Here is a 288358-nt window from a genome sequence, read left to right on the forward strand (position 1 = left end):
AGGACAGACATTCCCATTCCAAAGGGAAGAAATCAGAAAAAAGAAAGGAGTGATGGGTTCCAGGCAATTCCCAAACCTAGCAAGGCAGATTCCATTATATCTTAAGCCTTATATACTCTTTGGCTCAGTGTCCTGCCTTCCAGGCCCACTGTGGTGGAAGCATCACTCCACACAACTCTGCAGTGGCCCTGCCCTCTGAAGCCAGGAGGAAACCAACTTGACCCCTGGGCCTGTGGTTGGAATGGCAGCCCTGATGATCTCTGAATTGTCTTTGGGGTCATTCCTCCCTTTTCTGGAAGAGCAGTGCACATTTGCAACTGGATAGCTTTGTGGTCTCATCCTATAGGATCCAAGAAATTCAACAGCCTTCCTTCATTCTGTCTTGCTTTTTCTGTCCCCTTTAGTTCAAACCAATACTGTCTTTGTTGGAAAAACCCATCTCTATTCCTAGCCTCTGTTAAGATGGCTGATTAGGTCCATGAGTTACACTCCATGACCTCTTTATCAAATGGTTATTCAGCCATACCCTTAGTGTTCTCTTCAGAACAAGTTTTTTCACTTTCTGCAACATAGGTGGGCTGAGAATTTTCCTAGTCTTCAAGCTCTGGTTCCTTTGTGTTTAATGATTCTTCCTTTAATTCATCTCTCCTCTTGTATTTTACCATAAGCAGTAAGAAGGACCCTAGTTACACTTCCACTATTTTGCTTAGAAGTCTCCTCTGTTAAATATCTAATTTTATCACTTGTAAGTTCTATCTTCTACAAAACACTAGGACACCATTTAAGCGAGTTCTCTGCCACTTTATAATAAGGACTGCATTTCCTCTGGAGTCTGGGGCCTTTCCGCCAGCTGTGTGTGCTGCTTTACCACCCCGCTCTGTCTGGCTCTTCCCTCTGTGGCCGGGGTTATGGCTGCTGGTTTTCTCATTCTGATCAGTAATAACTGCACTGTAAGTACCTACACTTGGTATCCTATTTTGTCTGCACGATAATCCTGGGTGGTAGGAGACTTAGTTTTCTAGGGTTGCCATAACAACGTAGCATAGACTGGGTGGTTTGAACAACAGAAGTTTACCTGAGATCAGGAAATTAGGGTGTCAGCAGAGTTGGTTTTCCTCTCCTTGGCTGTTGGTGGTTGACTTCACATGGTCTTCCCTCTGTGCCAGTTGTGTCCACATTTCCTCTTATAAATATACCTGTCCTGTTGGATTAGGACCTATCCACATCACTGCATTTTTTAATCTTTTAATTATCTCATTAATTTATCTCAGTTATCTCTTTGAAGACCCCATCCCCAAATACAGTCACATTCTGAGGTTCTGGAGGTTAGGACTTCAACATAGCAATTGGCGACAGGGGGGGAGGTAGGAGTAGCACAGTTCAGCCCGTAGCAGAGGGCAAAGGCTTTTACCCTTACTTTACAGCTAGGAAGTGAGGCCCGGGGTCAGTTTTTCCTCAGTCCACACAGTCACTAGGACTGAGACTGGAGCCCCAGGCCCTCGACTCCCAGTTCATTTTCTTTTCACAGCAGGCCTCAGCCACAGGGTTTGCTGAACTGTTGCTTATTCGGAGAGGGCCATCTTCAGGAAACCTGACTTAGAATTTATCATTGGTCTTGCTTTGAAAGCACTGTCTTTCCCCTCTCTCTCTTGTCTTAAATTTGGTTTCCCTAAAAGTAGGCCATGATTTGTAGTTTATATGGGAGACAAACCCAGGAATTACCAATAGGGGACTGTGGAAGTAATATAGGGAAGAAAAGCCAGACTATGAAAGATGCATGATTGAGCAGGTTACTGCTGTGGGCCACCGGGACTCAGTCCTTCTGAGGCACTCTGGGAGACTATGCACAACATGCTTCAGAGGTGTCCTTCCAACACTTAGGAATGAGGGAGCTAGGTTGTTCATCAACTCCCGATGGTCATTCTTTGAGAGCTGATCCTTTGGGGTGTCAATCCCTCCAGCACCTCTGACATGCCCTGGGGAAGGCCACTGATAAGTATGCCTGGGCTTGGAGGGTGCTAAGGCACTGTATTATCTATTGCTGTGTAACAAATTACCACAAACATAGCAACTTAACACATTCATTATCTCACCGTTTCAGTGGATCAGGAGTCACACCTGGGCATGGCTTAGCTGGGTCCTCTGCTTTAAGCTCACTCTCAAGGCAGAAATCAAAGTGTTAGTCTGGGCTGGGGTCTCAGTTGAAGGCTTGCCTGGGGAAGGATCTGCTTCCAAGTTCATTTCCTCTAGAACTTTTGGACTGATGACCTCAGTTTCTAGCTGGATGTTGGCCAGGTGTCACCTTCAGTTCCTTGCTATGTAGATCTTCCTAGCGTTGCTACTTAATTAATCAAAGCATACAAACCAAGAAGGCAATCAAGAAAGTCAGCAAGATGGAGAATCTTATGTAAGGCAATCGTAGAAGTGACATCCCATCCTCTTTGCTGTATTCTTTTTTTTTTTTTTTTTAAGATTTTATTTATTTGACAGGAAACACAAGCAGGGGGAGTGGGAGAGGGAGAAGCAGGCTTCCTGTGGAGCAGGGAGCCCGATGCAGGGCTTGATGCGGGGCTCAATCCCAGGACTTGGGCTCAATCCCAGGACCCTGAGATCAAGACCTGAGCAGAAGGCAGATGCTTAACAATTGAGCCACTCAGGTGCCCCACCTCCCTTTGTTGTATTCTGTTGGTCAGGAGCAAGTCACAGGTCCTGCCACGCCTAAGGGGAGGGGATTACACAAGGACATGACTACCAGGAGGTGGACGCACTGCGGGTGTCTGTTACACTCCCATCTGCTCACTTCATAAGTTATTGCTGACCAGAAACATCTTTTATCAAGAGACATCGGGATCAGAAATAATTTTATTGCAGGGGCGCCTGGGTGGCTTAGTCGTTAAGCATCTGCCTTCGGCTCAGGTCATGATCCCAGGGTCCTGGGATTGAGCCCCACATCGGGCTCCCTGCTCAGCGGGGAGCATACTTCTCCCTCTCCCACTCCCCCTGTTTGTGTTCCCTCTCTCGCTGTGTCTTTCTCTGTCAAATAAATAAATAAAATCTTAAAGAAACAATTTTATTGCAAATCAGTCAGAAAATCTAATTTTAAACTACCTGGTCATTGGGGGCTAGTCAGATGTGATTTTCTGGGCCTGACATGGAGTCTTCTGTGTTTTCCTGTCCCTAGTTAAGGGCTAAGCATCTTGGGTTTTCAGTGATGGGGACTCTGAATTCTCGTGATCTTCCCAGGATAGCCTATGGAGCCAACTGCCGTTCTTGTTCCTTTTGTAGGATTTCAAAGTTAAATTTGGAATTGAGTGAGAACTTCAGGAACTTCAACTAAAATTCCATATAGGTTATTAATATGGAAATTTATATATTGAAATTTTGCTTCCTATCTGATATCCAAACAATTCCTAAAGCCATAGGATGGCACTAATCTTTCTAGCACTTGTCACATTCAGATGGCATGTAAGAGAAGCTGGAGGATTTTTTTTTTTTTTAAAGACTGTGATGACTAGAAGAGCAGAATCACTTTTTGGGGAAAAGAATATATCAGCCTTATCAACTTTATCAGTGTCTTATACTAGTTCTGCATTTTAAAGTTAATTTTTTTTTTGTCTCCTCCCAGAAGCCCTGTGCAGGGTAGTGGTTAGGGTTTATAAGCTCTGGGGCCATATTGTGTGAATTTGAATCCTTGCCCAGCCACCCACTAGCTGTATGACCTTGGGCAGGTTACCTAAACTCTCTGTGTGTCAGTCTCTTCAACTGTAAAATGGGGGTAATAATAGTACTGTCCTTATGGAGTTCTTGTGAGGATTAAATGAATAAAAATGCATGTAAAGCCCTCAGAACAGTGGCAGGAGCCAACAAGAGTTTGCAATTACTAGTTTGAGAAAGCTAAATAATACCTCAGGAAGAGAAATTTTTGAGTGATGAAGATGACTAAGGGGATTTATGAAGCCTGCTATTTCTGGACTAAACAAAAATTCTCTATTCCCTTTTTGGGTTCTATTTCAGAAAAGGGCCCACCATAACTATGATTTCAGGGCTGTGGAGAAGATGTTCCTGACTCCCTAGATATCATCACTCAGCACCAATAATGCATAGCCACCTGAAGTGACTCAATAAACACATGACTTCCTGGTTCTGGCCAGACAGACCTTGGGTCCTGGTGGCTCAGCTGCTTATAATTCTAGCAGGTTTTGACAGGAGAATGGGGAAAGGGCTTGTGGACTCAGCAATTCTGAAAGTGAAATGGGAATGAATGAGAAGCTCTGGGTAGGAAAGGAGGGGATAGAGACTGGGGGATGGAGAGGTTGGAAGAGCTAGAGCAGAAAGACACAACTTACTCTGGCATCTGAGATGGAATATTTGCCAGTTCTAGGGTGGTTGTGGTGGGCATTTTCTCTTTTTCCACATCAGTAGTAGTTCACATGGAGTGGCATTTCTTAAATGGCAGTGTGCAAAGGAATTACTAGGGATACATGTTAAAAAATAAACTTCCTAGGCCCACCTCCAGAGATTCTGATTCTGCAGCAGCACTGTAGTGGAGTCAGGTGATTTTTATGGGAGCGTCAAAGGTGATGATGGCCCCAGAATCTAGAAGGAGCAGAGGGGCCGTGATCTGGTTGGGGGAAGTGACCAGGGGCTTTTTTGGAAGCCATACTTGCCCTGTAATCGACATTTTAAAAAAGCTGGTAGAGTGGATGCTGATTTGGGGAAGCTGGTGGAGCTTATGGGGGTCTAAAGTCCAAGCTACCATATTCATACTCTGAGGGCATATTGAGAAACACTGTCAGAAAGTACAAGTGGAAGATGCTTTAAGTACATTGTCATTTTACAGACTAAGACAATAATGCCCAGAAAGCTTAAGTGACTGCATCAAAGTCACACAGCTAGTTAATGGCAGGTCTGAGACTGTAATCAAGGATTCTGGTTCTCCACCCAGTTCCCTTATTCACTAAACACCTGTTCCCTCTGGGATGAGGAGAGGGATGAGAGGAGGAAGTAATGAAAATTGGAGGGAGCTGGGCTTACAGTCCCAGACCATAGCACAACAACAAAAATTTTGCTCTAATTGAAGATGGAGTCAGAATTAGGATAATTTTGACTCAGAATTCAAGTGGCCAACAATTGCTATTAAAATCCCTAATAGTTAATTTTCTAAAGGCAGATGTCCTTCCCAGACAATAAATAATCCATCTGTAAGACTTTTTTTTTAATCCCAGGGAGGATATACCGTTTAAGGAAGCTCGCGTTTCAGGTTTTCTTCCTAGTAACAAAATCCTCATATTAGCTCTTGGCTCTTGTGGGCAGTTGGTAGTGCCGGAGTGGACGTGGGCAGAGGCCGGGCGGCGGGACTGCGGCAGCGCAGGCGGCGGGACTGCGGGTGGGGGGGCACTGCAGCACCACGGCCCTGGGGCAGCCGGGCAGCGGCCCGCTAGAGGGGGCGCTGTGGGCGCCGCCAAGCGTCCTTTTGTCAGCGCGCACCGCCAAGGGAGCTCTCATTTCCTCCCAGCCTCGTGCGGGAAATGGATTTAATTCTGACGGCAGGGCTGTAAGGGGCGAGCGGGAACGAAAGCCTTTTGTCAAGGAGTAGCAGCCTCTGTTGTCTGTAATTACCACTGACGCGGAGAAGCTGCATTGCTGGTGGAATTCCAGGCAGCTCTGACAAGTGTGGGGCTGCAGGATGGGAAGAAAACATTGCTCTGCAGATTAGCTGGGTGCATTTATTAAGCAGACACCCAAAGGAAAAGACAACAAAGCAAAACAACAGTGGAAGACCAGGGATGGATAAGATGCTGTGCCGGAGGTAAGCCCGTCTTGGGAATGGGCATCGTGGCTTGCCTTGGTTTTGTTTCTTTTAATGGAATTTGAGACCCCTACAGCATCCCTCCACTGTGCGCGAGCTGGTTGGTCCCGATTGGCGAGCGTCTGCTAGTGTGTGTGTCTGTGATGCAGCCCTTCCCCACGGCAGTGTGTTTTGTGCCTAAAGCTTTCTGTTGACGACGTAGCATTGGAGGTTCTTCGGAAAGCGGGGTTGAGTAGCCCTGGCCTCTGCGAGGGGATGGTCGGACGTACCTCGCTCTGAGTGCCACGCCTGACAGGTGGGGCTTTCTTCTCGGTCAGGGCTGGAGGGTGGCAAGCATCGCCTCACGGGGGCTGCCCCTCCCTTCCCTTCCGGCTCGGCCGCCGCCCTCCGGGGGAGGGAGGTGCGGGGTGCTAGGCGGGCTGGGCGCCTCCCCCGGGCGTCGTCAAGGCTCGAGGCGGGGCACTCTGCCGCAGCTGCGGGGCCGCAGGTGCGGCATCGGCAGCCGCCTGCGTTTGGAGCAGGGGAGCTGGCACGTGAGCGGGTCCCAGTGGATCTGGATTTTTATGCCACTCCACCACTTTGGAAGGAAAAAAGGCCACTGTCCCCAAGAGGTCTTGCCAGTGTGTTCTCTTAGCGTTCATCTCCCTTCCCCTCTCTTTTCCTGCCTCTTCTTCCCCCCTCCCCGCCTCCCCCCCCCCCCCCCCCGGTCCCCGGGTTGGAGGCCACCCTTGGCCCGGGAGGCTGGGTGGGGTGGGGGTGGGCCGCGTCTGCCAGTTTTGAAATCACGACCACTGAGCTACCAGGTGTTAGGTTAGGGGGAGTGGGGGCGGGGCAGACTGCTTTAGGATGCCGATCAGGCTCTCTGTCTAGCCTATTGTCTTGCTTTTTCTCCCCTTTCCTTTTCGTCTGTAATCTCCACCCCTTGCCAAAGAGAGGGAGAAAGAAAGACTGAAAGCCCCAGGAGAGAGAGAGCGAGAGAGCGAGCGAGAGAAAGAGAAGGAAAGGGGGGAAAAAACCCCAGCCCACACCCTATCAAATTCTTTTAAAAATTGTCATTTATCTGTGACACATGATTATTACCCATCTGTTTCTTTACACCCACTCTTCCCTCTTGCAGTTTGTTGTCTAAGGTTCAACTGGCTGAAATAAGCCTTATTAATAATAGAAATCAAATCTCAGTTTGCTAAATGGACATTTTGTTCTTTCTGACTAAGCCCAAAGGAGGGGTTGATATGACATCCTGGTGTGAGCAAGTGATTGGAGAGGGTATACCTACCTCCTTTCACATCTAGTGTGTGGGTCTAGTTAAGGTACATGAGATGCTTGTTTAACATGTACAGTAGGGGTGGCCTCTTTAAAGGGATTTAAACATTGGGTTTCATTTTAAGAGAGAATTGGCCAACATTTGAAGTGAAAGTGCTTTAAATGAATAAAAGCAGGTAACTGAAGTTTCAGACTTGCAAGTCACTCTGGCCACTAGCATATGAATAGTATATGTTAGGGATTTAACAGAGGAATTTAGAACATTTAATATTTTTGCTTTATAGTGTTCTACCTTCATTCTGTAAAGCGATCAGACTTTTGTCAATGTGTATGGACCAGGATTTTGCCCAGCCCTGCTTCCCCCACCCCCGTCCACTTTTCATCTCCCCACCCCCAATAGCAAACCTTTTATTATTGTAATTTCAGTATATTTTGAGGAACCATTAAAGATAAATCATTCTTTGATCCCAAATCCATACATTTTTGTGGGAAGCCGTATATTCTTTCTTGTCCGATTGCCTAGCCTTATTAGAAATCTGCTTGTTAGATACAAAATGTATAACACTGCCTGAAATGACGCACCTTATGGTGTGGTTTCTGGGTTTGCGTTGAATTGGCTTTAAGTGTTAGGATGGTGCTAGAATTAGCAAATCACAGCTATTCTTTAAGAGTTTACAGGTGATCAAATATGTTTGTTGGGACAGAGTTTAGTGTTAAGGTTTTAAATGTATGTTTAAAAGACTTTGATAAATATATTTATCACCTACCTTGTTCTACAAGGAATTTAAGACAGTTTATCGGGCTTCATAAAACATAGCAAGGGAGACTAACTTAGAAGTAAATGAGAAAGAAAAAAGACTAAGGGTAGAGATATAAAATGGTATTAAGCATGAAGCTAATACAAAAATACAAGCATAAGACCTTCTACACTTGGTATGAAGGTAAATCCAGCTCTAAACTTTCCAGCATCTCATGGAAAAAGGAGAACTGACCAACCCATGACTCATATGTTTTATTTATTCATTGACTCATTCACCCATTTGTTCATTTAACAAACACTCAGTGAGGACCTACTATGTGCCGGGTTCTGTGAAGGGTGCAGGGACAGACATGGTCTCTGTCCTGACAGCAATTACAGATGAATGCGAGGAACTGACATTCATCAAGGAAACCCTGTAAATGAATGTATAATTACAGATCGTGCTGAGAGCTGTGCAGAAAAAGTATGAAAACACAAAATGTCACATGTCCAGAACATAAAACAAAAAATAAAAACTTCTTAAGTGAAGCACAATTCTTGATTCTAAGAGCAGAAAGGAACTCTTCACAAATATGACAGTGTTTGGAATGATGTCTTCAATCATGTTCTTGTCAGACACAAGGAGGGTTTCATACTGCTGTTTTTAAAGTGTTCCTCAGTGTGAGCTCATATCACTCATGGGTCTCTCAGACCACTGGGGTTCTGGGAATATATACATTTTGAGGAATCTGTGTCTTCTCTGAAATTAGCAGTTTTACTTCAGTGATAATCTTAATTAATAATAAAAATGTGTTCTGGATTATCTTGATGGCAACTCCAAAGCCAATGATGGGGCCTGTATTTGCCTCTGTATCTTCCCATGTGAGCCAAAGGCAGGCCTAGTGGCTCAGGTTATGAGGCAGAGAGGAGTTTAATTAGAGGTACATGGAGAGAATGGTGAGTCCACACAGGGCACAGGCTCGTCAGACTCAAAAGAACAATTCCTGGGATCAGCACTATATTGGCAAGGAATGATGGTCTCATGCTAGTTGCACCTTCATATGCACGAGTTGCAGCAACTTACTTAGCAGCAGGTGATGTAGTGAAAACACAATGACAGAGTTGCTGTTGCTGGTTTCAGCAATAATTGAATTAGATCTACATTTAATGCAGATTTGGTAACCCCCGATAACTACCTTATGTCCAAAGCAATGAGACGAGTAATTTGGTGTAATGATTGAGTGGAGCCAGACTGTCTGACTTCAAATTCATTTTTTTACTTACTAGCTGTGAAACTTGGGCAAGTTACTCAACCTCTCTGATCCTCAGTTTCTTCTTTTGATAATATGGAGATAAATATGTGGTATTGATTTCATCATGATATTACAAGGATTAGAATTACATATGAAAGACTTGGAGCATATAGTAAAGTTCAATAGATGTTGGTCATTACTACGATTTTTATTATTATGAAATGGCACCCATTTATGCAGGCATCTCAGGATGGGTTTTAGTAGAATTTTAAATTATGGTACCTGATTTCTTCAAGGTAGCAAACACATTTTTGAGGTTATTAATATTGTTTTGCACACATGCTTTATAAGTTGTCTGCATTAGTATTGTTGAAGCCAAAAATCAGATAGTGATAACACGTAGCAACTAGACCTGAGACTATATCTTTCTGTTGTTAAACCCAAAATGGTGTTTTAATTCCAGCAAAACAATATTATCTGTTGCAGGAAGTTAATTTTATTAGTTTGGCGTTTTAAAGTTTTATAGTTACAGGGCTCTTGGGTGGCTCAGTTGGTTAAGTGACTGCCTTCAGCTCAGGTCATGATCCTGGAGTCCTGGGATCGAGTCCCACATCGGGTTCCCTGCTCAGCAGGGAGTCTGCTTCTCCCTCTGACCCTCCCTCCTCTCATGTGCGTGCTCTCTCTCTCTTTCTCTTTTTCAAATAAATAAATAAATCTTTAAAAAAATAAAGTTTTATAGTTACATTTATTTGTAAATTGATTTTGGCATTTTGGTTATATAAAAGCTATAATGCCTGGATGTTTATAACTGGTCTTTTTTTTTTTTTAAGATTTTATTTATTTATTTGACAGACAGATACATAGCAAGAGAGGGAGCACCAGTACGGGGAGTGGGAGAGGGAGAAGCAGGCTTCCCGCTGAGCAGGGAGCCCGATGCAGGGCTTGATCCCAGGACCCTGGGATCATGACCTGAGCTGAAGGCAGATGCTTAATGACTAAGCCACCCAAGCACCCCTATAACTGGTCTTTATGAGTGTACATATTTAAGTTACATTTTAATAAAAGCGACTTAGGTCAGCCTGGGTCCATGAGAAATTTTTTTCTTCAAAAGAGATTTTTGTATAGTTTAAGCATTTTGGACTGTGTACAAGGACATACCCAAGATGCTTGGAGTAGAATTTCGAATCTCTAGAAGAGAGATTGGAGTCCTAATATTTTACTCTATATAACTTGAGTACCATAGTTTTAGCTTGAAAGAATTTTAAGACAGTAATACCAAAACTGCCTCTGTTTACAACAACAACAAAGTCCCACCAGATTCAAATAGCACCTATGGAATGGCAAGCTTCCAGCAAAGATTCGTCCTGGCCTAACTTCCATGATAAACCACATATGAGAGGTTTGTCAATGTTATTGAATGAGGTGAAAAGAAAGTCTTTTCTCTGTGGACTACAATGTTCGACTGTATAGATTAAAACGAGTTTATTGATTATATTGTTCAAATCTGTTTTTAAGTTTCCTTTGTACTTAACTGAGCTGTCAAAGATTACAAGAAATATGCCAGTCTCCCATTATAATTTTTGATAGCTTTCCTTTTGATATATACATATCATAGACTTATGCATTTATATTACAGACAGGTTTTATTTGATGCTGTGTTACTTAGGGCCCTGGTTGCCAAGGACTGATGGCTTTTTTGGGATGGGGGACATATAGTGCTAAAACCAGGACATGCTAGGCAAAGGAAGACAGATCTATTTTAGTTGCAGAGAAGAGAGAGATAACAATGGGCCCAGATTCTTCAAGGTCTCTTTAGAAGATATGGTAGAGATGGTGCCAATCGACATCAACCAGCCCATGATTCAACAAGGGGCCCTCCCTAGAAGAGGCAGGGATATTCTTCCAGGTGAGTCCTAGAATAATTCTCAGGCTCAATGCACCAGGCTTGGATGGGCTATGGTGTGGTCAGGGGGAAGGTGAGGTATTAATCACAGGGCTCTAGGAAATTTATCAGCACCTTCCACCTTGAGTAACTGGACCCCAATCCTGATGTGTGCTGAGGGAGCCCCCAGTAACGTGGGGCTTTAACATAGCCAGCTTCAAACCAGGTCAGTTCTGATCACCCCCAACAGTTGTAGCTGAAAATAAAGATAAGTACATAAATGTCACTTGGTCCAGCCATAAATATCTCTAGTGTACTTGGTATGACATAGGACCTCACTCCACAAGCAACCTGGACAAGACCTGGAGGCTAGGGAATTTAGGATGTGGTTGCCAGAAAGCAAATACGGGAGCTCCATATGATATCTGGAATGGTCTTCCCTGGTCCCAGCCTTGAAGTGGCTGAAAAAAACTGAGGAAGCCAAGTAGCAAATTGACTTCTGTGAGTGGCAGCTTTAAGGACCATTGACACTCTTCACCCCATGCCCTCCCCCAACACAGACAGCTGATTGAACCAGGCACGGGCCTGTGAGGACTTGGATCTCAGGGCTGGTAGCCATGTTAGGCCAAACAGGGAAGGGAGTCAGGGTGAGGAGACAAAACAAACAAAAACAACCCCCCCGCAAAGAAAACCGCCCAAAACAAAACAAAAAACAAGACAAGAGGGTGATGATAGGTTGTCCCCCTACTCCCCTAGCCAATTTAAAGAAGAAGCCACTTGGTTTTCCTGAGGTGGCCAAGTGATTCTAGTTCTGGTAGCTTCCATGAGGCCCAGCTAGACCTTGGTCCCTGTGTTGATGAGCTTGCCTTCTATCCTGCCTGGGCTAGTTTGCTTGAGCTTGTGTTTTATCAGTCACACTGCTCCTGGCTAGAACCTTGGATTACTCCAGAGCCTCCCACTTCTCTTGCCTACATTGAACTCGAACTCCTTCCATCAATCCAGAGTGATCTTTCTGAAACAGAAATTGAATCTTGACATTCCTCTACTCTCAGGATAAAACCCAAACTCCTTACCTTGACATCTTCTTCCTTCACACTCCACCCCCTAGGTAGGCTGACCCACCATCTTCCTGGACATGCCCCCTCTACACACCTCCCCCACAGTTTCCACACCTTTCTCAGGCTCTTTCCTCCAAACTTACATACCCTCCCCCCACTTTTGTCTGGCAAGTTGCTTCTTTTAGAAAGCCAACTGAATAGACAAACTTCTAGCAAGCCTGATTAAGATAAAAACAATACAAGAAATGAAAGGTTGTATGCTAACATATGTGAAAATCTTGATGAAGTGGACATTTTCACAGAACATGTGAACTATGACTATTTCAAGAAATCGAATGTCCTGTTTCTGGATGGGAAGAGTAGTTGTTGCAAAGATGTCGATTCCTCACAGATTCTGCCACATAGATGGCAGCCTACCTGGTAACCAGAAGTGATGCAGATTTGTTCCTATTTTTCTCTTCCTTTGGTCATTTTCTGTGGAATTTTAAAAGGGGTACTTAACTGCATACACTCCGCTGCAAATCATTGTATTAAAGGGAAAGCCAATACATGTGCATTTGAATGTAATTTATAAATTGTTTTTCTTGAAGAGCAAATGAAGTTATTAAACTTTGAAATGCATGGAGACTTTATGAAGACAATTTCTTTTAACAGTCGACATGATTTTCAGCCCATATTATTTTATTGAGTATGAATTTTATTATATTTACTTTCTTTATTCAGCAAGGAGCCCATATAAGAATCTCTTGACTTTTGCTTTTATTTTTTTATTTTTTAAGATTTTATTTATTTGACAGAGAGACAGCACAAGTAGGCTGAGCAGCAGGCAGAGGGAGAGGGAGAAGCAGGCTTCTCTCAGGCTCCATGCTGAGCAGGGAGCCTGACACGGGGTTCGATCCCAGGACCCTGGGATCATGACCTGAGCGGAAGACAGCCACTTAACTGACTGAGCCACCCAGCCGCCCCTCTTGACTTTTGCTTTTAAAAAAATTGATGGCAAAAGGGCATCTGGGTGGCTCAATCAGTTGAGCATCCAATTCTTGATTTCAGCTCAAGTCATGATCTCGGGGGTGGTGAGTTTGGGCCCCGAGTTAGGGCTCCATGCTCAGCATGGAGTCTGCTTGAGATTCTCTCCCCCTCTCCATCTGCCCCTTTCCCAACTCACACTCTCACACACACACTCTCTAAAATAAATAAATAAAATCTTAAAAGAATTGATGGTGAAAAGATAGTCAAAAAGTGAGGGTGCATTCAATTCCTTCCTCCTTTACTGTGTCTGATGGCAGAGCATCCATACTGATTATCTCAACATTACTTTATTTAGAATTGATTCTTCTTCCCTCTTAGCACCACATTTCCCTTAGATCCTTCCAACACCCTCGTTTGTGTCCCAAATTAGCTACATCTGTTACCATAGTTATGCAGTATCCAGCTTAACCCATTCCATGCTTGTTCCTGCTGTACTGTGCATGAGACTTCCTTTCTTGCATTTCCAGAAGACCTATCATTATTTTTCTTTTTCTCCTGCCCCCCCCCGCCCCGTTTTTACTGTTTTTAAGGCAATGTGTGTGCATAGTTAATAAATCAAATAGGACTGAAGGGCTTATAACAGAAAGCAACAATCCCTGCCCCAGTCCAAATCCTTATCCACAGACAGGCAAACTGCTTTTAGCTGTTTCCCATTCTGTTGTAGTTACCTCTGTATCTCAAAATAATATGTATACATTGCTGCTTCTGAATTTAGCAACTTTGATCATCATCTAGTGACCTCATGCCATGACAGTCAAGGATGTAGTTTATATCATACATACATACATCTCCTCACTCTCTTTCTGAGGTCATCTCTGTGGCTCCAGACAATGCATTGATTAAAACCAGATTTCTCATTCCATGGACTGTTAATTGGGTCATTTGACTCTACTCTGTGTAAGGTAAGTCTACTACCACCACCTCTCTTTGCCCTGCTTCCTCTCTCCCCCTAGCTTCCCTTTACTTTTGCATTATCAAAGTTGATAAAATATTCATTCTGTTCCATGGCCATAGTTAGTTTCTATTATTTGTCTATAATTATGGTAATTCTAAAAGCTGAAGGTTTTCACATTGTTCATTATCTGGGTTGGTATTGTTCACAAGTAATAATCTAGGATTTCATATCCTCCTTAGGGACTCCCATATCTCAACCCTTGGGCCCCTAGATAGCAAATGCTCCCAGGATGACCCTGGGGACACCAGCACCACCACAGCTGTCCTCATTCATCCCCTGAAGGGTGTGCAGTTTCTCTAAGGAGACCCCTCCAGTGATCAAGTTGATGAACTGAGAAACAGCGGTGTCTGCATACTATTTTGAGATGCAGAGGTAACTACAGCTGAGTGCCTGGCTGTGGGGGTCACTGAATGCACGCAGGAGAAGAGGTGAGTGGGGTCTGCTGCTCCACAGAGACCTGCAATTTGTGCTCCAGTGTCCAGTCTCTTTTTTCTTCCTGCCCTGTATCTTGCCTGCCCTGTCAGAGTCTGGGACATCTTCAGGGCTCTGCCACAGATCATCTGCCTCCTTGGCTTCAGCATCTTCTGCCTAAAATTTGGGCTGAGGTTTCTTTTGCTTCAAACATTAGTTACCCGTGCCCCATCTGCTTTTTGTCCTACAGAAACTTGCTGAAATCTCTCCTCTGATAACAACCTGCTTTCACTTTGTTATGGGATTATGCATTTTTATTCCCTTATGGTCAATTTGATGGAGTCCAAGGAGAGAGAGAAAGGAACATAGGGATAGGAGAGATTAGGCCTGCCGTCTTGAATTAGAAGCCAAGGACATTAGTTTTGAATCAAGCCACGCATAATAGCAATAAAATAAGCTATTGGCATGCCCTGATTTAAATTTAAACCCTAGTGAAGTTTGTCCTTCTTTGTCATGAAAATACCTTCGAATATGTACGGAACCTCTCAACTCAATCCCAGCATCTTCTGCCATCTAGTATGGTGCAGAAACACTGAATCATTCTTCCATCCCACACTAAGATGAATGATTTTTAGATTACATACAATTCTAACAGGCTGAGTTGTTTCTCTTCAGAAAGGTGCAAGTGACAAATTAGAAGAGTTTGGCTAATAGTCTGAAAGAGCCCCGGATAAGAGGGTTAAGAGAAGACAGAAACTTCTCCGGGAAACCTGGGCTGCAGTTATTGGCCAGTTGCTATGGAAGGTCATTTGTCAGAGTTGCCGCTACTTGATTTGGATGCACAAAGTAAGGAACTAACCCTGTGTGTCCTCAGAGGGAGAGGGGCTGCTGGCTTTTTTTTTTTTTAACCTGGATAAAAAGGAGGGATTTGTGGGTGCCAAAGGCTTTGTTCAGAGAGTAAATCTGGAGTTATGTCGCATAAGAAATTTCAGTTCCCTCTATGTTTCCATCTAATTTGGAGAGAATTGCTTCATTCTTCAGCCGTAGCAATGATCACTGAGACAGAAGACAGTTTAGGGATGCTGCTTTATATATCTTAACTGTTAAAGTTACAGGCTGTAAAAACTCTTGCCAGCTTTGGAGCCTGTATTTGTTATACTTGGTTCTGAACTGAAGATGTGTCAGGTTTAAGGATGTCAAAGAATTAAAATCTGCTTTTCAAAATCTATTATATTTATGGATGAAATGATCAAGGTCTATAATTTGTCTCAAAATCTTTTTTTATTGGGGGATGAATGGGGTTGAGGTGAATGGAGATGGATTACAAGTTGATAATTGCTGAGATTGGGTATAATATCTAAACTAGCACTTTTTAGAGTGAAAGGAGGTGCTATTAGTAATTACATTGGAATAGGAGACATGACCCAGACCCTTTCAGGAAAATTGCAGTCTACTCTGAAGCTAGATGATGGGTACTTGGGGTTCATTATATATTATGCTCTAATTTTGCATATTTGCAAATTTTTCCATAATTAAATATGTCTACTGTTTTATCCTCTGCTGTTTTGTTAAAATTGGAAACTTTAATCTTAACCATGATGTTAAACATAAGTCAACTTTAAACATAATATGAAAATAGCTAGAGAATATTGTTAAAGTTAATTTACAATAATGGGACAAAAGTCCATAGATTCTGTAACTGGGACACCCAGGAAACAATAATTAAGTCGACAATGTTATAAAGCATATCTCTAGCTTTAGTTATGCAAAAGGGCCTTGTTTTTATTGCTGTGAATTGGGCTCATCAGGATTTTATGGATGGGTGGTTTCATCCTCAGAAAGGTCAAGTCTGCTGAGAAATGAGCAGAGCCAAGAAAGCGGGGCTTCGATTTGCAGAGCAAGTCCACATGCTGATCTGTAATTATTTTAATGTCTCTCCTATTTGAGGTTCTCCATTACCTTTTACCTGCTGAAATAGTCTTTCAAAGTTAGTCAGAATTTGAGAAAGAAGGTCTCCATTCTTGCTCTATAATTACCATGGTATGTCATCCCATGGTTTAGTGAAGTTTTTGCTTCTGCGCATGTGAGGTGGTATGGCTGACTTACGTGGATGAGGCAGCAAGGGTGGGCTCTGTCTTTCAGGATGTCAGTTATTTTGTTTCTGCCAATCAGAGGGCCCAAGTGGTTGTGGATTTGGAGTGAGGTTCTTAGTGCCCTATTCAGAGAGGGGTTGAGATGAATGCCCAGCTGCCAGATGGCACCTTGAAAGGAGTCTGGGAGTACCAGGCAAGGTACTATATCATATGTGGGCTCTTTCAAGGCTAGGATGCTGCTTCAATAGAATCAGGAATCAGTTCTTTAAAAATGATTTGTTCTTTTTTTCTTTTTATTAATATATAATGTATTATTTGTTTCAGGGGTACAGGTCTGTGATTCATCAGTCTTACACAATTCACAGTGTTCACCATAGCACATACCCTCCTCAATGTCCATCACCTAGCCACCCCATCCCTCCCACCCCCCTCCACTCCAGCAACCCTCAGTTTGTTTCCTGAGATTAAGAGTCTCTTATTTTTTGTCTCCCTCTCTGGTTTCATCTTGTTTCATTTTTCCCTCCCTTCCCCTATGATCCTCTGCCTTGTTTCTCAAATTCTATGTATCAGTGAGATCATATGATAATTGTCTTTCTCTGACTGACTTATTTCACTTAGCATAATACCCTCTAGTTCCATCCACGTTGTTGCAAATAGCAAGATTTCATTTTTGATGGCTGCATAATATTCCATTGTATATATATGTACATTGTGTATATATATATATTCCATTGTGTGTGTGTGTGTATATATATATATATACACACACACACACACACACATATACCACATATTCTTTATCCATTCATCTGTTAATGGACATCGAGGTTCTTTCCATAGTTTGGCTATTGTGGACATTGCTTCTATAAATAGTGCACGTGCCCCTTTGGATCACTACATTTGTATCTTGGGGTAAATACCCAGTAGTGCAATTGCTGGGTCATAGGGTAGATCTAAAAATGATTTGTTCTGATGCTATTGGTGTTACTGGTATAATTTACTATATTGTGTCCCCTGTATTATGCAAAAGAAGGTCACCTCTTAATTTATTTGCTTGTGCTTTTTAAAGTCAAGCTTATTGAGATATAATATACATAGAGTACAATTCATCTTTCTTAGGTCTATTGTTCTATGAATTTTGACAAATATATATATTCATGTAATCACCACCACAATCAAGATAGAACAAGGTTCCCTTGTGTCCCTTTGTAGTGAATCTCCCCCATCCACCCACAGCCCCTGACAACTACCCATCTGGTTGTGCCTTTTCCAGAATGTCCTATAAATGGGATCATACAGTGTAGTCTTTTTTCTCCAACTTCTTTCACTTTGTATAATGTTTTTGAGATTAATCCTCGTTGCTACAAATATCAGTAGTTCATTTCTTTTGATTGCTGAGTAATGTTTACTTGGATGGCTATAGTTTGTTTAGCTCTCCACCCATTAAAGGACATTCAGGTTGTTCCCAGTTTTTGATGATTATAAATAAAGCCACTGTACATATTGACATACAAATTTTTGTGTATTTTAGTTCTCTTGGATAAATAAATACCTAGGAGTGGGGTTGCATTGTGATGTTGTAAGTGTATTCTTAACTTTACAAGAAACTGCCAAACTGTTTCCAAAATGACCGTACCCCATTTTGCATCCCCACCAGCAATGTATTAGAGTTCTAGTTGCTCTAAACTAGGTATTGCTAGTTGTTTGTTTGTTTGTTTTAATTCTAGCCATTATGATAGATGTGGGGTAGTATCTCATTGTGGTTTTAATTTGCATTTCTTTAATGTCAATGACTCTGAGCGTCTTTTCATGAGCTTGAATGCCATAGTATCTCTTTTTTGGTTGTTTCTTTTAAATGTCTGCAAGTTTCTGCCATTCTGAGGCAAACAGGAGAAGGGGTATTTCCTCAGTTTCAAAGGGGGAGCAGAAGCATAATGGGGGAGCACTATAGGGGGATGTAGGGAGAGTTGCCTAAGAGGAAGGTAATATAGGAAGGGTGGAGGGGGTAAAGTCAGGAGCTGGGGTATCTCATCCTTCCCTCCTGCCCAGGCTGCTTCTGGAGCTCTTCTTTGGAGGATGTTGTGGTTTGTATTATGAGGAGCTACTCCCTTAGGAAGTAAGGGAGGGATGGAAGAAGACAGCTGTAATATTGATTCCATTTTTTTTAATGTGCTTACTCCAAGTTCTTGTCTTTATATCCTTAGTTCAGTAAATATCTCTTTAAAATAGATGTTTGGCCCAGATAATCCCTTCTGTTAATTTTGGGCAGAAGGGAAAGGAGAGTTATATAAAAAATATTCAAGAAAATGCATATTTAAATTTGATTGATGTAGGGACTCAAAGAGATATTTGAATACTCATGTTCATAGCAGCTTTATTCACAATAGCTAAAACATAGAAGCAACTCAGGTGTCCATTGATGGATGAAGGATAAGGAAAATGTGGTATATACAAACAGTGGAATAATATTCAGGCTTAACAAAGAAGAAAATTCCAGGGTGCTTAGGTGGTCCAGTCAGTTAAGCGTCTGCCTTCGGCTCAGGTCATCATCTCAGGGTCCTGGGATCAAGCCCCACATTGGGCTCCCTGCTCAGTGGAGAGTCTGCTTCTCCCTCTCCCTCTGGCCCTCCCTGCTGCTTGTGTTCTCTCTCAAATAAATGAATAAAATCTTTAAAAAAATAAGGAAGAAAATTCTGACATATAGTACAACATGGATGAAACTTGAGGACATACACTAAGTGAAGTAAGTCAGTCACAGAAAGACAAATACTGTATGATTTTATTTATACGAGGTGCTTAGAGTCATCAAAATCATAGCGACAGAAAGTAGCATGGTGGTGGCCAGGGTTTGGGGTGGGGAAAATTGTTTAATGGTTTAGTGTTTAATAGATATAGTGTCCCAATTTTACAAGATGTAAAGAGTTCTGGAGATGGATGCAAGTGATGGTTGCACAACATTGTGAATGGTACACTTAAAACTGGTTAAGATGAGACATTTTATGTTATGTGCATTTTACAGCAAATGAAGTTTAATGTGATTGAGGTATGCTAGCAACAATGAATTATCACAGTGGTAAGTAAGTTTGTTATGGTTTGACTTGAATATCAGCCGCTCAGTAAGTGTTTACTGAACACCCTCTATGTGTAGCTACTCTTCCAGGTGCTGAGCATGCCTTGGTGAACCAGGAGATCACACTCTAGTGAGGAAAAGAGGAGGATGTGGGGATTTGAGGAGAGAGTGAGAAGGTGGGAAATGATCCTCTTGAAGAGTCTACACCAAGGAAGGTTGTTTGGTATTGTTTAGAAATCATTTGAAAGGTATGAAGAGAATTTTGAAATAAGCCCAATTTGCACAGCTGTGTGCAAGGGTCAACTACTCAGATGTACACTGGGAGCAAGGTCTTGTAGTGTTTGACCAAAGGTGGGGCTCTTTGAGGTGAGAACAGTGAAGGAGAGAGGAACAGAGGAGTTAGAGGTACTTTGCAAGGAGATTACTACCCAGCTGGACTAGTTAATATAAGCTAGATAAGGAAGGATGTGAAGAGTGGACCTTGGGGGTAGGTAGTGAAAAAATAAGTAGAAGGTCTTGGAGACATTGGAGAATCAGAGTAGGTAGGCTGGAAGGGGATGGTTAAGGAGGAGGATGTGAAATCCAGATGTTGGAAGTGGTAATCTTATTGATGATGACGAGGTCTAGGGTATATGACTATGGGAGTTGGGTGGCTGAGGCTGGGGTGGAAAGAGAGATGATTGGCATGGGAGGCCAAGAAAATGTGAGGCTGGGTGTTGGTGGATCACCGCATGGGTGGGAATGTTGAAGTCATCAGGAATGAGAAAGGGGAAGATGGTAAAGTCATCAGTGAGTGAGGGGAATGACCAGGAGAGTGGTGGGGGATAGCCACAAGGGGGCTGATGGCAAGCCTGTCTAGTTGGGAGCTATGGACTCCCAGGGCAATGGGGTTTTTGAAGCAATGGAAGTTGGGCGCCTGGGTGGCTCAGTTGGTTAAGCGACTGCCTTCGGCTCAGGTCATGATCCTGGCGTCCTGGGATCGAGTCCTACATCGGGCTCCCTGCTCAGCAGGGAGTCTGCTTCTCCCTCTGACCCTCTTCCCTCTCATGCTCTCTCTCTCTCAAATAAATAAATAAAATCTTAAAAAAAAAAAGAAAAATGAAGCAATGGAAGTAGATGTAAGTGGCTGTAAGGCACACAGAAGCTATCTACATGGTACCAAGGCCCTGAATATATGGGATGTGTGCTGTGAGAGAACAGTGAGCTCAGGGGAGAGTGAGGCTTTAGATTGTTTATTTTTGGATCACAGAAATGGGCTTTATGTAGCAGATTTAGGGAATCCTGCAAAGAGTTATAGGATTGTTCATGAGAGTGGCTTCCAAGCAGAAAGGAGGGTAACCAAGGAGGCGTTATTGACTTTGGGCTGTTCAAAACTCAATTAAAGGCAATTAACAGTATCTGGTGTTGTTTATGAAAGTACTAGTCTCATGAGAGATCTCCTAGCAGTTCTTGTGCATTGTGAGAAGAGAAGGAAAACTTGCTCTCTTGAGGCATCTTGTATCTTCGTGTCATTAATTCATGCATTACCTCCAGCCATAAATCTCACAGAAAGGACAGAAGGTTTCTGTCCTTCCATATCACCATCTTGCTGTGGCTCTGAGATGACTCTTTTGTCTAGCCTTGCTCTGCTGATGGTGACCTTTAACAAAATAAACTGCAACAGGAAAAATAAGGATTGACGGAGAAGTTGCACTTCCTCAAAATTCATGCTCATGCATTAGAACAGGACATTTTTGGAGGAATGAAGCATGTTACAGGGAAGGGTGAGTTTTCTTAAATGCCTGGCCAAAAATCTCAGAAAAACACCCTGCACTATGTGGCAATCCTGAGGCATTTACTTTCCCACTCTCCAAAATAAGTATTTCACTCCTCTTTTTTTTTTTTTTTTAATTTCCTTTCCTTCCACTCCCACCCACCTTGCTGGGTGCCTCCAATTTCATTGAGAGAAGAAGCAATGAGCAGAGTGGCCCTTCTTTTATCAGGAGCCATCCTTTCTCTGGAATCTCTCACCTTCTCAAAACCACCACTCCAGCAATTGGTCATTCTCTTCTCTGCATCGTCGGCTTCTCTCTTTCTCTCTCCCTCTCTCTGTCTCTCTACTGCAACATTTCCATTGGCATTCAGGCATGCTCTAGTATCTCCTACCTAAGCATCTCAGCTACTACCCCATTTCTCTCTTTATGTTCTCAGCAAAACTCCTTGCAAGAATTGCCTTGCTCACTGTCTTACTTTCTCTTCCCCATTGTCTATATGTGGGCTTCTGTCCTCTCTATGCTACTGAGACTGTTCTTGTCAAGGTCATTAATGACCTTCTTGTTGCTAAATCTAATGGACTCTTGGGGCGCCTGGGTGGCTCCGTCGTTAAGCGTCTGCCTTTGGCTCAGGTCATGATCCCAGGGTCCTGGGATCGAGCCCCACGTTGGGCTCCCTCCTCCGCGGGAAGCCTGCTTCTCCCTCTCCCACTCCCCCTGCTTGTGTTCCCTCTCTTGCTGTGTCTCTCTCTGTCAAATAAATAAAATATTTTAAAATAATAAATCTAAGGGACTCTTCTCTGTTCTTATCCTACTGACCCATCAGCAGCTTTCAACACAGTGGACCTCTTCTTAAAACATTCTATTATCTGGCTTTCTGGGACCCTTCACTCTCCTGGTTTTCCCTTGCCTCACTGGCTGTTCCTCTTCTTCCTCTGTGAGATTCTATTCACCTCTACCAGACCTCTGAATGTGGGAGAGTCCCATAGCTCTACCCTGGGCCACTTAGTCTCCCTTATACACTGCCCCTAGGGGAGCTCATCCAGGCCTTCGCTTTAGACTCTGTTTGTATGTTGATGCGTCTAGTCTCTTTTTTCCCAGAACTCTAGATTAGTGCTACTCAAACTTTATTGTGCATATGGATCACCTGGGGATCTTGGTAAAATGCACATTCTGATTCCATTGCTCAGAGGTGGGGCCTAAGATTCTGCATTTCCAGCAAGCTCCTAGGTGATGCTGAGGCTACTAGTCTTGGGATCTTACTTTGAGTAGTGTTGAGCAGTGAGGCTGCAGACTTGTATTCCTAAGTGCCATTCCCAATGCCTCCATTGGGAATCCTCCTTGACATTTCTACATGGATGTCTTACAGATAACTCAGACCAAGCCTAACATGATCCTAGTAGAGTCCTGATTTCTTTCCTCAAACCCGCTTTTCTCTGTGTTACATCATCCTCCCAGTTGCTCGTACCAAAAAATCTTGGAATTGTCCTTGGTTTTCTCTCTTTTCTTCACTTTCCCATCCAATCTATCAGCCATTTCTATTGGCTTAATCCTCTAAAACATATCCCAAATATTTCACTTGGGTCAATCATAATAGTAGTAGCTGACTTTTACTGAGCACTTTCTACATATCAGGCTGTGTTAATGATTTGCTATAGACAGAATGTTTGTCTCTCCCCAGAATTCATATATTGAAACCTAATCCCTAATTCTATGGTATTTGGAGGTAGAGGACTTTGGAGATGATTAAGTCATGAGGGCTCTGCAATAATGAGATTAATGACCTTATAAAAGAGACCTCAGAGAGCTTGCTTGTCTCTTCTGCTATGTAAGGACAGTGAGAAAACAGCTATGAACTGGAAAGCACACCCTCACCAGACACCAAATCTACTGGTGCCATGATCATGGACTTCCCAGCCTCCAGAACTGAAATAAATAGATTTCTGTTGTTTATTAACTACCAGTCTATAATATTTTGTTATGACAGCTTGAACTAAGACAATACTGTACATTTGTATTTATATATATTAAAAAGCTAATGATCACAACAACACTATAAGGAAGATGGTATTATTCTCATTATTTAGATGAGGAAAACTTTTTTCTAGGTAATGCTGTATAAATGAACAGTTTATGACTTTAAAAACCCAATTCATTCCTTTGGTTTATTGTCTCTTTTGTGGTACATAGGGGTCAACAGGGCTACTGATATACTTAGAGAATTAGGGAGGCACAATCTTAAGTTTCTGTGTCCTTGCTAAGTACAAATTACACAGCAAATATCCATAGGCAAATGTCCAAAGGGTGTGCGTGTTACAGAATTTATAGTCTCTTTGGCTTTCTCAAATCATTTTTGGCAAGAGCTATATGCACTTAAAATGTTAAAAATATTTGTCTGATAATTATAATATTATGATGCAACCTTACAAAAACACTGTGCCTTGTAGTGTCCTTGTGCAAAGCAGGGATTCTTTTATTTTCACTCCTGCATTTCCTGTAACCTATGAGATACATTGAGAACACAACCTTCAAGCTCCAAGATGGATTCCTTTGCTAAGCTTCATTTGCGTTGATCGGTTTCAAGAGTATGGTGCTCTGTGTTGGTTATCACGCTTACAACCTATGATGGGAAGTGGCTGGGGTTCAGGAAAAAGCAACCTACATGATCTAGTAGGGAGAAAGTAGTTCATATGAAGAAAAATCTCAAGGATTTGGGGTTGTTTAGATTGGAGAACAGGTGGAGCGACTACTTTGTTATACTGTTCCTTTTAAAGGAAATATTTAGTAAACTTGGTAAAATAAAGACATAAAGATATATCTTTTTTAAAGATTTATTTATTTTATGTGGGGGAGAGGGAGTGGGGAGATGGGCAGAGGGACAGAATCTTCAAGTAGACTCCCTGCTGAGTATGGAGCCCGACACAGGGTTCTATCCCATCACCCTAAGATCATGACCTGAGTCAAAACCAAGAGTCAGATGCTTAACTGACTGAACCACCCAGGCGCCCCATAAAGACATCTTTTGTAATGTGAGTCATTTACCTGGCTTTATAAGTGTGAGTTTCTCTGAAGGGTGGGAGAGGGAGACACACATTCATCATTATCCTAGTGATTTCTATTATACCTTTCTCTAAAGAACCATTCCTCTCTTTTAGAACTTCCAGTATGCCAAGGCAGAGAGTACACCAAACATAACACTGTAGTCCTTTCTCTAGTTCAGTTCAAATATCCTTGGAAGTAAGATTCTTGCATATAAATGAAAGCTCAAAAGGAGCCCCCACCATTAGCAAGGGCCTGCCATTCTTTATGTTTCTGGGGAACATGTGTCAGATGTCCTATATATGAAATGCTCACTAGAATTCCAGCATGTCAAAGCAGAAGGGACCATGCTGACCTTCCAGTCCACCCCTGGAGTTATAGAGAGCAGACAGACGAAGCCAAGAGAAGACAAGACACTGATCCTTCAAGACGAGGCCATAATTACTGGCAAATCCAGGGTTCCTGAAAAGCTGTTCTTCAGGACATTTCTTTCTAAATGTCAATTTCTCCCTTTTTTAATGTCAGAGTTTTCAAGATGCTATTTGGTTTCAAGGAAAAGAGACAGGAGGAATATAAGTTCTTTGCAAGAATCTAAATATGGTAGAGGAGACAGGGCTGAGCCAGGCCTCCATCCATGATGATCCTTAATCCTTATCATGGACATGGAGAAAAATTTACTGTGATTTAAACTTTATTACAATGTCACAAAGTATATTAGTTTCCTAGGGCTGGCTTAACAAAATACTGTAAACTGGATGGCTCACACAGCAGATTTATATGTTCATAGTTCTGGAGGGTAGACTTCTGGAATCAAGGTATTGGCAGGGTCATGCTCCCTCTGGAAGCTGTAAGGGAAGAATCCTCCCTTGCCTGTTCCTGCCTTCTGGTGATTACCAGCAATCCTTCGGGTATCCTTGGCTTGCAGCCACATCACTCCAATCACTGCCTCCATCATCACATAGACTTCTCCTCTGTGCTTGTGTGTCCTTTGTGTCTCTTTATATCCAAATCACCCTCTCCTTATAAGGACCCCCATCAGTGGATTTAGGGCCCTTCCTAATCCACTATGACTTCTTAATTTTCTACAAACACCCTATTTCTAAATAAGGTCACATTCACAAGTTCCAGTTAGACATGAATTTTGGGGAGATACCATTCAATCCAGTATGCAAAGCTATAATGATTTTATATTTTAACTTTTACTAAGAATTTATATTTGTATGCTCTAGAAAGGCATGTTTTTTCTTAGTCCAGAGAGAGAATATGCACCTGAAGCATTGCTTTCCAAAGTGTATCTGTTAGAACACTATTCTCAAGAAATGTAACATGAAATAAAAGTTTCAATTGTCAAGAAACTTCGGGAGACACTGTATTCTGCCCTCCTCTTGAAGCATCATGAAGTATCTAGGATATAAAAGTTTGAGAAAGGTCCTGTAACAAGGACCTGCGTATACCTTACCAATTCCAAAGTTTATTGGACAGGGAGCACTTTTGTCTGTGTCTCTATTTTGGTTAAGGGTTGCCTCCACCTCATGAAAAACCCATCCACAGTAGCTTAGTCCAGTAGGGATTTATTACCCTCATCTAAAAAGTTCAGAGGTCAGAGTCTGGGATTGACACAGTGGCTCGTTATGGTACCAATATATCAGGTTCCTTCTATCTCTCTGCTGTGCCATGCTCAGCACGTGGTATTCTTTCTCTTGAAAGTTTTCAAACCAGGTACTCCATTTCTAATCTCCCAACTACCTTCTAGTCAGAGAGGAGGAGGAAGTGGTGAGGGAGAAGGGGGAGCATTTCTATCAAGAAATCCGACTTTCCCAGAAATTCCCAGCAGATTTTTGCTTGCACATTATTGACTAGGATTGTATTATATAGTTGTTTCCTGCTTCAGGGAAGGCTGAGAAGTGTAGGGCTTTTTGCTGGGTACATTGTACTTTGGACAAAATTGAAGTTCTGTTAGGAAGGAAGAAAGAGAGGTGATATTGCCTCAGCAGCTGTTTGTGACGGCCACATACATGATTTCCCATGACATTAGTGACCAAGAGATCACCCTTGTTAAAGATGTGTCCACATTGTCCTTCAGAAGACAGTGTTTCCTACAGAGTTCTAGGTGTTTCGCACCAGCCTTCAAGTTTAATCCTACCAAACATTTTAGCTCATTTCAACTCAGGAAGTTTGAAGTGCCCATACTTATATGTCTCCATGTTACCCTAAATGCCTTTTAAATTATTTAATGGCTTGATGTGTGCTTGCACTCCTAAGTGAATTTCATTTTCTTTAATGTGCTCTAATGGAATTTGGAGCTTCCCTCTCTATGACCCCAAATCCCTTAAATATATAGCTGCCATGTTTAAAGTAATACATTTGGAATGCATTGTAGAAGCATCACCATTTCTTCTGTCCAACATTTAAAGCAGTGAAAAGACAAACTTCCACTTTCTCAGAGACAATGGATGCTGCCTTGTGACTTAGGAGACTTTGTCAGTGCCAGGGTTCTCAATGATCACTGTTGTGGTCACTTATTCTAATCACCAGGGGCTCCAAAGCGCATGCCTCCATTCCCAGGTAGGACCTGCAATGTGAAGCCTATTGCAGGAGGAGCCAAAAGGGTCTCCTCTTTTTGGTTCTCCCCCTTTTACTTTGTATGGTCAGGGAGAGCACACAGGCCAGGAGAAAGAGGGCTAGTTAGTGCAGCATAGCATAGCTTAGCCTGAAGAATACAGCAGACCATAATGTCAAAGAGAAAGATACAGAGACATACAACAGATTCTAAAAAAGGTTTCCTTTTGATCTCTGTTTGAATATACGGTGTTTCTTTTTTTAATTTTTATTGTTATGTTAATCACCATACATTACATCATTAGTTTTGGATGTAGTGTTCCATGATTCACTGTTTGTGCATAACACCCAGTGCTCCATGCAGAACGTGCTCTCTTTAATACCCATCACCAGGCTAACCCATCCCCCCACCGCCCTCCCCTCTAGAACCCTCAGTTTGTTTCTCAGAGTCCATCATCTCTCATGGTTGGTCTCCCCCTCCGATTTCCCCCCCTTCTGAATATATGGTGTTTCTAATCTTACCTCTGGAGATAGGTGAGGAGGAGGAAAGGACCCACAGGGTAAGGCAATCAGGTCATCAAACCTGAGAACAGGAATATTCTTTGCAAGTGAGGGCCTAGTGGCTTGGGGAAAACAATCATGGAGATTGGGCCATTCTCCATTCTCTGCGACATATACAAGCTCTTTCCTTCATTCTGGGTGCAGGTAGCCAAACTGGGATATCAAAACACCTGTTTTTCCTTTCAACAAAAACACATCAAGATTTCTTAAAAACCATTAAAACTCTATGCCATTATACATTAAAATGTATATATACACATACACTAAAAAAAAAAAAAAAAAAACACACAGGTTATACTGGTCTCATATCCAAAGGCAGCAGCTAAAGGAACAAATGCCCTTCTACTATTTTGGTAGATGGCATACTATTCAGAAAAAAAAATTTCAATTTGTAATCCCCCTGAGTGCAAAGGAAATGATTTGTTTATCACAGAATAATGTCTCAGAAAGGTCACTCTGAAAATTGTAAGTGGTTCCCAAGCTACTGACCCATAGATACTGTCTCCAGAATATAAAATGTGTATAGAAAGTGTAAGGAGGAGAGTAATGTAGCAGAAACCAGGAGGAGTTTCTCTTGCCTGAGTGGCTGTGTTGGGGCAGAGTGGATGAGCACGTGCCGTGCGGCTCTGGATTGTATCTCAAGACTTGGCTTCCTTGTTTGAATCTATTGTTGGACTCTTAGTTCTGAAGCGCAGGAACCATTTGCTAAACCTTTTTTTTTTTGTAGTTTTCTGGTTTTATTAATATTAATACGATGTGCACATAGCTATCTATTCATTTTCTTCACTGTGCAGCCTGGCATTGGGATTGGCAACTCTGATGGCCAGCTGGGCTGCTCTTTCCACAGTAGCTTTGTGGTTCTTGGAGGAGACATTGTCAGCAATCTCTGCACGGTGAGATTTGTTGCACATTATCAGCACTTTAAGCTCCTTGAAATTGTGGGCTAGGAACTTCCAGAAGCCCCTGGGCAGCCTGTACTTTGTTTTCTTGTTGCTCCCATAACCGATGTTGGGCATCAAGATCTGGCTCTTGAATCTTCTGTACACCCTATTTTCATGCCTCTGGATTTCTGCCAGTTGAGCTTAATTTTGACATATTGGTCTGACTGGTGCCAGATGAACTTCTTGGTCCTCTTTTTAACAATCTTGGGCTCCAGCAGAGTCTGAGGGTGACTGTGATGCCGAGTAGGGGATGGCTGCCACTTCTGCAGGCAGAGCCTACTTGCTAAACATTTGCTGTCTCCCAGGACTTAGCCCAAAAACTGTGAGATGAGTAAGGACACAGGAAAGAAAGGATGCCCCAGTAAATCCATCCAAAAACATTTGTCTCAGCAAAAACTTTTGGCTCAGATGCTAATCCAGTAGCTACAGGCTGTACTTAGTAGTGGGAAGCCGAGCCCCTAAGGGGACAGTTGCTGTCTTAGAGATGAGTGTGGATGAGACCTGGAACTCTGGGCTTGCAGGGAAATCTCAAGGCCAGGGAGCTTGGTGAGTATCCTAGGATGACATAGCTAGTAAACTACCAAATAAAAGACCTTGACCCAAGTATTTGGACTCCAAGGTCAGTGATTTCCCACCTCACCCCAGGCTGCAGGGTGGAAGAGTTCGATTGCCTGAATTAGAAACCTGATTGTCTTCACTTACTAGGTGTGTGACTGAGGACACATCTTTTCACCTCTGTTGCTCAGTTTACTCATCTTGATGGGACCTACTTCATTAGGGTCATTGTGAGGATGAAAGGAATGATTGCATGGGGTTAGCGCCTGGCCCTGTGAACTCTTCCCTAGTGTTAGCATCTGCCAGCTCTACTATTATCAGTGCTTTTCATATTTGCATCTTCTTTAAGGCCCAGGAATAAGAAGAAAGCTGGGTTGTATGCTAGGCACTGAAATTGAAGAGAACCACCAGAGAGACTCACCGTGATAAATAATTCCACTACCCACTGACAAGTGCTGTAAGACCTCAGAGAGGCCGGTTAATTCTGCTCAAGAGATCAGAGAAAATGTCACAGAAGGGCTGACATTTGAGCTGGGCCTTACAAAGCAAGTTGGAATACTCCTGCTTGATTTGATTCCTTCTTGAAAGAATCCTTTTAAGCACAAAACCTCTATTTATTGGGTGCTATTTTATAAGTGATCATTGTAGTTGCAGGCTCCCTAGCTCATTATTATTTGAGTTCTGTCAAGGGGATATTTGTTACTTACAACTTTTCCCCACCATTTGCATAATATGTAGATTTAAAAAATAGATTTGCTTCACAACGAATTTAGATTAAACTAGTCCTTGTTTTGGCAATAATTGACATGGAGAGATATTTATGCAATATATACAGTTAATTTGTTTCTCTATTGGCTACAGATGCTGGACTCAATTTATCTCCTCTCTGCAGGGTCTTTTGTTGTCCTTGAATATCCATCTCACATATGTCCCTGAATGTGTGCAACTGATTAATCATAAAAATGATGACATTCCTTGGAGTAATTGGACATTATATAAAAAGCATCTGCTGTGCTTTCTCAAGAGAGAGGGGCAGGCAATCTCCCAGTAAGCAGAGACAGCTGCTCTTCCTGGGGGCGGGGGATGTGTTCTGAGGCCATAGTCTGGCAGTGGATGGGGACCTGGCCCTCAGCACATGGCATTTCCCTGCTTTGTGCTGGGGTGTTAGAAATGCTGTGCTGCCTTCAGGGCTGTGGCCTGTGCCTCAGGAGGAGACCAGCCCCCATTACATCTAAGCACCTCTTCCATATTCTGCAGACCTTCCCCCCACAGCATATATTTGCTCAGTCTCTGGTTCTATACTTTGTGGCACTGTCTGGAAAAGGGGTGTGGGAATAAGAAGCAAAACAAAGCAAAACAAAACCCAAAACTATAGCAAGGGGAGGGGAGGGTCACTTTAATAGTTCCCCTTGAAATCCTTAGGTTCAGTTCCATGAACTGATCCAAAACTTAAAAGAAAAAAAACCAGAGGGCACATCCAGGTTACCACCAAATCCTGTTTGATTTTTTTTTTTTTTTTGTCTCCTAAACATTCCCAAATCCATACACTTATCGCCATCTCCCCTTGGCCTGAGTCCAAGCCTCCTCATCCCCATCACCCCATCTGGACATCTGCAGTGACCTCTAACTGGTGTCCCCCTTCCCACTTGTGCCCCGCTCCTGGGCTCTGTTGTTCACACTGTTCTTCTTGCTTCATTGTTTATTCTTATTCTTCCTTATAGTATCAGCTCAAATGTCGTTTCCTCTGGCAAGTTGTCTCAAATCTGCTTTACTAGGTGGCTAAATCTCCAACTATAGGTATTCCTGTCATGGTTGTGTCTCTCCTAAAAAGAAGCACAGGTACACATACAATTGTTTCTGTGTTACTGGTCAATACCTCTTTTCTTGCAACAAACTGTAGTTTCCATATTTGCTAGGATATTGCCTGGTTTTGCTCACCAAACTATCTTCTGCATAGCATATGTTAAATGCTTTTTTCCTCAGTTGAATCACTGACAACATCTAACAACAGTGTTCATTTCTTTTCTCCAGGTGTTCAGTTTGGATGGAGTAGATTGAACAGGCCACTCAGCCAATTTAAATCTTTAGTGTTTGGTGGAGAATTCTTCTCAGTGTGGTTTTAATACTACAAAATGTCCAACAATGCTATTGAATTTTTCTTTAGCTATTCCATCAGATATTTACTCAGAGTTTTAAAATAGTCAAATACATGTTGTTTGGAATGTTAAGTCCAAAAGCTTTCATTTTTCAATGCTGAATGATGTGTAAGCAGATAATATTGTGACCCTAAATTGCCAAATTAAGTTCATTTCATTTATTAAAAATATCAACAAGATATGCAAGCTAGGGTATTCTTGTTATGTTTCAGAGGTATCCAGTAAGTTTCTTGTCAGAAAAATAAACTCAGAATAATTTCTTGCTTCATTTAAAATATTTATACCAGCACCTTGCCTTGGAACAGGCAATAAACTTTGTGATGAAAAGCTAATATTCTGGAATTCACTCTCCAAAATATTACAAGGAATTCTGAGATGAGAGTGTTTAAAGACAATGTCTTAATTTGCTTAGCACATTAAAACCTTGGTTTGAAAGGTAGTGCTTCCTTCTTAATAGCTTGTGCTATCTTTAATGGCTTTAAATAAGCTACAACCACACTTTTGGAAGGTCTCTACTTCTGGGTTTTTAAAACTAGGTTTATTTAAGGGGTGCCTGGGTAGTGCAGTCAGTTATGCGTCAGACTCTTGGTTTTGGCTCAGGTCGTGATCTCAGGGTGGAGAGATTGAACCCTGTGGGGGGCTCTGCGCTGAGCGCAGAGTCTGCTTGAGATTCTCTCTTCCTCTCCCTCTGCCCCTCCCACTCATTGTCTCTCTGGCGTTCTCTCTCTCAAATAATTAAATCTTAAAATAAAACCAGGTTTTATTTTTATCTTATTTTTTTAATTTAAATTCAATTAACATATAGTATATTATTAGTTTCAGAGGTAGAGTTCAGTGATTCATCAGTTATACATAACACCCAGTGCTCATTGTATCACATGTCCTTCTTAATGTCCATCACCCCATCCTCCACCCACCTCTCCTCCAGCAACCCTCAGTTTGTTTCCTATGGTTAAGAGTCTCTTATGGTTTGTCTCCCTCTCTGGTTTCATCTTGTTTTATTTTTCCCTCCCTTCCTCAATGCTCTTCTGTTTTGTTTCTTATATTCCACATATGAGTGAAATCATGTGATAGTTGTTTTTCTCCGACTGACTTATTTCGCTTAGCATAATACCCTCTAGTTCCATCCACGTTGCAAATGGCAAGATTTGAGACACCAGGTTTATTTAAAAATAAACCTGACAAGCCTTTCCAAATTTTACAAGTGTATTTGAGATTTTACAAAACATTTTCTTCTCTTCTTGTATTAATGTTAAGTGTGTCAAAGCATATATTCTCCTTTATAAATTACCTGAGCGATTGTAATGTCCAAGAAGCAGCATAAAGAGAACCACAAGTTCCCGCCTTTCTCTCAGTGAAACTGAACATTTCCTGTAGAGCAGAAGTTCCTTATGCTCACATGTATCTCAGTAATTTAACTCCCAGAGAAAAAGTAAAATATGTGACCAGATTTTATTTTGCATGTATTCTTTTGTGAGTCAGACGTTAAAATGAACATGTTATATGCACATTCCTGTGTGGGATGATACATAGAAAACCATGCTCTATTGCTCTGTTCTTCTGGCCATTGAGATGTACAAGGATGATTTTGACTTTAAGCAATTTTGGCCTAATTAATGGACTTTGGAAACTAATTCATAAGATGTGACTTTGTGGTGATAATTTTGACCTACTTAATGAAGTCATTAAATGCACAGTCTTAGATTCTTGGTGGGGACTGTGCTGACAGTACTATATTTTTGAAGTAGGCTTTTCACTTAACACATATGTAACAGGGTCCATAGCATAAGATTTAATAAGCTTTTACAAGAGAACATGTGTTTTTCCCTCATGGGCAATGTTAAACATGCACTGTCAAACTTAAATATTACATAACTTAAAAAAACACATTAGGATGTTTGTTTTATACTGAATGTAGCCAAGAGCCTCATTTTTAGGCTCACTAGATGCATGTTCTATGGCAGAGACCCTAAAGCTATTTTGTCAGAGTTTGCTACAAAGCACATCAAGAACTTGAATAGATCTTGTCCTGAAAGGTGAGCTCTGAAGACAGATAATAGCTACTGCATTTTCTTACCTTTGAGTTTTTGTGGTCTTCCTCCTATTTCATTCACTGTTGTTCTGTAGCCAAAAAGAGTTGAAGGTTCAGTAGGTACTAGTTGAGTCTGGCTTGATGTTTCACCTTGAACTTGATCACTTTTGGTCACAGTCATCATCATACTTTCTTTTAAAATTCTCTCTCTTAGGGCACCTGGATGGCTCAGTCAGTTAAGTATCTGCCTTTGTCTTGGGTCATGATCCCAGGGTCCTGGGATTGAGCCCCACATCAGGCTCCCTGCTCAGCAGGAAGCCTGCTTCTCCTTCTCCCACTCCCCCTGCTTGTGTTCCTGCTCTTGCTCTCTCTCTCTCTCTCTCTCTCTCTCTCTGTGTCAAATAAATAAATAAAATCTTAAAAAATAAATAAATAAAATTCTCTCTTCAACCAGCAGTCCATTTCTCTTTAATAGTTTAACTATTTCACTTCCCCTAAATGAAACAGTGTGTATAAATAAAGTTAGATAGGAACACCCAAAACTTAGTTTTGCCACATCAAGAGCTGGCTCCAAGCACAGGTGGAGCTGAGCTGCTCTTGGTGTCTTTTGGGCCCAGTGCACATATTCTTTGGTGATGTACTTGATGGTACATTTTCATATGAGCAGACATGAAAAGGCTTTACTCTCAAAAAAAAAAAAAAAAATTACCAGCTCAGAAATAGAACTTGCCTGTCCCATGATATGTTTTAGGCAGTTCTCCAATCTGCAGAAGGAAAAGAAGTTATGGAAAAGAAGAATTACCACAAGGTATCGGTAGTCTCAGACATATTTATATTAGGGATATTAAAGGCATGGCTTATTATAGTCCTTCAAATAGAACAGATGGAATCAAATGCTTATAGAATGCCTGATGCATTTCTTTAGAACCTTGAGCATTCTCAGGATAGTTTGAAAACTTATAATACAGACCAGCATCCTCATTTTATTGCTGACTCGAGAGATGTCAAAATTAGTGAATTGATTTGCCTGCAAGTCAACAGCTGGGTTTGCATGTGGTGGAGGGACTGGGATTATGATCCTGGCATCCTGACTCCAGGGTAGTCAGACTGGTCTGAAGTGAGAGAAGAAGGGGAAGAGAAAAAGAAAAGAGAGAGAGAAAGCCAGTAAATACCAAAGGAGGGCGATAAGGGGTGGTTGCCTAGTCAGAGCTGCAAATGATAGTTAGATTTTTGTAATAGAATTTTTTTAGACCATTTTTAGATTCACAGCAAAACTGAGCTGAAGGTACAGAGGTTTTCCATATACCCCCTGTCCGCCCACTTGCTTAGCCTCCCCCACTATCAGCATCCGCTACAAGAATGGTGCGGGTGTTATAACTGATGAACCGACACTGACACATTATCACCCAAAGTCCATAGTTTACATTAGGGCCCATCCTTACCAGTTAGATTTTAAGAAAGCACTCAAGCTGGAGGAGGGGCTTGACCTGGCCCTGAAAGGAGAGGGAAGGCCTTGAACATCACCACCTATAGAAGTTTAGCAGTACCTCTTGCACCATATCTTGGGTGCAGGTTGTTCCCCTGGTGGACTATGGCTCCCTCCCACCTCTCCAATAACTAGCGGTACTTTGTGAGCCAGTACTAGGGTGAGGCAACTGTCCAGGTCCGGGGTAGTATAATATGCAATGATGCACCATGAACCAGTCATGAAGATGTATCTGTTCCTTCCCTCCCAACAACTGCAAAGCAGAATTGGATTGTTCTCTATGTTGAGAATTGTGCTTTTTTTTTTTTTTTAAGATTTTATTTATTTATTTGACAGAGAGAGACACAGCGAGAGAGGGAACACAAGCAGGGGGAGTGGGAGAGGGAGAAGCAGGCTTCCCACTGAGCAGGGAGCCCGATGTGGGGCTCGATCTCAGGACCCTGGGACTATGACCTGAGCCGAAGGCAGATGTTTAATGACTGAGCCACCCAGGCGCCCTGAGAATTGTGCTGCTTATAGGCTCATTATGAATGGAGCTTGTTGAAAATATGACTCTCCCTGGAAGTTGCCAGATTAAATGTTAACACTGAACACAAACAGGCAGCCATTTTCCAAAACAAGGTCATTGCTGAGTAATATCACATATTCCTCCCTCTCCTCAGTACCTCCGCCCAGCCCCATCGGCTGGGCTGGCTTTGCTCCTGTCTCTAACTTTTAAAGTTGAATGCTTAGATATTTTATTCTCATTCTTGGCTAGAAGTTTGTTTCTAAATGTGGCTCTGGCTTCAGCCACTAATTGTTGACATATAGTGTTCTTTTTGTCATTTTCTAAATAATATGCAATTGCAGTTTAGATTTCCTTTGTGAACAAATATTATTTAGGGGAGAGTTTTAAGATTTCTAGGTGGTGGTCTTTTGTTGTTAAAAATGTATTACCGAGTTTTAATGTTTTGTGGTCAGAGAATATGTCTTTCTCAATTTTTAGGGTTTATTGGAGATTGCTTTGTGTCCTGATTTGTAATAAATTTTTATAAATATTCCATCAATGTGTAACCCAAATGTCTCTAAGACCTCCAGCCCATTTTTGATACGCAATTTACCTTTCTTTTAATATGTAATAAAAATGTCTCAAACCTCTATTCCACAAACTGGGGGAAGGTCCATGCCTTTCACAGCTTCCCCAAGACATTGTGGGTGGAGAAACGTGCATTTCTTGGTCCACCTCTTAGTCTATATTATTGGTGCTTCTGACCATGACCTTATTCAGACCATTTGTTTTGACAGACCTGTTACGCTGCAGTATCAAGCCCTTCCGTGACCTCAGTGGCTGGACACAACAGAGATTGATTTCTTGCTCCTGCTGCACATCTATGGAGTTGTTTTTTTGGGAGGGGGGCAGAACCTGTCCTAAGCCTTCCTTACTTAGAGACTTAAGCTGATGGAGTTGTCACCATCTGAAAATTGCTGGTGGCTCTAGCAGGAGGGTGGATTCCAAAATGCTTCTTCCCAGAGGAGCTTCTGTTCATATTGCATTGATCATAAGAAGACATAGGCAGTGCCAAGCTGGAAGTGGGTGGGAAATGATCATCTTCTTCTATCCCTGAAAGGAGAGAGGAAACAAATACTGGTGAACAGGATTGTCCGTCACACTTGACAGCTTGCCTCCCAGTGGAGCTGCCCTCTTTGTTAATACATTTGCCCTCACTAAACACTGTCCTTTCTCCTTTATTCTCCCAGAGCACCACTAATACAAGGCTCTTCTGCATGTCAGACTTCTAACCAAAGGATCAGGCACACAGAAGGTATTTATAGTATAGGGCTGGAAACAACTTTTAAATTCAATTCAGCATCAGTGATTTTTGAGATTTATTGGCCGTTCTCCATCACAGGGAATTTTTCATTGTCTGTTTCTTTCTGTAGGCCCCTGCTCTTTGCCATGTTCTTGTCCCAGTGCCCCTGCCTATTCTTCCATTTCCCATCTTTCCCCATTTGCTGTTCGTGCACCACTTCTGATTTTTTTTTTTTAAGATTTTATTTATTTATTAGCACGAGTGGGGGAGGAGGGGCAGAGGGAGAGCTGAGCAGGGAGCCCAACACAGGGCTCAATCCCAGGACTGTAGGATCATGACCTGAGCCTAAGGCAGACGTTTAACCCACTGAGCCACCCAGGAGCCCCCCACTTCTGATATTTTTGTTACTCTCTCTGCAAGGCAATTTATCCCTTTTTCTTTTTCCCCATCTTCTTCCACATTAAGGCTGTTAAGTAAAAGGAACGTTTCCTTTACCCACAAGGTTTCTGACATGAAATGTGTAGGTGTTTTTTTTATACTGACCAATTCTATAATACCAGAATAGTTCAATTCAATTCTGATACTACCTCCCTGGAGTTAGCATAAGATACAGTAGGTTAAGGGCTCAGTCCCACAAGACTACACCCACTTTAGATGCCAGTTGCAAGCCTAGGCCTCTGCATACTTCTGACTGATTGGCTATAAATCAGGAGTTCCCCACCCCTCTTTGGGCTTAATAATTTGCTAGAACAGCTCACAGAATTTAGGGAATTACTTATATCCACTGGTTTATTATATAATGAAAGAATACAGATGAACAGTCAGATGAAGAGGTACATAGAGTGAGGTCTGAAGGGTCTCAAGCACAGAAGCTTCTGTCCCTATGGAGTTGGGGTAGGCCACCCTCCTAGCATATGGATTCATTTACCAACCTGGAAACTCTCCAAATCCTGTATATTAGGGATTATTATGCAGCTTCATCACATAGACATGATCAATTATTAGCTCAATTTCCAGCTCCTCTCCCTGCACTGGAAGGTGGGAGATAGGACTGGAAGTTCTAGGCTTCTAATCATACCTTGGTCTTTCTGGTGACTAACCCCCATCTTGAAGCCCACCAAGAGTCACTTCATTAGAACAAAAGATGCTCCTATAATCCAGAATATTCCAAGGGATTTAAGAACTCTGTATAGATGTGCCTTTCATCCCTATCACTCAGAAAATTCCAAGGGTTTTAGGAGCTGTGTGTCAGGAACCTGGGTCAAAGACCAAATATTAGAACAAAAGATGCTCCTAGAGCCCCTAATTCTCAGGAGATTACAAGGGTTTTAAGAGCTCTGTGTCAGGAACTGGGGGCAGAGACTAGTATATATATTTCTTATTTCACATCAAGGGAGGCAGGAACTTTTCTTTTTTTTTAAAAGATTTTATTTATTTGAGAGAGAGAGAGGAGAGAGCACAAGCAGGGTAAGCTACAGAGGGAAAGGGAGAAGCAGGCTCCCTGCTCAGCAGGGAGCCAGATGTGGGGCTCCATTCCAGGACCCTGGGATCATTACCTGAGCTGAAGGCAGACACTTAACCAACTGAGCCATCCAGGCACCCCTCACTTTTCAGTTTTTTAAGAGACCCATCAAAAAAGTTCTGAGACACGGGGCGCCTGGGTGGCTCAGTCGTTAAGCGTCTGCCACCGGCTCAGGTCATGATCCCGGGGTCCTGGGATCGAGCCCCGCATCGGGCTCCCTGCTTGGTAGGAAGCCTGCTTCTCCCTCTCCCACTCCCCCTGCTCGTGTTCCCTCTCTTGCTGTGTCTCTCTCTGTCAAATAAATAAATAAAATCTTAAAAAAAAAAAAAGTTCTGAGACCCAAAACACATGCACAAAAAACAAAAGAAACTATAAAACCCCTACTATCTCACTCGGGATAATGATGCTTCTCCTAGAATGAAGAAATGTTTTGCTGGACTGTTTGCTTTAACAGGCATTTTGCCCTGCTCTTGATGTTTGCAGTGAAATTGCTTTCTATAATATTAATGTTCCATATACACCTTGTCACCCAAACCTATTGGTTCCTGAGTTTGTATTGTGAGAATGTGAGTATCGAGGGATACATTTAAGTCTAATCGTTCAACCTATTCAGGCTTTTGTACCCTCCCCCCAACTTTTTTAACCTCTTTAATTTGTTATGAACTGAGAAGTATATTAATGTCATCCATTATCATTTGGATCCTGTTATTTTCTCACCAATTCTCAACTGTTTTTTGATATATACCTGTATATGTATATATAACACACACATATATATAACAAATATATATGTATCTACATATATATCAAAATACATATATATAGTCCAATACTATGTTATTTAATGCATAACATCAGTCGTTCAATATGATATTTTCATTGTGGGAATTACTCTCTTCACATATAAAAATAATCTTTGCTTTATCTAGAGGTTTTTACCTTGGATTTTGTTGTCTTTGATATAAATATTGTAACCCATTGTTTGTTTACATTTATTTTTTTCCTGGATAGCTAATAATTTTTAATCATGTTGAATGAGATACATATATACTTTTATAAGTAGCCTAGAGGTGGATTTTGTCTGACTCCACACATATCCTCTTACAGTCACTTCTCATCTGTGCTGCAGAATAGTATTGGAATCCATGTGTGTCCCCGGCCATGTTGCCTGCCCAGCACTGCAGTCCTGGGACAGATGTAGCATGAGAGATGCTCACGGTGATATGTGTAAAATGGCTCTGGCCACCCAAGGAACAACTTCCATATCACAGTGGGAAGGTTGCTAAATTTTCTGGAGAGCAAAGAGCCAGGAAGCAGGAAGTGGGGGAGGAATAAGGTGTCACCTTCTATCTGATGAGCTTTTTCTTCTCCAAATGACAAAGACAAGTGCCTGTGTCAGTCACTATTTGTGCCTCTCCTTTCAATCTCATAGGTCTTGTGATGAGTAAACATTCATCTGTTGTTCTGGCTCTAGTCTAATTGTCAGTCTTTGTTTCTGGAGTCTTTATGAGTTATGATCTGATTTAGTGTGTGAGTCAACATGGAGTTTTAGTGAAAAGGTGGGGGAGAGTGAGTAATGGAGCACTATGTAGACACCAACCTCAATTGGAATTTCTTATAATGTTTGTGAACGTTTAAAGCATTTCTGTTCATCCATGACCAGGTTTTTGTTTTCATTTATAAATAAGTCAAGTAGTGTTTGATTTTCTTTTTAAATAAACAAGCTATAGAAACAATTGCATGCCTCTCGGTACACTGGACTTTGGAATCAGATGAACCCAGGGCTACTGTTCAGCTCAGCCACTTATTAGCTGTGTGTTTCTGAGAAATTTAAATGCTCTGGACCTCAGTTTCCTTTTCTGTAAAATGGGGATAATAATTTCCACTCTAAAGAGTGGTAGTGAAGATGGAAGGCAATCTATGGTATGTTTGCCAGAACTAGCTCTCTGTTGGCCTCGCATGGATGTGAGAAGCTGAATCACAAAAGAATTCTTAGGGAGATGGAATCAGAGCATAGGATGTGGGGCTCCATCCCAGGACCCTGGGATCATGGCCTGAGCCGAAGGCAGACATTTAAGGGACTGAGCCACCCAGGTGCCCCTGATATTATTTAAGTATTTCATTCAACTCCTTTTTTTAAAGCAAGAGTAGGGAGAAATAGATCTTTACATGTCTAAAGTAAAGAAAATCTTAATAAGATTTTCTGAATTAGGTAGCTTGAAAGGCATATGAAGAGTTCTAGACCTTATATAATAAGCTAAATAACTTATCTCAGTACATAGCACTCTATTTTATTTGTTTAGAAATTTCAGCTGAATGGGGTGACAGACCTCAGGGGACCGTTACGCTTATATCATGAAGCCTAGAGGGGCATTTTGCAAAAATACTTGAAAATTGTAGGTCAGCACAGTCAAGGAGCTGTCATAAGTTTTCTGTCTACTCAGTGGGAGCAGAACAAGTTTAAATTTCACCATAATGTGAGGAGTCTGGTATAGAAACCTCAGCTAGTGCGTGTTGTTTCCATGAAAAAGTAGTTAACCGACACTATATTTCTACATAAACTAGTGTTACCTTGTGCCAAGGATATTTTAGTGCCACTTGATGATTAGTGCTCCAGGCTCCTGCCCAGCCGGCCCACCCTTTAATCCAGCATTCAGCTGCTGCTCTGTGACCCTCAGTTATGCCTTCATGCCTGTCCGGTTCTCCCTTCTCTGGACACAGTCTTTCTTTAGGGGAGAAGTCATTACCATCTATCTGATTATTCTCAGCGTCTCTGCTCCCTTGACAGTTGAAAAAGACTCTGGTTTGTGTACACAGCTTCTTCCCTTGCCCTGTTGGACCCTTCTGAGGGGGAAAGGCATGACTGCCTAATTAAGCCTGTTCTCCTGGTTTCTGGAGTGGAAAGTGGGGGAAGAGAGACAGGGCTTGGAAGGAGAGGTGGGCAGCGTAGGAGAAAAGAAAGACAAACTGAATGAGGTTTAATTTGCATAATAAAGTTGAGGTTGTCAGGGAAAGAGTGAGGGGAAAGGAGGGGAGCCTGAAGTAGGGCTGAGTTGAGCTGGCTGGGGCAGAAGAGTAGTTTTGGGCAGTGGGGAGGTTGAAACTTGGGGGAAAAGGCCTGTGGTAGCTGTGTGTGTGAGTGTAGTGAATCAGAGAGGGAAAAGGAGATTTTTAAAAAGTTCTGCTGGAGATTCTCTATTCTTCCTGGTGCTTGAGAAATCCAAGCAAAGGATTAGAGATATATTAAAGTTTGTGTTGCATGAACCACGCCCCCAGGACCGTGCTATCCCTCCAGGACTGATGTGGGTATGCGATGGCACTGTCAGATTAAACTCCAGTCCTACTGGACAAGGACTTAGTTCCTCTTTCAGTTAATCATTATATCCATCTGCCCCCAGCACCATGAGCACTCTTAGGGTTTAATTCAGAGAGTGCACTTAATTCCCCATTTCTCTGTTCAGATGTCTTACTGTAGCTTCCCTGTGCTGACAAGGATCATCATCATCATCATCATCATCATTGGTGGTATTACTAATTATAATAAGACAGTCGCAGTAATTGGGAGAGTCAGATAAAGCACTGCAGGAAGTGAAAACCTAACTAAATTCTTTCTCATAATCACTTCAAAATTGTGAGCACTTTCTGTAGATGATTTCACAGTGTCTAGAATAAGAATTCATTCATTCATGAAAACTCAGCAGATGCACATTAGGCCTTGTATGTATAAGTGGTTCTTCCAGGACTGTGGAGGATGGAGAGATGGGTCAGAAATGGATCTGTAGGACCCTGAGTTTAAAAGGACAGATAAAGCACGTATCCAAATAGGCATAATGCAAGGTAAAGGATGCTCACTTCTGAAGTGGGTACTGACAATGTTGGCTCGGGGAGTTCAGAGGATCAAGCACATGGGTTGTTTTCCAGGCAAGACTGTCCTTAACATGCATCCCTTTAGGGCCCCTTTAATTTATTCCCCATGCTTGGTTTTCACAGAGCATATCCCTGAAGGGACCAGTCCTCATCTTCCCTCTCCTGCCAACAAGCAGTTCACTCTGTCTTTCCCTGTTTCTGTTCCATCTCAGACTCCCACTTCCCTGGTGGTAATAAGATTGGGCTTCCCCTCTCTCCTCCCCAGACCTCTGTGCCACCCCAACTCTCCAATGTCCCCTCCAAAAGAGGGGAACATTTACCCAGACCCTTCACCCCAAAAAGCTTCCCTGGGTCCTATTCCCTGCCTCAGGTAGAGCACCAGGTTTGAACCATTGGTGGATGCCAGTGGGCTGACTCTCCCGTTTGGAGAAATGTGGGGGTGGATGTTTTGGAGGGAAAAGTGCTGGATGGCATTGGATGGATGGTCAATCCTACTTTTCTAAGCCATTCCCAGTAACATGGGTCAATTGCTTGTCCCTTGTCAATTGTCCTCTCCCTTTCTGTGTGGATGAACTAATTTTCCCCCCATGGATTTGTTCATGTGGGCTGGGCACCCGTCTGCTGGGTTGGTTTGGGCTGTGGAAGGAGCCCCCACCCCACCCCGCAGGGCTAGTGATTTTGTGACATGGTCTTCAGTGTCCCCAGTGGGGAAGAGATGGCAGGCCCTGTCGAGAAGTGAGCAGAAGGCACTGCTGAGGCCAGGCCCAGGCTTTCTAATTCTAGAGCTAAGAACAGACTGGTTTCCTTGACAACAGAGATGAAGTCTGCTCATCTGCTCCTGGGGGTGGGCTTTGTGTGTCTGTGGAAAGCACTGGGACTTGGGGACAAGAAAGGAGATCCTTTCTTTATCAGTGCAGCAACCCATTTCTGAAAACTCACCAACTCTTACCGTATTTTAAAAATATTATAAACTTCCCAGGTGGCACAGTGACATCAGTTATGTAATCTACACATTGGCAATCCAAACATAGAATCTTCCCTTGCTTTCCACTGCATTGCTTCTGATTCTTGACATATTTTACCAGACCTGAAACACCTTTTTGATAACATGTTTTAAGATGTCAGTCAAATATGTATTTAGCCCTAGCACTCTTGACGGCTAAATGAAAAGCATTTTTTCCTTCTTTAGCTAGAAGTGATTTGTGTGGCCAGGCAGCTGGGAGGTAATGAAAATCAGCACTAGACAAGCTGATGTTGGCTCAACCTGCACTTGTCATATGGCATCCTCAGAAAAACTTTGGGATCCAAACCTTTTCCTGATGCAAACCAGAAGATTCAGGCTAAAAGCTGATCCATTTGAATATTTACCCAGCCATCAGCAAGGATGAAATCTTAGCATTTACATCAATGTGGATGAAACTGGAGGGTGTTATGCTGAGCGTAATAAGTCAATCAGAGAAAGATGATTATCATACGGTTTCACTCATATGTGGAATACAAGAAACAGGGAAGAGGCTCATAGGGGAAGGGAGGGAAAACAGAATGGAAAGAAATCGGAGAAGGAGACAAACCTCAAGAGACTCTGGGAAACAAACTGAGGGTTGCTGGAGGGGCGGTGGGTGGGAGGATGGGGTAACTGTGTGATGGGCCTTAAGGAGGGCACATGATATGATGAGCACTGGGTGTTATATGCAACTGATGAATTACTGAACGCTACATCTGAAACTAATGATGTACTATATGTTGGCTAATGAATTTAAATTAAAAGACAAAAGAGCTGATCCATTTGCTTTGCCCACCAGGCCTGATTTCGAGGCAGCATGTCTTGGTAGCAGTTTGGTGTTGAATTTGTGCACTACCCTTCCCTTCCTATGCATTATTAAAGACTCCTTAAAAAGCAGCCTACAGATCATAGGGGAGAAGACGTGCCAGCAGTGATTTCACGTCTCCTGCAAGAAGCAACATCTGCTGCCAGAAAACACAGGAAAAAGATCTGCAAAATTGTAGCCTGTGGTAGATTTGATAAAGATGGCCCTTGGACTCTGAGCTTATAAAAGCAGCTAATTTTTTCAAATCTGTCGTCTTACTTTTTGTGTGTCTGTGTCAGCGCACAACATTCTTGAATGCTAGGTAATTTAGGTGGGGAATTGTGAGCAGGACTTACGTGCCAACAGTGACTATTGAGATGGGGATTAATTAGCAGAGGAAGGCCAATTCTGACAGATGCATGAACAGACAGCTGGGGGCCAGAACCTCGTTCCTTTTCCATGAGATGTTTTGGTGACTCTTTCCTCTTGTGAAGTTCAAAGTGCTATGGCTCAAACTTAGCTCCTGCATGCCCCCCTCTCCCAGTAACCAAGGGATGAGCTGTGGCATTCGAAAGCCCTCTACAAGTTCCTTTGTTCCTTTCATCTCCCCCAGCAGAGACCCTGACTCCCCCAGGGCAAAGGCTCCCCTGACAGGAGAATTCCTAGGCTGAGTTCTTTGTTTAGAGGTGACCTCCCTGCCTCTGAGACCTTGCTACTCTGTGGATGCCAACAGATCCTCTTCTCCATCCCCACTTCTTACATCTCTGAGGGCCCACTGAGGATGACCAGGGAGAGGGAGAGCCCACCTCAACCCTTCCCCCACATGGACCAAGCAGAGACACCCCTGGAGCCAGTCAAATCACAGACTCTCAGTAAAAGAGCATCTCTGTATTGGAAGGAACTTCAGAGGCTGCCTTATCCCCCACTTTATTTTACAGATGCCCAGAAGTGCAGAGATGTTGAGGGGCTTACTTTGATCACAGCAAGTTAGAGATCCAGGACCAGACCTCTGGCTCTTGAGTCTGTCCAGGGCTCTTTCCCCACGACACAGCTCCTGGAGTGCCCACTTAGGGCTGTGGTTTCTCAGTATGGTGTATGGTTCAAGTGTCTATCCAGGGATCAGGAAAGCTTTGTTTTGTACACATATGACCTCAATTGGTCCCGACATACATTGCATTCAAATGTTTCTCAATCAGATAGAATTTGAAGACTTACTGTGAACCTAGAATTGTGCAAGGAGGGTCCGTGTGAAGCTGGATTTTTGTAGATGTGCTTTAGGTAGGAGTGCCACTGGCTAAACCCAGGGCTGTTTTTGGTTGGTTGACAAACGGTTTTGCAAATTATGAAGATCTGTAGGCCTCATACTATATATTTTTGTACCACTTCATGGTTTGGTTAGAAATTACTTACTTTGTTCTACCTTCCTACAGAATCATGGCTAGATTTTTATCTGCTACCTGTAATACTTAATCCTCTGAACCACATGGTGGGGAGGGGGAGGGGGAGGGAAGACTGAAAAGATGGCCATAAACATCAGCTTGGGCCATTGGGTCCAATAGAATATCAGCAGTTTCATTTTGCCTGTGGTGCCTCCAAAGTGAAGGGCAGAAAATACCCCAAAGGGTTTCTCTTAAGTCTTTCCGAGTGCAGAGCCTGCCGCCTGTTGAAAGGCAGAAAGGTTTGGTTGAGAGAAGTTTAAGGTTGATTGGTGCAGCATCTACCTCCTGTTGTGGGTATCAGAAGGGAAGATGCCCCTGTTGCTTGATGTGACATGTGGGCTGGCCATTCAGCAGATGCTGCCTAATGAAAGCAGTGACCCGGGGTAAGAGCAGAAAGCCTGTAGAGCTCAGCATACATAGCTATAGGGGACTGCAGAGGGATTTCCCTTTCCCTCAGAGGCCCATCCATAACTCCAGCAAGAGATTGTGCAGCCACAATGGTCAGTGGGCCATCAGAAATGCCACTGGAAGGGCCTGGAGGTGTCCTCATTGCATGTTGGCCTGTACCACCTCATTCATTCAGCCAGTTCCTATTGAGCTCCTCCTATCTTTCAGGCACTATTCTAGACACTGGGGATACAGCGATGAACAAAATCAGGTAAGGCCCTTCCCTCTTAGGACTTCCAGTTTAGTGATAAGTGAAAGCCTATTCTAGTTCTTTGTTATTTTTAGAATTTCCAGAAAATAAGTTCTACACAATGAGCTCTTCCCCAGTCATACTCAGTCTCTTCTGCCTCATTGTCAAACTTTTGTTCATGTCTCCTTCTTCCCCCAAAGAAGAAGCAATCCTGAGGTTGTAGTGGGTGTGGAGAGTGGGTGCAGATGCAGGTAGAGTCGTCCTAGGCAGAACCCTGGGTAAGTAGACATTCTCTCCTCCCTCCCCTGTTGGTGCCCCCACCTCTAAAAACACCTTTCCTTGAATCCTCAGGTGCCAGGGTCCCTGTTACAATAAAGTAAGGCAGTGCACCACCCTAAATGCTGCATGTTCCCTTTGGGTTCCCTGACCCATCAGCCCCTGATGTCTGCAAAGCTCCAGGAAGACAGCTGTCTCTTTAGGTCACACTGATGTAGGAAGGGATTAACAAATATTTGGTCAACTCTTCCAGGAGTGTTGGCCTTTAAAGGCAGGAGACATTAGTCTAATAAACCTCTAAAGGATTGAACTGAAGGCACAGAGGAGTGGGTAAGGATGTTTAGGCAGCCTGGTGAGATTTGGGGGCCGGGTACCACCAGCCCCCACTCTACACCTGTGGCTTCGTTTGCCTTGCCTGTCAGATTCATGCAGACTGGGGTCATCTTGCCCTACTGACTGGGTTTTCTTTACAGGTGCTACGTGTGTGTGTATATGTATGTGTGCATAGGTACATGTCTTCTTATTAGTCACTGTTTAGCTTATGTGTGTCTATGTAACCAACCTTGGCTATTGGCCCTTTTGAAGAACATCAGTGCTTGAAGCACCCAAGGTAGTGCTCTGCTCACACGTCCCCATCAACCAACCCCAGGGAAGTCACCCTCGTCTTCTCCTACCCACTTCATTTGCATGAGGTGGAAGAAACAAGATCCTTCACATACACTATCCCAGGGCTACAATTCAGGAAAGGAATAGGATTCATTTTCTGGACACAATCTTTCACCAGTTACAAATAGTAGCAATTGCCTATGGGACTCTTGAGAAATTATGAAGTGTTAATTAGCAGAAGCACTGTGTTTAAAATATGTGGCATATTTAAATAACTATTAAATTAAACCTACTTTGCAGAGTTGAGAATCCATCTGGTCCAAAATCTAAGGAGTTGAATTTTGCTGCAAATATTAAGAGAACTGTTTAAATGCTTCTGGAAAGGATAATTTTGTGTTACTTTTGTTTCCTTAGATGTAGAAACAGAGGCACGGAAGCCCATGGTGACTGGCTGTGGTTACAGCCTGGGCTACTCTAATTCATGTGCCTCCATCTCTCAGAGCAAAGATTTGAAATGCTCCTCATGTCCAGAGGACATGTGAAAAGACTGTGGTTATGCCTTAGAGGTCACGTATTACAAACTTGCTGATCTCAATGATTTGCAACTCTTTTAGCTTAAATGTGAAAATCAAGCATTCCGGGACATTTTCTGCAGAGATGAGGAGGGCAGAGCCAGGAAGCCCAGGCCAGGCATTGACCACAAAGTATCGCTGAGTCTTTCTTTGGACAAATCACACCCTCTTGGCCTCAGTTTTCTCACAGGTTTGAAGAAGGGAGGTGGGGAGTTGGGCTGTGTATCAGTCAGGCTCTAATAAGGAAAATAGAAACTTCTCTAAGTATCTCAGCAGAGGGCATTTAATGCAGGACATTTACACAGGTAATGGAGGAAGTGAAACAGATCCCGGGGAGGTAGCTCAGAGAGGAGCCCCAGCAGGAAGTCACTTCCGCCAGGAAGGAGGCTGGAAGGAAAATGTGAAGAGGTGGTGTTATCCCAGCCCTGGGGCCAGGGTCACTCACTTTGGAAGCTGGAACGTGGTGGACCTCTCAGGTGGGAACTGGGGCCATGGAGGAGATGCCACGTAAAGCAGAGAGGGAGGGAAGAAATGCCCTGGCATCTTCCCTCCATCTTGGGTCAGTGCCTCCTATTGCCCCCAGCCCAGCAGGAAGCCAGCTGACATGGAGCCTGCCATGGTCAGCAGGGAAGGCTGAGGAATTATTCACTGCAAGCAACCCAGGCCAGGTTGCTTTCAAAGTCCCCTGTAACTCTGACATTCAAAGAGAGCCAGATGTTAAATGTGTCCTTGAGGGTTTGTCAGTAGGCACATCAGGCCAATAAGGCCAGAGCAGTCTTTAATGAGATTCCCCTACTCCCACCATCAGAAACTAACATTCCCAAGGTGCACCCAGCATGTTCTGCACTGGACTTGCCTCTATGCAGGGACGATGAGGCAAGCCTTCAGGGATGGTGTTTGTGGAGGACGGGGCTGGGGGGGTGAGGGGAAGGTACAAGGGTAGGAGAGGATGAGAAAGAAGAGATAGGAGAGGGGTCATACCTGTGAGTGGAGAGCTGAGCCCAAAGGCAAAGAGGTCAGGGTCTCATCCATGATCAGGGATGATTACTGTCTGTGCAAAATGATGCTTCCCATCATAAAATAATTCACAACAGGTCAGTGTCCATAGCAGGCTTTTCTAGAATGGTTAATGTATTTTCCTACAAAGCACTTTTCCATGGCTTATCTTCAATCAATACCTGTCAAACTGGATTGGTTTGATAGCCCCTCACCTAAGGTACCTCCTCCTGAAGGAGGAAGGAAGGGAAGGGGTATTGGCAGTCACACTGTGCTGTCAGCTCAGGACATACCTCTCACACAGGCCTTTTAGCTGCAGTGGAATTTGAGGGGCTACAGACCCCCTTCCTTGGGCTTCAGGCTCTGTATCTGTGAAGTGAGGATGTTAGGTGAGCGTTCAGGGCCTGCCTGACTCTGCCACTCTGGGATCTGCCCCAGACGCCGGCAAGCAGGCGCAGGAATGGCCCCTTGAGCCATCCGGGAAAAGAGCACAGGGAAGCATAAACGGGATACTTACGCAGCCATGTCCCATGAGGTTCAGACTGAGTGCACCGCTGTGACCTCAAGGACAGATTTAAATAATCAGAAGCCCTTTGTGATAACTCATGGTTTTGCATTTCTTGACTGTGAAATGGGGAGTGTGTAGACCACAGCAACTCCTATAAGTCCACTTTTCTCTGCTGTCCGCTGCCCTCACACCTCATGTTGCTGCTCCTCTCTCAACACAAGACCTTAAAAACCCAGCTGGTTCCTTGAAGGTCCCTCCTTTTACTCTCTCCCGGCTCCCTTCCCTATTGATTCTACTTCATGAAGCCCCCCAAAATGAGGCAACATGAGCTCTTCTTGGAGTATAGGGAGGAGAGGCTGTGGGGAGGGGAGAAGCTGGGAACACTCGTGCATTAATCATTTTTGTCCTGACTCATATACAGGGATGAGTAATAGGAAAAGATGCCAGTTTTGTGGCAAATGAGAGGTGCCAGGGCTAAGAAGAGGGAGAGAATTAGGCGCTGGAGAATGGAAAGATCTTGACCAGGGGAAGAGGAGAGCTGGGGACTGATGTGGGATGGGCACACAGGGGTGTCCTGTCTGACTGGGGTGGGCATTTCATGAAGAGGAAGACTGGGGGAAGTGCTAGCTTGAGGAGCTTGGGAGCCAAGATTTTTTGGCTTTATCCTGTTGTTGGGGAAGAAATGGCATAGTGCCAGTCCCCATGCCCTGAGCCCATGGCTGACCCTGGAAATTGATCTCCTTCTTTCAGACTGAATGCAGAGGAGGACTCAAGCTCTCTTAAGTCAGTGCCACCGATCCATTGGAGTTAGTTCGTGATCTAAAGTCTCGTAGCTCTCTTGGCCCTAGACAATGGGGGGGTCTTGGATGGTTTTGTGAAGCATTTTTAGAGATAAAACTGTATATGGAGTTTGGATTGCAGGAAGGGCTCTGGAGAAAGAGAACAGTGGGAAATGAAAGTAGTGAGAATTCAGGCTGTTAAAAACAAAATTCATCTGAGTAAATTTAAAGATCAAATTGGCTTTATTCAGTGATTCATGAAATCAAGCGACATCCCATTTAGCAAATAGAAAGGAGTTTGGAGGAGCTGTACAAAATGGAAGGGTTTTATAGGCAGTGCAGGGGTGGGACAATTAGCAAAAGAATAGAAAGGATTGTTTCAGGCAAGGTCACATTCCCTTAGGGGACAGAGCAGGGGGGTCTTATTAGGTGGATGACCTCATCTTCCTTTGGGACTAGGAGAGGGTCCATGTGACAGATTACATCACTGGTGCTGACCAGAAAATTCCTGACTGGCCAGTTAAGATAACATTTCTGGGGGGAGGTTGAAACTGCAATTTGGTTAGGTAGTAAGCCCTGGTTTGGTGACTTGGCCTAGCATAAGTGAGTCCATTGGGCTTATGTTTTTCTTTTTGACAAGATTTCTTGCCTTGTTAAAAAGGAAAACACAAACCCAAGGGACATCTGTATCTTCTGCCATTCCTACATTGGACTTGGCGGACCAGCTTTTTTTTTTTTTTTTTAAACCCAGGCTGTTTGAGTGGATAAGCTACTCTACTCCCACCCTCATCCTGGGACATACCAGTGACCTCTCCTCTCTTGTTGACCAACCTGAGCATCTCAGTATCTACTCACACATGAGCCCAGGTTACATTAGAGGCAAGTTCTCATTCCCTTTTCAGACCAAGCATTTTTCACTGCATAAAAACATAGGGCAGGGGTGCCTGGTGGCTTAGTCATTTAAGCATCTGACTCTTGATTTCAGCTCAGATCAGGATCTCAGGGTCATGGATCGAGCCCCGTGTTTCGCTTCGTGCCCAGCACAGAGTCTGCTTGTCCCTCTCTCTCTGCTCCCTGCCACTCTCTCTCTCAAATAAACAAAATCTTATTAAAAAAAAAAAAAAAAACAGTAGGGCAAAAGTACTGATAAATAAGTCTCCATCAAGTTCACTGAAATTAGGAAACTGGGATTCTATCACCAAAGTTTCCACTCTTCTAGGAATTATTCTGGGCCCTCCGTAAGCCAGGGTTAAGGAAATCTTATTTTGTTTTCATTTTTTTTTTTTTCCATCCAAAAGGATGAGACCACTTCTTGGTTGACCCTGTTAGAGAGTGATGAACAGGAGCCGTCAGAACCCATTAGTACTGCCCCAGTGAGCTGCTCTTCAATTCAGAAGCATCGACCGAGCCTAGGGAGACGTGCCACCAGAGCTCAGTGACTTGCTTCTGCTCTTTATCCTCCAGCTGAAAGGGGGGCTCCTCTACTGTCACAGTGGCCAAGTGTGGTGGCTGATTGGATCTACAACTTCCGTCCCTTTGTTTCAGGCATCCCCTTCGTCATGGTGCTGCTCATGACAATATGCTCTTAAACCCTCGCTACTCAAAGCCTGGTCTGTGGACCATCATCAGCAATGGAATCACTTAGGAACTTTTGAGAAATGCAGAATCTCAGGCCTCATCCCACACCTGCTGAATCAGAACCTGTAAATTAGCAAGATCCTCAGGCAATTAGTATGTGTATTAAGGTTGGAGTAGCCCTAAGACAGTTCTGGAGGCCAGAAGTGCAAAATCAAGGTGTCAGCAGGACTATGCTCCCTCCAAAGGCTCTAAGGGAGAATCCTTCCTTGCTTCTTCCAGTTTCTGGTAGCTTCTGGTGTTCCTTGATTTGTGGCTGCATCACTCCCATATCTGCCTGTCTTCACATGGCCATCTCATCTGTGTGTCTCATAAGGGATAAGTGATGGGATTTGGGGCCCACCTGGATAATTTAGGACAATTTCATCTTGAGATTCTTAATTTCATCGTATAAGATCCATTTCCCAAATAAGGTCACATTTTCAGGTTCTGGGAGTTAGGATGTGGACATATTTTTTGAGGTGTCACAGTTCAACCTACTACAGACTGCCTTGGAACATTCCCGTGCTTCCCAGCTTCGTGCCAGTGCTCACCCTCCTCAGCTGGTCCAGCATTTGGATTCACGCATATTGCTGACAGCCGCCAAATAATAGCAGCATTATTGAATGCATCTTCCGTGACAGATATCGTCCTATGTGTTTTTCATGGATGAATCCATTTGACTGCAACAACCCTTTGGGGTTGCTATCATAATTACCACCCCCACTTTACAGATGAGGAAAATGAGGCATGGGGTGGTTCAGTAACTCGTCTAAAATCTCACAGCTGGTAGAGGTGAACCCAGGATACAAATCAGGCAGTCTTTGCCAGAATCTGCATACTTTGCCATATAATAATGCTTTTTTTTAAAGATTTTATTTATTTATATGAGAGAGAGCACGAGAGGGAAGAGGGTCAGAGGGAGAAGCAGGCTCCCTGCTGAGCAGGGAGCCCGATGCGGGACTCGATCCCGGGACTCCAGGATCATGACCTGAGCCGAAGGCAGTTGCTTAACCAACTGAGCCACCCAGGTGCCCTATAATAATGCTTCTGAAATTATATAATATGTTTGTGAAATTATAGAGGGTTCACAGGTGTAGGAGAGAGATGGCATCAGGGCCCTTTGTCCCACTTCCCAGAGAGGCTGGGCAGAAAGAAGGCAAAGATGAAGTGTGGGGAGTTGTCCTGCCCCCACCCTATAGTGTATGGAGGTTGGGGGACCCCCAGCTATTATTCATTCTGCCTCAAAGCCTTTTTCATTTAATACTGTATAGGTGCACTTTCCCATGAGACAGCTTGTCCTGGCTAAATGCCTTATGGGTGTTTATGATCAAAGAGATCTTTAGGTGGATGTTTAGTATGGCCTCATACACTCTCAATATGTATTATGTCTTGGGCTCACACATTCCATTTGTTTACTAACCATATGTGAAACTTTATTTAATTTGCTTTAAATGCCTTTGTTTTGAGTGGCGAGGAGTGGGCTCTCCCTTTCATTTGCTCTCTTTATACCCTCCTGATTTTCTGCCTTGGTTTGCAATCCTTTGCCCCTTTTATTTTTTCTAGACTGAAAACCTCTCCCCTTTCTTTTGCATTCTAAGCTTGACTGCCAGGAACGGCCAGAAGTCCTTCCTTCCCAAGGCACAAGGCATGTCAGCTGGCTGGGCACAGCTTTCTGTGCCCCTAATAAATAGCCAGGTCAAGGGGGTCAGGGAATTAGCTGGAAGAACCTGTAACCAGTCCAGGCATCTTCATCAGTGATGCAAGGAGCATTGTAACAACACTGGAATCTCTAGATTTACCTGCTCGGATGGAGAAGTGGAAGCTACCATTTAAAACTGCCTATCATCCAAAAATCTACCTGTGTCTTTAGTACAGAAATTCAGTAGCAAATATAATCTGCCTAATTTTATTAAGCTGAGTTTCATAGATGCACTGACATTCCCTTGAGAACATTTGATGGGGCAGTGAGCCCAGATGTATGCTTGCTGGCAAGATGGAATCCAGACTGCAAGTTTAAAAATTCAATTGTTACAATGTCAATAGACCACAGGAAGAATGATTTAATAGTAGCACCTAGCATTTATTGAACCCCTATTATTTACTAGGCCCTGTGCTTTCATATTTTATTTCATATAATCCTCTGAGGAGATTCTATTCCTCTCTCCATTGTACAGATCAAGAAACTGAGGTTTAGAAAAATTAATTAATTTGCCCTAGTACACACAGCTAGACAGGTGCAGAACTCGGATTTGATCCTGGGCCCTTAATGTTTTCCAGAGCCTGGGTTCTTAGCCACAAGGCTGTATGGTGGAGCCAACTCCCTGGGTGTAGTGAGACAACTTTGGGCTTCTACTGAGTTATTTACCACTCCCCCACCCTCAACAGTTGTTAATTTTCCCTCTGTTTACCTCAAATCTGTCTACTCCCAATATTGAGAAAATGCAGGGCAGATCTGGGAGAGTTCTGAAAAAGAGGATATAGGAGATGGGAACTAGCATTTGTTGAGCACCTACTATGTTCTAGGCCCTCTGGAGAACACTTCCAGCCAGGGTGGTTTTCACCCACTCAGCGAATCAGAAATCCAGGTAGTGGGTCCATCTCCATTTTTGTCTCATCTTGTCTTTTAAGCTTTGGCCTTCTAATCCTAGTCTGGTCTAGCCTTAGGATATGATCCTCCTGTTTCGCCAAGGAGGAAGTTGCTTCCTCAGAAGGACATGGATGTGCACGGAGTGAAACATGTTTGGCAGTTGGGCACATCAGTCTGCTTTGCTGTTGCTGATATTGGCTCACTGCCAGGTGGAAGCAGGACAGGCAGCCAATAAACCTCATCTACCAATAAACCCCGAGTCACGGTTCACGGGCCTCTCCTAAAGCCTCATGGCCTCTTTCTCCTGTCTCATAGCTTGGCTTCCTGACCTGCTGGATGACCTGCCACCCACATGTGAACAGCAATCCCAAAGTCGGTGACCTAACTTCTAAGTTGGGTTTCCATACTTCATCAATGCTAAGGTACCCATTTTCCCCACATGTCAACATCTCTGAAATCAGGATGTGTCTTCCAATTAATGATGACTTACAATTATAACTGGCAGTGGTTTTCCTTTTCTAGTAGTCCTTAAAATAATAGCGTGTCAATCAGTGATGTCTCTGATTTGAAGAAATGCAATGATGCCAATGTTTATTTTTACCCCTCACTATCAAATCAGTACCTGGGCTTGTATCTTTCTGCCTTCACTTCTGAGGCCTGAATCTAAAGTCTTCCTTGTGCTCACCTGTGTGACTAGCCTCCCATGTCATTTCTTCAAGCGGGAGATGTCCTGGAAGTGAAGCTGAGTCTCCAGTATCTGATAGCCCTCAAATTGTTGCCGTGATGCTTATCTTTCATTCCCTTCTTCCTAAATCTTATCAGTAGTTTTATGGGATCTCAGGAAATTATGAAGCGGGAGGTCCTATTTTAAGATATGTCGATTCACCTAAGTATTTATGTCCTCAAGTCTGATGTTAATAGACCAATCGCCTAGAAATGAGTTTGATTGAAGGAGTACCCATTTTATAACCTGGATGCAGGATTGGGCTGTTTACCTTGACAATCATCCTTTTATATCTTTGATCTTAGGTGGACTGATTATTAAGGTAATTGCTATGGTCGGCTAGTACAGAAATTGCCGTACGGTCTTAAAAGTCACTGTTAATTGTGTGTACACTGCATCTATTTCCAGAAAACATGTGGTTTCCTGATCACCTTTTGCTAGAAACTAATTTCCCTATGTATTGTATCTTAGGGGACTCGATTTCTTCTTATTTCAGAATAAAGGGAAGGAAAAAGCAATTAAAAGTGCCTTGAGAAAAGACACTTCAGAGGAAGATAGGTGATCTGGAAGACTCAAAAGAAGCATGTGCTTCTTGTAATAATCTGCTATAGGAATCACAAGAAAAATGTCAGAACGTGACTTGGTTTCCTTAATATAGTACAAAAAGATATGGCTTCTAAGAAATAAGAGAGGACAACCACAGTAGAGAACAGCCTAGCATGGAGAGGTAAAGGAAAGTATGCCACAGATAATATGGTCCATGCTATCATGAAAAGCATACTAATGTGCTGAATTAACATCGGTGAAGTGGGAAATAATGACAAACTGTCAGAATGCAAGGCAAGTGTCAATAATAAAACTAATGAGAGGAAAAATGAAAAATTAGAGAACAGAGATTCAGCATATGGATAACTGGTGATCCTGAAGGAGACATCAGGATTAAGTTAATAGAAGACTATCTTGAGTTTAAAAAAAAGAGTGTGACTATGTTGTTCAGGGTAGGCTGTCTCCTGTAACAGCAACCTCAGCATCTCTAATCAGATGCTCAGTGGGCTGTCTTCAGGGACACCATGGTTCCTTCCATTTGGGGGCTACATTTTCCCCAAGGGCCCCAGAATTTCTACTGGATCCTCTGCATCCAGCAGAGAGGCAAGAAAAGAGAAAGAGTGTGGAGAAGGCACTTCTGCTCCTAATCTCCTGGGTTACAGGTGATGCACATCACTCCTGCTTATCACCCGTTGATTTACATTCCATATGGCCCTTGCTAGAAGGAAGGTGGGGGCTGCGAAATTGGGTACCCAGGAAGAAGAGCAGTGGGTTTGGTGAGCACATGGCATTGTCCCTGATGCAAACACACAAACAGATATATAGAGAAGTTGAAATAGTTCCTCCCTTAATACATTCACAATAAAATCCAAGCCATATAGAGTCATAGGGAGGATCACAGGAGGAGAAGGTCGAACAGCATGCCTCCTATTTTTTCCATCTTTGTCCTGACACTCTGTGACAGACTGAACCTCCCTTCTCAGGCTTTGGGGATATCTCTGCATGGATATCCAGAGGCCAGCAGAGTTTCCCCATGTAAGCCTTTAGACCCTCCCACCCTTTAACACATTTCCTTACCATCCCTTCTTCCCGGGCCTATGAAGACTTCTCCCCAACACCCTAACTCAGCATGGCCCGGTGTCACTGGGGTTGTGAATTTTTACAACTTCTTCAGTCTGGAGAGGGGAAGGATGGTGTCAGATCCCCTTTTAGTCCTAGATTCAAGATGTTCTTATAATTTTCTCTTTTGCCCAGTTAGTAAGGAAAACCCTCCCAACAAAACCAATGAAAAAGCCAACAAAACAGTTCTGATCTGAATGTGCTAAAAGAGCATTTGTTTTCACCTCTGTGGTCTGGGATGCACTTTATTCTATTAGACATAGAAGGACATGTCATCCAGTAGCTGTTTCCTGGATTTCTTGGCTGGAAGTGGGAATGGCGAGCAAGGATAGTCCTGCCACATGATTCAGTGGGTTACAGTTCACTTTCCTACTGAAGAACAAATGCTCTCAGATTAGGTCAAAAAGCAGAACCAACTATTTTATGTTTGAACTTGACGGAGGTGAAGCTTTTCAAAATATAGGTCCATTGGTCTTAGGTACAGTCTTGCCAGAAGTAAAAGGTAGACAGGATGACTGCTTAAAAGTATCTGTGACTGGATTCTAGGCCATCCTGAGGTGTGGAACAGTGAATCAGAGGACATGTCAGTTCAATTAGACAGTCTTTTAGATGAGCTTTTATCCACAGAGTGTGCAAGTTTGGCTGACCTTTTCACTGAAGGGACTGAGTATTTGAAGGCTGAACCCAGCCTTCCGGCTAGCTCAGCATTGTCTCTGCTTCACCAGGGCTTCCTGAATCCCCCTTTCTTTCCCCTTCATTGAAGGCATGGTTTTGTGATTGGTGGCAGAGATATCTGACAAGTGGATTAAAGCTTAATGCTGGAGACTCAAGGTTGGGGCCTCCCTGGAACCCCGTGGTTCATGAGGCTCTACTAGAGCACTGTGCCCCCAGTACTGTAGTGATCTCTCTATGAGCCACCCCCTTGCCCCAGCTCCATCGTGGGCCTTTTGAAAGCAGGGATTGTGAATTAGATCCTTCGGTGTCCCCATGCCAGAAATAGGAACTAGAATTATCCTTTAAGTGGCTGGCTTAATCCTTGAGGCTTCTTTCAAGGATATGAAGCCTGGGCCTCAGGCTTTAGCTATTTGCTGATTTCCATTCCTCGCCTTCCTACCAGGCCCCTTGCATCTGCTCACCTTCATGTGATGGCGGGGAGGAACGCATGGTGAACTGAAAAGCGAGAACAGGCTCTGGCACCAGATGGGTTCAAACTAGGCTCTGCCTTTGAATAGCTCTGTAGCCCCAACCAGGTCACTCCATTTCCCGGAGCCCCAAGTTCTACACCTGAAAGCCAGGGTGGTAAGCCCTGCACCACAGCGCTGATGAGAAGGGCCCAGCACAGCCCTACCTATTTGGGTTTAACAGCCTGAATTTTGTTGATTGAATGTCTTCCTTCAAGATCTAACTCAGAACTTTGGTCCTCATAAATGTGGACCATAGGTGGGGGGATGGGGTAACTGGGTGATGGGCATTAAGGAGGGCACATGATGTGATAAGCACTGGGTGTTATGTGCAACTGATGATTAACTGAACTCTACATCTGAAACTAATGATTTGCTATACGTTAGGTAATTGAATTTAAGTAAAAAAAATATGAACCCAGGGTTTCCAGTCTCCTGTTCCAAAAACATTGAATACATGTAGGAAACTGAAAATAAATGTATATATTCTATATATATATATATGAAACTGAAAATAAATGTGTGTGTGTTTGTATATATATATATAGAGAGAGTGTGAGAGATACAGATATACACCATTTCAGAGGTGGTCTGAAATGAATGTGTTCAATGCTTGTTATACACACACACACACAGAGTTTTATTTGTATTCGTATTTTTCACCTTAATATGACTATGGGCCTCTAGCAGGTGGGGACAAAATCTCACTTCTTTTGGAAATCTTTCCTCTCATACCCAATTCCAGTTCTTGCTTACTCTTGGGTACCAATAGATACTCAACAAATAATTGTGCTTGTCCAGTGAGAGGGAATGGGACTGATTTTAAGTGATGAGAAAAAAGTGCTGGGTCCATTCATTCCATAGCAGTGCAATTTCTGGATAATAAAAGAATGGAAAAAAAGTACCTACCAACCATTAGGTCTGGGGCCCTTTAGTAGAAGGCTTTTAAAATTCACTGGACTTTTCTAGGAAAGGATGCATCAGGGATGCTCAGAAACGAGCACTTCTTAGACCTGCAGCAGTCAGGGGGTTAAAGGATTCTTCCCGCCTAGGGGGTTCCAGAGATGGACAGAGAGAGACTTGACCATTTCCCTCCTTCCTCCTTCTCCCTTTCTTCTTTTAAACTTTGTCCTAAATGGTCACAGCAGTTGATACCTAATGTAGAACTTGGGAAATTCAGAAACATGTGAAGAAGGTGATGATAGGCTTCACCCATAATCCCACCCTGCAGAGGCTCGAGCTTTCTCTTTATCTGAATACACCAGGCAGGGTGTGGTCCAACCCCTTGTTCAGCAGTCTCCATTTACTTTGCAAAGTAACAGCCGCAAGCCCATGACTGTCTCCTCCCTCCCTTCTGGAAGTCTCAGGGATCGGTGAGCTTGGGTTCTGACTTCAAGTCTAAGGCTTGGAGCAGATGCTGTGCTGAGGGGCTGGGGGCCTGGGGCTTTCCAAAGCTGGCACTACCCCCAGGGGGAGGCCATGCCCCTGGTGGTGGTGGGGGTAGCCAGGAGCAACCATTTGCAATGTCTTTCCATTTTGGGTGCTCAGGGTGCTTAGACTGTCTGTTCCTGTTTGGACACCTCCCACTGAAGGAGCAGGAGACAGGCACCTGTCTCTCTTAGGTGCACATGGAGCTTAAACAGCTTCTAACAAAAAGTCACACAACATGGGCATCTGTTACTCTCCTTCTAGACCTTCTGTTCCTTTTATAGCTGCTAGGAATGACCCATAGAAATATGATTTTATGCTCCAGTGATTACATATACCTGGTCTTCAGTGGGACAGGGAGGAAAATGACTTGTGACTGAGTGCATCTTTTATGATTTGCAATCCCCAGCTGCTCTCCCAGGAGGGTGAATCCCAGCTAGAGTATTTCCTGAGTAGGGGTCAAGGGTGTGAGGATGCAAACTGGAGCTACTGAGAGGGAGCCACAGGGCTCCCCTGAGCAAAGAATCGAGGGTCTTGGGGCAGGGGCAGAGGAGGGGCTACTGGAGGGAAGAGGTGAGAGAGACAGATAAGGGGGCAGGGCTGAATATTGGAGGGCCAAGGGGGTTGCAGTGGCATGTGGGATCTATTGTTTTCTCCTCTGTCTCCCCATAATTAGTGTTATGTTGTGAAGTTGAATTTGTTAGTTTAAGAGTTGCAGTCAATTGCTGGAATTCTGCTTCCAAATAGGCAAGAAGAATGGCTGCCAGAGGGGGTCCAGCTATTTGGGGGTTGTACAACAAAAGAACAATTTGTTTTAAAGAAGGAGATTTGGGCACTAGGGAACCTGCCAATGCGCACCTCCATTAACACTCGGCACATTACCAGGAACTGTCTCCCCATGCTGTTCCATGGGGGCCTAGCTCCCCTAGGGCCTCTCTCCCCGCTTTGGGCCCCCAGGACCTGGACAATGCTGCTTTGTGAAACCAGCCCAACTTGCAATGCACTGTTAAGTTGAGTTTCAGTTCAACTACCATTCATTCAGCTTCTACCTGGCTCCAGGTCTTGTGGCAGAGCATAAGGAACAGAGGAGTGCCAAAGACACATGCCGCGCCTGCTAGGAGCTCATGGTAACAGTTTGTTGCTGTCAGATAGTAAGCGGAACAAAAGAGGTGAGTGAAGGTGGTGTGACAGCCAAAGGGACAGGGGTGTGGCTGGGAGGCTTCCAGGAGAGGACAACCTGAAAGAAAGGGAGAAGGAAAAGAGGAAAGTTCTCCAGGCAGAGATCAGCATGGACAAAGGCACAGAGGTAGGAACAGCCTGGTGCCTTCCAGGTCCTGGGAATAGCCCCGGAATACCCATGAGGGGGCGGGGAAGGTGGGGGCAGGCACTGAGATACTCTCAGGGCTTTGTGTGCCAGCTAAGAGCCTGGATCTCATTCACCTGGGTGGCAGTCCTCAAGGGGAAGGAGGTGGGTAAAGAGAAAAGCAAGGCACCCCCGGTTCTCTGACTGGGGATGGATGGGTTTGAATTTCCAGCATGGAGCATATGTTTGGTTTGAAAAAGCAAATTCAGAGTTAAAACTTTATATGTGATAAATGTAAGAAGGATACCTGTCATAATCTAAGTTTGACTTGAATTTTGGCTAGAGGAGCAGGAATTAGGAAAAAAAGTGCAGGAATACTGCCCCAGGTGATGGGAGCCACAGGTGGGTTTTAACAGGGAGGTGACAGCATGGGTCAGATTGGCACTTTTAGAAAGTGACTCTGGCCACTGATTGGGTGGTGGGTATGAGAGAGGAAAGACTGTGCATAGACTATGAAAGGGATGGAGAGATGGCAGCATGATTTAGGGCCTTGTGCCCTGGGTAGGGAGATATTTAGTGGACAGGAAACCGGAGAACTTGGTGACAGAGAAGGTGCACAGGGCGAGAAAAGGAGTCGCGGCTACGTTCTGCAATCCTTGGTGGGGTGGCTGGCTAGGTTAAGGTCAGGGAGGCAGGACTGGCTGGGGGAGGGAGGCTCTGGTGGTTGGTTCAGGGTTGCTTGGTTCTGACAAGTCAGTTTTAAAGCGACTGTGGGACGTCTGAATGTACAAAGGTCCTTGAGCTTCTTGTGACTTGTTCACATTCACACTCTAGTGGGCGACTATCTAGGGCTGGGATCCTGTGTCCTAACTCTTCCCACCTTGCAGCCCAGCTTGACTGGACATGGAGACAAGGAACAGGTGGCTCTGAGATGTCGTGCCTCCTAGGAGGTGTCAAGCACCCTGGGGGTGGGTGCTGGTGTTCTTATGATATGGAGTACCCCTTGCTTCTCAGCTTTGCCCCAGGGTGTGAATGGTTGAAAGGCAGTCTCTCGAAACACATGCTGGGGAAACCAAAGGCCGAATGAATGGTGATGCTGGCCTCAACACTGCAGCAGGCACAGGCTCAGAGAGTTGTCACACCAGGGTCCCCTGAGGTCCATCCAGGGTGGCAACCCTGCCCCAGTTGCTAGATCCTCCTGAGTGCCCCTGGCATCATGTCTCATTCTCATTAAGACTTGCTCATCTGGTGTCTGTCCTGGCCCTGCTCTGCCTGACTGTGCAATCAGAGATCTGATAGTTTTGGTACCACAGGGGAATGTTTTACAACATTTGCCTATGGTACCTCTCAGACATATTTTCATTTTTAATCAGGGGATAATACTATAACCCAAGGAATGAGCCTCTAATAGTGGAATTTCAACACCAACAGAGATTGGGATAGGAATTATTGTGTTCAGTGTATACTTATCTGGGGGACAGATGCCTATCGTCTTATGTGAATGGCACAGGTCACTTCTGGAGGCAAAAAATTAGTTCTTTTGGTGGAAACAAGAAATAGCTCAGACTCTGAAAATCCAAACCTTAGCAGGTTATGACCACAAGACAACCTCATACCTCTGTGGCACGGGCTGCTGGGGAAGGGGAAGAAGCTTATGCTTCAGGTAAGGCAACTTACGAGGCTGCGGATTAGTCCTTAGGAGACATCAGTGGCCACCCCTCAGAAGAACAGCATCCAGAGATATGTCAGTAAACCCTGCACTAGAGCTAGCCAGCTCTGGAAGGCAGGGCTCCCTTTCGTGTTGGACAGAAGCAGCATAAGGTGGTGCCTGTGACCCTGTTCTAGCTAAAAATAAGACTAATGGGAGGAGGACCCCAGCTGGCAGCTGGACGTGCAGAGCATCAAGACTAGGTTATGGAAGCAACTGCCGGGTCCCTAACTAGAGCCATGAGCATCAGGATTGGGCTCAGGGGCCATCATAGCACTGCAATGCTGAGCCCAGAGTACCCTGGCTGGGCTGAGAAGGAAGCTGTGCTTTAGTAGGCATGCAGTGTCCTGGCCTCCCTCAGCCACACCATACCTACCAAGATGGATTCTCTCTGCCCCTCAATGGTAGGTTAAGTCTTTCCAGATGCCCCGCTGTGGCCAGTGCCAGGTCAGGGATGGAGCTGAACTGGCCGGTGAGGAAGGACAGACAGGGACTGGCCCCAGAGCCATGTGGGAATAGGAGTTGGTATTGGGGATGCTGCCAGCCCTGGGCAAGACAAGCATCCTTACTCTGAGCAACAGAGTGCCCAAGTGAAAATGGGAAACCATCACTTGTGGGTTTTGTTTGTTTGCTTAAACATTTTGATGATTAACCCTTTGAAGACCTTGATCCCCAGGATTTTTAGAGCAGTAACTCATCCTTGTTTGTAAGATACTAATGCTTGGTGAAATTGTCTTGAATCCAATTCATGGCCTGTGCACCTCCCAAACCCTTCCACTGTCCTAGGGCATGATATTCTTCAGGCTTCTTCTGCTTCTTTGACAGCATCCAAAATTCTCTCATACCAGTGTCTGTGAGTTGAGTAGCTATTAGTGAAGTATTGGGGGGTGGTATCAGGAAGGGGTCACAATGCCTTCCAGCCTGGCAGCCAGGACCCCTCCAGGCTTACGCAGGAGTTCCACATCCTGCTCCCTCCACTGTGCAGAACAGCTTCTCTCCTCTGGTCCTCAAAGCCAGGACTCAGTGAAGAGATTTTCCAATTCCTCTCTTTGAAAAAAATTTTGGTCCCACTTGTAAAGATAATGAAGCTTTCTTTACCTTTTCATAGACATAATTTGCTTTTAAAATAAAATTTCATTTCTACTTCATTTTTAAGAATTTCTCCGCAGTCCTTACAATAAATCAGCACCTAATGGTGCTGCAAAAACAGGGTAAGGAGTCCTGGTGGTGCAGACAAGACCCTGATGTTTGTTGCTTGTGTTTTTCAGCTTTCATCCAGATGTTTGAAATCCTGTAGATGAGGTCGGCGTCCCTGAGAGCAAAGCAGGGTGCACGGGCCGAGCACTGAGAAGCAGCAGCCTGGGATAAGGCTGGTCCAGCCTCCCGGTAATTTGTTGGCAGTTTTTGGGTGGTGATGGGGGGTGAGGCACGCTTTTTGGTTGGGTCCGTCTCACCAGGATGAGCTTCCAGTCACCAGCAGAATTGTGGGAGTGGAGTGGAGTGGAGGAGTGCAGATCTGGAGCCAGAGATAGTCCTGGTTGAGATCCTGACTCCACTGTTATCTGTGTGATCATGGGCAAGTTAGCTAACCTCTCTGTGATTCAGTTTATCTGTAAAATAGTGACATTAACATCTGCCCTATGGAGTGGTCCTGGGAATGAAAGTAAATCATGAATAGAAGTTGCCCAGTACTGTTCCGTCACCAATTCTCTGACGCAAACTAGCGAACTGGGTGTCCTACAGTTCAGCTCAGTTCTGACACTCTGCCGTGTTAAAGGACACACAGGTTAACTACCACAAGTTAAAGGGCAAGGGCACCAATAAACTGCCCCCGGTTCAGAAGCCACAAGCCACCTCCAGGCACTTCTGACTCACTTAGCTATAAATTTGAGGGTTCCCATGCTGCCCTTTAATCCCTAATTCACTATAACAACTCACAGAACTCAAGGAAGGCACTGTAACTGTGACTACAGTTTTATGACAAAGGATTTAACTCAGGAACAGCCAAATGGAAGCAATGCATAGGGCAGAGTGTGGGGAGGGTGGGGGATTGGTGCAGAGCTTCTGTGCCCCTCCTTCTAGAATCTGGGTGCATCACCATCCCAGTATACCAATCAGGAAGCTCCTCCAAGCCTTGATGTTCAGAGATTTTTAGTGGGGGGCTTTATTACTATTAGGCATGGTGGTTTAAATCATCTGCCGCTTGACTGAACTCAGCCTCCAGTCCTCCCTCCTGTCCTCCACGTGTTGGGGGTGCGGCTGAAGTTCCAACCCTCTAATCAGGTGCTTGGTCTTTCTTGGTGGCCAGTCCCTCCCTGGAAACATCTAAGGGCCCACCATAAATCACCTCATTAGCATAAATTCAGGTTTGATGAAATGAGCTCATCATGAATAACAAAAGACCCTCCTAATGTTTTTTGGATATTTTAGAAATCCCAAGACTTTTTGAAGTTCTGTGCCAGGAATGGGGGGAAAAGGCGAGATATATTCTTTATGATGTCACACCTGGCCCATCAAGCAGTGGCCTCTGATGGTCACCACCCTGCTTATCCTCTTTGTTGTGATCTCCAAGCTGACATGTTCCCAGTATTGGTCAGAGAACTAGTCATTCTTGTCAGTCTTTTTCTGGGTGTTCTTTTTGTTAATATAGCTCAAGATCAGATTAGTTCTTTGGACTACAACATATAATTACAGCTATTGAGTATGCACCTGTTTACAGTTGAATCATGAGCCTCTCATTACTCAAGTTCCTGATGCTATAATGATTCTAGCCCCTAAATGACCCATGATAAGAGCAAATGCTTAATAGCACTTGATATATGCCAGGCACTGTTTTAAATGCTTCACATACATTAACTCATCTAAATCCTCACAACAGCCTAAAGAGGTAAATAGTTCGATCCCTATTTTATACATGGGGAAACTGAGGCACAGAGAGGTTAAGTAACTTGCCCTACAAGATCACACAGCTAATAAGTGGCATAGTTAAGACTGGAACTCATCATCCGCTTGTTCCAGAGTCCATGCTTTTAACCAGTAAGCCACACTGCACATAACTTTGGTCACCTGTGCAACACTTTGGAAGGAAAAAAAGGAGCCCAAAAGGATGCCTCTTGTTCACAAAGTCAAAGGGTGGTTTTCTCTGGCCCCCGTTGTCACAATGAGGGAGTCAGGGCTTCCATTTTCTACTCCATTCCCAACGGAGCTTCTCTGGAGTAACCTTCTGGGGATGGGCTCTGAGAAGTGAAGGCAGGCCTGGGGGGCATGGTAGTTGGGCTCCTCTCCAGCAGGACCTGAGCTTCTTTGTTCCTCGTGCTTCAGGGAGGGAAATGCTACTTCAAGCCTTCACAGACCCATTCCTGGGAGTGCAGCCATTCCAAGAGGAAGGAAAGACGGTCAGCCTTTTCCACCTAAATAGAAAGGATTTAGGCTAGGAAGGTTCAGTACTGGGCTGTGCTGACCAAAGTGATCCTAATCCCAGAGAAGCTGAGGGTTCAGGTGGCTCTGGAGCTGGTGGGACCTGGAGTCATAAGGAACACAGGGAGCTCATCTCCATGTGCATATCCATGGTACCCATTGGAATGTTGCTTGTTTTGTTTTTAAAATAACCTCAAAGATTGGGGCTTCCAAAGTTCTAAAGAGAATTAAAACAGGAGGGGCAGTGCCTCTGGAAAAATGTCTGCAGTGCTGTCTGCCCTGGAGAGTCTGGGTGGTGACTTCATGTCTGCATAGCTCTGATGCACTCCCATTGTCTTTGTCCTTGCAATACCTTATTACTGCTTATTATTGCAGGGGTGAGGCTGTCTGAGAGCATGGTGGAGGTGAGGTATTTTTAACTCGCTCCACGCACGTGGGATTAACTTGAACCTATAAGGCAAATGTCAGTAGGTCATGTGTGTTCTTTGCAGTTGCCCATTTGGTATTTGGCTTGAGGGAGAGGCCCCAGGGGTGGACAGACAAGGATGCAGGAAGAAGGTCTCTTGCTCCAGGAAACTCAGATCCTCCATCCTTCATTTTCTACATGAATCTGTCTCACTCCATATAGTGTAGAGCTGGAAGGGGCCCCAGAGTTTATTCTGTTCTCTCCCTCATTTAGAGATGGACAAAATGAGACCCAAAGAGGGAAATTACTATTTGGCCAAGCCCATGAAGCTAAAGAATGACAGAGTGAGGGTGATACTGTAGACTCTGACTCTAGTCCAGAGCTAATTCCACTGGAAACGTCCCTGATGGACTCAATAACTCTTTCTCCACTTAGTTGAAGAATCTGGCTTGAATGCTACTAAGTACAATTTCAACCATTCTAGCAACCTGCCAAATCTGTTTCAGATCTTTCTTTAGAGATTTTTTTTTTTTTTTGCTTTTGGGGTTTTTTTTGGCTGCCACTTCCTGAAGATGCCTCCTCCATACTCTGTCACTCACAGGCAAATATTTCATCTATAGGCCCAGCAGGCATGGTGCTGGTTGGGGGAGATCTGGTGAGGGCATTCATAAGGAAATGATTAATTAGTGAAAGAATTAAGATGAGGTGTCGTGGTTTGGCAAACTCGCAAAAGCAGCAATGGTGGCATTTGGAGCCTCCGGCTGTCCCAGGTTAGGTGTGTGGTGGCAGTTGGTGACTGGAGTTGGAGGATGGGGTTTGGACAGCCATGGGAAATGACACCTGGCAATGGTGTTAGAAGATGAGGTTTGTGCCATTTTGGCTGGCTTGCTAAATGGCCAACATCTGGAATGGATGCCATCTATTACATGGTACAACTATTAACATCTAGCCAGTGGTATTTCAACTCTGGCTGCCTATTGGAATCACCCAGGGAGCGTTTAAAAATCCTGATGTCCATAGCTGATTTCCAAGATCTATAAAGAACTTCTCAAACTCAACACCCAAAAAACAAATAAGTCAAAAAATGGGCAGAAGACATGAACAGACACTTCTCAAAAGAAGACATACAAATGGCTAACAGACACATGAAAAAATGTTCATCATCATTAGCCATCAGGGAAATTCAAATCAAAACCACACTGAGATACCACCTTACACCAGTTAGAATGGCAAAAATTGACAAGGTAAGAAGCAACAAAAGTTGGAGAGGTTGTGGAGAAAGGGGAACCTTCTTACACTGTTGGTGGTAATGCAAGTTGGTACAGCCACTTTGGAAAACAGTGTGGAGGTTCCTCAAAAAGTTAAAAATAGAGCTACCCTATGACCCAGGAATTACACTACTGGGTATTTACCACAAAGATACAGATGTAGTGAAAAGAAGGGCCATCTGCACCCCAATGTTCACAGCAGCAATGTCCACAATGGCCAAACTGTGGAAAGAGCCGAGATGCCCTTCAGCAGATGAATGGATAAAGAAGATGTGGTCCATACATACAATGGAATATTACTCAGCCTTCAGAAAGGATGAATACCCAACTTTTACATCAACATGGATGGGACTGGAGGAGATTACGCTAAGTGAAATAAGTCAAGCAGGAAAGTCAATTATCATATGGTTTCACTTATTTGTGGAACATAAGGAACAGCATGGAGGACATTAGGAGAAGGAAGGGAAAAATGGAGGGGTGGGGATCGGAGGGGGAGACGAATCATGAGAGACTATGGACTCCAAGAAACAAACTGAGGATTTTAGAGGGCAGGGGGGTGGGGGGATGGGTTAGCCCAGTGATGGGTATTAAAGTGGGCATATATTGCATGGAGCGCAGGGTGTTATACGCAAATAATGAATCATGGAATACTACATCAAAAACTAATGATGTACTGTATAGTGACTAACATAACATAATAAAAGAAAAAAAACACATAAAAATCCTGATGTTCAGATCACACCCCAGACTAATAACATTAAAATCCCTGATAGCAGTATTTTTTAAAGTTCCCCAGTGGATTCCAATATGCACCCAAGTTTAAGAACCACTACTCTAGGCCAAGGGTTCAGGCTGTCCACTGAGGGAAGTAGTACATGTGCCCTCCCTTGAATTTGCTAATTCCCAAAAAGGGAAAAAGAAGGAAGGGAGGGAGGAAGGAGGGAAGGAAGGAAGGAAAGGGAGGGTAGGAGGAGGGAGGAAGGGAAGAAGGGAAGGGAAGGACAGGGAAGGGAAGGGAGGGGCAGGGAAGGGAGGAAGGAAGGAAAGAAGGTAGGTAGGTAGTTAGGAAGGAAAAATGAAAGAAGAGGGAAAGGAAGAAAGATCACCTGAGTGTTCTGGCCTGATGGGGTAGATTCCCACTTCTCCCATTACCTAGTGTTTCACCCACCTGCCCCACTCAGAGGAACTATAAGGTGGAGGGTAGAATCTCGAGAGAAGATGGAAGAAGATGTTGCAGACAGCTCACCAACAAGACTATGCTTTACTGGCTGTCAGCAAGGCCTCTTGCATAATGAACTGCTGGCTGTAGGGAAAGTCAAGGTTTGGGCTAACAGAATGGGCCAAGGGGGAAGAACAGATGAGGACAAGGAGGCAGGAGTGCTGTAAGAGAACAAGAGAGCATTCCACCTCCTTGTGGAATGCAAATGTGAGCTCATGGAGGTAAAGTGAGGGAGGGCAGGTTAAAGATGAAAGCCAGCTGTCCCGATCCCCCGTAATGCTCTTTTGTTGGCATCTCTCTACTGGTGTTCAAAAGCTAATTCTTGTTCAGTCAAGGCACTTGCCTTTGCTAAGAAAGGGATCACACAGTAGGGAGAAGGCTAGGGGGCTCTGTAAGGCTGCCCTGGGTGTTGAAGGGGCATAACTCAGATTTGAAGGCCTAGTGATGCTGACACACAAAGGGAGACTGGTGTGGTCAAAGCCCCATAGCTGGGAGGTGGAGACTGGAGCTGCAGCTTGCTTCTTCAGGAAGATTCCAGTATAGTAAGAGAAGAGATTCCTTCTTACCATCAGGCCGTGGGCAAAAAAAAAAACAAAAAAAAAAAACATGCTTGAGTAGAAAAAATAGGGTTCCCAGCCCAGCTCTCCAAAGGCTGCCCTAGTCCTCATTCCAGGGATCAGGTCTAGATATAGTACATTAGTAAGTACTAATTCCCAATATGTGGCTTTACACTACGTAGGTATGCATCACAAAAATGCTCCAAAAAGTATGCAGATCATGCTTGCACCGGAGGAACTGTCCACTTCCACCCTGGTGTGGCAGTTTAAGTGTAGATGGTTAGTCAGGGAAGGGTGGTGGACCCCTAGGCGAGTGCCAGATTTTCGCTAGGTCCGATGATGTATTAGCGCCCCCTATCGATGGGCAGCCGACGGCGCCCTGCCCTCCAAACCGCGGCTCAGGTTACACCCTCCGGGGAATAGCCGCCTCCCTCGTGAATCCAAAGAATCCAGCCCCTCTGCCGTATGGAACTGTACTCGGACTGGGAGCTCCCTCTTCCCTTCTCTGTAGGCTTCCAGAAACGAATTATAAGCCCACCAGGACAATGAGTGAAGAGACTGTCCCCGAGGCTGCGTCGCCGCCGCCCCCGCAGGGGCAGCAGTATTTGGACCGCTTTTCTGAGGACGACCCTGAGTACCTGCGCCTCCGCAGCCGCGCGGCGGACCTGCGGCAGGACTTCAACCTGATGGAGCAGAAGAAGCGCGTCACCATGATCCTGGAGAGCCCCGTGAGTGGGGTCCGCCCCAGGCGGGCGGGAGAGGAGGAGGAGGAGGGGAAGGGAGCCGAGGAGGCGGCGCCGCCCATTCATCTGGCTGAACCTGAAAGATAAATAACTCCTCTTTCATTTGCTCAGTGTTGTAGCAATTTTAAGCCCCCTGAGCAAGACGGGCCTGGCCCTGTGGGTATTTCATTTTCTCCCTGGTCACTGGTAGAGGGCAAAAACCTGGTTTATGTGCAGGCGGTTTGGCTTGGTACTGGGGAGGGGGTGGGTCTGGGAGACAGGAGCCCTGCCTCAGTTTCCAGCCTTCCCCAAAAGTTGTAACAATGAACTAACAGGGATAGTCCTGTAAACCAGAGGCCATCAGGGAGCGCCACGTGGAAGGCTTGGGGCCCCCATTTTTGAGCACCGCAAAGAACTCACTGTCGGGGCAATAAGGTTGACAGGCATGGGGTAGAGGTGAAGAGGGTCTGGAAGCCCCAGGAGGTGGCCAGAGTGAAGGATACAGAGGACTATGGGCCAGGGCAGGGAGGGCAAGTCATGATCACCCTACCATGGCCCCAGACTTGAGGTCAGTTGGTACCTGCGTGGCATGGACACAGAGCTCATCCTTGCAGCAAGTGCTGCATTGAGAAGAACAAAGCATGAGCCTAATGGACCACGGAAGTAGGAGGGTGATAGAGGCCCTGGGTGAGGAGAGGAAGAGCGGTGTGGAAGGAGTGTGAGGGCGGCAGAGCTGGGGGTCCTCAGGAAACAGTGCATGATCCCAGGGGCTGGGAAGCTCAGGCTGGAGCTGGCATCTCCAGGTGCCTGCCAGGAGGGGCTCTGCCTCAGTCCCCACTGGGCTTTGGAGAGACAGAACACGTAGGTGGGCTGTGTGTGACCCTGGCTGAGAGCACACGGTGAATGCTCAGGCTTCACAGAGGAGCACTGAGGTAATGGGCCTGAGGTCTTGGTGACAGGTGACGCTGTGGAGGAAGCCTGGAGGAATATGGCAGGTACTAAAAGCTTTGGGATGATGGGAAAACTCCAGTGTGGGACTAGGAGAGATGACAGGTGTCATAGGAGAAGTGGCAGAGTTAGTACCAACCCAAGTTTCGGGGCCTGAATGGATAGAACTCTATTCGCAGGCAAGAAATGGGACAAAAGGAGTTCATGTTTCTTCTGTCCTTTTATAGATTGACCAACACCTGAGGGGCTCCGTTTCCTCCTGAGTGTTCCCTGCTGCCACCTGGTGGACCGTCCTGCCTTATTTATGGTCTGAAAAACCAGGCTTAGAGTAGCAGGACATTAGAAGTGGAAGTGACAGGGAGGACAGCAAATCCTTCAGTACCTGAGGAAACTGAGGTCCAGAAGGGCCATAGGCATGGCTGACGGACAGGGAGGATGGCACACATTTTCGTCCAGCTCTGCTTTTTAAAATGTCTCTTAATTACTAAAGTGAAGCCCTGCCCTGTCTGATGGCCTGGGGCGGTGGGGGGGGCAGTGAGGGGGGGTTGGAAGTGGGAGGGACGTCTTGAATATCACTTAGACTCAGGAAGGACCTGGACAAAGGGGACACAACAGGGGACATCTTTTTGCTTCCCAAACGGTAGTTTGGGGAGGCTCCTGAGGTCCCACTAGAATTCCCAATGTCCCCTGAGGCCCAGGGATCCCATGTGTGGCCCTGGCCTAGCTGACCCAGGGGATTGGGGTGGGTTCTTGGAAGAGGGGTCCTCAGACCCCCCCATGAGATCCACTGGGGGGACCAGCACCTTGGGGCCTGCTTCAGTCTTTCAGGGAAGAACTGGAAGGCCTCATCCAGGAGCAGATGAAGAAGGGGAACAACTCCTCCAACATCTGGGCCCTGCGGCAGATCGCGGACTTCATGGCCAGCACCTCCCACGCAGTCTTCCCAGCATCTTCCATGAGTACGTGCGGAGCTGGGGAGCTGCCAGGAACGGAAGTGGAGGAAGTGAGGTGGGGAAGAGAGGGTGGGTTGCCAGGCTACAGAGTGAGCGGTGCAGCTGAGTTAGCCAGCGCGGGGGGCGGGCAGCCAAAGCGGTACCTGGCTCTGCTTCTGAGGCTGCTGGATTTAAAGACCCACAGGAGAATTACTCCTGGTGCCCAGAAATAGAAGGGGGATGGTGACCTACCGGAAAACCTCTTTCTGGTTCTGTTGGGGGAAGGGACAGGATGACAGAGTGTCACTGTTCTGAGAGGCAGGGAAACCTCTATGTGACTCCTCCATCCCCCTTCGTAAGTGGGTTAGCATGAAGGGAGGAGCTTTGCAACTCCAAGTCTTCTACATGGCCTCTGCTTGAGGACCCAGGAGTGGAGAGTGCAGATTCCGCTCCCTGTTACCGTAGCTGTGGATACAGAACTGAAGGAAAATCCTCGTGGGCTAGCAGCAGCCCTTGACTTGGGCTGCTCTTTACTCAACCCCGTGGAGCCTCTCCCTTGCAGCTGGAGTGGTAGGGAGGGGAGGAGGGTTTTGAAGCCAGTATCTTGGTATCCCACTGGACAGACCAACCTGACTCCATAGACAAGGACCACAAGCAGCCAGGCCTGGGCATGAAACCCTCTTCCTGGGTTCTGAAGTTCTGCCCACAACCTTGAAGAAATAAACATCAAAAAATACTTTCCCTCAACAACATAAATACAGGATTATGATAAAAATTAGGGAAATAATCAAGAAAGGGAAATTAAAATTAATGTACTGTGTTCTTACAACTAAGAAATGACTATTTTCAATATTTTGGTGTATATCCTTCCAGCCTTTTTCTCTTAACATATATAAATTAGGAAAACAAAAATGGAATCATATTATACATGCAAGTTTGATAGCTTTAACATATCTTAACTAATTTTTCACATAATAAAATAGGATTCTGTAATATATTTGGTGAAAGTATGCTATTCTATGGCATGACTGAATATGCCATAATTTATTTTTAGACTGTTTCCCATTTTTAGACTTTTAATTAGTTTACAGCTTTTTGCTCTTATGAACAACAGTGCCATAAATCCTTTCATTTAGTCTATGACTATTTTCTAAAGACAAATTACTGGAAATAGAATTGCTACATTAAAGTATTTGCATGTTTTAAAGACATTAATGCATAATGCCAAATTACCATGGAGAAAGATGGAACCAATTTACATTCCCACCAGCAATGCAATAGAGTGCCCTTTTCCTCCACCTTGATCTGTAGTATGTATTATACCATTCATTTCATCCTCCTGATTTGATAGGTGATAAATAGTACTTTATTTGTGTTTTAATGTGCATTTGTTTGATCACTAACGACTTTGGGTGTATTTTCATATACACGTTGGGATGATTTTTTTTTAATAGTAAATTGCCTATCACATTCCTTGCCAATTTTCCTACTCACATATCCTTTTCTTAAAAATTTTCAAATCTTGGGGTGCCTGGGTGGCTCAGTTGGTTAGGCGACTGCCTTCAGCTCAGGTCATGATCCTGGAGTCCCGGGATCGAGTCCCACATCGGGCTCCCTGCTCAGCAGGGAGTCTGCTTCTGCCTCTGACCCTCCCCCCCTCATGTTCTCTCTCTCTATCTCGTTCTCTCTCTCAAATAAATAAATAAAATCTTTAAAAAATTTTTTCAAATCTTTATAAAATGGGGCTATTTCCCTCTTATCTATCAAATATATTGCAACTTTTTCCAGTTTTTCCTTTGCCTTTTTTGTTCATGATGTTTTTGTCTTGTAGAACTCTTTAATTTCCATGCAACTGAATCCATTGTTACTTTCCTTTGTGTGTTCCTCTTTTGATTGCACACTCAGAAACACCTTCCCCATGTTTTATCATCTCATGGGACAAATACCCTTAATTATTTTTAAAAATAAGAATTATTTTGTCAAGTTCCCCCCCACCCTGCATACCTCAAAAATTCCCTTTTGGGATTTTGATTGGGATTATATTAAATAAATAGATTAATTTGGTGGAGAATTTATAAATTTACAATTTTATATTAGAATATAAGCTTCATGAGGGAAAAAATATTTGTGTTTTGTTCACTGCTGTATCCTAGAATAGTGTCTTGGACTCAGAAAAGTAGCTGGGTTCTAGAGGGGAGGGGGGTGGGGGGATGGGTTAGCCTGGTGATGGGTATTAAAGAGGGCACGTACTGCATGGAGCACTGGGTGTTATGCACAAACAATGAATCATGGAACACTACATCAAAAACTAATGATGTATGGTGATTAACATAACTAAAAAATTTTAAGAAAATGAAAATCTCAAAAAAAAAAAAGCAGTCATTATGGGGCACCTGGGTGGAGAAAGAAAAGAAAAGAAAAGTAGCTGGCACAGTGTAGGTGTTTTAAAAATATTCGCACAAATGAATTTTAAGTCTGTTCAGAAATGATGTATGTCTTCTGTTTATTTGCTTTTTTAAAAAAATGTCCATTAGAGAAGGTTAGTAGTTATTTTCTTATAGTCCCTACTAATTTCTTGTTAAGTTTATCCTGGAAATTTTATATAACTTTGTTATTTTATTTTATTTTTTATTTTTTAAAAGATTTTATTTATTTATTTGACACAGAGAGACACAGCGAGAGAGGGAACACAAGCAGGGGGAGTGGGAGAGGGAGAAGCAGGCTTCCTGTGGAGCAAGGAGCCTGATGTAGTGCTCGATCCCAGGACTCTGGGATCATGACCTGAGCCGAAGGCAGACGCATGACGACTGAGCCACCCAGGCGCCCCTAACTTTGTTATTTTAAATGATTTTTTTTCCTCCATTCAATTTTGTTTCTGATTATAGCTGTCATCCAGGGAAAGCAGCTTCTTATTGAACTCTTAAATTCTAATAGCTTCTCAGTTAATTCTCTTGGGTTTTGTATATAGAAAAATCACATAACCTGCAAATAATGGTCATTTTGAATCCTTCATTCCAACATTTACCCTTTGGTTTCTTTTTCCAGTTTTCTCACTGCATCCATTAGAACCCTCAGAAAAAAAATGTTTAATAATAGATTAGAGAGTAATCGTCCTTGTCTTGTTTCTGACTTTAATAGAAATCCTTTACCACAAGAATTTGAGTTCGTATCATGTTGAGGAAGTATCTTTTTATTCTAGTTCAATATGGGTTCTTCTCAGAAATGGATGTTGAATTTTATAAAATGCATTTTGGGCATTTATTGATTTCTCTTTCTTTGAACTATTGCTGTGATGAATTATATTAATAGATTTCTGAACATTGAACTCTTTTTTCATTTGTGAAATCAGTCATTCCTGCTCTTGTTGCATCCTTTTGAAAATACTCTTCTAGATTTGATTTGCTAGACTTTTATTCAGGATTTGCATATTCATACGTGAGATTGGTCAGAAATTCACTTTTTGGGCAGTCTTCATTTAGTATTTGTTTTAAGGCTATAATTTCATAAGATAAATCAAGGTGAACTCCATACTTCTCTTTGTCCTGATAGAATTTAAATAAGATAGGAAGTCTTTCTTCCTTGGAGGTTTATTACTCACTTGTAAAGCCATCCGGACCTGGAACATTTTTTATAACATTATTTTTCTCAGTTTCATCTAGGGTTTTTAAAAAATTTATTTTGCTGCTGCTTGAGTAAATTTTGATCATATGTTTTAAATAAATAATACATTTCATGGAGATTTTCAAAATTATTAGTGATTTACAGTATTATTTCTATCATTTCAACTTTCTGCTGTGAATGAGAAGACATCCCATTCTCATTCCTGATGTTGCATATTCCCGTTTTCTTTTCTGGCAATATATTTTTTTTTATTATGTGATGTTAATCACTATACATTACATCATTAGTTTTTTATTATTCCTGTTTTCTTTTATGCCAATCCAGATGTTGGTTTATTTATAGATCTTCTCACATAAGCCAATTCTTGGATTTCTATATTAGTTCTACTAATTTTCTAGTTTCCGGATTCATTGATCTTGTTTTTCTATTCACTAATTCTTTTCCATAACTTTTCTTTGGTTTATTTTGTTATTTTTATGTTTTCTAGAGTAGAATAAAATGGATGCTTTATTTTCATATTTAATTGAATAACAAAGACATTTTAGACTATGAATTTTTTTCCCTGAGTGTAAGTTTCATCTTATTCCATGCATTTTGACACAATATTTCCTTTATGGCTAATTTCTACATAGTTTGCAGTTGCTGTTTTGATTTTATTTTTATTCTAAGAACTATCTGGAAGTGTGTTTTCTCATTTCCAAGTGACTGAATTTGTAATGTTTTAAGGGTTTGTTGATAACATCTAGTTTGATTGCATTGTGTTTGGAAAATGTGACCTATTTAATGTCTATGTTGAGAATTTATTGAGATTTTCTCTGTGGCCTAATAATATCATTTTTGAATGATATGTAGGCAGAGACTCTATCTCCAGCGCATAGTATTTAATCTGTATCTTCATTTATTTTTATTTTGTAGAAACTGAGAGTCGTGTTGTCTTCCACTGTATATTTAATTAGTGTTCATTTCTCTTCGTATTTCTGGTAGCATTTGCTTTGTATCTTGAGGAAATGTTACTCAAAGCGTAAATGTTCTTTATAGCTATAGCCTCATGATGGATTATATGTTTAATTCATGTAAAATGACCTCCACAGTGGCCCCTCCCAACCATGGCCCCTGCTGCCTGGCTTTGTCTAGGGGGGCGTATGCTTTTGCTCTGCCTCCCTTCTTGCTGCCAGGGATGAATATTCCAAAGGAATATGGCTTTCCCTGATTTCTACTTTGATGATATTATGACCTCTGTTTATTTTTTTCTTTATATTTGCTGGGCATACTTCTGATGATTCTTTTCTTTTTACCTGTTTCATGTCACTTTATTTTAGTGTTGTTTGTTGGTAACCCTCCCATAGCATTGTCTCCTGGCATCTCTTGCTATAGCAGAGAAATCTGAAACAGCCGGGGTTTTTTCATTCCTTTGTAGGTAACCAACATTTTTTTTTTGGTAGATGTTTGTGCATTTTCCCCCTTATCCTTGTATTTCAGAAATGTGCCAGGAAGCATATAACTGTAGGCTTTTTCTCTTTATGGACTTTTTCCTGTGGAATGTAGAAAATCCTTATAATTTATTTACACAGGTCTGTTTTTCAGTTCAGAAATGTTTTCTGTTATGTGAGTGCTGATTATTTATATGCCAGCTCTCTGGTCTTTGTCTCCATTAGCTATCCTATTCTTTCTCATCGTTTTCATGTCTCCGTTCTTATACTTTTTCTTTTGAAAGAGAAATAGAGCTGACCAGCATTCCCACTGCCTCACCAACCAGCATCTGTCAGGAAGACAGTTGGATGTCTGAAAATCTGATTCGGGCATGTCCAGGGTATCTGAGTCAGGGAATGTGGAGAGGGGAAGTTCCAAGAGTCATGAGTTCAAGAGCAGACAGGTTGTTCTTTGTCCAGCTCCATTTGCCTTAGAATTTTGTGGTTGTTTTGTATTTTTATTTTGGTTCCTTTTTTTTGCAATCATGTGTCCTTCAGTCTTAGCTTTCCTGGGGGCGGTTGGGGAGTTTTCATCTTTTTCTGTGTTTTCTTAGGTCCCTTGAGTAAATGGCTTGGTTAGATCTGAGTCATAAACTTGGCCTTCAGTCACCTTAACTTATAAGCATTCTTTCTTTTAAAACCCTGAGAGCAGAGGCTCTGGGGTGCTCGTGGAGCCTTCTGATCTCTTCTCCCACTCTGGGTCTGCGGGTGGGGTAATCCTTTCAGCAAAGCTCCACAGAGTGGGGGAGGGGGACACTGATACAGGACACAGAAGATGGGATGGCATGTTTTTAGACCTATTCTGGCCTCCTTGCCATCCCTGGGATTCCCTAGTTATTTGTAAGAGAAGGAATTAAAGAAATCTCGGTCTGAAGACCCTCTCCCATTATCTCCCCCTGCCCAGCTTTGTCTGTCGGGCTTATGCTCTTGATATGCCTTCCTTCTTGCTGCTAGGGATGAAGTAAAGAGGTAATTACTTGTCCGGGGAATGAACAGAGAGGAGGAGGGGATACCAGAATGGTCAATTCCAATGAGAAATTGCGGACTTTGGAATTTCGTCGTTGTTCTTTCTGCCAGTTCTACTGAGCCTTTGGACCACTTCTTTCTCTGTCAACTACAGTTCCTGGGCACATGCCCTGGAGGTATCCCTCCTCTGGTGGGCACAAGCTTTTTGGGTTTATATTCCTGACATGGGTGTTTCGAGGTTTGCTCTGCTTGCTTTATGTAGGCCCAACAGCATCTTTGTAGGTCCACCTTCACCTTTGTAGACCATCTCATCATTTCAGCTAATGGCAAACCTGATGCAGGACAGATATCACAGTGTGTAATAGCGAGTTTATTGAGATGGTGGAAGCTTCTAAAAGGCATTTAATCCATTAAAGTTTTTAGTGGGATGCTGGGAGAGGCAGCATCAGGAGGCTCCCAGCCAGACATCATTTTAAGCCAGAACGCTTTCCTATTGATTCTTTTATTGGTTTCTAGACACTGACTAATTGGAAGTGCTGGGGCTCAGATGCCCTCTTATGCCTTCTGGAGGCACACAGGGAGCGGTCACCATTTTTAATGGGATAGACTGGACACCACTTCCTAGACCCCTTACGTGCCCTGAAGATAAGACCATCAAGCCCTCTAGGCCCATTTCCAGATCCCTTCCATATCTCCCCAAATTCCCTGAAAGAATCATAACTAACCAAGGGACTGCACATCCAGAGGGGAGCAGATATGGCCTGCCTGAAGCCTGAAGCCCTTCAGCTAACCACACTGACTTCTGGAAGTTTATGACTTGTCAGAAGAAGTTGAGGAATTTACTTCCTGGCTGACTTGACTTCCTGATTTGCTCTGTTTCCAAAGCAGAGGAAAAGTTATATTACATGGTATAGTTTAAAACAATAAACAATAGCAGGTCTAATGATTAGTATCTTCTTCCAAAACTAACTGATGAAATATACCTATATTTCCACTCAGAAACTTATTCTTGCTTTTATTCAATGTCCATCTTAAGGATTTATTTTGAGCTTGACATCCCAAAAACCCTTCATTTTGTGGTTTGAATCTTGCCATGATTTTTGACCAAAAGCAATGCCATTTTTATCTGAATAAGCAGAAGACTTTCTTGGGCACAACTATCCATTCTATGGATTTTCTCCCCCTGGATGAGGGCCAAAGAATATTTAATTCCCTGCCTGTGGAAGTCTCTTGTGCAGTTGTAGTGTCAGTGAGAATTTAGAGAGGACTAGGGCGAGGAAGGAAGGGGGGCAGACAGCAGCCCCGACCCTGAGAGCTGCCCTGTCCCCACCCTGTTTCCCTGCAGACTTCTCCATGATGACGCCCATCAATGACCTCCACACAGCTGACCCCTTGAACCTGGCCAAGGGGGAGCGGCTCATGCGGTGCAAGATCAGCAGCGTGTACCGTCTCCTAGACCTCTATGGCTGGGCCCAGCTGAGCGACACCTATGTCACGGTGAGCAGAGCATCTTGGAGTGGGGTGGGTACTGCATGTGGCCCTGACAAAATCCCAAGAGAGAGCTCCTGCCTGTCGGCATGGCCATGCACTGAGCCCTTCCAACATTTCTAACCACTGTGGTCACCTGAAATAGACAACCTTCCCTGTGGCCACTTCCCTGCATAAGGAGCTAAGAACTCCTGGATCCTATTTCTAGGGCTACCCTTGATCATTGAGAGATTCCTCTTGTAGGTCCATTGCCCCAGTTCCAATAAAGGCCAGGTCCTCTTCATCTTTCGTGTGCTGCGGGGGAGATAAGGGTTTTTTGGGTGTGAGTTTTAGGTGCAGTGGATTCAGGGGAAGTGGGGATTCAAGCAGAGTGTTCTTGGAAATAACCCTTCTGTCTCCTTGCCACTGAGAACATGTGTCTTCCCTCCAGCTGAGAGTCAGCAAGGAGCAGGATCACTTCCTGATTAGCCCTAAGGGAGTTTCTTGCAGTGAAGTCACTGCATCCAGCCTGGTAAGTATAGTCGGGCATCTCATTGCCCATTGCTTATTGAAACGACAGCAGCCTACAGTGACAGGTCATCTTCAGATTAGCCACTGCCATCCTGTCCCTCGTGGAGCTTGCAGTCTAGTGGGGCAGAGAAGACACATGGCCCCAAAGCAGAATACCCATAGTACAACCCAACCATGAGACCAAATATGAGGTGCAGGCAGCAAGTGCAGTAGGAGGTAGGAGGGGGAGGAGATGGGCCTGAGGTTCTCTGTGCCTTGGATTGGACCCCGAAGTCTGGGAATGGGGAGGCCTTCCTAGATTGGGGAATATATTAGAATAACAGCCAGTGCTTTGTCTCAAAGCAGTGCAAGACTGGCTTAGTGCTGGTACCATTAGCAATAGCTTTCTGGAACCCCTTTTGGTTCTCTTGCTCCTTTTAGGTGTAGTAGGAAGAAACGTCCAGAAATTGGTCTTGATAGGAAAGATTCCTGGGTAGGAGGAGGAAAGAAGTAGAAAGGACTGTCTTACAAGCAGAAGAGGCCCTGTGGTTCCTAGATGTGTGGGCTGCTGTGCTGTACTCCTGAGGGCAGAGGGTACCAACTCAGGGCCTCTGCCAGGCTTGACACACACTCACATGTTGATTCCACGTATGCAGTTAAAAGAGCCAGCTGACAAAGTCACAGAGTATCTGGGCAGGGTAGACCTTGAGGGCTGCCAAGGCCACTTTATAGGCAGGAGAGGATGCTGGTACCCAGGGAGGTAAGTGACTTGCACAGGGCCACCTAAGGAGGTCATGGCCAAGTCAGATTAGGGTCAAAGACACAAGGAGGCACAAGCTCTGCCTTTAAGGCATTTGTGGCGAGTTGGGGAGCAGGCAAGACAAGCAATGATTCAACTCAGAGTGAAGAAGGCTGCCATACAGCAGGAAACTTGGGGAGCCCAGAAAAGGTGCTTGGGCCTAGCAGGAGGGGCAAGGGAAGAGCATGTGGGTTAACCTGATGGTGAAGGACCTTAGTCCCCAGGAGCCCACAAGATAATCAGATTTAGACCAGGCCAGTAGGGAGAGACTGGGCAGAGAGAACTCTGTCCTCAGCAGGGGGAGGACAGTTCAGACAAAGCCGGGCACATGCCACATCCTGATGCATTTGGGAGGACAGTGAGGGGTGACGTCTGGCTCACGTATTCAGTGTCTGAAAGTGAGGCTGGGGAGGGGATAGGGACCAGATGAAAAAATGGCACCAAAAGCATGGTTATGGTGCTTTGGCTTTACTCTGCTGGACATGCAGAGCTGCTGAAGCATTGTAAGTGGGTGAGTGGTAACAGAGAGAGAGAGAGAGAGAGAGAGAGAGAGAGAGAGAGACACACACACACACACACACACACACACACACACACACACACACACACACACACACACACACACACACACACACACACACACACACACACACACACACACACACACACACACACACACACACACACACACACACACACTGTGTGATTGTTAACCATGACACCTACTAGCTCCTTGGCATCAAAAGCGAATTATAAGACCAGTAACTAGTTTCTACCTGTCCTTTAAGATCTAGCTTTTGGGTGATTGGTAAATGGGTGTTTATTTTACTATTATCTTTACCTTTGTGTATTTTGCTTAAAAATTCAAAACAAAGAGAAAAAAAAAACAAGAAAAAGGCTCAGGTTAGATATTACTTCCTCTGGGAAGGCTTCTCTGATCCCCCTGTTTTACTGGGATCAAAGACTCCTCCCATCTGCTTCTAGAGAATTCTGTGACTGACTCTCTTCTAGCTTCTCTACACAAGGTGTGGTCTGTGGACCAGCAGAATGGGTATCTCTTGGGAACTTGTCAGAAATGCAGACTCTTGGGTCCCATTCTGGGCCTACTGAATCAGAATCTGCATTTTTCATACAGTGCAGTATTGGTTTTAGGAGTAGAATTCAGTGATTCATCACTTACATACAACACCCAGTGCTCATCACAAGTGCCTTTCTAATACCCATCACCCATATACCCCTCCCCCACCCACCTACTTCCATCAACCTGCAGTTTATTCTCTATTGTTAAGAATCCCTCTCTCTTTTTTTCCTCCCTCTTCCCATATGTTCATCTGTTTTCTTTCTTAAATTCCACATATGAGTGAGATCATATGGTATTTGTCTTTCTCTGACTGACTTATTTCTTTTAGCTTAATACACTCTAGCTCTATCCATGTCATTGCAAATGGCAAGATTTCATTCTTTTTGATGGCTGAGTAGTATTCCGGGGTGTGTGTGTGTGTGTGAATACCACAGCCTTACTGTATGTGGGACCAGCCAGAGCCACCAGCAGTTGTGTGTACACACACCCCCCCCCCTCCCATCTTTATCCATTCATCAGTCAATGGACATTTGAGCTCTCTCCATAGTTTGGCTGTTGTGCCCCTTCAAAGCTGTATTTTTGTATCCTTTGGGTAAATGCCTAGCAGTGCAATTGCTGGATCATAGGGTAGCTCTAGTTTTAACTTTCTGAGGAATCTCCATACTGTTCTCGAGTGGTTGCACCAGTTTGCAGAGAATCTGTATTTTGACAGGATCTCCAGAGGATTCTTATGCCCAGTCAAGTTTGAGAAAATCTGCTCTAGCATTTTCCCTGCTGAATTATAATCAGTCATGTCTCCTGTTAGCCTGTGTCCTCACCAAAAGCAGGAACCAGGTCTCTTCTCCCAACACTAAGCACAGTCCTCGCTCCTGGGGTGTGGGAATGCCTGGAGGCGGTGGGTGTGGCCCACCTGCAAGGAGGGTCCTGAGGGCCCCCACCTGCCTTGTGGCCATAAGTTTCTCTTCCCCGGCTCAGATCAAGGTGAACATCCTGGGAGAGGTGGTGGAGAAGGGCAGCAGCTGCTTCCCAGTGGATACCACAGGCTTCTGTCTACACTCGGCGATCTATGCTGCCAGACCTGATGTGCGCTGCATCATCCACCTGCACACGCCGGCCACGGCAGCTGTGAGTGTCCGCTCTAAGGGCAGCATTTCCGTCCCTGAGGCTGGCAGCAAACCCATGCTACCCCCTTCTCTGAGGTGCTCCCTGACGAAAGACATAAGCCCCCCAAGCTAGTGGCAATCTTGTTATTTAAAACAGTTCTGGAAAAATTTCCTGAACTCAAGCCAAGGTGAGGAGAGGGAACACCCCATGGGGTAACCCTAATCCTCTCCATTTTTCCAAGCACAGAAGTCTTGGTTTGGGGACATGAGGCAAAGATATGAAGTGTTTGCTCTGCTGCGTCCCCCACCCTGCTACACACACACATAAGCACCATTTACCCAAGTGACGGCACCTCTTGAGTTTCCACTCAGATCAGTCCTCTCGGACTGAAGGCTGGTGCCTGCCCCAACCCCCACCCCCAGCCCAGGCTCTGATGAGAAGAGATCGTGATAAAAGATAAGATGGTGGGAACCTGGACTTGTCCACTTTTCATAACCCAGGGTGGGCTGTGAGCTGGGGACAGGAACAAGGAAAACTCAGCGAGAGTAGAAGGAATACCCTCAAGGATCAGGTTGTCCCCTAAGAGGCTCTGGTAATTTCTCCATGTGTACCTTAGGCACTCCAGTGTCACTTGGAAAGACCACAACCAAGCAGGTTTGGGTGTCCCCTCAAACTTCAACCCATCTTACTGACTTCCAGACCTTAACACCTACAGGAGCAGAGCGGACTTGTCATTGGCCTGGGTTTTTTCTGTGAAGCACACCAGTTATGAGCACTCAGATTTTCCAGAATATGGGACAGAATGAGGGAACAAAGGCAGGAGGCTCTCCTAAACCTCTCCCTGTTCCTTGCTTTTAATAAAAGGCAGGATTTGAGGCATGGATTTTAACCCTGTTCTCTGGCACTCTTATTGCCCTATCACTAGTGAAAGGGGGCCTCTCAGTGGGCCTCCCTGTTTTCTGCCCTGACCTCAAGGCTGAGGATTTCCACCAGCTCACCCCAGAGGACCCTGGACCCTGCTTCACTCCAGCCTAGTGCCAACTCTGCTATCCCCTATCTTTTCCCAGAATCCTAGGATGAGAGAAGAGCAAGGGGGTGGGCAGGAGCACTAGCTTTCTCAAAGGCATTCTTTGTAGCAATTTTAGAGAGAGGTATATTGACATGGCTACTGTCAAAATGATGATGGAAAGACGTCAGAGGAAGCAGCCAGCAAGCCAGAGCCCAGCCTGGTGTAGCAGAGTCAAAGGGCAGTGCCTTTCTTGGGGGCTTGCTTTCTCCTGCACTAGTCCCCAGAGTAGAGCCTGGCTGTGCCACTCTGAGGAAAGGGCAAAGACTGGGGTGGGGGAGCTGCAGGTGCTAACCATTCCACTGTCTCACTAAAGGTGTCAGCCATGAAGTGTGGCCTCCTGCCTGTCTCCCACAATGCCCTGCTGGTGGGGGACATGGCCTATTATGACTTCAATGGTGGGATGGAGCAGGAAGCGGATCGAATCAGCCTGCAGAAGTGCCTTGGACCTACCTGCAAGGTTTGCTCGGCTGTTTCGGGAAGACACTCTGGGGTGGGATTGTCCAAAGCCTACATCATGAGTGACATGTGTTCAGTGGACAATGTTTAGAAGTTGCACATAAACAAAAAAGTGAAATGTAATTCTCTTTATCCCACTATCCTGAGGTTTTGGTGCATGCTCCACAAATATATTCACATATATTTAGAAAACGTGGATCATAAAATATATCCTCCTTTTTTCCCTTAGTAATATCCAATAAACATCTTTGTATGTTATTAAGTATTTTCTAAATCACTATTTTATTTTTTTAAATGTTTTTATTTATTTAATAGAGAGCACAAACAGGCAGGGTGGCAGCCAGTGGGAGAGGGAGAAGCAGGCTTCCCGCCAAGCAGGGAGCCCCAATGCAGGGCTCGATCCCAGGACCCTGGGATCATGACCTGAGCCGAAGGCAGACGCTTAACAACTAAGCCACCCAGGTGCCCCTCTAAGTCACTATTTTAAATTATTAGATTATACCTCATTGTGTAAATGGCTGTGCCACCATTTACCTTAACAAATTGGGACACCGGAAGTCCCCCCCCCGCCCTGAATTTTTCCTTGATATAAACAACACATGATGAAAATCCTTTTAGCTAAATCTCTGTATATACTTGAGATCATTTCCTTAGGATAAATTCCCAGGGACACACATTTTAGAACTCTTACTTCATTCAGGCGCATTGCCCTTTCCTCCCCCATAGTCTAGTATATGAGAATGCTGCTTCCCTGCGCTCTCCCCAAACTTGAGTATTACCACTTTTTTTTTTCTTTTGCTAACTTGATAGAGAAGAACAGAATCTCACTATTGTTTGGCTTAAATCTAAAGACTTATTTTTTAACAGTACATCATTAGGGGTCGCCAGCTTAGTACGGGAAGTTCTGGAGCTGAGCCTACATTGATGGATGCTTGTTCCCGTCCTTGAAAGGCACTCACTGCCTGAATCATTTCCAGTTGGAGAGTCTCTGCCTTCCCATTCCTGACACAGAGGAGAAATCCCTGCCACTCTCTCCCAACATTCTTTAAAGCCTCATTAGCGGTGCGCGGAGAGGGAGGAGATGTTCACATCTATGAAATAATACAAGAATTTCAGAGATTTGCTATCTACAAAATCTTTTAGGCCAGAGTCATCATCTCTTTCTATTTCTCTGGCACTTGAGAAGAAAAACCTCCAGCTGTTTTCAGCAAGAGAGGATGTGATGATTAGACCACTAGGCCTCAGCCCACTTCTGCAAGGACACATCCAACACATGGATCTGTGTCCCTGCTGTTAGGTGGGCGTCGTCTGGTTCATGAGGATAAAACCAACCAAGAAACAGTTTCTGCATCTGAACTCTAGGGAATCAGGCTTTGTATAAGTTCATTTCTGTTTCTTTCCCCCACCCCCTCCTTTTGTCTGTCTGCCCCTGGCTGAGTGACAAATGTTGCACCAATGGTGAGAACACCTGGGTTCTAGTTCCAATTCTGCCCCTGATTAGCTGGGAGGCTTTCACTTTCTTTAGGCTTCTGTTTCCTCTTCTGCAAAACCAGAGAGTTAAGAGTAGAAGGTCACTATGGCCTCCTTCACAGAAGTGGAGGGTCTTAGAGCTACCAGGGCCTCACTGAGTTCATGGAGAAGAGACTTGAGTCCAGAGAGGTAACATGATGCACCTGTTTCTGCAGAGCCACCCCTCAGAGAGCCACCCCCTTGGGTTTTGATTTCCAAGTCAACTAAGTCACATGAGCAAGAGATTGCTTTTGAGGTTAGACCCTCCTATTGGACACAAAGTAATTTCATTCACTTTAACACAGACACCAGTTTTTCAGACTTCAAACCCCTCCAAAACCTAAAAATCCAGGTATTGCCCAAAGAAATCCACCAAGCTCTCTGGTCTCCGTTTTAAAAAGCATCTTCTATTTTTTTAGGGAGGATGCTTAGGGTTAAAATCACATGCGGGGTAGCATTGGGGTGTTTGCACAGGGAGAATGAACAAGGAGTTGGGGGCATGCTTTGGGATTGGATATGGAAACTGATCTGGAGTAAATGAAAAATCTCTCCTTCTCACTAAAGTTTAAAAGGCTTGAAGTTTTAATTGGCCATTTGCTCCTATGCAGATCCTGGTGCTAAGAAATCATGGAGTGGTTGCTCTAGGTGACACCGTGGAGGAGGCGTTTTATAAGGTCTTCCACCTGCAGGCTGCGTGTGAGATACAGGTGAGCAAGTTCCTCTGGGGAGTGGGCCATGGCGTGGCTCTGACGGAGGCCCCACTGGCCGTGATTTAAGGACTCCTGGGAGCCAGCCATCTAAAAGCCTTGCCCTATTTCTCTGCCGTGGCACCACCTTATCCTTCTAAAGTTTCGCACTTAGAATCAGTTTTGTAGCTTTAAAATATTTATCATTGTTGCCTAACAACCGGTATCTACCTCTTGGGGGTCAGTGCCCAGGACAGGGAGCTGCCAAGGCCCATCAAATGGAAAGTGGGAGAAACCGTAAAAGGGGATGTAAAAGTTCTTACCATGCTCACGTATTACCTGGGGTATAACTGTTACATCTAGCTAATGCCAAATAGACACCACATCGTAGGTGGGTCTTTTCTCTTTTTGTCTGGAGGGTGTAGTTTGCAAAGACCATGAACATGGTCCAGCCCAGAAAGGGGTGAAGTTAGACATGGCAAGTCTGAACACCAGGGAATCCCCAATGTAATGTCCAGGGAGTCCATTGTGAGATTCTCCTAACTAGTAGGGGATGGGGTGGAGGGTAGGTGGGGATTGTCAGTGATCATGGGACCCCTAAAGGAATTGGTGGAAAAGCAATAGGAAAACACAAATCCTATAGTTTTGCCAGATAACAAGGTGGTGTTACATAAGCAAAACACATGCTCCTTTCAGTGTGGCAAGCTGTCAGGGGTGAGTAAGGGGGCCTTGCAAACTGAATGGACTCCATCCTTCCCAGCTCTGGGATATGTGTCTTTGGGTCAGGGACTTGCTTTCCTCAGCTGGACAAGGGGGGCCTATGGGGTCCTTGTGAGGATGGGTCCTTTCAGATAAGGAGAGGTGTTGCTGATGGTATTTTTAGGACTCAGTTGACGGAAGGGAAGGCTAACTGCTCCATGATGAGTCAGCTCTTTGCAAGGTTCTTTGGTGTCCTGTCTGCCCTCTTCTGGCTGGTCTGGGCAGAGCAGCGCCCCAGGTGGAATGCCTGCCTTTGTCTTGGGCGTTGGGGGACAGGGGAAAGAATGGGATAATCCCAGAGGCATAGCTAGTGGAAGTTCTGCAAGCGGCACCTTTCTCAAGGGTTTTTAAATGAATATGTTGAGAGGACAGTTGTTAAGACAATGATGAAGAGGTGTTAGAAGTGGTATGAGACTGCCCCACCCCCCCAGGCGGTGGTGGTCATAACAGAAGGTGGAGAAGGTAGACCCGGGATCAAGGCACTTCCTTCCTGATGCAGCCCCAACCAGGGATGCTGGCCCTGAGCTCTGACCCCGAAGGTAGACCCGGGATCAAGGCAGTTCCTTCCTGATGCAACCCCAGGGACGCTGGCCCTGAGCTCTGACCCCAACTGATGTTAGAACCTGGCAGAGCCTCTGATACGCCCACTTTCTTTCCCCATAACTGTGCTCTAACGAGTTCCCCATCTTCCTTCTGAAGAAGAGGTTTCCATGAGAAAATAGTTCTTACCACTTTGCAAAGACAGCATGGCCTGGAAATGAATGGAGAGAGATGCCCATGTGTCCCCCACCACGTTGGTGAAGGCCTGTCCCAGGCTCCACACTGAAAAATGGCCTCCGTACAGTTTAACCAAAGGCAGGACGGCCGCCTAGGAGCTGGGGAGATGAAAGCACAGAGCTGCCAGCCACTGGCCCTGACAGCCCCAGCGGCTTCTTCCGGCCCTGTCTGCTGTCACTTTCTTTTCAGTCAGGACTGCCATGTGACCTTGTTAAAGTGCATCAGGCGATAGAAGCAAATAACCTCCAGAAAAGCTCCAGTGGCTTTTTTTTTTTTTTTTTGTTTTTAGCTCGTGGAGCAGGGAGGCTTCTAGAGAGAAAGGAAGCTGGAGGGTGTGGAAGCAGAACAGGCCAGATTAGACCAGAGGTGTGGGTGGTTTAGGGCATGGGCGACCCCATGGGCCAGCAGTCTACAGATGCTGTTGTGATGGTAGGCCCTGGGCAGCTCATTTCTGCTTGAACAGCCAGCACTGAGGTTCTGTTTTCATCATGGGCCTACTTTTCTCCCTCAGTGACCTTGGCAAACAAATGAACGTGGCTGTGGTCATTTTAGTGGTTCGAGGCTAAAAGCCTAGTCCATTCTCCTGGGGACAGTGTTCTCAGTGCTCTCTATCGGTTTGGGGTTCTAGGAAACTGGGTCATCCCCAGCTGAGAGAGGCAGCTCCCTGCTCTGCTTACAGGCAGATGGGAAGAAGCTCAGGCAATTCTTCTCCATCTGCTACCCATCGCCATGGAAACTAATGGGGGAAGGGGGAGGTGGGAGGAGGCACAGTTCTTGTAAGGATGTGGGCAGTTCTTTCCTCCATGAATGACTAGGCACATTGTTTCTTTCATAGTAAAACCTCGGAATTTTTTGATCATAAACATTGATGTGGCACTCTATGCCCCAGGTGCTATTCTAGATGCTTTACAAATATTACCTTCAATAATGCTCACGAGGTAGATACTACTATTTTTTTCATTTTACAGATGAGAAAATAGGCACAGAGAGGGTAAATAGCTGCCCCAAATTACACAGCGAATAAGTGGCAGAGCCAGGATTCAAACCAGGCAGCCTGTGTCCGCATCCATGTCCTTAAACACTACGTTTCACTGCCTCCGGGGGAAATGAGGGTCGGTTGGAAAGATCAGCTGAGAGCACTCCAAGTCAGGGTTCCAAGGTCCCAAGGGCTGGAGCCCTGCCTTGGCCAGATGGGCGTCTGGGATGAACCAGGTAATTGACCTACCGGCTGGGATTCACTGCCTTTGAGAGTGCATGCCCACGTGCTCAGCCTGTGTGCGTGTGAGGGACTTCAGCCTTAGAAAATACGGCAACAGAGGCCAGAACCGGAACTGGTGAATGAGCATAGCAAAAAGGTGGATTTGCATTCTGTGTAATCTACACCAACTCACTGTAACCCTTCTAACATTTGGACAACAGTATAGTAGAGCTGACTATCTCCAGGGATATTGGACAAGGACCCTTAGCTTTGGTGGAAAGTTAAAGTCTTTATCTTTGCCAGATAAAAATGGAGCCTCCAACTGGATGCATGCCTTGGATGAAGAGGGTATGGAAAATGAGTGTTCTTGCTTCCTCCTCTTCACCCTTGCAAAGGTGGCCTGGCTGACCTCCAGGAAGTCCCATCGGAGCCATTTGTTACACTGGTGAATCCAACACACTCCAGGGTGTGTGCTGGATCCTCACAGGTTCACAGACTCATGTTGGACAGCAAGCTAAATTGCATCCTTACCTTTTCAGTAAAAACTGGAACACTGGAAGTTTATGTAATCGGATCATTCTCCTGTAATAAGTAAGCTTACAGGAGATATCAAATATTAATCAGATTGCAGCACAGAACACCTGGCTTCCCACTGAAACGACTGGGAAACCACCCTCTCTCAATGTTGCTGGCCTCACCCTGGAAGCCAAATCATAACCAATTATATCTGAGTGCGGGATTCAGGGAGTAGACAGAAGGTACTATTAGATGGATATGGAATTAGAAAATGAGATTGGTTAGATTAATAAATGTCTTCTAGGATCATTCTAAAATCGCTTGCTGTATATACACACCTCTTACCCTAATACTCAAAGCCCATTGCCTGTAGCCACTTGTTCTGTCCCCTTGCCATGGAGCCTGGACAGTGGGGCAAATACTCCAAGTGCACTGGGGAAGCCACGTCTCCCTCCACGGGGCCCGGCTGTGTATTACCAGCCCTTCAGGTGTCTCCTTCTTCTGTGTTTCCTCAACTGACTAATACCACTGCAGAAGATGGGTTCTCCCTTTAGACCTGTTCATTCAGACCATCAGGCTACTCTCCTGTTTTATTGGCCGAGGATCCAGCCTATTTCTTTCAAGTGATTTTTCGCTTAAAAAAGAAAAAAAGGCAGGGGGAGATATCTCAAACACACAGAAAGATGCAGAAGAATAATATACACCCACTACCCACCACTCAGATTTAAAAAGTAAAAGCCTTTTTACTTCAGATCTTTTCCTCTTGAAGAAATAAAATATTATAGACAAGAACTGAAGTCCCCTTTGGAGCCCTTCCTGACCTTAACCCCCACCTTCCCCAGAAATAGTCACAAATTGAGGTTGGTTTGTATCCCAGGTAACTTTTCAGTCCTCTGTATTGCTTTATTCTTGAGGTTTAACACTTGCTGCTTCCTCCTCTTCTGTAGTCTCTAAGAACTAGCATTAAGAAAGAAACTGCTAAGACCTCTTTCCCTGGAAGTGGGTACGTGCCCAGTAACTGGAGTAGCTTTTCTTCTGGGGGGTAAAAAGCCAAATACAGCTCACATTTCTAGACATGTGTACACACACACATACATGCACGCACACTGAGGTCTTTCTGCTCTTTCCTGCAGGTCTCTGCCCTGTCCGGTGCTGGGGGAGCGGAGAACCTCATCCTCCTGGAGCAGGAGAAGCACCGACCCCATGAAGTGGGCTCCGTGCAGTGGGCAGGGAGCACCTTTGGGCCTATGCAGAAGAGCCGGCTGGGGGAGCACGAGTTTGAGGCCCTCATGAGGATGCTGGACAACTTGGTGAGTTGGTTGAGACTCAGTCCCCTGTAACCAGTCAGGGGGGATGCAGTAGGTAGACATGAGAATTGAAGCATCATGAAGCTGTTAAAGCCTCATTGATTGGCAACTGACTCAGAATTTGTGGTCATTCTAATCGTAGTTGAGTTTTCTTAAATGATGGCCTTTACCACCCAGTTCTAAAGGCTGTCGATGCCATCTTATATTGTGGTTCAGTTCACTCTTTTATAGTTAGTTCTGCCTTGGTATCTCATGACTTTAATGTAGAAACCATGTAATACTCTAATTTCCTTATTCTGGTGAGCAGCATTCTAACAATATCCTGTTGTAATGATTGAATGAATCAATCATGTAAGGAGTTAACTGGTATGTGTCTAGGGGTGGGCTTTAAAGGATACAAAATCTAACAATCTAGTTGATGATAGGACATATAAATAGGAGACAGTTGGAGAACAAGAGCAAAGCATGCATGATGAGCTAGTTGCAGGAAGAGGACATAACTTCTTCGATTGCTCGGAGAAGTGAAAGATGAAACCTATCCTTGGACGGTTTCTATATCTGATTCATGTTCCCCTCCTGACTGCTACTACCTTGGACCCTCTTTTTTTTTTAATTTTTTTTTAAAGATTTTTATTTATTTGCGAGAGAGAATGAGAGACAGAGAGCATGAGAGGGAGGAGGGTCAGAGGGAGAAGCAGACTCCCCACCGAGCAGGGAGCCCGATGCGGGACTCGATCCCGGAACTCCAGGAACATGACCTGAGCCGAAGGCAGTCGCCCAACCAACTGAGCCACCCAGGCACCCATTGTGTCCAGGTCACTGCAATAATTAATCTTTTTCTCCTTGCCTCCAGTCCCTCCAAACCATCCTTAACCTTATTACCAGGCTGACCGTGAGGGTCACTTTATAATGATGAAAAACACAATCCACCTTGAAAATACAGTTCCCGTTAACATTCACATGCCGAGTAATCCATGCCTAAATAAAGCACCAGAGCCAGACAGTTTCATACAGGAATTCTTTCAAATCTTTAAGAAACACACAATTCTTTTTTTTTAAATTTTGTTTATTTATTTGAGAGAGAGAGAGGGCACAAGCAGGGTGAGAGGCAGGCAGAGGGAGAGGGAGAAGCAGACTCCCCGCTGAGCAAGGAGCCTGATGTGGGGCTTGATCCCAGGACCCCAATATCCCAGGACCCTGGGATCATGACCTGAGCTGAAGGCAGATGCTTAACTGACTGAGCCACCCAGGCACCCCAAGCAACAGACAATTCTTCTGCCATTTAAACTGTTTCAGAGAGTGAAAGTGGAACATGAAACTGTAACAGTTATAACACATTCAGACCAATCTTGCTTTGAGTTGATGAAAAAATGCATGAAAACTGGCAGGTAGTATCCAGCATAACATTAGAATAATAATACATAATAACAAAGCAAAACCTCACTCCTAGTATTCAAGGATGGTTTAATATTATAAATCTTTTTTTTAAAGATTTTATTTATTTATTAGCACAAGCAGGGGAAGTGGCAGACAGAGGGAGAGGGAGAAACAGTCTCCCCAGTGAGCAGGGAACCCAATGCGGGGCTCGATCCCAGGACCCTGGGATCATGACCCGAGCCAAAGGCAGATGCTTAACGACTGAGCCACCCAGGCACCCCTATTATAAATCTTTTAAATATATTTCATGATATTAGTGAGTCAAAGGATTAAAAACCTTTTGGTCATTTTAATAAATACCAAAGTCATTTGATAAAAATATAGTATCAGTTTATAAAAATAATAGCTGTTAAGACAGGAGGACACTTATTTAACATGATTAAAGTAATTTTTTTCTTAAAACAAGAGCCAATATACTAGTAACACTGGAAGTATTTCCATTAAATTTTGAAACAAAACAATGATTCTTTCTGTCAGCACTTTTAATATTGTTCTGGAATAATACTGGAACTCAATCTAAAGTGGTAAGGCATAAAAATAAATATTGAAAAGGAAACAAAATTACTATTCTGTATAGACAGTATGGTTATATGCCTATAAAATCCCAAAGAGCCAACTAAGAAAAAATATTAGAAACAATGAGTGCATTTTAAAGTAGTCAGTTATGAAAATATATTTAAAAATTAGTAGCTTTTTTTGCATCTTAACATATAATAATATATTTGAAAATATAGTAATGGGAGAAAATAGCCCTATTTGCAAATGCAGAAAGAACATAAAACATTAAGCAGAACTGATTTAAAGAAAACCATAATTGTTTACCAATAGACGTCAGAGAAAACCTGAACTTAATAAAGAGCCACAATTTCCTCTTGGTTAGAAAATCCCATAGGGTTAAGAGGTTGCTTTTCCAAATTAATAAATTCAGGGTAATTCCTTCAATAATAGGGGAGCACAGAAGGACTTAGCAAAAATGTTTTTCCAAGTGAAATTCAGAATGGCTAGGAAAATCCTATAAAAAGAAGAGTAATTAGGGATTCTTCTCCCATCACATGGTAAAGCATGAAAAATCTTCAGCAACTAAACAGAGGAGCACCAGTGCAGAATGAACAGGTGAATCAGTAGGACAGCTTAGAGAATCCAGAAATAGACCCTAAATGTATGAGAACTTAACACAGGGCAGCTAGGCATCTTATAAAACAGTGGGAGAAAGATTGAGTGCTAGCCCTTTGGGAAATAAATAAGGTGGATCATTCCTTTCAACAAGATGAATTCCACAGGGCTCCTGGGTGGCTCAGTCAGCTAAGCGTCTGCCTTCAGCTCAGGTCATGATCTCAGGGGCCTGGGATCGAGCCCCGCATCGGGCTCCGTGCTCAGCAGGGAGCCTGGTTCTCCCTCTCCCTCCTCCCTTCCCCCTGCTTGTGCTCTCTCACTCTCTATCTCAAATAAATAAATCTTAAAAAAACAACAACAAAATGAATTCCTGATTTATCAAAAATTTGAACATAAAAAGTAAATTCATATAGATATTAAAAAACAGATTTATATTTTTGATGCTCTTGTGTTGGGAAAGAACTTGTCAAGTATGGTGGGAAAGTCTAACAAATATTGACAGATATGATTATATTAAAATTGAAAGTGTATATTTTTATAAACTATCTCTCCCATCATAAAGCTGAAAGGCAAACTATGGAGGAAAATATTGCAACATCTGTGACATTCAAAAAAGTAATATCCTTAATGTAGAAAGCGGTATTATGAATCAATGTGAAAACAGTAAACATCTCAATAGAAAAACAAACCAAGAACACAAGCAGTTTACAAAGGGAGAGATTCAAGCGGCCAATAAAAATATCTAGTTTTACTAGTAATAAAAAAAAAGAATTTAAAAAGTTGGAGGATTTTACTTTTAACCCTTCTGATTGCCAAAGTTTTGTTTTTTTTTTTTTAAAACCTCAGCAATATTCAGCAGATGGGAGGGAGGTGAGAACTGAGAACTCCAGTACAATTGGTAGAAGTATAAATTGGCTCAACATTTTGGGAAGATAATAAATACATGAAAACTTTTAATGTATACCCCTTGACCCAGTAATTTTTATTTTAGGAGAGAATCTTTAATTGCCTAAAGAGAACTGTATAAATATACTTATTTCACGGTTGTTTATAATATTTTAAAAATGACAAAGTGTCAGTGCTATCAATTACTTTTTACTAAATCATAAAAAAATAAAGGTTTCTGTGTGTTTATAGGTTCAATAATGTGAAAAAAATCTCTAAATCACATCAATAAACTAGAAAAGCAGCTTGTAAAGTTGCTTATGCAGTATGGTCCCATTTATGTACTGTTTTATATATGTAATTTAGAACACATATATACTTAACATATATTCTGTAGTTATATATTATGTATATACTTATATGCACATATATATATATGCTTACGGAGATGACCAGAAAGATTTTTTTTTAAAGATTTTTTTTATTTATTTGAGAGAGAGAGAATGAGAGATAGAGAGCATGAGAGGGAAGAGGGGCAGAGGGAGAAGCAGACTCCCTGCTGAGCAGGGAGCCCAATGTGGGACTCGATCCCGGGACTCCAGGATCATGACCTGAGCCGAAGGCAGTCGCTTAACCAACTGAGCCACCCAGGCGCCCTGACCAGAAAGATTTTTAGTGGTTATCTCTGGGGATGAGATTTTTTAATAAAACCCACTTCTTTCTTATGTTTTTCCATATTGCCTGATTTTTCTAGATAGGTCTGTATTTTCTTTATAATCAGGAAAATATTTTAATGCCTCTTTAATTTAAAAAAAATAAGAAGATAGGCCAAGCCAAAAAAGAATCCCATGGGGAGCTCTCAGGATGACTGAATGTTCTCACCAAGCAGGAGTCGTTTCTACCTCTGTGGGACATGGTCTTGCTTAGGAGACAGGGATGTTCCTGAGTCAGATTTCAGGGTTCTGAGAAAGAAATGGCTTAGAAGCCTTGGAGTCAAGAAAATGAGGGTTGACTGTTAGAATCAGCTGGCAAGCTTTTAAAAATCCTGCAGCGCAGACATTGTCCAATGAAATCAGCTCTGAGGTGAGTGCAAGTACCAGCATTTTTAAAGCCCCCAAGGGATCCCAGCATGCAGCCAGGGCTGAGAACCCCTGGAGTAGATGGAAAACTGGAACACTGTTAGGGTAAGGAGACCTGTCTGGTCCACAAGGTTCTAGGGATTTTCTCAGCTCTGATCAGAGGGCTTGTTGGGGTGAAGGAAAGAGGGCGTTGGGGGACCAGGAGAAGGGAACAATTCTGAAACACATCAAAGGAGCAGCGTTGTGTTATGGAGAGTTTGGGTTAAACTGAGTCCTTCACAAAGAAGGGGGCAAAGGGTATGTGAGATATGTGCGTGGAGGCCATGTTTCCCACAGTAAGTGGTTCTGTTTCTGTCCTTTTTAGGGTTACAGAACAGGCTACACGTACCGCTACCCCTTTGTTCAAGAGAAAACCAAACACAAAAGTGAGGTGGAAATCCCAGCCACCGTCACAGCCTTCGTGTTTGAGGAGGATGGCGCCCCGGTGCCCGCCCTGCGGCAGCATGCCCAGAAGCAGCAGAAGGAGAAGACCCGTTGGCTCAACACGCCCAACACCTACCTGCGGGTCAATGTGGCTGATGAAGTTCAGAGGAGCATGGGCAGCCCCCGGCCCAAGACCACAGTAAGGAGGAGATCAGGGTGGAGGGAGGATGCATGGCTGTATCTGTGGGTTAAGCAGCTTAATTTAAAAGGGGAACAGAACAAATATCCCATGGACTGGGTTATTATAGTTTCCCTTTAGAGCTTCCTATTGGGCATCTAGGGGCAGCTGCTCATGCCCGCAGAACCTCTGATCACCTGTTTCTTGCACCTCTACACTGAGGTTTGGGGCCCAAAGAAGAGATTTCTCCAGAGGGTGGCTGGACCTCACTCCCAGCAGCACAAAATCCAGGAACAATTGGTTTTTGCTTCTTGCTCCCCCATATACAGGAGGCTTCTGGGAAGTTCATGGGCATCCAACATTTGGATTGTCCATATGATGCAAACCCAGGAGATGGGTGGGATATGAGTTTCTATTAAGTTGTCTTCTCCCTCTCCACACCTCTTCTCGTTCTCTCTCTCTCTCTCTCTCTCTCACACACACAGCAGTACGCATACACACACGACTCTTAATTTGATTTTTCATTAACATTAAAGTAGCTGAAGGCAAGTAGAATAGCTCTTCATTAAACAAACAAACAAACAAAAAAGATGAAGCCCTGCAATTTAAAATCAATAAGTCAGGGCACCTGGGTGGCTCAGTTGGTTAAACATCAGACTCTTGATTTCGGCTCAGGTCATGATCTCAGGGTTGTGAGATTGAGCTCCATGTTGGGCTATGCATGCTCGGTGTGGAGTTGGCTTGAGAGTATCTCTCTCCCCCTCCCCCTGCTCTCTCTTTCTCTCTCCCTCTAAATAAATAAATAAAATTGAAAATCAGTAAGTCATCTGATGCTAAAGGTCAAGTGGCTGCCTGTTTGTCAAATTGGTTGTCAAGGTTCTGAGCCCTACTCTCCAGCGCTCTTTATGGCTATTGACCTGGGGGCCTTCTTTGGCAAGCAGGTCATTTGTTCCCCGTCTCTGTTCTGGGAGACCGACCTCAAGGAGGCCCAAGAAGAGAGAACATCTCTCTATAGGCTTGCTGACCTTGCACATGGACCGCTTGGCCCAGATCTCAGGGGTGGGCCGTAGGGGAGGACATGGTGACTTTATTCCTTTACCTTACCCACCTGGCCTTGTGTTTGTTCAGTGGATGAAGGCTGATGAGGTGGAGAAATCCAGCAGTGGCATGCCAATACGGATTGAAAACCCAAACCAATTTGTGCCTCTCTATACTGATCCCCAAGAAGTGCTGGACATTCGGAATAAGGTAAGGTGGGAGCTGCTTCTCTTGCCATCTCTTCTCCCTCAAGCGGGAAGCAGTCTCAGGTCCCACAAATATAAGCTGAGTTCCCAGGATGTACCTGTCTTATCAAAACCCCTGATTCCTCTTAGGGGAAAGAAACTACCATATACGGGCCATTCTCTAGCACTGTGCTAACTCTATACTTATGTGGTCCTAAATAACCCTCGTACGTAAAGAAGTTCTTGCTTATGACATTAGATATGTCTAAGAAACCTGCCCATAAATTGAGTTTTTATGAATTTTATGCCTTTTTCCTTCCAGCTCATTTTCAAAATTTCAAAATCCTTTATATTTCTCTCTCAACCTTTGCTTTACAGTTCACTCACATTTCTCATGTTACTTTAAAAACTTAGGTTGTAGTAGACCACCTCCAAAAGGTCAAATGTACTCACAGAACAGTGATTTAATGTATGGTTCAAGGACCTTCTGCAGTGCTGATTTAAAATGCAGATGCTCAGGTCAAATCCCTTGTTCCTCCCCAAGGAGAGACTCCGATTCAGTGGTTGTGGGGTGGCTCCAGAAATCTGTGGTAGTCAAGAAGTTTCTCAGGGGCTTCAGTAAAACGTGAGGCCCTCCCTCCAGGATCTACTATGCGTTGTTTCACTCTTCACCTCTTACAGTTACCTCCTCAGAGTTCATGAGAATCCGGTATTTTACATAAACTGCTCATTCACTCTGAAGCACACATGGAGACTGTCTCTTAGAGGACACACTATGTTAGAAATAGGGGAGACAGGCCCCCGCCTCACTGGAGGACCTTTGTAGACCCTAGTCAAGAGCACACGAGACACCAGGATGCCCTCCAAGTGCCCCCTCCAAAACTCCACACCCTGACGCTCAACAGCTAGCTCACTCTCCCCTTCCCTTGCCACACAGATTCGAGAACAAAACCGACAAGACGTGAAGTCGGCAGGGCCTCAGTCCCAGCTCCTGGCGAGTGTCATCGCTGAGAAGAGTCGAAGCCCGGTACAGCAGAAGCTGCCCCTGTCTGGAGGGGAAACGTGTTTGCCTTCTGGGTCTTCAGTGCCTGGGGCTAGGCAGGAGGACCCCTGAGTCCTCGTGCCCACCGTCCCCTATGATCTTGGGCACTGGTGCTCTTGCTGCAGGACGGATGCTGTGAGGACCAGGGACAGTGTGTAATTGCCCCCTGTGGGTACCGGGCGGGGGTGCAGCAGCCCAGCCTGCCCCAGGAGTGATGCTGACTTCCATGCTTCACCCATGGAACTCCACTCTGCCCTCTATTGCTATCCTGCAAAGTGGGCATCACAGGAGTGCAGCAGGCAGCTCCCAGCTGCTCCAGGCCTGCCTGCTCTGAGCGTTTATGGCCTCTGTGTGTGGATATGGCATCATCAGGCCGTAGCTCTGGGAAGATGCTCATGGGCTCGCAGAGGGGAGGCATGTATATAAGGACTGGTGCTCCATTTGGGGCCGTTAGTTGCCCACACAAACCCACATAGATTACAAAGTATAAAGTTGTTTCCATGCCTGAGATAGGACAGTGTTTGTCTAGTGCTTAGCAAAAGGGGTGAAAATCAGAATTCTGGCTTGTGTTGAAAATCACTGCTACTCGTGGCAAATAGCAATGGGCATGGCATATTCCTTAGCGGTAAGAAGGGGAGAGATACAGGAACTGTTCCTCTCTGCAGAGTGAACTGAGATCATTTAGATCAGGCTGCAGCCCACAAGGTGGGTGCCCATGCAGGGAAATATGAAGGTTATGTCATTGTACCACCATTGTCACCCACCCGCCAGTAGCCAGGATGAGGAACGCCAAAAGTGCCACAGGGCCAAGAATAGAAATACCCCCTGCTACTGGGGTGGGGGTGGCGAAAGTTCAGTACAGTGAGCAAAAATGTTAAAAACTCTGCCATTTATACCAAGTGTTCTCCTTGGAGTCCCTCTTCTTGGGATCCTGGTCTTGGATTCTCTTTTGAACGCTGCGATTCCTTAAGATAGGCCAATGCTGCTTCTCTTTTGGAAGATGCCCATGGGCCCATCATCAGAGGGCCTGGGGGGCCAGGAAAGGCAGCCTAGAGTGTGTGGTGTGGGCCAACTGCTCTGGGCTCACCTCCGCTGAGTTTCATGCTCTTTGGCTCCTCCTCAGCTTCAGAGCAGTGCATTCTCAAAGGTCAAGATGAGGATGCGACATTAGGAGAAAGGGCTATGGGGTCTGAATTTTAGACCCTGTCATGGGCTAGAGGGGTCAAAGGATTTCTGAAGCTCACATAAGGTCCAGCTGGTGAGCTCCCCAGAGCCAAGGGCTCCACAAAGTCTCCCAGGGATTTTTGCCAATGTCCCCCAGGGACCTGCAGTACAGGCAGGTTGAAGATCCGAGATTCAGGACCTTGGCCCCTTGTAATTTATGACTTTGTGCAAAACAGGACTAACAGTTTGGACTAAGAACGCTGAAGCCATTGTGTGTTTTGCATTTGACTTCCTGCTGTGTGCTGTGGCTTGTGCAAACTGTTGAGGGTGGGAGGAGGGCATGGTGGGGAATGGCTGGCATGAAGCGGGCTTGAGCCAATGCTTTGCTTGCTGGCTTTTGGCTAACTGACTTTGGGCTGTCGACTGTATTTGCATAGTGATGGCTTGCAAGCATCCACAGGAGGGATTGCAATAAACGTGTGTCTTCCTTCTGCTTGGGAGCATCCTTCGATTTTATTTCTGGGGCAGAGGGTGGACTCCCTGCATTCATCCAGGCAGTTGCAAAGAACCCAGGTCTGGGGGTGAGGTAGCCATGGGAAGGAATGAACAACCCCTACCCCAAGGCCCTGAGCTGTTTCCAAGGAGCTGCATGCCACGCTGTCCCTAGCAAGACCACTGGCAGCCACATGAGTCTGAAAGGAAACTCGGGCCTGGGCCCCAGCTGCGGCATTCAGAGAGCAACACACACTCTGTGGTTAACTTTCAGTCTACAGAGAGCCAGCTGATGTCCAAGGGCGATGCAGATACCAAAGACGACTCAGAGGAGACCATGCCCAACCCCTTCAGCCAACTCACTGACCAGGAGCTGGAGGAATACAAGAAGGAGGTGGAGAGGAAGAAACTAGAACTTGACGGTAAATAACGCCGGGTCGCCCAGAGTGAAGGGAGAGCTGGGGGCACCCAGAGGGGCAGCAGAGCAACCAGCAAGACTCACTCCTGCCAGTGGCCCTGGGACACCCCCCCCGCCCCCGCCTGGCAGGGCCCTCAGGGCTGTGTCTAGCCTTGCCTCACCTTCATGGTCAGCCTTCACTTCTCTCTCTCCTCTGTCATATTCTCAGTTTGCCCTTCCTGCCCCATCAACCAAGTCACATTCTTACCAGCATAATGCTGTTACTTATGTAATGGTCCTCATGGCTCAGTGCCTAACAGTGATGCCATGCTGCCATGACCTTGTCTGAGCCTCTCACCTGGGTTTAAAGGAGTTAATCCTTGTAGAGCGCTTAGAATAGGGCCTGTAAGTGTGGCTTAGGTCAGATAAACATTAGCTATGATAAGAGAATTATAATAGTGATAATTACTATTAATCTATCAGGTCCAGTATAAACCTTTTAGCCTGGCAATGAAAACTCCCACCAGCTACCTCTGGTCTTTTCCTTATTCCTTTTTTATTTCGAAATCTTCAGTCAAGCCCATCTCTCCATGTTGACTCCCAAATATGCATATTCATGATAGCTTGTATGCTCTCATTCATGCCTTTGTCCCTTCCTGGCACAGTTTCCCTTCTAGGCTAGGCTGATCCGAGAACTTCCATCTCAAGCCCCCTTCAGCTAAAAAAGCCCTCTCTGTCCCTCTCCACCCCCCCTCCCCACTTTGAGCTGGCCCTTCTCTTTGTTTCAAAAGCACTTGGGGTCTGAGACACTGAAGAATTCAGCTCCTGGTTTTGTCCACCAGGCTAGGCTTTCATTCCCTCAGGGCAGGGTTGTCGTCCACGATCCCCCTTCCCCCCACCCAGAGTCAGCCATCTTCCTGGGCACAAGCAGGCCCTAGAAAAACCCTTGCTAGCTTGCTTGGAGTTCTAATGGGACAGTTGAAAAAGTAGATAGAAAATGTGGTGCTTTATATCCCTAGAGATATTTGGGCTGAACATGAAAATTAGATAAACAATAAATTAGCTACATGAAAACAAATCATGGGTGGGACGCCTGCAGTCTTGGGCTCCACATCAGGGCTAACATTCCACTGGCAGATGTGCCTGGATGGAGGAAATAGAATATGACTCTGACTCCTCCCATTTGCCTCCCCCTGAATGTAGCAGAAATTTAAAAAAGTTTGGGGGGAGCAGCTAACTTCAGCTAGGAGAAACGAGGGCCAGCTGGAAGAAAGCTTTTTTTTTTTTTTTTTAATGTTCTCTCTCTGCCCACCTTTCCTCTGTTTGACGCCTATCCTGAGGTGGTTTTCTGTATTTTCAGGAGAGAAAGAAACCACTGCAGAGGAGCCTGGCTCACCTGTAAGGTCTGCACCAGCTTCTCCAGCGCAGAGTCCAGCGAAGTCAGAGACAAAGAGCCCTGCGGTCTCTCCCTCCAAGTCTTTAGACGGTGAGTGGAACTGAGCAGCTGGAAGGGAGGAGGTGCCTCCACAGCTTAGAAAGGGGTCTGCATGGAAGGCAGGGCAGATGTGCACACTCCAGGGACCCTGCCTTTCAGCAGGTCTTGCCTGCTACCCAAAAAGCTTTCTGTTCTGCCATTTCTAGGGAATCTGAAATAGGGGTTTCCAAATTTAAGCTTGTTTCATTCACAAGCTGTGACAACACATCTTACAATTTAAGTCCCTGTCTAAGCAATAATGAGTAAGTTAATGATTGACACACAGCCTTCTCACCTCTCATTCAGACTAGGTTGGCTGATGGGTCTTTCTAGGTGCACCAGCCCAGTGCTCAGACTTTAATGTGTGTAGGGATCGCTGGGATCTTGTGAAAATGAAGATTCTGATGCAGTAGGTCTGGGGTGGGACCTGAGACTGTATATTTCCAACAAACTCTCAGGTAAGGCTGATGACGTTATTCTCAACCTTTGGAATCTCAGTACATTGGAATTACCTGGGGAGCTTGAAAAATCCTAACACTGGCCTGGGTCCCACCACAGCACCCCCAGTGGTTCTCAGTTAAATGGTCTGGGATGGGGTAGAGAAGAGTACACTGGAGTTTTAAGATCTCTCCAGGTAAATCTAATGTGTAGCCCAGGCTAAGAACCACTTCATTAGATACTAGTTTAGAGAACTAAGGTCTAGGCCCAATTCAACCGCTAATTAATAACTCAACTGCTAATTTTAGAAAATCAGATCATCTTTGTGCCTCAGTTTCCTTGTCTGTCAAATGGGACTACCAATATTTTCCCCTTTTAAGGTTCTTACACATAGAAGGGAAGCTGTAGGTGGGAACATAAAGAATGAAATACAAAACATAAAAGAAATAAAAGAAAGAATAAAAACATTTAAATGTAAGATCTGTTTGTGATTATAATTAATAATATACATACGGTAGATAATACTGCTATTATGGTCTGTACCACCTACATCATAAAAGTGTCTTTATTGAGCTCCTGGAATCACCCTAGGGCATGAACACTCCTCCCCTGGGGCCCTGAGATTTTCCCTGTTCTGGATAGAATGACCACATGTGTGGATGCTGCTAGAATCCCCCAACCTCTGAGCTCCCTCCGTAGGCAAATTGCTGCCTTGCGTGCAGTCCCAGTGTTGCCAGAGGAAACCCGTCTGCTTGTGGCCAGAGCTGCAAGTGGATGTCCCCTCACTGTTTGTGTTCATTGTGTCTCATCCTGGTGTTATCAACCTGTCTCCACAATGTCTTCCTTTCTCTTCCCATTTGTGCCTTCATCAAAGGAGTTTCCTCCGATTCTGAATACTTGTCTCTGTAGTAAGTATAGAGAGGCTGTTTACTAACTCCCTCCAATACTTGCAATGGGGGAGGGAGGACTTCTTCAAAAAGAAATGTGTTTCTCCCCAGCTTTTTCTTTGGCAACCCTGACTTGGGGAGGATTCCTGGCTATAAAGTTCATGACCAACTCCACATGTTCTATGCATGGGCTAAGCTTCCCTCTAGGATATACACACGTAGGATGGACTCATGCACACACACACACACTCATCCTCACATGGGGCATACCATCCAGAAGCAACAAGTCTGCACAGTGAAAGGACAGTGGGGCCAGCTCCTGGGCAGTCCCTGTGGGGGAATGCTTATGGTCCTCACTAACACATCTGCACCCCTGTTCCTAATGGCCCCTCCAAGGAGCCCATAACCTCTTCTAGGGCTGAGGCCCAGAGCCTGAATGGCCCTAGGATCAACTGTCTTATAGAGATGCCTAGAGCACCTGACCTGACCATGTCTTCAGCATCCCTCAGGGCATGCACACCAGCCACAGGAGGGAAATCCAAGCTGGAGAGGCAGCTTATGGCAGCAGTGGGACAAGGGGTAGTAATTGCATTTCAGCTCCTGGGAGCCCCTTGGAGCAACCTCTGCTGTTCAGAGGGACAGAGAGTGGAAGGAGGGGTGTATGACAGGTAGGATAACTGCTTACCCACCCCTGACATCATTGCCACTGGTAGCATGGTTTCTGCCCAATCTGGTCCAAATCTGTGCCCTCATGGAGGGGTGCACCCTGGTTGAATTGTTAGAAAAATCAAGATCCTCCCTGAAGACTCTTCTCATAGTATAGACAGAGCTGAGCCTACATGATGAGGCCAGAGTTGTAGCTGCCTTGGGTGACCAATGTGGAGCAGGGCAGGGTGGCCATGGCCATGCTACCAATGGCTTGCCCAGCTCCTCAGGGCAGGCAGAGCTGACCCTCGCACACCTATCAACGTGTACATTTTCACATGTAGCTCACCCACTGAATCAGGGCTGGCTTTTCACTCTGTGTCAACATGCTCTCAAATGCTCTGGTGTGGGGTCACCTCCGTGTCCCTCCTCATCTGTCTCTTACCCCATCAGCCTCCCTGAAGAAGACTCTTTCAAACCCTCTTTCTTCACATCTGGTCATCTCTGTCATCGCCTTCTCTTTGACCAGCTCCTGATCCCTGCCCCTGCTGACTCCATCCCCCAGTAACCTCTCAGGAGCACTAGCTCTGCCTGCCAAGAGATAGCCCTGCATTCAGCATCAGAAGATCATCGCTGTCACTTACTGATTTCGCCATCTCAAATAAGTCACTTAAAAACCCTGCAGAATGGGGGGCTGCCTAACACGAATCCTTGCCCTATCCTAAGTCATTGCATTGTTATTGGGATAAAATGAGCAAATGAACACAAAAGGGCCTTGTAATGTGCTTCCATCTATTAGTTCTCGTTATGTACTATGTTTTTGGGATTGTGAGAGAGAATATAGGCTTGCTGTTTTAAGCCACTGAACTTGGGGGTGGAGGTTGTTATGCAGCAGTAGATAATTATTAAATCATGGTGCATAATAAGAGCTGGTTTTATGGAAATTAGTTTTCCTGTGGGTTGACTAGGCTCAGCTGGTTGGTTCTGTTCCATTCAAGTCAGCTGCAGCTGCAGTCATCTGTGAGCTTGACTAAACTGGAACTTCCAAGATGGTGTTCTCATGTCAGGTGCCTTGGCAGGGACAGCTGGAAGGCTAGGGTCAGCTGGGACACTGGGATGGCTGGGTCTCTGTCTCTCTGTCTCTGTCCATGGGGTTGTAGGCCTCTCCACGTATGTTTCCATCAAGGTAATCAGACTTCATTACATAGTGGCTCAGAGCTCCCCAAATTCTGAAAGCAGGACCTTCTAGGCCTTCTTAAGTCTTCAGCCTAAGGCTGGCTCGGTGGCACTTTCTCATCATTCTGTTGGTTACTGTGCACCACGGAGCCAGACCAGATTCATTGTGGGAGGGGACCACACCCAACTATGTCCTCCTAAATGACACATGAAAGTGTAAAATGGATATATTGGCAATAGATTTAAAGAAGGGCAATATCATTGTCAAATGTCAGGAGAGGCTTGAGCCATACCAGAGAGTTGATGAGGCCAACTAGCAGGTGATGTGAGGAGAGGAGAATGGACAGAAAGAAGGTTGTGGTTAGACGAGTGTATTGATTTCAAGACTATTGCCAGGTGATGACCATGGGGACACAGGTTGAGAGAGGAGGGGAATGTGGGTCATTGGAGTAAAGGGCCTTAGAGAACTTAGTAGCTGGGTGATGATAGGACATGGGCCGAACAGTAGGAGGATGGGAGCTGGGGTCAAGGTGTTGGGTACTAAAAGAGAGACAGTCCTCAAGAGTCATCTGGAAGAGGACATTGACTTGCCCAGAGAATTTCAGAAGTTAGGAAAGACCAGAGTTTTCCCATAGTCAAACTAGCCCATTCTAACTGTCCCCAAATTTACACCCCTCTGTCCCATGTTCCCTGTAACCATAAATTTCTCCAGTCTTTACCCCTGTCAAGAACCTTAGTTTTTTCCTAAAACTTCTTTCCTGCCCATTCCATCTGTAAGTCAGACCAGTCATACTTCACCCATTACTCACATTCCTATAGAGGGGAGCATGCCCAGTACCTTCTTGTGGTGTGAGATCTCACACAACTCACACACACAACTCACTTACACACACCAACACTCACACAGCACACCTACACACTCATTCACAAACTCATATGGCCACACACAAACTCAACACAACTCATACACTCCACCCACACACTCATACACCACACTCCCATGCTTATTCACACAGCTCACTCTACATTCATACACTTACAAATTCACACATACAAACATGTTCTCATACATTCACACACTCCTCTCAGTTTCACATAGTGAAAAGAACAAAAAACTGAATGTCAGGAGATTGAGATCTGCTCACTCTTACTACTTAGTTTTCATTTCTGTAAAATGGGGAGGAGTTGAGCTAGATGATCTGTAAATTTCTTTCTACTTTTAAGAGTCTGTGGTTTTATAATTTCCCCTCCTACCTCCCCATCCAGGCATTTCAAAGCTTGAGTGGAAGCAAGGTGGGGAGAGAGTAGGAAGGAGGAAAAAGGGCAGTAGGGGGGCTTAGTTTCTGGGGGTCTGAGCAGCTGTGGCTTTGAACATGGCAGCAATCCAAACAGGTTCCCTCCAGGTGACCACTAGAATGGGCCAACCAGGCATCTTCCCCTTTGGTTAATCCTTTTATCTTGGAAACATGGGGTCCATATCACTCAAGGAATTCCATTCTCCCTTTGCCTTCCCCTCTCTGCCTACTGGGGAGATATTCCCCATTTTTCCAAAAGTTCCTCTCTGGTATAGGAAATGAAATGGGTATAAAAACATGTAATTTCCAAGTTAACTAACTGGAATTTAAGTAATAGCTTTAAAAAACTTTAATTTCTGTATTTTTACTGGTGAAACTGAATGGGTTACAACAGTTCTTAGATTCTTCCACTGAGTTGTATGTGTTACTGGTCTCCTCCTTCCTACAGCCTCTCTCCTCACCTGGGTCTGTCCCCTCATTTAGTCCTACAAAAGCTCTCAACTGGGCCCTAGCTGGGCCCCCTGCCACGTTTGGACACCATTCCCTGTTTACATTTGTGGACAAGACCCCAGAGTAACAGACTTGCCAAGGGCCTGTTCCCAGAGCAGGCTGTGTGGAAGGGGGTACAGGGTTTGGGTGAGAACCCTGCCTAACCCTTTCCCCCTACAATGTCAGCCTGTCCCTCCTGTTGCTCTAGACTTCTTTTATAGAATTGCCTAGAAATGGTTCTGTTAACCCCATATGGAAACTTTCACCAGATGGAAATCTTATGGGTCATATCTCTTGATCTTTTTCTAGAAGGTGCTAAGAAGACAGAAACAAGCAAAGCCACCACAGAGCCTGAAACAACACAGCCAGAAGGAGTGGTGGTCAACGGGAGGGAGGACGAGCAGACCGCAGAGGAAATTCTCAGCAAAGGCTTGAGCCAGATGACCACCAATGCCGACACGGATGTTGATACCTCTAAGGACAAAACCGAGTCGGTCACCAGCGGCCCCATGTCCCCAGAGGGCTCACCTTCCAAGTCTCCCTCCAAAAAGAAGAAGAAATTCCGAACCCCATCCTTCCTGAAAAAGAGCAAAAAGAAGGAGAAAGTGGAGTCCTGATTGGTAGCACCCTTGGGCTCCCATCTGCACCCTCTCCCTCCACCCCTTCCCTTCTCCCATCTCTGTCCCTGGAAGCACAGGGCCAAAGAGGGATAGAATAGGACCCTGGATCACACTCTGAGGAGGAACTTAGAGATTACCCAACCAACCCCTCGTTTTACAATTGCCCCAGAGAAATCAGGTGACTTTCCCAAGGTCACACAGCTAGTTAGTGGCAGAGCCTGCACTAGAATTGGGGTCTCCTGGCCCCTAGTCCAGTGCTCTTTCCACTACATAACACTGCCTAGTTGTGGGCCACCTCTGTGAAGATGCTGTCCACCAATCTGAGCCCAGGGCAGAAGGCCCAAGTGGGCTGCAAGCCCTCACAATCTCAGATCAAATCAGACAGGTTGAGACTTCCCCTGAGCAAGGTCCTTTTCCTTGCAGGAATCCAGTCTCCTGTTAATGGAGCTGTCACAGTTTAGAAATCTCTCTTTTCCATAGGGTCCCTGCCCTGCTGCTCTCAGTAACCAGACAAATTGCCCTGTCCCCTACACCAGAAGTTTATCTTTGTTCCCAAGGTCTGATGGCTTAGCTTGTGCTTCCCCAACCACTAACCCTGAGCTTTCTTCATGGAACCTCCTGAATGATGGATGGATGAAGAATTGTAAGAGTGGGCAGACAGAAGGGCAAGCTGAGTCAGCCACAGGATTGGGAATTATTTAATCAATATAAGAAGCCAGGAACTTGGCCCATTTGAATTGTGCATCTCAGGCGCTTCAAAACTAAAACCAAATTTAACTTAGAGAAAAGTTGTCTCATGCTCAGGGCAGAAATTTGGGGAAATTTAGATCCTCTGTTGGCTTTGGGTTGTACAAGGAGGATCAAAACAACACAGGAAATGCTATGCCTTTCTAGCTTTGCATGATACATGGAGCAATGTGGCTGTACCCGTTTCTCTCCTATCCGGCAGTCAGGTGTCCCCTGACCTTCCTTCAAACCTGGAAGCACTGGCTCACAGACTGGAACTGGCATCTTATTCTTGGCACCTTGACCTTGGCTCCTTTGGTTTCCGACTCAGTCACTCTGGGTCCAGCAGAGGAGAATGAGATGAGCCCTTGAGGATTCATTCCTTGGATCAGCTATCAGAAAAATCAGCTTGAGTGTCCTTGCCCTGTCACTATCTGTCCATCCTGGGGCCTAGTGAGAGCTACAGCTGCTGTTGTAAATGCCAGCACTATCTTTTCATATTCTTCCACGGGACATCGAATAATGAGCATTGTTAGCTCCTAAAAAATAGACAATCCATTCTCTTTATAGCACAGTGTCTTCAAAGAGTATTTTTCCTTTTTGTCCTGATTATTGTGAAAGTACTTTTGAAAGTTCTTAATCACAGTTTTCCACTTTTGAGCACTTACTTTCTATATATAGACACTGTGCAGGCTTTTCCATGCGTTACACCCTTTGACTGTCACGATAATCCTGTGATGTGGGTAAGATATTCCCTTTTTACCAGTAAGAAAACTGAGCCCCAAAAGGACAATTGACTTACTCCAGGTGACTTGGCTAGAAAGATCCAGAGCCTGGATTTGACCCCTGGGTCAGTCTGAGTCCAGAGCCTTTGTTCTTAACAGTTACGATGATTAGAAAACTTGAAATCCCCAAGGCCGGGGGCTAATTTAGTTCAGGACCCATTTCTGTGATTTGTTTCCACTGTGTAATGTCAGCATTTGAAATGAAGGCAGGAAACTACCTGTGTTCTCCCTCATGAGTGCACGTTAAACTCCTGATAAATGTGGATTGTGGCGAGGCCAATGTGGACCTCTGATGAAGGAGAGGCAGGAGCCTTCTGGTTGGGCCACAGTATTTGGGGGGTGGGGCTATTTCTTGAGAAGAAAGGAAGTTGACACATGGCTAAAGAGAACCCAGTACTGCATCTCTCTAGAGCAGAGTCCTAACTGCTACCCCAGCCCCCACACTGCTCTACTTTCTGATGGGCCTTGTGATGGGCAACCCAATGGTCAGGGGCATCCAGTGCCTCACACAAAGTCCATGTTGTGGGAAATGCCTTTAAGAGCCAATCCTTTGATGCCTTCTTTGAAAAAATAGATTTCACATTCATTCCTTCATCCCTCACAATATTTGTTAAGCACCCACAGAGCACCAGGCATTATGCCATCATTAAGAGAAACCACTCATTGTGCCTAGGATCATCAGCAGCCAGCAATGTTAAGAGAAGAGTGGAGTGGATTACCATTGACGCAGCTTTTCGTACTTGAGTGGTTGTAGCTCAGAGATGATGTTGATTGACTCTTCGCATTCAACAAACTCTCTTTATTCCCTTTACAACAATGAGGCCTCATTTAGGTGAAAATGCCAGAGTCTTGCTGGAGGATCATCCTTGGGATTTATGCCATGGGTCCACCTTATATTTATCCATTTGTTCATCCTCATGCATTCGAACAAAACAACAACAAAAAAACCCCATGAGCTTGGGTCATGGGTTAAGTCTGAAGGCAGAACATAGTCCCTGCCCACAGAAGTTTTTAAGTATAGGAGGCTTATAGACAAGTTACGGAAAGGGCAAGGGGGCAGAGGGGACATAAGGAAGTAATGATTTATTGTCTTCTGGACCAGAGAAACTTTCCTGAAAGATGTGATGATTGAGTTAGGTTTTCAAAGAAGAATTCTCCAGGAAGACAAAAGTGTCGGTGGGATATTCGTGCCGAGGGAAGAGCATGTGCAAAGGCACGGAAGCACAAAACTCCACGACAGGCCCACTGAGTCATGCAGTAATGCCAGAATGTAAGGTATAAGGGGGGGGGGGGGCGGGGGCTTTGTTTCATAGGTGAGCAGGGCTGGGTCAGAGAGAAACCTACAGAAGTGTGCAACTAGATTTTATCCTGAAGGGGGTTTGGAGCTGCTGATGGCTTACATCAGGGTGTCATGATCAAGCTTGAATTTTACAAAAATCCATTTGGTGGCTGGAGAATGACTTGGAGAGGAGTGCGGTGAAAGCCCAGGAGATCTCCTAATGAGGACCTTCTGAAACGTCAGCACTGAAACATGCCTGGTGGCCTGCCTTACACTACGTTTTCCTTTATAGCAAATAGCATGCTTCTGGCACAGAATTTTGCTTCCCTAACGGTCTTTGGATAAGGCATCTTAGGAAAGATTTTCAACAAGGAGAGGGAAACATTCGAAGAGCTAATGCTTGGTGCGGTTTCCGGGTTCGTTTCATCTCGCTGCAGAACTGCCACGGGAGCTGTTGAGGTCCTCTGCCCATTTCTTGCTCTCCCTCACGTGTCAGCAGTGGCATGCTTGGCGCCAGGCTCAAGGTGGTGCACTGGATGCTGTAGCAGGAGACGTGCAGTCCAAACAAAACCATAGGCTTTTAGGGAGAGGATGGGGCGTTTTCTTTGGATCTGGATAAAAGTTGGCTGAGAATTTCGACCAGTGTCTGTCTGGAGAAAATGTCTCTATGGAGAGCTCAGAGTGGTAGGTAGGAGGGTCATTTCTAGTGAAGGCACTGTACTTGGATATGCCGCAGAAAGGGATGAGAACATGTGAGCCAGTCTGCAGTGTGATGGATGGCTGAGCTGGGCAGGGGGGCCGTTTTGAGGCTGTTTCCATGGGGCAGGGTGGGGAGGCAGAAGGAGAGACGGTTACAGAGGGACAACTTGGTTCCAGTGACTTTCCGTGCACTAGTGGCTGGCACCCAGAAGTGATGTGGGAGAACCGTCCACACCATGTGACCTTTCTCAAACTTTGCAAAAAGCTTTGCCAAGAGGCAAGCCTCTAGCACAGATCTGTGCTCCATTAGAGCTTCCTGGCCTGTAGTGACCCAAGTAACTGTCCAACTTCGGCCAGGTTACACACAGATAAAAATAACCTCCCCCAAGGGGCGCCTGGATGGTGCAGTTGGGTAAGCTTCTGACTCTTGGTTTCGGCTCACGTCATGATCTCAGGGTTCTGGATTGGGTTCCATGCTCAGCGCAGAGTCTGCTTGAGATTCTCTCTTCCTCTCCCTCTGCCCCTCCCACTCATGCTCTCTCTCTCTCAAATAAATAAATCTTTTAAAAAATAGTCTCCCTCAACAGTCCTGTAATGAAAATGGGGTTCTTCCTCTGCAGATAGAAAAGTTCTTTTTAAGGGACTTGCAGGGATTTGGATGAGGACCCTGGTCTGTAAGAACCCCACTGGAAAGCATTGCTCTCATACTATGGATTTATGTATACTGAGCCATGAATCTTCTCCCAGTGTTTGATGCACTGAATGTGGCAAGGCAGACATTCAGATATCATTCAGCACCGTCATAACAGGGCTACTGCTGTCCTAACAGGCCACTTCTCTGATTACCATGGATTTGAAAGAACCATTCCCCCAACAGCATGATTCCCTTCCGAAAGCCGAAAAGATCAAAAAGAAGTTTGATTTTTCGAGGGACATATGCATAGGGGTAGATAGACACATAGCCTACCATTGGCCTGTGGAGGCCATCTTTTGTACAAGTCCTTACTCATTTTCCTTACGCAGGTCAGCAGAAGCCCTTGAAGTGGTTGCTAGAGCTGCTGTTGACTCTCTGAGCATAGAGGAAAGAGGTCTTGTATCTTCTCTTACCACTTGAGTCTAAGCAAACTCTCAAAGACAATAACATTGAGAGCATCTGAGAAGAAATTAGGGAGGAGGTAAACCCATGCTCTCCATTCCCACAGAAAAGACAAGCCACCCCACAATTGTTCCCCATCTGTTCCAAAAGGGACAATTGAATATGAAAAGCCAGAGGCCTGAACGGACTCTGAAGAAATACGCTCATCGGTTACTCATTTGTTGCAGTTTCACTTGTGTCTCAGTATGAGAACGCAGACACAGTAGAGTGATGACTTCCCCATGCCCTGTCTAGCCAACCTACCCACTTGGATGTGGCTTACTTTTTGCCAGAAACAAAAGAGCACACGTGGAGCCCCATGACCAGGGCACATTCAACCCTCTTGAGCCTCTTGCTGTGAGAAGCCACCCTCACCCAGGAATCAATGTGGGCATTTCAGGTGGGGTGTCCTTCTTTAGTGGAGAAATCTTCTTTCCTCATTTTATGTAGATAGGCTTCTCTTTTGAGGAACAATTAGAATTTCCAGTTGAGGGTTTTCTTAAAAATACAGAAGCGATGGTTTGTATTGGTTCCTACTTGGGTTTTGCCAAATCGGTGTTTGGTGCCATTTGCCTTCAAGATGACCCCAAAAGTTGGGTCATTGCTATGAGGAATTGGGCCTGAAGATGGAGGAGAAATGGTCATAGTCACTGACACAGGGGACGCAGGTGTGGCCAGAGGCCGAGCCTCAGTAGCTTTCCTGGTGTGGTGGCTCCTCAGATCTCTTCCAACCCACTGGTTCCTGAGGAGCAGGATGAGGCCATTTGCAATGTGGCAAGTCCCCAACTTCTAAGTAGCTTAGAGAAAACGTGGGGTTTTGGGGTGGTGGGAGAAGAACTGTAGAAAACCCCCAAACTCTTCTCCCTTCCAACAGATCATCTCATATAACTTTTAGATCTTCCCTTTTTAAATGAATCAGAAGGAAGACGACCCTTGGCCAAGGACAGAGGGGCCAATTTAAATACATCAAAGCTCTTATAAAATGAGACTATATTTTGGGGATCCCTGCCCCCACACTTCAGCCCCACCTCGTGCCTATTGGGCCTGCCTTCTGGGTGACAGCTTGATCTCTGTGGTCTAGTCCACCTTTAAATTCCTGCCATCCATGCTCCAGCCGCTGAGTCTGGCGCTGTGTTCCTCCCTCTCCCAGGAAGACTCGCGTGGGGAGAGGGTCCAAGGCCTGGGCTCGCCTGGCTGGGTATGCAGGGGTCTAGATAGAGAGTGCCGTGTCCTCTAAAACCGTGGATGGTTTCAGTGAAATGTCTGTGTCTGACAATCGTCTTCCCTTGTACATGCATTGTCTGTGTATAGCTTTTCCTAGTATTGTGAAGTCTCAAATAGGGGTTCCATGTAAATACTCTTTCTGCTATGGAAATGCCAGCCCCCTGGGTCATGCATCATCCCCACAAACGGTTTTGCCTTTCTCTACGCTAACACTTTTTGAGCCACTGATGTGCAGATTGATGATTAGTTTCTTGGGCTTTTATTTTGCAATTTTATATATATATATATACACACACATATATAATATATATATATATATATTTATGGGTTGGTTTTGTATAGTTTTCTGTTTGAATCTCTGAGCACCAAAGCTGCCCTTGGATTTTCAAGAGAACTTTCCAAAGCCACTTCCTGAGGCCCCCCACTCCCCTGCTGCTTTGGTGTTTGTGGTGCCGGGTGGTATCTCTGCCCATGGATTTCTGTATGTATGTGCTGTTATCTCCCCTGCGGATATTACCCTAGTAAATCTACCGTGCTTGGCTTCCTGGTGTGTGACCCATCTCTGTCAGCCACCCAGCTCTCCCTGCTCCCAGGGGAGCAGAATCCAGAGGGGGGGGGGGGTCCTTGTATGGAAACCTCCAACCACACAGGAAACTCTTCCCTTTGAAACCGTTCCTCATACATGGAAAGCTGAACATATGACTAATTGAGTTCTGATGGGGAGGGAGGTGACAATACTGTAGACCTCTGAGAAGGGAAAAGCCCTGTGGATTTGCAAACAGCTCATGGAGGGAGAGCAGTTTAGATGGGTTGGGAGAGGGGAGGGGATTGTAAAAACAAATGTGGATGGTCCCCATGGGGAAGCAGATTCACCGGCTGGAATGGAAGGAGGTGTCAGGCAAGAGTCAGCGGGCTGGGGAGAGCTGAGGTCCCCCCAGAGTGTGAAAGGGGAATGAAGATAGTAGGGAAGAGAAAGAAGAGGAAAGAGCCCATTCCACCATATCCTGCGCCTCTTTACTCAAATAAGGAGCCCAGGAGTTGTTGAGCATCTGTACACATAGGTCAGGCATTGTGTCTCACACATAGCACCTCGTTTGAACCCCATAAAACCCAAAGGGAGGTCCTATTATTACCCACTTTATAGATGAGGAAACTGGCTCTGAAATGAGGAGGTTTTCATGGGGACAAGTTAGTATGTGCTGAAGCCCAAATTCAAACCGAGGTCTTCTAGCTAAGTAAGCCCTTGCTCTTCCCAATTTGCTTTTGTCCTGAGCAAATCCCCCCAAAACAGTCTCCATCACTACCTCTGGGCCCGCTGCTTCCTGGTGGGCCTGTGTCCCCAGTGCTGCCTCTACACCAAGGTACCCAGAAGCTCCCACGAGCTCCTGCGGACCTAGGCCAGCCCTGCCCCAAGGCCATCAGTGTCTTCTCTCCTGAGATCACCACGGAGACCCCCCCCAACACACACACACACCACGACAGCTCTAACCTCTCAGCGGTGAGCTCGGCTCAGGCCAAGGAGCACAGTCATCATGCTGACACCATCTTACAGAGCTGGCTGCCATTGAAGGTGGTGTTGCAAACCCTCAAGGGGAGCTCTCCCTCCACACCTCCTAAAGGTCGGCTGCACAACCGAGGCATACAAACATGGGAGCAGAACGCCCTCTACATTCCGGAACTGCTGAGGGCTTTCTTCAGAGTATGCTTCGTGGGAGAGAAGGCCTGGGGCCCCGCGACCCGCAATTCCCTGCGCGTGGAAGGAGCACCGCCTGGCCAGGAAGCAGAAAGGCCGGGGCAGCGGCGGAAGGCGGTGGGCTCCGGGCCTGAGCTGAGAGCGGCAGCGAGGTGCCAGAGTTCACGCTGTGGAACCCGGCTCGCAAGCTCTAAGTCAGGAGGCAGGGAGGGGGATGCTTCGTGTTGGCTACCCTAATAAATATGCCAAAGGGCCCTTTCAGCCAAGTTATTGTGGATGCCACTGCTACCACACAACTGTTCTCTAATCTAACAAAATGTAACCATTAGAAATCTTTCCTTTTCTCTTCCTTTGGGTCTTTGGACATGGATCCACACATCTCTGACAGGAACCACATTTAATCTGAGAGAGAGCTCACTCTGTCAAGAATAAGCACGGAGAAAAATACTGTGGTAATGATTTAATAGTTCAAAAGCAGGAGACCCATCTGAGAGATTGGAAGACCTGCTCCTCAATGGAGCAGAGTTACTGCAAGAAGCAGCAGGGAGGTTAAGAAAATCTCTGTTAATATCCATGGGGCGCCTGGGTGGCTCAGTCGGTTAAGCGTCTGCCTTCGGCTCAGGTCATGATCCCAGGGTCCTGGGATCGAGCCCCGCATCGTCTCCCGCTGTATGTCTCTCTCTGTCAAATAAGTAAATAAAATATTTAAAAGAAAAAAAAAGCAGGAGACCCATCTGAGAGGTTGGAAGACCTGCTCCTCAATGGAGCAGAGTTACTGCAAGAAGCAACAGGGAGGTTAAGAAAATCTCTGTTAATATCCATTTATCAGAAAACACCAGCCACTCATGAAAAGGGAGTACTTCAAATCAAGAAAACATTTTTTGGTGATGAAAAACAATGCCGTATTTTAAAATGAGGCATAGACTGTCAATGGCAGGTTCCGTATTGTTGACGAATGGGGAGAACATAAAGATATGTTTAGATATGTAAGAATCCCAAGCCCACCACTTGAAAAAAATTAGCCAATCATGTATCTGGTTGATTGGGAAATCAATATAAGTAAATAACTGAAGAATGGAGAATTAAAAAATGGTAGTGAGCAACTAAAGCACATAAATTTACAGCTAGGTCTAGTTTTTCATTATCAAGTCAACAAACCTAAGGCAATTGTTTAAGAAGTAGTTACTGGTATACACACACACATTTGGGTCAGCAGAGAGGTAGACGATGCTACACTTACCACTACTGATGAGAGGAATATAATAGATCAGTTCATTTTTCACATTGTTACTATAGGAATAATGGTTCACTTACATATAAAGTTGTAAACATAGAGATGATTTATAAAAAGGGAAAGATAATTTTCATTAAGACATAGCTTCCAAATCACTGAACAGAAAAGTAACAATAAAAAAATCAATAGGAATCCAGCTAAGATGGAGTAACAGAGACCATATTTACCATCCTGCCTAAAGCACCCCCAAAATGGATAAAATACATGAAAGAATGACGTTTAAGACACCTGAAAATGATCATCCAGGAGGGCACAAGAAAGCTTCCTTGTCTCACCACCCACCCCAAAGCTAAGACAGCTACACCTCTTACTGCCGCTACTAAGGACGATCACCAGGAGGCGACATTTCCTTTCTCTGCTTCCACTTTGCAGCAACCTGCCGAGCAGTACTCCCATTTTCCGGCAGATAGACCCTAGCAGTTCTGTCATAGAGCTCAGCCTCTTTGTCACCAGCAAAAGGGTCAAGGATGAGCAGTGAGCCTCCCGACTTATCTAAGACTTAAGAACCTGATTTCTGAGCAGCCCTTAACACTTACCTAATATCCAGTATTCTGCCTGGTTCCCAGGGTGCTCATCTTTTAAGGGGGAGCCTGCCCACTGGCCCCAGCTCACTGAGATCTGTTCTCGTGGCCTAGAGGCCATGAACGATAGTGCTTGGGCTGAATCCTGATCCTGTGCCCTTGCATAAGTCCCTTAACATCTCTAAGCTACTGTTCCCTCATCTGCAAAATGAGGAAATAATCAGTATGGAAAATCAGAACTGGGGGGACTGATTTTTGGTGATTTAAGATTATTTTAATTTTCAATTGTACAGTGAAGGACACCATAAAATTTTCACTCCTTTGGGATTCCAAAGGTCAGCTTCTACTATTCTTATAATTAATGCCTACACATACACACAAACACATGCACAGACTCTCCCTCTCTCTCTTACTCACCCTTGGTTTCATTCTAAATAAATTTAAAATTGATTATCTCAGCTTCCATTGTTTTATCTACTCAAAAGATCCTGCCTTAGCAAGCAGGAGTCTCTCCTCTCTCGAGGTGGATCTTTGCCTCTACTGCCTCAGCATGTAACAAAGGTCACTCTTGACCAACATAACCACTCTGACCCTTGGGAAGTGCAGACCCAGAGTATACTTGGAAGCTCTCCTACTATAAACATTGAAAAGTTTTAAATCAAGCTAAACATTTTAAGTTAAATATGTTCTATTCTCCTACCTTTACAAATGTACATTCATAATGAGGTTGAAGGCCAGGTTCAAATTTAGAATTCTCAGAATTGGAATTCTTCAGAGGAAAACAGTAGTGTGGGAAGAGCTACTCCCCAAGTCTCTAACTATTAGCCTGAGGCCTGTTACCCTTCTCTTCCAAACGCTGGGCCCATCCCTTGCCACAGGTGGCCTTATGGGCACACGTGTGGACACTTGGACCTCATGTCCAGGCTCTGTCCATAACCCCCCAAGCAAACAGATGCCCTCTGGCCACACTGTGAGTCCTTGGGGGGTATGAACTCTGTAAAGAACCTGTGCAGACACGAGGGCAGGGCATTCTGGGGTCCTGGATAGCCAGAGCATGGGGTAGCACCAGGTGGGCTCGTCGCCTTGGCCCTGCTGGCTCCACCCCCACAGAGGGTGCGGCTAGACAAAGTGTCAGGGCAGGACCCTCTGTAGTGCAGGACTCGGGGCACAGGCCTCTCTTGTTCAGATCTAAGGCCAGTATCACTGCTCAGAGTCCTAGTGAAGGGCCAGGACGGCAATACAACATCCATATTCCCATTAACCGTAAAATGAATACTCACCACGGGCTTGGGTGAGCAGTGTTTTGTTTTAACAAGGGAAGACAAAAAATACTTGACAAGATCTGGCCAAAGGTGGCTGCCTGATTTACCAGGCTAATGAGGGCTGAAAGAAACCAAGCTGTCTTTAGCCTTGCCTGGATCTAAACACTGCATGAGGCTCTTCCGGTGACTCCCACCTGCAGTGAGACAGGAACCCTCTCCCGGCGTTGAAAGCACTCCCCTTCTCTCCCTCATGCTCTCGGCTACTGAAACATGGCGAATACAGACAGGAAACAGCGCTGGATTGTTGGCTAGTTCGCTACCCATCTGCTTCTCCCCTTTGTAGGGCCAGAAACCTGACTTTATCAGATCACCCAGGGGTGATCCGGCTCAGGATTATAGCTTATTTTCCACAGATTGCATTTTTGGGTGATTACTTCCTGGTGACACGTAGGGAGGCACCTTCATCTTATCCTTCAGGCATCTCCCAAACACAGGCTCCTTCTGGGAGAACACTGTAGGCCTCTAATCCCAGCCTCTGCATCTCCATGCTCATTGGTGCCACTACCCTGCAGCGGCATCTGCTGACCTGGCCACCGGCTTGGGCCTGCAGCCTCCCTGTGTTGTCTATAAATATCACCCATGACCCACAGCTCAGCCTTGGGCACAGATGTCATCATGTCTCCTAATTTCTTCCCATTCATCGTTCAGTCTACATGGGGACATTTTGGCAGAAAGACCAGCATTCCTCTCTTGAGGCCTCCCCCAGGGCCTCTGGAATTGTCCTAACACCCAGGCTGGGGGGATTGGGTCTGAAGTGTGGCATTCAAATACTAGGAAGATAACCAGAGAATAACATGAACCCACTTCTGCCATTGTGACTGTCACCAAGGCTTGCATGGCTATGGAAATGGATCCCACATGGTCTGAGGGATGCTTGTCTATAGCTGAGTGGTTCTCCAACACTGGCCCAATCCCCGCAGGGATCAAGCTTTGAGGCAGCCACTTGTTCCCAAAAGGGAACAGAGGCTGGGGGAACTGGGTCCAGTGGAGCATCCAACCTCAGCCCCCGCCAGCTCCTAGGGCTTTGCTGGGCTCGGGACATGAGCCACACTCCCTTAGAAGCCTGCTCATTCTTGTCAGCCAATAGACCTAGGTTATAAGGGTTAGTCTACCCTAATGATCAAGACGCAGGGAGAACTTATAAGGTCTTGGCCTCTGTAAGTGCCCCCTCGATCTTAACAGAAACTAGCATAAACAAAAAGTTTGGTTTACTGGATAGATATAGAGGTGCTCAACAAACCAAAGGAAGTAGTGCAGGAATAGGGGCAGGAGCCATGGGGACTGGAACCAGCCCTTAAAGCCCTGGGACTCAACTTTTGCCTAGACTCATCATTATCTCTGCTGCAGACAGGTTTTCGCCAGGACCCACCATCTCATATCCCATCAGTTTCATAATCCAAGAGGCAAGGGAGTATGCTCCTTGAGATGCACAGAAAAATCCTGGGGAAGGGCTCTGATTGGCCTGGCTGAGGCCCCCTGCCCATTCTGAGGCCACTTTCTAGAGCTGGGGGTGGCCATCCCTGGCCCGGCTGGGTCATTTGCCCGTGCTGAGACAGGGAGAACTGGAGAAGGATCAGGCTGGAGGAGGGCATGAGCTTCGTGTTGGCATGCTGTGTTGCAGAGTGCTAAGATATCCAAGTAGAGTTGCCAGATGTTTGAATCTAGAGCTCAAAGGAGACATCTGGCTGGAGATGTCGCCAATGACCAAGGACCCAGCTTGGGGGACAGACGAGGACAAGGAAATGGATGAAGAGACAGAGTAAGAAAAGAGCCTTAGATGAGGTTTTGAGGAGCCCTCAAGCCATGGTGGAGAAGGGTGACCTGGTAAAGGAGGCTGAGAAGGAGCAGCTGGTGTGGTAGGAGGGAAGCAAAAGAGCGTGGCCCGTGGGCTCCAGGGGAAGAACGTGCCGAGAAAGTGGGAGTCGTCAGCAGTGACAGAAGCTGGTGACAGGCAGGCCTGAATGTGCCATTGAATTCAGGGACATGGAGGCCATTGGTGACCTTGGCAAGACCTGCTTCAGAGGGATGATCAGAAGCCAGAATGGGATGGAATGAGGAGGAAGGTTCAAGACAGGGAAATGCAGACAGGGAGGATGGCAACGCTGTGCAGACCTTTGATTCTGAAAAGGAAAGGAAGATGGTGACAGCTGGGGCGACATGACAGGGGCGGGGGGTGTTTTAATTTATTGTCATTATTTATGATAATATAGTTTTTATGTTACTAAAGATTAAATATGTCCTATAAAATAATATAGTATGTTATTTATTGTATAATACATAACAATGGTATATAGAACATGTTTTATTTATAAGCATATAGCATACAATACATGTTATGTATTATATATTACTATTATGTATATGTACATATACATAATAGCATATATAAGGATTATGATTAATATACTTATAAAAGATTATGTCACAGTAATAATGTAATATTATTAATTGTATGTCTTAGTTCATAGCACATTCTCATTTTAGGTACATATATATTGGAGATATTTATTTATTAAAATTAATATTATAAGAAACAGTTGTGAAACTATCACCCAACGTAAGAACTAGCCTATTGACAATAACTTACAACGTAGTCCTTCCCCATCCTGCCCTTGGCCTCACCCCACTGAAAGTAAGCACCATCCTGAATCCTGTTTTATCATGCCTTTGTGGTATTTTCACAAATGAAACATTGCAGAGCAGTTAAAACGAATGAACTGCAGGTCCATGCAACAACACGGATGCGACCTAGCAATGCCTATTAAGTGAAAAAAGTAAGCTCCAGAAGAACACCTACAGCATGCCATCTTTTTAATCAAGTTATAGATATGTAAAATAAATGTATTAAGAAAAACAACCACGGGAGCCCCTGCTGCGGAGGGACATATGCAGGGTGAGTGCAGATGGGTGAGTTTCTTTGGGATGACAGTTACTCATTCCTTCTGAAGCAGGAGGCAAAGTGATCTGCTGGGAGTCGGGGGAGCCGGAGGGGAGGCTAGAGGTGTGCGGAGAGCAGAGACCATTGAGGGGTAAATGGGGGAGCGTGCTCCCTAGGCAAACCCCACCCCCACCTGGCAGGAGGCTGTGGGCATTGAGTGACCGCCCTGTAGACCCGTCCTGGGCAGCGCCCTTGCTGCTTGCTCGCAGCTGCTGGGGCCCATATGGTCAGGGGAGCTGCCGTGGTGGTTGGCCCGGCAGGGAACTAAATTGACCAGGGGGTCAGAGGCATCTCGTTTGTTGTCAAGAGAGCCCAGGGAGGTGAAGGGCAGAGGGACAGGACAGGGAGGGAAGCGGAGGGCCTCTGCGAGGGTGAGGAAGGGCTGGTGGAGGCTGATGGATGAGCACCAAAGGGCAGAGTCTGGACCTGGGGTCCTGAGGAGCCCGGGTGTGACCCTGAGGGGCGGATGGCTCAGGCTGATGGATGAGAGGATCCCAGAAGGAGATTTTGGAGAAAGAACTAAGACTGAAAAGCTGACAGGAGGAAGCGAGCCAGTGCTCAGTGGCAGATCACCACTGGGAGTCAGGCACGGATGGCAGGGATCTTTGTCCCAAGGGCCCAGTCGGGAGCCCACTGGCCTCACACGCGGGACTCCACTCACAGCAGCCTGGGGCAGAGGTCTCCAGCACTCTCGGGCTCCGTGGCCGCCAGTGTTCCAAGAGGGGGCTCTGCCTTTATGTTCGACCAGGGTGCTAGCCCCTCCGATTTTCCTCTCCTGGCCCCCAGCTGTCAGCGTGGGAGACTGGACCTAATGGCTGTTTGCCCATGGGGGGACACAAGCTTCTTGGAGGCATAGGCTGGTCTTACTTTTCCCCGGAGCCCCAGGCCCAGCAAAGCAGCCGGATCACGCATTATGGTAGGGGCTCAGATATTTCTCAACTAACTCAGAGCAGCAGATATCAGAGCTGGAGGAAGTCATGGAAGTCCCAGGGTTTCCTGCCGTCTCGTCATCCTACAGATGAGGGAACGGAGACAGAGGTGATGCGGCTTGCCCCAAGTCACACTGCTGCTCTGTGACTGAGACCCAGGAAGTGCCAAAAGCAAAGACCCTCTCTCCAGAAAAGTACACACAAACACAAAACCTTGCATGTATCCCCCAGCTGGAAGAGCCCCTGCAGCTCCGTGGACCGTGCCACTGAATGCTGGCCTCTGTTGGGCATGTCGAGTGATGAGATGACAGATCAGTGGCGGAGAGAAGGCTCCGGAGCCAGGCTGCTGCGGTTCAGGTCTCAGCTCCGCCACCTACTAGCTGTGTGGTTACTGAGCCTCCTCACCAGTAATCTGGAGATACTGGGTCCTTGCAAACACGAGCACAGCAAGACATGGAGTAAATGTTCTGGAAGTGTTTGCTGTGGTCATGACTGTCACCAAGTGAACCCCTAAGTGAAGTACGGCAGCAGCAACAATATTTGTTTAAAGGATTGAACAATCCCTTGATGAATGTTTGATTTCATCTATTCAAGTTTGTGCTGGGACCCTTACAGCAATCATGAAACGGCTTGCTTTTGAGGAAATCTTGCTTCGTGCCTTAAATTCTCAGTAACGACACACTTGATTCAACAGGCAGCAGTTTCTTTTGCAGAAAGTTGGACAAAGGTTAAAAATAACACATGTGTCTTGTCTCCAGTGAGTTGGTTGCGGTCTGTTCCCCCCTGGCGTTCCGGGGGAGCGGCCCCCCTCTCCTCCGGCTCGCTGCACTGCCTCGCGGCCTCCAGGGGGCGCCCGCCCACACACGAGGCCATACCTTGTTCACATCCTTGCTTCGGATCTTCAAGGGCCGCCCGGTCCCCGTGGGCCACACCACTTCACGCGACTTAGTAGGAGACCTTTCGGATCTGGCCCTAAGCGCGCCGCCAGCCTCACCTGCTGGCCTCTAGGACACCATCCTGTGTCCCAGCCGTCCCGCATTCGTTCCTCTGCCTGCCTCGCCTACTCTTCACCCGGGCTGTCTGCGGGCACTGGAGCCAAGTGCGGACCTCCGGGGCTCGCTGCCTGCGCGGGGGTCTCCCCATCCTGCCCCCCGCGGAACTGCAGCGCCCGGCACCGTGCCCAGCGAGTTTGTGTCGGGGGAGGAACAATCCAGAACAGACCCTTGGGGGGCGTGGCAGGTCCTGGGGAGTTTTCTCCTGCCTGGTTATTGACAGGCACTCAGGCGAGAATCGGAGCCCTGGTGCTGTGGAATCTGATGTCACTGATCTGGAGTGCACCGTCATTAATTACAAAATCAGCCCATCTTTTCATTACGGAAAGGAGAAGAGACACTTCACATCCCACCCCAATTTTTTCCCCCTCCATCCAACAATGTTTCTCAAGCTTTGGGAAGGGGTACAAAGCAACACCCAAAATGCTATTTTCAATTGTCTTCTCTTTGACGATTACTTTTGCAGAACTAATTAAGGCTAGAACACTTTGGCTTTTCTGGACCAAAGGATTCAGAAGCCCTGTGGGGTTTTGAAAGGAACAAAGTAACATTTTAATCTAGGACATTCTATGCTGTTCCTCCTACATAATCAAGCCACTAGAGATCTGACTAAGTCTTGCACAAGTACCAACCCTGAGAAAGAACCCAGTGATACAATAGCCCATGGCTTGAGATGGGAGGCGGGATGGCAGGCCCGAGACTCCTTTCACTTCTGTGCAGAGTGGAACTTGCCTGAACACTCTGCCACATACTGTCTCATTAGACTTTCTTATTCTCCTATCAGCCCTGGCTTTGCAGTCAGCTGACCTGTATTCCCGCACCCACATCTCTACTTACTTCCAAAGCCAGTCATTCTCTTCAGGCCTTGATGTTCTCATCCACAAAATGGGCTCCATGGTGGTACCAGCCTTCTGAGATAAGCAGGTGTAGCTCTCATGCAATACCGGGCACCAGCAAGTGCTTCACAAAAGTGTTTCACACCAGAGGTTATTACGATTATTATGATCATTACTGTTTCTCCCATTTGTCACATAATGAAACCAAGACTCCAGTCAAGGAATTTGCCTGAGAACCGCATGTAGACAGGGCCGAGGCTGGAACCTCATCTCCTGGAGGCTTCCATCGAGGGCTCTCAGCTTTCCCAGTGAGCTGAGATGTCCTACCACGGTGACAACCCCATGGTTCCTCCTCTATCCGAAGGGAGGAAGATGTAATTAATGCTTTCAAGAGATTCCAGATGCTTAGATGAAAGAACGCTCAGGCATGTCATTACCCAGCATTTTTGTCTTATCACTGCCTTTGAAATTTGTTTTGGTGGAAGAACATAATGGTTTCCCTCCATCTGGTCCATGTGGCCAGCCCCCAGGCCCTGGGCTCACCACGGTTCCCGGGCCTCCGCCTCTAGATCCTCCTCCCATCTAGCAGATGGGGCTCCTGACACGAAAGCCCACTGTCCACATCAGTTCTGAGCAGAGTGAGTGGTGGGCTAACTGGAAGCCCTCCCACCCTCCAGACTCGCCTTCTTTGTACAAAAGGCTTGGTGCTTCTGTGTCCCTCTTTCTGCTTTGCTCTCTAATTGTGCAAACTGGGGTCACACCGGTTAACACACAGGCGTGGGCTATTGCTTTTAGAAAGACTGGCGCGACTTAGGACAGCTAAGGGGAGAAGGCGACCGAGGAGGGGGAAGTGGAGAAAAACTTCTCCTCCCTCACAATTACGAGGAAGGCTGAATCATTAAAGACGTGAATCAGATTTATTCTTGTGGCTTTTAAAATAAACACCACAGGGCTAGCATGACCTGACAGCCTGTCCATCCCCACAGAGAGGCCTTTGGTCTCAATTTAAAAAAGAAGAGACAGCACGTTCCAGCCCAAAAGATTGTGTCATCCTGAAGGGTGTGACCATCACTCTTGCTCTTCCATGGCGAGAAAGAGACCCGTGACCCTGGGCTCCTGTCTTCGTCTTCATGTTGTTAGGGGCCTGGTTGGGTCAATGCAGCAGCTGGAGAGGAACAGGCCACAAATGACAGGAAAAGGTGAGCCTCAGGGGAGCGTTCTGTTGCCACCTGCTCTCCCCGACCCCCCACCCCCCCCACCCAGGCACTATTGGAGCCCCAGGGTGTGGGGAAGCAGAAGGAAAGTTCTACCCTCTCAGATGAGGGCGAGTCTTTCCGTCCCCAAATGCCTGCCCTCACGTCTGAGCTCATGAGTGGAGGGTAGAAACTCACAAAGTGTGATGGTGGGGTTCCAGGAAGGACACTTTCTCAAATATCTGTCCCACTGCCTTTCACCGAGTTTGAAAGTCTGTCTCTCATTTAATCAGTTATTCCATTTATTTAGCTCTCAAAGGAATCTTTGGTTTTTAAGAGCCTCTCTTAAAATGCAAACTCACACTGAAGTAATATTAAAAGATTTCCCCTCAGCAAGCTGGAAGAACCGTCCTTCTGGGGTGGCAGCTGGGTGGAGCTGGGCCGTCAGCTCTGGCAGAGGGGCAACCAGGCAGCCTAGCGATAAACATGCCCGGCCAGCTTTAGAAAGCAGAAATTCTGTTTTCCACGCTGTTATGAGTTGTGCCGTGTCCCCTCCCCAAAGATATGTTCAAGTCTTAACCGCCTCAGAGTCTGACCTCATTTGGAAATAGGGTTGTTGCAGATGCAGTTAGTTAAGATGAAGTCATATTGGAGTAGGGTTGGGCCTTTTATCCAATCTAATTGTGTTTTTATAAAACAGATGTGAAGCTATGAGGGGAGAACGCCACGTGAAGACCCCCAGCCCAGAGGGAAGCCGGCCACGTGAAGACAGAGGCAGAGATGGGAGCCAGGCTTTCACAAGCCAAGGAACTCCTGGGGCTACCGGAAGCCGGAAGAGCTAGGGAAGGATCCTCCCCTCAAGCCTTTGGAAGGAGCATGGCCGTGCCCACACCTCGATGTCATACTTCTAGCCTCCAGAACCGTGAGAGAATACATTTCTGTTGTTAAATGCCATCCAGCTTGTGGTCCTTTGTGACGGCAGCCCTGGGAAATGACTATACACACCTCCTTGAGTATTGAACTGACTATGTGACCAGAGAGCAAATGCCGGCTCCTGTCAGAGATTCTGCAACAGGAGGTGGTGGGACCAGATACACGAGGACCCCTTCAGCTCCCACAGCGCTTTAAGGATTGTTCTGAGGTTAGGAGAGCAGTTCATTCATTCCGTTAATTATCTCTGAGAAGATTCCATGCCAGGCTCAGGGTGGGGAGCAGGACACTGCTCTAAGGGAGGGGGTGTCCTTGTCTTTCAAAGGGAAGGTGAGCCTGTTAGAAAGAACTGTTCAGAGACTGGCAAGCAAAGGTGCTTGGAGAAATTAATCCATTTAAAAACTATTTAGCAGTGCACACAGTTTCAAATGTCAAACTGTACTAACATTTTTTTTTCAAGATTCTATTTATTAGAGAGAGAGTGTGTGTGTAAGCACAGAAGTAGAGGGAGAAACAGACTCCCTGTTGAGCAGGAACCCCGATGCGGGGCTCCATCCCAGGACCCTGAAATCATAACCTAAGCTGAAGGCAGACATTTAACTGACTGAGCCACCCAGGCGCTCCTGAACTAACATATTTAGAACAAAATATGATTCCCCATTCCAGCTCTCCACACTCCGCACACGGTCCCCTCCCTGGAGGTCACTGCTATCAACTGTTTACTCATCCCCATGTTTCTAAATAACAAGTATACAGTGTTGTCTTTTACTTTATCAATTCTAGATGCAGTCCACTGACTTCCTCTTATGGTAGATGAGGATCTCGTTCTCTGACACCCCCATCTGCATCCCTCTGTTTCCTGTCCCTCCTCCTCCCCGTGTAGATTACAGTTTTTAGATCAATAGTCACTGTTTACATTGTCTGCCTAGGACAAATATTATTCACCTCAGAGCATTGTGGTGCACTCCGATTACATTTCCTTTCTTAATTCTTGTTTTATCTGTAGTTCACAATTGCCTTGCTTTTTAATTTACTGAATTTTTCGTACTTAATTGTCAATTCACCCTACAACTCCCAAAAGTCTCTCAGAACATTTTTCTACAAGGTCAACAAACATCAAGCAATTTAATTCTTTCTTTCCTTCTTCTTTTTTTTTTTTTTTTTCTTTTGCTGTTGGAACCACCCCTCATGAAGCCCTGTTTTCTTCCATCAGGGCCAGTTTTTGGTCTGTAGGCTGCTGCATAGCTGTCTTCCTGGGACTACTTTTTGCTGTCATCCCTGAACTTATTTTTGCCTTTCTTTTTGGGTTGGATTTTCTGTTTCCTTCATGTCTTCCTCTTTTTAGTTTAATAACTTGTTGGAATGGAATACATGCTCCAGAAGCCTGATCAGGTTAAAAAGACGGTCAAGGGTATGGCCATGCTCATCACGCCTGCCATTTTTTGAGTGAGCCTGCTCCAGTCTGGACAATAAACCTGCCCTATCACCTGATCTACAGCTGTCACTTTGGGATATCCCTTCACCTATTTCTAGTGATTTCTTCTCTGGGTTGAAATTAATCCTCTTTATCCCATGTTCTTCTCTTTCTTGCTTTACTTCCAATGGCCTCCTGAGAAGGGGGTGCACGGGAGGTAGAGTTTTTGAACCCAAAGATGTCTTTATTATGTCTGTCCCCACATTTCCTTGATTGTTTGAAGAGGAAAAATCTGTGTCCTAAGAGGGCCGACCAAGCCAGCAAGGGAGTCCTAGTTCCTGCCCCCGGGGCTCTTCCAGATTCTTCTCCCTGCTCCGCTTCCTGCGACTGCCAAAATGTTTCCTGCGCGTGCCGGAAGTGCCAAGTATGTGGAAGTAGAAGTGTATAAATTACCCCCCTTTACTTGTGCCTGGGGCTCAGACCTTTGGAGATCATACTCCTCTGAGCCCGCCAGTGTTAGATAAACCTCCCATCCTCCAAGATCTCCGAGTGCCACTTGGTTCTTCCGTCGGGTGATCCAATCCCAGTTCCATAATAGTTAACTGACTCTAGAATTCTAAGTCGGAAATGATTTTTTAGGCTGGAATTTTTTTTGTAAGTCGGGGCACATTTCTCCACTGGCCTCTCATTGCCAGTGTTGCTACTGAGAAGTACAAAGCCATTTGAATTATTTTATATGTGATCTAGTTTTTCTGTCTGGAAGCATATAGGATCTTGTCTTTGTTCTGAAATTTCACAATGATGCCCCTTCACGTAGATTTATTTTTAGTCCATTTGCAGGCTCTCACTGGGCCCTTTGAATCTGGAAAGTCATGTTCTTCAGTTCTGGGGAATTTTCTTAAACTATTTTTGATGATATAGTCCCCTTAGCCTCCTCTGTTCTCTTTTGAAATTCTTCTTGGTCAGATTTTGGATCTTTTATACTTACCCTCTAATTTCTTATGTCACTTCTCTTAATTTCTATTTCTTTGTTCCTTTTGCTCCATTTTCCAGGAAATTTCTTCCCACTTAACTTCTGGTTCTTCTACTGAGTGTATCATTTCTGCCCTCTTATTTTAATTTTCAAGAGCTTTTTGGTTGCTATTATTCAGGGGTTTTTGACACATAATTCTTGCTTCATTGATGTCATCTCCCCTGTTCTCCAGGAGTATTAATGATAGCTTTACAAAAGAAGTTTTCTTCTAACTTGCATTCATTCCATTTCCTCTAGATTCCTTTTTTATTTTATTTTATTTTATTTTATTTTATTTTATTTTATTTTATTTGTTTTAGAGAGAGGGAGAGGGTGGGGCAGGGCAGAGAGAGAGGTGAGAGAGAATCTTAAGCAGGCCTCACACTCAGCACGGAGCCCGACATAGGGCCTGATCTCACGACCCTGAGATCACGACCTGAGCCAAAATCAAGAGTCAGATGCTCAAGCGACTGAGCCACCCAGGCGCCCCTAGATTCACTTTCATTATTTATTTGTTGGGCCTCTTTATTCCACACCAGAGAACTTTCTCAATGTCTCACAAGCCTTGGTTGTCTACTCTTGACTAAGATTGGGCTCTAAAAAAGCCACTGGAAGTCCTGAATGTGTGAAGGCCTTGGCAGATTGGAGCTTGTCCTGGGTGGTCTAAAGGGGTGTGTACTGGGCACCTCCAACTCAGTCTCTTTCTTCTCAGGCTGGCCAGATTCCCCAAGGAAGAGCCTATATGTCCCGTCCCCCGCCCCAGAAGCCTGTTTTCTGTGGAGCACACAGGCCTTTGCTTCCCTTTCTGCAGAAAAGCCTTCAGTCTTGTGCCGGGTTGGGGAAAGGGCAGTCACGGGGAGTGTGGAGTATGGAAGAAATCTAATTACTCCTTGACCGCTCTCCACCCCCTCACCCCCCCCCCACCCAGCTTCTAATTTGAGCCCCTTCCCTTACCTCCTGTTCTGAAGGCGCCCAAGGCGGCCCATTTCTGAGCCCTTCGAGGGTTCTGTGGAGGAGTCAGGCTGGATGCTCAGATTCTCCGCGGACGGCTTAGCATTCAGCTTCATCGGCTCTGCTAATTCAGCTCCCGCATACTACCCGCTTTCCAGCTTCACAACTTTTGTAGCCCTTATCTCCTCTTGTTCTCCCTGTCATCTTGAGTTTATGTTTTGTTTTGTTTTAAAGTTTCTTTACTAGGGAGAAATGTTAGACATATATTCTATTCAATCAGGACCTGGACCCAGGGGATCTCAAAGCTAATTATCCAAACCCAATGACAGCCGACATTTATGATTTATTGTGATCCCGGCAGTCTTCTAAATACTCACATGTAGTAACTCATTTAATTTTCATACCAGCCCTAAGAGATAAGTACTATCATTATCAAATGGGGAAACTGAGGCACAGAGCTGTTATGTAAGGCCTCCCAATCAGTTAAGTGATGAAGCTGGGATTCAAGGCCCTACATTTGGTCCTGTATCTGTACACAGTCTTGCTTGAGAAATGTTACTATATTACTCTAAGACCTAGTTACCAAAAGACAAAGAGGGAACTGCTCTGATTCTATTCAACAACTTGTTTCTAGTTAAATTATATCTTTGTTCACTCTGCCTGTTATGTATCAGGCCCTGTGTACTATTCTCGTGTAAATTTCCCTGCATTCTCATGTGGTAGGTATTCATGGGCACGCTATCCATATAGAATGCCAGGGCAGAGAGATGTTAAGCAACCTGCTGAAAGGAAATTTGAGACAAGATTCAAATTCAAGATCACATGGCTACAGTGCCTAAGTAGGCTTTGGGTCGTGCTCAGAATTTTGGAAAGTATTTGTCAATACCAGAGGCCAGAGCATATGCCATCACTCCCTTTCCACATGTCCAAATATTTAACAAAATACTTACGGTTCATTATTTTAGTTTTCTTCTTCAATTACGTACATGTTGGATCTCTTTTGTCTGTATCTCAGATCTCCAATTTTCTCTGTAATCCTTGTTAACATTTTAAATGTTAGTAGGTTCCAAGATGGGATTAAATGTACTTGCATGAGGGGACAGGGAAGGGGCTGGGCAAGGCCTGTACGGCCATCAGACCATGATGCAGGTGGGATGCTGAGTGATGGACAGAGGACAAGAAGGTGGGGTAGAAGTGTCCTAGACTGACACTGAGTCAAAGGAAAGGTTTGGCAGAGACCCTGAAGAGTCCCCTGTCTCCCAGAAGCAGGTTTGCCTCAGTGTCTCTGCTACAGTCAGTCACTGGCTGACAAATGTGTTACAGATTTGAGGCACAAAAGTGGGCCCACCTCAATTATAGTCCCCTCGATCGGAGATCTACAGGGTGCGTTTTCCTGGCCGCCATACCTCATTTGCTTTGCATTTCTGAAAACATTTTATTTCAGCCTCACATTTTTTTAAAGATTTTATTTGTTTATTTGAGAGAGAAAGAAAGAGCAAGGTGAAGGGAAGGGAGAGAGAATCTGAAGCAGACTCCACACTGAGCACAGAGCCCAATGTGGGGCTTGATCTCACAACCCTGAGATCATGACCTGAGCGGAAACCAAGAGTCTGTCACTTAACCGACTGAGCCACCCAGGTGCCCCTCAGCCTCACATTTGATTAGAATTCTAGATTCAAAATAATTTTTCCTTAGAACTTCGAAGGAATTGGGTTCATTGTCTTCTAAAATTCAGTTCTTGATGAGAAGCCTGATGACAATCTGATTTCTGATTTTTTTAAAGATTTGTTTATTTATTTGAGAGAGAGAGAGAGAGCATGAACAGGAGGAGGGGCAGAGGGAGAATCCTCGAGCAGACTCCCCGCTGAGTGTAGATCCGCACACAGGGCTTGATCTCAGGACCCCAAGATCATGACCTGAGCTGAAATCAAGAGTCAGCCGCTCAACCAACTGAGCCACCCAGGAGCCCTTGATTTCTGATTTTTAAAGAATGTCTCTTTGCCTCCCCCTCTTTACCTCCCCCCTCTCCATCCCTCCCTCTCTCTCCCCAACCCCAATCCCTGCCCCACTCCCTCTCTCTGCTTTATGATAGACCATATCCTCAGAATGTAGAAATTTGTTAAAGTTGTGTGTGGCAGTCAATACTATTTGAACTTTTAAAATCTGAAAATTATGTTTCTTTTGAGCCTTGGGGAAGTAAGTATATTATTTTTTTGATCCACTTTCTCTGTTTTTCCTCTGGAAGGTCTATGAGTCAGGTAATTGATTTTCTGGATTAACACTTTCAGGCCTTTTAGCTTTTCTCTCAGGTTTCCAGCTCTTTACTTTCTGTTCTGGGAAATTGTTGGACTTTATCTTCCAACTGTTCTATTAATTTTTTTCTAAATAATTTTCTGATTGTTTCTTTTTAATAGCACCCTGCCCTTGTTTTTATTCATATCCACACAACATCTCAAAAACTGAGGACATTAATTAGAGGGTTGCTTTTGTGTTTTCTTCTCTTCTCTGAGTTAACCTGTTTCTTTTGGAGTGATTTTGTTTGTGTATCTTTGTTGTTCGTATTCAGGCGTCTGTCTTCTATCTGGTGATTGTCGATTCCCATGTAATAATGGGAAACGGTGTTGCTTTTTGCGCCAAGTCGCTGTGGGCTTCCTTGCTCACATAGGGGTGTGGCTGTTTCTCTCCCTAGGTCTCTGCTAAGAGTGGCTATGCTGGCTGGGCACTAGGCAGTGCTGACCAGGCTCAGCTGTGGGCGTGTTGCTCTTTTGGATTAGCATGTAGATCGCCAGACCTAAACTGGGGCTTCCCAGATGCCCTCATGGAGGGCTTTACTCACTGGCACTGGGACCCCGCCTGGAGTCCTATTTGGCCCCTAGAAGTAAGTTCAATATATTTAGAGAAGAGGCCTATAGTTTGGCACCTGAAGAAAAATGCTAGGCTTCCTACAATTGACCTCTTGGCAAAAGGGCCGAAAAGTTTGCTGCCTTGTGATCTCAGCTCTCTGATGATTTCTAGAAAAACTGTGATTGTGCAATAGGTTAGGATGGGTGACAACTGTCACTTTCTACATCCTAAGCAGAAGTGGCCTCTCCATGGATTGCACTTGAAATTCATGATTGCATTTCCTTTACTGCAGCTGGACAGTCCTACTGTGGTCCCCCACCCCTGGTGTAATCATTTTGTCCTTCTCCTAGATGACTGTTTCAAACTTTTCCCTCTTCCTCCTGAAAACTCACTCTCAGCTGATGAATTTACTTCCCATTTCATTGATAAATTCAAAAGAAACCTTCCACCAACTCCCACTGTGACATCTACCACCTACCCAGCTCTACACTCTACCTTCCCTCCTGTTACAGGGTGAACAGCCCATGATCCCAGCAGAGAACCACCTGTGGACCAGGTCCCATCCTCTCTCATCTGCTGCAGGTGTCACCCCTGCACGGCCCCCTCCCTCCTCATCAACTTCCCCTCTGCCTCCAACAGCCCTTCTAAACTTCTCCAGGTATACTCTATAACAGGGCCTGCATTTGTGTGTTTTACTTTCTCAAAATGGTTATGTGGGACTTTATTGCCATTATAAAAATGGAGGCGGGCCTAATAAGGTTCCTTGAACTTCAGAGTTTCTCCAATCCTCCTCCCGGAGACTCCTGCAAGTTGGCATGCAAATTGCTGAAAATACTCCTTGATGCCAGCAGAGGGTAGTCTCATGGTACCCACACTTTCCAGGAAGTGTACCCCGGAGTCCAGGGGAGCTTTGTTTTGGGAAACATTTGCCCAGGGTTTCTGGTTATCACAGTTCCCCAACAGGCACCTGTTTGACTGGCATTTCCTGGCATCGACACATCTTAGCATATTTCTTGGTCGGCTGAGCTTGGCTTGAAGGGAGGTTTCAGTAAATTCATTACTTCACACCATCAGGTAAGTTCCAGTTTACTTAGCTTGGAAACCAACCTAAGCCAAGTGATGAAAATAAACATAATCTTGAGTAACTCTACATGCATATTGCTGTTATACTAATAGGGTGTTAATTAGTAAAGAGTGCTTAACTTTTTTATTGCCAATCTAAACAAGCCAGCTTTGTCTTTGGCTCTGGGCCCTACAACTGCATCTCAAAGTGATTTGCAAACATTAATTAAATACTTCGGTGCACATCCAAGGAGTAGGTATCATCAAGCCCTTTTCCAAAATGTAAAAAACAGATGCCCTAAGCCAATCTATGACTTACCTAAGGTAAGCACCACACTGGAGCTGGATTTAGAATTCTGTAAATGGTTCCAGGACGCTCTGTACCCATTTCCCCGGAACTCTCTGGCAAGTCATCACTTCTCAGCAGACAAACCTGTCTCCTCCCTGTCTTCTTTTTTTTTTTTTTTAAGATTTTATTTATTTATTTGAGAGAGAGAGACACAGTAAGAGAGGGAACACAAGCAGGGAGATGGGAGAAGGAGAACCAGGCTTCCTGCCGAGCAGGGAGCCCGACGCAGCGCTCGATCCCAGGACCCCAGGATCACGACCTGAGCCGAAGGCAGATGCTTAACGACTGAGCCACCCAGGCGCCCCTCCTCCGTGTCTTCTAACTTCTCTTCTAGAAAATGTGATATTCAACGGAGTGGTTCACACCATTTGATGGACGGACAAAATGGACGTTTCATGGTAACTCCTGAGCTGTAAGTCCATTCCCCACAGTCAATGTCTGAAAAGGGGGGGGGCTTGTCTTTTTATCATGATGGTTCGGGACACAGGTTCGGGGCCACAGAATTTGGTAGACACAAACCTGGGAAACGCTCAAGCTCTGTGAGGAGGGAAGGGCTCCTTCCCTGGACCTTCTATTCTCTGAGAACAAGTAGCACAGGGGGGCCCAAAGCAAGGAGCCCCCCCCCCGCCACGCATTCCATGTTGGTGAGCCCAAGGCAAACTGTTTATGCTCTGCCCTGCCTGGAGGGGGGCAGTGGCTCACAGGCAGGCTGGGCCAGTTTCATAGAGGAGACAGTGGAACCCCGTCCCATGCCCAGAGGCCAGCCTGGCTGTTGGGAGTGAGCCCTGCAGGGTATCGGGCTCAGCACTTCTGTTCTGTCTCCCCAGACACATGCTGTAGTTGCAAACCTGGAGGCTGCAACACAGCCCGAGCTTTACTGCCTGGCTTCCAGAAGTGATGTCAGCCTGACGTGTCCAGCTGGGACAGGCATCTAAGAGCAAGCTAATTACGCCACTCTGCAAGTTACTAGAATATTCCCCAAAGAAGTTTCATACCAGATGAGTAGGATGAACTCAGAATGTGGCCAGCCGTGTATAGCTCATACCTGGCTCCTCCCGCAGGAGAATCCTCTCCTTTTAGTTAACTAAGGAAGGGGGAGTTTCATGGGCATCTTGACCTCCAGCTGATGCTCAGCAAGGGCGGCCTAACTGGGATAAGGGATTTCACCTGCACGGGAGCCAGGCAGTGTATAAAGTGGATTTTTTCCAGGAATGAAAGGTAAGTTCAACAAACCAATCAATGTAATACACCAGATTAATAGAATAAAGGGGGGAACCCACATGATTGTCTCAATAGATGCAGACAAAGCATTTGACAAAATCCAACACTGTTCATGATAAAAACATTCAACAATCTAGGAACAGACAGGAACTTCCTCAATCTGGTAAAGAGCATCTTCGAAAATTCCACAGCTAACAACATATTTAATGAGGAAAGACTGAAAGTTTTCCCACTGAGATCAGGAAGAAGGCAAGGATGTCTGTTCTCCCCATTTCTATTTGAGAGTGTCCTGGAAGCTCTAGTAAGGGCAATAAGATGAGAAAAAAAATCAATAAAATGCATCCAGCTTGGATGGGAAGTAGGACTCTATTTGCAGATGACATGGTTGTGACCCTTGAAGAGGAAGTGTGGGAATGGTCCTTGGCCGTCCTCTAGCCTCACTGGCTTTTGCTGCGGGGCAGCTTGTCCATGAGGTCTTGACATGCTCCTGCTCTGACCTGTACCCTCCTTGTCCCAAGGCCTGGGCCTCTTTGGGTCAGCGGACCCTCCTGCCTGCCTCCCTGGACCACACTGGGGGCACATGACCCTGGGAAACTGTTCTCAGGTCCACCTACCAAGATGCCTCATGAGCCATGAACCTAGCACTTCTCCGGTGTCATGTTGGAGATGGGATTTTCAACCTCCCAGGCTACACGGCGGGGGTGTGTGTGGGGGGGACACCAAGCCCCAGCTTTCCCAGAGAGCGAGCTATTCAAGGCAGGAAGTGGAAAGAAGGCTCTGTGCAGAGCCTGAAGACATGGGCATTCAGAGCATCGATTTACAATGGATGACTATGCTAAGGGATTATTCCCATCACTGGAAAGGGTTGGGAAGGACTTTACCCAAAGGGGAAAGAAGCAGGGAAGAAAGCAGAGTACCATGACAGGTGCAGGTGTGAAAGTCTTCCCTGGCGGGGAGGAGGCTGGTTGAGGAACTTGCAGGCCGTGGGGTGTCCCAAGCAGCAGTCAGCAGCCCGGAGCCTTGGTGGGGGTCACACACAGGCTGCAGGGCACGGTGACTCCGGGGCCCCACAGTGGCCGCTGGAGACCAGGTGCCCCAGGGACCAGCACGTGGCCCTGGAAGTGAGGGAAGGAGATCCAGTGGCTTCACAGAGACTCACTCTTCGAGAAAACGAGCACCATTTCTGAAGAGAAACTTCCAACGTGCCACCCACTCATGGTCATTAATACAAAGTGATTTTAGACTTCCATCTCCCAACTGCGGCAGGCGCAGGAAGTCCATCTGAAAACCCGGCGGGGGCCTCCCCATGTGCCGGGGTTTTCATTGCACAGCTCAAAGAAAACCGCTTCCTCCCGGCCCACATGTCTCGAGTGCACCCTTATTCTCAGCGCTGTGTGTCCAGTCAGATGTCCCGGAATTGTGAATCCTTCCATAAAAGTCATCGATTAAATGTGCACATGAGCGGGTTGTCCTTAGTCATTATTCCTTTGATTTGTGCATATGTGTAAGTTAGAAACAGGCCCGGTCAGTCCATGCGCGCTGACTTCTGATTCAGGAAAGACCACCCCTTTCCCTCCCGGCTGTATACATGACTGAGTAGTGACTGAGGCCTCTTCTGCTAGGTCCGACTGGACTCAAGGCAGGAACAAGTGTAAAAAGGGGTGCTATAGGCGGTGAGCACCACAATAAGTTCAAAGATGTTGAGCTGTGCCCAGTCCCAAACCTGCCAAAATGGAAAACATCTCTCCCACTCCCCAGGCCACTGGGCAAATACTCGCTTATTCTCTGAGGTCATTCAGTCTTGAGCTGCAAATCTTTATGATGTCTAGATAGGCACTCGGAGCAGAAGGAAACACCAAACACATTACTTTGTGGATTTCTTTGTGTATAATGGGAAGAGTGTTCCCGGGATTCCGTGTCACAAAGCCTGTTGGAATCACAGCCTCACCCCTCAGATGTGTGTGGCTACAGGTAGTCTCCCTAACCCATCAGACTCCCCACTCGCCCCTCGGTGGAAGGGAAGCTCGGATCTGCTTCACAGGTGTCGTGCAGATTAAGGAAGGCCTGTTCAAGAATGCGTCCGCAGCAGGTGTTAAATAAATGCCTGTTCTTGTTCCTTCGTTAGTGGAAGGAAGCAATGAGACAAGCCAGTTTAGGATCGATAGAGGACACTGCGCGCTGCCTGGGGAAAGGCAGACCACCCCGGGCTCCTTTCATTCCTGGGTTTATTTGGATGACCAGTCTCAGGACTTCATCTAAATAGGATTTGGTCACACAGCGGAGCCTCCAGCTTGAAAATATACCATTTGTTTCCCTCTCCCTCTGTCATCTCCGGCTTTCCTGGGAACCTCCTGAATAATGCATGACCTCCTCAGAAAGCTTATCTTCATGGCCCCACCAGCCTTAGCCATGCTGCAGCAGAAAGAGAGTCATACAACTTCTCTGCCTGAAGTGGTCATGTCCCAGAACACAGCCTGCCTTCTCTGGGCCTGGGCCTTTCTCCTCCCGGGCTGACGTCAGTCCTGTTCTCCTGGGGGCTCTGCACAGACTGAATAGGGGTTCCGCACTGCGTCCCCACCCTGGGGTTTTCAATGGCCATCGTGTGGGGAGCAAGACAGCGGATGTGTCCGTGGCACCAGCGGTCTCTGATGCTGTGGCCTGCGAACCCTCGGGTCACCGAGCCAAGTGCTGAGTTGGCGGGGGTTCGTACAGTCACAGCGGCTGGGTCTTCACGTGGCATAAAGAGGAGCATTGTCTGGGTGGCAGAAGAGATGGTGAGATGAATAAGGCTGGTAGCAGGACTGCTTATTATTACCTGACCTCAGTTGGTTCTATGCCCAAACAGTGAAATACATGCAATTCATGGAATTCCTTTCTTTCTTTTGCAATAATTACACAGCACAAGCTATACAAGCCTGCCACCAGTGGTATTTGCAAATAGATGTCCTACAGACCAAATTTCACATTCACATTTTTTTTTCTGCATTGAGAGACCATCACTAAAATGTCTTATTCATTTCTTTCTTTTTCCATGTGTCCAACCTGAGCTGAGTCTTCAGACCTAGCTGATGACCCTTCATCATGTCCACGGTCAGCATCTTCTCTCTTTCCAAGTCCTCAGAACTGTTTCCCAGCTCCCTGTTCCATCCACCTCCTCACTATTATGCCGGCAGAAGACTTACCACCCACTTTACCAGGATAATTGCGGGGGGGACCAGTAAAGAACTTCCTTTTATTTTTTCCTACCTACAAACTTATTCAAATACCACCACCAACCCCCAACCCACCCACCACCTCTACCTCCATCCCTCCAGACTCAGAGCACCAGGTGTCTGGACTTGGGCCCAAAACCAACCTTTCCCCTACATTCCTGATTCGTTGTTTGCCACTTGCCTTTGGGACCTTGGTCCACTAGCTTGCTCCTCCCTTTCCCACATCTTCAGGCCCTCCTCTCTACTGGCTCTTTCTCTTCATCCTATAGAAATACTGAAGTCTTTACTACCTTAGAAAATGAGTACAAGACACCACCAGCTAGCTCCTTTCCTAGCTTCTCCTTCCGTTTGAGAAGCGAGTCTACACTCGCTGTCCCTCCTCCCTCGCTCTCTCCACTTACTTCTCTGCATTCAAGCTCTTGCCATGCACCTTGCTGCAGTTGCTCTGGAAAAGGTGAGTAGCCTTCTAGAAGGCTAAATCAAGGAGCTCTGTCCTTCTGTCATTGTGCCCTTTTCTGCAGAATTTGATGCACTGATCACTTCTGTCTTCAAAGTTTCCTTCTTGTTGTTTCCAAGACAAGGCTCCTCTCTCCTCCTGCCTCTAACGACTCCTCCTCAGTGTTCCCTTCATGGCATGTTGCACTTTCCTCTCTGTTCTCACCACGTGATCTCCCTCTCCCATCATTTCACTACCGTGTTGTGCTGAGGCCCCTCAAACAAATAGCACCAGCCTTGGCTTCTCTGTGGACTTCCTCACACTGGTGGGTATAACTGCTTGATAGGTATCTCCACTTGGAGGATCTGTAAGCCTCTCAAACCCAATACATCTACAATCCATCTTCCTTCTCCCCTTCCCCAGACCTGCCCCTCCGCCTATGTTCCCAAGCTTATAATATATTCACTTTTTAACATCCCAAGCTATAAGGATGCCTGGGTGACTCAGTCTGTTAAGCATCTGACTCTTGATTTTGGCCTAGGTCATGATCTCAGGGTCATGAGATGGAGCCCTGCATCCAGCCCCATTTCAGGCTCCCTGTTGGGAATGGGGTCTGCTTAAGATTCTCTCTTTCCATCTCTCTCTGCCTTTCCCCACCTTGTGCATGTGCTCTCTCTCGCTCTCTCTCTCAAAAACAAAACAAAACAAAACAAAACAAAACCTAAGCTCTAAACCCAACAGTCTAAACTCCTTCCTTTCTTTCATTCCCCACTTTCCAATAATCACCTATGTCAACGCTAACTCCTAAATATTCCTAGAATTTGTTCTTTCTCTCCACCCATCCAACTATTATCTCTTTTCAATAACTTTTCAATTTATTAGATTCCATCTGGGGTCATGTTCAAATCCCCCTGCCACATAGCCTCTAGAACAGTTTGCATAAAAGAAATATCTTATTGTTTTGCTTCCATGTATGACAGGAACAAATAAATTACATTTAAAGTTTTAAAATTCCTGCCTGACTTCTGCTTCTGGGAAGATAGAGTAGATGCATTTTCCCATATTCCTCCTGCTAAGTACAACTAGAAACCCTGAATATTATATGGAAAACCAATGTAAAAAAGACTCTGAAAGGTATAGAGAAGAAGGTAGACAAGCTGGGGACCTTGAACCCAAGGAACCTCCACCGTGATGTCAGAGAAGATCAGCTAAAACAGAAGATCTAAAAAAGACCCAGAGTTTCAAAACACAATATAAAAAAACACAATATAAAAATATAAAATATATATAAAATATATAAAAATATAAAAAACACAGTATAAAAAAGGTTTTAATTGAGAATCACTCATCTGATTTTTTTAAGAACCAGGAAGAAGATCTCAAACTGATTTAAAAAAAAAAACAATCTATGTCAACATCAAGACTTCAGAGATGGTGGGATTATTTGACAAAGATTTTAAAGCCCCCGTGATAAGAAAAAAAAATGTCCCAATAAGCAATGATGTATATGCTTCAAACATATGAAAAAAGACAAAGACATAGCAAAGAAATAGAAGATACAAAGAGTCAGGTGGAAATTGTAGAACTGAAAATACAATAACTGAAATAAAATCCCCAGTGGATGGTCCTAATAGCAGAATGGAAGGATAAAGGAAAGAATCAGTGATCTGGAACATAAAACAATAGAAATCGGCAAATGTGAATAAAAGAAAATGAATTGAAAAAAAAAATAAGCAGAACCTCAGGGAGCTGTGGAACTATAACGAAAGGTGTAACATCCATAGAATTAGAATCTTGGAAGCAGAGAAGGAAGATGGCATGACTGAAAAAGCAGTTGAAGAAATAAAGGCTGAAAAGTCCCCAAATTTGGTGACACATAAACCTATAGATTCGAGAAACTAAGTGAATCCCGAACAGGATAAGCCCAAAGAAATCCAGACCAAGACACATCCTAACTAAAGACCGAATGTCTTCCCACAAACACTGGGAACGGGCAAGGATGTCTGTCTGTTCCACTATTGGTTAACATGTTCTCAAAGTTCCAGCTGGTGCACAGAATTAAAAAAGGAAATAAAAGCATACAAATTGGAAAAGAGAAAATAAATGTGACCCTGTTTGCAGATGACATGACTGTCCACATAGAAAATCCCAAGGAATATAAAAAAAAAAATTTTTTTTTGTTAAATCTTCCTAGAACTAATAAGTGAATCCAGCAAGATCATAGGGTATAAGAAAAACATATAAGGATTGTATTTCTATATACCAGCAATGAACACACGGACACTGAAATTAAAAATGCACCACCATTGAGAATCACTAAAAAGAAAAGAAATACTTAGATATAAATCAAACAAAACATGCACAAGACTTCTGTGCTGAACAGTGCACTATACTGATGAAAGAAATCAAAGAAGACCTAAAATAGTAGGAGGGACATAATGTGTTTATGGATTAAAACACTCAACATAGTAAAGATGTCGATTCTTTCCAAATTGATATACTAGCTTAACATGATTCCTATCAAAATCTCAGCAGGAGTTTTAAAAATATAGACAAGATTACTCTAAAATTTGTATGGAAAGGCAAAGGAACTAGAATAGCGCAAGCAATTTTGGGAAGAAAAAAAAGAGAAAGTGGGAGGAATTAGTCTACCCAATTTTGAGACTTCCGTAGTTACAGTAACCAAGACAGTATTGGTACTGATGAAGGGCTAGACACATAGATCAATGAAACAGAACAGAGGACACAGAAATAGATCCACATGAATTTGCCCAGTTCATTTCTGACAAAGAGAAAAAAGCAATTCAAGAATTGCCTTTTTAACAAATGGTGCTGGAACAATTGGATATAAGAAAAACAAAAAGAACCTTTATCTAAATCTCACCTCTTACATAAAAATTAACTCAAAACTGGATCATGAACTTAAATCTAAAATCTAAAACCGTAAAGCTTTTAGGAAAAAAAAACACAGGAGAAAATCTTTGAGATCTAGGCCAAGGCAAATTCTTAGATTTGACCCCAAAAACACAACCCATAAAAGGAAAAGTTGATAAATTTGACTTTACCAAAATTAAAAATGCTTGCTCTATGAAAGACCCTGTCAAATGGATGAAAAGACAAGCTACAGGGTGGGAGAAAATATTTTTAAACCACATATCTGACAAAAGACAAGTATCTAAAATAAAGAACTCTCAAAACCCAACAGTAAAAAAAAGCAAAAATTCAGTTAGAAAATGGTCAAAAGACATGGAGAAACATTTCATTGAAGAGGATGTACAAAAGGTAAATAAGCAGGGCGCCTGGGTGGCTCAGTCGTTAAGCGTCTACCTCCGGCTCAGGTCATGATTGAGCCAGGGTCCTGGGATCGAGCCCTGCGTCCGGCTCCCTGCTCGGCGGGAAGCCTGCTTCTCCCTCTCCCACTCCCCCTGCTTGTGTTCCCGCTTTCGCTGTGTCTGTCTCTGTCAAATAAATAAATAAAATCTTTAAAAAAAAAAAGGTAAATAAGCACACAAAAAGATGCTCAGGATCGTTAGCCATCCCGGAAATGCAAATTCAAACCACAATGAGATATCACTACATACCTACCTATCACAATGGTGAAAATCTTTTAAAAAACGGTACCACCACCAAATGCTGGCGAGGATGCCGAGAAACTGGACACATTGCTGGTGGGAATGGAAAATGATATGGCCACACTCTGGGAAAATGGCAGTTTCTTTAAAAATTAAATATGCAACTACCATATGACCCAACAATTGCACTCCTGGGTATTTATCCCAGAGAAACGATGACTTCTGTTCATACAAAAACTGACACACAAATATTTATAGCTGCTTTATTTGTAATAGCCCCAAACTGGAAACAACCCAGATGTGTTTCAAGGGTTGAACAGGTAAATTGCAGCATGTCCTTACCGTGGGATACTACCGCTCTGGTATGAATGGTGGTGTCCCCCCCAGATTCATAAAATCCTAACTCCCAAATGTGATAGGGATTAGTGAGTAGGTGGGGTCTTTGGGGGGGGTGCTCAAGTCAGGAGCGTGGTTAGTTTCATAAAAGAGGCTCCAGAGAGATGCTTAGCCCCTTCCACTGTGTGAGAACACAGCCCGAAAGCACTGTGGCTATAAACATGAAGTGGACCCTCACGGGAACAAGACCATTGCTGGCACTCGGTCCTGGACTTCCAGCCCCCAGAACTGTGGAGAAGTAAATTTCTGTTGTTTCTAAGCTGAACGGTCTGTGGTACTTTATGATAGGGGCCCAAACAGACTGAGACAACTACTCAACCATGGAAAGGAATTATTAATACAGATGATGAGGGAACAGAAGGCTGGCTGAAGACAAAGCATAAGCTGACACCCTGCAACCTCCCCCCACCCCCCACTCCTGGGTGGGACGTGTGTGACTTTCTTCCAGGAAGTTCCCAACTATCTTAATGTTAATGCCTTACTAGGGGGGTAAACAACCTTAACTTGACAATGGCAAGGCCTCCGATATCCTGTGAGTCGTCTTTAGCATATGTTCTTTTGCAAACCTCCCTTTTTCCTTACCGCCCCCAACCCCATGGTATATAACCAGCCACCCCTCACAACCCCGGGGCAACAGCTCTTTCTGCCCACGGGTCCCGTCCCCGTGCTTTAATAAACCACCATTTTGCACCAAAGACATCTCAAGAATTCTTTCTTGGTCGTCGGCTCTGGACCTCACTTATATTCTAAAACTTCATCACAGATATATGCACCCACCTGGTTCAATCTCCAGAGAATTATGCGAAGTGAAAGAAACCAATCCCAAACGTTACATACTGTATAATTCCATTTTTTAACAGTCTGGAAGTGACACAGAAATGGAGGACAGATCAGTGGTGGCTGGGAGCTAAAGAGGGGCCTGGGAGGGAAGGGGCGTGGCTCTGAAAGGTGAACAGGAAGGATCCCTGCGGTGCTGGAAATGTATCTTGACCGTATCAATGACGATATCATGGTTGTAAAATCGCACTAGGGTTTGCCACGTCAGGGAGGACAGTTTCATCTTGTTGGCCAAAGAAGTGGATGTGATGAAACACAGGACAGCGGAGAGAGGAAAAGAGGGAGCAAGGCAGAAAGACAGACAGGGATGAAGGGACAGAGAAACGGAGGAAAAACCAGAAAGATTTAGATCTGGAGCACTTGCCATAAGAAACTGATGAGAACTTAAAATTTGGGCAGGAGAAGAATTTTCAGAAAAGATTTCGGGGGATATTTTGTATGGTATGCTAAATAAGCCTTTCTTCCGGATCTAGAAGAAAACTTTAGTATATGTTTGCGTTACTTACCTTTTTTTTTTTTTTTTTTGGTGGGATTTGTGTTTATTTGGATATGACACCATAGCAATGGTCTGCAAGGCAGCCTAGAATGTTCAGGTCATATTCGGTGGTTTGTCTGGGTTTTTTACCCCCCTAGAACTTTGACCAGAATGAGCTTTCACGATGACCATCCAGTTGTTATGCTCATGGTGCAAGGGAGCGGGGGTTGGCCCGATGGGGGTTGTGCAATCCTTGGAAAGTCCTTCAAGAAGAGGGAAATTCTGAAATCGGAGTTAGAACCATGAGGGGAGGGCATGGATTTTAGGGCCCCGATGAGTGAAAGGGAGAACCACACTTAGTGTGGCTTTATGTAAGCAAGGCTGAGAGAGCCTAAGAAAGTCTGTCAGAAGGCCCAGGCTGGGAATTAGTATATAAATACACAATTTCTGCAGATGCTGGGATCGTTCCTGGTTGAGGAGGTCAGTGGCAGGCATGACTGGACACGTTCAGAGCCCCTGTCTGGCCCCCGGAGGGCAGGAGGTCACGGAGGGACTAGGGATCAAGCCGACCACCCGCTGTGCCGCAGGAGGCCAGCCCGTGGTCAGACGCTGCTCCCGGAGGCTGGCAGCACCGGAGGTTGAGAGGGTGTGCGAGGCCCTGCCCTAATAATTACCTGTGGGCACAAAGCCAGAGACCAGCTCGGTGGCAGACCGCCTGCCAGCCCTAGAAGTCTCTACGGCGGAGCGGAGATGTGCCAGAATTCAGATGAGCTCCTGGCGGCGCGTCCCGGGGAAGGGAAGCTGGGAATGGGGCGTGCGGTCGGGGGCCCAGGGCTGAAGGCCGCAGCTCCTTCCAGGGCACGGCTGAGCGGCCTGGGGAAAGGCAGGACCAGCGGGCTCAGATAACTGAGGAACACTTAATGGTCAGGCTCCTGGGCGAACTGAGATTTCCTCAGGAAGCCTGATTTCTTGCTGTGGGGGAGTCCAGTTCAGGAGGCGGAAGAGAAAGCAGCTCCCCTCAGGGAAGGTGACGGAGCTGCGGGTGGGTTGGGGCCGGAAGAGGGACGCGGGGATGATTCAGCTGCTGAGGTCAGGCCCTGACAGGACAGGTTTGGCGGGTGGGGAGGAACCGATGGCCCGGGTAGATTTGCTTTAGGTGAGAAAACACGGAGCGGAAAAAGATTTCGTGGGTGGTGGAGGAGGGGGCGGAGAAAGAGCTTCCAAGGAGAACTTTAGGAATTATTGCCGTGTTCCGCGCTGTGTAGCCACCATCTCCCTTCTCTGCGTCCTCAATTAGCCTCCAGCTGTGTACTATGCCCCACTGCCCTTTCCCACTGGGTAGCAGGTCCCCTATGGACAGCTCGTCAAGACTCCAGAACTTTCTTTTCTTTCTTTCTTTCTTTCTTTTTTTTTTTTTTTTTTTGCCACTTTTAATTATTGAAACAGTCTCACTCCAATACTGAAAACTCCAGGCTACAGCTGTGGCCCCAGCTGCTTGGAGTTGCGGGATGGGGAGGGGGGGGTCAACTCTCAGGTGCCTCCCATCTGGTCCCAGGGCTCAGCTCTGAGGGGAGACAAGGAAGAGGTCCCTCTAGTGGCCCCTCTGCGGATGGCATTACTTTTCTAGGTAACACTGACAAGCCCCTGGTGGCCTCTGAGGGTCAGACACCCAAATGCTGTCCTCTCTTGGGCCAATAAGACCTCCCCCATGCATTTCCCTGACTGGGGTGGTTGTTCCTTAGAAAATGCCACTGGGGTTTTCTCACCTAAAAGATTGCTCAAGCCTAGCCACCTCCTCTGGTGTCTACTGAACTGTGGGGAGCCCTCCTTTTTTGCTGAGCCCAACCACAGGGGTGCAACTGTCATGTGGCCACCCTTATAGCAGCTCTGCCATCTCCCCGCCACCCCTGTCTCCAGGCTCCAGCAGAGTGAGAAGGTCTGTGGGTCCAAAGACTCAACAAATCCCAGAAAGAGAGAGTCACTAGGCCCCAAGTTGTGGAGGTGGGGATGATCCATGTTCTCTTGGGTCACCCCTCTTTAGCATGAGGTGCTCCGTTGACCTGTCCAGCCTCAGCTGTGCTGGCCCCAGCTTGCATTTCATGTCCTGGTTACGGCAAAGTGTTTCCGTTTCACCTGCACTGTGGGGTTCCACATTTCAGGGTCTTGTGCCTCCCACCCCCCAGAAAATACTCCTCCCTTGAAATCAGGTCAGTCTTTAGTCCTCTCCCATGCAGACTGGGCTAAGCATCCCTTCCCACTGCTCTGCTCCCTGTGAACATACATGTTTCTTTCTTTCTTTCTTTCTTTTTTAAGATTTTATTTATTTATTTGACAGAGAGAGACACAGCGAGAGAGGGAACACAAGCAGGGGGAGTGGGAGAGGGAGAAGCAGGCTTCCTGCCGAGCAGGGAGCCCGATGCAGGGCTCAATCCCAGGACCCCGGGATCAGGACCTGAGCTGAAGGCAGATGCGTAACCAACTGAGCCACCCAGGTGCCCCTGGACACATGTTTCTAGCATGTGTCTCATGGTATTAAAATAGGGCCCCTAAGGACCTAACTCTCCACATTTGACTGTACATTTCTTGAAGGCAGAAACTGGCTCTTTGATATCTGTATGTTGTGCTGTATGTTGTGCCCAGAACAACGTCTGATTCATAGAAGACAGTCAATACATGCTTGGTGATCAGACTAAGAAGAAAGAGGGAGATGGACTAAGTCTCTCATCTTTCACCATGAGGGGCATGTGCAATAGACGCTTCAGTGTGGGAAATGCCAGCCTCTGACATCTTCCTAGGTTCAGGGAGAAGGAAGTGAGGCCAGTCTTTCTCAACTGAGCTAAAAAGCCAAATACTGTCCCCCTAGAGCCCTGGTGACTAGAGCCCAGGTGGGTGGCCTACATTCAGCTAATAGGAAGTCCCACCAGGATTTAACCCAGAGGAAAGACCATCAGGACGGGGAGGCCGGTGCCCTGGGGCTGTGGTGGCAGCAGCGGCAGCTTCCTGACCCCTTTGTAGGAAGTTGGACTCCATAACCCAGTGGAGGCCACCAACTTCCACTCCTCCAGCTTCCCCTAAAGCCTCAATAAGCACCCAACTTTCTGCCTTAATCCCTTTCCACATGAAAGACGGAAGATGGTTTCTATTTCCTCCACAGAAATCTGAGTAATGTATATTGTTTACAAAAGGCAGGCCTAAAATAAAGTGACCCATAAATCTCTGCTCTAAAAGGATGACAAAGATATGAAAACAAAGCAAAGCAAAGCAAAAACTAAAGTAAGGATGGCAATATTAATATCAAAGAATAATATAGAATATTTTATCAATACAAATGCAAGTCACAAAGAAGATAGAAGGCTCATGAATATTTATGTCCTGCATAAAATAGCATCTAAATATTAAAAATAAAAAATCTTAGAAATCAAGAAGAAATTGATAGGACTGTAATCCAAATGGTGACATTTATCGTTTCTTTTATGCACTTTGATTAATCAAGTGGACCCACAAATGAAGGAATTAAATAATATAATCAACAAGCTTTTCAACATTTATAGTCTACAAAAACCTAACTCATATTACTATAAAATAGCCATTGGACATTTATAAAGTAAAGTAATATATTAGGTCATAAAAGAAATTCCAATAAATTCTTAGATGTAAACTCTCTTTGACCATAATCCAGCAAAACAAAGAATTACAAAGAAAAATATTAAATAAGAGAATCCAAATACCAGGAAATTAAGCAATATTCTTCTAAATAGCGCTTGAGTAATAAAGGAAATAAAACGTGTAATTAAATAGTGTTTTGAAAATAACCATAATAATAACACCAGGTTTCACAACTTCTGGCTTGTGACAAAGCCATACTAAAGAAAAAAAAATCATATTCTAGAATGTTATTATTTTTCAAAAGGAATAATGAAAATAATGAATTAAGTATTCATCTCAAGAAGGAAAGTTTTGTTGTTGTTGTTTGTTTCCTGTGTAATTAGAGAGGGTGGTTTCATCTCTTTATTCACCCACCTCTGACAGCCTTCACTGTATATTCTTTTTTTCCCAACTTTATTGAAGTATAATTAACAAATAAAAATTGTATATGTTCAGAATATGCAACTTGATGCTTTGATTTATGTATCTATTGTGAAATAATCACCACAATCAAGCTAATTAACGTATCTATCATCTCATATAGTTACCATTTTTCCTTTTCTATTCTTTGTGTGTGTGTGTATGTTTGTGTGTGTATCCTAGCAGGTTTCAAGTATGTGGTACAGTATTTTTAACTATTAACATTAGCTCTGCTAATACCTTGCATAACTGAAGCTTTGTACCCTTTGATCATCACCTCCCCAATTCCCTCTCCTCCCAGTCCCCATTCTACTCTCTGCTTCTATGTGTTTGACTATTTTAGACTAAGGAAAGTGTTTTTTTAATATAAAATAAATGTAAAGCTATTAAAAAGTATTAATACAATGAAAGCAGAAATTAATTCATTGAAAAATAGTAAAGTATCATTGGTAATTCAATCTAATCCGGTTTCTTTTTTTTTTTTTTTACACTGTATAATTTAAAAGCTTTATTTCCCCCCACATGAGCAAATGGGTTTCATATTAGTTCAACTGGAAGTTTTCTTCCTATAGCTAATGGCCTTTCTCATTGATTATGTCATTGGTGGGGAAATTGCTTTCTCACAGGGGAAGGGTAAGATTTCATAGAGACACTGAGCTAATCACACACAGAAACGTGAGGGTCTGACCCAGCAGCTTCCGAAAGAGTCTTGAGGTCGACGTGTCCCTTCAGCTAACGGCCTGGGCAGGCAGAAACACCACAGGCTTACCGCCACGCACCCATTGCAGATGCTGGGCAGGCTCCTCCCTGCGGAAGTGACAAAATGCAGCCCCTCTGGCCAGGAAGCCTGTGGCGATCCCCTCAGTTCCTGCCATGTCCCCTTCCCTCAATCCTGTGGCCTGATGCAGGAGTGTTTTAGCTCAGCAAACAACTGGCTTCTGCTTTGGGGTCCAAGTTGCACTCTCCAAGTGCGAGACTGGTCTTCGCTCAAATGTTGTGTTCACACAGTTCGTGGCCGGTGCTTCATGGGGCAGTTTCTGCCTCTCCTAGGAACAGTGGCCTCATATCAGCAGAAGCACGAAGACCCAGGCAAGCACTGGTAGGCAGAGTGTGGGGGCACCACTGCCAGATGTTCTCTGCGCGTGCATCACGGCAAAGACCGCATTCGTGTGGTTGGTGGGTAACTCTACATTACAGATCATACCTTCACAGCAAGACCTACACTCTGTATGTTCAGAATCTCGGCTGTGGTGGCAGGCAACAAAATGACATTCACTTCTGGAGGCACATTTTTTGGTAATGGATGTACTTCTTCCATGACTGGTAAAGTGGTGAACTGTCAGACAGTACTGTGTATTTTGTGGACACCATTTGTCTTCTGCCCATCGATTGCAGTTATAATTATCTCCTGCATTTTCACAGGTAAAACACTTGAAGCTGTTTGGAAATGGCGTAGGGTCCAGAGGAGGCCTCACGTTGTAGAAGTTGATATTCTTGGCCAATGCCCAGTTTTCTGACAAGATAAAGATCTGGACAACAGCTACGGCCAGAGCATGACGGAGGGGCAGCATTCTGACCTTCGTTGTGGGAAAATCCAAAACTCACATATCTCCAGAGAGAGCACGGTGGTCAGGCTCCTCTCTCCGACTGACCGTGAAGAGGTCTCTGACCACACAAAGTAACCAGCAACATCCATGTGATTAACCAAAGCAGCCTAGTCCAGGAGGGTTGCCAATGGCAGGCAGCAGCGTGGCATATCTGCGCCGCGCGCGCCCTCCGGGCCTCTCCTCTAATCTGGTTTCTTTAAAACAAAAACAAATTAGACAATACCTAAAAGGTTAGTTAAAAAAAAAGAGAGAGAGGGAGAGAGGGAGAAAGAAAGAGAAAAAACTATGCTAGCTGGCTTGAGGAGCTTAATGAAATGGGCTGATTTTCAAAGGAATGTGTAAGTTACCAAAGTGGACTAAATAGGAGGTAGAAAGCCTGATTACACTACTAATCCTTAAAGAAATTTAAAAATCATAGAAGAAAACATCTAGTCACCATGTTTGGACCATCTCTTGGACAACTCTTGGGCACTACTTGGGATCCTCTAGACCTTAGTTCTTCTCTCAGTGTAGGATGCCACTGGGACCCTGCCTGATCAGCCAGAGTAAGAAGTAGTTAATGTCCTTTGGGTCAACCCTCGACCAAGGCTGAAGGGAGCAAGTGGTTAAATACTTTCCCATTTCTTTCCCTAGGAGCAAGACACTGAGCTGCACGTCATAAATTCAGACTGTCCATTGGGACTGAGCATCCTGGAGCAGTAAGTCAATTTGATAACACATCCTTGTTTTGACTCCCCTTCTTTCCCTGTTTCATTTCCCTATCCTTCCCTCCTTCCTATCCCAATCCCAGGTCTACACTCCCAGATGAACAATCATAATTGAGCCTTGGTCTCAGGCTCTGCTTTTTTTTTTTTTCCAATTGGCTTTTGATTTCATTTTCAGTTTAAAAAATCTTAGTTTTTACATAGCATATTTGACTCATTTATATTTAGTGTAATTATTAATACATTTGAGTTTACATCAACTTTATATGCACCTATTTGTTCTTTTTTAAAAAAAATTTTTATATTTTTTAGAGAAGTTTTAGGTTTGCAGCAAAATTGAGAGGAAGGCACAGAGATTCCCTGTATAACCCTATCCCCATACATGCCTAGCATCCCTCTATTATTAGTATCACTCACTATAGTGTACATTCATTACAAGTGATGACCCTACATTGACACATTGTGATCACCTAAAGCCCATTGTTCACCTTGGGGTTCACTCTTGGTGTTGTACATTCTATGGGTTTGGACAAATATATATAATAACATGACCCCATCATTATAACATCATACAGAGGATTTTCACTACCTTGAAAATCTTCTGTGCTCCATCTATTCTTCCCTCCCTCATCGCCCCTCCCCCACTTCTGACAACAACTTACCTTTTTACTGTCTCCATAGCTTTGCCTTCTCCAGAATTTCATATAGTTGGAATCATATAGTATGTAGCCTTTTCCAGTTGGTTTCTTTCACTTAGTAATATGCATTTAAATTTTCTCTATGTCTTTTCATGGCTTGATAGCTCATTATTTTTTAGCACTGAATATTCCATTGTCTCTATGTCCATTCACCTACTGAAGGGCTTCTCGGTTGCTTCCAAGTTTTGGCAATTAGGAATAAAGCTGCTATAAACATCTGCGGGCAGGTTTTTGTGTGGAGGTAGGTTTTCAACACCTCTGGGTAAATACCAAGGAGTGTGATTGCTGGATCATATGGTAAGAGTATGTTTAGTTTTATAAGACACTGCCAAACTGTCTTTCAAAGTGGCTGTTCTTCTTTGCATTCTCACCAGCAATATATGAGAGTTCTTGTTGCTCCACATCCTTGTCAGCATTTGGGGTTGTCCATCTTCCAGATTTTGGTCATTCTAAGATGTATACTAGTATCTCATTGTTGTTTTAATTTTTATTTCCCTGATGACACAGGATGTGGAGCATCTTGTCATATGCTTATTTGCCATCAGTATATCTTCTTTGAGGTGTCTGTTAAGGTCTTTGTCCCATTTTTTAAAATTGGGTTGTTTGTTTTCTTATGGTTAAGTGTCAAGAGTTCTTTGTATATTTTGGATAACATTCCCTTATCAGACATACCTTTTGCAAATACTTTCTCCAAGTCTGTGGTTTATCTTCTCATTCTCTTGACATTGTCTTTAGCAGCACAGAAGTTTTTAATTTTAATACTAATAATAAATCCTGCTTATCAACTGTTTATTTCAGGGACCAGGCCTTTGGTGTTGTATCCAGAAGGTCCTCACCATACCCAAGGTCAACCAGGTTTTCTTCCATCATCTTCTAAGAGTTTTATAGTTTTGCATTTTATGTTTAGGCCTATGATCCATTTTGAGTTAATTTTTGTGATGGGTATAAGGTCTGTGTCTAGGGTTTTTTGTTTTTTTGCTTTTTTTGTTTTTTTGCATGTGGATATTCAGTTGTTCCAGCACCATTTGTTGAAGACACTATCTTTGCTCCATTGTATTGCTTTTAATTTTTTGTCAAAGATCAGTCGACTGTATTTATGGGGATCTATATCTGGGCTCTTTATTCTATTCTACTGATCTATTTGCCTTTTCTTTTGCCAATACCACACTGTCTTGATTGCTGTAGCTGAATGTCGGATAGTGTCAGTACTCCAACTTTGTTCTTCTTCAATATTGTATTGGCTATTCTGGGTCTTTTGCTTCTCCATGAAAACTTTAGAATCAGTTTGTCAATATCCACAAAATAATTTGCTGGAATTTTGATTGGGATTGCCTTGAATCTATAGATGAATTTTGGAAGAACTAACCTCTTAACAATATTGAGTCTTCATATCTATAAATGTGGAATATCTCTTCATTTATCTAGTTATTCTTTGATTTCATTCATCAGAGTTTTGTAGTTTTCCTCATATAGATCATGTATGTATTTTGTTAGATTTATACCAAACTATTTAATGGGGGGGTGTGCCAATGTAAATGGTATTGTGTTTTAAATTTCAAATTCCACATATTCATTACTAATATCTAGGAAAGTGATTGACTTTTTTATTATATTATTTTTGTGTTATATATACTTGTATCCTGCAACCTTGCTATAATCACTTAGTTCCAGGAGGGGTTTTTTTGTCAATTCTTTTTGGATTTTCTACATACAGAATCATGTCATCTGTGAACAAAGATAATTTTACTTCTTCCTTCCTAATGTATACCCTTTATCTTATTTTGCCTGTTGCATTAGCAAGGACTTTGAGATGATGTTGAAAAGGAGAAATAAGAGGGGACATCCTTGTTCTTGTATCCAATCTTCGTAGGGAAGCTTTGATTTTCTCACCATTAAGTATGACACTAGCTGTAGGGATTTTGTAGACATTCTTTATCAAGTTGAAAACATTTCCCTCTAGTCCTAGTTTACTAGGAGCTTTTATCATGAATCGGTGTCAGATCTTGTCAAATGCTTTTTCTACATCTATTGATATGACCATGTAATTTTTCTTTTTTAGTATGTTGATGTGATGGATTACATTAATTGATTTTTGGATATTGAACTATCCTTGCATACCTGGAATAAATCCCACTTGGTCATGGCATAGAGTTCTTTTGTGTATTGTTAAATTCAAATTTTGTTAAATTTTGTTGAAGATTTTTGCATCTATGTCCATGAGAGAGATTGCTCTGTAGTTTTCTTGTAATGTCTTTTTCTGGTTTTAGTATTAAGATAATACTGACCATGGGGTGCCTGGGTGGCTCAGTTGATTAAGCATCCAACTCTTGATTTCAGCTCAGGTCATGATCTTAGGGTTGTGAGATCAAGCCATGCATGGGGCTCCATGCTGGGCATGGAGCCTGCTTACGATTCTCTCTCTCCCTCTCCCGCTGCCCCTCCCCCATCTAAAAAAATATAATACTGGCTTTATAGAATGAGCTAGGAAGCATTCCCTCTGTTTCTATCCTCTGAAAGAGATTGTGGAGAATTAGTATAATCTCTTCCTTAAATATTTGGTGGAATTCACCAGTGAACCCATCTGGGCTTCATGCTTTCTGTTTTGGGAGGTCAGTAATTATTGATTCAATTTCTTTATTAGATATAGGGCTATTCAGATCGTCAGTTTCCTATTGTGTGAGTTCAGCAGATTGTATCTTTCAAGAAATTGGTCCATTTCATCTAGGTTATGAAATTTGTGAGCATAGAATTGTTTATAGTATTCCTTTATTGTCTTCTTAAATTAATGGGATCTGTAGTGGTGTCCCCTCTTTCATTTCTGATATTAGTAATTTGTGTCCTGTTGAATTATTTTTCTTAGTTAGCCTGGCTAAGGGCTTATTGTTTTTATTGATATTTTCAAAGAACCAGCTTTGGGTTTTGTTGATTTTCTTTATTATTTCCTGTTTTCAATTTCATTGACTTCTCTAATTCTTATTTCTTTTCTTTTGCTTACTCTGGGTTCAATTTGCTCTTCTTCTTCTAGTTTCCTTAGGTGGAAACTTAGATTATTGATTTTAAATCTTTCTCCTTTTCTAATGTATGCTTTCAATGATATAAATGTTCTTCTAAGCACTTTTGCTATATCCTACAAATTTTCACAAGCTGTTTTAATTTTCATTTAATTCAAAATAATTTTCAAATTTCTCTTGAGATTTCTTCCTTGACCCACGTGTTGTTTAGAAGTGTGTTGTTTACTCTCCACATATTTTAGGATTTTCTAGTTATCTTTCTGTTGCTGATTTCTAGTTTAATCCCATTTGGTCTGAGAGCAGACATTGTATAATTTCTATTCTTTTAGATTCATTAAGGTATGCTTTAGGGCCCATAATATGGTCTATCTTGGTAAATGTGCCATATGAGCTTAAGAAGAACGTGTATTCGGCTGTTGTTGGATGAAATCATCTATAGATGTCAATTACATCCAGTTGATTGGTGGTGGTGTTGAATTCAGCTATGTTTTTACTGATTTTCTGCTTTCTGGGTCTGTCTGTTTCTAACAGAAGGGTGTTAAAGTCTCCAATTATGATAGTGGATTCATCTATTTTTCCTTGCAATTCTAGGCTCTGCTTTTAGGGGAACCCAAACAAAGACAGTTCACACCAGGAGTGGTCCTAGAAAGTGGACCCTCAGGATGGGACTTTATAGATGAGTCATTCACTTGATGGTCATATGGCCATCAAGTCTCCATAGCTTGTGGTTAAGTGGGTGGTGATAACTCCTAACACATATTGGCTTCAAAATTACTAAGTCTCTCACCTGTACCAAACTCCATCTACAAACTCACCTATGGTTGGCTGGGATAAGTTACAGATTAAAAGTGAAGTATTGGGTTTGGAGGTGCAGGTGCTTGAATTATTGGAGGCAATTGCAATTATAAGGATTTTGAAGTTGTTTAGTTTTTGTTAATTTCATTGAAAGTCTTGAAAAAAGAAAATATATGGACTCAAGACAGCCAGTTCTCAGCACACAAAGCATGCTGTATAAGCCAGATTGCTTCTACAGAAGACTTTAGTGAGATACCGCCCCCTGCCCCCTGCTCACTTCCAGCAGCTCTAGGACACACCATGTCAAAAATCTGGCCCAGGATCTAATTTTAAAGCTAGAATAGAAAAGGAAACAATATGTATCCATAATAGGTATCACATGTTAGAGTCAGAGCCCTGATACAAAGAAGAATGAATTTGTGAGACATGGGACAAGGACATTTAGATGTCTGACTCTAATGATTCTACACCCCTAGATTCCCCTGAATTGTCTGCACCAGGATAATGGCTGCTTCCCCCTTATCAAGAAGAGTAATCTCCTCTTGCCTGGGGACTTTGCAAAGACTTCAGCTGAGGCAGGTACCTTGCAATGTCGACCCTCACCACTCCTAATTATCCACAGGCTGACAACCATGATCGTGTCTCAGACCAGCCTGAGGTTATAAATACGGTACTTGCTCGGGGAGGAATTGTAGGACCTAAGTCATAGGTATAGGCAGGAACCGGGGAGCACAGCTGGGGTGGACTTTGAGGATATGAGATGTGGGGATGCAAAAATATAAGGCTGGATAGGGAGAATACATTGAGGAGGGACACTCACCAGTGACTTGGGATGTAATATTCTGAAAGGACAGATTCAAACAATTTGGTAGAGAGTTATGTCAAGCCTTTAAGAAAAAAATAATGAAGGAAAAGGTTTTTTTTTTTTAATTGCTCCAGAGAGGGGCACCTGGGTGGCTCAATCGGTTAAGCGTCTGCCTTGACTCAGGTCATGATCTCAGGGTCCTGGGATTGAGCTCCATGTAGCGCTCCCTGTTCAGCAGGGAGTCTGCTTCTCCCTCTCCCTCTGCCCCTCTTGCCCCATTCATTCTCTCTCTCTCTCAAATCAATAAATAAAATCTTAAAAAAATAAAGCAATTTTTTTTTTTGCTGAACAAAGTGTCTTTTATTTGTGACATACAAATACAACCAATGCAAAGAGAGATCACCTTTCCCTTTGATTCCAGTGATAACAAGTAAAATAAAGCAATTTTTAATCGCTCCAGAGAATACAAAACTACAAAGGCTTTCTGATTTATAAAATAAACTCAACTTATAAAATAAAGCTAACATAGCCTTAAAGGCAAAAATGACAATAAAAATTACAGATCAATTTCTATTATCAATACAAGGGGGGAAATTCCTAAATAAAATACTAGCAAATCTTTTTGAACAGTATATTTTTGAAAATATACCACATGGCATCCAGGTAAGTGTTTATTCAAGACTCCAGTGGGGCAATCAGAAAAAGAGTATGTTCAGAGGAAAGATGTGTTCTTACGTGATGGTACCGTACCAAACTCTGTCTGCAGGATTCATCTGTCGTCTTTTGGAATAAATTATTGTTCTGCTTTCTATGAAAGAATATTTGAACTAATAGGAGAATGCTTAGTTATGTTCTAAAACATATATTAAAAAGTCAAAGGTTTTACTATATATCAGTAATAACTAGCTCAAAATATCCATTGGAAAGAAAGGTTCCCAATGACCACGGTTACAGAAACTGTAAAATATCTAAAAATAAACTTCATATGAAATAAGCAGCAATTTGCCCACTTAGACAATACAATACACAACTAAACAATATATTACAATAAATAAAATTAGTTGAGATAGTCTTGGAGCAACAAAAGCTTGATGGAAAAAAAAGACTGAGGGAAAACATTAGAAAGTCCAGAAATAGATCAAAATATATATAACACTCTAATGCATGATAACGGTGATCCTTCAAACCAGTTAAATAAAGGATAAATTTTTCAATAATTGGTAAAATGGCTAACCATTTATAAAAATATGAAGTTCCTACCTCACACAATAAATTGGCATCACAACCAGTAGATTAAAGATGTAAATGTAAAAAGTGAAATTATAAAAACACTTAAGGAAAATAAAGAAATAGTTATATATATTTTGGGATTGAGGAAGTATTTTCTAAGACAGAAATTATAAAAGAACTAGATCACTAAATTTTGACAACATAAAAAATATATCAAAAAAATTCTTAAGACTAACAGGCAAATAACAATTTTGGGGGAAAATATTTGCAATCTGTAAAGGAAGCAAAGATTCAATATCCATAATATATGTAATGCTTTTATAAATTAATAGGAAAAAGATGAATGCTGGGAGAGAAAAATGAACAAAAAACATGAGCATGAAATTCACAAAAGAAGACAAACAAATGATACATGAAAAAAATGGTCAAGGTCAATAATGACCAGGAAGTGTGGGGCATCTGGGTGGCTCAGTTGGTTAAGCATCTGACTCTTGATTTTATCTCAGGTCATGATCTCGGGGTCATGAGATCGAGCCCCACAGAAGGCTCTGCACTCAGCGTGCAGTCTGCTTGAGATCCTCTCCCTCTCCTGCCCCTCCGCCTGCTCGTGTGCATGTGTACACGCTCTCTCTCTCTCAAATAAATAAATCTTTTTTAAATAATTTTTTTATTATGTTATGTTAGTCACCATACAGTACATCATTAGTTTTTGATGTATTGTTCCAATGATTCATTGTTTGTGTATAACGCCCTGTGCTCCATGCGGTACGTGCCCTCCTTAATACCCATCACTGGGCTCACCCATCCCCCGCCCCCTCCCCTCTAACGCTCTCAGTTTGATTCCTAGAGTCCGTAGTCTCTCACGGTTCATCTCCCTCTCTGATTCCCCCCCCCCTCATTTTTCCCTTCCTTCTCCTAATGTCCTCCATGCTGTTCCTTATGTTCCACAAATAAGTGAAACCATATGATAATTAATTTTCTCTGCTTGACTATTTCACTTAGCATAATCTCCTCTAGTCCCATCCATGTTGATGCAAAAGTTGGGTATTCATCCTTTCTGATGGCTGAGTAATGTTCCATTGTATATATGGGCCACATCTTCTTTATCCATTCGTCTGTTGAAGGGCATCTCGGCTCTTTCCACAGTTTGGCTATTGTGGACATTGCTGCTATGAACATTGGGGTGCAGATGGCCCTTCTTTTCACTACATCTGTATCTTTGGGATAAATACCCAGTAGTGTAATTCCTGGGTCATAGGGTAGCTCTATTTTTAACTTTTTGAGGAACCTCCACACTGTTTTCCAAAGTGGCTGTACCAACTTGCATTCCTACCAACAGTGTAAGAGGGTTCCCCTTTCTCCACAACCTCTCCAACATTTGTTGTTTCTTGCCTTGTCCATTTTTTACACCATTCTAACTGGTGTAAGGTGGTATCTCAATGTGGTTTTGATTTTTAATTTCCCTGATGGCTAATGATGATGAACATTTTTTCATGTGTCTGTTAGCCATTTGTATGTCTTCTTTTGAGAAGCGTCTGTTCATTTCTTCTGCCCATTTTTTGACTTGATTATTTGTTTTTTGGTTGTTGAGTTTGAGTTCTTTATAGCTCTTGGATACCAACCCTTTATCTGTAGTGTCATTTGCAAATATCTCTTTTTAAAAATGGCCAGGAAGTACAAATTTTTAAAAAATGAGATACCATCGTATACCTACCAATTTGATAAATATTTTATAATGAAAATAATAGCTAGAATTACAGAAGACATAGGAAATGAGTCTCCTGCTAGTTTGAGTATAATATGGAACAAACACTTTGAAGAGTTTGAAGAACCTGAATAATGTTTATATATTTTTGAACCAGAAATTCAACATCTGCTGTCCATTCCAGGGCATTTATATTAAAAATATGCACTTCGACTTAAAAAAAATCTTCGACCTCAAAAATCTCATTGCCAATAGCAAAAGCAATAGAAGCAATTAAATCTACAACAATAGGGAAGAGATTAAATATATTAATATTTATTGTTGTTTACAATTCTATGCAAGCGTTAAAAATAATGTTTTACAGGCATCCTTAGTGACTTTGAAAGACTATAATACGTTGTTAAATCAGAAATCAGTTTACTAAGCATGTGTACCACATTTTTATTTTTATAAAATAAAATATAACAAGATATATGTCAGTAGTGGTTAACACTGGCTTGTGGGATTCTCATTTAATTTATATTATCTTTCATGACTTTCTGCCGTTTCTAATAGGCAACATGGCACTTTTATAATTTTTTAGAAAACCATAAATGCTGTAACAAACAAACATAAGAACGACTATAAGGTCATACCCCAGAAGTGGCTTGTTAGCTGCCCAGGATAAAAGTGGCAATAGGAAATCAAAAATGGAGTTATTATTCTTGCATTAATTACTATTATTATGGAGGCACAATTGCAGTCTGTCAGTTGCCGAGTTCCTGTTATTACCTGAGTCTAAGTCTTCAGGGAGTCTCTTTGCCCCTCTGGTCTCTTTCATCAGCAAATCTCAGAGCGGTACACAAACATCCCCTTCCGGGTGAATTAGAAATGTGGCAAAGACCATCCTGGTTTCTGGATGGACAAACGGAGCCCTGGAGGGGACAGGGGGTTTTCCTATCGCAACAGTGGAATCCCTGAGCCTCAGAGCTAGAAATCCCCCTAGGAGGCCTCTGTCACCCCAATGCACTGCAGAGTCCCTGGTCCCCTTCCTCGGTAGAGCACTGTGCTTGAACCCAGGGTCTAGGAGTGCACCACCTCACAAAAAACATTCTTTCTCTTACTGAACCTTGCTAACAGTCAGAAGGCCTTTCCTGATATCAAGGCAAAATCTGCATCCCTGGAATTTTCTTTTTTTCTTTTTTTTTTTTTGCATCCCTGGAATTTTCACCCATTGGTCTTGGTCAGAGAAAACAGGATTTCTCAAGTTGTTCTAGGAGGCTCTGGGTTTTGCTGGGCTTCCCAGCAGTTGCTCATCCTGCAGGAGAAATAACTCTTTGCATGTATAATGGCTCTCCATGCTCTGCCTTTTTTTTTTTAATTTAACAGCTTTTGTGGTAAAAATTCACATGCTGTAAGTGTGCAATTCAGTGATTTTTGGTAAATTTACAAAGTTTTACAACTATTACCACACTTTAATTTTAGAACATTCCCATCACCCCAAAAAGAAATCCTATACCCCTTGGCAGTCACTGTCCTGCACTCTCCCCTACCTACCTGTCCCCTAGGTTTCTATTTTATACAGGGGCCTACAGCTAGGGCATCTCTTGATTATATTTGAGACTAGCATTTGCCTCCATATTTTTTTTTTTTAACTATTTACCACAGTGTTCCCTGTTTTCTTCAGGCCCCATTCTAAGGAATCCTGGCTAACCCAGGTTTAGAAAATGCAGAGGGCTAAAGGTCAAAAACATAACATGCCCTCACTATGCCTAGATGCTACTGTGCTAGGCCATCTCCACCAAGATGCTTTGCAAGCATCTTTTGAGTAAGATTCAGGAGCGTGCTCCTGCATAGAGCACTGGGTATGATGTAGTTCAGCTTACCGCGGGTCATCAATGCCTAGGAGAGGACAGGACCCACGGTCCACCTTTGAACCCTGCAGATAGATGGCTCGCAGAGCCCTTGCTTCACACTGACCTTGCTGTGTGGCCAGCGCCGATGATTCGAGAATGATGTCAGTCCTACATGGCACTGAACTGGGAGGGGGCTGGGTCTCTTAAGCAGAAGCCCTTTGTACAGCGACTGGAGGCCAAGAAAAGCCTCCCCACCTCCGGGTCCACGGTGTTTGTGGATGCAGTGGAGGCAGGGAGAATTTTGTGAAGATGTAACTGTTGGTGTGGGTCTTGAAATGGAGAGGTGTGTCCTGTTGCTGAATGTGTAGGGCAAAGCCAGGAGCTGCGGAAGGAATGACCCTGTCCCGAGGAGTTCTTTCCACGTTGACTCTAACCAGGAAAAGAAGTCTTAAACTGAGAAAATACATCTGTAGTGTGCTAGTCTGGCCATATGTTCCCAATTAATTCTGTCGTGCCCCCCCACTTCCATGTTAATATCATCAAGCTAATCCCTTAATCAGCTCCCCACTCCAGCCTGCCCCCGCAAATGGTTTTGGGTTATGTTTCCTAATCCTCATTCTTCAAGGGAGCCTGTAGCCATTATGTTTAAACTAAACCGAGATGTCCAAGGTCTCTTTCCCTCCCAGCTTGGTGAAAGAGTTCACCCAAACTACCATTACCCAACCGATTTCTCAGAAAATGCTTCACTCCCTGAAGTCTCAAATCACTATTTCTGGGGGTGTAGTGAAGGTGAGTGGTGAGGAAAACCTCTAAAAAGTGGAAATAAAGCCCCCAAAAAGGGTTAAATTTCCCTGGGGTTTACATCTGAATCTAAAGTTTCACCAGCCTCTCCAGCCCACTCTAGCCATCTTCTTCCACCTAAGGGGAGAGAAAAAAATTATTTTAAACATTTGTGAAGTTCACAGTCCAGAGGCATGGGCTCACTAAAAGCCTGAGACCTAATCCCAGGATTATAGAACATTTCCCATCCCCCGACACCTTATGACCACATTATTAAAGGCAGTTCTTTTTACCTGGTACATTGTGTCCTGCTATCAAGAAAAAATTACCAAGCCCAGCAAAAAGCACAAAAACACAATTTGAAGGGATGGAGCAAACATCAGAACCAGACTGGGAGGGATGTTGGAATTATCAGGCTAACAATTTAAAACAAATAAGATTAATATGCTAAGAACTCTAGTGGCTAAAGTAGACAGCATCCAAGAACAGAAGAATAATGTAAGCAGGGAGGTGGAAATCTTCTGAAAGAACCAAAACACACACGAAAAAGCTGGAAATAAAACACTGTACAGAAATGAAGACTGCCTTTGATAGGCTTACCAGTGAATACTGGATAGAGCTAAGGAGAGAACCTCTGAGCTTGGGGGTGTCTTAATAGAATCCTTCAAAACTGAAAAGCAAAGGGAAGAAAGGCTGAAGAAACAGAACAAAATATCCAAGGAGGTGGCTCAACCACAGAAGGTGTAACATACATGTAATGAGAATACCAGAAGGAGAAGACAGAGAGAAAGGAAGAGAAGAAATATTTAAAACAATAATGACAGATTTCCCCCCAAATTAATAACAGATTCAGAAAGCTTAGAGAACACCAAGTAAAATAAATGCCAAAAAGATTATACCTGGGCATACCATTTTCAAATTACAGAAAAATTGAAGATAAAAAAAAAAATCATGAAAGAAGCTAGAGGTAAACAAAAACCAGAACCTACTTCTCGAAAGAGGGACAGAGAGTTGCAGCTGACTTCTCTTCAGAAACCATGCAAGCAAAAAGAGAGTGGAGTGAAATATTTAAAGTGTTGCAGGATTCTGTACCCCATGAAATTATCCCTCAAACATGAAGGAGAAATACTTTCTCAGACGAACAAAATTTGAGGAAATTTGTTGTCAGTAAACCTGCTTTGCAATAAATATTAAAAGAAGTTCTTTAGGGAGAAGGAAAAGACTAAGTCAGAATCTCAGACCTCCATAAAGAAAGGAAGAGCTTCAAAGAAGAATTAAGTGAAGGTAAAAAGAATAAAACATAAAAAAGGGTTTGAGGAAGACAAGTAGGTTGGTCTGCCTTCTATGATTTGCAGAAGATACAACGACTGTGGTTCTGCTTTCTAAGAGAAGTCAACTGGTGGGAAAGCAATTAGCTGCAGAGTATGGTGTTTAGAAAATGTGAACAGTGAGCAGGAGGAGCAGGGAAAGGGGAAAAGAAGAGACAGAGGAAAGGTGGATGGATCCCTGCTTGATAAAAGCAGTTAGAAAAGCCCCTTAGGTGCCCCGTGTAACCACTTATTATAATTCATAGTCTTGCCACATTCTCTACAGCACAGTATAGCCCACTTTTAAAAAATCAAACTACTGGGGAGCCTGGGTGGTGCAGTCGGTTGGGCGTCTGACTATTGGTTTCGGCTCCGGTCGTGATCTCAAGGTCCTGATCTCAATGTCGTGAGATTAAGCCCCATGTCAGTCTCAGCACAGAGTCCGCTTGAGATTCTCTCTGCCCCTCCCACTTGTGTTCTCTCTCTCTCTCTCTCTCTCTCTAAAATAAATAAATAAATCTTTACGAAAAAAAATCAAACTATTTATGACTTCCCAGGGTTTCCGATGCCTGGCTTGTGGCTATGCTTTCCAAAGACAAATCTAAAGATGCACATAAACTCGGGAAGTTTTTAAGAAGCTCCCACTCTTTCTTCTGATTTGGAGTTTTCAGATTCTTCTCTTCACCAAGAACTCTACATGCAGCATTGCTGAATCAGCTTTGATCACAGGAAGAGAAATTGTGAGGTTTAGGCTTCCCCTTGGACTGCTATGCTTGGGTTTAGCGATAAAACTCTCCCCAGGTTTTAAATGTTTGCTTAAAGTTTGGCAGAAAACATATTATTAGGCTGGTTGAGAAGGGGAAATATATATATATATAATATATATGTAAATGCAAGTATATATACAGCAAGCATATATATATTATATAGATATTTACAAATATATGTATACTATACATATACTTTCTTTTGTTGGCATAGAAACAGAGATGGATAGCGGGAGAATTCTTTTCAAGTGTGACATTAGGATAAAGATCAACTTTATGCAGTTGAAGTAGACGCTTTAAACAGCAGAATGGGGGGACCTTGGGAGAGACCTCATCATGGGACTGACTCACTGGATGGGCATTCCCTGGCCCCCCGCTGATTTCCTTATCAGGGCGTCTCTAAGCATCAGCTCCCAAACTGAAAAGTGACTTCATGATTCAAAAGTGTCAACCATTTTTTTTCTCTCTTTTAGCACCAGGTGGTCAAATTAACAGTTTAATGCGGAACTATTCTTTTTTTTTAAAGATTTTATTTATTTATTTGAGAGAGAGAGAATGAGAGATAGAGAGCACGAGAGGGAAGAGGGTCGGAGGGAGAAGCAGACTCCCTGCCGAGCAGGGAGCCCGATGCGGGACTCGGTCCCGGGACTCCAGGATCATGAACTGAGCCGAAGGCAGTCGCTTAACCAACTGAGCCACCCAGGCGCCCTAATGCAGAACTATTCTATTAGAGATTCCAACACTACATCCTTTCTGCTGTGGATCAAAGGCGGATTTTGTTGATGTTCAGTTGCCCCCTTTTAAGCTACAGCAAGCCGTTGGCAACATCTTAGCTTACAGAGAATGCTGGATTTATCTATTAATTCTTTTATGGCATACCTAAATTGTAGCATCAGGGGGCCTGCGGGGGGAACAGTTTTGTTTTAGCAACCACCAGGGTGACAGTATCTCCAACCTCAGCAAGACGGTGGGGCTACTATGAAGCAGCGCCGTGCTGAGTGGACTCTGTGTGGTGAAGGCTGGATTATTTTTACAGCTATCCCAATTGGACAAAGACAGCCACAACTCCAAATGAGCGTGTAGGGTTTGTGATAGCTTGCTATTAGCTATTTGGGAAATACCTACACCGGGTGACGGCAAAGGTGTCATTGGTTTGCTTAAAATAGCTTTTTATTTCCCCCAGAAATCCTGAGTTTGGTAGCATTTATAACCTCTAGGGGCTCTACTAGTTATTTCCTGGTCATCCAGCCCTGAGTGCACCCACCATGTCCAAATGTGTACGTAGAAGGTGTAAGAAGGTGTGCAGAGAGTGAGTCAGGTGTTTTGGTTTCAGGCATTCGCTTTTGAAGACTGTGCAGAATCCAAAATGCAAAAGCTGGGAAGGCTAACCAGTGTTATACAGGTATATCTTGTCTTGAGGCCATTCAGAGAAGGATATGACCATGGATATCTTGCTTGGGTTATACAAACCCCACAAATGAAGCCCTTCTTTATCTCCTCCAGATAGTCATTCATAGGGTTGACAAATTAGCTTGTTTGAAACATCAGGACACACTTAAAGACCGCTACTACCAGAAATGAAATAAAATATTCAAAAGAAAGTACTAAAGGTGTATTCAGAGATCATTTATAACAGGAAAGAACACACTGAAGCTCTTACAGAGTAGACAAATTTAATCCATGGTCTACTAGCAACAAAACCAATGGGCTATGCATATCAAGAATTGTGGTGGAAAGTGACAGGACATAAAAGAGAAACAAGAACCGCCAGTGAGAGCACCTGGGTGGCTTAGTCGGTTAGGCTTCCGACTCTTGATTTCAGCTTGGGTTACAATCTCAGGGTTGTGAGATCTACCTGGATCAGGTTCTGCGCTCAGTGGGGAGTCTGCTTGGGATTCTCTCCCTCTCCCTCTGCCCCACTTGTGCTCGCTCTTTCAGTCTCTCTCTCAAAAAAAAAAGGGGGAACTGCCAATGAATATATTAAGAAATGATCAACCTCACTAGTATATGAAGAAATATGCCAAATTAAATGTTGGCAAAGATGAAAAAAATAGTGAAAAAGTTGTTTGCAGAGTGCTGATGACAATATGGAAAGTGATTATTCATTAGTTTCAGGTGGAAACACAATCTCCGTGGTGGCCAAATCATCATTTGGGTCACCCTTAATTACAAGCCACAGTCATACTCAGGAAATCCTAGCATTGCCCTTGGTACCCAAACCAGGCTTCCAAAGCCAGAGACAGCAAGGCTGAGGCTGGAGGACACCCGCAGGCATACCCATTATAACCACCATAGGCTGCTGGAGGTCCTCTGACCTTGACCTTGACCATCATGTTTTTTCTTAAAAGGGAAGAAGTCTGAGAAAGGGAAAGAAACTATTTTAAAATTGACTAATAATACTCTTTTTTGCCCAATTTGTTTATTTGATGAGCCCAGGTCCTATAACAAGGGCCTATAGCATCTATAGATGACTTCCCAGAATACATTCATCTTGAGGATATTTTTCAACTTCCGATCTATCGCTCTGACTTAATTCACTGACATCACATTAGTTAAAAACTGGATACTGTTGTTTTTCTAGATCACATTTCAATGTGCTACAGAGCGATAGAGCAATTCCTGTGGATGTTGAGGTTAACACAATTGTGGTCTGAAGCATGGGTGGAGCCCCACATGGAAGCAATCTGCTATTTACAGCTGTGTGATTGAAACGAAACCACCTAATCCTAAAAGCTTTAATTACGGAAATGATAATTTGCCTTTTCCTGCTTGTTTTCAGTATGAGTAGGACAAAATCTCAGCTAATAAGCAGACCTTTTGTTTCATGAAGGTTTAAAATTCATACTTTCAGCCAGACTGGGATATTCAGCTATTTACTTGACATCTTTGCTTAGATATCGACTCTTAAACTTAGCTTGTCCAAAACTGACATTCCCCCCAAAAAACACGTTCTAGTTCCTGAGCAACTAGAACAACGCTTGGTACATAATTGTCATTGTCTTCCGCATGTCAGTAAATGGCTTTTCCAAGCTTCCAGTAGCCCAGGCCAAAAATCTCTTTCTCTCACACATTCATCAGCTAATCTTGTCATTCCTCCCTATCATCAATATTTTTCCAAAATTGAAGCCCTTCTCACCAGTTCCACAGGTATCACCCTGTTCCAAGTAACCTTTTCTTCCACCTGCATTATTGCAAGAGCTTTCTGCCTGATCTTCCCGTGTGTACTCCTGCACCTTCCTTCTGTTCTCAATATCACAGCCAAAGTAACCAGGTGATGGGCATTAAGGAGGGCATGTGTTGGGAGGAGCACTGGGTGTTACACGCAACTGATGAAGCGTTGAACACTACACCAAAAACTTATGATGTACTATATGCTGGCTAACTGAACGTAATAATAATAATAATAAAGTGATCTTTTTCAATTATCAATCAGGTCATGTCACCCCTCTGCCTAACACCCCTAGTGGCCCATCAACTCACTCAAACAATGAGCCAAGTCCTTAAAATGGCCCACAGGACCCTATACAGCCTGCCCCACAATCAATTACATCTCTATTACTCCCACTTCTTCCCTTTGCCCTCCTGTTGTTTCCCATAAAGGGCAGCATCCTCTTGCATCAGGGCCTTTGCACTTATTTTCCCTTACCCCAGACCACTCTATCCCAAATGTCTACGATGCTTACTCCCTCACCTCCTTTAGACCTTTGCTCAAAAGTCACCTCTTAGTGAAATCTTCCCTGACTACCCGTTTTAAAAGAGCTACTCACCCCCCTTGTTCTCTCTCCTTCTTCCCTGTGTTATACTCCATAGTACTTATCACCATCACATATTTTCTATTTTATTAGTTTATCATCTATTTGCCCACTAGAATGTGAGCTACATGAGGCCAGAACTTTTGTGGAGGTTTTTTTCTACCGCTGTGTAGTGAGCAACTAGAACAGTGCCTGGTGTATAAGTACTCAACACTGATGAATAAATGAATGAATGCTAGAGATTTGTTGTGTCCATGGAAGGAGGTGAGTTCAGGAGCCTCCTAGGTTGCCCTCTTGGACTGGAACCTCCAGGAAAAAGCTCTTTGACATGTGTCTTAGCAATGATTTTTTGGATATGACACCAAAATCATAGGCAACAAAAGCAAAATAAAGAAGTGGGACAATATGAAAAAAAAATCTGCACAGCAAAGGAAATCATCAGTAAAATGAAAAGGCAACCTAGAGAATGGGAGAAAATATTTGCAACTGTATATCTGATAAGGGGTTAATATCCAAAATATATAATGAACTCCTCAACTCAATAACAAAGAGAACAAATAATCAGATTTAAAAATGGACAATGGATCTGAATGGACATTTCTCCAAAGAAGACATACAAATGGCCAACAGGCATATAAAAAGTGCTTAGCATCACTGATCATCAGAGAAATGCAAATCAAAATCGTAATGACATATCACCTTGCTCCTGCCAGGATGCCTTTTATTAATTAAAAAAGGGGCAGGGCACCTGGGTGGCTCAGTCATTAAGCGTCTGCCTTTGGCTCAGGTCATGATCCCAGGGTGCTGGGATCGAGCCCCGCATCGGGCTCCCTGCTCCACGGGAAGCCTGCTTCTCCCTCTCCCACTCCCCCTGCTTGTGTTCCCTCTCTCGCTGTCTCTCTCTCTCTCTCTCTCTCTCTCTCTCTGTCAAATAAATAAATAAATAAAATCTTTAAAAAAAAAGAGCTAAGTGTTTGTGAGGTTGTGAGAAAAGGGAACAAGAGTGCACAGAGGTGGAAATGCAAACCGGTACACAGCCGTTCTGGAATACAACATAGAGGTCCCTCAAAGAATTAAAAATAGAGCTGCCATATGATCCAGCAATCTCACTTCTAGGTATTGATCCACAGGAATAGAAATCAGGATCTTGAAGAGATATCTGCGCTCCCGTGTTCACTGCAGCAGCATTCAGAATAGCTAGGGTGTGGAAACAAACTAAAGTCTAGTGACGATAAACAGGAAAGAAAATGTGGTAGATACTTACAGCTATGGACTGTTTGTGCCCACCCCACCACAAATTCATAGGTTGAAATCCTAACCCCCAAGATGATGGCATCAGGAGGTGGAACCTTCCAGACGTGATTAGGTCATGAAGGTAGAACTCTCATAGATGGTTAGTACCCTTTGTAAAGAGGCCCAAGAAAGCTCCCTTTTCCCTTCCACCATGTGAGGACACAGTGAAAATATACCAACTATGGATCAGGAAATGGATCCTAAAGAGACTCTGGATGTGTCAGGACCTTGCTCATAGACTTCCCAGGCTCCACAATGTGGAAAATAAATTTCTGTCATTTATAAGCTACCCAGTCTCTGGTATTTTGTTATAGCAGCCTAAGCAGACAAGACACATGCAGTGGAATACTATTCCACCTTAAAAAAGAAGGAAAGTCTACCTTTTGTGACAACATGGATAGACCTGGAAGACACTAAGTGAAATGAGCCAGACACAGAAAGACAAATATAGTATGACTTCACTTACATGCGGAATAGTCAAACTCATAGAAATGGGGAGTAGAATGGTGATTTCCAGGGACCGGGGGAGGATGCAATGGGGAGGTGATGGTCAAAGAGCCCAAATCTTCAGTTATACGAGATAAATAAGAGATTTCCTACACAGCATTGTACCTATAATAACAATATCATATTTTATACCTAAAATTTGCTAAGAAAGTAGATCTTCTGTTAAGTGTTCTTACCACATACACACAACATAATAATAATAATGATAATAATAATAAAATAATAATAATAGATGTGGGAGAAAACCTTGGGAGATTGTGGACATGTCTATGGCCCTGATGATGATGATGGTTTGGTGGTGTATACTTATGCCCAAACTCAAGTTGTATACATTAAATATGCACAGCTTTTTACATGTCAATCATACCTCAATAAAATGTTTTAGAAAAAACAATGTAGTGATATAAAACAACAATTATTTTATTATCTTCTTTGGCTCCTGGGGGTCAGGAATGCAGGAAGGACTTAGCTCTATGCTTCTGGGGTCTCACGCAGTTGTGGTTGGATGATGGCTGGAGCTCAGACACCAGGGAACCAGAACCATGGGGGCACTGACCAGGTATTCATGGAGTCTTCGCTTCACATAATCTAAGGGCCTCTCTGTGTGATCTTTTGACATAGGCTAGTTTGGTCCTCACAGCATGGCACCTCCATGCAGCTGGAATGCTTACACGGCAACTGAAGTCTAAAAGAGTGAGTATTCCAATAATCCAGGTCGATGCTGCATTGCCACTTACGATCTGCCTAGAGAGTCATGCAGCATACAAACCCATCTAGAGTCAAAGAAAGGGAAATTAGACTCCATGTACTGATAGGGCATTAGCAAAGTCACACTGAAGAAGAGCGTGTAGGATTTGCATTGGGATTGCAATCCTATTTGAAGAGAATTGATATCTAAACAGTATTGTATGTTTTGACCTGTGAACGTCATATATTTCTCCATTATTTTTGATCTTTAATTTTTTTTTTTACTTTTCAGTATTTTGTAGTTTTCAGTGGAGAGATCTTGAACATCTTCTGTTACATTTATTTCAATCTGTTTGATAATTATGATGCTATTGTACATAGTAATTTTACTTCATTTTTTTTTTAGAGAGAGAAAGAGTGCAAGTGGGGGGGGGCAGGGTATGAGAAGGGGCAGAGGGAGAGGGAGAGGGAGAATCTAAGCAGGCTCCACACTCAGGCTGGAGCCTGACACAGGGCTTGATCTCAGGACAATGAGATCATGACCTGAGCCAAAATCAAGAGTCTGACGCTTAACCGACTAAGCCACCCAGGCATCCAAGTTTATTTCATTTTAAATTATGTATTGCTAATACCTAGAAATTAACTGATTTTTATATTGATCTTTTATTCTGCATCCTTGCTGAAAGTCACTTATTAATTCTAATTGTACATTACATTGAATGTTATACATATGCAATCATGCCATCTACAAATAAAGTTTTGCTTCTTTCCAAGCTGTACACTCCACCCCTGCCCTCCAGACTTCAGGTACTATGTTGAATAGAAAAGGTGACAGTGGACATCCCTGCCATGTTTTCAATTTCACAGGGAAAACATTTATTATTTTACCATTAATTATAACAGAAGCTATACATTTTCTGAGATGCACTTTAACCAGATTAAAGACGTTCCGTTCTATTCCTAGTTTGCTGAGAATTTTATCATTAATCCATGTTCAATTTTATCAAGTTCTTTTTCTTCATCTATCAAAAGAATCTTTTTCTTCTCTTTTTTCTGTTAATACATAAATTACATTGAATCAAACTTACATTCCTGGAATAAATCCCAGTTTGTCACAATGTAGCATCTTTTAAAAATGCATTTTCTGGGTTGTATGTGCTAAAATTTTATTTAGAAGTTTTTATCTTTTTATGAGAGTTACTGCCCTGTAACTGGTGTAATTATGAATAGTCCCCCACATCCAGTCTAAATAGGATAAAATTAAATAATCACCCTAATAAATACTACATCTTCTTGCATTTTACTGAAGTTGTAATCTTCCTGAAATTTTCTTCCGGTTATACCACATAGATTGTTTCCAACAATCTTCAGAACTCTCTCTCCTTTTCCTTGGTCTGTAGGACTCTTTACACATGCCCTGTTTTCAGGTATAAACAGTAGGATTTGGGTTTTTTTCCTCATCTTGAACGAAGATGGTCTTTCCAGACTTGATGTTGGTCATCACTGAGCATACACGTATTGTTCTGGCCACACTCTCAGTCCACAGTGGGATGAGCCTCTCCTTTTCAGACCTGAAGTACAAGCTGATGTGCACAGTGTCCAGACCGAATTTCAGCTTCTAGCAGGCAGGCACCTACCATGGTTCCGTTCTCCTGAGGTAGCACATTCCCCTACCCAATTCTCTCTTCCTCTGAGCCAAGGAGTCACCTGCAAACCCGAAGCTGGTAGTATGTACTGCTATTAGTGATCTTCCTGTCCCCACCCCTGCCCATAGCGCTTAACTTGTAAATATTGCACCTCCCAGGATAGAATAGAAAATTGCTGGTTCTCCTCCCTCCCTGCACACTTCCTGACCAGTTATTTCCTGGGAGGAGCTGCCTCCAAATAGATGTAGTATCAGCACCCTCGAAAAGCAGCACTTCCATGGCATGTGAGGATCTTCCTCATTTTCTACTTGGTATAGACCTTGGATCTTTGTGTCTCTAACCAAAAGTAGGGCAACTGGCTTCCTATCGACCTCTCTTGCCTGAGATTTTACCTGGGTAGGTTTACACCAATCTAATGTGTTCCACTTTAGAATTAATGAAAATGCTTCCTAAATCTAGTTAAGCCATTGACTGGGTCAAAGTTTCTAGTATTTTTTTAGTTCTTGTCTTCCTCTTTGTTTTCATAAATATCACTTAAAAAAAAGTTGGGAGAGACTGTCTCATACACTGCCAGCTAAATAGCATTTAAAGCTAGAAGTCATTTCTTTGTGGCCACCTATTTTTATATATGTGTCATTAGGGAGAAAGAGAGGCCAGTTGCCAGAAATCTGTGAAATAGGACTGTTTGGTTTGGGTTGGGCATGAATGGCATGAAGAAATAGAGTCCAGACCTCAGAGAATGCTATTATCTTGTCACGTTTCATGAGCCGTGTATACAGGACTTGATTTTGTCTATACACATCAGATGTCGCTGCACTGGTCTCAGCATGAAGAGACCCCCTTTCCCACCTCCCCTCCCCCGGGAGACACTTTTCTAACCATTGGACCATGGCCTTTCCCATCAGTTGAAACCCCGTAGAATGGAGACCTCCACACAGTACGTTCTCTGAGAAGTGAAAACTCCAGTGTCCATTGCTTGCTTCTCAAGTCTCCTTCCCGGGTTTATTCTTTTAGAGACATTTGATCAGGTGGTGAAAGCTGGAAGAACACAAGAGAAAGGGGTGGTCTCGCAGGACCCATCAGAGGTAGAGGGTGAGCCCTTGGTAAACATACCTAGTGCAGAAGGGCTGAGGCCCACTCTTGGTAAAAGTGTCTTTATTCTTCTTACTTAAAAAAAAAAAAAACCCGAACACCAAAAAAACTTTTTTCAATATTTGTGATTTTAGACTTGCAGGGCTGATGTAGACTTCTTAAAAACATGTTGGGTGGTGGGAGTTTTATGATTTTGCTTTGGTAGAAGTTTCCAACAAGAGGGTTTGTTATCATCGGAAGATCAAGGAATTTTTCAAAGATTAATTCACTTATCCGTGGAGTGAATATTTGTTGAGAGTCCACCACATTGCAGACTGTGCTAGGTATGTAAGCTTCTAACAGGGGAAGGGAGACATAAAACTGACAATTTTGGAAGTCCTTATGTAATTATAATTGTGGTATGAGTATAATAGTTATGAATTTAGATAAAAGACCCCTTTACTTTTCCTAAGTCAAATTAAATATTGCTTAAGAATCCACTTGCCCAGGTTTATGAAGTTCACCCTGGTAAGTGCTACCACGCTGGAGTGGATGCCCTCCAGGCAAACAGGGTAGGGCCCTGTTGCTCGGGCTGGATGGCTCCCACTTTGGCTGCCCCTTATCCTGATCCACGTACCCCTGCAGTGGGAGCGCATTCTTCTGGAAGTTCCACTCCCTCTACCTAAGCTTCACCATGAAAGCCCACTGAAGGGACCAAGTTGGCAGACTTAGTGCCTCCAGCCCCAATCTCTCATGGTTCCAATGCCCACTTTGGCTCCCACTCACATCCAAGAGGGCCATCGCCTCCACATCCTTCTGGGGATCCTTCTACTTCACACCCTAGGATACTTATAAGCTCAAGAGAACCTAAGTGAGGGGTGGGGTTGCATGGAAGAGCATCCGTAACTGCACTGAGGGGTCAGATAAAACCCCCCGAGGTGGGAACAAAGGAAATGCCAAGAGTGCCCTTGAGAAGCCTGCAGGGTACTATCAGAGTTCACGGGTGGCCCTGACCGTGTCTGAGGAATCAGAGGAGGTTGCCTGGAGGAAGTGACATTTAGGCTGAGCCAGGAAAGGGAGTAGGAGTGAACTAGGAAAGTTTTAGACTCAGTAGCATGGAAGCGTGTGTGTGGGTGTGTGGGTGTGTAAGAGAGAGAGAGAGAGAGAGGGTGTGTGTGTGTGTGTGTGTGTGTGTGTGTGTGTTCTGAGAATGTAGTTAAGGGTAAGAAGTTTATTGATGAATTTGAAGGATGACCTTCTCATTGTGATCATAGCCTGGTGAGTAGGGCTACTTTAACTAAATTTCATGTTTAGATATTTCTTACCTTACTGGGACTTTTGGAGACATTCCCAAGGAAACAGGTGTTGGTTCTTTCTCCCCGGCTGAATTGTGCAAGAGGCAAGGAATTCAGAGATGTCTCCCAGATTTTAGGTTGTTCAGAATGCTCTACAGAGGTAAATCATTAAACGTGTTCCAGACTCTTCTTTGTTCTGACTTCGATTTCTTTCAAATCATTCACCACCACCATACATGTGAGAACGTGTTTGGCGGTAAGATTCCTGTGTGTGAAGATTCGCACAGGTAGAACCCCTCCCAGAGGGAGGCATGCTCCTCATTCCTCATGCCCTTAGTCACTTACTTCTCTAGCTAGCTTCTTTTGGCTGTCACGTTTTAAAGTTGTTGTTTTTTTTAATTGTTCCTTTCTCTCTCTCTCTTTTTTTTTTACAAGTTTTTAAAAATAAAAAATGGGCAAAGCCAGCTTTCTTTTCAGAATCAAAATGCAAAACAAATGGAAAAATTGTGGTATTTAACCTTTCCCAGTTTGAGCCCCCACAAATAATGCAGCCAAGTCTCACATTTTCTTTCTTTCTTTTTTTTTTCCTAGTTTTACATTTCCGTCAGCCCTTCTACATACACTCCACATCTTCTCTAACTGGGTTCCAAGTTTTCTCCTCATTCCCAATTTTGCCAATCCCACTGTTATTTAAAAAGAAAAAAGCTTTCTCTGTTACCCAGAAAACCATAGAGAGGATGCAGTGGAATATGAGAGTCAAATGCAATTCAGGAGGGCCACATAGTCCTCACGTGAATCTGGTTGCTAACATTTCTATTATTTTGTGACAATGATGCCCGACTGTTATTTCTGCGAAAAATGGGGGAATTCCTTTCTTTTTCAAGCAGGTATTACGTAAAATGGCAGTCTCAGTCTCATCAGCTGAGCTGGCAGGGAAAATCCAAAGAGGCCAAGAAAGTTCTGATATCTAAATAATAAATGTCACAAGAGGACCGTGTCTTTAATTCCTCTTTGCTGAGGGTCCTGGTGGTGGTAATGCCCTCTCCTGGAGAGATGGCCTTCTAAGAGAGAAGCGATGACTTCCATTTAGCTGAGGGGAGGTGTCAGAGGAGAGCAAATGTTTACTGAGCCCACTCTGTGCCACGCCCTGGACTTGGAGTTCAGGGGCCAGAATTCAGATGCTTGCCTTGACCCTTCCTGGCTGTGTGACCCGACACAAATCACTCAGTCTCTCTGGGTCTCAGTTTATACATCTATAAAACAGGGCTACATCAGTAGCTTCACCACACATAGTTGAGGTAAGGATCAAATGAGGTAATTATTCAGAAGTTCTTTAAAGCAGCACCATGAGAAAGAAGTGTTGGTTATCTTCCTCAGTGTGATCCAACAGCAATACCAGAGAACCTGTCCCTCCTAGGAGGTCCCGTCCAGGGGAATTCCAAGGTCTCACCTAACTGGAGAAGCAGGTCACTTGGCAGATCCCTGTCTGGCATCAGGAAGCCTGTGATAGCCAGCAGGCCAGATCTTAGTGATACTTAAGTCAAGGATCGGGCAAGAAGCACCATAGGCAGGCATGCTTGCTCTTAGATCTGGGATGCGGTTTCAAGACACAGGTAAAGGCTGGGTCATGGGCAGGAACCCGCTTCCGCTGAGCTGTTTACTATTATATTTGCAAACGTGTGCCATCAAGTTTATATGAATGCTCACAAGAAAAAAATACTAAAAACCAGAGATCCTGTTATATGAGAGTTAGAAATAAAATGACAGCATAGAGTATCTTTAAGACCAGGGAAGAGGTCAAATGATTGTTGTTGTCATTGTGGTAAATGGAGAATGTCATACACACTAAAAGGGGGAAAAATGAAGTGAATCCCATCTGGACAAAGGCCAACTAAATGTAGATTAAACAAATAAATAAAATGTAACATACTGTCCTAAAACTAAGGACAAAATCTAAAACCTTACTTTTTAGAATTAAATAAAAAATCATTGGAATGCTTAGTTTCTCATGTTGTTGGTGAACAGAGGGAGAAGGCGAGAGAGGGCAGAGTGAGGGGAAAGGGGGAAAGGAGAGACCGGCAGGAGGGCGGAGAGCCGGGCAGGGTAAGGCGCAGGCCGGGGCAGCAGGAGAGCAAGCTGAAATGGAGCAGAGGGGAGGGGAAGGAGAACCGGCAGAAGGTTCTGGAGTTTGTCTGGAGCCCGAGAAACTGCACTTGTCACTTGTCGCGTGGACCTCCAGATAACTTATTACTGACCTTGGCTTTCTGGTTATTTCTCAGAGCAGTCACTTCTGTTCTAGAAATAGCTCATTTACCTGTTTTAGGAAGAAATGCTTGTTTCCATTGGAAATCGGAAAGTGTAATGGGACGGCTTAAGTTTTAGGAGTTTTCTTTGTGTGACCTTAGTTATATCTTAAAATCTTAGTTGTATCTTAAAATCGGCTTACTTCTTTTTTGATGTTCCTGCTGGGGGCCAGTTAACAACTCAGTGGCTAAAGAGAAGTGGGGATGTGCGCCTGCCTGGACAGCTAGCTGTTCCCTTGCTTTGTGTCAGAGCCTCAGGGGCTGATCTCCGCAGAGCATCCCTAGAAGAGCTGATTGAGGATTTCCCTGGGTCTGGAATGTGACAAGCAAACATCACTTCAGATATTTGCCTCTGATGCTGGTGACCGAGCAGAGGGGGGTCACACGGATATCAGTTAGTGTCTCACCTTTCCCCTTCCCATCCCGTTCATTTGCACACCACACACCCCTGGTGGGGTAGCCTCTCATCGCAGGTGGCCCTTCTCCATCTCACGCTGCTGGAAGAGGACGTCAGGCTCTGAGGGCAGGGTCCAGTGTGGAGTGTGCAAAAGTCCCTCCACCAGCGTTCTCCGTCCAGCCCCTCGGACTGTTCCGGATATGATGGTAGCTACTCCAGAACGAGCCGGCATCAGGCAGAACGCCACTGTCCCTTTACGCTGTGCTTTGCCGGGGCTCCACATGCACCAGTTGAGCCCCATCTTCCCAAACTGGGCGAACGCGGCAAGTGCCTGTCCCCTACGAGGTGACAACAGTTGCAGGTCACCTCAGTCACCCACCGTGAACAGAGTGGTTCCAGGCCTCACGCTCTGAGAACACCCATCACACACACCACTCATGTCATCTCCACCAAGGACTCTCTGTACTGAGTGTTATGATTACCCCCATCTTACAGTCAAGAAAATTGACAAGTAGAGAAGTTCAGAAAGCTGTCTCTGGCTCATTAGTGCCGGAGCAGGGATCTGAACCCAGAACCTTCGAAAGTCCATGAAATTCGGACCATGTCACCGTGGGCTTCAAGAATTCCCTGGAGTCTCAGTCTTTTGAGGTAGGACCACCTTAACTTTTATGATTGAAAGACTCCTTTGCCTGATAAAACTCTCCTTTTGTGGGTCTCATTTTCTAAGAGATGGGGATTTGAATGAGTATCTGAAAGGAAAATAGTGTTGCAATGTGTGGGAGGTTAGGCGGAAGGGAGGGAAGACAAGGCGTGGCCATGAATCTGTGGGTGCTTCCAGCCTAGAATGGGCTTGTTGCAAAAGGTCAAAGGGCACTTGTTCCAGCTGACCAAGGTACTGGGAATGCCCCATTTCCTGGGAAATGAATGGATGATTCAGGGGCCTAGTCAGTCACTGCTACTTCTTAGCTTTTAAGCCATAAATCTAAAACAAACAAACAAACAAACAAGGGAAGCTCTTTAAGACTCCCTCAGCAATCTAGTCTGATTGATTTTTATTCAGGGAAGATGCCAAAAAGTCCCCGATTCACTACAATTTGTTTTTTTGTAAGAAACTGAAAAGAGGGAAAACTCAAATGTTTTTGCTGTCCTGCATTTGAACGTTTCTAATCTAAAGTAAACAGGGGACCTCTGTCCTTTGTGTCGGATGGTGGTAGACACAGGGCCCTTGTTCAGGGAGCGCGGTATGGGCCCATCACAGACCCAGCACACACTGAGGCCCTGTGTCCCGAGGGAGGGATGGGACCCGATTCCTTCTGCTGCTAGTGCAGTGGCGCAAACAGTTGGTGTTCAAACCTCATCTCTCCCGACCCCGTGATCATCTCTACTGCGACAGGAAAAGAGAAACCCTCTCGTGGCTCTTTCTCAGCCACCCTGAATCCCACCAAAATGCCCTCACTGCCTTTCTTTCTGAAAGAAACCTGTTCATTGTGGAATGTTTAAATCCGTACAGAGAAGAATAGACAAAGAATCGCTCCATTTAACCACCCAGCTATAAGGGTTAGACATGTTGGTATCTCTATAGCCTCTACCTGTTTCTCTCTGCACGTATATTAACATACTTATGGGGAAGGGACAACATTTGGATCATACTGGACATTTGTTAGGGATGTATTGTAAAGAATCGCCTAAAGCTTGTCAATTGGATAAAAGAATTAAATGTAATAAGTGGTGGAATAAATATAGATGAATATTTATTTCAGCTGTTGTTAACCCAGGGTCCATGCACAAGCTTCAGAGAGTCTGTATGTATGTGCATGTAATAATATGCACAATTTGGTATATGAATGTAGATAAATGGAGGTGTGGATATAGTTATAGACAGAGCGGTATGGGGGGCATGGGGAAGATGCTTCATAGTTTTCATCAGAGTCTCCAATGTATATGTGACCCCAAAACCAATGCTTTATATTAACTTGGCTTGGAGAAAAATACCTAATATAGGAAACTGCCTACCACACAATGGATAGGAGTGTTAATGTGTTAAACGTTTCTGTAGGGCAGTCTGGGTACTCACGTGTGTGTGTGTGTGTGTGTGTGCACGCGCAGTTTAAAATACACATAAGAACATATTATGAAGCTAAAATAATGCAAAACGGTGTAAATTGGGGGACAGAGATCGACAATACAGAATATGAAGCCTAGGGTGGACAGGACCAAGAATATAACAGATCTGTGGGATTGGTGCAAATCAGATTGTATGGAGAATGTTAATTAGCATCCTTGTTTGCTTCCTGCCTGCTAACAGGAATGCTTCTAATGTTTTCAAATGAAGGATTTCATCCATGCCCATTTGACACAGGTATTCCTTATGCTAATGAAGTAGCCTATTTCTAGTTAACTAAGACCTTTTCCCACAACTATATTTTATCTTTGATTAAAATGTGGAAAAATGTGTAATTTTAAGTGGGATGTATGTTAACTAGACTTATTGTGGTGATCATTTTGCACTATCTACAATTATTGCATCATTACAGCTAAAATTAGTATGTCCATTATATCTCAATTTAAAATGTAATTATTTACATTGATAAAATATTACCTGAATTACCAGAACAAACACTACTTGGTCATAGTAAATTGTTTTTAAGTAGGCTCCAAGCCCAACCTGGAGCCCAACACAGGGCTTGAACTCACGACCCTGAGATCAAGACCTGAGCTGAAATCAAGAGTTGGAGGATGCTTAACTGACTGAGCCACCCAGGCACTCTGGTCATAGCAAACTGTTTTAAATAATGTTTTGGATTTGACTTGCTAGCATTGTATTTACCTTTTTTCATCTGTGCTCTTAAGTCAGATCGGTCTTTGTCCCCCCCACCTTTTTGTTTATTTTTTACTACTTTTGTTAGTCTCAGATACCAGGGTTACTTTAGTTTGAAAGACTGATTTGAAGGGGTTGCCTGTGTGGTGCAGTCGATTAAGCACCCGACTCTTAGTTCCAGCTCAGGTCCTGATATCAGGGTCTTTAAATCAAGCCCCACTTCAGGCTCTGTGCTCAGCATGGAGTCAGGTTAATAAGACTGTCTCTCCCTCTCCCTCAGCTCCTGGCCCCCTTTCAGAAAGAAAGAAAGAAGAGAGAGAGAGGAAGGAAGGAAGGAAGGAAGGAAGGAAGGAAGGAAGGAAGGAAGGAAGGAAGGAAGGAAGGGAGGGAGGGAGGGAGGGAGGGAGGGAGGGAGGGAGGGAGGGAGGGAGGAAGGAAGGAAGGGTAGGGAGGGAAGGGAGGGAAGGGAGGGAAGAAAGAAAGAGGCACCTGGGTGGCTCAGTCGGTTAAGCGTCTGCCTTCGGCTCAGGTCATGATCCCAGGTCCTGGGATTGAGCCCTGAGATGCGCTCCCTGCTCAGCCAGGAGCCTGCTTCTCCCTCTCTGCTGCTCCTGCTGCTTGTGCTCTCCTGCTCTCTCTCTCTCAAATAAATAAATAAAATCTTGGAAGGAAGGAAGGGAGGGAGGGAGGGAGGGAGGAAGAAAGACCATTTTAAAAAGCAAGGGCATTAAATTCCTGGAGGGCTGAAAGAAATATACTTTCATGGAGTAATTATTTAACAACTTTTCCCTTTCTTCCCTGATTATTAGTCTTTTCAAGTTTCTACTTCTTCTTAAGCCAATTTGGCATTTATAACTTCCTAGAAAAGTGAATCATTTTAATGAGATTTTTCAAATTCATTGAGTTATACTCTATTCTTATAATTAAGAAATCTTTTCTGCATATGTTCTATCCCACTTCTCATTCCCAACACTGTACATTTTTTCCTCTTCACTCTTCACAACTAGTCTTGCCATGCGTTTACTATTTTCCTCAAAAATGCTCCTGCATTATCTGATTTTTACTTTTCTTAAATCATTAATTTGTGCCCTAATTGTGACCCTGTATTTCTGCCTTCCTTAGATTTTTCTTTTTTTAATTTCTATTTTAGTTAAATTGTTACTTCATTTATTATTTCTTAATAATAAAAGAAAATTTGTGGCTACAAATTTTTCTTTGCATAGTTTCAGCCGAATCCCAAACGTTTTGATATTGTTTCATCACTTACTTTGTAGCATAATTTTAATTTTCTCTTGGATCCAAGAGTAATTTAGGAAAAAAAATTTCATTTCCAAGTGATTGTATATAAAATGTCCTTTTGTCATTAAGTTCTATTTTAATTGTATTACAGTTAATGACTGTAGCCTAAATAGTTTTTTCTTCTTGGAATTTATTACGGTTTCATTTGAGGGTCAGGATACAATTGATTCTTAAATATTTTCTATGAATATTTGAAAGGAATGTATTTATATTTGCAGAATAGGAAATCTTGATCTGTATATATTAAATTAGTTGTATTAGATAAATTATTCAAATTCATCCTGACCTTACCTCATTTTTACCCTTCTGAGGTGCCATGGACAAAAAGAAATGTTCAGGTTTCATAAAACATAGCCATTAACTGTTACTGCATAACAAACCACCCCAAAATTTATGGTTGAAAACAATGACATTTTATTATTTTTCATGATTCTGTGAGTTGGCTGGTTTCCCTCTTACAGCTGAATTCAACTGGTAGACCAGATGGGCCTAGGTTAAGGAATGGTGGCTTGTTTCTGCTCCATGTGCCTTCCCATCCCCTAGTAGACTAGATTGTACTTCTTCTACCCATGATGGCAGAAACATTCCAGGAGAGCAAGCTCTAATGCACAAGAGTGTTTTTAAATCTCTTATTGTACCATCTTATTTACTAAAGTCCCAGTGAACTAAGCAAGACACATGGCCAAACCCAGATTTGGTATGGGAAGGGACTATCCAAGGCCATGAGTAATGAGAAATACACTTCAATGGGGGCCATTAATGTGACAGTCTGCCACACAAACGGATTATAATTTGTCTTTGTAGTTCTCCTTATATTTCTAATACTTTTGACCAAAAGAATCTTGTTTAGAGACCAACTCCTTTTTTTTTCCTTTTTTGCTACAAATTTTTGTTTTCTCATAATGATAATACCTCATTGGATTTCTTTTGGTTTGCATTTACAGGGCAATTGTTTTTGCTTTTTTATATCACCGTTGAGTATGTTTCTTAAAAGCCTCTAGTTGGATTTTGTCTTTTAAAAGTTGAGTTAAAACTATTAATGTTTAATGGGAACACTTACACATGTATGCTTACTTCTACCATCTGATCATATATATGCTTTCTGGCTTTCACATTTCTTACCAACTCAATCTCTCTCTCCCTCTCCCTCTCCTCCCTTTTTTCCTCTAGGAATTTGGGTGCTACATATTCTATTTTTATTCTATTACTAGTTACATTTAAATTTTTTAATGAATTTATGTATCTGTCAAAGAGAAGAATTTCACAGTAGCTCTTCAATGAAAAAGGACAAAATAAGCACATTTTTACTGCCCCTTCTCCTTATGCCACCCTGTCTCCTCAGTTTCTATAATAACCTGGGCCTTTAGATTTAGATAATTATTATGACTTAATCCCAACTCCTAACCAATGCATATATGTTTTCTTTCAAGAATTATCTTTGCAGGGTGCCTGGGTGGTACAGTGGGTTGAGCCTCTGACTCTTGATTTTGGCTTAGGTCATGATCTCAGGGTCGTGAGATCGAGCCCTGCATCGAGCTCAGCGTGGAGTCTGCTTGAGACTCTCTCTGCCCCCCAAATAAATAAATCTTTTTTAAAAAAAAAAGAATTATCTTCAATAGTTTTGTTAAATTTCCAACCATACCTTCAACTTCATATATCAGACTTCATAACAGTAGCTCAGACATTAAGGGCATTTAATTATATGGTATAGAAAGGAGGGAGAAGGGAGGCAGGCCCAGGTTGGTTCAGCAGCTCTTACATGTCAAGGTGCTATGTGGGCATCTCGGAGATTCTCTTGGCCTTCTCCTTGTGGTCACAAGATGTTTGTCGTACTCCAGATACTTCATCCCTAAACAACCATCTTCAAGGCAGGAAGAGAAGTCAGGGCACCTCACTTGCCTGTATTTATCACGAAGCAATTCCTCCCTAAGAAGCCTGACAAGAGATTTTCCCTGACATTTCTTTTTTTTTGGGGGGGGGAGGGGCAGAGGGAGAGGGAGAGAGAATCTTAAGCAGGCTCCACGCCTACCACAGAGCCTGACGTGGGGCTTGATCTCATGACCCTGAGATCATGACCTGAGCCAAAATCAAGAGTTGGGCACTTAACCGACTGAGCCACTCAGGCACCCCATCTCTGACATTTTGTTGGTCAGATCTCAGTCATATACCCAGCCCTAGGCCAAACACCAACAATGGGCGATGAATTATCTTGCTTCATCCTCTGTGTCAGGGGACATTGTCAATCACACAAAATTGGGATTCTGTTAGTAGGAAGGGAAAGAAAATGTGCATCCTCTTGGTATTCAACAGTGCATGCCACAATGTGTTAAAAATCAGGCATTAGCTTCGTTAGGTTCTGCTTTCATCATTCACTGCCACTTCTTTTATACCATTTCTCTTGCATTATTGAGTTTATTTGCTTTGCTGGAACACTTTCTGTGGAGTCATTTTTTTTTTCCCCTCAGTCGGGTGGTGTCTGAATGGTTTATGTTTTTAAAGCTGTTCGTCTAAGATATCTTGGTGAGAAACAGAAATTTGTGTCTCAATCATTTCTGCCTCAAAATCCCATGCATATTGCTTTGCTGTCTTTGCCATCTATGTAGCAAATACAAGATGATTTTTTTTTCCTGAGGTAAGCTGAATTCTTCTGAGTGGCTTCACAAAGTAGAGAACACTTTACTTGACCATTGTTGAATCCCTAGTGCCTAACTCAGTGCCTGGAACATAACGGGCTTGTCATGGAATGAATGGATGAAAGAAAACAATCAGGAGCCAGTTGTCTGTAGAGACTTTCAAAAGAGCACTTTTGCCTTCATATTAAAGCATTTCTTTCCCCTGCCTGTAACCACAACAAGCTAACTGGGGGCCACTTTGGCTGTCCTCAACACTGCCCCCTTGGCAATGTTCTCTCTGTGCCAGGCATCAAATGTGAGCCCCCCAGTGGGCCCCCTGCCCTGGGTGCACCCCCGTACCTGGGCCCTTTCTGGATGCTTCAAGAGGAAGGGGATTGCCCCTTCCAACTTTCCTGGGATTAATTTTTCCCACAGCCCTTGTCACAGCCAACTTTGGGAACATTACTGGGTTCTGGTGGGGATCCCTCCCTGGAGAGGCAGTTCTTGTCTGTGAGGGGAATTGAAGGTTGTCAAACCCTTCTCTCAAACTTGTTTCATCTGCATTAAGTCTCATAGAAATTCGTTGAAATGTCTGGTATGTGGGTGTAATCCTTGTTCAGTTTTGAACAATGACAGATTTTCCCCTATCATTATTTTCCTTTGGCTGTTTCAATGGGAGTTGGGAAGAAAGGCAGGATGAGAAGTTCAATGTGAGGGTTTAAATGTCACAGAATGGAAGTCTTTCCTTGCACCTTTCATAGGCTCTTTAGACCAAGTCCCCTCCACCTTACAGACCCATGCGAGGTGTAGCCCCTCCTGTAATCACTAACCCCTCCCATCTGCGGTACGAGACCTGGTTCTCCACTATCAGCTCTATGTTCCCTTGCTGGGCACCCTGTGAAAAAGATTTCTAATGTCTTGGTTTTGTCTTTCTCGCTCTCAAATCTTATCTCCCATAATTTCTTGTGTCCTTTTCCTCTGAGCTTGGGGAGAATTTCTTGAGTTTATCAGGGAGATTGAGCCATCATTGAAAAACAAATCCTAAGTCTCCTTTGTAACTCTCTTCCTTTGATTCTTCCTTCCTCAGTTCCTTCTGTTTTCTTTTCCCTGGCTCCCTGTCATCTACCTGGATCATCACTACCCTATTTCCTCCAACATTGTTAGTTTTACTTGCCTAAAGATTTCTAGGCATTTGATTTCGGACTTTCCCCTCCACACTCCTAAGAATTCTGGGGGCAATCTTCTCAGAAAGGTATGGCTGCTAGGGGAACAGCAGCAAAGACAGGATTAAAGGCATAGTTCTTCTGCCTCCAAGCATGCTTGATGGGATGGTTTGACATCAGCTGGGCTGAATCCTCTAGGTGCCTCTACTGCATCCTGGTCATCTAGGCGGTTCATAGGCTGCGTGAGAAAATGATGTCTTTAGTCGTAACAGCCAGCTGGTTACTCCGAGTCTTAGACACTGACCAGTGCCTTGATGTCTTGGAGCTGCTTGGACCACCGCTGGAACCATCAACCTCCAGACTTCACTACTGGGCATTAGGGCCATGCTGTGATATTCCTCGGGGAGGAAGGACACAACTTCAATGTGCATTCCAGAGGTAGACTGGAGACCTGGGGTGGGGGTGGGGGGCGTGGAAGACATTAAGCAGAAGGTCAAACCAGTCTTCGGACAACATTGGCCATGAAAATCACCCAGGTAGCTGAGGGACAAAGCAAATGCCTCTCATGGATTCATACCCTGCCCATTATGCTGATGAAAACTGTAAAAATGGACTCAGCACAAGGTTTCCTATTTTTCTTCTGACTAGAGGTAAGGAATATACTCATAGCTGAGGTTGCAGAGGGGGCTGATACTTGGACAATACCTTACCTCGGATTAGATTTCTCTTCCTAAATCGCTTGACACATTAAAATCTCCTCACTCCGTCTAAACACAGTTCTCCAGAGTTCTTTATAAAACCTCTCTCATGATATCTGACCTTTGCCATCCTATTGGGTCAGGCACCCTTTCCTGGTTTCGCTCTGAGCCCCTGTCCACTGCTGCCACTAAAAAAGTTCCCACAGCCACCTGAAGCCAGCTCTGATCATTGCCCTGGAAGCTCGCCTGCAGGAACTGCAATCCCGTCACCGCTGTGGCCCATAGTTGTACTTCCTCCCTGAGAATGTCCCGGCCATTGACTCACTAATACCTTGGGTGATTGCCAAGCTCGACAGTAAGCTCAGCTGGCTTGAATCATTCAGGGAAGACTCTGGTGCTTGTGGGCCCACAATCACTTCCCAGATGAATCAGGAAAGAGGGGGAGGCTGATTACAGTGAAGAAAGGGACTCTTTAAACATATGCTCTGTAATAAGTATGTAGAAGAAAGGAAAGGGAAAACTGACAGGGGCATTTTACCAGCCGCTGAGTAGAGCATAACATAGTTCTCTTGTTTGCACAAGGAAGAGGGGCTGTCATTGGCTTAGGACAGAAGGGACTGTCCTGGAGCTCAAGGCCAGCTAAAGCAAGTGTGTGCAAAGGCAGCCCAGGCATATTCATAGTGGGAAGGCCACATACTCATCAGGCACCACATGCACACAGAAACAGGACCTTCGGTGGCCTGGCGAGACAGCTGCCAAGCCCATAGGCGAAGAATGCTAGAACTTCACACGGCTCAGAGAGCAATGTATTCCATACTGCTAAAATGCCAAAACATCACACCATTCTTTAGGAAAAAATGATTTCTTGACTTTAAATCGCATCCTGTAATTTTCCACCCTCGTTGCTCTTACACCACAGGCTGAAAAACCAAATTCATAGCTCCTGAGGAACCTGTGAAACTATCCCCATAGGAAGACACACTCACCACATACACACACATGGCAGGTGTGAGCAAAGGAAGTGGTAGGGAAATGATAAAATAAGGATAATGCTAGGAAATTAAGAGAGGGGCAAGGTATGTCCACCGAGAGAGATTTTCTCTCAACAATAGCTATAAGTTTTGATAACAAATACTGTGCTAAGCATGCAGATAGATTTTTGCATCTAGTCCTCACATCAACCCAATGAGTTCAGTATTATCCTTATTAAAAATGTGAAAACTGAGGCAGCTTGGCAGAGACGCCAACACATCAGCCTGGGAACCAGCTCGTTGTGCTTTCAGAATCGGGCTCTGCCACTTGCAGGCTTTGTGACTCTGGGTATTTATAAATTCTCTAGGTCTCAATTATTTTCAAATAACAGGAAGATGGAATCTATCTCATAAGGTTGTTGTGAAGATTGAATGAGACATAGAAGATGCTCAAGGCAGAATGTTCACATTTTAGGATATGAGGTTTCCTCCCAGCTCTATAAATAAATGTTCAAAAATGATCTCAATTCAGTTTACAAAAAAAATGTTGTAAATGCTCTGTAAGAAAAGGCTGATTATCTGTTTGACACAAATGAGTTGGAAGGTTTATAAAACTGTAGATGTGGATGGGCTCTTGAACATGTTGGCGGAGAATTAAGGATTTCAAAGCATGAGATGTACTTTGATTGGAGTACTCTTTAGTTTACAAGATATCAAATTACCTCTTGATTAAAAAGATTTTACAGTCCTGAAGGGGACAAGCTCATTGGTTTGATTCTGCTGCTACTTCCCCCCACCCACAACTTTGTGTGTGGGCAGGGGGCAGAGAAGGAGAGACTGCTGAACCCGACTCTTGCCAGACTGGGCAGCTAGCTCTCAGCCATAGTGAACTTGATGTGTGCATCCTAGCGGGGAACAAGGTGACGAGTCCATTTTCCAGTCCTACCTGGGGGTCCTGGAGAACAGGAGATAGGGCACTGAAAACTGATTTCTTCCCTCCTGTAACCAAGGCAGGCTAGTCTAGGAAGGAGACAGAAGAGCCACCAGAACAGGTCAACACCAGCCTGAAAGAGGTGGACAGTGAAGGGAGTCAGAGATCACTTATCAAAGAGTGTGTGTGTGTTTACCCTGTGCGGGCATGGTGTGGACACAGGAAAAGCTGTACTCCAGGACTTACCACACAACCATCAGTGCAGATTATTAAGGGTTGAAAGAACAGCAAAGTATCCTCTGACAAATGTATTGAAAGGCTTGGTTTCTCAAAGTAAATTTAGGGTATTTTCAAAATCCCTTTCTACACTGGTGTTCCCTGCCAAATGTTGAGGCCAATGGCCTGATGCCTCCTTTTCCAAACTAGGTCCCTCTGCTCATATGAAACAAACTTAGCAAAAGTCAACCCTGAGAATCTTGAGTTTTAGGCCAAGAAAGCAGCAAGAGATTCCCCCCACCCCCACCCCTGGCCCACCCACCCAAGGAAAGTGGGTCTACCCTGAGCAGACAGGGTGGAGGGGTCAAGAGAAGAGATTTAGTCCCTCAGCTTGGGGCATCTGGAAAATAAGATGGGTCACTGCTTCTTGGGGGCATACTGTCCCCTACGGACCGTCCTCAGGGAACCTTGGGATGGTCCCCAAGAAATCTATGGGTCCTCCATTCTCTACCCAGAATGTCTTCCCTCTGTCCCCTCCACTTGCCCAAATTCCAGCACCAGAAGCCACCTCCAAGCCGCAAATCCTGAAAGAGCCACCTAGACGGTTCCAGCCCATACATCCCTCTCTTTGGCCCCCTTGTTGCATGTTACCCTATTCTTGGCCCCAGCTGCCTGTGGCAGGGTGGGGTGGGGTGGGGTGGACTGGGGTGGTACTAATGGTGGATAACCAGGTACCCTTAGAGACCCATCTTCATTATTAATCCCAGGCCAGATAAACGAAAGCCCGCTGATCTTAACAATGTGCCCTGGAGGCCGGTAACCCTAGAATCGAGAATTCTCTACCGGGATAGGGGTGCAGGTGGGAAACCTGGCTTAACAAATTCTTCTCTTGATTCTGGGGAGCCCTGTCCTTGGACCAAGTGTTGGCAGGCGGCGGACGAAGCTCGCCGGTCCCGTTCCGGGCCGCGTCCCCGGTCCCCTGCCGGGAGAGCCCCCCCCACCCCCAGCAGCGGCCGTCCGCGCAGGTGCCGGACGCCCGCGCGGCTCCGCTCCCCCGCGCCGAGCCTGGAAGCGTCCCCCGCGCCCGGACGCTCGAGCTCCGCGGCGGCCGCACCGCGCAGCTAGTCTGAGGGTAGTGTCTGAAGTCGGGCGCTTCCTGCCTTCCCGTCCGCCTGGGTGCCGGGCTCGCGCGGCGGGGCTCCGAGATTCCCCGCTCGCCCCGCCCCGCCCGCCGCCCGCGCCCTGCACGGTGCGCGCGGCGTCCCCGCCCCCAGCCCCACACCCCCACCCCCTGTGGCCGTAGGGGGGCACCCCCACCGGGGCGGGAGGGTGGTCCGGCGTGGCCCCGTCGCCGAGTGGCGGAGAGGTGACGGTAACCGCCTTCCCATTTCCGCCCGGCCGGCCGCGCAGCGGGGTGAGCGCAGCAGAGAGCGCTCGGTCCTGCCTCCGCCCGCCCGCGCCGGGGGCTGGCCTTGCCTCGCCGGCGCCTTTTTCCCCCGCAGCGCGGCGCCGCTTCGCCACTTGGGCATCGCAGGTAGGGCAGGAGGCTGGAGCGCCTGCTGCCCGCCGCCCGAAAGATGGTCCCCTCGGCTGGACAGCTCGCCTTGTTCGCGCTGGGTACGTACGCTGCCTGCTGCGTGCCCCGAGCCACCTGCCCTCGGCGACACCCCGCTTTCCCCTGGCCCCTCCATTTCTCTTCCCGGGGGTTTTCTGCGCCCGCCTGGGAGAGTCGAGGGAGGCTGATGCTTTTCAGGGGTTGGAGGCTGGGGGGCAAGGGGAGTCACGAGGGCTTCCTAAGGATTTGGGGAGCCCATTCCGAAGAGGGGGACCGTCGAGTGCCCAGGCTTTGCCCGGGGAGTGGCCGCCCCGGCCGTGCGTGAGAACGCCGGCAGGGGAAGGGGAAGCGGTGTGTGAACGGGCTTGAACTTTAATCCGCCGTGGCTGTGTGTTCTTACACTTGCTCGCACCTACCTGCATATACCTGGCTGTCTCCAACCAAGCCCGTCTACACGGGCGGCGGTGAGCGTAGACGCGTTGAGGGCGGCCGGCGTCAGACCCTGCGGCGAGACCTTGCCTGCTTCCCTGTCGTACCCCCTGCCTAGCCCTGAGCCCCAGTGACGGGCAGATGGTCACAATCAGCAGAGGAGCCCCCAGTCTTCTAACTTTAGGAGCTCTCGAGCTCTGGGGTATGTTTTGGGTTTTTGTGCGGATTAATTGTTCTTTTAATTAACTTCCCTGGGAGAAGTGGTTGAAGTGTCAGCCGGGGGCAGGAGTGAAACCCTAGACCGAGCGTTGCCAGTTTCCTTTGAGTTTGTTCTTGGAAGGGAACGAGAGATGGGGGAAGGGAGGGGAAGTTAAACCCGGCAAACCTGGGTCTCGTCCGTGAAGCCCTTGAGTTTTTCGCGGTGAAGTTCACAGGTCTGCGTGTAAGTGGTAAGGGGTGCAGCGCCGTGCGCTGGCCGCCGGGCTCTCGCCCCTCTCAGCGCCGGGCCTCCGTGGTGTTGAGATAGGCGGCTTACAGCCCCGGTGTCCAGATTTATTGGTACAGCTTCCATGAAGTGAATTCCTCCGTCGATATCCCCTGAGTTTACCTCTGTAAAGCAAGTTGCTCCTACCTGGAGAATTTATTGGAGCCTGAGAAGAGCTATGGAACGCCCCCCCCCCCCGGCCCCCGAATGCCCAGAGCCACAGCCTCACCCAGTTCGTGTTCAGTTTCAGGGGGCTCACGGAGCCGCCTGTAATCCTGCGCATGAAACGCTGATCAAGAACGGGGGAAACGGGGCAGTAGTGGAACCCAGTGCTCTGAGCTGTACCCTCACCTGAAACTCACCAACAGGTGGCATGATTCTGGGCGGCTTCCCCCCGCCTCCCTTTTTCCAAAACCTTTTAACGTTTTTTGTATTAACGGTTGTTCGATTTTCGATTTTTTTTTAAAGCCACAAAACATGACCGATTCCTCAGAAGCCTCCTGTTTGCGGGTGCCTTTGTGGTGTGTTTTGCAAATTCTAGTAGTAACAGTCATAATAGCTAATGCTATTTGAACACTTACTCCGTGCCAGGCACTGTTCGAAGTGGTTTCCGTGGATTCATTTACTCTCCACATCAACCTGACGAAGAAGGTATTATCCCCATTTTACAGAGGAAAAAAGGAGGCGCACAAGGCCCACAGTTAGTAAGCAGTTGGGTCAGGATTATTAGAGTGTGGGAGGATTGAGGGTTTGAAATGTCACCCAACTGTGGTCACTATAGTCCCCTTTCACAGTTTTGAGACTTTTCTTGAAGGAGAGATTATATGGACGACCTTAAAACTTGTTAAATTGGGTTTTCCGGTGGACTGCTAGGATCTCAAGGTGGTCTTAGATTATTCGATGAAAATTGGAGACAGGAAATGATGAAGGTGTGCAAATTTGAGGGCACCTTTGAAAGTTGCCCTGCCCCCCATCATACTACCCTTGCCTATGAAGACTGCTTGCATTCATCATGTTATTTTTCCTTTTTGCCTGAGTTGAGCCTGACCCTTGTTTCCTTCCTTGAGAAAAAGATGTGTAAACCTAGAAAGACTGATCAATATGTAAAAGCTGGCTCATACAATTCCAAAATATAAGCAGTTGGAAAAAATCAGAAGAAAAGAAGGCAGGAATACCAGTTTTTTGTTTTATATTTCTTAAAAAAAAAAAAAGCCATTCGCTCTGATCATTGACTACAACTTCTGTCTCCCATCTCACTTTCTGCTAGATTACTAAATAGCACTCATCAATGCCACATGCATCTTTAATTTGCACATCTCCTCCAGTGCTACTTTCCTCTCTAATTTTTCTTAAATTAGCTGAAGGCAGTTCCAGGCAAATCAGCAAATCTAGAAAATCAAGATCTCTCCCCTCCTTCCCAGCCTTCATAGGAACAGTCTGAAAAGGAACGGGTTGTTTGGAGTCTCAGCTGATGCTCCTGATTACTTGGAACCTGAGCGTTGATTGATGTTTTGGCGGAAAGCATGCGGAGACTGTTGCTTAAATGGCAACACTGGAAACGTCATCCAGGTTCCTGTGGTGGCTGCCCTCCATGTCAGATTTTCGTCATTGGCCAGGCACACCTCACAGGGACTTGGCACCTCCAGTCCCACATCCTCCTCTGTGAGCAGGGAGCAAGATGTGTGATCTCGGGCAAGTTACTTAGCTTTTCTGTGCCTTGTTTTTCTCATCTGTAAAATGGTGCTGTTAATAGGGTGGTTAAATATATTTAATGAACATAGAATGGTGCCTGTCTTGTAGTAAGAGTTGAAAAAATCTTAGTGCCATCATCATTGTTGTTGTAACTTTGAACCCCATAGAATTCCAGATGTCCTAGCAGGTTCTGTCCATTCTGTAGTTGGGAGAGTTTGTCTTAGCTTTCAGCTCTCCACCCTTCCTGAGCCAGTAAATATCACTTAACCTAGAAACCTACTTAACGATTTTAGTCTCATTTGGCAGATACCAATTCAAGCAAATTTGGAATTTGGAGTGGGGGGACATTATTCTATCATTTCTGATGCAAAACATTTGTATTTTCTCAATGTTCAATGGTCAGTTTATTGAAGTCACCACTAAGTTTCAGTTTTTTTAGTGGGAATAATAAAACTGCAGCCCCCTCATAGGTTGTTATGAGAATCAGATGAGATGGTAAATACAGAAGCTATTTATAAACTATGCAAATAAAGAACTACACACAAATGAAATTGATTTTAAAATCCAGAAATAAACATTATTATGTTTATGGCAGCTCCCAGTAGGACTGAGTGTAGGCTAAAGAAGGATCCTAGGACATTTAAGTGTCATTAAGGATGGGTGGAGATGAAGCCGGTCCTTGTCCCTGTGGATCTGGGACCGAGGGACCATAGGGGGCATGAACGAAGACAGTCCTCTTCTCCATTACATGGAAATGTCTTTCAGAGTAGACAGTGGAGGTTTGCCCAGGACACATGTTTTCCTTATTGGGCAGCCATAATTAGGGAAAGTTCACTTAGAACATGGGCTGTAAAGGTGTATATGGAAGCCTTAGAGGCTAAGTTTCCCATATTTGCTTTTCCAAAACTTGGGTTTCCTAGGATAAAGAGATCTTTCTGTAAATATTCCGTGTCCCCTGCAAAGGGGACCTTTCTTACAGGAGTAAATGATGCTTCCTGTTACTATGGGAACATAGGAAAACTAGCTGACTTTTCCATTAGACCTATCTCTAAGGGCCTTTTGAAAGTGTGCTTGAACAAAGTCCTACTCTTTGGGCTGCCCACTGAAAGGGATGGGCAATGGGAAGTGGAGCTTGGGTCAGCCAAAACGGGACAAGCCTGACACACTGAATTGGGCATCTTGTGCTTGGATTCACACGTAAAACCGCTGTAAGGACCTTCCACAGCAGTGCCCTCAAATCCCAGCCACCTGGAGGGCTTGGCAAACCAGGTTGTTCTGCACGAGGTGGGAGGGTTTGCGTGTCTGACCAGCATCCAGGTGTGGCTTATGCCACTGGTGGGGAGGAGAAGAGAGGGACACTTGGAGAACCGCCACTCTTCAGCCAGTTGCTGTTAGGGAAGCTTCTGGCTTAGCCAGTTGCATTTTATCTAAAGTCTGTTCTGACATTTATGAATGCTGCTGTGGATTTATGAGCCATTATTAAAGGTGCTTCTGCAGTCTCTCTTGCTGACCAGAGCAGAGCAAGAATTCTTGGTGAGGTCTCGTAATTGTCATAAGTGTTCTTATCCTTTGCCCCTGGAAAATGTGATGGTCCTTGGTTATTGGACTTAAGCTGACTGACCAACACTAAGCATGTCACACTTTCTTTTTTTAGGAGGTTGCCAAAAATTGACCCTTGTTTTGCTGCCATTTCAACTATTTTTTTTTAAAGATTTTGTTTGACAGAGACAGAGAGACAGCTGGAGAGGCAACACAAGCAGGGGGAATTGAGAGGGAGAAGCAGGCTCCCGGCTGAGCAAGGAGCCCGTTGCAGGGCTCAATCCCAGGACCCTAGGACCACGACCAGAGCCGAAGGCAGATGCCCAACACCTGAGCCACCCAGGTGCCCCTCAACTATTTCTAATCATCTCAATTTAAAGTATGAATTTAATTCTGTGCTAAAAGCTAACCTGGTTAAGATTTCATCTAGTGGCACTTGGATGGCTCAGTCGGTTAAGCATCCAACTCTTGATTTGGGTGCGCTCAGGTGAAGATCCGCGGGGTCATGAGATGGAGCCCTGCATTGGGCTCTGTGCTCAGCGCAGAGTCTGCTTGAGATTCTCTCTCCCTCTGCCCCTCTTCCCACTCACTTTCTCTCACTCTCTAAATAAAATATTTTTAAAAATTGAATCTAGATAGAGAATTCGAGTACTTTTACAGTGACTTCTGGTTTTATGCTTTTTTCCTCCTTGTGAAATGTCAAGTATAAAAATCTTTCATAAAAATCAGGAAAGCCTAAAATCCAGGCTACCAGACCCATCTCTTAGGAGCTCTTCAAATACAAGGCACATTCCCTTTAGATGAGTTCTAAAAATCTGGGTAGTCTTGGGGCACGTGGGTGGCTCGGTTAGTTAAGCAACAGACTCCTGATTTGAGCTCAGGTCATGATCTCAGGGTCCTGGGGTGGAGCCCCATGTGGAAGAATTGGGCTCTCTGCTCCGTGAGGGGTCTGCTTCAGATCTTTTCCTTCTGCCCCTCCCTTCCCACCCCCCACTCACACATGCTCGTGCTCTCTCATAAACCTTTTTTTAAAAAATTATATCTGGGTAGTCTTTTGAGACTTTATGAATTGGTTGTATTGAATATGACTTAGAGTAGTCACCTGGGCTTAGAAAAAGGTGGAAGTTTGTTGAAATGGAATTTTATGTCTTTGTTAGTGCCTTTTTTGTTTTCCCCTTAAGTCGGAGGAAACACAATTTCATATGGAGTCTTTCCCCAGTCAAGTGAATTCTGTGCTCAGAATCTTTGCTTTTACTTTTTTCTTGTCCCCTTCCTTACCTTGAAAAGCTTTCAGCTTCCCCCACCTTAGTGTTTGCATTTCTCAAGTGTTTGTGGGGAGATGGGTAAGGACTTACTCAAGAAGGGATGTACATAAACCTGCTTTGTGTAACAGGCTTGTATAACTTACCGAACACCAGCCTGCTAATGCCTTGCCTTTTTTGGTTTTAATCTTTGAAGGTGTTAACTCTTCTGGCTGGGAACCTTAGCAGTAGAGTTCTGGTCCCTCCAGATCCAGCCTTGGATTGATACTGGTTGGTGCTTCTCCTCTTGTAGTTTGAGCGTTCTTTGGAGGCAAAGATCCTAGGTCTTCCTATCTGCCCTTGGCCTATCTAGAGAACAGATGGAGCCTCAGAGGGGACCATTAAGCACTTGATGACCCCCTTGGGGTGTCCCGTCCTGGTTTCTCCCAAGTGGAAACTCAGTTGGCAAACATTTGGCCTCATAGTTAATTAACATTTGTACAGAAAAACTCTTCATTGTGATAATGAAGGGTGGTTGCATATAAATTCCAACAAAGATGCAATTAGTCTTCAGAATAATTATTTTTAAAAAATAGATTAGGATTTAGTGTTTTTAATGATTACAAAAATATTTTTTCCCTCTAGACCATTTGGAAAATCCTGGAAAGTGTAAGAGAAAAAAATGTTTCAGTGACCTGTAGTTCTACCACCCAACGATAACCGTGATTAACATTTTGTTATACAGCCTATGGATGAATGTACAGGTAGATATTCTTTGAAAGCATCTATGATTTCTGATGGACTCACACTATTTAACTTAATTGTTTTTGCAACTTAACCTTCATAATAAATAGTTTTATGTTATTAAACATTCATTTTTAGTGTCATTACATCATTCTTAGTGGCTGGCAAGTAATCTCTTGACTATATTTACTATAACTTAACCTATTTTGAAACCCTTTTGGCCATATAAATTTTCCCCATTTCTCACCATTATGAAGAATCTACACACTATTGTTAGGAATATAAGTTGGTACAACTTTTTGGGAAGTCAATATGGCAGTAGCTATCAATTTTAAGTGGGCATAACTTGGGTCATCAGTTCTACTTTTTGATATATATCCTACATAAATACTTGCCTAAATATGCAAAGAAGAAATTTAAAGGATGGTGATTGTTGATTTTGTTTATAACAGTAACAAGTTGTCAGTACCTACTGTTGTAATTATTTAAGGAGATTCCTTAAATAAGTTATTTTTACATAACAGTGCATTGATTTACTATGTATTTAAAAGAATAAAGGTTTCATAATATCTTAAATTTAGAAAGGCATAGAACCATATGTATAGTACAGTGCCTTGGTTTGAATTGGTTAACTTTTTTATAACAAGCCTATATTAAATTTATAATGCCTAAAGTCAAGGAAGATAAATGATACAACAGACACTTCTGTGCATAAGTGTTTGGCACATCTTTAGGATAAATTCCTAGCAATTGGCCTTTTCTCCCACAAGCAGTGTATGAATGCCATTTTCTTGAATCTTCCCAAACACTAGAAGTTAGTTTTAACACTTTCCAAGTTGATTGGGAAAAAAAACCTCAGCCCAATCTTCATATTTAACATTTGTTAGGATGATTCAATTTGTTTGTTGGCCATGTCCTCTTATTTGCATCTTGACCTTTCCAATTTTTTTCTTGATTGCTTATCCTTTTCTTAGAGCTTTATAACACTTTATATAAAAAGGATATTAATACTTTGCAAGTATTCCCCCCGTTTATTGTATGTCTTTTACTGTTTTGTTTATGGTGTTTTTGACATACTGCAGGTTTTTATTTTTATGTAGCAGAAACTAGAAAAATAAATCTTTCCCCCGTAAGCTTTCTACCTTCGTTTATACATTTAGGAAAACCTTCCCTGGCCTAAGATAAGGCAAATATTTACTTATTTTTTTCTCCTAAGTCTCCTATATCATGTTCAACTATTGTACCTTGAATTTATTCTTGTGTACAGTGTGAGGTATAACTCACATTTCATAAAAAAATAGCCAACCAGTTAATAGTCTCAATTGCTATTTATGGAATCTATCCAGTCTATTGTGGCTTGAAATTCCATTTTTATCACATGCTAAATTTTTTTTTTTTAAGATTTTATTTACTTATTTGACGGAGACACAGGGAGAGAGGGAACACAACAGGGGGAGTGGGAGAGGGAGAAGCAGGCTTCCCGCGGAGCAGGGAGCCCAATGCGGGGCTCGATCCCAGGACCCTGGAATCATGACCTGAGCCGAAGGCAGACGCTTAATGACTAAGCCACCCAGGTGCCCCCACATGCTAAATTCTTATAGGTACTTGAATCTGTGTAATTTTATTTTGGTTCTATTATTTTGTATTTTTGCATTTATTGTGCATTTGTTCACTCATGTATTCTGCAAATATTTATTGAGCACCTTTTCTGTGCAGAGACTGCTTCTAGGTGCTGGAGAATCAGCCAAGAATAAGACACGGAGCTTGTGTTTTAGTTAGTTCCCACTGCTCTCTATCATAACTGGTTGTTGCTTGTATTGAAAGCTTTTTTAAAAATATGTTTATTTTGTAATGGGTTTTGTTAATTCTAATAGTCCTTCATTTTATTCTCCTAGGTTTGCAGGTCCATGATCATGTAATCTTGAATAGTGATAGCTTTGCCTCCTTCCTTTTAATATTTATATCTTTTATTACTTTTTCTTATAGCACTGACCAGATCTTCAAGAACATTTTTAAAAAGGCAGTAGATATCCTTGTATTTTTCTTGACTTACTGATAAGTGTGTGTAGCATTTAACAGTTAAGTACAAGGATGACTTTATCGTTATATATACGTGAGAATATCTTTATATACACACATATACGAAAATGTAGATATGTGTATCTATATGAATAAACTTTATCATGCTAATAAAATGTACTACTCTTCATAACTTACTAAAAGATTTGGCATTTTGCTTTGTTTTTTAAAGCAGGGGAGATAATATGAGTTGTGGGTTTTTTTTTTTTTTTCCAAATGTTTTGAGGACTTTGACTCAATTATGTTAAAGCCATCTTTAAATTTCCGGAATGAACCCCTCGTGGCTCCGTGGTATTATTCTCTCTGCATACTGCTAGGTTCAATCCATTCTGAAGTGTTTGGGGCCTTGTTTTCTTTTTTAGGGTTTGATATCAGCATGACATCAGCTTTATAAAAACTTCTATAAACCTTCCATCTGTTTTATGCTCTTGAGTAGTTGAAATATCATAGAAGTAAGTGGCTCTGTGAAGGCTTGGAAGAAATTGCTAGCGGTCAGTTTAAGTTCTTCTCTGCTTGAGTCATTTTTGGTAATTTCCTCACGATCTATTCAATTCAGATTTCTAAATTTTTAGCACGGATTTTATAAATAATCTCCTTTTAACGTAAAGTTTTCTTTTGCATCTGTGGCCCCGGTTAATGTGACTTTACCAAATAGGAAAATAAGTAAGCACCTAGGCCCCCAAAATAAAATACATTTTCAAGTTTGTTTTTCTTGATAATACTTTGGGGAAAAAAAGCCAAAAAACAACCACCTTCTTTTTAACCTTTTTTTCCCCCCACTGTAGTATCATGATTGTGTTTTTTGTGTGTGTGTTTAAGATTTTATTTATCTGACAGAGAGACAGCGAGAGAGGGAACACAAGCAGGGGGAGTGGGAGAGGGAGAAGCAGGCCTCCCACAGAGCAGGGAGCCCGATGCGGGGCTCAATGCGGGATTCGATCCCAGGACCCTGAGATCATGACCTGAGCTGAAGGCAGACGCTTAACGACTGAGCCACCAAGGCACCCCCCTTCTTTTTAACCTTAAACCAAATTCAAATGAAGACTTCATTTTAATAGTGTTCCCAAGAGCCCAGGGAAATTACTCATGTATTTGCCTAACTGCGTGTGCCAAAGTTGCGACAATAATGCCATTTCTGATTTGGATGATGCATGGCATGTCTAGCTTCCTCTTGGTTCCTTAAGCTTTAAAGGGTTTAAAAACCTCCAAATACACTATTGTGTCCGTTAGATGCGACGAGAGTGTCTGAAGCAAGACGACCAGTGCTTTTGTGGGAGATTTTTGCTGCTGTTGGCTCATTTGCCTTGGAGTGATTTTGTGTGTGTGTGTGTGTGTGTGTGTGTTTAAGATCAGCACTTCTAGGTGGAAATATGGGATTCTTACAAAGAGACCGTATCTTCAGCTTGAGTTCTTTAGGGCCTTTGATCTGAGTTTGAATGAGGTCAGTAAACAATTCTCCTGGGCACGTAAAGGATAGATGTGCCTTTACTGCTCTTTTCGTCATCTCTTGCCAGGTCAGAGGCATTCTCTGGGTAATTACTGTACTTCCAAGAGGTGCAGGAGATTAACTGGCTAAATGGTACACGTCATGTGGTGACACAAAAGTGGCTGAAGCTGATAAATGAGAGGTTTGCAATTACACACTCTGCTCCCCTCCCTCTGCCAGGCCTTGGGAACCAGCAGGGCAAAAACAAACGGAACATGCTTTTCGTGGTGGAAAGAAAAAGCCTAAGACCTGTAACTTGTACTATGGCAGGGGCTAGGAGGAACTGGCCTGTAAACTATGGAGGGGCCTAACCTGTTCACCTTCTAGGTCACCGAGCTCAGTTGGCAACTCTGGGCTTGAACACTTCTCACCTTGGAACAGTCTCTAGGTTATTATTTTTGCATCGGAGGAGCGTATCATTGGGCTGGTTTGCATGCTGTATACACTCCCTGCCAGCAAATTTAAACAATGACAGATGTTTTTTTGCACATAGCAGACCTTGGGTGTTATAATTAGTGTTTCAGGGGATGAATCAGAGGCCCCTGAACTGGAATGAAAGCAAGCTTGGGGCCTGAGCATTATTTAGGGAGGTGAGGTAAACTCCTAGGTCACACAGATAGGGAATCCTTCTGGATCGGGACTCTCTCTAAACCTCATCAGCTACTCCCCTGCCACGCAAAGAAAAACCCCAAAACAAACACACTTCTTGGGCAGGCCACTTAGCTCTCACAGAACATGCACACGCTCTGGTCACCACCTCCCCTCGTGGGCCATGCAGGAGACATGCCTTCTCTGCTCACCTTGGTTAAATCCCACTCACTCCTTTTCCAAAGTGAAATTGAAATCAGAATCTACAAACAGAAGATTCAAAAAGCACCCCCGAATTTGACTCAACAGAGACATCCTCTTACTGGGTTTAATTAGCAAGTGTCTGACCAGATCTCTTTCTCTGTATGGATACAGATATTCATATACTCACTTTTTTCCTTCAAACAAAAAGACATTTGGTATTTTTAAATCTGCTTTTTACTTATAGTCTGTAGGGAAAATATTTCTGTGGCAAAAATACAAGTATATCTGTTGACCCATCTTTTTTTTTTGGTGACTATAACACATTCCATTATACAACTCTATCATTGTTTATTTCCCCATCCTTTATGGATAGAGATGTAGATTGTCTCAAACTCCAATATTCAAACCTGACATGAAAATTCTTGCAGCTAAATCATTACCGGTATCTTTTCATTATCTCCTATGGCTGAATCCCCAGAAATGGGCTAGTAGGTCAAAAGGTACACACTTTTTCAACTCAATACGTTTTGACAATCCGCTCTCCAGAAAAACTGTACAGACTTACACTTCTGCCACCTATTGTGAATGCCTGTTTGTTGGCAAACTTGCCTATGATTAATGTTATAATTTTCTAGATTCTGTTCATTGTGTTGGCTGAATGGTGTCTCGTTGTTTTAATTTGTATTTGTTTGGTTAAAACCAAAGTTTGGTACATTGAATGCTTTTCCATGTTTGAGTATTTGGATTTATTTTCTTGTGAATTAGACCATGTTTGGGGTAGGTTATTTAATTGTTGATTCGTGAACAGTTTTTAAAAAGATATATTGAGGGGCACCTGGGCGGCTCAGTTAAGCGTCGGCCTTCGGCTCAGGTCATGATCCCTGGGGTCCTGGGATGGAGCCCTGCATCAGGCTCCTTGCTCAACGGGAAGCCTGCTTCTCCCTCTGCCTCTGTCCCTCCCCCCCCAACTCGTGTTCTCACATGCTCTGTGCGTGTGTGCTCTCTCTCACTCTCTCGCTCAAATAAAAATTATTTTTAAAAAGATATATTGAAAATATTGCCCCTCACCCCACTTGTGTTCTCACGCTCTGCGCTCACTCTCTCTCTCTCTCTCAAGTAAAACCTTTTGAAAAAAGATATATTGAAAATATTTCCTTCATTTTGATGGTTAGATTTATATGTGTTGTGTTGGGGTTTACAGAAGTATCTTTTTGTTTTTAACTTTTAAGGACTTAAAATCTGTTCATTATTCCTTTATGATTTCTACTTGGAGTAGGAAGAGATTTGCTGTGCTGCTTTGATATCTCATTTCCCCTTCTACTTTTATGTTGTTACTTTTCAAATTTACATTTCAATTCATTGGGAATGTATTTTGGTATAAGATGTGAGCTTAGACTCTAACTTGACTTTTTGCCAAATATTGGTCCAGTTACTCTATGCCATTTGTTGAACAGTTCTCTAATCAGATTTCAAATCCTACTTTTGTCACTTGATACATTCTTAGGAATACTTGAGTCTATTTGTGGAGGTTTTGTTTGGCTCCATTCATTTGAGGCTCATCCTATAGGGAACTGTTCTTTTGAGCTGGCAACGTGTCATTGCCCTGGGAAGTGGGGGCAGAAAATAATGAAAACTAGGAAAGTAGACATTGGATTACATTGGATGTCCCTTCATGGTCACGTCTCCCTTTCATGACAAGACTTCTTTTTTTTTTTTTTTAAGATCTTATTTATTTATTTGACAGAGAGAGACACAGTGAGAGAGGGAACACAAGCAGGCGGAGTGGGAGAGGGAGAAGCAGGCTTCCCACTGAGCGGGGAGCCCGATGCGGGGCTTGATCCCAGGACCTTGGGAGCATGACCCGAGCCAAAGGCAGACACTTAACGACTGAGCCACCCCGGCGTCCTCCTGACAATGACAAGACTTCTACTTCTGTCCCACCTAGGGCATACTGGAGGAAGAAACACATGTGGTGGTGGAGAGGATACTTACTGTGTTTGAATCCCTGGGGGAGAAAGGATGACTGCCTCACTCCTCAGCTTGGCTGAAGACTGATGATGGGCACTGGGTCTCACTGTTCCAAAAGGCATGGCGAACCTACCCATCTGCTCCTATTGTTTCTGGAACTTTGTGCTTTTCAGAAACTGGGGGTCATGAGGCAGGCCTGCAATCCCCCCATGTAATGTTCTGGTTAACTGAAACTGTATATTTTCGCGTCTCCTTCTCAAATGGGCATACCGTGGAGTACGGGTGGCATACTCAGAGCCAGGCAATGTACTGGTACATCTCCCTGGAATAGGGAATAATTAAAGAATCAAAAAGGAATTTAACTGGCAAGTCATAATATTATTTTCTATATTAAACTCAGCTCTACTAGTTGATAGAATGTAAGACGGAAATAACAAAATTAATTTTTAGGATATAAGGATAAGTTGTGATTCTCTTTTTCCCTTTGGAATGTTTCCGAGTGTGCCCCAAGACTAGAGGAATAGGTATGAGTTCCTTCTCTTTGAATTTAGGGGGGTCTAGTGAAAAAGTTTGAGGAGTACTGTCTCATGTAGAGGACTGATTTTCAGATACTTACAATAGGAAAAACAGTAACTAAAACCAATACCTTCATTAGTCTTCTGCTTGTTTTAGATTTAATTTGCTTTCCTAAGTTTTCCCAAGATGAAAATTTAGATTATTGATTTTAGATTTTTCTTCTTTTCTAATATATTCACTCAACGATGTCAGTTTCTAAGCACTGGTTTTGCTGCATCCCAAAATTTTGATGAGTTGTATTTCCATTTTTATTTAGTTCAAAATATGTTTTAACTGCTCTTGAGATCTCTTCTTTGACCCATGTGTTCTTTAGAAGTGTATTGTTTAATCTCCAGTATGTAGGGGATTTTCCAGCTGTATTTCTGTTAATTGATTTCAAGTTTATCTTCATTCTGGTCTGAGAGCAGACACTGTATGATTTCTACTCTTTTAAATGTGTCAAGGTGTATTTTATGGTCCACAATATGATGTAACTTGGTGAATTTCATGTGAGCTTGAGAAGATTGTGTGTTCTGTTGTTGAATGTAGTCCGTCTATGGATGTCAATGACATCGAGTTGCTTGATGGTGCTGTTGAGTTTAACCATGTCCTTACTGATTTTCTGCTGGTGAATCTGTCCATTTCTGATAGGGGGGTATTGAATGAAGTCTCTGACTATAATAGTGGATTCACCTATTCTTGTAGTTCTATTAATTTTCTCCTATATTCTGATGTTCTGTTGTAAGCCACATACACATTAGGATTGTTAAGTCACTTTACCATTCTTTAATGATTCGGAAGCTATTTCTGGGTTTCTCAGTGCCCAGAGGTCATCACCGGTAAACTCTTTAGCCCCACATGGTACCTGATGCAAAACTTCCCGTTTTACCTGTGAATGAGAAGTCCACTGAGTAGGGTTTTCTTCCTGACTTGGGTAGCAGAACTCTGCTCTGTTTTAACTTACCTAATGGAGAGAAAAGAATATATAAAAGCCATTACTCCAAGTTCCCAGAGTAGTGCTCTGTTAGGATCAAGATAGTGGGATCTTCTTTGTTAGAGGCCATCCTTTCAAGTATGTTCTTATTTTGAATCCTCTGTAGGTTGTAGAAGTTTTTGGCAAATGGACTGCTTAGGCCCCAGTGAACCACTTGAAAGTTAGAGATTTACACTTAGGAAAACAACATCAACTCACTTTGTAATGTGAGCTTTTTTTCTGGTGAAGTGCCTCTTTCCTCTACTGTGGAAGATAAGGAAAAATAAACAAAACAATCCTTTCAACTCGGTTGGATTTTTTGGATTTCAGATAAAAGGCCGCCATTTTTCTTTTAACAGTAATAACAGAGGCATTTGGAGTATCTCAGCTGTCATCCCATGTAGAATATGTCCAAGTGATCAAGCAGGAGTTGTGATTTTTGTGAACCAAGCCTAGTGTAACATTTGGTTCTTAATTCACCCAAACTGGCTACTTTACTCATTTAATGCTGTGCTATAGAGCCAATGGGATGAATAACCAAAATAAGATCTATCAGCTTCAAATGAGGGATGCTATTTATTTATTTGTTTTAGGTGATTTCTTTTCTACATGGATTGTTCACTTCAGCACACCCTTAATGTGTGTCAGATCTTCTGCTGGGTTTGGTGATATTAATGCAAAGAGGGCCACCATTCCCTAGCCTTTGCCCTCAAGCCCTGAATTCTTGGCAGATTGTGGCAGAAGCAGACTGTGTGTGTGTGTGCGTGCGTGCGTGTGTGTGTGTGTGTGTTAAAGATTTTGTGTGTGTGTGTTTTAAAGATTTTGTTTATTTATTTGACAGAGAGAGACATAGCGAGAGAGGGAACACAAGCAGGGGGAGTGGGAGAGGGAGAAGAAGGCCCTCCACGGAGCAGGGAGCCCGATGCAGGACTCGATCCCAGGACTCTGGGATCATGACCTGAGCCGAAGGCAGACGCTTAATGACTGAGCCACCCAGGCGCCCAGCACAGTTCTTTTCCAATATGACATGAGGTACACGGTGGGCACCTTGTGCTCAAGAGCAGGGTTTTGGGGTATGGGAGGGCAGGGCACAATCTGAGAAGATGATGACCATCACTTAAAACAGCACCTGGTAGGTGGTCATTTCTTTAAGAGTTTTATGTGTCATACAAACTCCTTTAGCCTATCTGGGCAACCCTGTGAGATATGGTGATTATCCCCATTTTACAGATGGGGAAGCTGAAGCACAAAAATGTTGATTTGTCCACATTCCCACAGCCAGCAAGTAGCAGCACAAGGATTCAAACCCAGGTCCCTGGCCTGCCGACCTAGCCGTCCCGCAGCTCTGTGTCATTCATTCGCAGAAGCCTGTGGATGCTGTGGATCCTGACATCCTAGTGTCATTCATGTGTGAAAGTGCCATTTTGTAGCAGACCGTAGGCTAAATGTAATCGGACTTTTCAAACAGCCACTCCCTTGAGTTTTTTTTACCATAGTGAGAGTAATTGCCATGCAAGTAATTGTCATGTTGGCCAACAAGAAATGTTGCCACTTCCCAGTGCTGGGAAATAGAAACAAATGTGGTCCAGATTTTTTTTTTTCCTCTCCTTCAGGTCAAGAGGTAGCTAGCTGTTCAGGAGCCAGATAATCACATGAGGCATGCTATTTGATACATATTAGGGTGACCGGGGCACCTCTAGTAATAAATTCATTCATGGAGACTGGTATGCATTTATACCATACATTTTTAAATCTTATTTAAATTCAATTAATTAACATATAGTGTATCATTAGTTTCAGAGGTAGAGTTCAGTGATTCATCACTGGCATATAACACCCAGTGCTCATTCCATCACACGCCCTCCTTAATGCCCATCACCCAATTAGCCCTTCCCCCCACCCACCTACCATACATTTTTTAAGAAGTATTTGTTTTAAAGGGTGATTTTTTTCCATTTATGCAGGCAGCCTGTCCTCCAGTGAGTGACAGGCCTGTAAGTTCCCGTGCACGTGAGCTGTAGCCTTGAAGGCCTCTGCTCGAGGACTGGCTTTTCTCCTCCTCACCTCCCTTCTAGGCCTCTCCGGTTGACATGTCCCCCAAATAATAGCTAAAGATGACAGAGTCTTTACCACTTTTGCTTAACACCCTTAGTTCTTCACAGTCCCACTGAAGATAGAATCTGTGTTAGCACATTTGCTAGTAGCTGGCTTCCTTTAACACTCTTCACCCTTAACTTTAGCCATAACATGGACCTGCAAAACACACAGACATTTCCATTGACTTGATAGAGCAGCAGGTCAGAACAGAAATAGGATTTACTGTTTCCCTTGTATGTGGGAACTTCATTTGGCTGGGAGCCTTTTTTAATGGCCTTTGCAACTCCGAATATAGTTTAATGTCTGGATCCTCAGGTGTGAGCAAGGGCCATCGTGTGGACATTTTACCAATGTTTAGTAAAGGTGGGGTTTTTTTTCTGTTAGGTAAAGGAGTCGTACCCTTTGTCACAGAGTCCACAAGTACCCCGTCCCCTTTATGAAAGTTTGTGTTAGGCCACTTCATTTTACAAAAGACCGACATCAGTACCTCTTTTTGCTAACCAAAAGAAATCTATAAAGAGAAATCGTAAAAGTGAAAACAGCTTCCAGCATTTGTTTTGCAGCAAGCTTTTATAGAGGCAGCATGCACCCCAAGCAGTGAGGGTGGCTCCATCAAGCTCATTCCCCCAAACTACACTCAGCATTTCCACATCCAGCCGCCATATGTTTGAACCGTGTCTGTGAGCATCTGTGCTTTATCTCGATTTATTTTTTGCATCCGTTAGCAAGAGGTGTCCTATAGTATCAAAAAAGCCCAAGAGATTATTCTTTAGGTCTAGGAATGCTCAAAAATGTTTCCATATATTGGGGCACCTGGGTGGCTCTGTCAGTTAAGTGTCCAACTCTTGTTTTTGGCTCGGGTCATGATCTCAGAGTCGTGAGATCGAGCCCTAGGTCGGGCTCCATGCTGGGCGTGGAGCCTGCTTAAAATTCATATTCTCTCTCTCAAAAAGAGATGTTTCCATATAAATTAGTTAGTAGTGATTGCCTTTTCACTTTGCACCACTGTGGCTTACGGGAAGGTTTCATCAGGTAGTGTATGTGTTATCAAACCTGTATGGATTATTAAAACATCCAGTGGGATGGACCACTTTTACAAAGACAGACCTCTTTCTGGGAAAAAAATGTGGGTTTTAAAAATCACTGTCTTATTTAAAGGACCTTCCTTGATAATCCTTTTCTAGAACCCTCTCTCCCTAGTTTGTAACTCCGAATCATTCACATCGCTGGTTGGCTTATAGTAGATTGCCTCCACTGCAGTAGCTTCCCTAGCCCTTCTAGAAAAGTTGACCAGTTGGTCATTTCTGTACAAGCCCATCCTGCTGGCCCATGGGGGAGGAAAAGTTGATGTTTTAGGCAGCCAGGAAACTCAGCTATCTCCTGAGATTTAAACACCCAGATAACACCACCTCATAAAAATTCTGTTGTTCTCCGAGCAAAAGGCCCACTTGTATTTTCCACGGGCCTTTTTCCTCACTGCCCTGTAGGCTCCCTTGATCTTCACTTGCGTCACCTCATCTCCAGCAACCCACTATCTAACATTTCTTCCTCCAACTGATGCTCTTGAGTTGTGACATTCAGCAGGAGAAAAAGAAGAAAGAAAGGTTTAACCTTTTGGAACAGAGCAGTCCCTTTGGGTCCAGACGCCCTCATCCTTTGAGCTTGCACCTCACACCCCGAGGCACCCCAACTGCATGGAGCTGCTGAGTGATAACAAGGGCAAGACGGTGGTGGAATAACCCCACTGTTGTCCAGCAGTAAAGAAAATAAATGTGCCTAATCATTCGTCGATGTGCTGCCCTTACTAATCAGGGAGCAACCCTGTCCAGCTGTTTTCCCTTCCCCTGTGGGAGGCGCCGCTCGCAGCAGGGAGAGGGCTCGGCTCCAGTGGGCGACTGTTCCCAGGCCAAGGACGGAGCCGCTCTGTCTGAGAGCAGCGGCTCCCGCTAGCCCGCCCTGCGCCCTGCAGCCGGACCGCAGAGCTGAGCTCCCGGCCTGGAGAAGTGAACTGCAGGGCCGGGGGTGGGGGGGGGTGTTAATCCCACCAAACAGGAGATAAGGGTCTTCCCTTAAATATGCTTCTTTAAATGAGGCAGGTACCAGCCACCCTCGCAAATGGGAAAGGGGGTTGAGGTGCAAAATGGAAGCCCTTCCTGTGCCTGTGGTCTTCATCCCAGAGGCTGGTGCTGGCTCAGCCAAGAATGCCCTCTGGGGGCCGTGATGTCATCAGACTCCACTGCAGAGCAGAGAAGTGGGCGAATGGCCTCACTGTTTGGCCTTACAGATAAAGTCATTAACTTTTGTGTAAAAGCATGTTTAGGCGCCCAATGAGGTCATTAGAAAGCATTAAAGAAGTCTGGATTGTTCTAAACCACCTACCCGTGCACCATTTTTGGTTTTCCCCCCTTTAGCCTCTTCAGAAAGGGCTTCGTTGTTTGTACCTGGGCTGTTTATCACCTGGTGAGCTATTTTCGGAGGCTCCACAGGCGGAAATTTTCTGGAAATCTAGGGCTTTGTTTATATAAAAACCTTCCATTTTAGGGTGTAGATAAATTGGTATGAACAGCTATTGATATTCTTAGGTACTGCCTCCCTTATCCTGGGGGAGAAGAATCACTTTCATTTTTAGTCCTATCACTGGGGTGTCTCCAGGTGACCTTTTGCTCCTTTGACAGTAGTCCCGTGGGGGCGGGGGGGGGGTGTTCATCTAGAGATTTCTGTTCCTACTTCTTGACTTTCACCTTCCCTCTTTCCCTCATTCTCAACTTCTGAAGCGCCTTGCATGATACCTGACATTTAGTGGTTGACAGATACATTTTTATTGATGACGAATAATTTACTCCCAGAGTCTCTCTCCTCTTCTCCTTTTCCTTTTCTTTCTTACCCCTTGCTCCCAGAATAGCACTGACATAGCAGCAGACAGGAACACTGACTTCTACCTTCCTTAGAGGGCAGGACTCCTTCCCCAAGGTTATGTGGCCTGTCCCAGCGCTACAGCCCCACACCAACCTCACCGCCATTACACCCGCGTCAGTGGGGACAACTGTCTCTGTGTCTCTCTCACATGTACTGGGGGGGGGGGTCTGAAGGACAGCAGAGAGCTGGGCTAGGCTTGCAGGGGGCATAAAAGGTTGCTGCAGAGGCAGGACATTTAGGGCAGAGAAACCCAGAGCAGAGGAGAATCTCTTGGTCTGTACATTTGCAGCTTGTGTGTCCTCTGGTCCCAGGTGAGTTCATTTGCTTTGCTCCTTGTGGACCCTCCTCTGTGGAGCCTGGGATGCTTTAGTCCAGGCGGGAGTGGGAGGGATACATGGTAAACAGGGTTAGAGACTGTGCAAGCTTCCAGAAAGCCTTGAGCCCAGCTGTCACCATCCAGAGGCTAGCTTCTCCTGGATGTTGAATGTGTGTCTCACATGTGAGCCTGCAATTACCGTGGACAGAGATTCCTGCAACCTGCCTGGGGGTAACCAGGGGCAGAAACTTCATTCCAGTTCGTAGCATTCTGGGGAATCTCAGGGATTTGGGGCAGACTCTGGAAGGGAACTGTCAGCAAAAGCTCTTTAGAGAAGTTTGAGAACATCAGGATCCAGAGAAAATGGACTTATGTTGAGCCTGCTAGTGGGTTTCTCTGGGCCTGTGTTCTTATTTGTTTATTCATTTGCTTTTTTATTTTTTGAGGGAGACGGGGCCTTCCATCTGAGGTGGACAGGAAAGGTTTTTTGAAAACATTGCTGTTTGAACTGGGCCGTGAAGGTTGACCATGGCCTAGGAAGGTGAAGAGAAAGCAGAGGAATAGTAGAGGCAGAGACAGGGTAAAGAGGGGTAGGGGGTGAGGGGCCTGCAGGAACGAGACTGAAGCACATGTCCTAAGCTCAGCGAGTCTTGTTTCTGTTCTGTTGTAACCCGACCACTTCTTGAGGCCTCCCCCGCCACCCCCTCACCTTTCACCTGGACTTCTGCCGTGGTCTCATCCCTCTCCTCTAAGCTCCAGTCTTGCCTCCATAAGGCTTCTTCCCTTCTCAGTCTCCCCAGTGATTCTCCTAACACCTACATCAGGCGCCATTGTTCTTCTGCTCAAAACCTGCCAGTGGCTGTCAGCTGCGCCCATGAGAGACGTCTGCTCTGGTACCTCCCCAGCCTTGTTTCCCTCCACTGTCCTGCTCCAGCCTTCTTGCTCTTCCTTGAACACGCTGAGTTTACTCCTACCTCAGTACCTTTGCACTTGCTGTTTCTTCAGTTTTGGATGCTCTTCCCCCAGTAGATATTTGCAGGACTTTCCCTCATTTTACTCAAGTTGCCATTAGATGTCACCAGTTCAGACCGTGATGACTCTGTTTATCTACATACACACCTCCATGATGAAGAAAACTGTCCCGTGTCGGACTTATTTCTTGGAGAGCTGTCACCATAGAACAGTTCTAATGGTGTCTTCTTATTCCAGAATGAAAGAACCTAGATTTTATAAAGTCCTTATGAAGTGCTCCTGCTCAAATAAGAGTTCAAGTGTTGGCTTTTGTGGCTCACACTCCCTGACCATCTCTGGCACTGACAGGTTTGGCCTGAAAAGGAACTGAATTCATTCAGCAAGTATTGTTGAGAGCTATCTACGTGTCAGGCACTGTTCTTGGCACTGAGAATACAGGCACCTGAAAAACTCCATCTCCCCCGCCTCCACTTGATCCCAAAGAGACAGAAAATAAACCTACAATAAAATGTCAGGTTATAACCGTGTGGGGGATGGGGAATAAGCCAGTTGCTTCATTACCTTGCTTGTAGGTCTTCACAGAAGGATGATGTTGGACAATTAAAAGGCCCCTGCACTCTCTTGTTCCTTTCCTGCCTGAGTTATAAAAGGGGACAGGAAAAGGAGAATGGAAGATTTCTCTGTAACTGTAGCTTCATTTTGGTTATGATAAAGGCTGTGCTTGACACCCACTTGGGAGCCCACTCTTTGATGTAGCTAGAGGGTCAAGAAATTGGATTAGATTGATAAACCACCCTTCTAGCAACTCTTGTGTTCTGCTCCCTCAGTCTCAGAGCTGACAGCCAGTTGACAACAGATTGAAAATTGTATTCACAACTTGTCCTCAGCTGAGAGACAGCATGTCTGCAATATGTTATCTCTTTTATATTAAAAATCACCAAAGCAAGGCCAGTTGCCCTGAAACCAAGGTTCTGGATTTCTGTGGTGGTTTTGAAGGCCTCCGATTCCTGATGGTACCTACCAGCCTCTCACTGGAAGAGTCCTCCCCCTCCCGCCCCTCCTCTGTCTCTGGCCTGCTTCTATAAGGAACATTAATTCTCCTCTTTCTCTCATCCATCGTGTTCTTAGTTTGAGAGTGAGACTCAGGATGCGCGGCAGCCCAGACCAATCCCTGACGAGAGCTGCTCATTGCTTCTCCCTGGGAGCCGCTAATCAGTAAAGGTTTATCGGGCACATCCGTACAACACACTTCACAATGTAAGAGAGCTAATTGTACTTCCCGTCGTCTGAGCTTTCAGCCAGCTGGAATTCAGAGTGATGGCAAAGCCTGGCCAGGAAGCAGGCCTTGGCCTCTGTATTTACACTCAGCCACGCTGATGGACAAGGAGTGAGGCCCAGATCCATGGGCCTCCATTGTAGGCTGAGCAGTGTCTGCTCCACTTTTCCAGAAAAGTCCAATTCAAGCTGCTTATGCCATGGCCTTCCTAGGAGGACATTTTACTTGAACTTAGGGAAGCAGTATGACGGGACAGTTTAGAGCATAGAGTAAAATAATTCAGCTTCATAGTGTTGTAATTGTCAACAGCTGTTTTTTTTTTAAGATTTTATTTATTTATTTGACAGAGACAGAGAGGGAACACAAGCAGGGGGAGTGGGAGAGGGAGAAGCAGGCTCCCCGCCCAGCAGGGAGCCCGATGTGGGGCTCGATCCCAGGACCCTGGGATCATGACCTGAGCCGAAGGCAGACGCTTAATGACTGAGCCACCCAGGCGCCTCCTCAATAGCTGTTTTTTTAAGAGACTTTTTTTTTTTAGTAGTTTCAGGTTTAATAGAAACATTGAGTGTAAAGTACAGAGAATTCCCATATACTTCCTTATCCCACTCCACATAATTTCCCCTACTATTACCATCTTGCCTGTGTGGTACATTTGCTACAATTGATAAACCAATATTAGTACATTATTATTACCTAGTTAATGGTTCGGTTTTTTTTTTTTTAAACAAAACAAATGAACAAGCAAATAGCAGAATCAGACCTAGAAATACAGAGAACAAACCAATGGTTCCAGAGGGGAGAAGGCAGGGGATGGACAAAATGGATGAAAGGGAGGGGGAGATATAGGCTTCCAGTTAGGGGATGAAAGGCACAGCACAAGGAATACTATCAATGGTATCGTAGTAGCGCTGTGTGGTGACCAATAGGAGCTACATTTGGGGTGAGCAGAGCACAACCTATAGGGAAGCTGAATCACTGTGTTGTACACCTGAAACTCACATAACATTGTGTGCCAGCTCTGCTAAAAATAATAATCAGGAGAATAGCATTAAAAAGTAGCTATAAGCTCCAAGATAGCAACTATAGTGTTATTTAAAATCATAAATATGGCCAACAGTTGGGAAAATGCTTAAGAAAGTATGGTACTGCCACAGGGCGGACCGTTTGGTTCCAGGGTATGGACAGTACTTGCGGGGGAAAAAATCAAGATCTAAGCCTAAGCCTACAAGAAAATATTCAGAGGGAGAAACCCCAAACTGCTAATCAAAGTGGTATTCCCCCCCCCAAAAAAATGTTCATGCTTTTTTTTTTTCAGCTAAATTTGAACTAAAGTCCCTAGTTTACACTAGAGCTGATTCCTGTGTTGTGTGTTCTAGGAGCTCTGACACACGTATAGTGACCTGGATTCCCCCCGCCTGCACAATAAGTTGCACCACGCAGAAGCCCCTTGTCTTCCCTTATTCATCTCCGCCTCCCTCCTCCTAAACTGCTGGCGGCCACCGATCTTTTTATAGTCTCCATAGTTTTACCTTTTCCAGAATGTCCTAGAGTTGGACTCCCACACAGTTTAGAGCCTCTTTTGATGGACTTATTTCACTTAATACTATGCATTTAATAGTCCACTGTCTGGATGTTTATCCATTCATCTACCAAAGGACCTCCTGGTGACTTCAAAGTTTTGGCAATTATGAGTAAAGCCACTATAAACATGTGTGTGCAGGTTTTTCTGTGGACGTAAGTTTTCAATCACTTGGGTAAATACCAAGAAGCTCTGCTGCTGGACCATATGGTTATGTGATGTTTTATTTTGCCACAAACCACTCAGCTGTCCACCAAAGGAGCTGTACCATCTCACCAGCTGGTTTTGCTTCCTATACCAACAACCTTCTTCTAGATGAGTCTGATGTTTTTTCTAGGCAATGCTTCAGAAATACACTGAATATTAATCAAGACCCCCTTCTCACTGCGCTCCTATCTGGGATTTAAACGTGCAGGCTGCCACCCACGTTGTTCTGTCATTCTCCTGTTCTTGCCTGAGCTAAACCATCCTAAGAAAATGTCCCCTTTTCCCTGATCCCTCTTCCCTTTTCCTTCTCCTCTTCCCCCCCCCCCCCCCCGCCAAAAGTTCAAAAAAGTAAATAGGGAAAGGGGCAGGAGCAGGTTGGTGGGAGAGATCCCATTCCCATTTCCCAAGAGAAGAGCTATTGTGTCTTCCCAGGTTTTTGGTCTTCCTTTAAAATGCATTGACACCACTAAAAGGTACATGATGCTCTCCACCCCAAAACAGTGGGGATGGGCATGCCCTGTTCATAACTGGTTTGTCTCCCCGCGGCAGATAAGACTTTGCACATACAAATAAGTGCTTTGGGGGCGTTCACTGAATGGCTGTGCTCCCTGTGGCTAGAAGAATCCACATTGGCGGAGGGGAATTTGTCAGGGGCCCTAAAATTGGGCAGCAGGCTAAGAGACAAGAATACATCCCTACTCCAATCACTTCTTCCCCCTTAGGGCTTTTGGGAGTCTCTTTGGAACCCCATGACTATAAAACACTGGGAGTGGGCTCTGTCTGTGCTTTGTCAGTCTCGTTACTTTATAGGTAGGCTTCATGTTGTGCAACCCAAGTGCTCCAGGTTAATACAGAGAGACAGATGAGCATAAGAATAGAAGGAATCTCGAAGGGGGAAGGGAGGATCCCAGTTAAAGGAGAGCAGGCAGATCAGCAGGAGGACCACCCCCTTCCACCCCCCATGAGCTTTCCAAAGACCATTCACAAGGCTCTAATGAGTACCACCATCCATTCCTGTGACTTCTGGCTTGTTCCGTTTCCCCCCAAGTTTTGGGTGCTTCTGCTCGTGTGCAGCTGGAGGCTACATGCCCCATGCTTGAAGGGACTGGCCCTGGTGGGGTGCAGAACTTCTCAGTGGGGTGCACTATGAGCATCTTATGTGGGACAAAATCCTATGCATTACAGCAACTTAGTGTCCCTGCTCTTACTGCCTAAATACCAGCAGTGCCCCCCAGTCATTGTGACAATCAGGAGCCCCCCCCCCCCGAGTTTCCCGAGGCTCCCTAGGGGCACTGCCAGTGGTGAGAACCCAGGTAGGGGTGGCCTGCTCAGGGTCTCCTAGGGCAAGGCTGTCAATCCAATACCTCCTGCCCTCCCCTTGTCCGGATCCTTTTCAGCGGCTGGCACCTGCACTTGTCCCCGAGGCCCTTTCTCACCCATTCTGTCGTCTTCCTCTCCTCCCGCCCCTCACTCATCTCCAGGGCCCAAGAAAAGGCACTCGACATTTTTCAAGTCAGCAGTGTGACGGGGGTTGAGAAACATAGGGTTACAAGAACTTCAGAGTGTTTTCCCCTTAACTCTTAAAAATCTGTAGTTCCAGGAATCTGTTTCCTCTGTTTGGCCCCTGCTTCTCAATCACTGGCCCTCATCTGATCAAGTGAGTTCTCCTAAGGGTGTTCTGCGGCGGGCCTTGAGAACACAGAACACGATGGAAGCCTGACCGTGGTGATTAGCATTGGTGCAAGGCTGGCTGTCCCCTCTCTCCACCACCCCCTTTCCAGGCTGATGCTGCATCGATCTGAAATTCTTCCAAGTCACGCTGGTATTTATCTTGGCCCAAGCATCGCAATGCCTTTCGCGGGGTGGTTCTGGGGGTGTCCCGAGTGAAGCAGCGGGAAGTGATGAGTTTGTCACTACCAAGCTATTCGAATGGAGGAAATGGGGCAGAGTTCAAGGATTGCGTTTTTTTTTTTTTATCTCCTCCCGGCGCATAGCCTGCTTCCAAGCCACTTGCTGTGAGTGGTGTGTACGTATGGCCATGACGTAGCTGAGGGAATAGCCTGGCTTTGTTGCACCTGCTGAGAGGCTAACTCTGCTGGTTGGAGGTCCAGGCTGAGCCACTGCTGACCCTGGGCCTGGCGGATGGCCCCTCTGGGGCCACAAGGCCAGGCGAAACTGAGACATGGCCATGGGCCTCTGTGGAGGGGGAGGGAGATCTATAAGGTCCCTGGGGACTCTTCCAGAGCTGGCATTTGATTTCTGCATTTCCTGGCAGCTGGGTCTTGGCTCACCTGGTCCCAGTACTGAGGGACCCTGCAGGTAAGACTACTGCATCTACCACTTCATCCTGGCCTGGTCTCTAGCCCTTCCCCGCCCCCCCCCCCCCGCCCCTTCTCTCCTCTGGGACTCTGGGAAAGTCAAGCATAGCCCTTTCTGCAGACGCTCTGATGCCTCCAGTCAGTGTCAGCCAGCTGGTACAAGGTTTCAGAGCACCTCAGCTTGGCACAGCGGCTTGCGACCTCAGAGCTCGGTCCTGGGTGAGCCTGTTGGTGATTTGGCAGCCGGGGACCTCCAGCAGGCCCAGGAGGGCTCCGTGATCCTCACCCCGCTGCCCCGCAGTCCCTGGATGCGGCCCTCTGCCAGCAAGCACGGGAGCAGGCCTGCTGGAAAAGGAAGTTTGACTTAGTACCCAGCCCTTGGCCCAGGTCTTTGCTAAGCCTTTAACTCTGCCCAAGAGATGACTGCTTCCTCCCCACACAAAAGGGCGTAGCATAGGTCTGTGTGGGTGGGAGTGGGCACAGGGCCATTCCTGCCCAGAGGAGATGCTTGGTGCATCCTGGTTAGCCCATTTTTCTATAAAGATCTGTTGTCCCTGAATGCTGTTTGCTTCAGTCCTCTTAGACCACCAAATCAGTGGCATTGTTCTAGGAGGCTCTGAAGTGGGTGGGGTGTTAGAAGAGGAAGATGTCTGCCATAGCAGTGTGAGGTGTGACCTCACCTACCAGACCTCAGAAACAAAGGTGTCTCAACGGGCAGCCTCCACATCCTGCTGAGAGGGTCTCTCTGGCTTTTTTACTTAGTCCTTTATTTTTTTGGCATGCCTTTCCAGAAGTCAGACCGCACATCACCTTTTGCAGCTGCATTCCTTCTCTGTGCATGCGCTGTCAGTCCCGGGCATTTATTAAGATATCGACTGTCAAGAGCTCAAAGCATTTGGCAAATATTCCCATTTGCCCCTTGAAGTAGAGAAAGACCGTAATCAGTTCTTCTAAATCAGAGATTTAGTAGGAAACGAGGTCTGGGCTGAGAGAGAGCAAGGGGCCGGCCCATGTGAGTGACTGCAGCGGGCCCCGCACCCACCAGTGCTGACAGGACTGACCCCCGTCCGGGGGCAAAAGGAGACGGCATGCCTGCTGGAGGTCAGGAGGGTGTGTGGAGGAGGTAGGGGTCTAGTGGGCCTGGAAGGGTGGGGAGAAGGGCGGGGGCAGCAGGAAAGAACAAGGAAATTTAGGACACCTGAACCATGGTAGACGCATTTGGGTGGAACAAAGGGCTTGAATAGAGAGCATGAGAGATGCTCGCAGAATGCAGGTAAGTGTGTTTACTTCAGTTGTGTTTCCTTCTCTAGACTAAACTCCTGTGGCAAGTCCTGCCTTTGCCCGAAGAGCCCCTGGGCGTGTAGGGCTCTGCAAACAGTCCTTAGGCTGGCCCTCCTGCTGCTCCAAGCCGGTCCACTCGGCTCTGGCCCCCTCTTGACCCTGTCTCTTCCTCCTTGGGGTCACCAGGTTCAGGTCTTCCTGTTTTCTCATAAAGTTTTCAGGGAAAGCCTACAAAATGAGTTAAGGATGTGAAAATAAACATCTCTGGAGTCATGCCAGCAGGTACCCCAAACAAGTCAGGGTCATCTTGGCATGCGGGTTAGGGAGACTCACTCCAGGCTCCGGAGAAGGATGGCTCTCTGCACTCCTCCTCTACGGAGGCCAGTTCACATCATTATTGAAATAGACACAGGGGCACCTGGGTGGCTCAGTCGGTTAAGCATCTGCCTTCAGCTCAGGTCATGATCCCAGGGTCCTGGGATCAAGCCCCGCATCGGACTCCTTGCTCAGTGGGGAGTCTGCTTCTCCCTCTCCCTCTCCCCCTGCTTGTGCTCACTCACTCGCTCACTCTCTCTCTCTCTCAAATGAATAAATAAAATCTTAAAAAAAAAATAGAAGAAACATTTTAGGTCCCCTTCCCTCCCTTCCCCCCGAATGGTGGTGCAGTCAGACATTTATGATGGAGTTCAGTGTGAATGGTTTGCCTAGACTGGGAAGGATTACTTCTCACAGGAAGGATCTGTTGCAGACACTGTAAGAGAAGGAACTTTTAGTCCTTTTCTAGGTCTGCAGCACCTGGAGTGGAGTCTGCCGTGTAGTGGTGCTCAGCAAGTACTTGAATGAATGAATGCATCCATGCAGGCCAGGTTTCAAGAGTTGTTCATCTCCCCTGAAATCAGAATGAGAACCAAGACTTAGAGCTGTGTCTCTGGAGGGTATACCATAGAAGTGAGGAAGGAATTCTGAGGATCAGCTGGTTTTCCCATTCCCCTCAAGGTGTGTCCCCTCCGCACACCCTCAACACTCACCCTCCACTCTGTTTTCAGGTTAGTGACCTCTTAGAAAAACTCAATCCAACATACATGGGTCAAAGACCTAACTAGGTGTGAGGCATGGTGCCTGGCCTGGCGGTAGAGATGAGCAGCACATCATCTGGCCGCACCAGAGGGGGAGACAGAGAAGATGGGAAAACTTCCAAACTACAAGGCAAAATCAGATAAGGTTTGCTCTGAAGAAGAAATGATTATTTCTGACATTTGGGGGGGGCTTTGAGAGGCAAATCTGACTTCATGGGTGGAGGAAGAGGAAGGGGCGTGCCAGCCTGAGAGATCAGCGGAATATTCCCAGCAACTGTCGGTGGTAGCTCCATGTGTTGCATGTTTATCATGTGCCACTCTGTGTACCCCACGTTTTCCATGGGTCCCCTTCTCCCCATTTAATCTTCATCACAACCCTGTGCAGAAAAGAGAGATCTTTTTTTTTTTTTCTTTGACAGAGACACAGCGGGAGAGGGAACACAAGCCGGGGGAGTGGGAGAGGGAGAAGCGGGCTTCCTGCCGAGCCGGGAGCCCGACACGGGGCTCGATCCCAGGACCCCGGGATCATGCCCTGAGCCGAAGGCAGACGCTTAACGACTGAGCCACCCAGGCGCTCCAGGAAAGAGATATCTTTAGCTCTTTTTACAGCAAAGAAAACTCAGGCTCAGGCAATTAAGTATCACAAAACCACAAGGACTGGAGTCCAGACCCTGGTAGCGTGAGCCCACAGCTCTGAGCTGAGTGATTGCAGGTTGTGCGCAGGGCAGAGGGAATCATGACAGGCAGCTGGAGTCAATGGGTCCAAAGAGAGTAGCAGGTGGAAATAGGGTTTGGGACCAGGTTCTGCACCTTACATCTCTGCTTGGGACTTCAGGCTGGGTTCTGTGAGCAGGAAGCCTGTGGGGGAGTTTAGAGGAAAGAAGTGCTATGGTCCAGCAGGTGTTTCAGGAAACTCACTCTGGCAGCAGGAGCAAAGGTAAAAATGCTCTTGGCAGGCAAACCAGTCAGGCAACTATTGCGATAGCCCAGGAGAGATGATGAGGCCTGAATTGGGGCATTAGCAGTAGGGATGCGGGGGGGGGGGGGGGTGCGCGCAGGATGAGATAGACAATGCAGAGGCAGACTGCGGAGGAGGCCTGGGCTTGGATATGGGGTAAAGGAGAGGGAGCGGTAGACGATGGCTGTTGGGTCGTCAGCCCCGCCTAGAAGCCGGGAGGAGGTGGAACAGGTCAGGGATGAGACGAGTTTAGTTTTGAACACATGGTTTGAGGTACAGGCTTCTGGGGAGTGGTCAGGGTGCTAGAGGCTATAGGAAGCAGGGGAAGCGTCTGTGGAAACGTGATCAGTATGGCGCCTTTGGCAGCCCATCCTCTGCTGCCTTTGCTTTCGTATGGAAAATTCTATTTTTCTCTGACTTTGTGCATTCCATTTTATTGCATTTAATCCTTGCAGAAGCCATGTGAGGAGTTGTCATCCTTATTTATGAATGAGGATGCCGAGGCTCAGCAAGGTTAGATAACATACCCAAGGTCTCACAGGTAAGGATGGCAGGACTCGGATTTGAAACCAGTTCTGAGGGCAAGGCTCCTTTCTGCTCTGCCATCACAGACCCTGAATCAGAATTAGAAAATGGTAGACCTTACATTCGAGACCCCATCTGCTCATCTCTTCTTCCCTGATCCTGAAGGTTCCTCCTGAATACTTTGGCTTTTTCCCATCTGCAGATATATTGAGATGGATATGGAAAATACCTATGAACATTCAGGTGACACTGGCTTATTTTCCATGCCATAATCATGAGGTGTTGCCTTAGATTCATCAAGGTGGACTTTACCACTTACAGCCACCCCAGGGGTCATTAGGAGGGGCAGCTGAGAGTCCCAGGCTCACTGACCCAAGTGCATTCCCTCGTGGATTGTGAGCTTGGAGTATATTATCAAGACTGTGTTGAAAATGTAGAGATAGAAAGTGCTTGTTTAGGATTAGATTTAGGGTCTCACACATCTTCTGATATTTGATATAAATGCCATGCTAAATTGAAGGACAGAATTACCATAAACCAAGCTTGCTCACTGAGACAGGCACACAAAGGCTTTACTTTGTCTGAGCCTTCTTCAAGGCAGGGATCCACCTACAGAGTTGTGGAATGAAGCCATTGTGTGTCCCCCCCCCACCACTTCCCTGGCTGGATGGTTGAAGAAGATAGACAGCCCTGAATCTTCCTAGATGCCTGGAATTCATGGACTGGCAGACATTCTGGCCCATTCTGTCATTAAAGATAAGGAGCCTAAGATTGAGAGAGGTGAAGTGATTTGCTAAGGGTGACACCATTCGTAGCTGACCCTGGTCTCTGGGCTCCCGTTGGCCTGTGTTCCTCACGTCACAATACATAACCTGGGCTCTCTGCAGGAGAGAGGAGGAGTAGGCGGTCTTTTCTAGCATGTCTGTGTTCTTTGTACTTGGCAGGAGCAGCAGAAGCAAAGTGGGGCCAACTGGACCTTGTTACAGGAGCTTGCGATATCTGTCACTTTCCAGCTAGGTGACCTTGGGCAGGTTACCTAATCTCCTGTACCTCTACTTTCTTACCTCCAAAATGGGAGCACGACAGTATCTACTTCCTAGGACTTGCTTTGACACTTGAGGGAGACTCTGCAGGGCACGTAGTCAGCGCTCGAGCAAATGTTGTGGCTCTTAACCTGTATTAACGCTGTCAGCCGCAGTGGTAACCATCCTCTGACTGAATCATGTGAGGAGGGAGCTCGGGAGACCGGTCAGGCTCCAGTGGTTTTCCCTCCGCCACCTGCCACTGGCATAGAAATGTCTTCCTGCTTCACTCGTCCCATGTCACGGCTGTGTTGGGGCAAAGGGGTCAGGTCCTTCACCTGTATGGGTTTGTAACTGAAAGCTGCCCCCTCCCTGCATAGTTGGTTTCTTTGCTGTGCATCACGACATGCCACCTGCCACACGACACTAACTCTTTCAAATAACGTCTCTGTAAGGCTCTCTCCTTGGGTAGCAGGGTCCAACCTGTGTTTTTAAAAGCAGTGTTGAGATGCTGGGATGGTGGAAGAAAGAGCCCTCTGTCCCATAAGCCCGTCTGCCCAGGGTGATTCATTCCCATGTCACATATTTCTAAACTCTCCCTGCTATCCCCAGAGTATTCCTAATCCTGTCTGGCCAGTTCTTCTACAGATCCCTCTGCAGCTTTGCCTGACATCCTCTGAAGCAAGTGTCACTGAGGTCTCCGTCAGCAGGGGCAAATGTGAATTGTCACCTCTTCCTTGGGGAGAAACCATAGACTCTCTGAGGGCCATCCTCCCTACACCAGGGCGATGGGGGATGCATGTGGCTGCTTTCAACCGGGACACTTACGGGTATTCTCGCCAGGGGCAAGCTCCTTGTCTCCCGGTCCTACCAGACTTCCTCCTTGTCCCTACCTGCAGTGTGTTTGTTTTCTTTTTCTTTCTTCCTAACCAGTTCTTACCCTGAAACCAGCCAGCATTGTCCTGTGGATCAAAACCTCTTGCATTTAAAAATACTGATAAGGGGGCGCCTGGGTGGCTCAGTCGTTAAGCGTCTGCCTTTGGCTCAGCTCATGATCCCAGAGTCCTGGGATCGAGCCCCGTGTCGGGCTCCCTGCTAGGCAGGAAGCCTGCTTCTCCCTCTCCCACTCCCCCTGCTTGTGTTCCCTCTCTTGCTGTGTCTCTCTCTGTCAAATAAATAAATAAAATCTTTAAAAAAAAAAATACTGATAAAGTTCTACACTATTAGTTTTTCCTATGTACTTAAAATCCTGCCACGCTGGCAGGTAAACCTTAAATGTTGGGATGCAGTTCATAAGGGAAGAGGCCTTAGAAGCCATATCAGCAGGCCCTGGGTCCTATGTGACCCGTTCACACGCATTTTTGTGCCCACACGATTGCCCCGTGCATGTCCCTGCAGACCACAGGCCAAACTGCAGGATTCTCCCTCTCTAGGTACCACCCACCACTTCCTGAGATCCTGGCTGTGTCCCATATGACCTTCCAGCCCTGAGTACAGCGGGGCAGGGGGGATCCTGGCTGCCCCCCGCCAGCACCCACACTCTCTTCTGCCCCTCTCTCCTGCCTGCATTGTTTCTTTACCCATGGGTCTTTTTTCAGCATCTCCTTTAAATCCATGGTATTCTTCATCCAAAAGGATCTACAGCACCCTCTCGCCATCCCCTCCACATCACCCTGACACCACAACCTACCCTTTACCCTTTCACTCAGGCAGCCTGGCTTAAAATGGATGAGATGTGCAACTCTTGATTTCTGGGGGCAACAACTGATCCAAAATGGACTGGGTCAGAGCTGGGAAGCAAACACTGGCTGTCTCAGATTGCCAGAGCAGGGCAGGGTCAACTGTCTGTGCTGGGGTTCCCAGGGGCCTGAGGATGCTTCTCCCAGATCTGGACACTAGAGCTGAGTCTCCACAGAGGAGCTGGTCACGAGGCTGACGGGTGGGAGAGGATAGAGGGTGTCCCAGTCCCATGTGTGAGTGAGGGGCTGCACGGAGGGACTGGGGTGTGTGCTCTGTGGCCCAGGGGAGTTAGGGGTCCAGCACCTCTCAATAGCAGGTACCATTGGCATATCAGTGGATGGGTTTCATGGTGGCTTCGGTCTATGAACTCACCAGATAAATAGGTTAGCCTCTTTTTTGACATTCTTTCTGTTGGAACTTTATGTTCCAAACAGCTAAATTGTAAGCACTGCAACCCTTGTCCCCCTTGAGGGCAGGCCTGGGTTTCCACTCTTCTCTGGGTGGAGGATCAGCTTTCATAGGTTCCCCCCCCCCCACGTCCCCTTTTTTCTTTTTTGAACTCCATGATCCAGGGATTCCCCTCTTTGGAGCTATTTAAGCAGAAAGGCGTTAGCAAGAGCAGCCCGGAAGAACTTGTGCCCCAGAGGGAGGCCACTTGGGGGGCCCGTGGCAGGCGAGGGGAGCGTGTGGCTGTGGCCTCCAAGCCGCCATCTGAACTGTGTGTGGTCTTCCTGGGGCCGCTGCCTGTGGCAGCTGTACCGTCCCCACGTGGGTGCCCCAGGGGAGGATCGCCTGTGTTTCGGATGAGCCTCAGAGCCTACGAGGACCACGGGTTTGTGGAAGGCCTTCACACAGCCTGGCTTTTCCGAGCACCTGGCCTTATGCATATGAGGCAGCCATGGGTCTGGATCGCTCACATCCTTGCCTCTCAGCAGACCTGGCTCCTAGTGGGGGAAATTGGAGGCAGCGGCTGCCTCCAGAACAGAGGGATCAAGCTTTGCTGCTAGGCCTGCTGAATCTGTTGTTCAGACTCATTTGGGGGTTGCAGCTGGTGAGACACACCTGCCAGTGTTTCCTGACAGACTGTGGTTAGAGGACCGGGAGTGGTGTGATGATGAAACGTTGTCCTGGACATGGGCTTCGGACAGCCTTGAGCTTGAACTTCACTGCAGGAGCTTGGACAAATTCTTCACCTCTGTAAGCCTCCATTTCCTTGCCTGTTTCCAGAGGCTGGGTGGGCCAGAAGGCAGGGAGGCTGGGAGATGCCACATCATGGGTAATCACGACTGACTAACACATAAAACCTGAGTGCTGGACCTGGAACTGGTACTTGCCCCATAAGGGGCAGCCCCACCTGGTGGGGGGCAGTGAAAGAGGTCTGACCCCCGTCCTTTGGTCTGAGACGCCCCGGGAAAGCAGAGGCCTCACCTCTCATCAACAGAAGTTGTGCCTGAACCAAGATTGCAGAGAGAAGCTCAGGGCATTAAGTTGTTTACCGTGGGATTTTGCGGGTATAGAGAGGAACTGTTCTCCATATTGCTCAAGAAACCCAGTGACTTTCATCTGTGGAACATGGTGATTTTGCAAACTCCAATGAGTTCTCAGAATGCCTTTGTGAGCTTGGCAGTGGATAGCTTTATGGGTGAGGAAGAGAGCGGGCGAAGTAACCTGCCCCACAACCTGCGGGGGGCGGGGGTGTTGGCCTCTCCACGGACTTCGGAGAGTTGGTGTCCATCTCTGCTTGGTCCTGGCTACAGTTGGACGGTATTTGCTTTCTTGTCTTGGCTTTGCTCAAGCAGCGGTTGATACGGAGACCAGAAACTGTACCAGCTCTGCTTTCGCTGAATGACAGGATATGGGGCCCGGGAAGGAGGTGGCAAGATAAGTCATTGGTTTGGGGACAGTTTGTGTCAGGCCAACAGTGCTTCCTCAGAGTTTTGCAAGGAATCCCCCTGTTCTTTGTGTTACTACTGGTCACTGGCTGACTTTGTCCCAGAGTGCTTTGTGGCGGTACCAGCAAAGCCCGATCATGACCGGTCCCCATCTGGCAGTGTGGACCTGGCCCTAGCAGGAATGCCTCACTTGGATGCTTGGTGTGCAGATTCCGGACTCGGCTGTTTAAATATGTCCCAGAGGAACCCTGAGAGCCATGCTTCCAAAATGAGCAGCAAGAAGGAATTGCATGGAGGAAGGCGTTTGATTTTACCCACTTTCTCTCTCGCCCCCTGCCCCTACTCTAGCCCCAGTAGCTGGTTCCTGTGTAGGAGTATTTGGGAAATCCATGCCAGACCTCCAGGAAAAGCAGGCTGCCATTTTTGTGATGTTTCTTATTTCAAAGGCTGAAAGGAAAGCCCTGAGCATGATTGCTTTCCCTGTGCCAAATACGTTTCTCCCCTGAGACTCAAGGCCTTCTGTGTCTACACCCTGAGTGGAAAGGGGAAAGGAGCCCTCACTACCTGCATGCGAGAGTGTATGCTAGTAGTCCCTTGCAGTTGAGCGGTACCAGCACACAACTCTCCTTGTTTTCTGTGCTGACTTGATTCAGCTGTCTTCTGGGCTAACCCATAGGTGGCCCGGCCTGTGCACGGCCACTGGGGTATCTTTCTGCTTTTCAGTTTTAGGAAGTCATTCTAATTTAGTGCATGCTGATTGCATAACTCCCAAGAGGTTCCTTCTTTATTGGAACTTTGCTGTTGTTTCCAGAAACCTCCGGTACCATAATGGGAGGGCACAGAAAGTCATCTGCTGGCAGGGGCATCTTTGTGGGCGTGCAAACCTGTCTCATCTCCCCAAGTCCCCATGCTCACAGGGGCCCCAAGGTTGGGGTTTAATGCTGTGCAGTTGCAGTCTTGAAATCCTTAATAGTTTTACCTTTGAATTTGTATTTCGTAAGTAAAGTCCAGTAGGACAGTGGAGTGTGTCCTAGGGACTTGGAGCCTCGGCTCCCATGATCCTACTTACTACCACCTCCCTGCCTCCCCTGCGTGGGTTCTCAGCCCTGCCACACTGCCCCTGGCGGGGCCCGGACACAAGAAAAGTTGGTGTTATGTGTGTGCACCCCCTGGCCTTTTGGAACAGGGCATGGTGGCAGTTGTCCCCATCCCGAGTTGGCAGCTCCATGGCCTGTTCAGTGGGTCACTAGACAGTGGCAAGGCTGCCCGCTACCCCTGATCCAGGTACCCGATGCATCCAGACACAGACGTTGTAGTACCCTTGGGGGTCAACTGTCTGCCGTGGTTGGAGTCCCTGGGAAGAAGAAAGACCTGTGCAGATGGCCCTTCCCGGCTGGGTCATAGCACATCGTCCAGCTGCTGGTGGGAAGGGAAGCCAGCTGTGGGTGGTCACCTGTGCACGTGCACTCGTCCCTCGGGCCCTCGGGCGCCTGTGAGGTGCGGTGCTCAGCCTGCAAGAATCCTCACACCGCAGAGCAAGAGAGATGGCATAAGCAGCCAGACAACCATCGTGACATGCACAACAGCATGAATGTGCTTAATGCCACTGAATTATACACTTAAAAATGGTGACAATAGTAAATCTTATGTGTGTTTCATTACAATAAAAAAATTATACAGTATTTAAAAAATAAAAACAAAAAAACACCAGAACAGGTAGAAAGAGACCATGGAAGGAAGGAAAAAGCTTTATATTGAGTACCGTTAATGGCACTTTTTTTTTTTTTTGCTTCTTTTTGAATAGGGGCCCCACATTTTCCTTTTGCACTGAGCCCCAAGTTAAGTGGCCAGGCCGGCCTTTTGGCCACTCTGTGAAACTGCCTGGTCTTTCCCTTTCAAGGGGCCTGCCCTTGAGTCCTGAAAGTGGTTTGCCAAGCAGACTCTTACCTTTCTTCTCTTCTCCCCACACAGGTCTCCTGTTGGCTGTGTGCCAGGCCCTGGAGAACAGCACGTCTGCCCTGAGTGGTGAGTCCCATCCCCTGTGCCCTCCATGGGGGATGAGTAGGGGACCGGAGCAGACCTTGGCTGCTGGGTAGAGCCTGCCCTCTAAGCTTCCTGCGGAGCTCCTGGCCTTTCTGCTCATGCAGGGCTGTCCCCTGCACCCCGGGGGCCTGGTTGCACTCCTGAGGGGTCTTCGTTGCAGGAGCAGGGGGGCTGTTCCCCCTCCCCTAGAGGCTTGCCATCTCCCAGCTCTGTTCAGACAGTCCATATGGGCAAGGGTGCTGGAGAGCTCGGGACCAGCCCCAGTCTTCCAGCTCATGTAATCATGAGTCTAAAGAGGAGCCCAGATTCCTGAACCCTTTGTCTGCTTCTGCCTGGTGATCTTTGTTTTGTTATTTTATGCGTTGTCTTTTGACATTTCTGGTAATATTTCCCTTATTTCAAAGATCCTAGATCAACATATTGGGAGGTTTGGGCAATGTAGAAGGCAAAGGTCTCCTGGTCAGAGTACTGCAGAAGCATCCGCTGTTGCATTGCTTTTAGCCTATGTCCAGGTGCACTCATAATTTTATACAGTTAGTCATGGTGAGGAAACGATTTTGATTCCTGCTTTTGAAACTCAAGTTTTCAAGTTGTGCATTTCTCCATGTTGCTGGAAAGTCTTGAAATTTTTCCTTTTAAAATATCATGTTCAGGGCGCCTGGATAGTGCAGTCAGTTAAGCATCCAACTCTTGGTTTTGGCTCGGGTCATGATCTCAGGGTTGTGAGATCGAGTCCCACTTCGGGCTCCACACTCAGCAGGGAGTCTGCTTGAGATTCTCTCCCTCTGCCCTTCCCACACACACACACACTTGGGTGTGCTTGCTCATATGCGCTTTCTCTCTCTCTCTCCCTCAAATAAATAAATAAATCTTTTTAAAAAGGTCATGATGTTCCACTAAAATGGACATGTGTAATTCAATTAAGCATTCTCTTTTGTATATTTATGTTGCCTCCTGTTTAAATTATGATGCTCCCTCTTCATGCCTAGAAGCTTTTCCCTTTCAGATTCTTTCCTCAGGGTATGTCTCTGGGAACACAAATAAATATATTTATGACCCTTGTAACAAATTGCCAAATAGCTACGCCAGCAGTGCCTGAGTCTGCCAGTTTCGCTATTGTTGACGGGGAGTATGTTCCCATCTGTTACTACGGCGGACCCCTGCTGTATCTCCCTAATCGTTATTTCAGGAAGGTGTGTATGGTGGGGAGGGGGGTTCTTATGTATTCATAAATCCTCTAACCAACCACAGTGTCCCTGGTACTTTGCTCTTCTCCTCTTCCACACCTTTCCCTCCAAACACACTGGAGGGGATGCTGCCACTCCCACTGGGTACCACTGCTTCTGTGGCCCCACACTTTCCCCCTTGGAGCGGTTATCCTTGATGCAGTTGGACCCTTAAAGTGTCCAAGCTACTTGGTGGCCCATGATGCCACGGAAGGAAATGCCTTACTTCCTCTGTGTTATGCTTGGCATAAGGGTGTGTCTGTCCCAGAGCAGTGCTTCCGAGGTCCAGGGTCTACCAGAATTTCCACTTTTTAATTACGTCCCCTGTCACAAAGGGCTCAGATATTAATATATTGGGGGTAAAGTGGGGGCTTGTTGTTTGTTCCACCACACTGGTCTCAGAATTGTCCTGTCTCCCTTCCTAGGATGCATTTATCCCCAGGTGCATCCTTAGCTCCTCCTGGTCCTCACTGCCGGACCCAGTAGGGCGAAGAGCCAGGTTCTCTACTGAGTCACTTGCAGGTGGTAAGTTGCAGTGATGGCAGATGCTGATACTACCATCCAATGATGGCAGATGCTGATACAACCAGGTGCTCCTGGTCATTTTACCCTCCTCCCGATCTCTTTCCATTCATACAGACAAGAGAGGCCTGTCCTACCTGAGCCTATTTCATCATGTGTAGCTCCTGCCAGGGCCCTTTGGGGTGTCCCAGTCTCTCCTGGGCAAACATGGGAAGACCTGCTATATTCATCCCAAAATGACTGTCCTTGCTGCACCAGTGACCAGCTTCTGTTGCATCTTTCTGGACTTGCTTCTATGAGAATGTCTCTGACATCAGCAAGTACCTGAGGTTTATCCTCCTCTTTATGATCTATCTTCACAGAATTCGTCACACCCTACTGTGTTGCACATTACCCTGTAACGGGCTGGGGGCCACTCTGTGGCCCAGTGTGGTGGGTGAGAGCATGGGCAGTGCCACAACTTCCGGCATCCGGGGGGGCCTTGAGATCCCAGAGCTGATTGGAGGTCTGTGGAGAAGGGAAGTGGGCTGCCTGCCTGGCCTCTGCATTGCTGTTTGATAGGTCACTTAGCTATGGGACTTGATAGAATAGCTCTTTCCATTTTTACTTACCCTCCACCTGCCCCGTTGGACCCAGACAGGAGTCCAGAGAGGGCTGCTCAGGGACACAAGTCCACATGGCAGTGATGGTGTCAGAGCCGCCTCTCCAAGGGCTAGGGCTGTGCCACTGAATCAGGCTTGTTTGCTTAACTTCCTCTTCCTTTAGGGTGACCTTCCTTTTTCTCGAAGACTCCTCGGGCCCTGGGAGGCCTTGACCACCCCCACTCTGTCCCTACCAGACATAACTGAAATTCTGTCGTGGGTGTAGTGCAAACCAGCCACACTCACCACCCCCAACACTGGATTGCGTACTGAACTCCTGCCTAATTCAATAAGTAAAAGTATTGGTGACTGTGTACTAATGGAAATCTTTATACACAGAAGAGAAATAATAGTGAAATCAATCCCCATACACCCGTCACCCAGCTTTGGCAGTTCACAGCATCTGCCATTTTTCTTTCCTCTATTCTCACAGCATTTTGATTTTCTCCCTTTGCTGGGATAATTTAAAGCAAAGTCCATTTCACTTGTGAATATTACTTATAGGTCACAGGTAAGGATTTTTTCTTTTTATGTTCAGTTAGCCACTGCATAGTACATAATTAGTCCTTGATGCAGTGTTCATTGATTCATTAGTTAAGTATAACATCCAGTGCTCATCACAGCACGTGCCCTCCTCAATACCCATCACCCTGTTAACCCCCCCTCCCACTCTCCTCCCCTCTGAAACCCCCAGATTGTTTCTCAGGGTCCATAGTCTTTCATGATTCATCTCCCTCTCTGATTTCTACCCTTTTGGATTTCCCTCCCTTCCCCTATGATCCTCTCTGCTATTGCTTATGTTCCACATATAAGTGAAACCATATGATAATTGACTGTCTCTGCTTGACTTCACTTAACATAATCCCCTCCAGTTCCATCCATGTCGATGCAAATGGTGGATATTCATCTTTTCTGATGGCTGAATAATTTTCCATTGTGTATATGTACCACGTCTTCTTTATGCACTCATCTGTCGAAGGGCATCTCGGCTCCTTCCCTACAACCCAGCAATTGCACAACTGGGTATTTATCCCAAAGATACAGACGTAGTGAAAAGAAGGGGCACGTGCACCCCGATGTTCATAGCAGCAATGTCCACAATAGCCAAACTGTGGAAGGAGCCGAGATGCCCTTCAACAGGTAAGGACTTCAAAAAAAACAAAACCATAGTCCCATTTCACCAACAAAAGCAACAATAATCCCTTCTTGTTAGATCCTTAAATCTGGAGGGTAGATGAAGCTGCATTCAATGTTTTGTTGTACCTCACTTAATTTGCATTTCCTTTAATGTTTTCATCTTTTGCTTTCTACTTATATTTCCTTTTGGGTGAACACTGGTTTTGTTAAGTGTGCTCCCTTGTGGACGGGGTAACTGACGGGCACACCTGAGTCCCTCCTAACCCCTTATGCTCTGGTTGTGTGTGGGCTCCCTTACTAAATCCCAGAACTATCCATTTAGGTGTAAAGATGGGCTGTTGGAGGACAGAAGCTATCCAAGGCTTTACCCATGACGTGAATATGCAAGCCTCTTCACTCTAACGGTTGACAGGAATGAGAAACAGTAATGGATATAAGAAGGTTTTGATACATTCTTTTTTTTTAAAAGATTTTATTTATTTATTTGACAGAGAGAGACACAGCGAGAGAGGGAACACAAGCAGGGGGAGTGAGAGAGGGAGAAGCAGGCTTCCCGCGGAGCAGGGAGCCCGATGCGGGGCTCGATCCCAGGACCCTGGGATCATGACCTGAGCCGAAGGCAGACGCTTAACGACTGAGCCACCCAGGCGCCCCAGCTCTAATGTTTTGATGGAGCAGCACGGAGAGAAAATTGCAAACTCTGTGTGCCAGTCAGTGGTGGCACATGAACTTGAGGGAACATGGGGCTGACCCCATGTGGCTTTCTTGTGCTTTTGGAAAAAAAAGTTCCATGATCTTATTTCTTGAAAGTTGTCCTTGGCCTTTCTTATTGAGGTTTCATTGTTTTCTTCCGCTCTTCCTCTCTTAGACCCCCAAATGTAAAGGGCCAGTTATGCCAGAGGCATAGGAAACTGGCATTATTGTTGTCAGTAAATGCTTTTCAGACATCCACTTTGAGTGGGACACTGGAGAAATACATGCCTCCGGCTGAAGGTCAGGAATCTGGGGATTGGGCCCAGCTGGTCTGTTTCTGCCGAGCCCCTGGGTCTGTCTCCCGTTTGGATCTGAGTTTCCTCATCTGTTGGACTCAAATCAGGAATAGCCTATAAAGTTTTTCACATGACCACTCTGATAGATTGGTAGGGATTGCTTGGAAGGCTTTGTTGAGAAGGATTATAAGGCTGCCTTCAGGCTCTTGGGAAATATGGCTGTGGTCCGTGAGTGTTGCCGGCCGTGGACCCTAGGGAGGGACGCAATAGTGTGACTGCCATGTATTTCATTCTCTTGGAATTAGATGCCCTTTTACACTTAGCTTCTAAAAATCTAGTTGCTGGGGCTATACAAACAAGCAGTCCTCCTCCATCCTTGTGCTCGGAGAGCCCACCACACAGGTGAAAAGATAGCATGGGAACTTCTAATGCAAGGCTCATGATGACCTAAAGCCACCTCGGCCTACTGCTTAGTGGGTGATTTAGGAAATAATTACTGTGGGAGTCAAGTCAATAGTCTGGGGGTTAAGACAGAAAATTTTTATCTGGTTGGTTGTTAATTTGTAAAGCACGCAAAGAAACCTAGCTGGAGGCAGAAGGAGGGTGGCAGCACCTACAGCTTAGAACATCTGTCACACCCTCCCAAGGAAGGAGTTATGACCTATCTTCAAAAGGCACCTTTTAATGTCCCTTCAAAGGGACAGAACGCAGCCGGTTAAGTTGTTGGGTGGCTCCTTGCTTAACCCTCTGAAATGTTATGCATTTCCCAGGCCGCCCATCTGGTTCTCATGTTTTCCTGAGACTCACTGTAATGGCCGAGGGGTGTGGTGGTGAGGCCCTTGCTCAGACACCTGGCTGCAGGCTCTGGGCTTCCCTCTGCCATCTGCCTGGCTCCATCTGCGTGCCTCTTGAAACCTCTGATCTCCTTCCTCCAGCCTGTGTCTACCACCACCCAGCTGGAATCGGGGAGTGTTTGAAGGCTTGCTTCAGGGAGGGTCTGGGAGACTTTTCAGAGGCGGTGGCGAAAGAACGTGGCGAAGATGTTATGTGGTGATGGTATTCATGGGGAAGGTCACCATGCTCCCTGGGCCGGGGAGATGGTCAGATTTGGGTGAGGATATTGGGCTTAACTATGTAGAGAGGGTGAGCTCTGGCTGGGGGTGCATAGAGGGAGAGAAATCAGACCGTAGGAAAAAGTCTTTGAAGGCATTACTTGTGTGGGAAACAGGTAGAACGTGGGTCAGCCAGCAAGCAAGAGATCTGTTTATTGCTCATCTCACCTAACAAAAGCTTTTCAGAACTGCAAACTGCTTCCCCGTTCCATTGTCTGGTGTTTTCCCACGTGGAGCTGAAGTCATTCTAAAATTAGAAGGCTCACGTGTTCTACCCAGGTACACGGTTCACTGTTCCAAATATGTGTCTGTAGCACAAGAGATGTGGGAATGCCTGGGTACAGGAGAAGAGTACATACACCTGTGTGTGCTGGGACTTCCTTGTTTCAGAGACTATTTGGAGGAATGTGGGACCTCAGGAGAGAATGAGGGATTCTTTGCTTTCCTCTCTGGGATTTATCCTTGTCCAATTCCTCGTTTCACCTTTTACTCTTTGCAAAGGAAACTATGCTGGATGAGAGAGAAGGTTGCTCAGGGTAGCAGACTGGCCATAGGATGTGGAATCCCTGATTATAATTCTGACTCACTAGCTGTCTGGCCTTAGTAGAGCTCTTCAACACCCCTGAACCTCAGTTCCCCATCAATAAAATTAAGGTGTGGGATTAGTTATCTTTAGTGGGGTTAGTATCTTTTCAAACCATGCGTCACAAAATCACTTTAGTGAGTCAGAGCCAACATTTTTTAAAAAAATGAGATTGGATAGCTTAGAACAGAGAATTTCAGAGTACGTTATATGAAGGAAGGTCAAGGAATGGTTCATGATATTCTTGTTTTAGTTATGAACGGACTCCTACCGACTGGCATTCTGCATCACATACGTGTATAAACTGTACCTGTATTGCACCCTCTATAATTTCCAGGTCTGATTTCTTTAGTGTAAGAACTTAGACACTAAAGTGCCATAAATCTTTCTAGACCTATACATTCCCCCTCCACATAAACCTAATTTTTCATAGTTGTCTTGTTCACCTCTAATTTAAAGCAGTTCTTTTAATCTATTCACCTTCAACGAGTCTCTCCAAAACACTCCACTTACAATAGAAACATCAGCTCAGGCACAGATATTTCATTAGTTTATGTAATATGTAATTATGTTATGTAAATACATAAATGAGTACAACTAACATAAACAGGTTTGGGAACAAAACACAAATGTCCTCCTGGTAAATAGGTTAACTGGTAAAAGCAGAAATGGGCTGGTAAGCCAGACTAGCCAGCTTACTAAGTTTTTGCATGCTGAGGGCACTGGTCTTGATGTTTCTAAGAGAGGATGGGACTGAGTAAATCAGGAGTTTGGTTTAGGTTGTGAGCCCGGTTAAGAGACCATCTGCCGTCTTTGAAAGAAGCAAGGCAAGTGACACAACTTGTGGATTTTTAACAAATCAAGGCCAGTAGAAGCCTTACTGTTCTCCCACTTTTTAGTTTTGGACATTGATTTAGCACACACTTATTAAGTACTACCTCCTCCCAGGTACCCTGGGGTTACACATGAGAATTAAAGAAGCCCCCGCCATCAGAAGGCATAGGATCAGGCAGATAATGTGGCTGATCCTTATATCTCAAACTAAGGCATAAACATAGATAAAGCTGTGATCTATCAAGATGGATTTCTTTGAAGAAAACACCTGCTTTTACTATATTCAGACTTCCAACCTACACTTTTTATTCTTTGTTAAATTGGATCTTGCTCTTTTTTTTTCTGCCTCTACTGTGAGGATGAAGACCATCGCCAGCCATCACTCCACAGAAAACCGTCAACATCTCTCTGAAGGGTCCCACTGTTATTGTGAAGGCCCCCAGAGGAGCCTGCAGAGGGACTTTGGTCACATCAGTGTAGAACTCCATCTCCTTGGAGGGAAAAAGAAGAGGCTCCAGGTCAACTAACAGTGAGGAAATAGGAACAGGCTACAGTTCACGCTATCTATAGTCACGTACAGAACAGGATCAAGGGTGTTACACTGGGCGGCCATTGCAAGATGAGATCTGTGTATGCTTGCTTCCCCGCCAGTGTCATTATTCAGGAGAATGGTTCTCTTGTAGAAATCCAACATTTCTTGGGTGAAAAATACATCCACGGGGTTTAGACGGGGCCAAGAGTGGCTGGCTCGTTTAGTATCTGAAGCCTGGAAAGATGAGTTCATTCTTGAAGGAAACAACATTGAACTTGTATCAAATTCACTGTTTTGATTCAGCAAGCCACCACAGTTAAAAACAAAGATAGCAGAAAATTTTTGGATGATATCTGCGTTTCTGAAAAAGGAACAGTTCAGCAGACCGATGAACAAGATCTAGGTTGTCCAGCTACAGAAACAGCAAGATGCCAGACGATTCCTCAGACTTAGGATATTTTAAAGATGCAGTAAAAGCCGTATATTGATTTGAAAGGAAAAAAAAATTGCATCTTGCTCAGTTTGGCCCGTGGTGCTGGGCTGGTCTTCCATGCGGATTGGTCATTCTTCTGACTCTGCCAGGCACCCTGTGTTGCAAGAACAGAACCCGACTACACAGCAGCATGTGTAAAAGGGTTTGATTTTTAAGTAATCCAGCCTCACAGAATCCCTGGAAATGCTACGCAGGCTGGCCCTGAGGCGTGCAGGAGCCAGAGGGCCTGCAGGGATCTCAGCTGTGGCCGTTCGTATACCCTGTACCTACCACGAAGAAAATTCTGTACCAACTCCTTCCATCTCTGTGCCTCTTCACCCATAGTCTCCAGAGAGAATCAGATTGGTCTGTCTTCCTCGGTCAATCGGTCACCCAGCTGCTGTGGCCAGGTTGGGAGGGGCATTATCTCTGGCTAATAGGAATATAGGTGGTTTTCATTTCCTTTGTACTTTCCTATTTTTCTGCCACATCAGCAATGAGCATATTTCAATACTATAATCAGGAAAAAAGGGGTAGGGGCTCTGTTTTTCAAAGGAAAGAGAAGGCAGTCTCTGGGACGCCTGGGTGGCTCAGTCGGTTAAGCATCTGCCTTCGGCTCGGGTCACGATGCCAGGGTCCTGGGATCGAGTCCTGCATTGAGCTCCTTGCTCAAGGAGGAGCCTGCTTCTCCCTCCCCCACTGCCACTCCCCCAACTTGTACTCATGTGCGTGCTCACTCGCTCTCTCTCTGACGAATAAAATCTTTAAAAAAAAAAGGAAAGGCAGTCGCTGCTGTCTGCCCTCAGGTCAGTCGGCCATGTGGATTGAGTGCAGGCACTCCTGTCTTGGCCAGTGACCACGGTGGTCACTGAGGCTCAGGCTGTTTCTGAAGCACAGGGACCTGCCCTCCCGGCCTACTTGAGGGCTGCCTGGTCCTTGCAGCTTGAAGCCCACACCTTGCTCCCCTACATGGCACGCCCTCTAGGGACCTTGCTGTGTGAAGAGATGGGCCCTGATCCGACAGTCACCAGTTCACCTCCCAGTTCTGGGGATGCTTCTCCAGACTCTTCTCTAATAGCCCTTTGGCTCCAGATCTTGATCTACTTTGCAGAAACTCAAAGTGCCTGACACCTCTGGGTTTCCCCAGAGAAACTGGGGCTTTCTGGGCAGTGGGCTCAGTCTGTAGAATGTGAGTATTTGGAACTAGACAGGCTAAGTTCAAATTCCACCTCTGCCACTTATTAGCTGTGAGACTTTAAGTAAACTACTTAACCTCTCTGTACCCCAGCTTCCCTACTTATAACATAGGACTGTAGTAGTACCTGCTTGTAGGGTTCTTCTGAGCATTTAGAGCTTCTGCATGGAGCCCTTGGAACTGTGTGCATAGACAGTAGGTACTCCAAGTGCAAATGGGCACTGCTTCCTCGCTCACTAGGTTATTGGTGATGCACATATTGTGAAGCAAGACCTGTGCCTTCATGCTGCTTTATCACCTCAGTTCTGTCCTGAGGCAGTGTCGGTGTGCGGAAGAGCCATCCTGAGGACAGCTGAAACTCAGGTTCCTGAGCTGTGACATGTTCCTGTTCCAGAACTGACTTTCTGGGGTTTTTTAATTCAAATTCAATTAGCCAACATATAGTACATCATTAGTTTTTGATGTAGAGTTCCATGATTGATCAGTTGCATATAACACCCAGTGCTCATCACATCACGTGCCCTCCTTAATGCCCGTCATTCCCTGGAGAGCCTAGGAAACAATAAAAAACCTCAGAACTCAGCCCAACACCTCAAAAGATCCTCGTTCTCATTAGCTTTGCTGGCATGAAATGATGACCGTGGCAGCTTGGGGTAAGGCATCAGCTTTGTTTTCTGAGGACCTCCAGCTTCGAAGTTTGGAAACGGCCCGGAGAGTCCAATTATTTACTACAGAAGGGCCCTCTTACTCTTCTAATCCAGCCTGGCTCACATGTCCTCCTTAGCGGGCTCCGCAGCTGTTTGATTTGCGGGTCCTTCCAAATCTCTCTTCTTAGCTTCCTGCCTTGAAAGTTACGACCTACTCTTCTATCAGAATGTGCGGTGGGAGATGATTTCTCACATCTGGACACTTTTTTCCACCAGGCTGCATTGATTAAAATGTTTCCTAAATACCAAAGCACTCTAGCACTAAACAAGGGGAAAATCGGGTAAGATGAAATAGAGTATAGGCCCCAGTTCTGCTTACACACTGGTGCCATGTAGCCCGGGGTTCAGAAAGAGGACGTTTTTCTTCCCAGCTGTCACTTGGCAGCCTGGCTAGGAATCTCTTTTTCTGGGCCTTTTTCCATCCTGACTTTGAGGGGCTTGGGATATAACGAACATCTCTCCTTGCCTTACACAGTAGGTCTCAGAAGGCATTCATGGAATCTTGAAAGTGGAAGGTGTTAGATCTTACTATGAAATCTGCCACAAATGAATCTTCCTGGTGTTCTGAGGCATGACAAATGGAAATCTAATCATGAATCACACAACACTCCATGGGAGGCTCACCTGTTAGAGAAACACAGCCCACCACAGTGAAAGGCTCTAGAAACCTAGATGCACATCTAACGAAGTGATAACCATATTGCATTTGTCACTACTGGCAGTTTTGCAGGGATTTAACTCCAGGTTAGTGCTTCCCAACCTTTTCCAGAATAGAGACCCAATTTGAACATTGAAAGGGTGTGATATACCACAGTGAGCAATCATCTCACACCAGTCAGAACGACTACTATCAAAAGACAAGAAATAAGAAATGTTGGTGAGGATGTGGAGAAAAGAAACTACTGGTGGGAAAGCAGATAGATGCATCTCTGTGTTCATTGCAGTATTATAATAGGCAAGATATGGAAACAACCAAAGCATCCATTGATGAAAGAATGGATAAAGGGGTGTGTGTGTGTGTGTGTGTGTGTGTGTGTGTGTGTACACACATAGTGAAATACTATTCAGCCATAAAAAAGAATGAAATCTTGCCACTTGCAACAACATGGATGGACCTTGAGGGTACGATGCTAAGTGAAATAAGACAGAGAAAGACAGTACTGTTTGATTTCGCTTATATCTGGAACCAGATTGGTGGTTGCCAGAGGGGAGGGCGTAGGCAAAATGGGAGAAGGGGTTCAAAAGGTACAAATTTCCAGTCCTAAATAAGTCATAGGGATGTAATGTACAGCATGGGGAATAGAGTCAATAACACTGTATTTCATATTATGTGACTTTGGTGACAGGGGACACTAGACTCACATAGTGTTTCATGGTGTACACAAACATTTAGTCAGACAGGTGCTTCCTAAAGGAATCTTTTCATAGATTTCTCTGAAATGACTGTTACTAGGCTTATGAAATGCAGAGGATTAAACCTGTAGGACCCCAAGGTCACAAAGTCCACGTGGATGAAAACACAGTCCTCCCCTTCTTATGTGTGGTGCTATGCATTTGCTAGCTGCCTGGGGTGTGTATCCAGTGGGTGTGGTTCTCACGTTATTCTCTGAGTTTGTGCTTTCCTTGATGTCAGCTTCTTGTTAGCAGGTGAAGGAATTATGCCTTTTTCATCTACTTCAGTTTGGCTTGATGGAAAGGTGCTTAAAAATGAAGATCAGGGGGCACTTGGGTGGCTCAGTCGGTTAAGCGTCTGCCTTCGGCTTGGGTCATGGTCCCAGGGTCCTGGGATCGAGCCCCACATCAGGCTCCCTGCTCAGTATGAAGTCTGCTTATCCCTCTCGCTCTGCCTGCTGTTCCCCCTGCTTGTGTGTGCTGTCTCTCTCTCTCTCAAATAAACAAATACAATCTTTAAAAATGAAGATCAGGTGAATCTGATAGCATGCCGGTAGCAGTATGGGTTAGAGCCAGACAGCCAGGGTTCAAGCCTGAACTGTACCCCTTGGGGACTGTGAGCTCGGGCGAGTTCCTTAACCACTCTGTGCCTCCATTTCCCCACCTGTAAAGTGGGGACAACCGCCGAGCCGACCTCATAGGGTCATGATGAGGATTCAACAAGATGATGTGTGTAAAGCCTTTGAACTGTGCCAGGTGCATGGGAAGTTCTGTGGAAGTATCTGTTACCTGAATCTTTTTGTTTAGATTGACAAAGCTAGAATAAGAAAGCAGTAACAGTCATGTGAGGAAAGGTGTCTGGAGTACCAAGATGGCCTGAGCCAGTTGGTGGCAGGGACATGATTAGAGTTTGAGGGACAGGGCCGCGGCCACGGCCGGGTCAGCCTCACGACTCCATGCTCAGGAGCGTGCCATTGACACAGCGGGTCAGAGGAAGCCCCACTCTGCCCCTGGGAAACGGTGTTATGAAACCTGCCACTCCAGTAGATGCCGACAAATGCAGCTTTGCTTTCAGAACCGCAGTACCCAACACAGAGGAAGCAGTCTGCCCCTTTTGTGACAGGGGAAGCGTGGGATGGTGTGCTCTATTCTGAGCAGGGAGATTTAGGAGGAACAGGGGGAAATGGGAGAGAGCCACCAGGCGGAAAGGCTGGAGGCTAGCCAAGGCACCCGCGGATAGAAAAGGAAGGTGGAGAAGGTCTTGGCTTCCTGTGCAAGGGGCCCAGCACAGGTCACAGGACCCCAGAAGTGAAAATGGTGTGGTCACTTGCTTGCAGAATTCACATTCTCACTTGCTACATGGAAGCCCTTGGACACTCTTGTTTGAAGTATGAACTGGCTGCTCTCACTTCATGGGCAGGGTTCAGGGAGAAGCTGATGGTCACATGTGGGGACTATTTATAGTGATTTATATGAGAACAGTGTGCTCCTAATTCCCCTTTTACTTGAAATGATTTAAGAATCTTAAGTCGGAGCATAGGTTTGAGATGCATAAAGATAGGGAAATAATTAAACTGAGAGTATACCTAATTGAGGAGCCAGAGCTGTTGGGATTCAGTGGCTCTTAGGATTAACCATCCAGGTAAAAACATGGAAGAAAATTGTATCTTTTCAAAAAAAAAGAAAAAATAGTTCTTTCGTACCCTTGAGAAAGAGGTTATTATACTGAAGGGATCTTGGGCCCAATCGGAGTTAAGTCCATCTTTCTTTCTGCCAGTATTCTCATGTTAAGAATACTTTAATATCCTTGTGATTGAATGTGAGGACTGACTGTGGAGGACCGTGCTGGGCATCAAAGACAGACAAGGGCCAGTCCCTGCCCTCAGGGCCCTTAAGTGTGGGAGTGAGCAATAGAACTGCAAAGGGTCACTTGAATTAAATGCCTGCCCACCAGAGTTATAAATAGAGCAGGGTTAAGAAGGGCCAAGCACAGGCTGGGCTCTGCCTGAGGGGACTGAAGAAGGCGCCCTGGAGGGGTCTTTAATCTGTGCTCTACCGCTTGGAAGGTCTTCCTGTTCAGGAACCATGTCAGCAATGACAGGGGGCTTGAGGATGTGTTTAGAGGATCCTGACTGGTTTAGAATCCAGGATCTCTTGTCTGTGAACCATGGAAGAGAGTAAGGCCTCCAGACCATTTTTCAACAAGTTAGACTTAATAGCTTTTTTTAAAGATTTTATTTTGAGAGAAAGAGTAGAGTGAGAGAGAGCGCATGAGCGGTGGGAAGGAGCAAAGGGAGAGGGAGAAGCAGGCTCCCTGCTGAGCAGGGGCCTGACTCGGGGCTCGAACCCAGGACCCTGGGATCATGACCTGAGCCGAAGGCAGACGCTTAACCGACTGAGCACCCAGGTGCCCCAAATGTAATATTTGTTAAGGTTTCTGAAATTCGGTGAAACATCTAGGCCTCCTATTACCCCAGTACACCTTGGTGTGCCTTGTGCCACAGTTGGCCTCCCTAAAAGGATGAAAGGCACTTTTGATGAGGATAGAGCAGAGGCAGCACCAGACAGCCTGTTCTCACTGTGCTTGAAGGAAGGAGCTCCACTGAGCAGGTCTTGCTCCCTGCTGGTCACTCTTCAAGTTATAATTACCAACTTTGGTAAAGAGTGTTGGGACTACAGAGCTGTCCAAATACTTCCTCTTATAAAAAGTTTTCAGAGGTGTGTTTTTGCCATTAATACTGCAGATTGATTTACTTTGTTGAACTTAAGTAGTATAATCTGTGAGTAAATATAATCCCCCGAACCAGGATGTTGTTTGGGGAGAGGGCTGGGACAATGACAATATTTTTAAATATCACTATATTTTTGTTGGTGTTTGAAGGCTTATATAGTTAAAAAAAAATCTGGCACAAGGAGGATGCTGAGTTCGTGTTTTCTTTTTAGGTGAATGAGTGCCGAATGCTCAGTGTATTCTCCTTGAAAAAAGTGTGTCTTTTTTTTTTTTTTTTTTTTTAAAGTAAGCTCCACACCCAACTTGGGGCTTGAACTCGCGACCCTGAGATCAAGAGTTGCGTGCTCCACTGACTGAGCCAGCTGGGCGCCCCAGAAAAGTATGTCTTTCGAAGCCTCTGGCAGCTGCCTAGAGCGGCACTTTCAGTACTGCGGCCACGAAGGGCTATGGAGCCCTTGCCAAATTGAGGTGTGTTAAAAATATCAAATATACACCGGACGTGGAAGACTACTTCCTTGTTCTTCTTTTTAAGAACTCTCTTATTAATGTTTATATTGGTGGTTTAGTGAAATGACACTATCTTGACAATGTTGGGTTAAATATTCAAATCAATCTCACTCCTCCTGCCTGCCCCGCCCAAGGTGGCTTCTAGAAAAGTGTAGAATTACCTATCTGGCTCACATTTATTTCTGCTAGACAGCACAGCCCTAGAACCATGTGGCACCTTGGCTCCCTCTCACTTCACTTCCCTCCATCCTGGGGCTTTCCCTGAATGCCAGCCCCTTGGGCCCCCTCTCCGTCTCATCTGTCTCATCTAATATTTTGCTGCAGCCCAGCTGTCTGATGCTTCCTTGTAGAGCTGTATCTGTGAGAACGCTCCGCTTGGGCAGAGTTGACCTGTCCTTGAAGATCTAGGCCATACGTCTCCCCTTTCAGAAAGCTGCTCTGCCTGTCTTTGGGCAAAACTAATTTATTCCTCTTCTGTCTCCATCCCTTTGTTTTTTAAATCTTTAATATTTCCCCCTACTGCCTTCCCCTTTATGGTAAACTCCTTGAGGACAGGGAGGCTCTGTCTTCTTCATCTGTTTATGAATTAAATATTTAGTGCCTAACACAGATGAGTGCATGGCAAAAGTTGAATGAATCAATGAATCTTCTCTCTCTGAGCTTGCCAATTTCTGTATAAAGACATGAAACATGGAGCACCTGAGTGGCTCAGTTGGTTAGGCATCTGCCTTTTGATTTCAGCTCAGGTCATGATCTCAGGGTCATGAGATCGAGCCCCATGTTGGGCTCCATGCTCAGCAGAGAGTCTGAGATTCTCTCTTCCTCTGCCCCTCCCCCACGCACTCTCTCTAAAAATAAATAAATAAATCTTTAAAAAAGACATGAAACACACACACAAGACATGAAGCACAGAAAGTTAACACAACATTGGGCTTGCTTCTAAGTGGAGGCCATAGGCTGCTAGCATGAAAATCACCTAGATGCTTATAAAAATTAATATCCCCAGACTTCAGACTGACAGGTTCAGTCAGGAAATGTTAGGTTGTGCTGCAGTGACAAATGTCATTACCTTAATAGCAAAAGTTTAATTCTCATCCAAAGTCCACTGTGGGCCCCGGGTCACTCTCCAGGGAAACTGATGATTCAGATTAGACCTTCCCAGGAGCTAGGGGGATATAAGGTCTAGTGCCCATCGTTGACGCTCTGACCCAGATACGTGTCACTTTTCAGTGTTCACGTTTCATTGTCTGAAGCACTTGTATGGCTCTTCTAAAATAACAGGGGGTGAGGAAGACCAAGTTCTCTGTGTGCCTAGAAGTAGAGGTATGTGTATATTGCTACACAAGCTTAATGTACATCTTAAAGGTGAGGTCCAGGAATCTACATTTTTAACTCCCTTGGTGATCCCTATTCACACTGTAATTTGAGGACCATTTGGAAGGACGGGAGTTTTCAACCTTAGCTGCTCATTAGAATTACCTGGGGAATTTTAAAAACACTGATGCCCTGTCCCTAGCTGCCCCACTTCCCCCGGAGATCCTAATTCACAGGGGCTGGGGGAGAGTCGAAGCATCAGTATTTTTTCAGTCTTCCTGGAGGATTCTAGTATGCACCACAGGTATAAGGAAAAGAACAAGGGTCTTTGAATCCTGACTGTGATACTGACTGAGCGAGGCTCAGTTTGCATATCTGTGAATAGCAGTGAAGATCAAACGAGTGTGAAAACCTTTGTCAGCTACAGTATTGAACAAATATTGGCCATTATTATACACTGGCAAGTGTGGACATTTACATAAATAGGATTTGTACACATGCCATTTACTCCCCCCCCACCCCCACACACACACTCACACAAAGCCAGGAAAAGAAGGAAAGTGTCCTCCACACCTCTGCATCTGCCTCCTACAGTCAGTAAATGGCCCATCCCTTCTCCCTCCCTTCCACCGATCTTAGTGACAAAGGAGAGAAAAGCAAGGGAAAAAAACTCCTTCTCTGCCTCTATTTTCCTCTCCCTGACCTGTGGCAAGCCCTTAGCCCTTAGGTTCGGGCTTTCGTTCCACCACAGCCTTTCCCAGTCCTCTTCCCTTCACTCTCCCTTTTGGTCTGAGACTTGTAATCTGCTACAGCCCTATTTCCTACAGCTCATTCCCCACTGACATCCCAGTCCCATGCCAGGACAGACAGCAAGCACCTGGGCCCTGGGGGAAGCCCCTTCCTGCTCCCTCATGGGTTGGGCAGCATAGGAAATCCATAGCCTCAGGACATGGGTCTCCAGGGCGTTGTCCCGTAGCAGTATCATTGGGACTGGCGGATTCGACAGCACTCAGGTTGAGCGGTAAGGTATGCGGTAGGTCACACCCACTTTTGTGAGCTGGTCTAGCATTCTCACCCACTCTTTGTAATATCTTGTTTCCTATAGTCTAATATTTAGTGTTAAGTTAGATCCTGAAATCCAACCAGCTAGCTTACAAACAGCTTCTTGAAACACTCCTGTAACCTGGAAATTGCCTCAGAAGTCGGTTTTCTTTAGTTATAAAAATACCACATTGGCTCTCTTCCATTGACACAGCTAAGAATCAATAAGCTGTTCTTAATTATTTTTCCTCTTGTGTCCAACAGTTTTCAACACAGAACAATGCAAGAGTTCCTCGCAGGAAATAAATGCAATTTATAAAAATGTAGGCTTGTGCATTTGATAGGAATCGTGGGCTTATAAAACGATTGAAAGAATCCCTTGACCTACACAGCTATGATATAGATCCTTTGAAATGATTCTTCCTGGTATGACTAATACCACTGAGGTCCTTGGCCATGGAGACTATACGTCCAGCATCAGATTATAGGCCATCCCAGCCTGTTCAAAAGCTGGAGCCCACTTCCTACCTACCCGGTAGCCTGAGCTTCGTCCCCACCATGGGCTCTTCATCAGAAGTTGGCACGGCTGGAATGGAACTTGCCCAAAGGGGAAGATGCCCAAGGAGCTCAGCACCTCGTCAGCAGGGATCCCCGGTGCAGCTTTTCTATATGTCCACCTCCCACATAGGAGGTGCAGTTGGTGTCTTTTCATTGACTTGTGCATGGCCTTAGGTCTAGAAGCGGTATTAAAGACTCACTGAATTAAACAGAAATGGTTAGCCATCTTAAAATGAGCCTCTGTATGTCTCTGTGGTGTACCTTCTTGCAAATGAGATAGTGAACATGTAGTTGAGTTTCTGGTTTAAATGGCAACCCAATGCAGTATCTCCCATGTCCGCATCAGTTATAAGAATAGCAGAAGCAGTGTGCATTTAAAGCAAGACTCAGGCACATCTTGCCCCAAGAGGCCCTGCCACACGCAGCCCCTCCCTCTCCAGCTGCAGCTCACAAGTCCATCCTTCTTCCTCTCTCTGCTCCAATTCTCTGGCCTCCCCTCCTTCTCTGTCTCTAGGCTTCAGCACTTGCTGTTCCTTCTGCCTGGGATGCTTTGCCCTCTTTCCCCCATACCAGACTCCTTTGTGTCCTTCGGGTCTCAGATCTGCTTCCCCTTCCCAGAGAGGTCTTGCTGAATGGTGACCTCCCACAGCAGCTCTCTGCCACATCTCTGTCCATGTCCTTCATAGCGCTCACTGCTGTCTGTCACGATTTCATGGTTTCATTTATTTACTCATCATTTGCCTGCCTCCCCCAGTAGACCTAAGTTCCTTGAAGGCAGTGACCTTGTCTGTCTGGCTCATTCATGTATCCCCAGCATCCAGCACAGTGCTTGGCACGCAGGAGGTACCTGATATTTGAGTGAGTGAGAGAATGAGTACCAAGCATGGCCCAGTGCTTTCCAGCACCACGTTTTTGTAACATTCACTATCGATACATGAGGGAACTATGGCCCAGAGGGTTGCAGTGGCTTGTCCAAAGTCAGAATTAGTAAAAAGAGCTGTGATTTGATCTCTGTTCACCTGCCTACAAAAGTGTGTGCCAGAGTTGGGCCTGAGGTTACAATTCAATCTTAAATTTTTGCCTTATTTTATTAATAAGTATTTTGCTTATTCTTGTGGCTCAAAACTTTTTGTCCATGGCCTATGGAAAAGGCATCATTTCCCACAGTTTTGTGCAAAAGAACTTGGTAGTAACAAGGAAAATCTCCAATGGAAGCATATTTTGGAAAGAGTCGTAGACATCTGCTTGAGCATGGAGATTTTGGATGATCCTTATTTGAGAAGTATGGCATGTTCTTCAAGTCTAATTTTTGGAAAACAATAAAAATAATTGTGGCAGCAAACGAAAAGCAGGGACAAGCTCCAGACACCATTGATGACACTCTGGCAGCAACACTTCCCCCAGTGGCAGGAGCTTCAGAGGTTCACACGCGAGGGTGCAGCGGCACCTCTGCAGTGTTGCTGAGATCTGTGCAGCAGAAGACTTTTTAGACTAGAGGACTGACAGAGGGTGCTCAGTAAACTCTGGTTGAAAAGGAAATACAATAGTGCTTTTACAAACTATATAATTATATACCTGGGAAACACAAACTACCAGAATGCCTATTAGAAATATTAAGAGTATTTAGTAGGGTGCAAGTAAGAAAATAAACTATCAGTGGTTTTCCTATAAACCATCAATAACCAATTAAAAATATACAGGGGAAGATCACCTTCAAAATAGTAGTGAAATACAGGGGCGCCTGGGTGGCTTAGTCGGTTAAGCGTCCAACTCTTGATTTTGGCTCAGGTCGTGATCTCAGGGTCCTGGGATTGAGCTCCACATCATCAGGCTCCAAGCTCAGTGGGGAGTTGGCTTGAGATTCTCTCTTCCTCTCCCTCTGCCCCTCCCCCACTCAAGCTTGTGCATGCTCTCGCTCTTGCTCTCTAAAATAAATAAATCTTTTTAAAAAATAGTTGTGAAATATGGACTGTGTAGGAATAGACTTCAAAAGATGTTCAGAATCTATTTGAAGAATGCCATAAATCTTTCCTTTTTTGATAATTTGACTAAATAGAGATCTGTGCCTCAATAGGAAAGTGTAATATTATAAAATTGTCAGTTCTTCCCATTATTACTTTAGAAACTTGAGTTCTAGGGGCACCTGGGTGGCTCAGTTGGTTAAGCGACTGCCTTCGGCTCAGGTCATGATCCTGGAGTCCCGGGATCGAGTCCCGCATCAGGCTCCCTGCTCAGCAGGGAGTCTGCTTCTCCCTCTGACCATCCCCCCTCTCATGTTCTCTCTCTCTGTCTCTCATTCTCTCTCTCAAATAAATAAAATCTTAAAAAAAAAAAAAAGAAAAACTTGAGTTCTGGGGGTGCCTGGGTGGCTCAGTCGTTAAGCGTCCGCCTTCGGCTCAGGTCATGATCCCAGGGTCCTGGGATCGAGCCCCGCATCGGGCTCCCTGCTCCGCAGGAAACCTGCTTCTCCCTCTCCCACTCCCCCTGCTTGTGTTCCCTCTCTCGCTGTCTCTCTCTCTCTGTCAAATAAATAAAATCTTTAAAAAAGAAAGAAAGAAAGAAATTTGAGTCCTAGTCTTTCAGAATAGGTAAGAGGGAATTTGACTACAGTTTTGTAAAGCTTACCTTAATAAATAAGGCATAAGAAAATGTTGCTTTGAAAGGTAGAAGGATTTGTACTATCAAATATTAATAAATAATACAAAGCTGCTCTTACTAAAACTTTGACACCAGCACAAGAAAAGATCTATTCAAGCTAGCATGGAAAGCTCCTGAAGAGAACCAATTACACAAAAACAGTTGTGATACAAAGTAGCATTTCCTATCCCTAAGAAAAAGAGGGCAAGACCTCACAAATGATTCTGGGGTCAGAGGCTAAACATTGAAAAAGAAATGAAGTTAAATAGGGAACCCTAATGACATTCTAAAATAAGTTCTAGTTTATTGGAATATCTTTTAATGGAAGTGTAAAATTTCTCTAAGAAAATATAGGTAAATATTTATATAACTTATTTTTTAAAAAGGGAACCAAGGGGCGCCTGGGTGGCTCAGTCGTTAAGCATCTGTCTTCAGCTCAGGGCATGATCCTGGGGTCCTGGGCTCGAGCCCCGCCTAAGGCTCCCTGCTCCGCGGGAAGCCTGCTTCTCTCTCTCCCGCTCCCCCTGCTTGTGTTCCCTCTCTTGCTGTCTCTCTCTCTCTCTCTCTCAAATAAATTAAAATCTTTTATTAAATAAATAAATAAAAAGGGAACCAGTCAGAACATTGAAGACTGAAACCATAAAAGAAAATAGGTACATAAAAATTACAATTTTCTGACCATCACCCCCCCTCAAAAAAACCACTATACAGAAAACCCATAGGCAATATTTGCCAATATTTGAGGAGAAATAAAGAGGAGTCCTTTCTTTCATAAAAAAATACTCTTACAAACCAATAACAAAACTTTTAACACACCAATAAGAGAACAAGCAAATTATTTGAATAGTTAAGTCACAAAATGACAACTGTGACCAACAGACATTGAAAAAGATAGCTAGCCTCGCTAGTTATCAAAGAAATGCAAATTAATGTGAGATACCATTTTCATTAATCAAATTAGCAAAGATAAAAATAAGTGTTGGTGAACAAAGTAGATAAGGTTGGAGACTTCTATTGTTGGGTGTGTAAATTGTTACAACTTGTATGAGAGCCATTTGGTAGTACTCATCATAAGGCTTTAAAATGCCCTGCTTACCTGTTGACTCAGAAATACCACTTCTAAGAATTTATCCTAAGGAAATAAGCATGGGTAGATTTGGGTTATGTCTTAGCTACCATGATATTCATTGCAGCAAGATAATTGAGCAGGAAAACTCCAAGCATTGAGATGGTAAGAGGAGCTGGGGAAGGTTTAGAATTGCTTTGAAGTGGATGGGCAGCGCCTGTGTCCCTATTACTGGACCACACCAAACATTTAGTGCTCAGGTCACTGGCTGAGGGTCAAATGAGGCATACATGTAAATAAATGATGCATTTGATAGTCTGTTGTTTGGAAGGTTTTGGGTTTTTTTTCCATTTTGATGGATGTTTTTCAAGTTTGTATCTTTCAAGTTACTGTGAATTTGGGGCCAGATTTACGGTTTTACTATTGAACATCTGCTAGGTTTGCATAGTACTAGTAGGCGCGCCATTTCCTCAATTTCTAACTTGTGTTGACTCTCGGAATATAACTGTACAAACCGAACACCAGTTTCTTCCTACTGCTCTACCCAGTTTTGCATTTTAGAAGGGCTGTCAAATTTGCAGATGGTCTTCTAAGGATAGCAGATGACTGGGCAAACATAAGAGTATTTTTGTTTGGTGTGGTAGAATGAATAACAATCCCCCAAAGATGTCCACATCCTGAGCCCCAGAATTTGTGACCATTACTTTACATGACAAAAGGGACTTCGCAGATTGATTAGGGTAAAGACGTTGAAATGGAGAGATTACCCAGATTATCTGGATAAATCTATTGTAATCAAAGGTCCTTGGAAGAGAGAAGCAGGAAGGTTCAAATCAGAGTGGGAAAGAAGATAAAGGAGATCGGAGTCAAAGAATTCTAGCTGACCCTAGAAGCAGGAAAAGGCAAGGAAACGCACTCTCCGCAGAAGTCTGTAGAAGGAATCAGCCCTTGATGACACCTTGATTTTGGCCCATTCAGAGTCCTGCCCTCTAAAACTGTAAAATGATGTGTTTGTGTTATTTTAAGTTGCTGAATTTGTGGTAATTTGTTACAGCAGCAAACGAAAACTAATACATTTGGAAAAGATGGGAAAATCAAATTTATACTTGAGCTAGAGTTATACATCAGTTGGTCCTGGGTAAGAAGTCCAAAGACCTGGATTTGGGTCACAACCTCTCTTGATCCCATTTTCTTCATCCCTAAGGTTTGCTTCTTGCTCCAAAGTTCTGTTCTTCCTTAAGCATTTGTTTACCACCATTAGCTACGTGGCTATTATGACACTGATAAGTATGGGTGAGGCTGGTGAGTAGATTTTAGTTTATTTGTTTTGGAAGCTGGCTACACTGTTGTTAGCATTTTACTTTTTGTGGTGTGCGCCTGGGTGTGTGGCGTGTTCTCGTATGGAGGATCCTGGAATATTGCAGTGAGCTCTGTGGAGGACACACAGGTCAGAAGCCATTAGACCCATGACAAAGGATTGCAAAGCAAACCTGATATTGGGCAAAGGAGCCTCACGGGGCCTCCCATGATGATCCAAGACCCTCCTGAAGGATCTTCTGGAAGATCCCTCCTATTCAGACCCCTCCAAATGGCTGCAAAGTTTTGCACACACAGAATGAGAAGTCTGAGGTGAGAATGTCACAGCAGGGCCCTGCACTGGAATGGGCCAGGTGTCAGTCACTTGCCCAGCAGACGCACAGGAGCTGCCCAGGGGAAGAGTGGGCCTGGTTCAGCCTTCTCTGCTCACATGCAATCTGCCCTCTGGCCCATGGAAGGCGCCCACTTAGTGCTGCCGAGGAAAACTTGGAAACATTAGCAGTGAGAATTATCACTTGATACCACAGAGTGTACGTATGTTTAATTATTTGGTATGTGGGCATTTGGGGGTTTTCTCACATACATTCTTTCCTCATTAGCACAAGAACCATAATCAATACCCATTACTGTTTGAGTTTGAATATATGAAAGGTAAATCTCTATCTGCAGTTTTCAAACTGGTGTTTGTGCCTACAAAGGATCAGGACTCCGTTTAAAAATAAGAATGAATTAATCTTATCACCATTGGGAACAAACAACTGTAGAATTTAATATTCATGCCAAAAGTAAAGCTGTTTCTATTGGGGAATGACATGAAAGGCACCATTGTGTTTTGGAGCACATATGAAGCACGGTTGGTGATTGAGAAACATGCAGGAGGGGGTCATAGTTATAACTTGTTATCCCAACGTGTGGAAAGGTTGTGAAATGGAACTGGGGTTTTGAAGTTAAACATGGGAATATGGAAAACCCCTACTTCACACAGATGCAGTTCAATAATCAAAAGGGATATCAAGAAACATCAAGGTGAACAAAACAGCCTAGCACAGTGAAGCAGGGGGGAAAGAATCCCAGGCTTGATTAACCAGACAGGGCCAGGTCCCTGCCATGGCTCTGGTACCAACCGGCAGAGTGACCTTGGGCAAGTCACTTAACCTCTTGAGTCTGTCTCCTTGTCTGTTAAACAGGAAAGGTAATAAATACCTGCTTGTCTGGTGGTGATGAGAGACAGGGGTGATGGCTGTCACCTGCAGCTACTCATCTTGTCCATGACCACAGGGGATGCACAAGCCAGAAGAGAAGATACCAGGGCCATGCTCCACTGACCAGGATCCAAGACAGAAGTCATTAATTCCTGCTCCAGAATCCTCTCCCCTGAGCCCCACCTTGGGCAGGTGTGGAGAAGGACGTGCACATTTGAGTACCTGTCAAGGCCTGTGGTAGGCTGTGGAAGGCTCCAATCAGTATGAGAAACGCTCTATGGCTCTTCTTCCCCTTCTCAGTCCCTTCTTGTGTTGAGGCCAAGGTTTTATCTACAGTCTCCCTTCCTTTCCTCTAGTCCTTCTTAATATCTTTGTTTTTCTCGATATCATGGTTTTTCTCTTTTAGGGTAAGATTTCCTGCACAGGTAATATAACCCGCTCAGCTAACATCTAGTGAAAAGAAAAGTGTAGAGTTGCAGGTCTCACCTGTAAGACACTGGAGATATACCTTTGTGCAACTTGTTTCCTGGGCTTTGCGAACTCTTAACCCACGCTGTGTGGCCTGGCGTCCCGGGATTTCCCAAGGGATGAGGGTCAGAACCCGACAGAGTCTTGGTATTTGCCACATAGCAAGGAAGTTGTATGTGAGGCTTTCCTTAGGGGTTCAGAGGACAGCAAAGAGGGACGTTCACTCATCAGAGCAGAGGGTGCCAACAGTCTTGTGCACAAGACCCTATTATGCTGCTGTCTCCAGAAAGGGGGCCTGGCTGGCGGGGCACGGGGTGAGAGGGAGACTTTTCACAGCATCCACTTGTGTTCCTCTTGAATTTTCATGAAGATAAAGAGAATTAATTTTTTTTTTAAGATTTTATTTATTTGACAGAGACACAGTGAGAGAGGGAACACAAGCAGGGGGAGTGGGAGAGGGAGAAGCAGGCTTCCCGCCGAGCAGGGAGCCTGATGTGGGGCTCGATTCCAGGACCCTGAGATCATGACCTGAGCCGAAGGCAGACGCTTAACGACTGAGCCACCCAGGCGCCCCAAGAATTAATGTTTTTAAAAGCCACATTTTCACATAGGCCAGTTCATAATCCAGGGAGACTCATGGAAGCATAGGTGGACTTTGGTGGAGCCCTGTGGAGTAGAGCAGGTCTCTTCTGCGCATGCATGGTGGAGTGACTTCTGGATAATGCCAAGCTAGAAAGTGTGGTTTGAGTCTGGAGGATTGTTGGTCCCCTGCACGCTACGGAACTAAAAGGCACTGATCCTGGCCCACCTCCTGACGCCTCACCGTTGCCTCCCTCAACGTGGGGCTGTCCTGGGGGACTCCATTCTGACACCATTCCTGACACCACACACCTGGGGGCCCATGGGAAGCAGCCCAGGTCCTTGTCCTCAGCCCTGCTCTCGGAGAACTTCCTGCCTTTGTAGAGGGGCCATGGGAGCTCACAGCACCTTCTTTAGGAGTTAAGTGAAAGGTGGGTAGGTGGGTGTGTGAACTCCGTGCTGCTCCTGGTCTGCGAGTCCTGAATACTGACCGTTTCTCCCGATGCCAGTTCCCACTGCATATAGTCGGGTTATGTGTTAAACCTGACATGATTGGGGAGACCCAAGCCAAGAGTCACTTGATACTTTCCTGAGTGACTTTAATGAAGAACTCAGTTGAGAGGAAGGCGCACACTGGTACGCAGACACGTCTGCGCGTGGTCGTGTTGGCTCGCTCCAGCACCAGATAGTCGTGCGAGGCGCACGGGGAGCACCGGAAACCTCAGCTTGGCTTCGCGGCCGACGTCCTGCCTAGTGGCCGGAACGTTAGGGCAGATGTCTTTTCATAGCTCACCTATGAGTTTAAAGCAAAATAAGGCAGGAAGTCAGAGAGAGACCAATTCATACCCCCTTGATTATTTACTCAACGTGATGCTGAAAGACATTTGTGTTTTTTGGAAGTTCTGTCCCCTGGCAGTGAAATAAAACCTCCTTTTTAGGCTAGAAAGATTGATGTCCAACTACATTAAAGGAGTATGTGAGTAAAAGGAAACTCTGTATTCTGTGAGGGAACACAAGAACTTCCACTGTACTTATATAACCGTAAAGCAAAGCGCATTATCAGACCTGAAATGTGCAATGCAAAAATCAAATTATTCCAATCAGACTAAAGCACAAAAATACTCCCCCTTGCCATGGTTTGAATGTGTCATATGAGGAGTCGCTAGTTTTTTTATTATTAGTCACAAGATGGGAAGAAGATAAGAGGAAGGGCTGTCTTCCAACTTCACTGAAGAGTATGATTCAGTCTTGTTTTAATTCTTCTCTTCTTAAAGACATCGTTTATTGATGCTGTATGGTAGAGACACATCAAATCAGTGGTGATATATTCAGTTTCTTCTCAGTGAATTTGCTTAGTTGTTTGCAAAGCTTTCTATGGATTCCATTTTATAGTCCAAGGAGAATTTCTTAATTTTTTCTTTGAATCTGTTTACGTGTATACTAGACCAGCGGTTCTCAAATTTTGCTGCATATTAGAATCACCTGGGGAGTCTTGTAAAAATCCCATTGTCTCCACTGCACCCCAGAATAATTAAATTGTAATCTCTGGGGGTGGAGCTAAACATGGGTACTTTTCCAAGGTGGTTCCCATGTGCAGCCAAGATCGAGAAGCTCGGTACCAGAGCAGCACCTCTCAGTCTTGAGGGATTGTTGTGGGGAGGGGATGGGGGAGCTGGTTAAAACGTAGATTCTGATTCAGCAGTTCTCGGGTGGGGCCTGAGATTCTGCGTTTCTAGCAAGCTCCTGGGCAGTGCCAACACTGCTGGTGCGTGGGCCACTCTATGAGCAGCAAGGTCCTACACTGTAGAACTTGCAGCTAGACACTAGATTGTAGACACAGTGATCATAAAATGCTGCACGGGTTCTCACTTGTCCCTTGACTGCTGGCTCCTGCTTTGTAAACAAACAGCAAAGCCACCCAAGTTCTTTCTCTTCCTTTTCCTGCAAGGTTTTTTGTTTGTTTGTTTTTTTTTTTGATTATTTGCAAACCCCAAAGGAAAAGCCCCTCTTCCTCAGACATGGCCTGACGGTTTTCTTGTCCCTGAGGACATCAGCCACCCCCAAGGGGGTGACTGGGGTCCTTCACCCCGGAGTGGGTGGCCGGGTGCTGCAGTCTCCAGGGTGGCAACCTGTGTTCTCTGCTCTGGCGGCTCGCCCAGTTGTGGGAACATTCCCCAGGCAGCCCAAGGAGCCCTGGTCCCGTGCTTCGTCTGGTGGGGAGGAGAGATTTTAGTAAACACTGCGTGGGAAGAGGAATGAAATGGCAGAGAATGAGGTTAGGGAATGGGTGTGTGAAACGCCAGGTTGAGCGAGGCCAGGGTGCCTGGGAGCAGCATTCCAACGCCCACCTCTCCGCCAGCTGGTGGGAGAAGGCGCTCACCTGCTGAGAGAGGCGGTCAGCGCAGAGCACCAGGACGCGCGGGCCCGAGGGCTGACAGGCCCGGCCGCTCTGGCATAGCTCTGGGCACATGGCTTCTCCGAGCCTCATTCTGGGGCCTGGGTGTGGGATGAAAGGACAGCTCCTGCCCGGCCTCCCATTCCGGGCACTCCACGAAAGGTCTCCGTGCCCCGTCCTATCTCCCGGGCCAGGAAAGCTCATCTTGCTCTGTCTCCCCAGGCCCTCTCAACTCCTGGAAAGGTCTGATTCAAGGCCAAGAGCCCTAAATTAATGGACCTGGGTTCTGTGACCATCTTTGGACCAAGGAAATATTAGGACTGGGCTGCACTTTCGGCAGGAGGCGCTGTGTGTGTGTGTGGAGTGGGTAGATTCTGTGGAGCTGCCGCCCAAGACTGAGCTAAAAGAAACAGACCTACAAAAACTGGCTCAAACTCTGTACTCTTCCATTGTTCCTCTCAAGTCAGGCGTCTACCGTGGTCCCTCTCTCCAGTGCATTCGATCTAATCTGCCTCATCCCACCCCTGACCCATACTGCCTGTGTCCCATGCCTGTGCGCATCAGGGCACCAGTTCCCCATATCTGCTGTGCCTTGCAAGAGCCCCCATTCAAGCTCACCTCCTCCAACAAGCTTTCTCAGATTAAACTAGCTGCAAACAAATACCCCTCTCTTCTTGACTCCTTCAGCACCTAAGCATACCACTAATAACAGACATCATGCTTTAATTTCTAGGAGACTCCATCCTCCTCGAAGGGTTCTCCCATCCACCATCTCACTTTTGGTAGAATCATAATTTTAACATGAAGGGAACCTTGCCTATACAGGGAAACCCATTTCACAGAGGAGTAAACTGAGGCTCAGGGAAGGTAATGATTTGGCCAAAGTCATCTAGAGTGGGTGTCCTAACCACCCCTAGGACCCAGGCTGCCCACTTGGGGTGTTTTGTGTTGCCAGCCTTGCAGCCTCCAGTGCACACTCTTGCTGGAGGCCTTTGCAGATCCTATCAGGGACAGTGAACTCTAAGCTAGGGGTGTTACATAGAAAAAATAAATCCAGCCATAGTGGTTGTATGCAGGAGCTCCATGGAATTTTACTGCAGGATGCACAAAGGAGACTTGAATAAACGGACAAACCTAGCATTTGTGATTAGGAAACCCCCTTCCTATTTATATGAGCCAGTTATCTCTAAGCTAATTTAAAATGTCAGTCTCCAAAAGATTTGGCTATGGGGGAGGAAACTTGTAAGTGATCCAAAGTTCAGGAAAAAGTAAACACGAGAATATCTGTTTTTAAAAAATGAGGGCTAAGGGCAGAGGAGAATGACAAATTTGTACTGCCAGACAGTCAACCGTGTTACAAGGTCACAATAAATGTTACTCATGCAGAAATAGCCAGAGTCTCAATGGAATGAAATAGACCACAAAAGGAGTACTTAGTGTATGATAGAGGTAACATTTCAGATCAATAGGGAAGTGATGAACTGGATAAGTGGTATTGGGAAAATTGGTTGGCTATTCAGAAAATAATAAAGTATACACTATACACTAAAATTATAGATGGTTTAGAATTAAATGTAAACAAAATAGTAGAAGGAAAAGTAGGTAAATATCCATATAATCTTAAGGGAAGGCCTCTAGTCATAATGCAAGGTGACTTCTGCATAAACAAAATGAAGATACAACCACAAGTTATTTGCAATATCTATAATAACAGGACACCCAGTTCTGATTTTAAAGACCTCTTACAAATAAACAGGAAAGGACGTATCAGTTGGAAAACGAGCAAAAGGTATAAATAACTAATTAACTGGAGTTGAAATACAAATGCTAATAATCATATGAAAAAACAGTGGGCATCATAAGTAATTGAGAAAATGCAGTATGAGACTCCCAGCTACCTGCATGACCTTGGCCAAGAGGGAAATGGAAGATAATATCTAGTGTTGGGAAGGGTGCAAAGAACCATTCGTCTCCCCCTTAGGGAAGTGTAAATTGTTACAAATGTCCTGGAAAGCAGCTTGACATTCTCAGAAGTCTTAGAAATAAGCATTCCTTTGTCACACTAATTCTGTTCCCAGGAAAATCATCACATGTGCATGAACAAAGATCTATGTAGAAGGATATTCAGTTCTGCATTGTTTACAAAACTGAGACATTGGGAAGCTATCAGAGTGTCCAAGAGGAGACTGGCTGAAGAAAATGTTATCAGTTGGAGAACTTCAGCCATTGAAGGAAGATCACCTGGCAGTGGCATTAGAATACTTACTGAGTTAGGGAAATGTTAATGGTAGTATCATTTTATTCCCTCTTGGGGACAAAGTGGGGACACAGCATAAAGAAAAGACAAAGGTTATCCTTCAAAGTGCTAATAGTGATTATCTATGTGAGATGGGCTTACGGGTGACCTAGGTTTATCTCTCTTTGTGCTTTGCTATTATCTCAAGTTTTCTGCCTTGAACACATGTTGATTTGGCAATTTCAAAAGTCACTAAAACAAGGGGGAAAGGGAGCTGCAGTAAGAATCTGGGTGGGATTTACTCAGATGTTTTTGAGAGACCACCGAGGTGCTTGTGACTGGGGTGTGGTCCGGGAGGAATGCACCCTAGAGGGAGGTACCCAAACAAAGATCAAAGGAGGTGAAATATCCTTCCCTTGTTCCCTGGGTCCTTCCCATCAGGATTGGTGTGGAGTTGATGTGAATGAATGTTCATTGTTTCACCATCCAGGTCTACAGAGGGCATTTTTGCTTTGTTGTCTGGAGGCAAAATATCGACCTTCCCGATTTTGATGAAATACCTCACAGGTGGGCAGATGCAGAAAAGATCCACTTCAGTGGGCAGTAGAAAGCAATGGCTTACTGACTTGGCAGGCTAGGAAAAATATTTTCAGGACGCATGAATTAAGAGACTTGCTCTGTGAGCTTTTGCCTTTCAAAATACCATCACCTTGATACATGGGAGAGTAGGAGATCTGAAGAGCCCTCAATTCCAGGAGGAGACCATATGGTTGGGAATTGTGATTTCCAATGGAAAGGTGTGATGTTGGCCCTGATGCAGCTAATTAGCAGGTATCTGGTTTTTCTTGACCATCCATCTGACACATGATGTGGAATGGCCAACAGCCACCAAAGTGGTCTTGCTGCCTGTATAAACATTATAAAGAACTGTGACCATGGCCTATTAAGATTTCATCAGGAGATGGACTATAGCATGTAAAGGTAGGAAAATAAGTACATGTTTGGCAAAAGAGCCACCCGACCTGATCAGTATGTCCCTAAACAGAAATTTGGAGGAGAGAGAAAGACTCAAATAAAACTGTAAAACCAGATGCTGTGGAGAAGGTAGCAGGTGTAGTTTGAAAACTAAGTAACACTCAGCCCTTTGAATTGATTCTCCATTCTCAGATACAATAGTGAATCTACTTTTAAATTTCACAAAACATTAAAGAAGGCCATGAAGGGGAGAGCCTGAGTTAAGAAAGAACAGTAATGATGTAGAACACAGCACTGCCATAAACAATACTTAAGACTTCAGGTAACTATAGACTTCGAGCTCACTTTGGAGCAGCCGATAGATTAAACTTGAAATTTTAATTCCCCTCTGTCTTGTGTGCTTGTTGGGGAAATGTTTTTTGAAAATGGAAATAAATGGATGACTCCAGTGAGTTGAGTAGGTGATTCCAAGATGCTGTGGGTCAGAGACTTGGAAAGGATTGGAATCAATCGCTGCCTCGCTCTGGAGCATACCAACTGGGGTACTTTGGTTGCCACAATTGATTCTAACTTGAACAAAAACAACCTTGTTGGAAGGCTGTTGGAAGCCCACAAAATCAGCAAAAAAGCTGGAGAATCATAATTGGAAATGAACAGTCACCAAGGTGGCTCCAGGGAGCCAGGAACTGGAAACTATAGAACCCATCTCCAAACAAGGATGGGGCTCAACATGCCACAGTTGTATGCATGAACTCTACTTGCACTATCTGTCTTCTCAAGATTAAAATTCTAGAGAGAAAGAGCATATATGGGAGGCTAGGGCATCTGACTGTAGCCTTAAGCCAGTGTAAACCCATGAAGGAAGAGATAATTTCCCAAAAGAAAATCTGTGCTACTAGGAAGTAGAAACATGTTTGCCAGGCAGCCCCAAACTGTTGCGCACACACTGAACAGAGACATGTATTTTTGAGTCAAGATTAAAAGGAAGGAACATCAAAAGTAGTATCATCATGGATCAATTCTGTGGATGAATTATCCAAGTAATTAGTACTGGCTGGATGCTGATTCCGAAGTAGTCATAAGGAGAGAATGTGGTTTGACAGCAAACTTCAGGTTGGTACATTTTCTGGAAATTTCGGTGTGCCACAAATTGAACACCTGAAAAATTCTTTACATACCTGTTGGTTGTGCTGTTCTCAAAATACAGAGAAGACAACAGGGACACCTGCTGCTTTGAATGCATCTTGGCCAGAGAGGATAGCAGGTTAATATCTGTGTCCTGTTGAAGTTTATAACCGTGAAAGAGGGAGACACTGGGCATAGTTCAACTTCAGGATAGCAGAGTTTACAAAACTTCAGAGAGAAGCCAGATGTGATCCCATGATTAGAATTCTAAAAGGGAATATGGCCTGGAGAGGTTGGAAGGCTTGTAATGGTTCCAAGTTTATAGTCAGAGGGTGCATGAGAAAGACAAGGAGTCCACATTCAAAGACCCAAGTGCATCCGGGTTCTCTGATGTAGTTCTCTGGTGTACCACTTAATAAGCTCTGCAGAGAAGATCAAAAGAAAGACATGTCCCAAGAGGTATGACAAAGAACGGTACTGAATGACACTTTGTTGAGTGAACGAGGATGTTGGTGCTTCCTGGGTAGCAGGTGTACTGTGGGTGCTGGCAGGTGTTTACGAGAATGTCAGGAAAACTGAAGGACAGAAGAACCTGAGGATTGCCCACATGGCTGTTGGCCACACACAAATAAAGGACATCTTAAAGCTATATTTGGGAACAGGCAGGTAAAAAAGGAAGGAATAAGTCCATTCTTTGGAGCAGGTGGAATAAGGTTAGGGCAGAACCAGGAAAAGACTACTCCTAATTATTTTGTTTTCATCTTTTCTGTCAAGGAGAAGGATCTTCAAACTAGAGAAGATAAATAAGAAATGGAAGGATGGGCAAGGATCTTAGTAAAAGACCACCTAACGCTATAAATGAATTTGTAAGGGTACGGTTGAATTACACCTCAGTATACTGAGGAAAGTTATAGCAAAGATCGTTCCATCCCTGTTGGTAATTTTTAAGAGACGGTAGCGACTGTGAAAACTGCTCAGAAGGTGGAAAAAGGCAAATAAGTTTCTGACATTAAGTGAAAACACCTGGAGAGTCTTTCAACTATAGATGATAAAACTTGATGATTCTCTGAAGAAAACACTAGTCCAAATTATTGCAGAAGACAGAGAATGAATACTTGGGCCCCTGAATGAACCCACCAAAAAGGAGTTAGAGCAGACTAACTTTCTAGCATTGTAGGACCAGTGAAGGAAATGCTGCTGCCAGGGTCATGTTATCCAGAAAATACGATCTGATTTCAGCAAGGCACATGACAAGATTGAAGTATTCAGTAGGACAGAATGGAGAAATGAGAGTCAGAAGAGTGGCTGGTCAGCGAGGTAGAACAATGACAGGGACCTTCTTAAATGAATGGACCCCCAGGCATATCCTACCTGGGTCCACCTGGGAGCTTTTAGGAAGGGTAGGAAGTTTTTAGCCAGAACATCCCCAGAAAATGTTCACTGATGTATTCATAATGACCTGGGATGTCTTGGGTGAGCCATCAGGATTCATCTCCCACTCCTGGTGAGAATTTTAAGAACAAATCAAAAAAAGACCTGTAAGGCAAATTTATCACATTTAGAGAGGACGGGTAGCCCACAGGGATAGCTGACGTGTTGGATGATAGAATAAAAAACAAAGAGGAAAAAGTATTTTGCTAGAATGTTGGATCAAAGCCAATCAACCAGGTTAAATTGGACAGTGACATGTGTAACACTATTTAGGTTAAGAATTATTTAATTAGGGGAAAAAGGGTGATTTGATTAGGAAGGATAGGAGGCCAAGTCTGACAGCAGATTGTGTGGAGAAAAGCTAGAGCCCTTTGTTGACCAGAAGTTTATATAACCCAATAGCATTCTAGGGCTGCTGGCAAAATTGATGGAGAATTAAGTTATATTAGTGTAGAAGTAAGATCATGGGAGATGGTATTCCTACTGTACTCTGTTCCCCATAGCCCAGAGCTTTAGAGCATGGGCTGTGGGGTCACGCTGCCTGCTTTTAGATTTCCTCTCAGCCTCTTCTAGCTCCATGCCTTTGAGCAAGGCCCTACACTTCTCTATACCTGTATTCCCCATCTATAAAATGGGTAGAATAATAGAACCATGATGTCACAGGATTCTTCTAAGAATTAATCTAGGTGGTACATGTAAAACTCTTAGCACAGAGGCCAACCCCTAAAGCATTTGGTAAATGTTTTTGTTATTGGTGTTATTGTCATTATTACTCCGTAGTGGGCTATTGTAAGATGGGTACTAAAAAAAAGTCAGAATCCATTCTGAGGTAAAGTGTTTGCAAATTTTTTCGCCTAAAGAGAAGTTGTAGAAACTTAGAGTGTACATTTATTTATTGCTGTATAACCGATTACTCCAGAATTTAGCAGCCTAAATCACTAAACGTTTATCACACACAGGTTCTGAGAGTCAGGAATTCAGAAGCAGATTAGCTGGAATCAGAATGATTCGGGGTCTCTTCTAGCACTGGGGCTGCACTGTCATCTGGAAGCTTGACTGGAAGCCAGATAATGGCTCATTCACATAACTCTTGGCAGGAGGCCTCAGTTTCTTGCCACATGGACCTCCTTTGAGCGTCCCGATGACCTGGCAACCAGCTTCCCCCAGAGTGAGCAATGAGAGAGAAGGCGAGTGAGTGAGCATGTGTGAGGCAGAAGTTACAGTGCCTTTTGTGACCTAGCCTCTGAAGTCACACACCCCGAGACAGTGTGGGAGGGGACATCAAAAGGCCATGGATACCAGGAGTTGGGGATCCCGGCAGCCATCTTGGAGGCTGGGTGTCACAGGGAGTTGATCACAACAAAGACTCAGATTTGGTGGCTGACTGCAGACAGATGAAAGGCCTGTTGTTTAGATGAGGGATACTTATTCAGTATGGCTTCCGAGGACAGAACTGAAACCAACAGGCAGAGATATCTTTAGGGCTTACTTATGTTCTTTTACTTTTGATGGAAAAGAAACATTTTGTTGAAATATAAGGTCTTTGTTCCTGAACCAGTATGGCTTGGAGAAACTATTAAGAGAGAAAATGACCTTGGTGTTTCTGGAATCGTTGAGCATTTCTTCTTTCAAGAACAAAGTTCTGAGGCGCCTGGGTGGCACAGTTGTTAAGCGTCTGCCTTCGGCTCAGGTCATGATCCCAGGGCCCTGGGATCGAGCACCGCATCGGGCTCCCTGCTCCACAGGAAGCCTGCTTCTCCCTCTCCCACTCCCCCTGCCTGTGTTCCCTCTCTCACTGTGTCTCTGTCAGATAAATAAATAAAATCTTAAAAAAAAAAAAAGTTCCAACATGGTTGGTTTATACTTAGCCTGTGGGGTTTAAACCAGGAATTCCCAACTTTTTATGAGGCAAAGCCTTTAGATCATAGAAGGGACAGGAACACTAGCACTGAGTTTTTCTCACTGGGAATCTGGAAGACCTTGAAGAGAGGGATGGGGATGTGGCTCTGAAGGCGATTGGCCAGGTAAGGCTCAAGCATCCAGCAGGAGAAACCAGTCTACTCTTTGAGCATGCAACAGTTCTTGCTGCCACTTTGCTGGGGAATCCCATAAGGAGAACGGACAATGCACTCATTTTTTAAACAGCCTCCAGGAGAAACTTTTTAAGAAACTTTTTAACTTTTTTGGTAGGGATGGTGGGGTACTGTTATATTGAAGTGAGTGATCACTTGAATATGAAATTATCAGTACTAGAAGCTCTGAAGAATTTCTGTCACTGAATATACAGATGGACCCCATTCTGCCCAACTGCAGCACTTTTCCGGGAGGTGAGGGAATTGTCATAAGCAAAATCACACCAACAGCCCAAACTTGGAAGTCCTGAGAATGGGGATAAGGGCAGGCTATGTGGCAATAGGGTTGCGGGAGGTCAGACTGGGTGTTACTGATGCCTCAAGAAAGGACACCAGTCAGGGCCTCACTGTGTGATGAACTCAGCTCTCATTTCTGGTATGGCTTGGATGCCTGGCAAACAAGGGAAGAAAACAGTAAAAATCCTTCTTGCCCAAAGATGAAGCCCTTTGCTGTGCTTACTCGGTCTCCTGCTTCTACCCAACAGATTCCTCAAATCTTTGAAGCCAATACATTTTTTTAAGATTTTTTTTAAAGATTTTATTTATTTATTTGACAGAGAGAGAGACAGCAAGAGAGGGAACACAAGCAAGGGGAATGGGAGAGGGAGAAGCAGGCTTCCCGCGGAGCAGGGAACCCGATGGAGGGCTTGATCCCAGAATGAAGCCAATACATTTAAACTTTCCCTTTTCTGTCTTTATTTGGACCTAAAATATTGAGCAGGACCACACAGTCTTTGATACAACCAACCTTAACTGCCCATCATACTCAACAATGTAGATTTGTGTCTGTAGAGATGACAATGAAAGAAACTATCAGCCACATGAAAAGATTCCTTATATGAGAAGAACCTTCTTGAGGAGTTCCAGTGACTTCTGTACTCCTAACCAATGGGAGAAGATGTTGGGTAATCTCTATTTGTGTCCTTAAGATTGAAGCTGGCATTGCATGTATGAAACCGTACCAGAGAGCTCTAAGAAACGTCTGCATGCACCTCTGTGCATGGTCATTGCAGCATTATTTACAATAGCTAAGATATGAAAACAACCTAAGTGCCATCTATAGATGAGTGGATCACACACACACACACACACACGCACACACACACACACACACACACACAGAATGGAATATTATTCAGCCATACAACAAAATGAAAATTGCCATTTGCAACAACATGGATGGACCTGAGGGCATTATGGTAAGTGAAATAAGTCGGTGAAATACCATATGATCTCACTTATATGTGGGAACTAAAAATGGAAAAAAAAAAAAAAGTTCACAGATACAGAGAACAGATTGGCGGCTGCCAGAGGTGAAGGTTGGAGGATGTGCAAAATGGATGAAGAGGCTCAAAAGGTATAAACTTCCAGTTGTAAGTCCTGGGATGTAATGTACAGCATGGCAACTATGGTTAATACTGCATTTCATATTTGAAACTTGCTGAGAGAGTAGATCTTAAAAGTTCTCATTTCAAAAAAAAATTATAACTATCGTGATGGATGTTAACGAGACTGATTATGGTGATCATTTTGCAGTATATACATGTCAAATCATTATGTTGTGTAACTGAAACTTATGGCATCAATTATACCTCAATAAAAAGTGGTCCCCTTAGGCAAATTATACTGTGTTTTAAAAGCTAAGAACGGTTGGTATAGAAGTCAGAAATATATTCAGGCTATTAGTCAAGTAAGTATTTAAAAAAAATAAGAAATAGCTGCAGGGACATAAAAAATATGACAACCAAATTCGAATATTCACAGTGGACCAATGAGCAATAGACTGGATATCACAGTAAATCAAATCAGTGAAATTAAAAAAAAAAATGACCTGGTAAATATCTCCCGGAACTCAGAAGAACAAAAAACAAAAATAATGAGAAAAAAGAAATCTGGAAAATAGAACTAGATGGTCCAATATACAGAATAACAATTCCAAAAGAAGAAAAGAAAGCAAACCAGGGTTGACATAATCATCAAAGGAATAATTAAAGAGAACTTTCACAAGCTGAAAAAGACTTGTTCTTAATGTTAAAACTATTAACGTTCAATGTAATTTAACAATTTTCATTATTAAAACAATGAAATGGAGGCCTATGAAGTCTACAGTTTGTGACTCAAGTCGCCATTCATTTGCAAAGCCATAAGCCTGGATCAGAACACAGAAGGATGTTCTTAGATACATCATATTTCATTATGTAGACATACCCCTCGCAAGCCACCCTTCCTGGGAAAAAAATGTTCAAAGATCCTCTGTGGCTAGATAAACAGCTATATCAAGATAAAAATCCCCAAAATAGGGAAGACAGAAAAACAAGTGATAATGTATGTCCAAGGGTAACCTGTCAAGTTATACCAAATACAAAATTAATTATTAAAGTAGAAGTTACATATAAAAATAATATAGGGATATGAAATCAACTTATAATAACTGGTAACTGGGGACAAGAGGAAGGAGGTAGGGAAAGTACACTGAATGCCTTAGATAATGAAATATCAGATTTCATCCTTACCATTAATAGAGTAAATAAGCTAAATTTTTTTAAATGTAAAAACCATCATCAATAGATTGAGAAGAGAATACATCTATTCTAAATAAGTACAAGAGAAAAGGAGTCAAACCAAGTCCCATATGCAAAGGACAAAACAAGGAAAATTACTAGAAATAATAAGCACTTGTAAAATGTTCTGTAAGAACAGTGGTTATTCCAGGGTGCCTGGGTGGCTCAGTTGTTAAGCGTCTGCCTTCGGCTCAGGTCATGATCCCAGGGTCCTGGGATCGAGCCCTGTGTCGGGCTCCCTGCTCCCAGAAGCCTGCTTCTCCCTCTCCCACTCCCCCTGCTTGTGTTCCCTCTCTCGCTGTGTCTGTCTCCGTCAAATAAATAAAATCTTTAAAAAAAAAAAAAAGTGGTTATTCCTCAGTGATAAGACAGCAAGTAGTTTTCTTAGGATTTTTGTATTTTCTAAAATGTCTACAATGAACACGTATCACTTTTTTTTTTTAAGATTTGTTTATTTGACAGAGAGCAAGAGAGGAAATGCAAGCAGGGGGAGTGGGAGAGGGAGAAGCAGGCCTCCCACGGTGCAGGGAGCCCGATGCGGGGCTCGATTCCAGGACCCTGGGATCATGACCTGAGCCGAAGGTAGATGCTTAATGACTGAGCCGCCCAGCCGCCCACACGTATCACTTTTTAAATAACAAGCTACAAAACTCTTTGTGGGGTTGTTAGAAAAGTTATTTTACATAGAACACAATGCCAGTAACGCTAAAGGGTGGATAAAAAGCCCCCAGTGATGATGAAATATTATCAAGGTATTCTGGGTCAGGTGGTCATGCATTTTTTCCAGTGATATTGATTTAAAATTTTGCATGAAATGGCAATTTGGAGAAATTGTAGGGCATTCGCCTTCTGTCTCATGAAGACTGAAGTTGTACTTACGTGCTAGCCTGCCTTGGTGATTATTGTCTTATGCGCTTTGATATCCTAGGAAATTGACTTCAGCTGTGTCATTTCAGTCTAAACAGCTGGGTCCTGTGTGATGTTGATTGTGGCAGCCCTGCGTTATATTTTGTTTTGTTCTCAGGCTTTGACTTGAAGAAGCAGCCTTTGCTCCATCCATGCTTTGCTCAGTTACAAATGCTGATCTCATAAACATCCAGAGCCAGGATGGGTCACTCCTGGCCCCCAGAAGACTATTACCACCCTTGTAGAGGTTTGTGAGGGTTGCCCTGACCCATCGAGGCTGGAGAATGGACAGGACATACTTTCAGCTGAAGAGCAAGTGATTCAAAGTGGAGGCTTCCAATCAGGGCCATATTGACTTCAGATTCTGAGTGTAAGACATGTTGGTGTTTGAGTGAGGTTCCCAGAAGGGGACAATGGGAGAAAGGGAGGAAAGGATAGGATTTATTATGAGGATCTCTCCCTCCTCAGAAACCCCCAGACAGTATGCAGATTTCAGGCTTGGCACGAGAGTAACACTCCTGCTATAACAGGTAAGCCCTAAGTGCTATTTATTTCCTGCTTACGTCAAAGTCTGTACAGGTGTTCCTGGCCTTGCAGACTTCTTTCCATGCAGTTAGTCAAGGACCCAGGCTATTTCCATCTTGTGGTTTGTCCCTCCGCCATGCCCTAGGAAGAACTCTCTCCGTTTCACCATCAGCTAGGGAAGGAAAAAGCGAGATCTCAGAGGTTTTTATGGACCCAACCTGGGAGGAGCCCACATCACTTCTGCTCACATCCATTGGCCACAGTCTGGTCACGTGGTCACACCTGCCTTCAAGAGTGTCTGGGAAATGTAGTCTCTGTGCCCAGCAGGGAAAGGAACACGGTTTGGGGAAAACTCATGGGCGTCTCTGCTCCATGTATTTTTCTTTCTCCCATTCCCTGCCTCCTTCATAGAATGGTTTCACTGCTGTTGGCCTTTAAGTGAAAAAAACAACAACAACAAAAGATATAGGTGTATGGGTTGGAAATGGAGTGGATCACGTAGGCCATGTTCTTTCAGGGCTTTGTTGTTTATGGTAGGGGCATTTAAGGTTTCTATGCCTAGAGGTCAAGCCTGAGCTCTACCTTTACTAAATATCCTTCATCTGAACATCCTCCATCTTCTCTAAATATTTATTTTGTGTCTCCTTCCACCTTATCCTCTTTTAATGATAAGACATGAGACAGTAACATGATTTATGCAGATTCAAATCTAGATTCCTTAAGGCCAGTCTCATATAAAACTACACTCCTGTGAGCAAAGCAATAAAAAATAAAAGTTTAAATTTTAGTTATCTTTATAGTGTTGTATGTAGGGCTTTGACTTTATTTTTTTTTAAAAGATTTTATTTATTTGACAGAGAGTGCGAGAGCACAAGCAGGGGGAGTGGCAGAGGGAGAGGGAGAAGCAGTCTCCTTGCTGAGCAGGGAGCCCAATGCGGGACTCGATCCCAAGACCCTGCAATCATAACCTGCGCCAAAGGCAGACGCTTAACTGAGCCACACAGCTGCCCCATAGGGCTTTGATTTTAAATAATTTTTATTTTCAAACTCAAATGTTTATTTTATAAAATTTGGAAAATTATAAAAGAGAAAATGATTGCCATAAATCCCACCCCTCTCTCAAAGTCTAGGTGTCTTTCCTCTGGCATGTAATCTTGAAGGTCTTTTATCTAAGGGCAATCACAAATCATTGCTATAACACCCAGATGAAAAAAGAAGAGTCACATTTTTGTCATGGGACAAATTCCCAGCCACAAATTCATGCCTGTGTTTTTAAGGCTGTTGAGCTTTGCCTTAAATTTACCTCTGGATGCCTCAATTTCCTCACTTAAAATGAAGAGTATCCTTTGTCCACCCAGACTGCATCTGCAGACTGTAAATGAAAAAGGCATCTGTCAAAAGTTCTGAGGGACTAGAATGTTCTAGAAAAACAATCATCCCAGTAGTGCTTACATGTACTCAGTGTGGAAGGTTTGAAGGGATTATGGTTCAAAGACTCAACAAGAGGAAGCATTTTTTTCCTAAGGGTGGATTGAGGGTTTCCTGCCAACCACTTTGCCTAACAATTTTGATATTAATAAAGAGGAGAACAGAGACATACACAGACCGTAAAGCCAGGTAGCCCTGGGCTCCAACGGGGCTGTTCCTTCAACAAAGCCAAAACAGAATTCCCCATCCAGCAGGACTCAGCTCTAGTTCCCAGAGCCATTCACGTTTTGGTTCAAAGCCGAAACATAGATATCCTTGTTTACTTTGTAAATGGAAATTTGAAATGAAGTTTCAAATGCTGGTTGACACCCAAGAGGATGTAATTAGAATAAGGGGCTTTCTGGTTTGAAGATATGAAAAAAAGAAATGATCTGTCTCTTTGAAATCAAATTATTAAGTAATAAGAGAAAGGGGAGGTTTGGTTTTCAGTCTTCAAAGCAAAATCATGACCTGCAATTTTCTTAATTGGTTTTTTGCTTAAAATTACTAAGGCCAAGGTAGGGAAAGAAGGAGCAAGCTGGCGGCTGGAGAAACGGGGTGGTGAGGAGGAAGAGGAGCTCAGTGGGAGAGATCATCTTCTGGGTCAGGTGTATTCCCCTTCCAGTCCCATCTTTTTTTAATCCGTGATGGATCTAGAATGCAGTCGGGGGACTACTTGTGCATCCTTCCTCATGCCCTTTGGGGGAGGAGGTAGTATTAGTGGTGTAGCTGAGTGCAAGTCAGAGGCCAAGTTGAAATATATATGCTGGACATCATTAGATGAGTATGCAGACTCTGGTTTTAGCCTGTAATTCACATGACTACACTGAGATTGTATTTTCGATTCCTAAAGCCTCTTTGCTAATTAAAACCATTTTGCCTTGAGACTCTTAGCTCTTTTACTCCTAAAATGGTCCTGAGGATTTCATGTTTCATGGTAATTCCTGGTTTGTTTATTCTTCAAATGGAAGAGTTGTCTTAACTACAGAAGGTGCCTGTAAGGATTTCTTAACCCTCAACTTATTCTCTCACTCTGTCTCTCTCTCTCTCTCTCACACACACCCCCTCTGTAGTGACAATGTGGTATGTATTGGAGCAAGAGCTTTAGAGACAGCCAACCATGAGTTCTGGATTCAGCTCTGCCATTCACTAACTGGCTTCATTTTCCTCATCAGTAAGACTGGGATAGTAATGACTACCTCACAGGATTTTTGTGAGGATTAAATGGAACTCTCTGGATACAATGCTGGGCAATAGTGATTGTAGTTAGTAGACAATTTATTAGTAGTGGCTGCTATTAATAAGTCATCACCATCATTATCATCATAGTCTAACCTCAGAAAATCCACACTGGGTTAAAAACTCTAAGTCCAGGTACTTTAGGTAGGATATGAACCTAGCGTAATATTTCTGTGTTCATGTTGTCTATTCTCTTCTCCCTGTTGGACTAGGAAAAGGCGAGGCAAGTTCTGCCTTCGGAATAAGCACAAACAGGATGAACCCCACCGAGGTCATGTACCACCCGTGACTTTCGCTCTGAATGTGTATCTGTTTTCCCATCACACACACACACACACACACATTGTGTTATTAAAACCCGGTATCTGTGGGAAAGTAGAAAATATGTCGTCAGCTTCTTTATTCATACCTTTTTTTTTTAAGACTTTATTTATTTATTTGACAGAGAGAGACACAGCAAGAGAGGAAACACAAGCAGGGGGAGTGGGAGAGGGAGAAGCAGGCTTCCCGCGGAGCGGGGAGCCCGATGCGGGGCTCGATCCCAGGACCCTGGGATCATGACCTGAGCCGAAGGCAGACGCTTAATGACTGAGCCACCCAGGCGCCCCTATTCATACCTTTCTGTGAATTTAGTTCCATCACATCTGATGTTCCCCTTGGGCTTTACCCAAAGAGAGAAATGATCAGAGGGAATTGAATTAGCTTAAATGTTCCTTTAGGGATTCCACACCCCACCCCCACCCCACCCCCACACACACACACCAGCATCTTGTTTAAAGCTGCAAAAGCAATTCAAGAGTCCATTTTGATTCTGCTCTGAGCCAGAAGCTCCTGGTCTTTGGGGCATGGGCACCACAGAGCCCAGAGGTTGGGGCTGTGGTGGGGGTGTACTTTGTGAGGGAGCTTAGTACCATCCTGTGAGTCAGCTCCCACCCCACTTCCAGCTACTCCTCAGTTAACCATCATCCGTGGACGTATAGAAATCTCTTTCGCATCCATGCTGCTTAGCTGCTGCTCCCTTGTGGAAATAATAGGTTCCATATGTGGAGTTTCCCACTTCTCCCTGAAATAAAGCAGTGCTTCCTCTTGTTTCTCCTAAACGTGCCCCTCTCTGATTACTAGAAGCAGCCTAACAAGTGAAGCGTTCTTCCTCACTGCCACATGATTTGTAGGCTTCGATTGTGGGCCTTCCCAGCATTCTTCCTGAACTTGAACAGCATCCTCGTTTTCTACAGCTCTGCATTCTCTTAAAATCAGAAAGGACGGAGATAAAATTACAATTCTAGTACTTTCTAACACTTCCTAACTATGTGTCCATTGGCAACGTTACCAAACTAAATGGACTAGTAATGCTTACCCCATAGGGTGAGCGGAGATTTAATGAGATGATGCGGTACCCATTCCCTTTAAGTGGAGGCGGAGTGGTGGGTGGGGCCTAAGAGCCAGTTTAGGAAGACCGGATAGGGTCCAAACAAGACAGTGTTGGAAAAGATTGCCGAAGAATTCGTGAATCTGTGTTCAGGGATTGTGTTACAGGAAAAATAGGATCTTTTACGTATAGGAGTAACTCTCGGGAAGTTGAGAATCTTGGGGGTGGGGATAGTCACAGAATTGGCACTGCCTTCCCTCCCCCCACACACACCCCTCCTCAAGAGGAGCGGCAGGAGAACCGCAGCACTAGCAAAAGTGACTTTTCCTTTCATTGCTTAGCTAAAATGAACGTCCCTTCTCTCTTAAGTGTTGCTACTCTGAAGCCAAACTGTTTTCAAATTGCTTTATTTTTTAAGTATTCACCGTTCTTGGTTTTACTAGTGAATGAGTTGGATGATTATATTGATCTCATCCTCCAGACCCATCCCAGGGAGTGAGGTGTGTTCTCCTCCTCCTGGAAATGTGACTGGGGTTACTTTCCCGTGCTCTGCTGATTTCTGCTGCTCACTTCAAAGCTGCCCCCCTGTTCTGCCCACTCACACGGCCCCGGGAAATGCCCGTACTCGTTATCTTTCTTCATGAGACATTCCTCTCTGCGGCAGAGGTCAGCAGCGTCCTCACACTCAGTCCTGACAGTGCTCTTCGTCCTCAGGATCACTTACAAACCTTCTAAGAGTTCTTCTCACCCCTCAAGCCCCCAGGGGCCAGAGTCTCTGCTCCCTTGTCTGCATGTGGAGACACTTCTGTGTTCTACTCCCCTGACTTCTCTAAGCACTGGCTTAGCACTTCTGCCGCCCTGCGCACCAGCCTTTCCTTCCCACGCTAGCTAACTCCATCAGTTCACACGTTGCCTCACGTGAGCATGGAATGCCAACCCTGTGAGATGGGCCTGACGGTGGCCCGCAGCAAACCTCCTCCATCCCAGAACTGAGCCTGGCACTGGGGCAGGATGGAGGCCCCAGTCCCCAGGGAGCATCAGAGTTCGGGTCTCCGCTGCGTACCCACCCCTGGCTTCACCGGGGGCCGCTTGCTCACTCCCGTCTTCATTAAAGTCATCTACTGCCTTTTCTCCTAGACATTCCAGAAGCATTAGTTGGTTTTGCCATTGTAGTGTCTGAAGAGAACATATTTAGTCCCAGGTCAAAAACCTTGGCTGAAAGTTCTGACTAAAAAGCCAGGCGTCGTTATTAAATTGTCACAGAGTTAGCCGTGATATTTGAGGAAGTGATGAAATGGCTATAAATGACGTAAGCTTTGCAATGGGCAAACGTGTCCGCAACTTCTAACATCTGGGAAGAGAGGGAGGGCCACCGCTTCGGCAGGCTCCCCCTGACCCACCCAGAAAGTCCAAGTAGGGCTGCTCTGCAAAAGGGGTGGTTGCACTTGGTGGTGTGGATGCTGCTTCTCGGGGAACTGTCCACATGGCTGCCTCCCTGGCCCTCCTGAGCTGGAGAGACCCGTCCTGTGAATTGAATCCCTGGTTTTCGTGCCCCTTGATCACTATTCCATACCCTTTTCCCGTGAGTGGAGCTGGGCTCCGGGCCCTATTAGTGGGTCTTTGGTCTCTGGGCAAAGCTTCCACAGCTTCCCTGGAGACCGTGGTGTCTGCAAGATGTCCGTTTGCTTAATGGTGTCAGAGGCCTCTCATAAATTTCAGAGCAACAGGAACTGAGGCTTTGAAATTCCAGCTATGGATGGGCTTGGTATGAGGTCTGTTCCAAAAATGGGAGCATTTAGTTTTCCAGTCAAGCCCTGAGGACTAATCACTCGGATCGGGGCCTGGAGGAGACAAACGCAGGGTCCAGAGCCCAGGGGAGTGCAGCCAGTGTCTGGACTTCTGGGGGGTCCTCCTTGGAGTTGCCTGTTGGCCTTCACTGCCTTCCTTTCCTATGTAAGTATCTAGGCTTTTCCTTCCTCCACTTGATATTTCCTTGAGTTTTTAGAAAGAAAAGAAAGACAAATTATGAGGGGAAAAGGCAAGAGAGTAGAGGAAGGTAGAGAAAGAGTAGGGGGAGAGAGAGAGAAGGAGGAAGGGAAAAAGAGACACTCATTCTCTGGGACAAAGCTGGGAATTGGGGGGTTTCCTTGTAAAGCTCATTTTGATTGAAGTTACTGAGCAAATCCTCCACCTGGCGTGACTGCCTGCCCTGCCTGGATTGGAGAGGTGATACACGAGCAGCACCCGGAACATAGACACGCAGAAAGTGGGAGCCCCTCCTCTCCTCCTTCTGACCTTCCCCAGACTCCCTTTCCTCCGGAACCTTGGGGAAGCTTCTGGGAACATCAGCAGGAATGGTCTTGTGTGTCTGGCCTGACCATGCTGCAGCGCTGGAGTTTTCTCTGCTGATTCTGGTAGTGTCCGAGGCAAACATCTTTAAAAGCCCTAGAACGGGAACGATCACTGCCCTGCACTTGTGGTCTGCTTCGCACTTGGCGCGGGGCTTCTGGGCCCCGGGGTCCGTGAGGCCTGCGCGGCAATTCTAGGGGCCGGCGTGCCCACTGCCTCCCCTCATGCTGTGGCTGGCTGGCTCGCACTGAGGTGGCACAGGGAGAGCACAGGGCCACAGTGTGGCTCCCCCCCCCGGGACCGCTGTCTGGTTCCCCCCTTCCCCTCCACTTCTCAAGTGCAGATCATGTAAACCCAAAGCTGCCAAGTGTGCTGCTGGAAACAGGACCTGCCCTGCACATTACACACATGGAGCTTCTTGGGATCTGGGGTCAGGACGTCACCCTGTGTCCATTCTTGAACAAAGTGCTTGCTTTTAAGATGTTTGTGATTATATCAAAGGGGAAAAATGCAAGTAACAGAAGGAAGCAGTAGTTTACATGAGTGCATGTGTGCAGTATGTACTTACATAATTCTCTTGCTTTTATTTTTTATACTCTAAGGTGCTTTTGTTTAATGTCACATTGGCATTTACAAAAGGTTTCTACAGCGATGTATCGCTTTTGTGATCAGGAAGAAGGTTTTAAAAATAAATGGTGTTTTCGTGATTATGATAGCCGACTGGCATCGAGCTCCCTTGGCACCTTAGTGCCTTGGGCTGAGTCAGGCAGGTGGGATTATGGAGCCAGGGTTCTGCCTCAGACGCCCGTGCTCATCCTGGTCTCTGACGTGCGTGAGCTGCCGTCACCGTGACCGTGGCAGGGACCATCCTCGTTGCCTGGGCTCTTTGGCTTCTTAGTGAGCTGCGTGACACCCAGAGGGTTTACATTGGCAGATGCTTCTGCCTCGTCACCAGGAAATCGAGGAGGATATCGTCCACCGTAACACATAAGTCCTCTTCAAAAGCAGCCACAGGAGGGTTGCTCTGTGCCCATAGACCTGGGCCAAGCTGAACCTGCCCCGCATGTGCAGAATGAGCGCATTTCCATCTAATGACCCCTGTGCATCCTTGCTTGGGCTGCGCTAGGAGGCATAGAGCTCCATATGCCACTCAGCTTCAGCACATGGCGTGACTGCCTGATGCATGTTTTCGTATATGAACCTAACACCCAACCTCTTTGTCTTCCCCCTTATTTGTCTTTGCCCTGATGTCCCCTTCCCTTTTGCACTGCCTGTCTCTGTCTCCCTCTGTTCCTCTCTCCCCACCCCTTCTCTGCCTCTGTCTCTCTCTCGCTCTCTCTCACATGTCTTTCCCATTTGCATTCCCTTTTGACGAGACCTATTTTTATAAAGACTCCTGGAGTCATTTATGAGATGAGGCAAAATATCCATAAATACGGGCTAACTGAGAACATGGCCTTGAATCTACTCCTTACCGATCCGTTTTGGAGAGTAGCGTTCCCAAAGGACAGATCCAGAGTTGTTCTTCTAGTGCATATCCAGTGACCTGACACTTGACCACAAAGAATGTGAGCAGATTGCAGGCCTTAGTACCACTTGGGTTTTGAAGAGCTGGCAGATGACCAGCTCCAAAAAGGGTCCCTTTCAAGACCCCTGTTGTTTTGCTTTTCTAAGAGGTCTTTTGTCTCTGAACAGTGCGTCTCGTGTATAATACAAGCCCAGGTCTCCACATCAGTCCAGAATGACCTGGAGGGCCCGGGTATGCTACATCAATTCTATCTCAATAAACCTGACTTTTGGGGAAAAAAATCACCTAGAAATCTTGTCACAGAGATTCTTGGGCACCATCCCAAAGATCCTAATTCAGTAGGTCCAAGGGCAGGGCCTGTGAACTGGGCTCTCTGGTGAGCTCCAGGGGGCGTAAAGCTGCTCGTCCACAGACATTTGAGGAGCCCAACTCTGAGCCCTGACAAGGGTCTCCCACTAGCTGCTTGGAGGTAGTCGTCTAAAGGGCCTTTTGTGGAGCTTATCAAAAGCCTTTTTCAGGGTCTAAATCAAATTAGATCCACTGGTCTCCAGCCCCTCATCTCTTTGTATTTGCTCTTTGACAAGTTTAATGAGCACAGAGAAGCCAGTTAGTGAACTGCAGCGGACCCTTCCAGCCTCAACATCCCGGTATCCACGGTCTGTAAGTGAGCAAGCCCATTCCTCAACCACCCAGGCCTGGGACTCGCAGGCTTGCTGTTACCAGCTGAGGCAGTTGGACCACATGTCCTGGAGGCCACTGCTGGACAGGGACCTGCCACAGCAGGGGCAAGGCTGGCCGGCAGCCCCGGGTTGGCATCTCCACCTGGCTTTGGGCGCCTCTGCCTGTCCTCACGTGGGGAAGTCTATAAGGACACTTGGATTTTTTGTTACACTACACTGAATTTATGGTGGGAGGGAGAGATTATATACTATAATGGTCTGACCACACGTGGAGATTCATTAGCATCTTGGGATTATCAGTGATGGAAGAACTAGCAGCCGAGTGGTACGTACCAGAGCATGTGCTGAGTCCAGTACTAAGCAACTTTTGCTTTGGTCAGCCCTCAGAGCCAGCCAGGAGGCAGGTGGACTCCCCATCTTATGGAAGCAGAGGCAGGCAGAGGAGCTCAAGTAGTGGCAGAGGCAGGATTCAGACTGACCCTTGTGTTTCTGCATCTTAAGCCCGGGCTCAGGGCCACTAAGCAGTCTCTCACCTTCTGCACCAGGAAATCCGTTGAATTTTCAGCCTCCAGTTTTTCCATTGGAATTATGAGATTTCCAAAGATGACACTTCTAGAAGCAATTCATGAATGGAGAGATGGCAATGTGAGTTTAATATTTAGTGGTAGTCTAAAACCCCAGAATAAGAAATGGTCTGCCTTTTCTCAAAGAGCAAGAGCTCTAAGAACATACTTTTTTCAAAAAGTAAGAAAGACCCACTCCCCAAAACACAAGCATAAAAGGACTTCTTGAAAACGCATGGAAACTGCATCTATCGTGCCATCTTGAAATAGCTATCTACTGGGTCTCCAGTGTTATTTGGACAAAACAAGGCTACTGGAGTCCATTAAAATAAATCCAAAGTGATGCCCTGTGGGCTGGTCAGCGGGTCTGTTCATGTGTTGTTCCATAGGGTACTCCTGGTGGCTGTTTTTATTCCCGTCTGAAAGCCAAGGAAGGAAAACCCAGAAAGGTTTGGTAACACCCCAGGCTCTTGTGAGTGGCGGGAGCCAGGGCTGTGAGTGGGACCTTTTTCCCAGACTCTGCCGCCCTTCCCGCCAGCTCCCAGCTTTGCCAGTACTGTGTGTGCTGCTCCCAGATGGACTTCCGGGCTTTCAGTCATCTTCATGGCGGGATCACTCCTAATCCCCCTGCCCCGGAGAGCCTCTTGCTACCATTTTTATGTATAGCTTTCCCAGACTTCTTTGTATCTAAATTTCTGTTTATTTCAGTAGAATTATACGTTACAGGCCAAATGGGAAATGTACCAGTTTCACTTACAATAATGTATCATGAGCATCTTTTTGTGTCATTAACTGTTCTTCTTCAGCATCAATTTAATGGTCATTTAGTACTCCTCTGTAATTACCTTCTGGTTTCTTGCCTTTAAAACAGAGTTTTGTAGGGGCACCTGGGTGGCTCGGTCGTTAAGCGTCTGCCTTCGGCTCAGGTCATGGTCCCAGGGTCCTGGGATCGAGCCCTGCATCGGGCTCCCTGCTCTGGGGGAAGCCTGCTTCTCCCTCTCCCACTCCCCCTGCTTGTGTTCCCTCTCTGGATATCTCTCTCTGTCAAAAAATAAATAAAATATTTTTTAAAAAACCAGTGTTGTGAAGGCTCTCTTAAAAGAATGATCACTGTCTCTTTGCAAAAAAATAAAATCAGGTCTCGTGGGGAATAGGCTTTAAATGCTCTGGTAGCTAAAATTGCCCTGGTATCTCTGAATTACACTGAATCTTTTGGAGAGATTGTTTTGGTTTTGACCTTGGTAAGTGCATAATACAGCCCTGCTGGGAAGCATGTGATGTAGGCATCTCTGGTCCTGGACTGGCCATTAGAAAAGTGAGGGAGCGCTGAGGACGACAGGCAGGGAGGGACTAGAAATCCCAGCCAAGAGGGCGCCCCTGCTCCTTGATTGGTGAGGGCCTGCAGGTTTGTCTTGCTAAGCCATGGGTCTGAGCCAAATGTCTTCTCTCTCTCCAGCAGACCCGCCCGTGGCCGCAGCTGTGGTGTCCCATTTTAATGACTGCCCAGATTCCCACAGTCAGTTCTGCTTCCATGGAACCTGCAGGTTTTTGGTGCAGGAAGACAAGCCAGCATGTGTGTAAGTGTTCCCTCGTGTCCTGAGATTCTGGGGCTGCGGGCGTCCCAGCAACCAATTACAAGAACGTTTACCTCCACGAGACATGCCTGAGACCCCGGAAGCTGGACATGGAGGATCAGAGCAGCAGGCTGAGGGACTGCTGCTTCATACCCAGCTGGTGAAAAGTCCAGATTCCAGGGCCCCAGCTCAAAGTCACTGAGGCAGAGCCCCTGAGGGTTGGAGCCTGGGGGTCTGCATTTTTCACAAGCACCTTGGGTCACTCCTGGGTTATTGCAAAGTCTGAAGAGTCCTGGATTCAAGTTTAATTCACTCTTTAGAATTTCTGGAGGGCAAGGTGTTGGGTTGGATCCCTCTGAGCAGGCAGTGTCTCCAAAGAGAGGTCTCTGCCCTCCACCATCTTTATAGCACAGCTAATAAAATAAGCTGGAAGTGCATGCAAATGGTTAGTGTACATACGCCGTATCAGAATGAAGAACAGCTTGGAAATCAAGATGTGTGCCAGTGCACAGAGGTTTCCACGCCAGGCCGAGCATGAGCCCCTCGGGGCTGCTTCTTAAAGTATAGCCAAGCCCCACCCCAACCCATTGAATCATCTCCAGGAATGGGACCCAGGAGTCACATTAGTTAAAAGCCACTGGGGATTGCCGTGGTCAGCCAGCCTGGGGAAGAAAGGCACTTGAGGAAAGCTCCCCAGAGCAGGTGTCAGGGTTTGCCTAGTGGGGAGAAGAGAGAGGTTATTCTAGGCCTGGAGTGTCGGGGGACCTGCTGTTACAGGCTACCTGTTGTGGCTACAGCAGGAGGAGACAGGATTGGAAACAAGTGGGAGGCCAGAGCGTATTGGAAGTGAGCCTTTATTCTCTAGGTGGTGGGAACCACGTTGGTTTGGGGAAGGGATGTTTTAAGAAAATGAATCTGTCCGTAGTCGAATACTCTTAGGTGGCCCCATACTGAACCTCAGCACTATTGACATCCGGGGCTGGGTAATCCTTTGCTGTGCACGGAGGGATGTTAGCAGCAGCCCTGGCCTCCACCCACTAGGTGCCAGGAGCCCCACCACCTTACTGTGGTGACCATCAAAATGTCTCCAGATTGCCAAATGTCCCCTGAGGGGTGGGAGGAAAGAAAATCCGCCCTCCGCCCCCATTAAAAACCACCCGTCTATATGAAGTTGCCATTTCTATAGGTCATGACTGGCAGAAAGGTAGCAATTCCATATGGTCCAACTTAATAGTACCAGTAAGTGATACTAAAATGTTAACAAAAGCTAGCATTTATTGAACTTTTTTTGCTTCACGCCAGACACCATTCCAGGCCTGATCTGTGTGCTAACTCATGTAATCCTCCTCATGACCCCACGAGTTAGGCACAGAGAGCTCGTGCCCAGGTCGCAGAGCAAAGCTTGCAGTCAAACGTCGACGGTCTAGCTCCTGAAGCTGAGTGCTTAACCATGATGCTAAGGGTGTCCAATGCATTAGCCGAAGAGCTATTGTGACTCGGGAGAGCTTGCGCAGAAAAAGCGGTGGGCGGGGCTTTCCTCTGTCGGAGGTGCAGCTGTGTGAGTGGCGGCAGGCCCCTTGGGTGGCTTCAAGCCTCACCTGATGAAGCGAGCTGGCTACCTTCCTCCTGATAGGACTGTGTGAGGCCCCAGGTCGTGTCTGCAGAGCTTGAGCCCTCCCTACCCGGTAAATACAAGCCACAGTGATGATGATCATCAGTCATTCTTCATGATTGTCATTTTTATTAAAATATACATCGGACCCCTGGAGAACTGATGGGATTGTTTTGTTAGTAGCCCAGTCATTGTGGAAAACACTAGCCCAGAAAGGAAGTTTTGCCTCTGGCCCAGATATCAGAAAGCCTCCCAGTGCGGCAGGCAGAAGGCATTCACCCCTCCATCAGTGCCCAATGCACCCAGCTATGGGTTGGGAGGATCGTCTTTGGAGAAAGAAGGCAAGTCTTTGCCAAGTTCTGACCAAATTTCAGCTTAGTTTTTCTTCCTCTGATGCCTTCCCCACCAGATCAGGGCCTGGTATAAACTTTGTGAGAGCCAACAACCTCAAGCCTGGATCATCAGGTGAGCCAACGCAATAACCTCATCTGTGGCTAAGACCCACCCCACCCCCAATCAGCTGGAGGAAGCCTTCTGAAAGCAGGGGGCAGGTGGTTTCTTGTTCTCTTCACTCTGGATCCCAAGCCCTGCTCTTGGCTCAGGGAGCTAATTGTCCATCACACTTACACACCATTGCATTTTGATAATCAGGATGATTGACTGTCTCTCCCCCATTCACATTATAAATATTGCTATTAATAATAAGCTTTCCATAAAAGCTCTAGCTATGTGCCAGGCCTGGCTCCCAGCACTCTATATAGTGACTCATGGAGTCCTCACAACTCCCTTCTCAAGTGGGAATTCTTGTTCTTGTTGTATAAATGAGAAAACTGAGCCGGCTCACAGAAGCGATTTGCCCAGAGTCCCAGAGCTAGTAAATGGCAGAGCTTAGTATTCAGTCTGATCGATTCAAACCCCCAAACCCATGTTCTCAGCTACTGACCCAGAGGGCACTCTGTCTCAGCTCTAAAAAGTTCACCTCTGTTAAAAAAGAGACAGTAGGTCCAAAATGGAGTCACTTGTGCTAAGCCCATATCACCAAACCAAAACGTAATACCTAACCCAATTGCAGTTTCAACCTGCCCCAGAAATGTGCTTAGCCAATCAGTCTGGAATTTCCCTGGTCAGCTCTAATGAAGTAGTCCGCCTGATAGACCCCTTCTGTCCCCCAAAGAAAGATGAGATCGTCTACTCTTTCCCTGTCCCTGCCCCCTTCTGCTTATACAAGTCTCCCATCTTGTACAACTCCTTGGAACTCCTTTCTACTTGCTAGATGGGATGCAGCCTAATTCATAAATCACTGAATAAAGCCAATTTGATCTTGAATTTATTCAGTTGAATTTTACTTTTGAACATCTCATGTCACTAAGTTCTTCTGTTTCCAAGAAAGGTGTTGGCATCTTCCCCATGTAAAGAGAAACCTGTAAAGAGAAACATCAAGGTCATTTCCAAGCTCTTTGCCCTGACCACAGACTCTTAAAGTCCTTTCCGTGGGCTGAGTGTAGGATCTTCCAGAAACAGCTGGGCCATCCTTGCGGTTTGGAAAAGCTGACCATTTGTGAGGATGCACAGCCATGCAAGCAATTACCATCTCTTTACCTCAGTTTCCCCACTGGCTCTTGGCAGCCCAGGGGAGTTGTATTCAGCCCACAGATGTGTTTTATGTGGCAGTACATGATAATCTGCATTGTTCTTTGGTAGTTTTAATTAGTTGTCAGCATTTTAGAAGTCATGTTTTATTCTCCATGTGGATGCCCAGACCTATCGAATAAACAGACAAATGGCGGCATTAGATCAGGCCTGAACTCCCAAATGTGCCATTTGGCTAGAATTTAGGTGCACCTGCCCCACCATCCCCAGACCAGGGCTTGTCCTCTCCGGTTCCCCTTTCTGCCTCGCCCCACTGCTCCCCAACACTGAAACAAATGTCAGCCGCTGACCATCCTGTTGCCTCTTCTGCTCGCCTCACACCAGCCCACTTTGCTCACTTCTGCCGTGTGAGCTCGTAAGCTTGGTGAGGACACACCTCATACCCTTATGTATTTACAGTACCTAGAAGAATGTGATAATTAATTAATTCCCACTAGACCAGAAACTCTGAGTCCGTGCAGAGAAAGCAGAACATTCTGTTCTCACTCGTATGAACCGCCCCAGCTTTGAGTTGCTGACACACATACTCTGGTCAATAAAACCAACATACCTTGAGGTAAGGCCATATATGTCATGGGCTTATAAAGAAAACGTAACAGTGACCCAAGATGATAGTCTAAAAAGAGGGAGCTCTTTCTAAAATACTGTCACTCTTAAGCTTTGTTTTTTATAAAAACAACAGTCTCTAGGTTTCTGGAGAATCTAAAATGACATCTCACACTAAAATATGAGATTAAAAAAGTTAAAACAAATAACTAGTCAGAAATAGCCAAAGATAGTGAACAAAACCTGAAACATTTATGTTTCAGTTGAACCCTAGATGGTATTTTGTGTCTTCCTTTAATAAATCCCTGCTAGAACCCAACTACATCAGGAAACAAATGGGAAAAGGATTTCCAAAGACAGTAAAGCCATAGAAATGCAAGGTTAGGACTTGCACACCCATTTTCCCCTGAGGCAGATTCAGCACACTGTTGGTCTGCTGCCTGCAGAAGCCTTCAAACAAAGGAAAACAGTTGAAGGAAGACACCCAGGTGACATTTGAAGAGTTCCAGTGTCCTCAGCCAGTGGCAACCAGTTTGAAGTTTCTCACCTGTCCGAAATGCTCTTCAGTGACTGAACTCCCTGACTTAACTTTCCCACAGCAAAGTGTGAAAACAAATTGCTGAGCCAAGGAAAACATTTCACATGGCCCTGGCCACGGTACATTCTAGTGGGATCTGAGCAGAGTCAGACATGTAAAGAGAGGAGCCTGTCATCAGTCCACCAGCAGGCTGCTATGTGACTAGGGATGTACCCCCAAGAGATCAAGATAGGGAGCAGTTTGGGGCTCGAGCCACTTTCTGTAGATCTTCTGGCACCCCAACAGGCAGATGGTGGGGCATAGGGGTTAAGTTATGACATTGGGGCGCCGGGCTGACTCGGTAGAGCATGCAACTCCTGATCTCAGGGTCATGAGTTCAAGCCCCACGTTGGGCATAGAGCTTATTTTATTTTTTTCTTAAGATTTTTTTAAATTTATTTGTCAGAGAGCGAGCACAAGCAGGGGGAGTGGCAGGCTCCCCACTGACCAGGGAGCCTGATGCGGGGCTCTGTCCTAGGACCCTGGGATTATGACCTGAGCCGAAGGCAGACGCTTAACCGACTAAGCCACCCAGACATCCCTGGAGCTTACTTTAAAAAAAAAAAAAAAAGTTATGACATTCCAACCATATGTCTGGAGAAAGTGCATGGCCTCATTCTCTCTCTACCCACACCAGAAGCAGACACTGAAGGTCACATACCAGGCAGGATAACCCAGCAATGAATGGATCTGGAGGTCAGACAGACCCGAGTCTCTCATCCAAGTGGCTTAGCTCCATAAGGGGGGATATTAATATTTCACAGCATTGTTAGGAGGGCCCAGTGACCATAACGCATGCAAAGCTGTTGCTGTCCAAGATGAGAGCCGCTAGACACACAGGGCTATTTAAATTAATTCACTTCATTAAAATTTAGTTTCCAGGCCTCACCTGCCACAGTCAAATACTCAGCAGCTCCAGGTGGCCAGTGGCTACCCTATGGGACAGCATGGATATAGACTGTTTCCATCATCATAACAGTTCTATGAGCACTGGAGAACATTCCAGCCCCGTTCCCCACGGAGCAAGAGCAAGAGGGCTCAGTTACCAGACACTGTGACCATCGCCACTCCTGGAGGATGCTGTAAGGTCCTACCGAAAGGAGCAGTGGAAGTCGGGTAGACCACCAAACCCATGGCTGTCTATGAGGCCCCCCAGGGTCAGAGCTGCAGAGAAGAAGCCCATACCCCATCCAACCCCCTCCTCCCCTTCCCTCAAAGCAGAGAGGTTTAGGACTTGGGGAATCCACTTTTTTTTTTTTAAGATTTTATTTATTTATTTGAGAGAGAGAGAGAGAGCACATGCGAGGGGGGAGGGTCAGAGGGAGAAGCAGACTCCCTGCCGAGCAGGGAGCCCGATGTGGGACTCGATCCAGGGACTTCAGGATCATGACCTGAGCCGAAGGCAGTCGCTTAACCAACTGAGCCACCCAGGCGCCCCTTGGTGAATCCACTTCTTAAGAGGCCAACAGTGGGTAAGCCCAGTACAGGTGTCCTTGTGCTCAGTTTCTCCATTCCTACCAGAGCCCTGTGGAATTTCTCTATGTTAAAGGCAGGTTTGTGTAAATATATTTCTAAAACCATAGTCCTGGGTCCTTAATTCAGTCCTTGACCCTCATAGTGAAGACCATATCTTGGGACCTGTGCCAAAAGACTTGGCTGAAAGAGGACTGGCCTCCTGCCAGAGAACACATCATTGTTTATAAAGACAACGTTTCTTAAGAGCCTTAAAAATGCTCCCATCCTTTTATTTACATTTTTAACACACAGCGCTTGGGTCAGACACTAAGATATTCACGGCAGTTCTCATAACTCTGTGAAGTAAGTTTTGTTATCATTTTAAAGATGCATAATCAGTGGCACAGAGAGGTTAAGGAATTTGCTGAGGCTCACACAGGCATGAAGCAAGGAATGAGATTTGAACCCATGACAGTTTGGCTCTAAAGTCTGTACCCTATTGTGCCCTCTTGTGGGACCCTATCCTGAGGAAATAATCTCAAATGCAAACAAAGCTGTGTACATTAAGGTAACTACCTGACAGTATTTATGATATCAAAATTGGATCCAGCCTAAATGGTAAAGGTTTGGTGAAGCATGCTGCGCACACGTATTACTCTGCAGCAGTTTAAATGCCTGGCGGTTTTCTAATGACATAGCAACATGGTGAGGAGATGTGAGATGATACATTGATGCAAAATTGTAAAAAAAAAAAAAAACAAACAAACTAGATAGAAATAGTTTAAAGAGAAACATGTCCGTTTGCCATTTGGGGAGGTGGGGTTGGCAACAGTGTGAGCTTTTTTTTTCCTTTCTGCTTTATTATAATTTATGTACTTTCCTATTTGCTTAGAAACTTTCCTTTTCCAGTTGAAGTTTTTTAAGAAAAAAATGTTTAAGAGCATGGCCCTATATGCATTATCCTATTTCTTGAAAATTGGAAAAGGGCCCCGTGAACCAGGTGAAACAGGGACTTCCAGAGAAAATGGAGCAAGTCTGCGGAACTGGAAGGCTTGCAAGCCCTTGGCAAAGCGGTGAGAAAGGCACAGTGTGGATAATTTCATCCTTGTTCAAAAGGAGAGGCCTACAGCCACAGTTTGCACCTATGAAAAGCACCAGAGCAATGACAGAGTAACAGAAATGGAAGGGCCTCGGGGACCCAGCTGGCTGGGGCACAGTGCCTTTATTTCCAGCTCCTGTTGCGGCCCAGCCAGCCTCCTTCTCCCTTCTGTGCTGGGCTCTTTCTTCCTGGTGCGCTGCTTTCTTTTTGGTTTTTATTTGGGAGAAGTAGCCTGAATGGGACTCCAGAGCCTCATTTCAGAATTGTGAAGACAAAACAGCATGCCAGGATCTTTGTGTTTGGTAAAAGCCACTGCAGACAGATGAAATTGGTCAAATGATGTACGAAAATGTTCAGTCTTCACACATTTTCCATTCCCCCTTGTGATAAAACAACTCCGATTCTGTTCAGATTCCTTTCTGAAACAGGGTTCTAACATCTCCCGTTTCTCCTGCACCTGAATTGGGGGGCCCGTTTTATAGCTACCACCCTGAGGAAATGCCTGGAGGGAGGGAGGGAGGGAGAGAAGGAATGAGAAAGGGAAGTGGAGGTTTTGAATTGCTGGTTCTTGAGTTTGTGTAAACGATGGGTCTCCCTCCGTGGTTCTCAGGCCTGGATGCACATGAGAATCACCTGGGTGCCCAGTGCAATTGGATGAGCATCTCTGGGGGTGTGGCCTTGGCCCTGGCATTTTCCACATCTTCCCAGGTGATTCCACTATGCAGTCAGGTGGGAACCAGGGCCTACCTGAGGTAAAGGGAAGGACAGCAGCTGAGTCAAGCCTGATTCATTTGCAACCAGGTGAGGTGACTCTTCCCCTCCTTAGGTGATTTGTACCTAATATAATCGGCATAATGAAGTCTAATATCAGTAGAAGCTTGGGAAGGTTTTTTTTTGTGTTTTGTTTTGTTTTGTTTTGTTTTTAAAGAAAAGCTATGTCACCAAACCTTTTCTTTTTCCCCACCTCATAAAAAAGCAACTGGGAAGCATCCCCACTATTACAAATGATCTGGGAGGAGAAAGGACCTCCCTCTACCCCAAGGCCAAAAAGTCTAAATTGTGGCTCTCAACTGCGGCTGCCAGGTGGAATCGTCTGGGAGCTTTAAAAACACTCATGACAGGCCTTACTCCCAGAAATATTCATGTAGCTCGTCTAGGGTGTGGCCTAGACCTCAGGATTCATTCAAGCTCCCCAGGCAATTCCAGTGGGCAGCCAAAGTGGATGTCACTAGTAAAACCTTCATGGTGGCTCTCAACTCTGGCTTCATCAGAATTCCTTTTGGCCTTTTCTTCAAAACACCCATTTTCAGAGAGATTTTGACCTTGGGTAAAGCCCAAGGATCTGGTATTCTGCCTCCCACCTGCAGTTAGGCTGCTTGGGGCAAAGATCCACTCTTCTCAGAGCTCACCTAAGCCATGACCTGGAGTCTCGTCTATTAGGCAGTAACCGTGTGCCTCACTGGGCAAGTTTGTGTTCACAAGTACGCTGGGCTCCCTAATTCAGGGAGACTGAGATGTACTTACAGCTGTGACACTGGGTGACAGAGACATTCTTGTTGACATGAAGACTTTCCCAAGGGGCTAGGACCCCTGCCAGGGGCAGTTTTGAGGCCAAGCTGGTTGTGAAGGGCCCAGCACACAAACAGGGAATGTTCCTCTGGAAGGAAGAATATGGAAAGTCAGCAGAAGGTGACCCAGCTCAGAAGATTAGCCTTCTTAGTGAGTTAAGACGGCATTGTTTAGGGGGAACTTTGGCAACTTGGCACACCCACAGCAAGGACACCTCTTTACGGGGCAGTGAGCAATCCATCTTTGTTCTTGCAGTGAGTTTTGTGAGCTTGCCATGAAATCACTACCCCAGAGTGTCTTCCACACCAGTCTGCATTACCGTAGAAAGGTAGCCTTCCTGGTTGAGATGGTTAATTTTTAAACCCAGGAGCCCCCCGGCCCCCATTTCCTCATCTATAAAGAAGGTAAGTAGCAGCCCTGACCTCACATGCATTTGTGATTGTTGGGAACAAAAGAGATTGATTCATATAGGAATTTGACAATAAAGGGTATGTGTTATAATTAGCGCTTGGATGCCACTCTTTTTTTAAATGGGATTTCTTGGAGTCCCCAGCGTTAATGGGTTAATCCATAAGGTTCACAGAACCAAGTGGTTAGGGAGGCGTTAGAACCTTTCTCTCCCAGGGCCTGCAGGTCCGAGTAGGAACGTTTCAGAAATGGGAGCGCTTACCCTTCTGCAGCCTGGACTTTTCACAAATGGGCACACAGCCTGGACTTTTCACAAATGGGCACACAGACCCTCACTGCGCTGCCTGAGGAGGAAGCAGCATGGACACTGGGCTATGCAAGAACCCAGACTCTGGGCTGAGCAGACCTGAGTGTGAATTTCTCTCTCTTCCCTAGCAGGGTGGCACAGGCAAATGACTTGACTTTTCTGTGCAAGGATTAAAAGGCAAAACGTATGTCAAATGTACAGTAACCCGTAACAGAAAAGCAAGGGCCTGAATGCAAACTGAAAAATACCTTTAAGTAACGTATTGTTATAACAAGTGGACTCTGGGATAAAGAGCCTCAGTGAAAGGCCTCCACTACGCAGTGCTAAAGACAAGCTCGTATGCTCTGCTATCCCAGGGTGAAGCCTTAAGCAGCAATTTTTGCAACATCTCCTGTTTGGCATAAATCTTTAAACCATACTGTACCTGTTCCTTGAACATTAAAATGATTAAATTTTTGTTAACATTAAGCAAAACCTATGCTCCAGAAAAATGCACCGTGTTTATCCTGTGGCCCCAAGTCTCCCTCTGGCATCTGGGGTCTGAAAGCCCAGGAGCACAGGTTTAAGGGAACCACAAATGTGATAGAAGGCAACCAGGACCCTTAATCCCCCTTTCTTTCTCCTCGTTCTTCAAAGGCCTTTTAATCTAAACGTGAAGGTGGCAGACTGGCTATTTCATCAAAAGGTAGAGCTCTTAAAAAAAAAAAAAAGTTTAGCTATCATTGCCATGTCTTGGGAAAAAAACAAAAACTTTAAATCCAGTGTGTGATGTTTGGTGCAGGGCTGCTCTTGGGGAAGTCCCTGTGGGAAAGAAGCTTCCCCACCTGAGAAGACAGTGGTGATCAAACATTTTCTTTACAATAACAAAGTCATCTGGACAATGGGACCTGTGCATAAGCAAAGTATCTTCTGTTGAGCAGACTCATATGCTTGGAGGGGCGGGGGGCAGGAAATGGCTGCAGCAGAAAATGACCATCCCTTCCTTATGGCTGGAACCAGTCCTAAGGATCATCCTACAAGAACCACTTGGGTGGCCCCAGGATGGGGGTGCTGAGCAGCATCAGCCTTCCGCATACAGGAGGAGGCTGTTACTAAAGTGAAAGAGCCTTTGGATATTAGTAATACCAGTAATGTCACCTTGGTATAGGTAGTGACCGTTACAGGCCACAGGGCATGTTCAAGGGCATGACCTCTCTCGTGCCCTTGCTGATCCTCCAGTGGAACAAGACCAGGTGTTGGAAGTGAGAAGCAGGTTGGTGGCTTCCCAGGTCCTGCGTTTACCAGATGGTGGCACTGGCCCCAACTTCAGTACTAACCCTGTGCGCTGCCCCCCCCTGCCCCAGTAAATGCTCGCAGGGCTAATTAAATTTGATGAAAACGATAAGAAAGCAAACCACAGCCCGGGTCTGGTTTAGTGTGTTTTCTTTCTCTCATCATCAAATTCTGAATATATACACTTAGTTTAAAAATAACCTGGGTTTTATGAACTGCCAAAATGAACTTGGTGTCCTAAACACACTTGCTGCCTTCTTTATCCCCAGCCTCTGACATAGTAGCAATAACAGTGAAGTGCTTCCTCACATGAGCAAGCTGATCAGTGGCCCCTCATTCTCCAAGCAAGAGGTACCCATGTGGGGAAGTAGGAGCGAGTTTGCAGACACCTTTGCCTCCAGTCGCGAAGGCTGGAGGGGCCCCTTGGGGCTTTTCCTAGGGCTTTGGGTCCCTCTGGCCCAGCCTTCTCTGGGGGTGTGGGGGGTAGGGGAACGAGAGCTCTGTCAGAAGAGCGTGCTGACCTTCCTCTCTTCCGCAGCTGCCATTCTGGGTACGTGGGCGCGCGCTGTGAGCATGCCGACCTCCTGGCCGTGGTGGCCGCCAGCCAGAAGAAGCAGGCCATCACCGCCCTGGTGGTGGTCTCCATCGTGGCCCTGGCTGTCCTCATCATCGCATGTGTGCTGATACAGTAAGTATTTGCCGCCACCCCTAATGTCAGGTCCCCCTCACCGGGCCATCTGCAGCATACCCAGATGACAGGGGCACCTCGGCGTGGCTTATTGCTGTGGTGTCTGATTGGTGTCAGCGAAGCCGAGAGGAACTTCAGTAACGGCCACGCTGTGTCAAGGGCACGCATCCTGGGAGGGTCCCCAACGGTGGGTCTGCGCACTGCTGGAAGCGAGTGGAGAAGCAAAGGTGCATGCTCCTTCCCCACCATTGGGGTTGGAGCCTTCAGAGTTATGATGGGAACGTGCAGGCATTCCAGAGAGCTAGAAATGGCTCCCAGCTTCCTTTGGCAAGTGACAGAGGTGCTTCCTTTCTGCCGAAGGCACGTTGCAAATCCCAAAGCCACATCAGAGGTTTCGGTTGCCATTTGGACAGACTAGGCTGATGGCAGCCCTTCCTCTTTCTCCACTTCTCTGCCCCTCCTGCATCTTCCAAAACTCATCTTGCATGTTCCAGAAAGCCTTCCTGAGCCCTAGACCAACAGAGACCCTTTTCTTGGACTTATTTGCTTGCCCTTATCTGGACTGCTCCACGGAGGGAGACTCCTTAGTGCTGTGTTCACAGCATCTGGCCAGATGTAGTCCCTGGAAATATCTAGAGACATCTAATTCACAGAGCAAGGCCTCTGAGAATTTATACCTAATTGGCTATGCATAAGGAATTCACAGAAGAGCTAAAGGCTCCCAGTCGGCTCAGTGTAGATTAACTCATGATAGAGACGGTAGTGGATGGGCCATCCCGGCAAAGGCCGGAGGAAGCAGCTATGTGTTAATGAAGGAAGCCAGACTGTAGCCCTCTGAGGATGTGTGGAGTTTGGACAGGTAATTATGAGTCTCTGTCCTGTTTTGTTTATTGGTTTGTTGCTGTTGGGGCAACATACCCGCCTCTGGTTCTGGCAACAAATGGATGCCCCGTAGAGCCCCACCCTGCTCATGGTGGCCCTAATTTCAGTCCTTGTGGACCAAGCCAGCCTTACGTGGTGCGGGATGAGGTTGAACTGAGCCAGCCTTTCCTTCCTCTTCAAGCAGTATGTGTCCCCCTGCCACCTGTCTTGGAAAAGGTAGTGGACAAGCAGTCCTGGTTCGGGCTGGAACATAGCCCGGGCTCTGCCGCACATGAGGGTGGTTCTCACGGTTGTCTAGTTGTGTGTGCTCACCCATCATGTCCGTAGTCCTCTATTTCTGTGGCCAGGAGGGTCCCAGAGCCTCAAGAACAAGAACTGCATGCCCCTCTGAGCTTCTCCAGAGGGATTTAAAAGCAAATTTTGCCAGAATCTCTGGAGACAGGGATAGTCTAGGATGCCTGGACGGCCTCTCTCTTTCCCAGGAAGGCAGCTGGTCCCACCTCCCCTCTGTCTTTTCCCGGCCCATCCTTCCTAGAGACCAAGTCCAGAATCCCTGAGCCAGAGACTAAGCCCTTATCCTAACCAGGCTGCTGGTTGCCTGCGCATGGGGCCCTCCTGAGTTGCAGAGTTGGTTGGGACCAGCTTATCCTATGCCAGAGGGTCCTGGAGGCCTTGGTCTCACTGCCCTGGAATGCTCCTTGCTAGGAAGTGACTGGAATAAGCCCACTGCTAGCCAACTGCAAAAGAGTAATCTCTGATAATGGATCTGGAATCAGACTGCTCTGGCCACCCATGACAGAAGTATGTTATGCAGGAAGGTCTCAGGCTCCTTCTCAGCGCTGCGGCCCAAAGATTCGGGGGCCCTCGTAGCCTTTCCCGGACAGTGCCAAGAGAGGGGCTAGGGTAGGGATCATGAGATGCCACCAGGCATCAAGGGCGCAGCACAGCAACAGGCTTGTTTTCTCATTTGTGTCTGGGCCTGTGTCCACCCGGAGACCCTGCCCAGCCCCCATGTGTGGATGCATGGATTAGGCACGTGTCGAGGTTAGAATGAGTAGAAACAAATTCCTCCGTGGTATCCCATGGGAGACAGCTCTAAATATCTACATAATCAATGTCTTCCTTAGTGCTTTCTTCTCTGCCCTTCTTTTGGGTTCCCTGGTTCTTTTTTCATGCAAACTGTGCACGCTGTTCATTCCCGCCCACAGAGGGAGGCAGAAGCACTCGTGACCCTGGTGCTCCAGGGCTCCAGGTGACACGGGTTCCCCAAGAGGTTGGGTTTGCCACAGCTGGAGAATGGTAGTCCACAGAAAGATTCAAAGCCGTGGCGATTCGTGACTCATTCTCTCATTCTTCCCACGGTCCGTTCAGCCCATCCACGTTTCTTGCTTTGCTGCTGGCAAGACGTGAGGGATGCTTGCCCTCCCCAAGCCCTCACAGCCCTGCCAGCCGGCAGTGGCTGCTTTGTCCCAGCCCTGACAGCCGTTATGAGCCCCCCCCGCCCACCTGCTGTGTTGTGGAGAAAGCAGCCAGGGAGGCGGCCAGGTTGCCCCGCAAGCCGGGAGCAGAGCTGTGCTCACAGAGCCAGTCCCTGAGGGGCCAGCTTTTGTTGCTTGCCAGCATCTGCCCCAAAAGCCACCGCTTTACAAGGCGCTCAGCCCCCTGCTGTGTGTGGCCAGCCCTCCGGAGGCCTCCACGGGAAGGCTGCCATAGAGGCCAGAGCTGCACCCCTGCCCCCAGGCTCCTGCCTAGCCCGTGTTCTCTGTCCACAGCTGCTGCCAGGTCCGAAAACACTGTGAGTGGTGCCAGGCTCTGGTCTGCCGGCACGAGAAGCCCAGTGCCCTGCTGAAGGGAAGGACTGCGTGCTGCCACTCAGAAACAGGTGAGGGGCCGCGGCGAGGAGGGGCCCCTTTCCCTTGGGAGACGCAGCTGGGTGGAGAAACCACCGCCTTCTCCAGGGCAGGGCAGACGTTCTTAGAGGGCGAAGCAAGAAGAGGGTGTTTACCCTCCCAAGTCAGGTTTATCCTAAGGTATGTTTTACTCAGAAGGAAGCACTTTTATCTTTACTGGTCTCTGTGACCTTTGACAAGTTGGTTGGCCTCTCTGAGCCTCCGTTTTCTTATTTGAAAAGATGTGCAAGTTGAATGAGTACTGATACAAAGGACCGAGTAGAGCGTATCACAAACTGTAGACGTACAACCGATGTTCATTCTCTTTCCCTTGAGAAAGTCTCCTGCCCTTTCCCATCGGTGAAAGGAGGGATTTGGCCCACAGGTCTTGCAGGACTCTAGTCTTGGATCCTGTGATCTTTAAGCTTACCACTGTTTTGTGAATATTCTCACTGACATCCACGAAGAATACTGGGCATCTGGAAGTGGGACCAAACCCGCATCTCAGGAGTCCTCACCTGAGCATGACCAGCTTGGGGCTCACGGAGGCAAATGGCTCCTTTATCCAGACAAGCCCTAGAAAGCCACACATCAACAAGTTTTTCTGAACTGCTCTTGTGACCAGTAGAGCCCATCATAAGTTTGAAGTTCC

General features: G+C 45.2%; 3 protein-coding genes across 6 annotated transcripts in view; 2 read left to right on the plus strand and 1 right to left on the minus strand.

Annotated features, from left to right (window-relative positions):
- The first annotated feature begins 5457 nt into the window (after positions 1 to 5457).
- Positions 5458 to 116483, plus strand: ADD2 (adducin 2). 2 transcript variants are annotated; one of them, XM_027622600.2, is made up of 16 exons: positions 5458 to 5809; positions 62924 to 63041; positions 69034 to 69250; positions 71013 to 71151; positions 78526 to 78677; positions 79099 to 79179; positions 82013 to 82162; positions 83524 to 83667; positions 85784 to 85882; positions 90245 to 90421; positions 95297 to 95554; positions 96662 to 96781; positions 97694 to 97783; positions 99729 to 99876; positions 101212 to 101337; positions 106565 to 116483. In XM_027622600.2, exons 3-16 carry the CDS (start codon positions 69068 to 69070, stop codon positions 106870 to 106872), a joined length of 2175 nt encoding a protein of 724 aa, XP_027478401.1. In that variant the 5' UTR covers positions 5458 to 5809; positions 62924 to 63041; positions 69034 to 69067; the 3' UTR covers positions 106873 to 116483. The 2 variants fall into 2 exon arrangements, with proteins under 2 accessions (XP_027478401.1, XP_027478402.1); XM_027622601.2 differs by lacking the exon at positions 5458 to 5809 and adding an exon at positions 5871 to 6104.
- A 31692-nt stretch (positions 116484 to 148175) lies between these two features.
- LOC113938189 (ly6/PLAUR domain-containing protein 6B-like) lies at positions 148176 to 149045 on the minus strand. Its single transcript, XM_035728970.1, has one exon. It carries the CDS (start codon positions 148846 to 148848, stop codon positions 148339 to 148341), a length of 510 nt encoding a protein of 169 aa, XP_035584863.1. The 5' UTR covers positions 148849 to 149045; the 3' UTR covers positions 148176 to 148338.
- Positions 149046 to 187515: 38470 nt separating this feature from the next.
- The window catches only part of TGFA (transforming growth factor alpha), a 105772-nt gene continuing 4929 nt past the window's right edge, over positions 187516 to 288358 (plus strand). Inside the window, exons 1-5 of one of the 3 annotated variants that reach the window (XM_027623461.2) lie at positions 187516 to 187797; positions 223864 to 223917; positions 273638 to 273755; positions 284786 to 284935; positions 287590 to 287699. In XM_027623461.2, the coding sequence (XP_027479262.1) occupies positions 187758 to 187797; positions 223864 to 223917; positions 273638 to 273755; positions 284786 to 284935; positions 287590 to 287699 (472 nt within the window). In that variant the 5' untranslated portion in view covers positions 187516 to 187757. Of the gene's footprint in view, positions 187798 to 212845; positions 212903 to 223863; positions 223918 to 273634; positions 273756 to 284785; positions 284936 to 287589; positions 287700 to 288358 lie in introns of those variants that run through there. The other 2 variants (XM_027623459.2, XM_027623460.2) reach the window with 2 other exon arrangements.

This window comes from Zalophus californianus, chromosome 8 (genome assembly GCF_009762305.2).
Source record: "Zalophus californianus isolate mZalCal1 chromosome 8, mZalCal1.pri.v2, whole genome shotgun sequence".
Lineage (NCBI taxonomy): Eukaryota > Metazoa > Chordata > Mammalia > Carnivora > Otariidae > Zalophus > Zalophus californianus.

Bases quoted from the DNA above. Each gene is read 5' to 3' on its own strand.
- ADD2 (XM_027622600.2), top strand. From the start codon at position 69,068: ATGAGTGAAGAGACTGTCCCCGAGGCTGCGTCGCCGCCGCCCCCGCAG. The intron at 83,668-85,783 runs GTTTGCTCGGCT...GCTCCTATGCAG, and splicing joins GCCTTGGACCTACCTGCAAG to ATCCTGGTGCTAAGAAATCA. The intron at 96,782-97,693 runs GTAAGGTGGGAG...CTTGCCACACAG, and splicing joins TGCTGGACATTCGGAATAAG to ATTCGAGAACAAAACCGACA.
- LOC113938189 (XM_035728970.1), bottom strand. From the start codon at position 148,848: ATGCTGCCCCTCCGTCATGCTCTGGCCGTAGCTGTTGTCCAGATCTTT.